The 272,967-nt window shown below is 39.7% G+C and overlaps 3 protein-coding genes across 6 annotated transcripts; all 3 read left to right on the forward strand.

Moving 5' to 3' along the window:
- The first annotated feature begins 6,016 nt into the window (after window positions 1-6,016).
- Window positions 6,017-36,269, forward strand: zpld1a (zona pellucida-like domain containing 1a). The gene is made up of 10 exons (XM_073044555.1): window positions 6,017-6,124; window positions 7,365-7,585; window positions 13,283-13,464; window positions 13,569-13,641; window positions 15,714-15,811; window positions 15,894-15,974; window positions 24,175-24,346; window positions 32,331-32,436; window positions 35,561-35,590; window positions 36,097-36,269. The coding sequence occupies exons 1-10, from the start codon at window positions 6,019-6,021 to the stop codon at window positions 36,267-36,269; spliced, it is 1,242 nt and encodes a 413-aa protein (XP_072900656.1). The 5' UTR covers window positions 6,017-6,018.
- Window positions 36,270-49,306: 13,037 nt separating this feature from the next.
- Window positions 49,307-81,176, forward strand: LOC140727651 (zona pellucida-like domain-containing protein 1). The gene is made up of 11 exons (XM_073045271.1): window positions 49,307-49,366; window positions 55,597-55,729; window positions 57,562-57,788; window positions 63,063-63,247; window positions 66,265-66,337; window positions 68,878-68,975; window positions 70,393-70,476; window positions 74,747-74,915; window positions 76,334-76,448; window positions 79,184-79,207; window positions 80,538-81,176. The coding sequence occupies exons 2-11, from the start codon at window positions 55,621-55,623 to the stop codon at window positions 80,681-80,683; spliced, it is 1,230 nt and encodes a 409-aa protein (XP_072901372.1). The 5' UTR covers window positions 49,307-49,366; window positions 55,597-55,620; the 3' UTR covers window positions 80,684-81,176.
- A 39,539-nt stretch (window positions 81,177-120,715) lies between these two features.
- On the forward strand, window positions 120,716-228,377 carry LOC140727650 (E3 ubiquitin-protein ligase DZIP3-like). 4 transcript variants are annotated; one of them, XM_073045270.1, is made up of 28 exons: window positions 120,749-120,823; window positions 134,044-134,116; window positions 135,672-135,720; window positions 143,036-143,070; window positions 144,145-144,194; window positions 149,039-149,353; window positions 151,774-152,079; window positions 158,430-159,080; window positions 162,436-162,483; window positions 164,759-164,868; window positions 164,944-165,072; window positions 167,181-167,231; window positions 170,497-170,564; window positions 179,873-179,949; window positions 185,751-185,911; window positions 189,950-190,003; window positions 190,486-190,635; window positions 195,073-195,212; window positions 197,390-197,458; window positions 198,591-198,687; window positions 201,192-201,295; window positions 202,037-202,127; window positions 210,479-210,586; window positions 211,918-212,048; window positions 214,275-214,365; window positions 215,732-215,827; window positions 227,110-227,206; window positions 227,681-228,377. In XM_073045270.1, the coding sequence occupies exons 3-27, from the start codon at window positions 135,688-135,690 to the stop codon at window positions 227,203-227,205; spliced, it is 3,261 nt and encodes a 1,086-aa protein (XP_072901371.1). In that variant the 5' UTR covers window positions 120,749-120,823; window positions 134,044-134,116; window positions 135,672-135,687; the 3' UTR covers window position 227,206; window positions 227,681-228,377. The 4 variants fall into 4 exon arrangements, with proteins under 4 accessions (XP_072901368.1, XP_072901371.1, XP_072901367.1 ...); XM_073045267.1 differs by having other exon boundaries at window positions 120,716-120,840; window positions 164,759-165,072; XM_073045266.1 differs by having other exon boundaries at window positions 164,759-165,072.
- Window positions 228,378-272,967: the final 44,590 nt, after the last annotated feature.

Here is a 272,967-nt window from a genome sequence, read left to right on the forward strand (position 1 = left end):
TATTAGGTACACCTGCTCATTAATATAAATACCTAATCAGCCAATCATGTAGTAGCAACTCAATGTATCTAAGCATGCAGACATGGGCAAGAGTTTCAGTTGTTGTTCAGACCAAACACCAGAAAGAGAAGGAAATATGATCTAAATTAGTTTGACCGTGGATTGATTGTTGGTGCCAAACAGGATGGTTTGAATATCCCAGTAACTGCTGATCACCTGGGATTTTCACACATAGCAGTCTCTAGAGTTTACAGAGAATGGTGGGAAAAAACAATAAACATCCAGTGAGCAGCAGTTCTGTGGGCAAAAATGCCTTGTTAATGAGAGCAGTCAGATTGGTTCAAGGTGACAGGAAGGCAACAGTAACTCAATGAACCATGTTTTACATCAAAGTTGTGCAGAAGAGCATCTCTGAACACATCAAACCTTGGAGTGGATGGGCTACAGCAGTAGAGGATCCCAAACATACATTCGGTGGACACAGGTACTTAATAATGTGGCTACAAAGTGTAGATTGAGCTTCATTGGGACAATATTACGGATCAAAGACAAAGCAGGTCAGAGTGAAAGTGGCATTGAATTGCTGAATAAAGATCAACTCAAGTTTAAGTTCCTTGCCATTCAACTGTACAATGAATACCTCCGCACAAAAGAACAAACCAAGAAGCACACATCGTACATATAACTCACATACAACACATAAAGTAATATCACTACAAATAAATTAACAAATAATAAGGTGCATTTACCTATTAATAGATCATTTTGTTCATTTCATGAATTTTTGGATTCTGTGCCAGGAAGTGTTAAAAATGTTAGGACCAAAAGATATAGGAGTAGAATTAGGCCAATCAGTCCCTTGAGTCTACTCAGCCTTTCAATCCTGACTGATTCTTGTTTCACAACCCCATTCTTCCAATTTCTTCCCATAACTTTAGTTTCTTCATCAATCGAATTTGGGGTTCTAACATTTAACTGTTGTTCGTTCTTGGTGCACTCCTCTGTTTTTGTGGATGGTTGTGAAGGAAAAGCATTTCAGGCTGTATATTGTATACATTTCTCTGACATTAAATGTACCTTTGAATCAAGAGCCTATCAATGCCTGCCTTAAACACCGTGCTCCATGGCATAAAATTCCACATATTCACCACCCTCTGGGTAGACAAATTCTTCCTCACCTCAGTTCCAAATGGACATCCCTTTATTCTGAGAGTGTGCCCACAGATCCTAGATTCTCCTGCTAATGGAATCATCCTCTGCACATCCAGTCTCTCCAGGCTTTTCAGTAAAGGTAGCAATTTGTTATTTTAAATGCCCACGGTGATGTTTAGAGTGCGGTCTTGACTATCACTTTTCAAAGTGTTACATAATATAAAACGACTTCAGCCAAACTTAAATCTTAAATGAGCATCTTAAAATCTTAAACAAGTTCAGTGATATTACAATGTTAGCTATATACAGGAAGCATATGATTAGATGCAAAAATTAATACAATGATTACAATAATGCTTGCAGTTTTTAAAGTTTTATATTGTGCATCATTTATGATTTAAAATGCTTCTGAAGAAGGGAGAAAATATATTATTCTAATATATTATACATTATTATGTATGTTTTCCATCAGGTGTTATTGACTAGAACTAGAAAAGTCTGTGTCTTTTGATTTATTTAGCATGCTGTACTATTGTTTCACAGAAATGGACAATGTATCAAAATGGACAAATTCATGAATGAACACACGTATAAGAGATTATATGTCAGGACTAAACAGTCATTCATTGTGTGTTGGGGTGTGCTTAATTACCATTACATGTGCTTTTTGTGGAGCAATAAAACTTCTATTTAATGCACAAACCATCCACCTTATCATGTTTATCAGCTCACCTCAGCAAATTCCATCTGTTCCAAGAGTGCTTTATTCCAAGAGTAGTAGAGCATAACAGATATGAAAATATATTTGATAGGCAATGCCCTGAGGTTCTGGATGGTAAAGAAACATCAACAGAAAAGCTGGAAATCTGACCTAAAGCACAATATGTCAGAACCACTGAACAACACAGTTAACAACTATTAAGAATTTATGACATGGATGTGTCATGTGAATAAAAACCTACTCCCATGTGTTCAGTGGATCACCCAGCCAAGTACACAGCCTCAACAGCCTGCTTTTTTTTTAAATTATTCTTACTGTCCTTTTCTATAGTTCTTGCATTTTTTTTCAGAATGTGTTGCACGTATAGGTATCGAAGATAAAGTTCATGGCAAGAAATGGCTATTAGTTTGTACATTGAGTTGCAAACCAGGATAGATGTCTCAAACAAGAGAAAATCTGCAGATGCTGGAAATCCGAGCAAGACACACAAAATGCTGGAGGAACTCAGCAGGCCAGGCAGCATCTATGGAAAAAAGTACAGTTGATGTTTTGGGCTGAAACCTTTCGGCAGGACTGGAGAAAATAAACTGAGGAATTTCTCAGTAAAAAGCTGGGAAGTTGATTGGTGAAAGAGACAGAAGATCACGGAAGAAAGAAAAGGGGGAAGGAACACCTGTGGGAGGTAATGAGCAGGCAAGGAGATAAGGTGAGAGAGAGGGAAAAAAGGATGAAAAATGGTGAAGGGATGGGGTTGGGGGCATTGCTGGAAGTTTGAGAAATCGATGTTCATGCCATCAGGTTGGAGGCTACCCAAATGGAATATAAGGTGTTGTTTCGCCAACCTAAGTGTGGCCTCATCACGACAGTAGAGGAGGTCATGGATGGACATATTGGAATGGGAATGGGAATGGGAAGTGAAATTAAAATGGGTGGCCACTGGGAGAACCTGTTTGTTCTGGCGCACAGATTGTAGATGCTCAGCAAAGCAATCTCCTAATCTACATTGGGTTTCACCAATATAGAAGAGGCCACAACGGGAGCACCAAACACGGTAAGTGACCCCACAGGTGAAGTGTCACCTCACCCGGAAGGACTGTTTAGGACCCTGAGTGGTAGTGTGGGAGGAGGTGTAGGGGCAGGTGAAGCACTTGTTCCGCTTGCTATATGACCCCAACAGACTCACAGGTGAAGTGCCGATATGTCCATCCATGGCCTCCTCCACTGCTGGGTAAGGCCACACTTAGGTAGGAAGAACAACACCTTATATTCTGTTTGGGTAGCCTCCAACCTGATGGCATGAACATCAATTTCTCAAACTTCCAGTAATGCTTCCCCCCTTCACCATTTTCCATCTCCTTGTTCCTCTCTCTTTTTATTTCCTTGCCTGCCCCATCACCTGCCTCTGGTTCTCCTCCCCCCCCCCCACCACTCTTTCTACCTTCTTCCATCACATTCTGTCCATCCCTCTCCAAGTTTCACCTATCATCTGGTGTTTCTTTCTCCCCTCCCTCCACCTTTCAAATCTACTTCTCAACATATTTTCTACAGTCCTGCCAAAGTGTATCGCCCGAAACGTCGACTGTATTTTTTTCTGCCTGGCCTGCTGAGTTCCTCCAGCATCTTGTGTGTGTTGCCAGGATAGACGTCTGATGTAAGATGTCAACCTTGAAAAAATTAATTCATTTTAATATTCATGGCATACCCTGTTCATTCCCTAAAATGTAACAGATTTAGGTAAAAGCAATAAAATTATCAAGATAATCAAGCACTGAAATTAATGCAAGGGAAGAAGAAACACGAAAGGAAAGAAAAGTAATTATGTTTAACTCATTTAGTAAATTCCATTTATTACAAACTATTAGACAATTATTTGAAATATTCAAGCTCTCCAAGCAAACTATGCCTAGCAATCATTATTTCCTATCCAATGTCCATTCAGTGATAATACTGCTATAAATGGGCTATCAATGATTACTTCTAGATATCAATAAGAGAGTTATACTCCTAATTGAGAACTGAGTCCTGATGAAGGATTTTTACCTGAAATAATCAACTCTTTATTCTTCTGAATAAAGAAGTTCCTTCTAATGAAGTTGCTCCATTAGTTTGCCTGTGTTGCTCTGAGAATTTTACAGCTGATTCTTCATCCTGTTGGTGTTATACCTACCACAGAACATTGAAGCCCTTTATTTTCTTCCAAATTTGGAAGAATAACATATCACCACCCTCCCAATCAACCTAGACCTTTGAAGTCTTAGAGTATTCAGTGTGAATGTTGGACAGAATAATTGAATTCTGCTGCCAAGAGTGGTTAACACCAAGATATCATCAGCCACTGTTACAATTAAAGCTTTCAAAACTGGCTTCCTTTCTCTTTCAACTATCTGGACATCTTTAGATGATCACATTAGGAGGTCTCTGACCTATTGAATCTTGATGGATTGAAACCCTGCATGATGTATTATAGTTCTGCTATAGTTCTCCATTCATCAACTCACTGTAGTCTTGCTAAGGCTTTGGTAGTAGAACATATGTTATCCAAACTGGATTTATGTTTGTATGGTGAAATACTATATCTATGATCTCACTAGTGATACCTAATTGCTAACTGGCTTATACAAGCACTTAACCTAATGACATCTGGATTCACATGATTATTACTGCCACTGAGTATTTTTTGTAAGTCCTTGTGCGGAGAGCAGAATGTAAACAACTAGTTAGTCTGAGTGTCCAGAAACACCAATCCAGTTTTACTCCTGGATTTTTTATCATAAGTCAGTACAATCAGCTATGGTGGTAAAACACAGAAATTGCCTTAATTTTCAAAGCTCTCTCACATTCTTTGCGATTCACTGCTGTTAAGTGTTGAACTAATGGCTCACTAAGAGCATTAGCCTCACTTCAGTAGTATCTCTCTTGCTGAATAAGAAGGTTGCAGGTTCAAGATGCATTCCAGAGAATAGAGTACGTAAATCATCGATAAACATCAGTCAAAGGGAAAGTAGTGCTGTTTTGGAAGAACCATCTTTCAGGTGTGATGTCTGTCTACACCCTGTTGGATATTCCCTGAAAGGAGAGTAGAAGAACACTCCCAGAAAACATAGAGCATAGAACATAGAACATTCCACATTGCTAAGATTCCTGCCATTAACCCTGCATTCTGCCTTCAAATTTAACCTTCCAAGGCATTCTGACCAACAATTATTTATCAATCATCACCAATAGATAATCTGTCTATTTACACCATCACTGTTGAGGGATGTTGCTGCACAATAACACTGAATACATTTTACAGAATGAGGATTTCCAGCAGGGGGTGTATTCTGAGATTTTCTGGGCATATTTCTGCCATTATGAAATACAAATCCTCACATTATCTACTTTTAGCTTGACTTCTACATATAAATAGAAGGGGTGCTGCTCTGTGGTCAGTGAAATAAGGTAATTTATTTCACTTACAATATAACAGCTTATTTATCAAATGGAACCATACCTATACTTGCAATTTCCATTATTACTGTGCTTGCTTGTTGGGAACTCAAATGGAAATAGCTAGTGCTATAGAAGGAACAGCCTCAGAGTAGAATGACATCCCTTTAGAACAGAGATGAGGAATGAGGAAGTATTTCTTTTTCCTAAATTGGTGAATCTGTGGAATTCATTGCCACAGACAGCTGTGGGGGGGCAATTCATTGGATATTTAAACCAGAGTTTGTTGGGTTCTTGTTTAGTGAGGGTATCAAAGGTTATGAGGGTAAGGCAGTAGAATGGGATTGAGAGAGATAATAAATCATCATGTTGGAATGGTGGTGCAGACTTGATATGCTGAATGGCCTAATTCTGCTCCTGTCTTATGGTCTTATAGTTAGGAAAGTTCAGTTGAGCACAAACTGACATTACTCTAAATTAGTATGCAATTAGTTTGTCCAATGATGGAGCAAAGAACCGATCTGTGAAATTTTTAGTTCTGTACGACAAGTTCAGTAAGATTTGGAAACACCTTGTAAATGAACACATTCCAACTTGCCTTGTTTTAATGATAACAAATTATATTGAGAGCAGCACCACAGAAGTAGAATTTCTTTTTCACTGTAAATTCTGCTGACACTTGCGTGTCTTTTCCACTTCTTTCCAACAGCCTTGCAATGGAACAACTCTGTGTCCTGCTGCTATTAGCTATTAGGATAAGTTCAGTGGATACACAGTTCAATGGCTACAACTGTGATGCCAATCTGCACAGCAGATTCCCTGGTAAGATTAAATAAAATGTATTTGAAATATTTAACTCTTTTAATGCCAAACAGTGATTCAAAAGTGTTACTTGAAAATACTGTTCTCAGAGTAATAGATTTTCTAATTTTATTCAACAATCTTCCCCAAGGAGCAAGCCGTGAATTTAGATCGCCCTGATTAGACCTTCAGTTGCTCACTTGTGACAGGTTGAACAGTGGGTCTGTTTATTAGCTCCTTACCCCCCCCCCATCTACCCCTACCACCATCCCCCCACATCGGACTCTAGCCTCTCAGCTTTTCTCCTGAGATTAGTGTGATAAATGGCCTCTTTGTACAACAGTGCAAAAGGACTGCTCATAATCATAATCATAATTATATGCCAACAGTAGGGTTATCATCTCTCTCACTTTACGAAAAATATGATATCTGAAATGCTACCTGCTCACTCAGAACTATTTCATATCAATTTGCAAAGCCGGTGTCTCATGCTCTGATAATTATTATCAGCAGGTCATTTGTGAGCAGAATACTCTGCAATCAGCTGCACAACCATCAAAAATGACTTGATTTTATTTAGTTAAACTTTATACCAACACCCAAGAAAAAATTGCTTTTGATTTGTATGCATTAGAGATATGGCTAAAATATTTCCCTGGTTATTTATTTTAATTAAATCATTAAAGCATTGAAACAGAACACAGAAATTACATTCTGACAATTATTTCTGCAATTATTTATTATGTTACCGATTCTTAACAACAAGAGACAAGCTTCCCACAATTAATAATGCTGACAACATCTTAATTCAGACTGGACATTGTAGATCGATTAGGGCAGAGCCTCAGCCTTTCCAGGAATCACATTGCATTTACATTTTTCATATTTTCTGCTTCAAATCAAATAACCTTCCCTTTATCTGTATCAAATCCAATTACCATTTTTTGACTTATCCACATAATGGATTTGAAACCCTTTGAAATTTATCATTGATCCTTATGCATCACTAAGGGATATAAATGGGTCTGTATTACAAAGTTCATTTGATCACTGGAGTTAAAAAAGATGCTTACCATCTAACCACTTCAATAGATTACCCTGGTTGATATAATTTCTATGTGTCACAAGTAAGTAACAGTCAATGTCAACAAAAGGAAATTAAGCTTCAGTGGGGTGAAAGAGTGATGTTCAAACTCAGCCGACATTCTGAACTTCTCTGATTATAATATATTTGAATTCATTGAATATTTTTTTCCAACAGGTGAAAAGGATATCCTTGTCTTTTGTGGAGTGCAGACCATAACAATCAAGATCAATTTTTGTCCAGTACTGTTCTCTGGCTATTCAGAAACAGACTTAGCATTAAATGGTAGACATGGCAACGCGCATTGCAGGGGTTTTATTAATAACAGTACCTTTCCCACAGTTGTTATTTTTACCATCAGCCTCAGCACATTAGAAGTTTGTGGAAATAACTTAGTGGTAAGATTTACTCTTGTTTTTGTTTGTGATTTGTTATAGACTGATCATTCCTAAATTGCTTATTAACATTGAAATGCTAAAAATATTCATTTATTTGTCATCTATTTAAGCATCGTATGTTTTCCGGAGATAATCCCGTGAAAAAGAGCCTCAATCTAGTTATACAGCATGTCAAAAATGTCACTCAAAATTAAAGGGATTTGTTCTCTGCCAGGACTTTGTAGTTTCATTTCAAAGATGCAGTTCATTTACTCTCAAAAACTGGAGAAAATGTCAAATAGCACCAGTGCTGAATCTGGAACTGCACAGAAATCCTCTCAAGGACAGAAGATATCAGAGAGTGAACAAGTCATAAAGAGATACTGCCCTGCCCAGGCACAGGCCTTTTAGCCAACTGAGTCAGTGCCAACCATCAAGCACCGATTTATACCATTCCCCCACTAATTAAGTCTCTCCATATTACACCATTCAATCAGATACTTGGGACAATGACCAACTAACCCACCAACCCACATATCTAATTGTTTAAGAAACGCTCTAAGAATAAGAACAACTAGTGAGTCTGATATCAGTAGTGGGAAAGTTATTAGAAGGTATTCCAGGAGACTGGCTATATAAGTATTTGGATAGACAGGAAATGATTGGCAATAATCAACATTGATTTCTGTATAGGGGGTCATGTCTAACCAATTTTCTGGAGCTTTTTGAGGAAGTTACCAGGAAAGCTGATGAAGGCAAGTCAGTAGATATTCTCTACATGGACTTTAGCAAGGCTTTTGATATGGTCCCACAGGAGAGGTTGGTCAAGAAGGCTCAGTCATTGGCATACAAGATGAGGTAGTGAATTTAGTCAAGGTACATCTCAGTCAGTTGCAAAGACTGAACTACTAAACCACTCTTGAGAGAACAATTTCCCAAAGGAATAGTTAAGAAGGTATTTGGCTCTTCATTAATAAATGGCCAATACATTGAAAAATTGACCTAATAAATGTTACTATGTAATATGTTACTAAAAGAAGAAAGGGAAATGCACAGCCAATGCAGATTACACCTGTGGATGTTCCCCTCAATAATAAGTACATTGTTTTGCATACTGTTGAGCGGGGTGGTCTACCAGGAGGAGCTGCAGTGACCACTTAGTATGGTACTGTGGCTCAGAGGAGCAAAGAGGAGAAAATGACTGCAATGTTGATTGGAGATTCCATAGACAGAGGAACAAAGATGAGATTCTGTGGGTGCAATAGACAACCGGATGGTATGTTGCCTCCAAGGTGCCAGATGTCTTGGATTGGGTCCATGGCATTTTCAAAGGGAAGGATGAGCATCCAGAAGTCTTAGTACATATTGGCACCAATGCCAGAAGTAGACAAAGCGAGGACGTCTGGAAGACAGATTTTACGGAGCAGTAAGAAAGCTGAAAAACAGGACCTCCAGAGTAGTAGTCTCTAGATTGCTGCTTATGCCACACACCAGTGTGATCAGAATAGTATGTTTTGGCAGGTGAATGTGTAGCTGAGGAAATGGTGCAGGGGGTAAGGAGTTCAAATTTATAGATCATTGGGAACCCTTCTGAGGAAAGGAAGACCCTTACAAAAGGGTAGGTTACACCTGAACCCAAGTGCTGAGGATGAGGTAGTTGGTTTACAAACAGAGGCAGTGTGTAGTGAGGCTCCAAAAGAAAGACTGATGATAGAGCAGAATTGGAGTCAATAGGATAAGTTGCAATGTAAAAGGTGGATAAAATCAAAAAGAATGAATACAGGACTGAAGTTGTTATATTTGAATGTGCACAGTATACGGAATAAGGCAGATGCATAGATACAGATTGGCACGTATGATGCTATAGACATCACTGAATCATGGCTGAAAGACGATTCTAACTGGGAGATTAACATCCAAGGATACACACTGTATCAACAGGACAGGCAGGAAGGCAGAGGGGGTGGTGTCGCTCTGTTTGTAGAAAGTGAAATCAAATCTTTAGAAAGAGGTGACATAAGATTGGAAGATGTTGAATCGTTGTGGGTAAAAGGACCTGCAAGGGTAAGAAGACCCTGAGAAGAGTTGTATACAGACATCCAAACAGTAGTAAGGATGTGGTCTACAAATTACAACGGGAAATAGAAAATGCATCTCAAAAAGGCAATATTACAATAGTCATGGGGGATTTCAGTATACGGGTAAATTAGGAAAATCAGGTCAGTGCTGGATCCCAAGAGGGGGATTTTCTTGAATGCCTATGACATAGCTTTTTAGAGCATCTGATGGTTGAACCTATTAGGGGAAAAGCTGTTCTGGATTAAATTTTGCATAATAAACCCAAATTGATTGGAGAGCTTAAGGTAAAACAATCTTCGGGGGTGAGTGATCATAATATGATTGAATTCATCCTGCAATTTGAGAAGGAAAGCTGAAGTCACATGTATCATTATTACAGTGAAGTATAAGGAATTACAGAGGAATGAGAGAGGAGTTCGTCAATATTGATTGGAAAAGAACACTGGCAGTGATGATGGCAGAGCAGCAATGGATGGAACTTCTGGAACCAATTTGGAATGCACAGGATTTTTACATTCCAAAGAGGAAGAAGTATTATAAAGGCAAGATGACACAACCATGGCTAAAAGGGAAGTCAAAGCCAAGATAAAAGCCAAAGAGGGCATATAATAAAGCAAAAATGAGTGGGAAGTTGGAGATTGGGAAGCTTTTAAAAACTAACAGAAGACAACTAAAAAAGTCATTAAGAAGTTTAAAAGTGTGAGAGTTAGAAGAGTGTGAAGTTGCCATGACTAGAGAGAAGGTTCTTGGCAAACTAACATCAGAAGTTAGATAAGTCGCTTGGACCAGATGGTGTACTCCCCAGGGTTCTGAAAGAGGTGGCTGAAGAGATCATGGAGGCATTGCTAATGATCTTTCAAGAATCACCAGATTCTGGAATGGTTCCAGAAGACTGGAAAATTGCAAATGTCACTCCACTCTTCAAAGAGAGAGAGAGAGGCAGAAGAAAATAAATTATAGGCTAGCTAGAAGGATCTCAGTGGTTGGGAAAATGTTGGAGTTGATTGTTAAGGATGTGGTTTTGGGGTACTTGGAGAAACATGACAAAATTATGCCATAGTCAGCATGGCTTCCTCAAGGGAAAATCTTGCCTGACAAATCTGTTGGAATTCTTTGAAGAAATAGCAAGCAGGATAGACAAAGAAGAATCAGTGGATGTTGTGTATTTGGATATTCAGAAGGCCTTTGACAAGATGCCACACATGAGGCTGCTTAACAAGTTGAGGCCATGGTATTACAGGAAAGATACTAGTATAGATAAAGCAGTGGTTGATCGGCAGGAGGCAACAAGTGGGAATAAAGGAAGCCTTTTCTAGTTTACTGCCACTGACTAGTGCTGTTCCACAGTGACCACTCATTTTTACGCTGGATGTCAATGACTTGGATAGCTTTGTTGCAAAGTTGATGAACAATATGAAGAAGGATGGAGGGGCAGGTAGTTTTGGGGAAGTAGAGGCTTCAGCTGGACTTAGACAGATGAGGCGGATGGGCACAGAAGTAACAGATGGAATATAGTGTTGGGAAGTGTATGTTCATGCACTTTGGTAGAAGAGATAAAATGGTGGACTATTTTCTAAATGGCGAGAATATTCAAAAATCTGAGGTGTAAAGGGCCTTGTGAATCCTTGTACAAGATTCCCTAAAGGTTAATTTGCAAGTTGAGTTGGTGGTGAGGAAGGGAAATGCAATGTTAGCATTCATATCAAGAAGACTAGAATACAAACGCAAGGATGTAATGTTGAGGCTTTATAAAGCACTGGTGAGGCTTTACGAGACGGTTCAAAGGAGGTTCACAAAAATGATTCCAGGATTGAGTGGTTTGTTATATGAAGAATATTTGATGGCTATGGGCCTGTATTCACTGGAATTCAGAGGAATGAGGGGTGACTTCATTAAAACCTATCAAATGGTAAAAGCCCTTGATAGTGGATGTGGAAAGGATTTTCTTATGACCAGAGAACACATTCTCAGAATAGAGGGTGTCCTTTTAGAACGGATATGAGGAAAGATTTCTTTAGCCAGAGAGTAGTGAATCTGAGGAATTCTTTGCCACAGGCATGTGTGGAGGCCAAGTCTTTATGTATATTTAAAGCAGAGGTTGATAGATTCGTGATTGGTCAAGGCATGAAGGAATATGGTGAGAAGGCAGAAGATTGGGGCTGAGAGGGAAAATGGATCAGCCATGAAGAAATGTTAGAGCTTACTCAATGGGCCAAATGGCCTAATTCTATTCCTATATCTTATGGTCTTAACAATGGCCACAATATATATGGGGTTTGAGAACAAGCTAATAAGACTGCAAGACCATGAGACATAGGAACAGAATTAGATCATTCCACCCATCGAGTCTGCTCTGGAGTCAATCATAATTCATTTATTATCCCACTCAAACCTACTCTTTTGCCTTCTCCTTGTAATCATGTACTCCCTATTAATCAAGAACCTATCAACCTCTGGTTTAAAGAAACCCAAGGACCTTATCCCCACCGTTGTCTGTGGCAATGAATTTCCATAGATTCATCACCCTCTGGCTAAAGAAATTCCTCCTCGTATCTGTTCTAAAGGGATATCCTTGTTTTGAGGATCCTTGACTCTCCTACTATTGGAAATATCCTCCCTATGTCCACTTTATCTAGGACTTTATGTATTTGATAGGTTTCAATGATTTACCCCCTCACCCCATTCTTCTAAACTCAGGTGCAGGCCCTGAGCCATCAAACACTCTTCATATGTTGACCCTTTCATTCCTGAGAACATGCTTGTGAACCCCTTCTGGATCATCTCCAATGTCAGCATATCCTTTCTTGGAACTGGGGCTTAAAACTTCTCACAATACTCCAAGTGCTGTCTGACCAATACCTTGTAGAACCTTAGCATTTATGTAGAATCTTGCTTGTACTTTCTAGTCCTCTCAAAATGAATGCTCACGATTAATTTGCCTTTCTTACTTCAGACTCAAACTGCAAGTTAACCTTAGTGAATCCTGCACTAGTGTTCCCAGGTCCCCCTACACTTCTGATTTCTGAATTTGCTCCCCAGTTGTAAGATAGTCTATGCCTTTATTTCTTCTACTGAAGTGCATGGCCATACCCTTCCCTACGCTGTATTCCACTTGTCACTTTTTTGCCCATTCTCCTAATCTGTGTAAGACCTTCTGCAGACACCTTGCTTCCTCAACACTACCTGCCCCTCCACCTTTATATCTTTGTATCATCCACAATCCTGGCTAAAAACCATTAATTTCATCATCCAGATCATTGACATTTAACAGAAGAAGAAGCAGCTGTAACACTGACGTCTGTAGAGTATTGTTAGTCTCTGTCGGCCAACCAGAAAACACACCCTTTATTGTCAATCTTTGTTTCCTGCTATGCCAGTATCTTTCTTCGATACCGCAGGCTCTTATTTTGTTAAGCAGCCTCATTGTGGCTAAAATCCATTGCTAATTTATCATTGTGCCATCTCCTTTTGAATCAAATCATGGCTTCAACACAAAATAAATGTTATTGCAGTGTGTGACAGGTAAGCCAACACAGCTCGCTCTTTCAGCTTCCCCCTTAATGAAGTGTATTCCCTAGATTAAATGTGCCTCTATTTTGAGTTTTAAAATAAATAAAAATTTGTCTTTTTCTTTTATAGGTATCTGCTGCTCAAGGAGTTAATGCATTAGGCAATATTTCAATGGTGCAATTTGGGAACATTTCAGGTTATATTGACACTCCTGACCCACCAACCATTATTAGTTACCTGCCAGGCCTGCTGTACAAGTACAGCTGTAGCTATCCTCTGGAGTATCTTATCAACAACACTCAACTGGCTTCGTAGGTTTAAATTTTAAAGGGAAAAATATTTCAGCATGTTTCTGTTTGCTACTTGACAAATATTCCTGCTCAGTTTTAAAGTACTTCTAAAATGTTACTTTTAGATCATCTGCAGCGATATCAGTGAAAGACAGCAATGGTACATTTATCAGTACTTTGAGCTTACTCCTGTACAATGTAAGTTTGTTAGCATCTTTTTTTAAGATAAGATTTATTCATTGATGTAGTATCAATAGCCAATTGAGCCATGATTCTTGTTTTGCGGCTACACATTGTGAAATGTGTAAAATTGCTGACAAACAATTCCAAAGCAATTCCAACTCCAAACCTGATGACAAAACATTATCAACTTAAAACACTTAAAGGCTCACATTCCCCAAATGATGAGTTATCGATTTATCTTGAGATAGAATTTTACATTACGTCAGTTCAGCCTTACCCCATAATTTGATCTATGATTCAGTACAATACTAAGGGAGTATTGCATTGTGAATTATATGTTCATTGTGACTTCCTATTGTACTTCTCTCTGATAAGAGGCACAATTGTATTCCCATCATTCACACTTTGAGTTTCTATAAATTCACTAAATCAGCACTGTTTAGTACATTATTGGAAAATCACCTGACATCTGTGTATTAGGATCTCACTTTGGGAAGGTATAGTATTTAATCTGTTGATCTCAGTAACTAATACTGGGTAAAATCTGTACACCTATGTCACCTTTGCGCTAGGTCCCACACAACAAATCTTTGGGCTTTTATTCTCAATTTACTCTTTTTCTCTCTCTTACTCCTTTACCCACACCAATATTCTTGTACATACTACAAATTCTCAATGGCTCTGTCCCTCTACTCACATATCTGTTTTCCATTTTTCCTTTATACCACCACTAAAATAGCCTGTATTAAGAACTATGTGGAAAGGCTGCTAGGGACTGCCAGAAATAGGTCCAGAATCAGGAACCAAGCAGGAGAAATAGAAAATTGGAAGGATTAGACTGTTAAGACTAACTTAGAGATCTGACCAGACATCTAATCCATTGAAAATCCAGTACTGGGACATCCAGAGCCCTGCAAAATGCAAGAGGTAGCGGAGAAGCTAAAGGGTTGGAGGGACCATGGTCCATACAATTAGAAGGGCTCAGAGTAGGTCAAAACAGGCCATTCACATCAGGCAGGATTGAAAATTAACAACGAATTAGGAGGGCAAAGGAATGGAGGCTGAGATATACAGAGGTGTTTGATAAGAGTAAATGGAATCATGGGATTGTTTTTGAAAGAGACCAAGGTAAGAAGAACAGAATTTCGTTGAGGTTGAGAATAAGTTGGGTAGAGTCAAAGAATAATTGTAGGAGGATTGGGTAAGTACCTAAATCTGGATTGCATAGAGAAATACAAAGAAAAAGATGCAGAGATTTCACTGTAACAAAGACATTCTTGCGTGCTTAGATTAATTTGAGGTAGAACATGATTACCAGCATGAATATAAGGTATCATACAAAATTTCAGATGGGTAGAGAAAAATGTTTAGATATTAAATGAAAACTAAATGAATCACATCAAAATTATATATGAATCACTGCTCATTTGTGATCATTTTGGTTAGTATCTACACTACTTGGATATCAGGAGAGCCAATAAGTGCATCATGGGACATATTGGAAACAGTGCTGTTGACTTATGGATAAGGGGGGAAAGGGAGTCTGCTCTGTGGAGGTATTAGCCCAGAAATCAATTCAGAATTGAATTCTGACATTTTATTTTTAGACCTGTACCCAAGAAATTGTACTGTGTAGCATGATATTCTTGTGTAATCTGCTCTCCACAGCAACCCCCTTCTTCCTGTGATGCTCCCCCACCAGTAACACTTCCACTCTTCTCTCTTCCCCAAATACATTTACTCCATGATTATCTCTCAGGTTTCCTCTAGCAATGACTATTCTATTGTCTTGTTTGCATCAAATTATCACCACCAAGGGAATGACATAAATTGCAACCTCCCACTTGACTTCTGTGCATAACATGTTCCAATCCCTATGCAGAATTTTGCTAACGGCAGTAAGCAGTCAATATCTGTGACCATAATGAAATACACGCTACAATGGAAAAAAAATTGTTAGAATTTGTTACTGGCTTCTTGCACATTCCTATATCCAGAGCAATGAATTACATAATAGAAAGAGAAGGAATCTATTTATTCAGCAAATAAAGTGCTGAGAATTTTCCACAATCTTGTCATGTCTCCAGGATTCAGCCTACAACCTCCCTCTAGTGATACCACCTGTGGGATTGCCCTTAAAAACCAAGGTGTATGCAGCTGTGAAAGCTACAAATCTTGATGGAAGGTAACAACTTAATATTTAATTTTAACTTTGGCTCCTGTGTGATAAGTACTTCCAGATAAAATATATCATGTCCCCTGTACAGATGGCACGTCTTCATGGATTATTGTTACACTACTCCTTCCGGTAATCCAAACGATGATCATAGATATGATCTTTTCTTCAGGTGAGTGGTTTTCTTATTTTAAGATCTGTGGGCGGAGAGACTGTTTTCCAAAGAGCAGGTGAACTTTATAGGATAGTTTATTATCATTAATGGTTCTTGTAGAGTAAAGCATGAGTGTTTTTGCATTAGCAGGGTAGTAAGTTGAGGATACAGATACAAGGTGATTCAAAAAAATAAAAAAGGAAAGATATGAAAATATATTTATCTATAGTAAGTTTTGATTATGCACATAGTGCTGAAAGAATATAAAAATAAATTCAGTAGAACTTGATTTGAAAGGTTATGGTAAAAGAGCAGGGTTTAATTGCAGTTCATTGTGGCATTGTTTTTACAATAGAAAATAAAAATATATGAAATAGAAGCAGGAGTGAACTTACTTCAATATTCAGTATTTTACTGATCTTCTACCACATCCACTTCAAGTGGTGAATAGTTTTCCACCTTAGCAAAAGATCTCAGTCCAAGGCTGCAACATGGCTAAACATCCATGGTTCTCCTTTTGACTCATTTTCCTGTCTAGATGGCCTAGCCTCCATCTGTCACATAGCTCTCATTGTGTGATTATGGCCCTTCCGTTTTAGAAACTTCAGCCAAGGAAAATTGAACTTGTTAAAGCATCTAAATAATATACTCTAGATTTCAATGAAATCACAAAACAAAGCTATGAACTCTAAAGAATATGGATTGATTTCTCTATTTCTCCTTTCACCCACTTTCAGGTAAAAATATTGATCCTTGGGGGGGGGTGAGGGGAAGACCAAAAGTACACACTGTATGTCAGAGTCTCACTGAAGGCACGCATACTTAACTACAGCAAGCTTAACACACTTACTCTCCAACTCCCATTTTAATAAGAGCTGTTAATTACTGACCTAAATATCCCACCTTTTATATTGGCATCAGCAAACTTGAATTCATTATGCTCACTTAAATCATTGATGTAGATCAATTACGCAGATTAACTTTAGTCTCCCAGACAAATTCAGTCTCCTTAACCCATTGCAATTGGTCTCCTGCTGAAGCAGATGCCATATAGCTGGCCCTACACTCAGCTCTGGAGCATTTGGACAGTAAAGACATCAATGTTAGACTATTATTTATTGACCTTCAATACTATAATTCCAAGCAAATTTATTTCTCAAACTAGGATGTGATACTTCCTTTTGCAACTGAATCCATGACTTCCAAACCAACAGACCACAATCAGCAAGAACGGGGTTCAACACCTCCTCCACAATTATTCTCAACACCGGCATCCTCAAAGTTGCAACCTCAGCCCCCTGCTCTACGTTCTGTACGCTCACGACTATGTGGCTAAATTCTGCTCTACCTCCGTATACGTTTGCAGATGATGCCACCGTGGTGGGTTTTATCTTAAATAATAAGTCAGAGTATAACCAGAAGAGGTTGTCATTTTACAATCTTTCCTTCAATGTCAGCAAAACAAGAGCTGGTCATTGACTTCAGGAAGGAGGGGCAATGCACATGCTGCTGAGGTGGAAAGGGTTGAGAGATTTAAGTTCCTAGGAGTTAACAGCCTCGTCAAACCATGTTGACTCCATGGCCAAGAAAGCTCATCAGTGCCTTTGCTTCCTCAAGGCTAAAGAAGTTTGATATGTCCCTTTTGACACCCCCCCCCCCCACGAATTGTTACTGATGCACCACAGAAAGCATCCTTTCCAGGTACACCATGGCTTGCTGTGGCAACTGCTCTGCCCGTGACCACATGAAGTTGCAGATATCTGTGGACACAGCTCAACACATCATGGAACCCAGCCTGTTAGGCAGCATCTACCGAAATGAATGAACAGTCAACGTTTCGTGCCAAGATCCTTGATCAGGACTGGAAAGCAAGGGGGAAGATGCCAGAATAAGAAGGTGGAGAGAAGTGGTAAAAGCTGGAAGGTGATGGGTGAAGTGGGCGGGGAAAAGGAGACGAAGTAAGGATCTGGGAGCTGATAGGTGGAAAAGGTAAAATACTGTAGAAGGAGGAATCTGGAGTGGAGAGTGGACCTTGGGAGAAAGGGAAGGTGGAGAGGCACCAAGGAGAGGTGATAGGCAGGTGAAGAGAAGAGCTAAAGAGGGGAGACCCAGAGCGGGGAAATGAAGAAGAGGAAAGAGAGAGGGAAAAAATTGCTGGAATTTGAAGAGATCAATGTTGATGGCATCAGGCTGGAGGCTACCTAGACAGAATAGAAGACGCTGTTCCTCCAGCCCGAGAGTGGTCTCATTGTGTCAGAAGAGGAGGGCATGAACCAACATGTCAGAATGGGGATTTGAATTGAAATGGTTGGCCACCTGGAAATGCTGCTTTTTGCGGATGGAGCCAAGGTGCTGAAAAAAGTGGTACTGTACCCCAATCTATGTCAGGTATGACCAGTGCAGGGCAGACCACATTGGGAACACCGGATACAGTAGACGACACTAATTGCCTCAGCTGCAAGGTGTGTTTGGGCCATGAGTGGAGGTGAGGCAGTACATAAATGGGGAAGTGTAGCACCGCCTCCACTTGCAGGGTAAGTACAAGAAGGGAGATTAGAGGGGAGGGATGAATGGACAAGGGAGTCACAGAAGGAGTGATCTCTGCAGAAAGCTGAGACTGGGAGGAAGATAAAGATGTGTTTGGTTGTTGAGGACCCGTTGAAGATGGCAGAAGCTGTGGAGAATTGTGTTAGGTGCAGAGGCTCATGGGGTGATAGGTGAAGACAAGAGGAACCCTATCCCTGTTACAGCGGTGCGAAAATGGGTTGAACATGGACATCCAGGGAATGAAGGAAAAGCAGATGAGGGCAGAATCAATGGTGGACGAAGCGAATAACCCGCTCTTTAAAGAGGAGGACATCTCTGATGTCCTGGAAAGGAAAGCCTCTTTCTGGGAAAAGATGCAGTAGATACGAAGGAACTAAGAAAAGGGAAATCAGGATTTCCTGGTGGCCAACCATTTCAAGTTCAATCCCCATTCCCAGTCTGATATGTCAGTCCATGATCTCCTCTACCAGCATGATGAGGCCACTCTCAAGTTGGAGGAGCAACATGTTGTATTCAGTCTAAGTATTCTGCAACCTGATGGCATGGCTATTGATTTCTCTAACTTCTGGTAATTTCTTTCTCTCCTCCTTCCTCCTTCATTTCCCCATTCTAGCTCCTTTCTTACTTCTTCTCCTCACCTGTCTATCACCTTCTGGCGGTGACGCTCCACCTCCCATTTCTCCCGTAGTCCACTCTCGTCCCAGATCAATTTCCTTCTTCTCCAGCCCTTTACCTTTTACACCTATCACCACCCAGCTTACTTCATCCCCTCTCCCTCAACCACCTGACGTCATTTAACACCTTCTTGTTTGTACTCCTTCCCCTCCCCCCACCTTCTCATTCTGGAATCTCCTGCCTTCCTTTCCAGTCCTGATGAAGGGTCTTCGCCCAAAACATTGACTGTTTATTCATTTCCATAGCTGCTGCTTGACCTGTTGAGCTCCTCTAGCATTTTTTGTGTTGCTCTGTATTTCCAGCATCCACAGACTCTCTAGTGTTTATGGGAACTAGCTTCCCATCTGTGGGCTCTGTCTACACTTCTTGCTGACTCATTAAGGCAGCTAACATAATCAAAGATGCCACCCACTCCAGGCATTCTCTCTTCTCCCACGCTCACGCTGGGCAGAAGTTACAAAAGGCTTAGAGTACAGACACTGGGCTCAAGGACAGCTTCTAATCCTAGTTCAATAAAATGGACTCCTGACCTTACACCTTGTGTCCATCTGCACTGCATTTTCTCTACACAGTAAAACTTTATTCTGCATTCTGTTATTATTTTATCTTGCATTACTTCAATTCATGATTGTAATGGATTGATCCACGTGGACACTATGCAAGACAAGATTTCTTCTGCACATCAGCATATGTGACAATAAATCATGTTAACTTTAAAAAACATAAATTGTTGAGGTCGAAGCACAGATTCTTGTAAACACAAAGTACACTGCAGCTTCTTGTAGCTCCCTAGTTTGTCAAATTGTCAATGCTGAAATGATTTATTTAATCCATCTAAAACAGACTTTTCAAATTCAGAGTCCATGAACTATCTGGTAAGCTGAGTGCCTTTTAATCTTATTCTACAAAAGAAACTAGGAATTAGGGTGGAAATCACAAACAGAAAATCTGCAGATGCTGGAATTTTTAGTGGGTGCAAGGGGACAAAGGTGAGGCCCTTACTGATTGGGGTGGAAATAATGCCTCCATCTTTACTCAGTTGTAGAAATTATCTGCAGTCTACTATGAGTCTTGAATTGAATTGAATTGACTTTATTTCTTACATCCTTCACCTACGTGAGTAAAGATTTTTACGTTACATCTGTCTAAATGAGCAATGTGCAATCATAGTAACTTATAATAATTTATAATGAATAGAACAATCAATGTAACATAAAATACACTCAGATCAATGAGTTCATCAGTCTGATGGCCTGGTGGAAGAACCTGTCCCAGAGCCTGTTGGTCCTGGCTTTTTTGCTGCAGTACCGTTTCCTGGATGGTAGCAGCTGAAATAGATTGTGGCCGAGGTTACTCGGGCCCCTAATGATCTTACGGGCCCTTTATACACACCTGTCCTTGTAAATGTCCTGAATCATGGGAAGTTCACAGCTACAGATGCACTGGGCTGTCCACACCACTCTCTGCAGAATCCTGAAATTAAGAGAGGTACAGTTCCCATACCAGGCAGTGATGCAGCCAGTCAGGATGCTCTCAATTGTACCCCTGAAGACAGTTCTAAGGATTTGGGGGCCCATACCAAATTTCTTCAGCCATAGAGCCATAGAACATTACAGCACAGAAACAGGCCCCTTGGCCCTTCTTGGCTGTGCCAAACCATTTTTCTGCCTAGTCCCACTGACCTGCACCTGGACCATATCCCTCTATACACCTCTCATCCATGTACCTGTCCAAGTTTTTCTTAAGTGTTAAAAGTGAGCCCGCAGTTACCACTTCATCTGGCAGCTCATTCCACACTACCACCACTCTCTGTGTGAAGAAGCCCCCCCCCCCCATGTTCCCTTTAAACTTTTCCTCCTTCACCCTTAACCCATGACCTCTGGTTTTTTTCTCCCCTAGCCTCAGTGGAAAAACCCTGCTTGCATTCACTCTTATCTATACCCGTCATAACTTTATATACCTCTATCAAATCTCCCCTCATTCTTCTACGCTCCAGGGAATAAAGTCCTAACCTATTCAACCTTTGTCTGTAACTCAGTTTCTCAAGTCCCAGCAACATCCTTATAAACCTTCTATGCACTCTTTCAATCTTATTAATATCCTTCCTGTAATTAGGTGACCAAAACTGCTCACAATACTCCAAATTCGGTCTCACCAATGTCTTATACAACCTCACCATTACATTCCAACTCTAATGCTCAATACTTTGATTTATAAAGGCCAATATACCAAACGCTCCCTCTCTACCTGTGATGCTACTTTTAGGGAATTATGTATCTGTGTTCCCAGATCCCTCTGTTCTACTGCACTCCTCAGTGTCCTACCATTTACCTTGTATGTTCTACCTTGGTTTGTCCTTCCAAACCATCTGAGGTGTTACCATTGTTTGAAAAATCTGGTAAATGTAGGTAAGAACCTGAATTGTATACATTGTAGCCCTACCATACTAACATATTCTCCCATTGTAGCTCCACTGGAATTGGAATCTGTATGCCCATCCATCCCTAACAATCTATTTCACTACCAGATCTCTATGGTTATATTTTTGTCTGACTCTCCTTACCTCCTCCTGCTGCTCTGTATGTTTCTGTTCATGCATTCATCTCTCTAAGTCAATCTTATCTATTCATTACTACGCTGGCACTACTACCTCTCGGAATACTATGACTGTTCATGGAGGCCAACAAACCATTCTGTTTGTAACTAACCTAAAATCAAATTCAGAAGTCCCAATCTGATCCAGAATCACATGTTTCATTAAAATAAATATGAATTCACCTGTTTGGGAAAATGTTGATCTCCTCTAGCCCATCCAGCCATGATCAAGTCTGGATCATGTCTGATCCACTTTACCTCTCAGCCCCATTCTTCTGCCCTCTCCCTGTAACCTTTCACGCCCCTGACTAATCAAGAACCTATCAATATCTATCTTACTTACACCCAATGAGCCACCTATGGCAATGAATTCCACAGATTTACCACTCTTGCTTAAGAAATACCTCCTCATCTCTGTTCTAAATGGATGTCCCTCTATTCTGAGGTTGCACCCTCTGGTCCTAGACTTCCCCACTATAGGAAACGTCTTCTCCACATCCATTCTATCAAAGCCTTTCAACATTTGTCAGATTTCAATGAGATTCCACCCTCATTCTAATTAATTCCAATGAGTACAGGACCAGAACTATCAAATGCTCCTCATAAAATATCCTAGAATCCCAGTATCATTTTCGTGATCCTTCTCTGAACCATCACCAATGTCAGCACATCCTTCCTCAGATAATAGGCCTATAATTGCTTCAATACTCCAGGTGAGGCCTCATAAAGCCTCAGCATTCCATCCTTGCTTTTATATTCTAGTTCTCATGAAATGAATGCTAACATTGCATTTTATCTTCCTCATCACTGATTCAACCTGCAAGTTAACCTTTAGGGAATCCTGCACGAGGACTCGTAAGTCCCTTTGCACCTTGGATTTTTGAATTTTCTGCCCCGTTAGTAAATAACTTACACTTTTGTTCCTTCTACCAAAGTGCACGACCATACAATTCCCGAAACTGTATTCCATCTGCCACTTCTTTGCCCATTCTCCTAATGTCTAAGCCTGCTACAGCCTCCCTGTTACCTCAACACTACCCGTCACTCCACCTATCTTTGTATCATCTGCAAACTTGGCCACAAAGACAACAATTCCATCATCCAAATCATTGAGACATAATGTAAAAGTAGGTTGTCCCAAAGATAACCCCAGCAGAACGCCACTAGACACCAGCAGCTGTGCAGAAAAGGCTCCCTTCATTCCCATTCTTTGCCTCCTGCCAATCAGTCAATCATCTATCCATGCTAATATCTTTCATATAATACCTTGGACTCTTACCTTGTTAAGCAGTCTTGTGTATGGCACCTTGTTGTACACTTTCCGAAAATCCAATGCACACAACGTCCACTGATTTTCATTTGCCTACCCTGCTTGTTAATTCCTCAAAGAATTGTCAGGAAGGTTTCCCCTTAAAGAAACCATACTGACATTGGGCTATTTTATCATGAGATTCCAAATACCCTTGACTTCTCATCCTTAACGATTGACTCCAACATCTTCTCAACCACTGAGGTCTGACAAATTGGTCTATAATCTCCTTTCTCCTACCTCCCTCCCTTCTTGAAGAGTGGAGTGACATTTGCAATTTTCTCAGTCCTCCAGAACCATGTCAGAATATACTGATTCTTGAAAGATCATTACTAATACCTCCACAATTTCTACCTCTTTCAGAACCCTGGGGTGACTTACCTTTCAGCTTTGCAAGCACCATACTCTTAGTAATAACAACTGCACTCACTTCTGTCCCTCAGACTGCAGGGTGAATTCCGCAATGCCAGACGCAGTGCCAGAGACCCCGTCACTGTGGCTCCCCTCAGTAGGCCGACCTGCCCAACATTTTCTGAAGTATTTATTATTGAGGAACAGCCACAACTAGATTCAGGGTGTGATTAGTAACTGACAAAATCCATCAGCAGATTCACAAATTCACACACTTAGCACAGATTTTTGCACACTTTCAGGTTACCTCCAATTTTCCATCTTGTATTAAAGGAAGATCATAGCAAACGTAATTAAACTCTTAACATATACTTGAAGTGGAATTTGCAAAGAGACAGCCAGCAGTGTCACTCAAACCAATGACGATCTTACTAGAAATGAATTTTATTTTAGGATAATTTCAGCTAATCTCTACAATGGAGTTTTCATTGTAGCTTCATTCGCAGGAATTTTAGACTAGCGAGACTTGACTGGTTCAATAAACGATATACTCAAATATGGGTACCTCTCTATTTACATTAGGAAAATTAAGGAAGTGTATTTTTTCTGGATCTTTAATATGTTCTCAGATAATCCATTCACTTATCACAAGAGTGATGAATAATATAGTAATGTAATTTATTTCAAATTTAAGCCAAGTTTATCACCAATGCTAACTTCAATTTTTTTCACTGAGAATAGCTGTACCAAGGATCCGCAGACTACAGTTATAGAAAACGGTAGGAGTCAGATGGGCAGATTCTCATTTGAAGTTTTTCGCTTTGTGAAACATAAGAACCAGAAGATGTCTCCAGTATTCTTGCACTGTGTAACAAAGCTTTGCAAGTCAGACGACTGTCCATTCTTGACACCAGTAAGTGATATCGCTTAAATTCATGTGAAGTAAGTCTTTGAGAGCACAATGTCTAATAAATAAAACTTTCTAATTATTTGTAATTATAAAAATGATTAAATAATAAATAATATGGGGTAGCCCTTTGACCCACCATGTCCATCTGCATCCATCTCATTTACCTCCATTAGGCCTGTAGGATTTTATGAATAAAACATGTGAGAGTTGTTTTGTGTTTGACAAAAGATGCAGCCTTTACTTCCATTATGAATAAACCAAAAGCAATCACCTTACACTGACAACATTACATCAGACGTCTTTTAAAGTGAACACAAGTTAATTACTGACTTTGTGAATTACGTAGAACTGTTTTATTATGAAGAATATGTGTCATCTGTCATCAATTACACTACCCTACAAGTCTGTATCTTTCCATGCCTTGCTTATTCAAGAACCTGTCTAAATATCTCTTAAACACAGAGACTGTATCCACTACCATCTCTGGCAACATGTTCTGGATATCAACCACTCTGTGTTAAAATCTTTCCCCTCAGATCTTCTTGAAAACAACTTCCTCTCAACAAACCTATTGCCTCACATTTTTGAAATCTCTGCAAGGGAAAAGAGAACCTAACTATCTTACTCATTGGTGCATGTTGTAATTTTCACCCCTCAGCCTCCATCATTCCAGGGAAAACAAGCTCAGCCTATCTAATATGCACCATAACTAAAGTACTCTAATCTATGCAACGTCCCAGTGAATCTCCTTTACCTCTCTCCAGTGCAACCACAGTCCTTCTTGTAGTGTGGTGACCAGAGCTACACACAATACCCAAATGCAGCCTAACCAGTGTTTTGTACAGTTTATACTCTATCCCAATTGACAGGATTGATAATGGAATCTATATTGTCATGTGCATTACCAATATGGATATGAATATAAGAGGTGCAATAAGGAAAATTGCAACTAACACAATGATTAGTGGTGTTGTTGAAATTGAGGATGGCAGTCTTCAGCCACTAAATGATATTGATGAGTTGTTAATATGGGAAGATAATTGACAGATATTGCTTAATCTTTAAGTTTGAGGTAATGCATTTTGGGGATAACTACTAAAGCTAGGATATACACAACGAGGACTCAGTGGACAAGTACCTTGTCCAAAGATCCCTGAAGGCATTGATATGGGCAAATAAAGTGGTTAAGAGACCTTGAAGGATGTTTATGTTCTAGAGTATAGAATATATTATCAAGGAAGCTGTGGTACAATTATATAAAACATTGTTAGGCCACAGCAGAAATATTATTGGTAATTCTGATTCCAGACTTTTAGGATGTGGTTGCCCTGGAGAAAGTAGAGAGGAGGTTCAGCAGGATGTTCCTACAGAACGGCTACAATGTCAAGGAAATCAATCGGACTCCTAACAAGACTGATGGAAAACCAGGAAACCTAAAAATGAGCAGGAACTTGTCACTACCGCCTGTCTTTGCTATATTTCCACAATTTCTGGAAGGATCACCTGGATCCTGAAGAAATACTAGATTAATACTATCCACAAACCCATAAGGAAGCTTGAAACACAGGTTATATGGGTTAAAGATGACCTGGAATTCAGGACGGCTGGTGTTTACAGGATTCCCTGTAAATGCAGAGCAGCATATTTCAGCCAGACGGGATGCACAGGATGTGGAAACCTGCATCAAAGAGCAGAGGAGGTGTATCTGTTTGGATTACCCAGAGAAACTGGCAGTAGAAGAACACTGCATTTGCAATTGCCATAGGACTGACTTCAGCACAAAACTATTGTGCCAAGCCAATGACCTTTGGCCCCCGGAGAAGAAATCCATTGCAATAAAACTAGAGAAAAAGAATTTACAAAGATGACTGGCTCACTCTAAGAACTAGAATTCAATTGTAAACAAGGTGGGACAGCAGAAACCTGATTGGATGAGGACTAACCAATCAGGAAGGACAGATGATAAGGTTATAAATACCACAGGACTAGGCATGACCAGGTATCATCCCTGATGAAGTTAGTCATTGAAACATTGGTTAAGATTGATACCTGTTCCTGGCTGAAAGCCCAAGAACGGATGGCGAAAGCTGATTTACAAACAGTGGCAATGTCTATTGAGGAGAGGCTGTTGATGGGGCAAAATTGCAGACAAGATGAGTAGCAACATAAAAGGTGGACACAATTGAAAAGGGTGAATAAAGATCGGAAGGCGTTATATTTGAATGTGTGCTGTATATGGAATAAGGTAGATGAACTTGCAGCACATTTACAGATTGGCATGTATGATGTTGTAGGCATCAATGAATGATGGCTGAAAGATTATAAACATAGAAACTTAGAAAACCTACAGCACAATACAGGCCCTTCGGCCCACAAAGTTGTGCTGAACATGTCCCTACCTTAGAAATTACTAGGGTTACACAAAGCCCTCTATTTTTCTAAGCTCCATGTACCTATCCAAAAGCCTCCACCACCATTGCCGGCAGCCCATGCCATGCACTCACCACTCTCTGAGTAAAAAACCTACCCCTGACATCTCCTCTGTACCTACTCCGCAGCACCTTAAACCTGTGCCCTTTTGTGGCAACCATTTCAGACCTGTGAAAAAGCCTCTGACTATCCACACGATCAATGCCTCTCATCATATTATACACCTCTATCTGGTCACCTCTCATTCTCCGTCATTCCAAGGAGAAAAGGCCAATTTCACTCAATCTGTTTTCATAAGGCATGCTTCCCAATCCAGGCAACATCCTTGTAAATCTCCTATGCACCCTTCCTATAGTGAGGTGACCAGAACTGAGCACAGTACTCCAAGTGGGGTCTGACCAGGGTCCTATATAGCTGCAACATTACCTCTTGGCTCCAAAAATTCAATTCCACGATTGATGAAGGCAAATACACCGTATGCCTCCCTAACCACAGAGTCAACCTGCACAGCTGCTTTGAGGGTCCTATGGACTGGAACCCCAAGATCTCCCTGATCCTCCACACTACCATGAGTCTTACCATTAATACTATATTTTGCCATCATATTTGACCTACCAAAATGAACCACTTCACACTTATCTGGGTTGAACTCCATCTGCCACCTCTCAGCCCAGTTTTGGATCCTATTAATGTCCCCCTGTAACCTCTGACAGCCCTCCACTATCCACAACACCCCCAACCTTTGTGTCATCAGCATAATTACTAACCCATTCCTCCACTTCCTCATCCAGGTCATTTATAAAAATCATGAAGAGTAAGGGTCCCAGAACAGATCCGTAAAGCACTCCACTGGTGACCGATCTCCACACAGAATATGACCCATTTACATCCAAACTTTGCCTTCATTGGGCAAGCCAGTTCTGGATCCACAAAGTAATGTCCCCTTGGATCCCATGCCTCCTTACTTTTTCAATAAGCCTTATCAAATGTCCTGCTGAAATCCATATACGCTACATCTACTGCTCTTTCTTCATCAATGTGTTTAGTCACATCCTCAAAAAATTCAATCAGGCTCGTAAGGCACAACCTGCCCTTGACAAAGCCATGCTGACTATTCCTAATCATATTATACCTCTCCAAATGTTCATAAATCCTGCCTCTCAGGATCTTCTCCATCAACTTACCAACCTCTGAAGTAAGACTCACTGGTCTATAATTTCTTGGACTATCTCTACTCCCTTTCTTGAATAAGGGAACAACATCCGTAACCCTCCAATCCTCTGAAACCTCTCCCGTCTCCATTGATGATGCAAAGATCATCACCAGAGGTTCAGCAATCTCCTCCCTCGCCTTCCACAGTAGCCTGAGGTACATCTCACCTGTTCCCAGCGACTTATCCAACTTGATGTTTTCCAAAAGCTCCAGCACATCCTCTTTCTTAATATCTACATGCTCCAGCTTTTTAGTACACTGCAAATCATCACTGCAATCACCAACATCCTTTTCCATAGTGAATACTGAAGTAAAGTATTCATTCAGTACTTCTGCTATTACCTCCAGTTCCATATTCACTTTCCCACTGTCACACTTGATAAGTCCTATTCTTTCGCGTCTTAGCCCCTTGCTCTTCACATACTTGTAGAATGCCTTAGGGTTTTCTTTAATCCTGCCCGCCAAGGCCTTTTCATGGGTCCTTCTGCCTCTCCTAATTTTCTTTTTAAGCTCCTTCCTGTTAGCCTTATAATCTTCTAGATCTCTAACATTATCTAGCTCTCTGAACCTATTGTAAGCTTTTCTTTTCTTCTTGACTAGATTTATTACAGACTCTGTACACCGCTGTTCCTGCACCCTACCATAACTTCCGTGTCTAATTGGAAAATACCTATACAGAACTCCACACAAATATCCCCTGAACATTTGCCATATTTCTTCCGTACCTTTCCCTGAGAACATCTGTTCCCAATTTAAGCTTCCAAGTTCCTGCCTGATAGCCTCATAATTTCCCTTACTCCAATTAAACACTTTTCTAACTTGTCTTTTCCTATCTCTCTCCGATGCTATTGTAAAGGATATAAAATTATGATCACTGTCTCCAAAATGCTCTCCCACTGACAGATCTGACACCTAACCAGGTTCATTTCCCAATACCAAATCAAGGACAGTCTCTCCTCTTGTAGGTTTATCTACATATTTTGTCAAGAAACCTTCCTGAACACACCTAACAAACTCCACCCTATCTAAACCCCTTACTCTAGGGAGATGCCATTCGATATTTGGGAAATTAAAATCTCCCATCACAACAACTTTGTTATTATTACACCTTTCCAGGATCTGTTTCCCTATCTGCTCCTCGATATTCCTGTTACTATTGAGCGGCCTATAACAAACACCCAGTAAAGTTATTGATCCCTTCCTGTTCCTAACCCCCACCCACAGAGACTTTGTAGACAATCCCTCCATGATGTCCACCTTTTCTGCAGCTGTGACACTATCTCTGATCAAGAGTGCCATGCCCCCACCTCTTTTGCCTCCCTCCCTGTCCTTCCTGAAACATCTAAAACGCAGCACTTGAAGTAACCATTCCTGTCCCCGAGCCATCCAAGTCTCTGTAATGGCCACCTCATCATAGCTCCAAGTACTGATCCACACTCTAAGCTCATCCGCTTTGTTCACAATACTCCTTGTGTTAAAATAGACACATCTCAAACCTTCGGTCTGAGTGCGTCCCTTCTCTATCACCTGCTTATCCTCCCTCTCGCACTGTCTACAAGCTTTCTCTATTTGTGAGCCAACCACCTCTTCCTCCGTCTCTTCAGTTCTGTTCCCACCCCCCAGCAATTCTAGTTTAAGCTCTCCCCAGTCGCATTAGCAAACCTCCCCGCCAGGATATTGGTTCCCCTGGAATTCAAGTGCAACCCGTCCTTTTTGTACAGGTCACACCTGCCCCAGAAGAGGTCCCAATGATTCAGAAATAGGAATCCCTGCCCCCTGCTCCAATCCTTCAGCAACACATTTATCCTCCGCCTCACTCTATTCCTATTCTCACTGTCGCGTGGCACAGGCAGTAATCCCGAGATTACTACCTTTGAGATCTTGCTTCTCAGCTTCCTTCCTAACTCCCTGTAGTCTGTTTTCAGGACCTCCTGCCTTCTCCTACCTATGTCATTGGTACCAATATGTACCACCACCTCTGGCTGTTTTCCCTCCCACTGCAGGATATCGTGGACACAATCAGAAACATCCCAGACCCTGGCACCTGGGAAGCAAACTGCCATCCGAGTTTCTTTCCTGCTTAACAAGCTACGATCCCATGGTATTACAGGAAAGATTCTAGAATAGATAAAGCAGTGGCTGATTGGCAGGAGGCAAAGACTAGGCACAAAGGGAGCCTTTTCTGTTTGGCTGTCGGTGGCTAGTGGTGTTCCATAGGGGTCTGTGTTGGGACCGAATCTTTTTACATTATATGTCAATGATTTGGATGATCGAATTGATGGTTTTGTTGCAAAGATTGCAGATGATATGAAGATGGGTGGAGGGGCTGGTAGTTTGAGGAAGTAGAGAGGCTACAGAAGGATTTGGATAGATTAGGGGAAAGGGCAAAGCAATGGCAGATGGAATACGGTGTTGGGAAGTGTATGGTCATGAACTTTGATAGAAGAAATGAAAGGGTTGACTATTTCCTAAATGGAGAGAAAATACAAAATACTAAGGCACAAAGGAACTTGGGAATCCTTGTGCAGGATTCTCTAAAGTTTAATTTGTATTTTGTGTCTGTGGAAAGGAAGACAAATGTAATGTTATTATTCATTTCAAGAAGAATAGAATATAAAAGCAAGGATGTAATGCTGAGACTTTATAAGTCACTGTTGAGGCCTTACTTGGAGTATTGTGAACAGTTTTGGGGCCCCTTATCTTAGAAAGGATGTGTTGAAACTGAAGAGGTTTTGAAGGAGGTTCACGAAAATGATTCCGTGATTGAATGGCTTGTCATTGAAAAGTGTTTGGCTCTAAACCTGTATTCACTAGAATTCAGAAGACTGAGGGGTGACCTCATTGAAACCTACCAAATGGTGAAAGGCCTTGATAGTGGATGTTTCCTGTGGTGGGGTAGTCTCAGGCCAGAGGCCACAGCCTCAGAATGGAGAGGCACCCTTTTAGAACAGAGATGAGGAGGAATTTCTTTCGCCATAGAGCGGTGAATCGGTGGAACTATTCGCCACAGGCAGCTGTGGGGGCCAAGATTGATAGATTCTTGATTGGTCAGGGCATGACCGGATATGGAGAGAAGCCATGAGATTGAGGCTGAGGGGAAAATTGGATCAGCCATGATATAATGCTGGAACAGACTAGATGAGCCAAATGGCCAAATTCTGCTCCTATATCTTGTGGTCTTGTGTTGTCTCAGATGGAGTATATAGATAAAAAGAAAATATTTGAGAGCCAAGTTTGTTTTTCTCATAACAGTATTATGTAAAATTATGACATATATAGAATTGATACTAAGAAACATCTATAACAGAGGAATTTAGAATTAGCCATGCATATAAAGTAAGGGGTAAATTTAAGGGATTTGAAAAAGAATTTCTCCATCTGTCAGGTGATTGAGATCTGCAACACTAGTGATAGTGGAGACCAGAAAACTTATATACTTCATATATAAGAAGACTATTTAGGTGTGCACTTGGAATGTAATGGCATACTAGACTAAATGCAGAAAATGTGATTACTATAGAAAGGTGTTTGATAGCTGCAATGGCTATAGTTGATGAGAGGGCCATTTTCCAGGTTACATGTCACTGAGGTTCTTTGATAGACTCATCATGCCTTTCCTTCAACACGAAATGGTGGAGTTCAAGTGGAATTCAATCAGGTTTTAGATCTTTAAGTTTATTAACTCCAATCCAACTCCAACACTCCTAATTTGGTGCTTTAGTAGGCTTTCTGCAGAAACGTACTTTTCCATGATCTGAAAGACATCCATTGCTCTGAGAACTTGGCTCTGGTGGAGTGTAAAGTTCAGTTAAGTTAATGAGCATCACCAGGTGACTTGCAAAGCTGAGGCATCTATTCAGCTTAACATGTATTTTGGTTATCAGAATCTAACTATGGTCCTCAAAAATATTGATCAGCTTCCACATCTGAAGCAAGATCAGATAACCTGAAATATAATAGGTGAAACATCAGAAAAAGTTATATTTTTCAATTATATCAAAGGTCATACCAACTATTACAAAATTGCTGACTTGAATCCCTCATTAATGTCACTTAATTGGTAGCAGAGCATCATGCAAGCATTTTCACCAATCTTAAAAGATCCACTGCAGTCATACTCCATTCGTGCATTAGGAAAAATGAATAACAGCTCAGCTGTTTATTGCCAAGAGGAATCGAACAGGCCTGTTTATCTTCAGACCTTGTTTTCTATTTCCTATTCAGACACTTACGTTTAATTATTTCAGACTGTAGGTCAAAGTATGGAACATGAATAACTAATTACAATATTGGAAAGTATGCAAAACCTCTAATTAATTAAATTACTTTTGATTTCAATTAACAGAATTGTTACAAAAGGAAGCGGAGAGATTTAATGGAAGTTACTACCACAATCCCTCGCAGTTCCACAGGGAATGCAGTAATCACTGCAGGGCCTATTATCACCAGGAGTGAGAGTGGTAAGGTTCACCAGCTATCGCTTGCCAGCAAACATGTGTCGGGGAGCTTTAGGGCAAGTTCAGGTTCCTAGGCAATCGTAACTTGTGAAGCAAAGCTAGAAATTCATGCAGATAATAATAATGATAATTGTAATAATAATAGTAGTAACAATAATTGAAGACATCTCCATGATCTGAGCAGACTAAATGTCGACAAGGAAGCATTGAACACCTGGCTCAGAGTTGGAGACCTCTTCCCAGAAACAGAAGGCATCCTTGTGACAATATGGGACCAGGTAGTTAACACAAAAATTTATCAGAACTACGTTACAAGTGACCAACAAATTCAGGATGATAAATGCAGAAAATGCCGAGAAGAAAACAGAAACAATCCAACACAGGACAGGATCCAGTGGCAGCTTAACATGATCTGATTACTTTCACAGGCACAATCAAGTGGTAAACATCATTCACCAAAACCTTGCTCTAAAATACAAACTCATGAATGAAATCACACCTCATTATAAATGCAAGCCTGATCAAGGTTTAGAATTAGAATACCACAAATGATATTACAACTGACCCATTATTACAGAGAGGACAATCCATAATAACAGTCCAGATATAATAATACAGGCTAAACCAGCAAGAACGTAATAGATATAGCCATTCCAAGCACACATAACTTAAAACAATAAGTGGAAAAGCACCAGAAAATGCTGAATTAAAAGAGGAGATTGAAAGACTTTGGAACATAAACAAGGTATATATTGTCTCGATAGTTATATCTATAAATGGTGTCATCCCAAAGACACTACACAATAGCATTAAACCATTAGGGCTACACAGTAATATCTATGTAAATCTTCAGAAAGCCACAATACTAAACACCACTAGAATAGTTTAAAAGTTCCTAGCAATTGACAAATGAGCATGCTGGGCTACGCACATACCTCAGGTTTTACCAGCTTCAGCTGAGGGAAAAAAAAATTTAAATAATAATAATTGAACATTTACATGAGTTTTTATGGGAAAGTCTGAAAGTTTCAGAATTGTACTCTTTGATGCTTAATATTATTTCGCATTGTGCCACATGTTTCTCAGTAATGCTTTTATATTGTGATGGCAAGATATTACAGTCAGCAGCAAACAAACGATGTAGCAATTACTCTGTTACAATTCATGCTGTGGGCTTTATGCAAGAAGTTGCTCCTTGACAGCCATTGAGAAAAGGGTTTATGCTCAGTAATGACAGCTAGGACCTGTGTTTACTAGGCAAATTACTGCATTTCTTAAATAACCAAATTGAAAATTTTCATATTCTAAATGCCTCCTTCTCACTTAAGCAAGCCAAAATTGAAATTTTACTCCATTATAATCATGATATTAAATCGTTCCCTGCTCAATAAATAAAGTTAACAAAATATGCTCCCTTTAAAAAAAACGATTTCTGTTGTACCCTACAGCCATCCACAGTGCTCTGCAATTCCCATACCAGGTACTTATTTATTTATTATCAGTCTGATTGATGGTGCCGTGGTAGCAGAGCAGTTAATGCAACACATTACAGTGCCAGCGATCAGTGATGGGGTTTACTTCCCATCGCTGGAGTTTGTATGTTCTTATGACAGCTTAGATTTTCACTAGGTGCTCCAGTTTCCTCCCACATTCCAAAGATTTATTTATTTATTGAGATACAATGTGGACTAGGTCCTTCTGACCCTTCAAGCCATTCCACCCAGCAATTCCCAATTTAATCCTAGGCAACTTTCAATGATCAATCAACTTATCAACTGGTATGTCTTTGGACTGTGGGAGGAAGCCCGAGCACCCGGAGGAAACCTACATGGTCATGGGGAGAACGTACAAACTCCTCACAGGCAGTGGTGGGGACCGAACCTGGGATCACCTGTACTGTAAGTTGTTGTGCTAAACACTAAGCTACTGTGCCACCCCTCTATACAGGTTAGGTTAGTAAGTGTGGGCATGCTATGTTGGTGCTGGAAGCTTCCAAGAATGTGTTGATTGTTGAGGCAAATTACACATTTCACTGTATGTTTTGATGATTCAATGTGACAAATAAAGCTAATATTAATCTTTGAGTAACAGCTCAGGCAACATTCCATTGTATGTTCATAATGACACAGATACTGTGTAAATCACCACTGATCTCAAGACCAAGTTCCAATTTACCTTCCTCATATCCCTCAGGAAAGGTTGTCTGGATGAAAGCTGCATAAACCTCAGCATTTGGCATTTGGATTCATATGTAGAAGGCAGGGCCTTTCTAGTTTAACTAGCTGTCAAACATGCCATTTCATTAAGCATTTCTGACACTCAAAATTATTCCAAACCCATTAAAATCTAACCAACACACCAAAAGGCAGTTGCAATACTGTAAATGTGAACAATTAAAATAATTAAAAACCTTTAATATATTGAAATAAATTAAATCAACAAAAAATCTAAGATTAATATGATTTACTGATACAGTCATTTTGCATTGAACTGAATGGAAGAGAGCTCCCACGTATTCAAATGGATTCTTCAGAGTAAATACTTGGTAATTGCAGTGAAATTGTGCTCCACTGTTGTGCTGACATTGCCTTGCAATTTTATATAAAATCTTCATAGTCAACAGAGAATAAACTTTAAACAAAACATTTTTGCTTGTATTAAACCCAGTACAAGGCTGGCTTATTTATCGATTAGTCCATCAGTTGTCAAAAGGATGCATTTTATTTTGCCTCTCTGGAAAATGTTCCACATTGTTTTGGGTTGCCAACTCTATAGCTACAGAGATGAGTCTGCAGGGAACATGAATAAACGATTGGTTACTGAGAAGCTGATTCATAATAATATCTTAATCTGGAGTTATAAAATCATCAGAAAACAATACACATCTTCTTATGTAAGATTACAAGCATTACAAAAATGAGCATGCATTTTAACAAATATACAGTATATTATCGGACCTGGACATAGAGCATATTGGGTACAAATGACTCATTCCCTGGAGTCTGCAACCTCATGAATTTTAGTTCCATTTAAGTTATTTGCCTCATGTATCCCTTTACCTACTGCACAAATCTTTAAATTATTTAAGTTTGTAATACATATTTTTTGTTACTAACAGATGATGCAACAGCAAACAAATCACAAGTTGGTAAGTCTTATTTCGTTGTTTTTTTTGGGGGGGTAAGAACATCGTCTCAATACCATATTTTAAGGTGAATTTCTGGCCAGTAATTAATGCACTTTTTTGCAGATATCTTGCAGGTAGGGCAAAGGTAGGTGTTCTTGTAAGAGGGGTAGGGAGCAATATTATGGAGGTGATTGAAGGCTAAAAAACATTAGCAGGACAGAGTTGAAAGACAGGAATTAGGATAGGTTAATCATAATTGCATAGTTCAAAGATGGAATTCCAAAAGGATCATTGCTGGTGCTAGTGTTGCAAGCTATTCCAGTGCCCAGTGAAAATGTCTTTTAGTCTTCATTCTCTTCAAGTCAAATATAAGCCACAGATCTTTACACAAACAGCAGCATGGCTTTAAAATAATGTTTGTAAAATGAAAGTAGAGGCCTAACTTAAACATCATAATTTACTTTACTATTAGAAAAGCAAATACTTTGAAAATTATGAACAAGTCTGACTTTGTGTTTTCTTTTTAGGATACGTGGGAAGATCTGCTTTTCATTTCAACTCTGTGTCAAGTGCTTTAGTTTCTGGAATTGTTATTCTTGGAGTGATGAGCATTTCCTTTGTTACCACCTCTGTCATCCTTAATAGGAAGCTGAAAAACAAAAGTGCTTTGATTGGAACTAGAAATCCTGTTTTTAACTAGCTGATTTGGAAAGTGCCCACTGTTTTTTTATCTACAATATGCAGACTATATCATAGGACAAGATGTTAGAGATTTCCTATTCACTGAATTTAGAATAGGCCTATGTTCTTCATCACAACAAAACTAGCTCTGTCCCTTTTATAAGTTTTTGTAATTTTATTTACATTTCCAACCATATAAGTGTCAAAAAAGAGCATGGTTCCTAACAAATCTTCAGCAATATTTTGAAGTAGTTGTTTTTCTTTCCAGAATGAGCTGGGTTGGGGAGGCTGCAAAGAGCCTATAATTCTGAATATAAGCTGAGTTGCTCTCTCACAGTTTTAGCAACCCTAGTTCAACCTAGACCTGACTTCTGGTGCTGTCTGTGTGGATTTTGCACACCGACCCTGTGACTGCCTAGGTTTTCCCCGGATGCTCTGGACTTCCCCACATCCCAAAGGTTGGTAGGTTAATTGGCTACTGTAAATTTTAGGTAGCTGGTAGAATAGAATTGATGGACATGGGAGAGGAGCAAGTTACAGGGGAAACAAGGAGGAGGATAAGACTGAATACAAAACTGGACACAGATTATTTCTCAGCACGTTAGGAATGGGGAATCTGAGTATAGGCTCAATGGCTCCTTGATCACTATGAAATGCTGGTAGTATTGGCATGATACAAGCCTTGTAGATGAACTTAACTATGTATTAAACTTAAAAATGGAAGGGAGAGTGGAAATGAGAATCTGTAATAAACTTGAGATACGTAGAGGCTTCTATGACTAAACTCATGAAACAGAGGAATGCCAACACAGGGTGAGTGAATTATTTTCCTACTTCAAGGCCCTAGAGTTGAAATCATGCATTTCCATGTCTTAAAAGACATTCTTCTCTGGATCAATGTGACTTTCTTAACCCGCAATCATGACTATTTTTAAGTGCATTTTGTTATTTTTGTATCAGATCAAGGGGAATTTTGTGCTTTTGGGTCATGTCCAGAGATTACCAGAACTGAATTTATGTGGGCCTTTTAACACCATCAGATTTGAAGAAAAAAAAAACCCTAATGTTCTTGTCTGGGTTAAACCCAAGTTCTGAAGATCGCATAGTATTATCCAGTTTGTAGGCAAAATTTTCTATACTATGATTTACACAGTATAGCTTGAAATATTAATTTACAAATTATATGTGCTTTGTTTCTCTCAGTTGTCTGTTTCTAAATAGTGTTGGTATTCATTATGGCATGGAACATGCAAATAACATGATTCTCAATTAATTCCTGTATATTTCACTTTGAACAGTGTCAAAGCTTATCAAAAGGAAGTACAAAAAACAACCAATTGTAAATCAGGCCACCAGCTCTGTACCACAACCCAGGGCAGATAGCCATGCTTAAAATAAAACTGAAACTGCTGGTGAAACATGCTAGTGCTACTCTACACACAATCAGAAAATGCACATCTAGGCACAGTTTTTTTCTGCCAGCATGTTGTGAATAGGGAAGCTACATGCAGTTTACAGGTTTTTGGAATATAAGTCCTCCGTGGATTGCAGGATCAGTTATTTTATTCCATATTCCACTCACATGTGCAGCTTAATAAAATGGTGGTGCTGGCAAACCACCTGGATGCAACATCTGCCCACTTACCTCTTCCCTTCCCGCTGTACATGGACCAAAACAGTCCTTACAGGTGAAGCAACAATTCACTTGCATTTCTTCCAAGCTAGTGTACTGTATTTGATAGTCTGTGGTCTCCGCTGCATTGGGTATTTGTTTTTGGAGCATTTACACTCAGTCCTCAGGTGATGTAGAGCTCCCTGTTACCTGTCACTTCAATTCTACATCCCACTCCTGTTCTAACCAAGCTGTTGGCGGCAACCTTCAAATTATAACAAGGCTCCATGTCTGCTTGAGGAACAACATCCATCTGAACACACTGCAGCCTCAATATGAAATTCTACAGTGCTCGACACCTTGTTTCTGTGTTTGTATCAGAACTGGCCAGTTCTTCTCTAGGTCATCCAAATTTAATATTGGCTCAGGTTTTTTTTTTCTGTGCCAGCACTGCCTGACCTGCTGGACATTTTTCTACAAAGTTCTGTATTTCCTTCTTTCTGTGTGTTGTGTGTCCCCTCAATTTGTAGCTTTCATATTCTTTTATCTGTGTTTTCACTCTATCTTTGGTAACCATCAACTCAGTTGATTTCTGGTTAATTTCCATGTTAGTCTGACCTCATCTAAACCACCAGGAATTTACTTCAGGAATTTAGATGCATAAGACCCACAATAAATTTTATACAAAATTATTAAAACCATTACACTATTCTCTATACATTGATCATTTTGTGAATCATTTACAATGTAATGAAGATATTGCATGTACACTTTCAGGTACCTTATATAACACATCTGCTTAGGTAGATTATCTTTTGATATTTATCTGTGTAGATTGTAACACATCAAAATCAAACGGGCCATTTGAATTGCATTTCCTTTGAAAATGGTGTGTTGGATTGACTGGAAGTATGTGTCTGCCCTTCACTGAACATATTAAAATGACTGCACCCAATTGAGCTCAGCCTTTCCAAAAAGTCTACTCATAATTGTTGCTGTGAAGTGAGAACACTGAAGACAAGGTCTGATTCCTCCCTGGAAGCTCTTTGGAAAATATAAACAGGTTTTCCCAAAGAAACAGTGTTCTTGTAGTCTACAAGTTGCTGGAGCTTTTACAATGCTGCATGAGATACACATAATGTAAGGTGTAGAATCTCCTGAGAGATGGGCTATTTGGTTCCAAATTTCCATGATGAAAGCTGCAATGTTAATTCACAACCACCTGTGTATTTCTTAACACCAGTCAATGAGTTTGAAATATGTCATTCTCTTGATTTTCAATACCTCAGTAACAATGTGCACTGCAGGGCTGTACTCTGATGATATTGTCATTCATAAGATCATTATATAATAAACTGTGCCTAACGTAAGTGTTCAGCATTCCTTTCTTTGCACTATTTGAAACATTTGGTTCACTTCCCCTCCTTACGTATCACTTGTGGTTATTGTTCAAAGGTAACCCATTTTGTGCTATCCTGACACCAAATTATCTACCAAATTTCTAAGTGACATTTTGATTCATAACTATCAAATTAAACACACTGATTAGATCAATTAATTTGAGATGTTTTAGGATCTGTTTAATATTTGGTTATTTGATTTCAAAACCATCTGAAAATAACACTGGGATGAAATGAATATTCCACAGTACATTTTTCTGGGATCTCTTACAATGGAAAGTGTGTATTTATAAGCCAACAAAAATTCATTCCTTTTCGGGTGACTTAAGAATGATTAAGTAGGAAATTAAAGGCATAAATACTGATAAAAGCCCTAATCCCTTTATGCCCTATGTTCATGAATTTCTCATTTGTTTTCTAGCATTGAACCCTAATGCATTTGCATGTGTCACTGAATTCATATCTGATGTCCTTTCAATCACTGTGAGTCAATATATATCATTTAACGTGCATGTTCTGTCAGTCTGATAATTCTTTTGATTTTTATATTAGATTGAGCTTTCAGCTTTCATGTCAATGCATTGGCTTTGGACCCAAGGTGTTCATATTAAAATGTTGTGATCACTAATCCCGAAATCATTCTTAACAACAAGCCTATTATTAATCCCTCCTAATGTCACCTAATCTAAAATAATCTGTTCCAGAGTAGGTTGTGTAACATATTACCCTAGGAAACGATCCATAAATACCTCTTCCATGGTGTCCATGCCCATTTGATTAGTCCAATCAATGTGTAGATTAAATCACACATAATAATTGCAGTTCCCTTATTACTCACCTTTGATCATTTCTGATGTATCATTAGGCAACAGCTTGGTAACTTCCAATGTACTCCCACACTTTTCTCCTTATCCCTGCTATTCCACAATTCCAACCAAACAGAGTCATATCACTATCTATAGTTCCACTGTACCAATATTATTAGTAAACACCACACTGTTGTTGTCCTTAACTAACATTGTCAGCCCATTGCATTGTTCCAGGTTACTCAATATTTGGAATAATGTATGATCTGAAATAATGGGACCAGATGCAGGAGTGAAATCCTCCACCTCCTGCTTTAGACACACACACACACTGAGGAGACAGAAAGATTTGATGGGAGATACAACTAGACAAATTGGACATGTTTCACTGGTTAAAGACAAAGTTGATGTGGTAACAATTGATGTGTGGAGAGGCTCATTTGATTTGATTATGTAATTATGGGATTATGTTGAAATGGTGAGATAGAGAAAGGCTTCAGGTGAGGTGGCCCAGGCATATCGGGATGCCTGAATTCAGGTCCTGGAACAGGGCATTACTCAGTGCTTGGACAATTTAAATGTTGGCCCAGACAGACTGGAAGCCCAGGTGTTGGGTACAGAGGCGATGGTCAGGCTGATTTCGCTCGCTCTCCCGCAATTGTTCATTCTCTTCTCCGTGGCAACAATACTGTGAACAGATCTGACTGCTGTTCATTTCTGCCCAGCTAGTGTAAAAACTGGGGACTGAGATTTGACTTTGGGCCTACTCCAGCCTCTCCAAGAGCAAATCTGGGACTCAGTCTGGTTCAGAATGCTGATGCCTTGCTTCTACTGCTTGCACAATGTGTTTTTTCCCTCTCTCTTTCTCTGTGCAGAGTTTTTAGGTTTTTTAGTTTTTAATTGGGTTATTCAAATTTCTTGTTTTGTGGCTGCCTATAAGCAGACAAATTTCAAGGTGTATGAGTTATACATCCATGGATAAAAATGTTGTGGATGTATAGTAATGCCATTTAATCTGACATTGGAAGAATTTTAGGTATACCACTTTCTAGCATTTTCTGCTCAATCAAATAGCACACAGAATTGCCTAGACCAACTTTGTGACTGGCATGATTGACTTGGGACTGATGACATTTAAAGTCAAAGTTCGATTACAGACCACCTGCATAAACATTTCCCTGCAAAACAATTTCTAGGCTATAGTTTTAAAAAGAATAGCAGCTAAATAAATCTGAATCATGTTAAGAACTTGAACTAAACTTCCACCAGATACCTCATAGAAATATTCATTTTGGCAGATTCTTACCAAATTCCAGAATTCCTAGCCAGACTTGTAAGGATTGTTGTGAAGTTAAATTGAATTTTAAAATATCAACAGTTAAATCACTCACTAGGGCAACAGTATGCAAACATATTCAAAAATTCATAAAATACTGCCTTTCACCTTTTTAAATATGAAATGTTTAATTATGGAATTAATCTTTGTTTCCAGGTTATTTTTTTCCTCCAGTACTAAATTCATACTCTGCCATAATTTTTTTTACCCTTTGTTGGCTGTGATACAAACATTCCACTCAAAAAAAACACCAGTAATAAGGGAATAGAAAAAAATTTGTTCAGGCATCATGGTTATCAAGGATAATTTGCAATATGATGATCCTATCTCCTTTTGAGAAGTGACACATATTGTCTGACCCTTTTTATTAAAGCAACAAAATGGGCCAAATTGAAAAGCAAGTGAATAAAGATGACGAACAAAATATTAAATTACTTACTTCTCAAACTAACATATGTAATGTAATCTAAATAGAACACAAACTACACAATTCTCTATATAAAAATTGTAATGAAGCTGATTAGGACAGCTCTCATATATAACTAATCTTCTAGATTGTGATTCATTCTGTATAATAATCTTAGTCTATTAACAAGGTCCTGTATTTAGTACTTGTGTTGACAATTCTGACAGTGTAATTACTTTGTGAAATGAGAGTCCTAAGATCCATCTGCTCTCTATGTTGATTTGGAAGATAAATAGCTTTGTTAACGTCACTATAGCAGATTATCTGGTCATCTTTGCATTGCTCTTTATGGGAGATCTGCACCAAACGGGTGTGGTGTTTTCAATATTACAACTGTGACTATATTTCAAAAGTTATTCATTGACTACAAAATAATTTGAGCTATTCTAAAAGGAATGAGAATGACGCTATATAAATATAGAGTCTTTCTGAGAAAAATAACACTTTAAAGTCATAACTATATTTATTACATCACAAATATAAAAAGTAAACCGGAAATATTTTGCAAGTAGGCTTTCTCAAAACAGTACTTTGCAAAATCAGTAGCAGCTTTAAGTGAAAGCACACATAAAGGTATTCCAAAACAAACAGCCAAATGATAGGCTGCATGGAAGAATGTGGATTATCACAGGATGCTGAGCCACCATTTCAGACAAGGACAATCTGGGAATTTTGGAGAATAGCATAATACTGGGATTATGTAATTCAGTAATCTTCAATCAGGGAATGAACAAGGGAATATGACTTGCAGCTAGTTACAACTGCATTCCAACTATCTCACCTGCAGACCCCCTCCACCCCGCCATTGACCTAATCTACATGCACTGTCAAAGGAAAGCAGCATCCATTGTCGGGGACCTTCACCATCCTGGCCATGCTCTTTTCTCACTGCTGTCAGTAAGGAGGTAGAGGAACCTCAGGACCTACACCACTACACCACTAGACTCAGGAACAGTTTTTACCCCTCAACCATCAGGCTCTTGAACAGAGGGAATTACTTTACTCACCCCAACACTGAATTATGGGCTCACTTTCAACAACTCTTCATTTCATGCTCTCGATATATATTGCTTATTTATTTATTATTTCTGTCTTTTTGTATTTGCACAGGTTGTTGTCTTGTGCCTCACTAGTTGAATGCCCAGTTGGTACTTTCATTGATTCTATTGTATTTATTATTCTATTGAGTATGCCTGCAAAAAAAAGAATCTTGGGGTTGTATATGGTGACATATTTGTATTTTGATACTAACTTTGAGCTTGCTTAACAATTCAATCCGATCAGATATCTCCTTTCTGTATTCATGAACTTAAATCCTATTACCTCAAGTGCTTTAGTAACACAGGGTTTAATTTTTTCAATCCGATGTCACAGATGTTAAAAATGTTAACTAATTAATGCAAGAGTACATTCTTCAGCTTGACATAAATCAAAACTGAGTCAAAACTATTCCAGGCTACTTGTGTTATTCTTTCACGTGGCCTGATTTGTGATTGTCTTACTCTAATAACAAGAAAACCCGAATTTTATAACTGGGCTTGAAACCTAATAAACTGATGGTCACTGACAAAATCAGCAGTCTTGCTGGAAATTTTCAGTGGAGTCTATAGTACTAACAGGTTAATATCCCCTGTGATATTCACTGGGCTTGCATAAATACAGTGTTTCACTGGCCTTTCAGAAGGCTTGCTGCCAGTACTAAGGTTGGAAAGCATGAATGGTGAACAAGTAGACATTCATAATCCTAATGTGACACTTGCATATTATATTGATATCACGGGATTTATGCTGTAGAACTAATGGCCATAGTGTAGAATTCTTACTCTTATAGCTGTTGGGTTTATCCAATTACACTTCCACAAAACATTGATATTTTCCTTTCAAAAATTCTTAGGAAATAAAATGCGAACTGGCACCAAGAAACCCAGGTGGAAAAAATAATGACACCAGCTTTTGAATCCTTGGACATTCAGCTCCCAGCTACAATCTTCCTTCAGCCACAGTTCAGTGATGCTCTCAACGTTATACCTGCCAATCTCTAACTGTGCTACAAGTTCACCTACCTTATTGTGTGCATTCAAATATAACACCTTCGGTCCTGCACTCACCTTTTTCTATTTGTCCTCTTTTACTTTGCTACTCATCCTGTTGACTGCAATTTTGCCCTATCATCACCTCTTCTTGCAACTAACAGTCTCACTACACATTGCCTCTGTCTGTAAACCAACTACCCCATCATCAGCAACATCACTCCAGTTCCTACCCCACTGCCAAATTAGTTTAAACTCTCCCAAACAGCTCTAGCAAACCTGTCCACAAGGATATTGGTCCCCCTTGGGTTCGGGTGTAACCCATCCCTTTCTTTCAGGTCATACCTTCCCCAGAAGAGACCCCAATGATCCAGAAATCTGAACGCCTGCCCTCTGCACCAGCTCATCAACCACACGTTCACCTACCAAACCATGCGACTCTTACTCTCACTGGCGAGTGGTACAGGCAACAATCCAGAGATTACTACCCTGGAGATCGTGCTTTTCAGCTTTCCACCTAGCTCCTTAAAATATTCTTTCAGGACCTCAGCACCTTTACTACTGATGTAATTGGTGCCAATATGTACCAAGACTTCTGTCTGCTCACCCTCCCTCTTTAAAATGTAATGAACCCAATCCAAGACATCCCTGGCCCTGGCACCTGGGAACCAACATACCATCTGGCCATCTGTAGCACATCTACAGAATCTTGCTTCTATTCCTCTAACAATGGAATCTCCTATCAATACCATAGTCCACTTCACCTCTCTTTTCTTCTAAGCCACAGCACCCGACTCAGTGCCAGAGACCCGGTCATTGCAGCGCCCCCCCCCAGTAGTATCCAAAGTTGGTATAAGCTTATTATATTATTGAGGGGAATGGTCACAGGGGTACTCTGCACCGGCTACCCACTTCCTTTCCTTTTCCTGACAGTCACACAGCCACCTGCCTCCTGTAATCTAGGAGTGACTACCTCCCTGTAGCTCCTATCTATCACTTCCTCGGTCTCCCGTATGAACTGCAGCTCCAGCTCCTTAACATGTTCTCTGAGGAGCTGCAGCTCGGTGCACCTGGTACAGCTGTGGTTATCCGAGAGGCTGGAGGAGTCCCAGAATTCCCACAACACACACGCAGAACAAAACACAGCCCCGGAGCCATTCTCGCTACACTAAGTGTGTCCTAACAGATGAGGAATGAAGAATAAAGAAGAAGAAGAATTAACTTGCCAGATACTCACCTCGCTCAAGCCTGATAAGCCAAAGTCACTCCAACACTGACCCACTCACAAAATGGCCATTCTGGTTGCCCATCTTACGTTTATTCGTCCTTTCTGATCAATCCCATTCAATGATTTGGCACAGTCCAACAACGAAAACTGCCACAAAGCACTGCCCTTTTAAATCTTCAGACACGCACATAAGTGAAATCACTGCTCCCACTCTCTGATTAGGCCTAGTCCAACTCAGAAAACTCCTGCAAAGCCCTGTCATTTTTAATCTTCAGCCACATACCCGAGTGAACTCACCACTTCTTCTCATGCTCCCGCTTGCTGATTGGGCCTAGTCCAACTCAGAAAACTCCTGCAAAGCCCTGTCATTTTTAATCTTCAGCCACATACCCGAGTGAACTCACCACTTCTTCTCATGCTCCCGCTCGCTGATTGGGCGCAGTCCAACTCCTTTACTCTTTTCAATATTCCAAGCTGATAATTGTTCGTAGCACTCACACATAGAGACTGCATTGGATTATTGAAACTCTTTGGAGGTCTGGTAAAGGAACCTATTTCTTCTGTCTGGCTTGTTTCCTTGCTCTCTGTGTTTGAGTGGCACATGTTCATAATTCCATCACATAACATAAAATTAGTGACAAAACATATAGTGAGGTTATTGGTGCAATTTTGGGTTAATTTAGATAGCAGAATGCAGAATCCAGGTTAAATATGTGATTAATCTGCTCTTGTTTAACCCCAAGTAATTTGAAAATGAAATTTAAATTGTGAATTCATCAATATGAATTCAATGATGAGCCAATGGTGACTGCACTGTTTACTGCCTTAACACATTTCCACAGGTCCATTCCAAATAGGCAGCAGAGTTCATGCCAACTACCATTGATTATGGACTTGGATGCTCTTTTACTTCTGTATTCCAGTTTTATACATCTGATCCGATCCCCAGCATACCACTAAAATGTGTGTGTGTGTGTGTGTGTGTGTGTGTGTGTGTGTGTGTGTGTGTGTGTGTGTGTGTGTGTGTGTGTGTGTGTGTGTGTGTGTGTGTGTGTGTGTGTGCACGCACGCGTCAGTTGCAGTGGCTGGGGCATGTCATAAAGATGCCCCCATGCCGGCTACCCCGTAGAGTATTATATGGCCAGCTACATTATGGTCGACGCTCAGCTGGAGGGCCGAAGAAGCCCTATGAGGATCAGATGAAGAATGCTTTAAGGAAATGCAAGATCAGACCCGAGGACCTCGAGGATGTTGCTGCTGACCGTAACACTTGGCGACAGCTGTGTAGGGACGGGGTTCGTATTCTGGAGATGGAAAGAACAGCCAGAAGACAGCAGAAGAGAGGAGAAATACCGCCATGGCTGCCATCACTAGAACCACTGCCACATATACATGTCCCACCTGCAATAGAACTTGTGGGTCGAGGATAGGACTGGATAGTCATCAAAGATCTCACTGTTAAAGGAGTGGACGTCGCCATTGGATTCTGATGGACAACCGAAGAAGATGAAGTGTGTGTGTGTGTGTGTGTGTGTGTGTGTGTGTGTGTGTGTGTGTGTGTGTGTGTGGTGTGTGTGTGTGTGTGTGTGTGTGTGTGTGTGTGTGTGTGTGTGTGTGTGTGTGTGTGTGTGTGTGTGTGTGTGTGTGGTGTGTGTGTGTGTGTGTGTGTGTGTGTGTGTTTAAGTCTGTACAGAGGATCTAGGATTCCTCTGAACAACCAGAAACCTCCAAATTCACCAACAGAAATACACATGTTGTTGAGTGGCTGTACAAGTGACCTAACCCAGGAAATCCAACATTCTTGTATTTAAAACTGTGTTCAAAATTTCTTTTTTAGGGAATAACTGCTGTTTCTATTTCTCCAAGGAAATTTCAAGCCATGAATTTTGTGCACCGCATAAAAAAATGCTCTTTAGCTGCTTTGTCATTGTGTTACGTTCTCCTCACTTTGAAATGACAATTAATTCTCAATGCTGTTTTCCCTTCAGCTTCAATATTCTCCTTTGGCCAATGGCCTATTCAGCAGACGCAATAATCTGTCATTCATAGTGCTTGACTGTGATATTGTGACAAATCCCATATTGCCTATCATGTGTATATGGCAGTGTGATTGTCCCTATACCATTGTTTTCAGATTGATTATGAAATTAATTTAGCTGCAGGAAGTGAATGCTTGATATCAGGCAATCTTCATCCCAACATTACATGACATAACAGTTTATTAAACTCTGGATCAATCTGTCAGGTATATGATCGAGAAAGTTCAAGGCCAAGGAAATAAAGTTGGGAGCTCCAGCATTTGATACAAGATATAACACCAAAATTATCATACAGAACAAACTTACTAACAGGGTGCAGTTATGTAAAGATGGCAATCTGCTACATACATAAACAGCTGGTACAAAGCTTTGATATTTGATTGAGTTCTTAAAATTAACAATAAACAAGGAAACAAGGAAAACACAGAACATTCCTCCCATCATTTTTGCGAATATTTACCAGTTGAGAAGTCCTTTACCCAGAGGAAATCCAGTAGTTCAGGCTGATAACCAGGGATGCCAGTTAAACTGCATGGGAAGATGGCTGTTCCCAAGGCCACACACAGATTCTTGTACCACAACAGATGTGGGCAGGACAGAGATCACCATGTCTTGCCTACATTGGCCACAGGCTGTGATATGCAGCATAATAATCAATTCTTTGATATGGCTTTGAGAGAGAATGCAAGATTTCTTGGCATGGAATTGCTATGTTCCTGGTCTTTACTGTCCTGCAAGTTCTTATTTTTGGAAAACATACAGAATAGGAAGAGAGCTGATATAGAAATCTTAGGGGAGGAGTCATTGAAATCGTTGGTCCTTCCACCATACTACCTTAGCTGTTATGGCATGAATTGCCTTGGATTTCAAGCTGCAAACTTTAGAGGGCCTGAATGCAGCTTTACACATCCTAATGAAGGCTAAGCATTTTCTTTTCTTTTAAGATATAGTTTCCATTGGCAAAATTGGCTTTGGCCATCATGATCTCTGAAGATTGGTGGGGAGTGTTTACTCTTCACAAACCTCTTCTCAAAAAGGTAAAAAATAAATACAACCATTAATATAGATGGCCAGACAAGATTCCATTTTATACTGTTATTAACTTTGTCTTTATTTTGTTGCTTTATGACCAAAGTTATAGGTACAAGCTCTAGCAATCATAATGTTATTGAACCTTTATAACTCTGCTAGGGCTCAGTCAATGTTCCTAATCACCTAAGATACAACTCTAGGCCTGCTGGGCATCAGGCAGTAGAGGTAATATGGTGAACTTAAATAAAACCAGCACATCATGTACAGCAAATCTGAGGTGATCTATTCCATATAGAATTCTAAGGATTTTATTCACACTATTAGATCAGACAACAGCACAAACTAAACACAAATCAGAAGCAGATATTAATGTTGGGGTTTTGCTAATACCAATTTATTTAAGCTCTTTAGTTACTCTACAGGTATAGCCCTTCATTGTTTCCAAGAGATTTTCCTTAACCTCCAAGAAACATATCAAATATTTAGTTTCTGCTCTCTCCTTACTCCTCAAAATCAGCTTACCTCAAGAGGAAAGAGGGTTGAGTTTAATTCCGCAAAACAGGCTCCTTAAATTGCTAGGGTGTTTTCTGTAAATTATACCAAGAACAACAATGTATTCACCTGATCCATGAATGATGTGTACTTGGCTGCTTGAAAAGCACAAACTGACCATTAAATGGCTATCTTAATCGACCAAACCTTTGCAATTTGATTTTTGATTTTCTATGCACAAAGTTCACTTTAGCAAAATTGTGAACATCTACCATTTTAGCCCTTAACAACTGAACATGGACAAAAGATAAAGAAAAGGAGGCAAATGTAATCCATATTGTTTGGATCAATTGATTGTAAATAGAACAAATACTTGGGCTTTCAAATGGTATCACAATAGCTGAGAACATTATACCTGTGTGAGGAGACAAGCCCCTTATTTAGTTCTGAAATCTTGCCTCAGGCATATTTGTGACCTTTAATAATAAAAAAAACAAGATTTTAGTTTAAAATTTAAATATGAAAAACAGTGTCATGTTGTGACATTGTGTAACTTAATCTGTTCTGGGAAGAAACGTATATAAGTAGAAGAGCTGTATCATGACAAACACATCTCTATGTTAGACGGCACTATATAGAGATGCATCACTGAGATTTCTGGATTGTCTGCAACTGGTATGTTATTTGTTATGCATTAATTCAATCTGTAATTTACTAATGAAGTATATTAGAAACTGTAACTGTTCGTTCGCTTGTTCAATAGTGTAACATGTTTTAAATTGGAATTCTCAGGCACATTACATACAAGTGTGATTTAGGCAGATCCTCTACATGCTGTAAACATTGGTTTTGAGCTTATTGTGATATTTTTATTCTGAATTTTTAAGAAAAAAGAAACGATTATCATGTTCAGAAGCAAGAATGCAGGAGTGGAGTACAAACTAAAATGTCACAGTATATTTTATGGTCTGGTCTATCTAGAAATTATCTGGATTTCTTAAATGGGATGATGATCGCACAATACTTTGGATTGACACTGAAGTTTCCTTCAGTTTGCCTTCATTCACTTTGTTCATTTTACAGTTCAGTAGAAATCCGTCTTGTAGAAAACACTGGAGAAGTAATTTCCATTGGAGGTCCAACATTATGGACTTTCATAAAAAACCATTATGGGGTCATATTTAGGCCAACACATAGTAGCTAAGAGGTGGCGTTGAGATTGAAAAGGGAGCTGGAAAAGGTATGTAATGAGGGTAATGACACGATTGTACTGAGGGACTTCAATACGCAAGGGGATTGGGAAAATCAGGTTGCTGTCGGATCGCAATAGAGGGAATTTGTTCAGTGCCTATAAGATGGCTTTTCAGAGCAGCTTGTGCTTCTGCCTACTTGAGGAAAAGCTATCTTAGATTGGGTGTTGGGTAATATTCCATATTTTATTAGTCAGTTTAATGTAAAGGAACCCTTAGGAGGCAGTGATAATAATATGATTGAAATCAACTGCAGTTTGAGAGAGAGAGTTTGTCTCACTATTGGAATGGAATAAAGGGAATTACAGAGGCATGAGAGAGGAGCTTGCCCAGGTGAATTGGAGGAGGATACTGGCGGGGATGACGGCAGAGCAAAGATGGCTGAAGTTTCTGGAAATAGTTCATAAGGTGCAGGATAGATATGTCCCACAGAAGAAGTTTTTCTCAACTGGCAGGGATAGGCAACCATGGCTGACAAAAGAAGTTAAGGACTGCATAAAGGCTGAGGAAAAGGCATATAAGGTAAGAAAAGTGAGTGGGAAGTTGGATGATTGGGAAGCTTTGTAAATCCAACAAAAGGCAACTAAAAAAGCTATAAGAAGGAAAAAGATGAAAAATGAGGGCAAACTAGCCAATAACATAAAGCAGAATACTGGAAGTTTTTTCAGTTATATAAAGAGTAAAAGGGTGGTGAGAGTTGATATTGGACCACTAGAAAATAATGCTGGTGAGGTACTAATAAGGGACAACGAAATGGCAGATGGACTTAATGGGTACTTTGTATCAGTCTTCAATGTGGAAGACACGAGCAGTGTGCAAGAGGTCCGTGAGTGTCAGGGAGCAATAGTGAGTGCCATTACTATTACAAAGGAAAAAGCACCAGGCAAACTCAAAGGTGTTAAGGTGGAATATATCCCAGAGTCCTGAGAGAGGTTGCTGAAGAGATAATGAAGAATCCCTTGATTCTGGCATGGTCCCAGAGGACTGGAAGATTGCAAATGTCACTCCACTCTTTAAGAAGGAAGGAAGACAAAAGAGAGGAAATTATAGGCCTGTTAGCCTAACCTCAGTGGTTGGGAAAGTGTTGGAGTCCATTATTAAGGATGAGGTTTCAGGGTACTTGGAGACTGATGATAAAGTAAGTCAAAGTCAGCATGGTTTCAGTAGTGGGAAATCTTGTCTGACAAATCTGTTGGAGTTCTTCAAAGAAGTAACAAGCAGGATGGACAAAGGAGAGGCAGTGGATGTCATTTACTTGAATTTTCAGAAGGTATTTGATAAGGTGCCACACATGAGGTTGCTTGACAAGATAAAATACTATGGCATTACAGGAACGCTACTGGCATAGATAGAGGAATGGCCAATAGGCAGGAGGCAGCAAGTGGGAATAAAAGGGGCTTTTCTGGTTGGCTGCCAGTGACTATTAGTGTTCCTCAGGAGTCAGTATTGGGACCACTACTTGTTTGTCAATGATTTGGATAATGGAATTGATGGCTCTGTGGCAAAGATTGCGGATGATACAATGATAGATGGAGGGGTAGGTAGGGCCGAGGAAGCAATGTGATTGCAGCAGGACTTAAGGTTGATTTATACTTGTGTGTATGGGCTATGCCATATGCTATGCGTAGACCTGATTTTCACTTCTGCATAGGCTATATGGCGTTGCGAGGATGCATTAGTGTGTGCCAAAATACTAGATGGCGGTGGGGATTCTATGCCACTGTGTTGAGTTTCTTCATGAGAGACATGGACAAGGAAATGCATTTCAAATATCTCCGCATGTCAGTAGGTAGATTTGACAATTTGGTTCATCTATTTCGCTTTGTTTAAACCTGGAGTATTAGATAGGCAGCCAAGTTCACGCACTGGCTAACCAAGCCATTTAGAGGTTTCCTGATGTGCATACAGCTGATTCCAGTTGGATGTACCTCTGAGAAGCTGCAGAAAGTTGTGAACTCATTCATCTTCATCTTGGGCTTGAGCCTCCAAGGTATTCAGGACATCTTAAAGGAGCGATGCCTCAGAAAGGCAGCATCCATCATCAAGGACCCCCATTAGCCAGGACTTGCTATCATCTCATTGCTACCATCAGGGAGAAGGTACAGGAGCCTAAAGGCACACAATCAACAGTTCAGGAATAGCTTTTTCCCAGCTGCTATCCAGTTTCTAAATGGACATTGAACCCATTAACACTACCTCACTACATTTTTTTAATTTTTGCACTACCCTATTTAATTTAACTATTCCATCCACTGACTGTAACTCACACGTTTTTTTTCTTTATTTTTATGTATTGCATTGTGTTACTGCTGCAAAGACGACAAATTCCATGACATTTGCCAGTGATATTAAACTTGATTCTGTTTGTGATTGTGATTCTGATGTTAAGAGCAGTTTCCTCACTGGAACTGGCACTGTAGCTGTGATTGAAAAATATATACGTGAATACTGGGTACAGATAGATTTAGATTCAGAATGTTTCCCTTGCTGTCAAATAGTGGCTGCCGTTCATCCTCTGGATTCACATATGATTAATAATCTCTTTAGCCTGTGCATTATATGGCTGCATTAACAGCAACATATTGTTCCTTCAGAAGTGAAAAGGTGAAAAAATATTATGCCTTTCACACTGCCTTCAGAACATTATAAAATAGTTTATAGAAAATGAAAAAATACCATGAGAGCTGTCTCTGTAGTCATGCAGGAATGATTGTAGCTAATTTAGATGCAATGACCTCACCAAAACTGCTAGGAAATAATGACCAGACTATATATTTTGCAAGTATTGATTGAGCGTAATTGACTAGGACATGGAGCATAATACAATTCGTTCCACCCTTGGGTGCCTGGGGAATTTTAAAGTCTATCTAAAAGAATCTTATTTTTAATATTTCACCCAAAAGTAAAGGAATTTCAATGGAATAGCACAACTTTATTACTGTAATGTCCAGTCAGTCTGGATAGTCATGCTCAGGTCTCTAGAGTGATAAAATGCTGCAGCTGATCCAGAGCTGACACACCAAGGTTCAGCTCTGATGACCCATAGTGATGACAGAGTTCAGCTCCACCACTCACTTATGGCGAGCCCTATGCAGGCAAAAACCACTGTCTCTGGAAAAAGAGAGAAAAGTGGCCAAAGCCTACAGGTATGTAATATTACCATTAATATTCAGAGTATGGCTGTGTATACTGTCAAATACCCAGATAAAAATGTAGCTATTGTAATTTGCCCACATCTATTTAACTTACCTTCCTGATTTTATTGTTAAATTGGGTTTTAGTTATCAAATTGCAATTTGTACAACAGATGATTACGTACTACTATGAATCTATTCAAAAATGTCACCAAAATTTTGTTATATATCATTATTGTTTATTTGATTATTATCATGCGAATGATTAGTTTCTTTTTATTTTTTGCCCTCGATGGAGTAAATTACTCTGTAATCAGAAATACCTGAAGTTGTTGGCCAAACCTTTCTTCAATACTGGTGGAGAGGAAGAGTTCAGCTGGATCAAACTGCCCTAGCTTTCATTCCCTACCAACAATTTCCTTTTGTCTATAACTCATTTCTATGAGTCAGTGGTCACTGAATATCCACATTGATGACAATGATAGCTGGTTGGTCGCTTGCGAAGATCAGGAGGGAGTAAACTCCACCACTTTAGGACTTTTCTTTCCACCCGCATGGCGTAGGTTTATAGTGAGGATTGTTGCACATGGACTGATGCCACTCTTTAGGCTGGGGGACATTCCACAATGGCACAGTGAGCTGCGATGACTGCGGCAACCACAAGGTTGTAGGTTGAGTATCGGAGTTATCCTTCTCCTAGACAGACTGACTGGCAAGGGAAACAAGTCCAGTCTACTCAGGTTTGGAATCGGAGCTGTCCTTCTCCTAGGCTGGCTGCCAACCAAGGCCAATGAGCCCAGCCTGTCTGCCCTGTTATATCGCTGGAACTCAGTCACACCTGCGCCATGACATAGCAAACTCAGTAAGAACAAGGACACCATGTGAGGCACAGTAGTGTGAAAGAGGCCATATGCAAGCGACCTCCTGCATGGCAAGCCAACCAGCGGTCCTGTACGATCACTATACCTGGAAAGGAGAGGCTATGAGAGATGCTCCACCTTCCTTAAGCAAGCAGAATGTCCTACCCATGACTCACCTGTCCCCTAATATACACATTAGATACAAGAAAAAATATCTAAAGGGAGCACACTACACTCTGATAACAGATGGTACAAGAGTACCATAAGAAGCAACTCTGCATTTAAAGGTTCTGAGAAAGCCCAAAGATTAAGAGAGTTAGTTACTGAGACTAATACCTGTGTAACTAAAAGAAACCTATCTGATGGCAGATCACTCCCTATATTCTCTGATCTTGGGATTCTAACACTACCAGCCAGTACTTGCTATTGCATCATAGAGTTATAGAATTAGAGAGCGCCACAGCACAGAAACAGGCCCAGCTCCTTCAAGCCAAACTATTATAGCCTCATCTCATTGAGCTGCATCCAGAGCATAGCCCTCTGTACCCCTCCCATCCAATACTTAACCAAGCTTCTCTGAAGGGTTGAAATCAAACCTGCATCCACCACTTCTGCTGGCAGCTCGTTTCACGTTATCACCACCTTCTGAGTGAAGAAGCTTCCCCTCATCCTCCCCTCATTTCTTTCACCTTTCATTCTGCGGTTGCGTAGCAGTTAACACAATATCATTACAGCTTGGGGCTTTGGAGTTCGAGTTCAATGCCGTGTTCTCAGTAACAAGTTTGTACATTCCCGTGCGTGTGTGGGTTTCCTCCGGGTGTCTCGGATCCTCCTCACAGTCCAAAGACATACCAATTAGTAGGTTAATTGGCCATTATAAACTGTCCCATGATTAGGCTACCGTTAAAGTGGCGAGTTGCTGGGCAGTGCGACTCAAAGGGCCAGATAGATAGACAGACAGACCGACCTATGAATTCTGGTTCTAGTCTCACCAAACCTCAGTGGAAAAGGCCTGCTTGTGTTTATCCAATCTATATCCCTCATAATTTTGTATACCTACGGAGTGTAAATGGGAGAGAAGAGAGTGAATGAGGAGATGTAGACAGATTCTTCATAAGCAGGAGGATGACGATTATCATGTTTGAGGGTGGGCAGGAATGTGAAGTTGAGGTTGAAGTTGAATCATCCTATTTCTAATCCTGATTTGTAATTCTATATGTTGTTATATGATCACTAAGTCTTTTTAGCCTTCTCTATTCAAACTTGGTGGTAACAAGAGCCAATTACTTGAGCCATTCAAGTGGTTTACATAATTTAAAAGACAACAGATATCTGGACAATAACTCAGCAGGAGCTAAGAGTAAGCATGGGTAAACAGCGAGTCCTTATTCTCAGTTGAATGCAACTAACGCATTGGAGGAGGTTTTACGTAAATGAAGATGAAGCAGAATATTGAGATTGGAGAAGAGGAAAGAGAACTGAAAGTGACAGGGTGTCCTTGAGGACTTAAAGGTAGATACAGAGGTATTGCCAAAAAATTGGGACCAATTGTATTTTCCTCACTATGAATGGAATGATCAAAAGAAGCAGAAATGGTGCTTAATGAGATGTATGTCTGGTGGAGCCTTGGCAATTTTTTTTAGTTTGTGTTTTATTTACAGGTGTTTGACTATTAAACAGAGAAGATGCTGTTTCCCATCTGTTCATTAATAGGTATTATACTTCTCAAGGAAACATATTCTCAAACTTTTCGCGTTCATGATCAAGACTGTGGAGCAACCTATCGACTTCCAGGTAATCCCATAAAAAAATAAGAGATCAATAATATTAAATTACAGGATCAATCATCTTTACATTCTTCAGTTATGCCAATGCAAGTGTTTTCTCACTTGCCAGAGATTTCTGCCCAGTCATAGCATTTCCAAAGATATTCTTGCTATTTAGAACAACACACACAAATACTGGAGGAACTCAGAGGACCTGGCAGCATCTGTGGAAAAGAGTAAACAGTGGGGAGGAGGGCCTCTCCCCCACCCTCTTACTCTTCTTCTGACTTCTCACCTTTCTTTTCAGTCCTCATGAAGGGTCTCAGTCCAAAACACCAACTGTACTTTTTTCCATAGATGTTGCCTGGCACAAAATCACAACTCACAGTCTTTGCTAGAGAGCTTTCACATGGGCCAAAATTGGGCTCTGTATGATGCTGTTGCAGATACTGATGAAATCCAGGACAAGGCTGAAACAAAATATCATAGTACTTGGCACTAAAGGAGTTCATTTGGAACATTATGTTCTTGCCATGTAAATAAGGGAGCTATTTAAACTAATTCTATCCCATCTCTTAGTCATTGTCTGTAGTCTACAGCACATCAAGTTACAATCATAATAATTTTTAAATGTAATAAGGATTTACTGCCTTCTTTCAAGCAGCAAGCCCTGGACTCCATCATTCTTCAAGTGAACATGTTTTTCCTGAAATGTCTCTCAACCTTGTTATTATATTTGTGTCCTTTAATTATTTATGAAGAAGGTGTATGGGGGTGGAATAACAGGCACTTGCAAAGTCTGTAATGTTCCACACAACTTCAGGGGTGGAAATATTAAAAAATAAGAAAATCGTGAGGGGAAACATTTACTTGCACACACTGTTTATTTCTGCAGCCAATATTATCTGTGTTAATAATTCAATATAGTGATTGCTTTGGGATGATACTATGCAAAATATGGCCAAATCAGTAGACATGGACACATATAAAATAAGATGAATTGTTTGCCTGTGAAAGCAATTTGAGCAATGCCAGTCATTCAGAAATGCTAGGGTTAAATAGGTGGATTGCTGGGCAGAGCAAATCGTTGGGCCGAAATGACCTGTTCCTCACTGTATCTCTAAATTTTACTTACATTCCAATGCACCTTAATGAATACTAATAATATTTAGAAATAAAGTTTCAATAATTAAGTCTTTCGTGAAGCTTAAAAATACAACTTCTGCAGGAAAATGACATTTTAGGGTTCATCATCCAAGCAGATCAAGTATAGATCTGGACTAATAAGGAAGACAAGTCCAGAAATCAGTGTGGGCAAAATTAGAAGTCAAAGACTTTAACTTTTCATATGACATGCCGTTATCAACCATTCCCTCTAACATTATAATGCAGTTCTTTTCCATTCTTTTCTCTGGATAACTTAATGGGGTTATTTCTCTAAGTAACCTAGTAGCCCAGCTATTGCAAGCAGGAAAGCTCCCCCAAGGTGCCTCTGAAGATGATGCATCTTCTATTTGATTGTGTCCCACAGATTCAGACCTGGAGAGCTCTCCTTGATGCTAGTGGGTGGTTTCCAAGCCCCATGATTTTATTCTACCTAGAGCAGGCACACAGGTCTGCTGTAGTTTCTACTTGGTGGTTAGCTATTGAAAGAAATGCAAATGATATTAGGGAATGATTTAAGTCTGGACTCAAAGTCACGATCTCATGGGAGTGATGACATGTCAACAACCTGCTCCATGTTTAAAAACCTTCTGTCAAGTATCAGCCATAAAAAACAATAATGGTGCAACTTCTAAACTGTCAGAAACTGCATCATTTTCAAATGTGATATGAAACTATATTTTGTATTTTTAACAGATAACGATGATATCAAAGTGGTCTGTGGAACCCAAGATGTTCAGCTGTCAATCTTTTTGTGCCCAATTTACTTTGCTGGTTATAATGAGAGTCATGTGGCTTTAAACAACCACAAAGAAAATTTAAATTGCCATGGAACGGTGGATGCATCAACTTCTCCTCCTGTTCTCAAGTTCTCATTTCCCATCAGTGATGTTAACTCTACATCTTGTGGAAACAAACTGACGGTACGCCAGTCATAGCCACCTGAAGGAATTTCGTACTTTAAGAAGTATGATGGAGTAGTTTGCTATTCAACAAAAATATGTGGAAATTACCTTGGAAATTATAACTTATAACAACACTAAATGTTAAAACTGAAAATGGAATTGGAAGAATATGTACTGTTCATAACTGGTCAATCCCAATGTGGTTACTAACTCCAAAAAGATAAAATTACTGGCAGAAGTAAATGCAAAAGTAAATTATTACTCATAATTTATTTTTGTATGCATTCTATTACTTGGCAATCATAGATATACACTCAGTGGCCACTTTATTAGGTATAAGAGGTACATAATAATATGGCCACTGAGTGTATGATCATGGTCTTCCGCTGCTCGAGTCCATCCACTTCAAGGTTCGACGTGTTGTATGATCAGAGATGCTCCTCTCCATAGCCATGTAAAACATGATTATTTGAGCTACTGTTGCCTTCCTTTCAGCTTGAGCCAGTCTGGCCATTCTCATCTAACCTCTCTCATTAACAAGGTGTTTTTGTCCACAGAATTGCTGTTCACTGAATATTTTTTGGTTTTCGCGCAATTCTCTGTGAACTCCAGAGACTGCTGTGAGGGGAAAACCCAGGGGATCAGCAGTTCTGAGGTACTCAAACCTCCCTGCCAGGAACCAACAATAGTTCAGAATCAGAATTAGAGTCAGGTTTAATATCAATGGCAGATGTCATGAAATTTTTGATATGTGACAGCAGTACATTGCAATCATCATATTAAAAACTATAAATTACAATGAGAAGAAGATATAAAAAAATAAATTAAGTAATTTGTACAAAAAGAGATGGAAAAGTACTGAAGTAGTCTTCGTGGGTTCATTATCCATTCAGAATTCTGATGGAAAAGAGGAAGAGGCTGATCCTGAAACAATGAGTGTGTCTCTTCAGGCTCCTGTACCTCCTCCTTAATGGTAGCAATGAAAAAAGGGCACATCTTGGGTGATGGGGGTCCTTAGTGACAGATGTCATCTTTTTGAAGCATCGCCTTTAGAAAGTGTTCTGGATGCTGAGGAGGCTAGTGCCCACGATGGAGCAGGCTGAGTGTACAGATTTCTGCAGCTTTTTTCCGATCCTGCGCAGTGGACTCTTCATACCAGACTGTGATGCAACCAGTCAGAATGCCCATGGTCAAAGTCACTTCAATCACACTCCTTCCCCATGCTGATGTTTGATATGGAGAAGAACTGAACCTCTTGACTATGTCTGCATGCTTTTATTCATTGATTTGCTGCCAAATTATTGGCTGATTAGATATTTGCATTAATGAGCAGCTGTTCAGGTGTACCTAAAAAGTGGCCACTGAGTGTACATTTATGAATTTCCACAGAAAATTAAGAAATAGTTTTAAAAATATAAAAAGTGTGACCATATCTTAAATGATTTACATTGTTTGATTCTCAATCTTAATTCTTAAAAGATCATAATTCACAATTTTACTGTGTATTGTTACAATCCCAGTCAATGGTTTGCTCATGGATCATTTGCAGAAGCAATGTGATATTTTCAACCATAGAGTGATAGGACACAAATTACCACCTGTGGTTTTCCAGACTGAGCAGTTAAACAACTGTCAGTGTAGGTCAAGCAGTTCTGGATAGGAGAATAAACACCTTTGACCAAAACACACAAATAGAGTTGTTACATTTTCTCCATGGAAGCTACTGCAGTCCTCTGCTTTGATGTGATTCTGCATTACCTTTTCTATTTTGTTTAGTATATAGTTAGCGACTATATCCTATTCAAAAAGGCCTAAATATGCATTCTCCATATTGTTCCTCATTGTCTTATGTTGTCTGCTGGGTACTGAATAGCTGGAGAAGTGATGTCATCAGGTATCACATATACCTAATGCAGAGTAGCAAAAAATTAGTGGACTACATATCAGAAAATCAATTGCCAGATTCTTTAGTGATCCAATCTCTTTACTCTTGAGCAGTGAGTCTTCTTCAGATTGTAGAGAAATGAGGCAGATCTTCTAGCACTGGGCCTAGCACAGAGACAAACTCAATTAGGAATATGCTGATTGAAGAAGAATTTTCAGCCAAATTTCAGAGTGCAGATCATTCAGATATTTTTCAGGGTGCTAACTTTAAATTTGACTTGTTCTTCACATACAGCACGGTCATCATTTGAAGGGGCTTCTTCAAAGACCAGGGTAATCACTTAAGATAGTTTTCTTTGCCAAATTTCCAATTTAGCCTTGCTCAAAATATCCTGCACTTTCTTTTTCTCACTGAGTTGGTATTGAAAAATCTTCCAATATGCATTTAAGTGCTTCTATACATTTCAGGACAGAATACATCATTTGGTGTACACAAGATCCTATCGCACCATGTTAATGTGCAAACTGCATCTGCCAACTCCTACTCTCATTCAAGATGTTCTGTTCCGTAGACGGTTGCCTGGTTGTGGGAAGTTAGAGTCAGATTCAAAAAGATGATAAAAAGATATATTTTCTTTGTACAAATACTTCATGGCCTTTTGAGCATCGAAGCCCAGAATGAGCACAGCACAGTGGAAGAGTTAAAAGCTGCTGCCTCATAGTTCCAGTCTTGATCTCTGGTATTCCCTATGTGGAGTTTGTATGTTCTCCCTATAGTTGTGCACTGTATTACCTTGGGGTAAATGAGCTCCAGTCTCCTCCCACATCCAGAATTTGAGCAGGCTGGCAAGTTAATTGTTCATTGTAAAATGCCCCTTCTATGTAGATGAATAGTAGATCCTTGGAGGTGGTGTGGGGAGGTTTAATGAGAATGTGGGAGGTGAGATCACTGTAGAGTTAATGTAAGAGAGGTTTACGATCATAAGACCATAAAATATAGGATATAGAAACGGAATTAGGCCATCTGACCCATCAAGTCTGCTCCACCATTTCATCATTGATGATCTATTTCTCTCTCAGCCACAATCTCCTGCCTTTTCCCTGTATCCCTTAATGCCTTGACTAATCAAGAATCTATCAACCTTGGTCCCAATGACTTGCCCTCCAAGGCTGCCTGTGGCAACGAATTCCACAGCTTCACCACTCTCTTGCTAAAGAATTTTCTCCTCATCTTCATTCTAAATGGACAACCCTCTATTCTGAGGTTGTTTCTTCTGGTCTTAGACTCCCACACCATAGGAAACATCTGCTGCACATCCTCTTTATTGAACCTTTTTAACATTCAAAAGATTTCAATTAGATCCCCCTTCATTCTTCTGAATTCCAGTGAGTGCAGGCCCAGAGCCATCAAACGCTCCTCATATGATAAGCCTTTCAATCCCAGAATTATTTTTGTAAACTTCCTTTGAACCCTTTCCAATGTCAGCACATCATTTCTTCGATAAGTGGCCCAAAACTGCTCACAAGACTCCGGGCAATGCCTTAATAATGCCTTAGAAAGCCTCAGCATTACATCCTTGCTTTTATATTCAATTCCTCACTAAATGAGAAATAACATTTTTGTTTGCCTTCCTCACCACAAACTCAACCTCCAAATTAACCTTTAGGGAATCTTGTACGAGGACTCCCACATCTCTTTGCACCTCAGATTTTTGAACTCGCTCTCTATTTAGATAATAGTCTACACTTTTAATTCTTCTACCAAAATGCACGATCATATACTTCCCAACAATGTATTCCATCTGCCACTTATTTTCCTATCATCCTAATCTGTATAAGTCCTTCTGTATCCTTTCTACTTCCCCAAAACTACCTGCCCCTTCACCTATCTTCATATCGTCCACAAACTTGGCCACAAGGCCATCAATTCTGTCATTCAACTCATTGACGTATAACCTAAAAAGAACTTGTCCCAATACAGACCCCTGTGGAACACCACTGGTCACTGACAGCCAACCAGAAAAGGCTCCCTTTATTTCCATTCTTTCCCTCCTGCCAATCAGGCAATGCTCTATCCATGCTAGTATCTTTCCTATAATGCCATGGGCTCTTAAACTTGTTAAGCAGCCTTATGAATGGCACCTTGTCAAAAGCCTGCTGAAAATCCAAGTACACAACATCAACCAATTCTCCTTTGTCTATCCCTGTTTGTTATTTCTTCAAAGAGTTCCAACAGACTGGTCAGGCAAGATTTTCCCTTGAGGAAACCATGCTAACTACGGCCTATTTTATCACATGCCACCATGTACCCTGAAACCACATCCTTAACAATTGATTCCAACATCTTCCCAGACACTGAGCTCAGACTACCTGGCCTATAATTTCCTTTCTTCTGCCTCTCTCCCTTCTTGAAGAGTGGAGTGACACTTCCAGTCCTTGGGAACCACACCAGAATCCAGTGATTCTTGAAAGATCATTTACTAATGCCTCCACAATCTCTTCAGCCACCTCTGGCAGAACTCTGGCGAGTAAACCATCTGGTCCAGGTGACTTATCTACTTTAAGACCTTTCAGTTTTCCAAGCACTTTCTTCCCTAGTAATGGCAAGTTCACACACTTCTTCCCCTGACAATCTCGAACTTACGGAATACTTCTAGTGTCTTCCACAGTGAAGACTGATGCTAAAGTTTTATTCACCTTATCCTCCATTACTGCCTCTTCAGCATCTTTTTTCAGCAGCCTTTCGCCTCTCTTTTACACTTTATGTATCTGAAGAAAGTTCTTGTATCCTTTTTAATATTATTGGCTGGTACTTGGTGAGCTGAACAATTAGTTTCTATGTTCAGCGATACAAAGACAAAGTAAATTTTCTTATCAAAGTACATATATGTCACCATATACAACCCTGAGGTACATTTTCTTGAGGGCATACTCAATAAACCTATAGAATAATACCATAACAGGATCAATGAAATACTGCCCAACTAGGGTGTCTAATCAGAGTGCAAAAGATGACATACTGTGCAAATACAAAAAGAACAAATAATTTTTAATAAATAAATAAATAAATAAATAAGCAATAAATATGGAGAACATAAGATGAAGAGTCCTTAAAAATGCTTTGAAAGTGCATTGAAAGTTCCCACATCCATTGGATGTGGGAACATTTCAATGATGGGGGTCTATGACTATAACTTAATGGCCAGTTTCCATCCTAATCAGGGTTACCATCTGTGAGACACCGAAGTATAAAAGAGCAGGAGGTTTGCAGAAATAAAATGCAAATTGATCTTCAAGAGGGAGTGGTGTAATATTATAAGCCACTACCTAAGAATGTATTTCAGTCTTAGTTAATATTCAAATGATAATGTTACATCAGCATTTGAATATGTTTTGTTCTACATACAGATCTCCAGTATTCAAGGAACAGGTGTTTTTAAAGACTTTTCAAACATCCAATTTGTCAATATCAGCGGTATGATAGAAACCAATGACCCAGTAGCTAACGTCATAACGTACAACCAGGAACTGGTGTATTTATATTCCTGCTCCTACCCTTTGGAATACTTTCTGAATGATACCAGGCTGCAGGTGTAAGTAAAGAATCTGCTTATCATTTGGTTAGCTGAATTCTCTCCCAAGTATAATTTTGGAATTATTTTGAAATGCACGAGTTTTAAGTTCATTTCTGCTGGTTTTTGCCATTTAACTTAAATAAAACTGTGGTCATTTCCTTCTTTTACATCATATGTTGAGACAAAGGAGCAGATTTTAACATCAATCTTTTGAACCAACTTCCCCAAACCACAAGACCATCAGACATAGGAGCAGAAATTAAGCCATTTGGCCCATCGAGTTTTCTCCGCCATTCAATCATGGCTGATCCTTTTTTCCCCTTCTTCAGCCCCACTCCCCAGCCTTCTCCCCGGAACCTTTCATGCCGTGTCCAATCACGTTCCACCTTAAATACACCCAACAACCTGGCCTCTATAGCTGCCTGTGGTAATCAGTTCCACAAATTCGCCACCCTCTGGCAAACTCCAAATAAAATGATAGCTTCTATATTGCATTGCTGGTCACTGGCATCATAATTTAGAATAAGAAGTTTACATATTAAAAAAAATTGAGCTCATATGTCTATACTAGTTGTAAGACCATTACCCAGTCTATCTCCCACCATGCCTAACAGAAACAGCATAGAGATTCTCACATCGGACAGTATCAGTCTTCAACACACACAAAATGCTAGAGAAACTTAGCATGCCAGGCAGCATCTAGGAAAAGAGTACAGTCAATGTTTTGGACCAAAATCCTTCAGCAGGTCTGGAGAAAAAAAGCTGACAAATAGAATTGAAAGATGAGGGGAGGGGGAGAAAGAAACTCCAGGCGACAGGTGAAACTTGGAGGGAGAGGAATGAAGTAAAGAGCTGGGAAGTTGGTTGGTAAAAGAGACAGAAGGCCACAGAAGAAAGAAAAGGTGGGGGGGGAGGAGCACCAGAGGGAGGCGATGGACAGGCAAGGAGATAAGGTGAGAGAGAGAAAAGGGGATGGAAAATGGTGAAGGGGGGATAGGGGACATTACCAGAAGTTTGAGAAATCAATATTCATGTCATCAGTTTGGAGGCTACCCAAACAGAATATAAGGTATTGTTCCTCCAACCTAAGTGTGGCCTCATCACGACAGTGGAGGGGGCCATGGATGGACATATCGGAAAGGGAATGGGAAGTGGAATTAAAATGGGTGACCATTGGGAGATTCCGCTTTTTCAGGCAGACAGAGCATAGGTGCTCGGCGAAGTGGTCTCCCAATCTATGTCAGGTCTTACTGATATACAGGAGGCCACACTGGGAGCACCGGACATAGTAGATGACCCCAACAGACTCACAGGTGAAGTGTCGCCTCATCTGGAAGGGCTGCTTAGGGCCCTGATTGGTAGTGAGGGAGGAGGTGTAGGGGTATATGTAGCATTTGTTCCACTTGCAGGGTGATCAGTACGGAGCGACGAATGGACAAGGAAGTCACATAGGGAGCAATCTCTGTGGAAAGGAGAAAGAGAAGCCAAAAGAGAAATTACTTAGAGAGAGGACAAGTTCCGCTAGGTGGAGGAGCGAGCTGGTGGAGGGGAACAGGTTAGGTCTGGTATCCAGAAAGAAGCGGAGAGCTTTGAGGCCTTCCTGGTGAAGGATGGAGGTGTATTGGGACTGGACATCCATAGTGAAAATCAGATGATGGGGGCCAGGGAACCTGAAATCACTGAAAAAATCCAGAGGGTGTGAAGTGTCATAGATGTAGGTAGAAAGGGGCTGAACTAGGGGGGGATAAAACTGAGTCAAGGTCTGCAGATACGAGTTCACTGGGGCAGGAACAAGCTGAAACAATAGGTCTACCTGGACAGGCAGGTTTGTGGATTTTGGGTAGGAAGTAGAAACAGGCGGTGCAGGCTGAGGGAACTATGAGGTTGGTGGCAGTGGATGGGAGATCACCAGAGTCAATAAGGTTGGTAATGGTGTGGGAGACAATGGCCTGGAGTTCCTTAGCGGGATTCTGTTCAAGGGGCAAGTAAGAGGAGGTGTCTGAGAGTTGGCGTCGGGCCCCAGCAAGGTAGAGGTCAGTACACCAGACTACTACAGCACCTCTCTTACCTGCAGGGTTGACGGTGAAGTTAGGATTGGCGTGGAGGGAGTGGAGTGCCAAGCATTCGGAAAGAGTGGGGTTGGAATAGGAGAGAGGAGTTTTGAAGTCTAGATGACTGATGCCCCGTCAGCAGTTTGATGAGGCCACACTTAGGTTGGAGGAACAACACCTTATATTCCTTCGGGGTAGCCTCAAGCCTGATGGCCAATCTCCTTGCCCACTCATTGCCTCCCTCTGATGCTTCTCCCCACTTTCCTTTCTTCCATGGTCCTCTATCTCTTTCACCGATCAACTTCCCAGCTCTTTACTTCATCCCTCTCCCTTCAGGTTTCAACTATCACCTTATGTTCTTTTATTCCTTCCCTCCACCTTTTAAAACTACTGCCCAGCTTTTCTTTTCCAGTCCTGCCTTAGGGTTTCGGCCCGAAACGTTGACTGTACTCCTTTCCTAGACGCTGCCTGGCCTGTTGAGTTCCTCCAGCATTTTGTGTGTGTTGCTCGGATTTCTAGCAACTGCAGATTTCCCCTTGTTTGTGAGTATCAGTCTCCACACTGACATGTTAATAACAATTATGGACTTCACAGCTTAACCTCTCTTCCGGATTTCATCTCCCCCCTATCAACAGAGAACACACTGTCAGTTTCAAAACTGATTCCAAAAAGCTACATTCCCAGAAAGAAGACATCTGTACAGTGATGTAAACTCTGTTTGATTTAATCAAAATATTACAGGATCCACCGTGTTAAATATGGAATTGCAGCCATTTTATCCATTCAGGCAGACAAAAAGAAATCTATGTAAACTTGTTTTATCCCTTAGCTTTCGATCTGTGGCACTTTCAGCCATAGACTTCAAGTGCCTATCCAGCTATTTTTCACATTTAATTAGTTTTTCCAATAAGAAACTTTAATGCATCCTGTGGTTATAATTTCATACTGTTAATTTACAATGTGTTAATTTGATTACATTTATAGTGCAGGAGTGAGTATAGCCATCAAGGACAATAATGGTACCTTCAGGAGCACCCTCACACTTCAACTTTACAGTGTAAGTTACTTGATAACCTATTATTATATCAAGGTAGCAAAGTTAAACCAAAATTTAATTCACAATGGACCCATGAAGAGTCTCGGCTCGAAACATCAACTGTTTATTCCCCTCCATAGATAGTGCTTAATCTGCTGACTTCCTCCAGAATTTTGTATGTGTTCCTCAAGATTTCCTGCAGCTGCAGAATCTCTAGTCTTTAATTTGGTTTAATTTATACATCAAATGTATTCCAATAAAGGTGCTCGGGAAAGAAGCTGAAGATTCGGAAACAGAGTTTTGTGTTATTGGGTTATTAGCATCTCCAATTTTCTGGCCATTACTTCAAAATTCAGTGAAATATATTGATTCCATACATTGATATTGATTGTATACATTACCTTCCATTGAGAAGGTAATGTATAGGATTGTAAAGAAATGAAAAGTTTACTGAATGGATAGATCAGTCCAGCGAAATTGAACTTAACATATAAATAAATAACATAATCTATTCGGCAGAAAGAAAACAAGTAAAGAAGAGATTTGTGTGATGTAAAAACAATGAGGCAGTATAAAGCCTAACCAATGGATTGCAATGTCCTTTCCTGCTTTTTAACCAGAGGACAAAGCAGGAAAGGATTCTACAGGAAAAGGGACTGAGACTGAACTGGTGTTACTGAGAACCTTCAAAATGCAGATCATTTATCATAAGGTGATTCTCAGACAAAAAAGTAGCAAGTTATCATCCTTACTGATACTACAATAATAATTCAGAATCAGTAAGAAAGGGAACTTTACGGAGGTTTAATAGAAAAAAAAACAGGATTATTAGCAAGAGGAAGGAACAGATGTAATTCATACAGATATTAGAGTTGTGGACATTTTCAATGTAACAGTTTTAACCCACGAAAGCAAAATGAAGTTAGGAAATAGCAATGAAACAGAAAGCACTGGCTATAGTTCTAGAGGCATCCATGATCAGAAGAATAAAACTTTTCCATCAATGACCCATCAGAAATAAAACAGATTACAAATTGCCAAAGGAAGAGTGGGATGGTGAGAACAAGAGGGAAATTTTGTGATTCTAAACTCAGATCTTAATGGAAGCAGGATTATAGAATGATTAAAAGAAAAGCAACATCCTTCCAGTTGGGTTTACAGCACACCCCATGTTCAGTGTAAGTCTGTCTGTCAATAGCCTGCTCTACTGCCACAATGAGGCTAAACTCAGTTTGTAGAAGCGACACCTCATATTCTGCCTGGGTGGCCTCCGCCTGATGGCAGATTGTCACAGCGGAACATTTTGGTTATTGTTCTACTCCTTCTCTTCTCCTCTCCCACCTTCATGACCTGCACACCACCTCCCTCTGGTTCCCTTCCTCTTTCACTTTCTTCCATGATCCACTGCTCTCCCCTATTAGATTCCTTCAACTTCATCTCCCTCTTTTGCCTATCACCTCACTCCAGCCTCTTACATCCTCCTCCTCAACCAGACACTTCTCATCTCACCTGGTGTCACCCCTCTCCTGCCAGCTTATACCCCTCTCCCTCCACCACCTTCTAATACTTATCAGCCTGAAATGTCAACTGTTTATTTCCTTCTGTGCATGCTGCCTGACCTACTGAGTTCTTCCAGCACTTTGAGTGTATTGGTCGAGTTTACAACATCTGCAGAATCTCTAATGTCAGTGCCAGTTTAACTAGCTAGTTAGAGGTAATATATGAGATTCCTCTCAGACCATGACAGCTTCTCTCTCTGAGTGAGGGAAAGCCTTAAAATAGGGACTTCAAGAGAACAGAAAATCAGATGTGATGGAACAAGAGAGATAAGGAAGCTGCAAAGGAAAATCATTCAGAAATGAAACCTTGCTGCATAAAGAAATAAAGAAATGAAACTTTATTCCCTGGAGCATAGGAGAATGAGGGGTGATTTGATAGAGGTGTATAAAATTATGATGGGTATAGATAGAGTGAATGCAAGCAGGCTTTTTCCACTGAGGCCAAGGGAGAAAAAAAAACAAGAGGTCATTGGTTAAGGGTGAAAAGTTTAAAGGGAACATGGAGGGGGGGGCTTCTTCACGCAGAGAGTGGTGGGAGTGTGGAATGAACTGCCAGATGAAGTGGTGAATGCGGGCTCACTTTTGACATTTAAGAAAAACTTGGACAGGTATATGAATGAGGGGGGTTTGGAGGGATATGGGCCAGGTGCAGGTCAGTGGGACTAGGCAGAAAAATGGTTCGGCACAGCCAAGAAGGGCCAAAAGGCCTGTTTCTGTGCTGTAACGTTCTATGGCTCTATGGTTCTATGTAGGCAAAGAAAGGATCTGCATACTGTTAATTGGTAAAGGAAGATACAATGATAAAGCTAAAACAGATCATGTGATAGCAAATGAGAAATTAAATGGGGAAAAAAAGCACAAGAAACAGTTTTCAAGGCAGGAGTGATATTAGAAGAGAAATGTCTAAAAAAGAAAAAACAAATATCTAAACAGCCAAATTAATGTACAAAAATAGTAAAACTACCATAACCAAAAGTATGCTAAAACTGTGTTCTTTTTCAGGATGCTGATTATAAAAATTCTTTGATCATCCCAGACAAAGGACTCAACTTGAAAACCAAGATTTACGTAGAAGTAAAAGCTGTCAATTTAACAAATAAGTAAGAGTAAAAATAATTTTACTTTTACAAGTAGAATTGCTTTGTCTTCTATTTCGCAACAGATCATATGCCTGAGAAATATCAAATGTGAGTTAATCCTGTCTTTTTACAGATTATAGGATTGCACAAAGATTTAATATATCGTAACACGTGGTTCTAGAGGTTTTTTTTGTCTGACAGCATTGACTAACTCACTGCAGGGCATAATTGCGCAATTGTGAATCAAAACTGGAAACAGTCATTAATTCTGGAGGTTTTTCTTGATGAATAATTTCCCAGATAAACTGTTAATTGAAATCATACAGTAGACGATTTTAGCATCTAATGGTATTTAGTTATTAAATACCTTTTATTATTTAGAGCAAGGCAAACCATTTTCATGAACACTGTTCTTGCACCACCCAAAACTTGCCTTTCTGGATTATATGTCATGAATTAATGTTCACATAATAAATATAAATGATAGATTCCGTGACCAGGAAGGCAATATTACATTATTAAAAATATAAATAAAGAATCACTATTTCTATTAAATGGGTCTTAAAATGCAGAATGAAAGTTGATTTCTAAAACTAGAACTAATACTTCATACCATAATATACTGAATAAATGTCTATACCAGAATGTGGTGCAATATACTGACCGTAAAGAGAAAAACTAACTTAATTTTGATTTAGCACAATATGTAAAAAGGGCAACATTGATTTTCAGCAGCACCTGACTTTCACTTCTATTGAAATGTAACTTGAAAGTGATTTGGATGAAGTAGATAAATTACTGTTATCTACTTTCATTTAAAAGCCAGAATTAAAGGCATTCCTATTATCTGGCCTGGCCACACCCACTTTACTTTTGAGCACCCTGTTGAATGTTCATTCCAATAGCAAAAAGTGTCCCACCACACCACCCACCCTAGAATTCTCAGAACACAACTCATCAAACTTCAGCAGGCTGAAGTTAGCATATCAGAATAGCATTCTGATATCTGAAAGAGGTAACTTTGTGGTCACAGTAGCATATGGCATTTCCTGTCAGAACTTAACATACGGCAATGGTTCCCAGAAGAGTCCATTAAAATAATCCAATGGATAATTTTGGAACTGGGTAACTGTGAAGCTGATCACAATTTGTACTGCAAATATTCCAACCGACTCTTGTCTCAGTTGGAGATTTCATTACTTTCTACCTCGTGGGCGTTCTATTTCTTGACCTGTCATGCTGACGCCAATGTGCTTGGCAAAGTCAGCTAGAACTGATACCCAAGATTAATGAGAAATTAATTGTGACACTTCCTGTCAGGAGGATACAAGTTTAAGGATTTGAAAGGATGACAATGGAAAGTAGTAGAAAAGTAAAAGAAATATGTAACTGATAAAGCTTACTGTATGTTTATTATGATTTATCTTTATCCACATAGGTTCAATGTGCTTCTTGATCGTTGCTATGCATCAACTTCACGATTTCATTTAAATTCTTCCCAAACCTATGACCTCTTCATTGGGTGAGTGTTCCAAAGCTAACAGCTTGCTGTGATGATTATCTATCAATCTAATTTAATTTCTCCTCACAGGTGTGGTCACTTTATTAGGCACCTGTTCATTAATGCAAACTGCTAATCAGCCAATCTAATAAAGTGGCCATTGAGTGTACGTTCATGATCTTTTGCTGCTGTAGCCAATCCACTGCAAGGTTTGATGTGTTGTCCACACAGAGGTGCTCTTCTGTACACCACTGTAGTAACACGTGGCTATTTGAATTGCTGTCACCTTCCTGTCAGCTTGAGTCAGTCTGGCTAGTCTCCTCCGACCTCTCTAATTAACAAGGTGCTTTTGGCCACAGACCTGCCACTCACTGGAATTTTTTGTTGTTGTTTTTCACATGATTCTCTGCAAACTCTAAATACCAGGAGACCAGCAGTTTCTGAGATATGTAAAACACTGTCTGGCACCAACAGTCATTCCACAGTCAAAGTTAGTTGGATCACATTTCTTCCCCATACTGATGTTTGGCCTGAACAACAACTGAACCTTTTGATCGCATCTGCATGTTTTAATACATTGTGTTGTTGCCTTGTGATTTACTGATTAGAGATTTGCATTAACAAGCAAGTGCACAGGTGTATTTAACAAAATGGCCACTGAATGTATTTTCACCCCTTTATTCCCATGATCTACGTATTTCTTGACAGTCATTAGGAATAGAAAATTCAGAGTTGAGACTGAATTATAGTCGCTTCCTCTCAGAATCTTGGATTTGAAGAAGTACAAGGGTCAACAATAGATTGTTTTAATTGGGCAATTTTTGTAAAAATTGTGTATAATTTATGTTTAATTCATGTTTTTTCCTTCTGAATGCTGCTTGTATGATCTCCTGTGCCTGTAATGCTGCTGCAAGTAAGTTTTTCATTGCATCTGTACATACACACAATAGACTTGACTTCACTTGACTTAAGATGACCCTGCATTGAAAACGATTAGACATGAGATCCAGAAAGAGTCTCTCAATTTATTCAGATCTGCAGTAAATAACTTCTCTTGTAAGCACAATTGTTCATTTCCCCAGTTACCTCAGGACAACATAAATATGATGAATATCTTGTGTATATTTCTGCCTTTTTCTGTTGTTCCCATATAAAAGTAAACCGAGAATTCTCAGAGAGAAGCAGGAAATAAAATGTAGTGTTCCTAGTGAAGGCTTTTCATCTTCCAAAGTTCATCTGCATACAATGTGAGCAATTCTCATTATAATTTACTTATCACCCCTCAATGGTTTATTGTATTCTTCATCAAATTGAACTTAAATATCCTTTTATTTAAACCCCATCCACTGTCACATTCTAGTCTATTATTGTCACCTCTTCTAGCAATTACTGCACCTTTCTTATCCTAAAAAATGGAGGATGCTCTAAAGAAGGGCTATTATCCTGAATTGCTATAATTGTTTTTCTTCCCACAGATTCTCTCTGACCTTCTGAGTATTGTCATTATTTTATTTTTTTATTTATGGTAGTATATTCATTCTGCCTCTTATCAGCTTCAATCATTAATATACCCTCATTAAACCTCCACTTTTTTGCCAACATTTAAAATCTACCACAAAAGATTATCTCCTGGGCAACAGTGCTAATTTTTCTACATACATTTCACATTTTTGCTATTTCCTATCCCTCATCTGTAGAGTTCATTTGTAATCATATGTTTTGTTGTGTTTTCGTAAAAATACAAGTAATGGCATTCATATATTGCCTGCTCCTCAGGCTTTTTCCCACCAACAAGAAAACACAATCAACTTCTACCTCTACCTCCCCCAAATCTCTCCATTCCAAATTGTTATTTTGGCAAGAGTTAAAGAAGCAGCAAAATCCCTTGTAGAAGCATTCATCAGTTTGAGAATGAAGCTCACTAATAGATATTGTAAATATGAATACCAGTTCAGATACCAATTTTTTGCTTTATCTTTGAGAAAATGTATTAATGTGAAATTAAATCAGTTGACGAATATACAGTTGTACTTGCGTAGACAATCACAAGCACTGGGAAATTCTCAACAATAGCTTTTTTTAGGAGTGTGATTTGGATGTTTGCAGATTCTTATAAAATCTTTCATTAGTTATTCCTTAATTATTCCAATGACATTTAAATTGTACCACATAAAGCAATGTGGGTGCCAATTGTTTTGAAATTTCTGTTATCTTGGGAATGCATAATTTATGAGGAAATGTTTTAAGCAGCATTTCCATGATGGAATCTGCATTTTCAAGTCTGATCAGAAAGTATCTCCCTTTGCCGTGTCTACAAGAGATGCTCCTACAGTGCTGTAATATCAGCTGAATTTGACCTGTATTGGATATCTGGAAGAAAGTTTGCTCTCCCAATAGAAGGGAAGTTGTAACTGTATTATGTCCTCAAATTACTGCATTCAATATACCATTTGGCAATATTTATCACATTACTGTTTGCAAGTGCCAAGTACTGTGGTTTCAAGGTGAAGTCTTATCATTGTTTGTGTCTTGCCATTAACTTGATAAGATGCAAATATTTCAACAGGTATCAGGAATATTGTCAAGAGCAGCACATTATCGATGACTATTATTTCTCTGATAAAGACTTTATGTATACATGAGTATACATTAATTTCAAGATAATTTATATTTTATCAACAATCAAGATGACTTATACTGTACAGCACATCCTGGTGATCATACTGTATGGAACTTTTGACTGACAGCTTTTAGCTGTAACCATACCATCAAGCTGTGCTGGGAAATATCCGAGAAATTCTTTGAGCTTGAAATGCATGGACTTTTATTTGTTTCTTATACGTCAAGGGCAAAAGCTCCAAATATAGTAAAAGTGAAAGAGTGTTCAATAGAACAATAGTTAAATGGGATTAATAAAATGGTATCTCCAACTCAAATTGCCACCTTGGGCTGGTAAATTCAGAAGTACCTGAAAGGTGCTTTATTTTATTTTGAGGTCCAGATTGCAAGATAGCTAAGAAAACTGAAATGCTATACAATGACAGAGAGACTAATTGTTCACTTGCTTGAAATAAAAGCCTATAGCACATCTTGTCTTCCAAATTACTTGACACAGAGCTATACAGTATAGAATCAGCCCCTTTGGCCTGCCAGATCCATGCCAATCATTATGCTCCATTTGCCTGCTTTAATTATATAACCCTCTTTATCTTGCTCATTTAAGTACCTGTTAAGATTTCTCTTTTCTGCACGTGCCTCCACCATTCCATTTGACAGCTTATTCCAAGTATCCAACTCGTTGTGGAAAACTTGCTACTTGGTGCCCTTTAAATCTGTCCCTCTTCCCGAATGTTAAAAGGCCTGAACAGATTAGATATGGCAAAGTTATTTCCCCTGGTAGGGGAATCTAGGACAAGAGGGCACGACTTCAGTATTGAAGGACGTCCATTTAGAACAGAGATGTGGGGAAATTACTTTAGTCAGAGGGTGGCAAATCTGTGGAATTTGTTGCCAAGAGTGGCTGTGGAGGCCAAGTCACTGGATGCATTTAAGGCAGAGATAGATAGGTTCTTTATTAGCCAGGGCATCAAAGGGTGTGGGGTGAAGGCAAGGGAGTGGGGATGACCGGAAGAATTGGATCAGCCTATGGTTGAATGTCGGAGAAGACTAGATGGGCCAAATGGCCTGCTTCTGCTCCTATATCTTATGGTCTTAGTTAAATATATATGCCCTCAAGTTTTAGACTTCCCTACCATGGGAAAAAGCCCATAACCATTCATCATGTCGATACCCTCATGATTTTATTAACCTCTATAAGGTCACTCCACAACAAACTTTCCATGGGTTTCGGTCCTAATGTTTCACTGAACTGCTTGAAAGGAGGGAACTGCCTGACAATATTGAGTCCATCAACATCCTACCTCCATAGGGTTTGGTCTAGTGACTTCACTGGGAATGGTCCTTTGGTGCCCAAAAGCACTACCCTTCCAGCTTTGGGGCTCAATATGTTTAATGTTGAAGGGAAGCATTCCTCAATTATACCCCTGGGATTAAATAAGCCATATTAATGCTTAACCAGCTTTTTATTCTCCCTTTAATAATGTGCTGTATTTCTTTATGTTGCTCATTCTTATTTTGTACACATCACCCAAGCTCTCTGCTATCCTCTTGATTAATTCAAACAATTTCCACCATAAAATATGAGATATCCTTCAACTCCATTTCTGTTACTTCCACAAAATCCCTTCTCATTGTGGAGATATGAACTAAAACAATTTATTCAACTTTATAGATGCACTAAAGAACCACAGACCAACATCGTGTCAAATGGAAAGGATCAGTTTGCGAGATTCTATTTTGAAGCGTTCCGCTTCACTGAGCACCGAGACCTGGCTGTCTCTACCTTCTATCTACATTGCATTACACGTCTCTGTGCCAAGGCTGCCTGCAGTGAATTTAATGTGAGTCGAGACATACTTTATTGATTTCCTTTCTAAATTGAAGTGTAGGACATAAAGTTCCAAGGTTCCCACTCTAATTAGTGGACTAATGGGGCTGGACTTCTGGCTTTCTGCAGGCAAAAATAAAACTATATCCCAAAATGTACTGGAGTCATCATAATTCAGGCAGACCCTAATTGTCATCCAGCCAGGCAAAATACAGACGTACAAAAAGGAATTAATATTTCAGGTCAATTATCTTTTCCCAGAAATGGGAAAGGATCAAAATAAATAAACAGAACTTGATTTTTTTTTCAGTTTTAAATGATAATACTTAATGTATGATCATAAATAATAGCCTACAATGTCAGCATAGATGTTGAGTGCCAAAGGGCCTGTTTCTATGCTGTACAATTCTGTAATTCATGGAACAAGCTTCCTCAGAACACCACTTGGAAAAATGGTTCTATTTTTACTGTTAGAACTCTGTGCTAGCAATAAATATCATTGATATAAAATTCAAACTTGCATTTACTTTGCATTAAGAATGCAACATGTAGTTTTCAAAATGACCATTACAGATTATTGATCAATTCCATTGTTCGTGGGATACATCATCAGGGAAGTGATTGTGATGATGATCATTAGACACTGGCAAATCTAATGTCAATATAACAGTGAGTGAAGCCAGCCGGTGGTGTAGTCACATCTGCACTAGACTTCGAGGCGAGTGGACCAGGGTTCGAATCAGGCCAGCTCCTTGCATGCTTTCCATCCGTGCTGGGTTGAGCGTCGAACTAGCAATTTGGCCTCATAAAAAACAGACAAATGCTAGTGAAACGGCAAGGTTTCCACCCGATGCGGCACCAGGCACGGAGAGGAACCACATCATAACGGTGAGTGAGCTGTGATTTTTAAAAGATCTATTGAGCTCTACTTTGTCTGATTTCTTTGAACAGTGCCATTTTTCCATCAAAAAATAATTAAAACTGAAAAATAAGCCCAAATTGAACTAAGAAATAACAGTAAATAATTCAAGATTGAAAGGTAAATATGTTTTAAAAGGGGTGGGGAGGGATTAAAAGTTAAAAGGAGGGAAGAGGAAGGAGCATCACATCTGTAATGTGGTAGAATGAAAGTCAGATTAAATGAGACAATGAGTGAAAGTGTAATATGTGTTAAAGCAACAACTGAAAAAATCTGGTAGAGGTAAGAGTGGGAAAGATAGATTCATTCTGTGCTTAGTAGAAGGATGGACTGCTGTTTCTCAACTTTATCTTGAGGTTTGGTATCTTGTGACTTTTGGTACAGTTTTAATTTAAGATTGAAGGACTTTAGATGTGAAGATATATGATACAGTCCATATTGATAAAGGTCAGCTTTTTTACCAATTTTTAGTTGCAGAAAACCTTTTCTAATTATGTTTTTATTTCTTTTAGAAATGTGGAAGGAGAAAAAGAGAAGCGCCAGTCATCCTCACTACTCCAGCACCCGAGGAATTGTCCAAACCTTCAGTAATTAGTTCCAAGCCTGTCTTCACCAAGAATGATAATGGTATGTCTTTGTTTATTCAATTTAAATTAAAATGCACATAAGATATGAAGTGCTTCATTAACTGAGCTAAATAACAAATCATTCCAGCAGAAGATAGTTCCTGGATCTATGTTAAAGGTAGAGGAAGACCAGTCAAATTATGAAACCAATATTGTACTATAATTTTCTATAGCACCAGTAGGCCCATGCACAAGTTTGGGCAACCATCCTAATAACATATGTGTAAATTGAGGTTGTGGATGCGATATCTTACTTAATGGCCCTTCTTGTTTGCAATAAATCCTTTAACTGGTAGGAACAGTCGAATGCACTTATCAAATTCTGCCATCCACAGAAACCCGTACGTTTGCTCCACAATGGCGTGGAAGTTATAATATTACATAATGGGTCTAAACTGTAACCACTCTCAGTGAGAACTGGTGTCAAACAAAGCTCCATCATAACGGCAGCATTTTCTCAATCAGTCTCACCACCAACAAACTTCCCACAGGAGCGGAGCTAACCCACAGAGCTAACGAGAAGCTGTTCAATCTGCAGGGACTACACTGATCACTCAAACCTCAGAAGTAAAGCTGCTGTGTACAGACGACACCTGATTTTGTGCACTTTTGGAGGTTCAGCTCCAAGCCATTGTCAAAACTACTAGACAAGCATTCATGAGGATGGGCCTTATACTCAACATCTGCAGGATAGAGGCAACATATTACCTTCTAACAATAAAGTTAGAGTGAATCCCTGGATCAAGTGAACCAGTTTTTTATATCTCAGCAATGACCTCTTGGTGAATGCAGGTATTGAAGATGAAATTCACCGTTGCCAACTCAGTCTTTAGTTGACGGGCGAAAAGGGTACTTACAGGTATATGGACCTCTAATATGCCTCCAAGTTTCATGGTCTACCAAAAGCTCCGTCCTCCCGTATGTTTTTGAGACTTGGATTATATACATCAGACTTTGGAAAAATGCCATCTGAACAATCTCCACAAAATCCTTAGAATAAGTAAACCAATGTTAATGCCTGGCCCCAGGACAACTTCCAAGAAACTGAGGCTCTGTCTCTGCTGGGCAGAATAATGGCTTAGAATCTGAGCATAGCACAGTGTCATTGTGTGTTGATTGTGACTTTTTATTCAGCAATTGTACACATGGGAAATAGGCAGCATAATTTTAAGTTAACATGTACAGACAAGCTAGATGAACTCAGCAGGTCAAGCAGCATCCGTTGAAATGAGCAGTCAACGTTTCCTGCCAAGACCCTTCGTCCTGATGAAGGATCTCGGCCCAAAACATTAACTGCTCAATTCAACAGATGCTGCTCGACCTGCTGAGTTCATCCAGCTTGTTTGTACGTGTTGATTTGACCACAGCATCTGCAGTGTACTTTGTGTTTATAATTTTAAGTTGTTAGGCTCAATAAACACTATGGGACACCAAACTTCCACCAAACACTCTTGCAAATTTCTACAGATGTACTGTGGAGAGCATTCTAACTATTTGCATCACCATCTGGTACGGAATACCCACTGCACTGGATCAGAAAAAGCTGCTGCAAACTCAGGCAGCTCCATGATGGCCATTAGCCTCCCCAGCACTGAGTACATCTCCATAAAGTGATGCCTCAAAAAGGCAGCATCCATCATTTAGGATCCCCATCACCCAGGGCATGCTCTCTTCTCATTGCTACCATCAAAGATGAGGTACAGGAGCTTGAAGACGTATTTTAGGAACAGATCCTTCCCCACCATCATCAGGTTTCTGAATGGAAAATGAACCATAAGACCATAAGATAAAGGAGCAGAATTAGGCCATTTGGTCCATCAAGTCTGCTCTGTCATCTCATTATGGCTGATTCAGTTTTCCTCTCAGCCCCAATCTCCTGCCTTCTTCCTGTATTCCTTCATTTCCTGACCAAAGAAGAATCTATCAACGTCTGCCATAAATATACATAAAGACTTGGCCTCCACAGCTGCCCGTGGCAAAGAATTCCTCAGATTCGTCACTGTCTGGCTAAAGAAATTCCTTCTCATCTCCGTTCTAAAAGGACGCCCCTCTATTCTGCGGCTGTGTCCTCTGGTCTTAGACTCTCTCACCATAGAAAACATCCTCTCCACATCCACTGTATCAAGGACTTTCACCATTCAATAGGTTTCAATGAGGTCACCCCTCATTCTTCTGAATTCCAGTGAATACAGGCACAGAGCCATCAAACGCTCTTCATATGACAAACCATTCAATCCTGGAATCATTTTTGTCAACCTCCTTGGGACCCTCTCCAGTTTCAGCATTTAATTTTTGTACATATACTTCTTATTGTAATTTATAGTTTTTAATTATGTGTTGCAAGGTACTGCTGCTGCAAAACAACATATTTCACAACATATCCCAGTGGTTTTAAACCTGATTATGTTGTGATTCTGATTCTGATTCTAATCCTTTAAGGAAAATATATCCTGTCACCTCACCCATTTTGGCTTGCACGGGTGGTTGGTTATTCAAGTGGAAATTGATGGGGATATCTCTGCTTGTGAATATGCAAAGGAATGGAACAAATGAGATTACTCTGAAACCTTGCATTGTCTTGATGAATCATATGGCCTCCTTCTAGGTAGTGGGAAATATGGACTTCAATACTGATAATTCAGGGGAAAAACAATGATTAAAAAGTTTAGCTAACCTATGTGAGAACCTTTTTAACATTTACTCATAATCTCTTTGTTTCTGTACTTTTACCCACAGTGGTGAACACAAACGATGTTTCAGGTAAGGGAGTTTACTGTTAAAAGGAACTTTCAACTGCTTCAGAAAGTACTTCATAAACATAAAGGGGAAAATAAATGAGCGTAGATGCCAAATTGTAAAAGGCATTTAATCTTGCACCCTTGCTAAGAATGGGATTTTCCTTTGATATTTTTAACATTTTAATGTTCATTAATATGTGCTTGGCAATGGTCAACTTATTCCTATACAATATTCTCCCATCATCAACATACAGACCTTGTGATCAGTGAACAATTATTCACATAATTTAGAAAAAATAACAATATTATACACATTTCATGGCATATGCCAGTGATATTAAACCTGATTCTGATTCTGATTCAATTCAACAACATTCAACCTTTATATTACAGGTGATTATGTTTTTAATTGTTACATACTTACACTGGCCATAGATATCTTCCTGAATTCAGTACAGCCAGTTGCTGCCATGCATAGTTACTCTACTACCCGCATATGACAAGCAGCATCATGTTACCTATTCCTCATATTTCTCATATTCTGAAGCAAAAAAGAAGGAATTACATGTGATATAACAGTAGTACCCCTCTATGATCAGGAACCAGACACTGAGACCTTTTAGATGTTTCTTCAATTTCTTCAATGATAGACCATACAAACATAGGATGACACAAGACCTATTGGAAAGAATGTCCTTGTTAAGTAAATATTAAGTCTGAGTTTTGACTGCAAATGTCTACATTCATTGGCATGGAATGTTTTCATTGCAAATTACGGAATAGAAACGACATTATGTAAAGTTATGTTTAGAATGTTTTTATTCTCTGAGGCAGCTATCAACTTGAAAATCCTACTTCTCTTTTCATGACTTCTCTTCTAAATCTGACTGCTCACTGGATAGACAGTATGTTATGTTTAATGTTTTATTCTATATCTTTTGCTTTTTCCCACATTTCATTGGATGGTCCAATCCCTTATTGCCTCATTTGCATGTCATTTCACATGTCTAAATCTAGGAATGAGCACTGCCACATAATTTTAAGCTTTGAATCTGAGTCCAAATGTGCCAGTAACTGATACCTATACATGTGCATCTTGTGGCAGGTCATTAGATGTAGCCCAGAATATATGGTTTGCCATCCTCCACACCATTGTCCTTATTCTCTTCCTTTCCCTGCCCCAGTTCATTGTTCAAATGTGCTGTGATTGATACTTTTATTTCAAACAAGTGTTTGATTCACATTTTCACTAATTTTTTATCATACAAGAATCTAGTATTGCTGGTGTATGTAAACAATGTTGATTGACTTATTTCTTGTGTATTATTATCTGGTTTTTTTTTTACCTCCAGCATCAGCTTTAGCTGCTCAACAGGCCTTAAGTGTGTACACTGGTTTTGGAGTAGGATTGGGAATCTTAGCTGTAACCTGCATTGTCATGATTGCAACAGGTATACTACTGTATCGAAGATTCCAGAAAAAAAGCACCTTAAAATAAGCTGGAAATCATGTAAAAAAAACTTTAAAAATAAACAAGTTACCCTTCATTGAAGATTTTGTGCACCATTCAGACTTCCATTAGAGCTTTCTAGATGCGATAAGTCCTATTGTAACCAACAGCAGTACAAGCCATACTTCGTAGTGTATGTTGTAGTTTCAATGCTACTAGGAAAGGTAAGCCTAACTCCAGGTCATTTTAACTGCACCTACCTGGGATCATGCATTGTGATCAATGAAGAAGATTATATGCATACATTGTTTTTAGGCAATCATTTCATTTTATTCAGAAAAAATGGTATAGAATATAATGCCAGATGATATGACTTAAAAATTACAATTTGTAATATAAATATTCTATTAAAATAAGACTGGAAAATCAATTTGGTTAAATTCCAAAATATAATGTTGCTTAATCATACTGATTGCCTTCTCCATTTACTGTTACTGAACATTGCATTTTGGATAAAATCTGCACATTGGAAGCAGATATAGATATTATGATGTAAATGAGTAAAATAGAAAGTTTTATAGACACTGCTTCAGTTTGCATTGTATGACAATAGAATGCAAAATAAAGTGAGAGCTACTCTGATAATTTAGTGTGTACGCAGCTTGGTTAAGTATTGAGTCTAACGAACCAGGGATATTCCAAATCTGAACCCTTGTTTGCCATGTTTCAGGTAAGCTCAGCCCAGGTATTGGCATGGGTCATCATAGACATGGCATTGCTAACTCATGGTGGAAAAGATATGCAAGACACTCACCAGCTAAATGATTCTATAAAGTGGCCTCAAGTAGAAATCAAGTGAGGTCAGGATTAGTAGGGCTATCTGCATTAATTGCACCTCCCCATGCATGAGAAATGGCCATGTTGTTGATGTACTTGCAGAACATATTCCAACATAATCAATAATCTTCAAGAGAGAGGAGGATAGATGGGGAGAGGTGGGAAAAAGGTAAAAAGCAGAACCATTAATTGTTTTAAAGATGTATTTTATTTACTGTAACTAAACAAAATACACTTAAACTTGGTTATTTGTTCAATAGTTGATAATTTTTCATTGGTTTTGCATAACAACTTTATGTCATAACTTAGATCAGTAATTGATAATTCATATGGAATTATTTAGCAATCAAATAAGCTCCAGAAAATAGAGAGCATTGTGTCATGTAGTTTACCTTCTAGATCGAAAGAGAATTGCCCAGATTTGTGTTTGGTACAGTTTGGATACAATAACATATGAATTTTAGAAAAATCAGAACATATGACTTTAACTAAATCTGCCCATTTTCTGATATTCACTATGGTTGAATGGCAACCAAGGAAATCCCAGTGAATGTGTTAACCAAAATATGGAATAAAATCGAAGGTAAATCTGGCCAGATTCAGTCAATTTGATTGAAATGATCCATCCTTTTCAGAGATTGACATTCCCTCCTGCTCTCACACTGCATTCCTTAATTCATTCTTTCCAAAGCATTACGTGTAAGTGAGGGAAAGAATAGGATGATTTGGCAGATAAATGTGTAGCTGAGGTTTGGTGCAGGGTGAGGCAAGGTTTCAGACTTCTGGACCGTTGGGATCTCTTCTGAAGATTGTATGACCTGTATAAAAAGGATGGGCTACACCAGAACCCAAGGGGGATCAATATCCTTTTGGACAGAGCTGTTGGGAGAACTTATACTAATTTAGCAGGGGAATGGGAGCCAGAATGATAGGGCTGAGAATGGGGCAGTTGCTATATAAGTTGTTACAGTGTGTCATGAGACCGTAAGAAAGGACAGATAGATAACTGGGCAAAATTGCAGTCAGTGGGACTAGTTGAAGTGCAACATGAGGGCAAAATCATAAAGGGTAACGAGAATAGGACTGAAGATGTAATATGTAATATTTGAATGCATGCAGTATAGGGAATAAGGAATCTTGTAGTGCAATTTGATTGGCAAGTATGACATTGTGGGCATCATTGAGTTATGGATGGAAAGAGATCATAGGAGGGAATTTAACATCCAAGAATACACATCATATTGAAAGGACAGGCAGGTAGGCAGAAGGGGTGCAGTGGTTCTGTTAGTAAAAAATGAAATCAAATCCTTAGAAAGAGGTGACATTGTACCAGTAAAAAGACCCTGATGGGAGTTAGGTACAGGCCGGGAATTGTGGCTAGGATGTGAGCTACAACTTACAACAGAAGATAGAAAAGACACGTAAAAAGGGCAATGTTACAATAGTCATGGGGGATTTCAATATGCAGGCAGATTGGGAAAATCAGCTTAGTACTGGATCCCAAGAGAGGGAATTTGTAGAAAGCCTATGAGATGGTTGTTTAGAGCAGCTTGTGGTTGAACCCACTAGAGGAAAGGCAATTCTGAATTAAGTGTTGTGTAATGACCCAAATTTGATTAGAGAGCTTAAGATAACGTAACCTTCATGCATCAATGATAATAATATGATAGAATTCACCCTGTAGTTTGAGAGGGAGGAGCCAAAGTCATATGTATCAGTATTACAGTGGAGTAAAGGGAATTACAGAGGTATGGGAGAGGAACTGGCCAAGGTTTATCAGCAGAGGACCTTAGCAAGGATGACGGTAGAGCAGCAATGGTTGGAATTTCTGGGAGCAATTCAGAAGACACAGGATAGATACATCCCAAATAAGTATTCTAGTAGGAGGATGAGGGAACCAAGCCTGACAAGGGAAGTCAATGATAGCAGAAAAGCAAAAGAGGGGGCATATAACAGAGCAAAAATTAATGGTAAGTTAGTGGACTGGGAAGCTTTTAAAAACTAACAGAAGACAACTATAAAGCAATAAAGAAAGATGAAATATGAAGGAATAGGATACCCAAAGAATGTTCAAGTATATAAAAATTGCAAGACAGGTGAGATTGAACATTGGGCTGCTGGAAAATGACAAAGGAGAAATACTCATGGGGAACAAAGAATTAGCGGACAAACTTAGTAAGTATTTTGTGTCGGCCTTTATTGTGGAAGGCGCTACTAGTATGCCAGAAATTCGAGAGTGTTGGGATGAAAGTGAGTGCAGTTGCTATTACTAAGGAGAAGGTGCTTGGGAAGCTGAAAGGTCAGAAGGTAGATAAGTTACTTGGACCATGGTTCTGAAGAGTGGAGATATTCGTAGTGATCTTTCAAGAATCACTGGTTCTTGGAATGGTTCTGGAGGACTGGAAAATTGCAAATATCTTTTCACTCTTTAAGGAGGGAGGAGACAAAAGAAAGGAAATTATAGGCCCATTAGCATGACTTCAGTGGTTGGGAAGATGTTGGAGTCCATTATTAAGGATAAAGTTTCTGGGTACTACTTGGACCGAAGCCACCATGGCTTCCTTCAGAGGAAGTCTTGCCTGACAGATCTGTTGGAATTCTTTGAGGGAATATCAGGCAGGATAGACAAAGGAGACTCAGTGGATTTGTTCATTTAGATTTAACAAGGTGCTGCAAATGAGGCTGCTAAACAAGATAAGAGCTCATGGTGTTCCAGGAAAGATACTAGGATGGAGAGAAAATTGACTGACTGGTAGAAGGCAAAAAGTGAGAATAAGGGGAAGCCCTTTCTAGTTGGCTGCTAGTGACTACTAGTGCCCATCAGGGGTCTGTGTTAGACCACTTCTTTTCGCATTATCAATAATTTGGATGATAGACTTGATAGCTTTGTGGCCAAGTTTGTAGACGATATAAAGATAGGTGGAGGAACAAGCAGTGTTGCGTAAGTAGGGAGTCTGCAAAAGGATTTAGATTAGGAAAATGGACAAAGAAGTGGCAGATAGAATATACTGTTGGGAAGTGTACAGTCATGCACTTTGGTAAAAGGAATAAGGGTGTAGACTATTTTCTAAACAGGGAGAAAGTTCAGAAATCGGAAGTGCAGAGCAACTTTGGAGTCCTCAAGCAGCATTCCTTAAAGTTTAACTTGCAAGCTGGGTTGTTGGTAAAGAAGGCAAATGTAATATTAGCATTCATTTTGAGAGTACTAGAATATAGAAACAAGGATGTAATGTTGAGGTTTTATAAGGAATTGGTCAGACCGCATTTGAAGTACAGTGAGCAATTTTTGGCCCCATTTCTAAGGATGTGTTGTCATTAGAGAGGGTCCAAAGGAGGTTTACGATAATGATTTAGGGAAATTTTGCGAAACTTGTGAGGAGCATTTGATGGCTCTGGGCCTGTAGTCACTGGAGTTCAGAAGAATGAGGGGGAATCTCATTGAAACCAATTGAATATTGAATGATCTAGATAGAGTAGATGTGTCCTGCAGTGGGGGAGTCTAGGACCAGAGAGCACAGCCTCAGAATAGAGAAATGTGCCTTTAGAACATGAAGAGAAACTACTTTAGCCAGATGGTAGAAAATATGAAGAATTCATTGCCACAGATGACTGTGGAGGCCAAATACAGTGGATTCAGGTTTATCCTGGACCAGGGGACCAGTACGTTTCGGCCCAGTTAAGAGGCTGCCCCAGTTTGCTGAAGTTTCATGGAAATGGTTAAAAGGTATAAAAAAAGACTAACTACTATTTAACTGAGTAATAAATACTGTATTTAAATGAAATACAAAATAAGTTAGAACACTACCAAAACTACTAAAGTACTATAAAACTGCATATTAGTTTCTAATAGTTTTTGATAGAGAAATCCATTCAGTGTTCTTCTGATATGTTTTTCTGATTGACTGTAAAGGACCAATTTCAGCAAAGACACCTACTGCAGAGAGTGGACCGCCTTCAAACAGTACTTTCAATGATTGCATCCTCCAAATCTTCCTTTTAATTGTAACATTCAAGATGATTGCCAATATCTTCAAATTCTTCATAGTTCCTAACTTGTTGAAGTAGTGAAATTGTTTCATTTTCACTGCCAGCTGTTTCTGGCATCTCCAAGCCTGACTGTTTGAAGTCGCAGTGAACAACACAGTTCTGAATTGTCTTACTATTTATTATTCACCAACTATCAGTGACAAAGATCACGGCTTTTTGAACACAAACACACAAGTGATACTACTTAAAAGCTTTGCTCTAAGCGCGGTGTGATGTCTAATGGCCACACAATGTGCATGCAACTGACACTAGTTAGAAAATGTTTGGCAACAGACCCCTGCCCCAATTAAGTGGCATAGTGTCCCAAATAAGTGAAGGGAAACCTGACTATTTTCTCGATTTGTTTTTGTTCTGTAAGATTTGTCACAGCAAAGTGGCTGCCCTGATTAACCAATGGCCCAATTAACCGGAATCCACTGTATTTAAAGCAGAGGTTGATAGGTTCTTGGTTAGTAAGGGCATCAAAGATTCAAATGAGAAGGCAGGAGAATTGGTTTGAGAGGGATAATAAATCAGCCATAATAGAACAGCGTAGTAGACTCGATGGGCCAAATGGCCATATTCGACTTCTATGATGCAGTGAGTTCTTTCTCCTTGCATGGGGAATTTTCTTAAAAACAGTAGCCAGTGCACAGGCACAGGAAGTGTCAGAGGAATCAGCAGCAGCTGAAGGCAGGCAGAGCAGCACCAAACATGGTGAGTTCTTCCTCCCTGCATGGGGGTTTTTCTTATTTTTAAAACCAGAAAATGGAGATATGGTCTAGTGCAGTAACCATCATCTGAGTGGGGGTTAGAGTCAGAGTGGGAACTTAGAGGCTTTGATGTGAAGCCTCATCATCTATAGGGATAGAAGAAATACCAGAGAATTGGGGAGTTGCAAATGTTGTTACCTTGGTCGAGAAAGGGAGTAGAGATAACCCAGGAAATTATAGACCAGAAAGTCTTACTTCAGTGGTGGGCAAGTTGTTGGAGAAGGATTAATGACCATTTAGAGAGAAATAATCTGATTAGGGATAGTCATCATGGCTTTGTCAAGGGCAGGTCATGCTTATGAGCCTGGTTGAATTCTTTGAGGATGTAACAAAACACACAGATGAAGGTGGAGCAATGGATGTAGTGTATATGGATTTCAGTAAGGCATTTGATAAGGTTCCCCATGCAAGGCTCATTTAGAAAGTAAGGAGGCATGGGATCCAAGGAGACCCTGCTTTGTGCATCCAGAATTGGCTTGCCCACAAAAGGCAAAGGTGGTTGTAGATGGTTGTATTCTGCATGGAAGTCAGTGACCAGTGGTGTTCCACAAGAATCTGTTCTGAGACCCCTCCTCTTTGTGGTTTTTATAAATGATCTGGATGAGGAAGTTGAAGGGTGGTTAGTAAGTTTGCTGATGACAAAAATGTTGGGGGTGTTATGAACAGTCTGGATGGTTGTCAGAGGTTACAGCAGGACATCGATAGGATGCAGAACTGGGATAAGGAGTGGCAGATGGAGCTCAATCCAGGTAAGTGTGAAGTGGTTCATTTTGGAAGATCACATTTGAAGACAATATAATATTAATGGTAAGACCCTTAGCAGTGTGGTGGATCAGAGTGTTCTTGGGGTCTGTGTCCATAGGACACTCAAAGCTGCTGCGCAGGTTGACAGTGTTGTTAAGAAGGCGTATGGTGTGTTGGCCTTCATCACCCAGGGATTGAGTTGAAGAGTCGTGTGGTAATGTTACAGCTATATAAGACCTTAGTTAGACCCCACTTGGAGTACTGTGTTCAGTTCTGGTCACCTCAATACTGGAAGAATGTGGATACTATAGAAAGAGTGTAGAGGAGATTTACAAGGAGGTCGCCCAGTTTGGAGACTGTGCCTTATGAGAATAGATTGAGCGAACTTGGCCTTTTCTCCTTGGAGCGATGGAGGATGAGAGGTGACCTGATAGATGTGTATAGGATAAAAACAGCCATTGATTGTGTGGCATGCACTGCCAGCAATGCTCATAGAGACGGATACAATAGGGTCTTTTAGGAGGCTGTCAGATGGGTACATGGAACCTATAAAAATAGCAGGCTATGCAGTAGAGAAATCCTAGGGAGTTTCTAGAGTAGATTACGTTGTGGGCCGAAGGGCCTGTAATGTGCTGTAGATTTCTATTTTCTATTTCTATGTTCTATGTCTTATGTCTCTGAACCTAGAATCCTACAGAATCCTACCTAGAATTCCAACAGTATCCTCCTTTACATTACCAAGTTTGAATTATATCTGTGATTTCTAGAAAGATTTTAAACTGTACTACTTTTTATACATTTACACACACCAACATTTTTCATTAAGTTAACAAACAAAAGCAGAACTAGTATTCTGCTGTTCTTCTATCAAAGAAGACAATCTTTTCAGACATGAATACCAACAACTTACCTCTCAAGCCATGAATGTCAAAATTTCCAGTAATGACTTTGTAAGTGTTTCAAGGTCTTTCAGATGCGACGTTATTCTGAGATTCAGTGTGCCTTTGCAGTTCCACGTAACCAATTAAGCTGATATTATTTTGAAGAAAGACAATGCAGATATCTCTTCAACCCTAACAAACAATTAACCTTCACAAACATCATTAAAATAAATTGTTGGTCATTAGCACACTGCTGTTGCAGAATCTTGTTGTGCACATATTGGTTGCTGCATTCCCTTTCTTAAACTATCATGCAGAAAGTTCACCAGCATTACAGCAAATTACTTCAAAAAGAACTTCATTGGTTGTAAAAGCTTCATGATGTCTCGAGGTCAGAAAAAGTATGTCTCTTTTTCTTCTTTTTTTGCTTCTAAGTAGAGAGCCAGGTCCTGTTCAATTGAGATGATAAATCCAAATATGCTTTAGTTATCCATTACAGAGAGGAACAAGACTGTGAAATGAAATAACATGACATTTAGATTTTTGGCTTTTTATTTCATACAAATAGCTTAGTTTGCTTATATCTATTGAAATGAGATATTTGGAACATTAATCTTCCGTCATTTACAAAAACCTCAATTATTTCCCCATTCAACCTGCATTTGTCCAATGAATATAATTCCATCCATCTAATCACTCCAGATAATTAATAGTCCCATGATTAATCATTGTAATTACTACCTATGGTGTTTTTTCTTTAAGGCTTTAATATTCTTTTCCATGTATGGGAATCTAAATGTGTACACTGAGATTAAGATATCTTTCTATTATCTTAGTAACCTTATTCAAAACTATTTAACATTTCAGTGGTTTTGCGAGAACACTTATAAATTTTCCACATGACCCTGAAACTTGATTAATGAATTTCTCACCTCCTACCATCAGTTTAAGTTGTAGATGCATACATTAACTACTAATTCCAATTTTAAGTCTGTTATCCACAAATCCTTACCATATGTACTGTATTAAGTGCCGGCGTAGACCTTATTAATAGTATTCTGAAAATTACAGAATATATCAAAATTGATGTTTCTCATCATGCTTTATAAATTCTGGTAGATTGGTGACAGATTATTTATTTCTGGATCTGTATTTGAAGACTTTTAACATACAATTGATTTGGTTAATTGGGACACATCGGGACCAGTACATTTTGGCCCAGTTCAGCCACTATTCTAATTGCCAAAATTTCATGGAAATAGTTAAAAAGATATAAAAAAGACAAACCTCCACTTAAGTGAGTAACAAATTATGTATTTAATTAAATACAGAACATATTAATATTGCAGAACAAAGTACCAATAGAGTACTATAAAACTGTGCATTAGCTCCTGATAGTTATTGATGGAAGAATTCATCCAGAGTACACTGCTGTGTTCTTTTTATTAACTGAAAATAAACAAAATCAGAGCAGACACTTAATACAGGTAATGAATTACCTTCATTGAAGGCTTTTGATTTTTGCATCCTCCAAATCTTTATTTTCATTATAACATTCAAGATGATTGTCGATACCTTCAAAGTTCCTCATTTGTTGAAGTAGTGAAATAATTTTATTTTCTCTCCCAGCTGTTTCCGGCATCTCCAAGCCTGAATATTTGAAACTGCAATGAGCAAAACAGTTCTGAACTGTCTTACAGCTTATTTCTCACCAGCTATCAGTGATAAAAATTGTTGATTTTTTAACACAAACACACGTAACTGACATGACTGACCCATGAACACTACCTCAGTATTATTTTTACCTCTCCTTTTGCACTACTTATTCAAATTAATTCTTTCTTTATATAAATATATATAAATATAAATACATGTACACACTTTTGTAATGTATAATTTTTTATTGCAATGTACTGCTGCTGCAAAACAACAATTTTCACAACATATCCCAGTGATACTAAAGCTGATTCTGATTATGATTCTATTAAAAAACTGATTATCCTAAGCACAGTGTAATGTCGAACAGCCACGTAGGTGCATGTGACTCACACTAGTTAGAAACTTTTCATCAACAGTCTCTTGTCCCAATTAAGCAAAGAGCATCCTGGCTATTTTCTCAATTGTTTTTGTTCTTCAAGAGTTGCCTCAAATAAACGGCTGCCCTGATTAATCAGTGGCCCAATTAACCACTGTATTTCTTTTTCTGGAATCATTACGAATCATTAAGAAATTGTTAAATATAGCTGTTCTTTAGAACACATATATTTTGAAGCTTTTTCAAAGAACAGAAGCATATTAGCCCCTTTCTAACTTCAGGAATCCAGATCTGTCAGAGCTGAATGTGCTTACAAAGGAATGTGAGACTGTAGCACTTGTTAACTTGGAGCTCTTTTGTATTTATTGTTAATTTTCTTAATATCTTTTGGTTGCACTTTGGCTTTTAACAATATCAGTGACTGATTTCAACCCTTTTTGCAACATTCGTCTCAGCCCTAAGTGTTATGTTTTGTGTCCTTAAAGAATTATAGTACAATACAGCTTTGCAGTGCTAAATCACTCTGCCAAAATATTGTAAGTCATCCTTAATTTAGGTATTTACATTGTTGTACTTTCTATATTCTAATAAATACTTACTTAGTTGCATTGGAATATTTCATTGCATTATCTTCTGATACAGTTGTGAAAAATTCTCTGTACATTGATTATATTGTATTTAGCACACTTTTCCTGTACTCATAGAATGGTCTTATCACCCTAATATCAAAAAGCTTAGGCACTAATTCCCAGTATCACGCCTTGAAGTTAGGTATAAGTTCTTGAGGTTTCATTTTAATTATACTTTACATAGAGTATAGAACATAGAAATCTACAGCATATTACAGACCCTTCAGCCCACAATGTTATGCCGACCGTGTAATCTACTCTAGAAACTGCCTATATTTCCCTATTGCATAGCCTTCTATTTGTCTAAGCTCCACATACCTATCTAAGAGTCTTGTAAAAGACTCTACAGTCATTAGCAGTGCATTCCATGCTCCCACCACATTCTCTTTGAAAAAACATACCTCTGACATCTCCCCTGAACCTACTTCCAAGTACTTTTAAACTATGCTGCTTCACATTAGCCATTTCAGCCCTGGGAAAAAGCCTCTGGCTATCCACATGATCGATGCCTCTCATCATCTTATATACCTCTATCAGGTCATCTCTTATTCTTCGTCTCCAAGGAGAAAAGGCTAAGTTCACGCCACCAATTCTCATAAAGCACGCTCTCCAATCCAGGCAAAATCCTTGTAAATCTCCTCTGCATTCCTCTATGGTATCCACATCCTTCCTGTAGTGAGGTAACCAAAAATGAACACAGTACTCCAAGTGGGGTCTAACTAAGATCTTACATGGCTGTAACATTACCCCACAGCCCATGAATTCAATCCCATGGTTGATGAAGGCCAAGCAACACACACAAAATGCTGGAGGAACTCAGCAGGCCAGGCAGCATCTATGGAAAAAATTACAGTCAATGTTTTGGGCTGAAACCCTTCAGGAGGACTCCTAATGAAGGCCAACACACCATACGCCTTCTTAACAACACTGTCAACCTGTGCAGCAGCTTTGAGTGTCCTATAGACATGGACCCCAAGATCTCTCTGATCCTCCACACTGTCAAGAGTCTTACCATTTGTATTATACTCTGTCTTCAAATTTGGCCTACCAAAATAAACCACTTCACACTTATCTGGGTTGAACTACATTTCGCACTTCTCAGCCCAGTGCTGCATCCTATTGATGTCCCACTGTAACTTCTGACAAACTCCAGACTATCCACAAAACCCCAACTTTTGTAACATCAGAAAAAATGTACTAACCCACCTCTCTACTTCCTCATTCATATCATTTATAAAAATCAAAAGAGGGAGGGTCACAGAACAGATCCCAGTGGAACACCACTGGTCACCAACCTTCATGTAGAATACAAACCAATTACATCCATCCTTTGCCTTCTACGGGCAAGCCAGTTCTGGATCCACAAAGCAAAGCCTCCTTGGATCCCATGCCGCCATACTTTCTGAGTGAGTCTTGCATGAGGAACCTTATCAAATGCCTTGCTGAAATCCATATACACTACATCCACTACTCTACCTTCATCAATGTGTTTTATTACATCCTCAAAGAATTCAATCAGGCTCGTAAGGCACGAGCTGCCCTTGACAAAGCCATACTGACTATCCATAATCAGATTATGCCTCTCCAAATGCGCATAAATCCTGCCTCTCAGGATCTTCTCCAACAACTTGCCTACTACTGAAGTAAGACTCACTGGTCTATAATTTGCTGGGTTATCTCTACCCCCTTTCTTGAACAACGCAACCCTCCAATCCTCTGATACTTCTCCCATCCCTATTAATGATGCAAAGATCATCACCAGAGGCTCAGCAATCTCCTTCCTCACTTCCCACAGTAGGCTGGGGTATATCCTGTCCAAACCTGGCAACTTATCTAACTCAATGCTTTTCAAAAACTCCAGCACATCCTCTTTCTTAAGGATGTGAAATGCTTGAAACGCTCAAGCGTTTCAGCCCGCTATAAGTTATCCCCACCATTACCAAGTTCCTCTTCCTGGTGAATACTGAAGCAAAGTATAGATTAAGTAACTCTACCACCTCCTCTGACTCGATGCACACGCTTTTCTACCACATCTGATTGGTCTTATTCTCCCACAGCTCATCCTCTTGCTTTTCACATACTTGTCAAATGCTTTGGAGTTTTCTTTAATCCTGCCTTCCCAAGGCCCCTTCTAGCTCCTCTAATTTCATTCTTAAGCTCCTTCCTGACAACCTTGTAATTTTCTAGAGATTTAACAGTGCTTCATTTCTTGAACTTTCGTAAGCTTTTCTTTTCTTAACCTGATTTTTTACATCCTTTCTACACCATGGTTCTTTTACCCTACCATCCTTTCCCTGCCTCATTGGAACATACCGATGCAGAATGCCATGTAAATGTTCCCTGTACATTTGTGACATTTCTGCCATGCATTCCCCTGAGAACATCTACTCTCAATTTATGCTCCCAAGATTCTGCCTAATAGCAACATCGTATTTCCCCCAACCAAATGAAATGTTTTCCCAAATTGTCCGCTCCAATCCCTCTCTAGTGCTATGGTAAAGAAGATAGAGTTGTGATCACTACCTCCAAAATGTTGTCCCACCAAGAGATCTGATGCCTGACCAGGTTCATTTCCCAACACCAGATCAAATACAGCCTCTCCTCTAGTTGGCTTATCTACATATTATGTCAGGAAACCTTCCTGAACACAGCTAACAAACTCCACCCTATCCAAACCCCTTGGTGATGCCAATCAATATTAGGAACGTTAAAAATCACCCATCACAACAACCTTATTATTATTATTGCACCGTTCCAGAATCTGCCTCCCTATCTGCTCCTTAATGTTGCTGTTACTATTGGGGAGGTCAATAAAAAACACCCAGTAGAGTTATTCCTCCCTTCTTGTTTCTGACTTCCACCCACACTGTCTCAGTAGACAATTCCTTCATAATCTCCTCCTTTTCCTGATTAGCAATGCCACACCACCACCTCTTTTGCCTCCCTCTCTGTCCTTCTTGAAACATTTAAAGCCCGGCACAATCAGCAGTCATTCCTGGCCCTGACTCATCCAAAGTCTTTGTAATGGCCAGAAGGTTATACTCCCCACATATTGGTTCAAGCTCTAAGCTCATCTGCCTTGTTTATGATACTCCTTGCATTAAAATAGACACATCTCAAATCATCTGGCTGAGTGCACCTTTGCTCTATCATCTGCCTATCCTTCCTCATAAACTCCCTACAAGCTGTCTCTACCTGTGTGCTATCCTCCCCATCCTCTACCTCTTCACTTCAGTTCCCGACCCCCTGCAAATTACAAAGCAATTATATTCAGTTCTCTAAAGATTTGCATCTATATGCTAGACAGGAGTAGGACAGATACAGTACCCACTTCAGAAACAGACACTCTAATCTGAACTTGTCATAGGAAGAGATTATCAGGGCAACAGGTAAAAAGTGACAAGGATGTTTTCAAAACCACCTCGAAAAGTGTAAAATCCAGAATCCAGCCAAGTATGAGGTGCTGCACTTTGGCTGATCAAACATAGGGACAGTACACAGTTAAGCATGGGACCCTTAACAGAAGTGATGCACAGAGGGATCTTGGGATCCAAAAATATAGCTCTCATAAAGTCTTAATGAAGGGTCTTGGCCTGAAATGTTGACTGTTTACTCTTTTCCATAGATGCTGCCTGGCCTGCTGACTTCCTTCAGCATTTTGTGTGTGTTGCACTCTGAAATTGGCTGCACGAGTTGACGGAGTATTAAAAAAAAACATATAGCATGTTTGCCTTTATTTGTTGAGACATCGAGTTCAAGAGTCAGGAAATTATGTTGCAGCTTTATAAAGCTCTGATTAGGCCACATCTGCATTCAATTCCAGTCACCCCATTATATGAAAAATATGGAGGCTTTGGAGAGTGTGTGGAAAATGAGCATGAGGATGCTGCCTCAATTAGACAGCATGTGCTATGAAGAGAGGTTGGACAAACTTAGGCCATTTTATCTGATGTAGCAGATGCTGAGGGAAGATCTGTTCGAAGTTGTGAGAGGCAGATATAGTGTTGACAGCTGGTATCTTTTTTTTCCCAGGGTTAAAATGTCTAACACTAGAAGGCATGTACTTAAGCTAAAAAGAGGTAAGCTCAGAGTAAGAGAACGGGACAATTATTTTCACACACAGAAGGTGATGGGTGTCTAGAATGCATTTGCAGGGGTGGTCATGGAGGCAAATAGAGGTGTTTAAGACAGTCTTAGATAGGCACATGAATATCAATAGAATGGAGAGATATGGAGATTATGCAGGCAGAGGGGCTAGTTTAGTTAGGTGTCTGATTATTAATGTAATTAGTTTGACACAACATTGTCGGTCAAGACACCTGACCCTGTGCTGTACTGTTTTATCTTATATATTTTATGATTGACCCCTGAGAATCTCTGGGCCAAGATTGCTTTGGGACAGCAATGAGAACCCTTAGAAGCTCAAAAAAAAGCCCATCATTAGCAAGAGGAGCGCATGATCTCATAAATTACACTTCCAACTTTTTGTTAGATGTCGCTTGACACATCTGCGGAAGAATTTGCAGTTGCCAAATTAGCCTCATTAGTCACCTCAGAATCCACAAAACCGGAATGGAAGCAAATAACCTTCATTCCAAGGGACAGCCTAAGAAGATGAGGTCTCACTAATACTGAAGTATAACTTCCCCACTTTTGTGTTCAGTATCCCTCATAATAAACACTAACATTCTTACTATCATTTTTTTTTTATAAACGTGCTACTTTAAAGATTTTTTAGAACTTAGAGGTGGTAAGATTGGGTTGCTAATGGGAAACAAGAGGCATAATTGGATCTTTTTCTGCATTGCCGAATGCTGGCAGTCTTATAAAACTGCCACCAATAGTGCACCATAATTATCAGTGCTATCAATTTCTTAAATGAAAATACAATGGTATAGATGCTAAATGTTTTACTAACTTGATTGAGATTTTTGACAAGGTGAGAATGGTGATTGATGAAGGTGGAGCTCTGGATGTTATTTACATGCCTTCTAGTAAGACATTTGACAGGATTCCTTACGGAAGGCTCATTCACAAAATTAAGCTGCATAGGATCCATGGTGAATTGGCAATTCACATTCAGAAATGGCTTGTGCATGGTAGAGAGAAGGTAAAGGACTTATTCTAGCTGGAGGTCTGTAATCAGTGGTGTTCCACAGAAATCTGTAGTGGGACCTCTGCTGTTTCTGATGTATATTAATGACCTGGATGAAAATGTAGATTGATAGGTTAGTAAGTTTGCAGATGAAATCAAAATTAGTGGAGTAGAAAACTGGCAAAGAATACAACGGGATATGAACCCGTTGCAGATATGTGTGGAGCAATGTCAGATGAGTTTAACCAGCCAAATCTGAATTGTTGCACCTTGGTTGGTCAAATATAAAGAGACGGTACACTGTTAAGGGCAAAACTCTTAACTGTGTTGATGAACAGAGAGACCTTGGGGTCTAAGTTCATCGCTCCCTGAAACTGGCTACACAGGTTAATTGGGTGGATAAGAAGGCATATGACATGTTGGCCTTTATTACACATGGAAAAGTCAGAAAGTTATGTTCCAGCTTCATAAAGCTCTATTTAGGCCACATTTGGAGTATTGCACACAATTCTGATCACCCATTATAGGAAGGATGTTGAGGCTTTGGAGAGGGTGCAGAATCAGGATGCTGCCTGCATTAGTAGGTATGTGAGTTAACGAGAGGTTGGAGAAACTTGGGTTGTTTTCTCTAGAGTGGTGAAGGCTGAGGGGAGATCTGACAGAGGTTTAGAAGATTGTGGGAAGCATAGATATGGAATATAAATGGTATCCTTTCCCCAGGGTTGAAATATAGATAGATAGATAGATAGATAGATAGATAGATAGATAGATAGATAGATAGATAGATAGATAGATAGATAGATAGATAGATAGATACTTTATTCATCCCCATGGGGAAATTCCACTTTTTTTTTCCAATGTCCCATACACTTGTTGTAGCAAAACTAATTACATACAATACTTAACTCAGTAAAAAATATGATATGCATCTAAATCACTATCTCAAAAAGCATTAATAATAGTTTTCAAAAAGTTCTAAGTCCTGGCGGTTGAATTGTAAAGCCTAATGGCATTGGGGAGTATTGACCTCTTCATCCTGTCTGAGGAGCATTGCATCGATAGTAACCTGTCGCTGAAACTGCTTCTCTGTCTCTGGATGGTGCTATGTAGAGGATGTTCAGAGTTTTCCATAATTGACCGTAGCCTACTCAGCGCCCTTCGCTCAGCTACCGATGTTAAACTCTCCAGCACTTTGCCCACGACAGAGCCCGCCTTCCTTACCAGCTTATTAAGACGTGAGGTGTCCCTCTTCTTAATGCTTCCTCCCCAACACGCCACCACAAAGAAGAGGGTGCTCTCCACAGCTGACCTATAGAACATCTTCAGCATCTCACTACAGACATTGAATGACGCCAACCTTCTAAGGAAGTACAGTCGACTCTGTGCCTTCCTGCACAAGGCATCTGTGTTGGCAGACCAGTCTAGCTTCTCATCTAACTGTACTCCCAGATACTTGTAGGTCTTAACCTGCTCCACACATTCTCCATTAATGATCACTGGCTCCATATGAGGCCTAGATCTCCTAAAGTCCACCACCATCTCCTTAATCAGAGGGCATGTATCTGAGGTTAGCAGGAGTAATTTCAAAGGAGATACAAAGGACAAGTTTTTTTCACATAGAGAGTGGTGGGTACCTGGAATACACTGCCTGGGGTGGTGGTAGAAGCAGATACATGAGGAATTTTTAAAAGATGCTTAGATAGGCATATGAACATGAGAAAAGTGGAAGGAAATGGACAATGTCTAGGCAGAAGATATTAGTTTAGTTGGCCACTTGATTACTAATTTACTTAGTTTGGCACCACATTGTGGGCTGAAGGGCTTGTTCCTGTGTTGTTTTGTTCTATATTCTATATTTTCTGTTCTAAATTAATTAATGGAACCAGGGTGGACAAATCCCCAGGACTTGACAAGGTGTTCCCTTGTACACTGTGTAGAAATTGCAGGGGCCCAAGCAGAGATATTTAAGTAATCCTTAGTGACAGGTGAGGTACTGGAGGATCACCAATGTTGTTCTGCTGTTTAAGAAAGTCTCTAAGAATGAACCAGGAAATTATGGGCCACTGAGCCTGACATCAGCAGTGGGAAAATTAATGGAAGGTATTCCACAGACTAGGTATATGAATATTTAGATAGGCAGGGGTTGATCAGGGATAGTCAGTATGGCCTTGTGCAGGTTAGGTCATATCTAATCAATTTTATAGAGTTTTTCAATGATGTCACCTGGAAATTTGATGAAGGCAAGGCAGTGAATGTTGTCTACACGGACTTCAGCAATGCATTTGACAAGGTCCCACATGGGAGGTTGGTAAGAAGGTTCAGTTGCTTGACATTCAAGATGAGGTAGTAAATTGGATTAGACACTGGTATAACAGGAAAAGCCAGAGAGTGGTAGTGGATGGTTACCATTCTGACTGGAGGCCTGTGACTAGTGGAGTGCTGCATGGATCAGAGCTGGGTCCATTGTTGTTTGTCTTCTAGATCAATGATATGGATAATAATGTGGATAACCGGATCAGCAAATTTGGGGATGACACCAAAATTGAGGATGTAGTGGACAGTGAGGAAGTCTATTGAAGCTTGCAGCGAGATCTGGACCAGCTGGAAAAATGAGCTGAAAATTTGCAGATAGAATTTAATACAGACAAGTGTTAGGAGTTGCACTTTGGGAGAACCAGCCATGCTAAGCCTTACACAATGAGTGGTAGGATGTTGAGGAGTGCTGTAGAAAAAGGGATCTGGTAATACATGTCCATAATTCATTGGAAGTGATGTTACAGGTAGATAGGTTCATTAAGAAAGCTTTTGGTACTGTAGGAACCATTAATCTATCTTCTGTCCATTGGAGCACGCATCTATTTTCTGTCTCATGGTTTAGAGCATGGTAGAAGCAAATGGGTATAGTTAAGTATTCACACTTAATTTAGTCTAATTGGTTAGAGGCAGCAGGAAATTATTTTTTTACACTAACTTCATTTAGTTACATTATATCAGCCTTTCTCAACCGGCGGATACAATAGAGTCTTTTAAGAGGCTTTTAGGTAGGTACATGGAGCCTAGTAAAATAGAGGGCTATAGGTAAGCCTAGTAATTTCTAAGGTAGGGACATGTTTGGCACAGCTTTGTGGGATAAAGGGCCTGTTTTGTGCTGTAGGTTTTTCTATGTTTCTATGTTTTGCCCTGAAGGAACACTTGAAATAATTTTAGGTCTAAGAGAACCCATGTGTAAAAATTATTATATCTACAGCTCACGGTATATTGGCGTGATCAGTAAATTGTAGATATAATAATCCAAAAATAATTGTCAATGCTCTTTTGAGTATAGAATGAATTTTTAGCCAATCTTTCTTGAAAAAGCAGGTAGTTAAGCTTAGCTTACCTTTCTTGAAATTAATTTCTTTCTTTCCCTCTCATAAATTTTAAAAATTCATAAGGCAAACAGATTCTTGTCATCTGAAGTCAAAACATTTTTTCCAGGGCCTTGTAGTGACTTGTTCAATTGGTTCATATGATGAAAAATGTCTGCTAAATAAGCTAGTGTTTGTAGCCATTCTTCATCTTCAAAGCATTGAGAAAAATTTGGCCTAATATTTTCTTGTAAGTACTCCTGCAATTAACCATCCTTCCCTCCGTTCAATACAGCCCTCACCAATTATTAACAGTCTCCCCTATCTTGCATCAAAAACTGAGAATGGAATCAAATAAACACAGTTCTATTGCACACTGCCATACTGGGCTGAGAGACGTCTAATGAGATTGCTAACCGGGTTCCTCCGTCACTGCCCACGACTACGAGTGCTAGCATAGCACGTTACACAAAATTCAAAAAACGATGTTTATTTCTTTAATCACGATCTCTCGCCGAACTCCTAGCAACATCTTGTGGAACACCAGGGTTCCATGGAACCCCGGTTGAGAAACCCTGCATTATGCAATCACTATTAATACGCTTAAATACGTATAGAATGCTAATTTAGTTCAATCACTTAGTTACATTAATTGTGACATTATTGGAATGCTAACTAGATCACTAACTTTGGCTAAGTACATTCATTCAACTGCTAACTTCGTTATTTTACTAATTTGAATGTTATATCACTAATATAGTTTTATTAGTTTTTCATCACTGCAAGATTGTTTGTCTTTGGTAGTTTCATAACAAAGGGTTGAAAGTAAATTTTTTGACTTTGGAACTTTGTTATTTGAAATGTGTGCAAAGTGTCAATCTCCAGGCTTAGTCTCTCAGCGGTTTTGGTTTGCTTTGAAGTAAGCGCTATAGGTACATTGGCCTTTCTAGATCGAAGTACTGAGTACAGGAGATGGGATGTTATGTTGAAGTTGTATAAGACGTTAGTGAGGCCTAATCTGGAGTATTGTGTGCAGTTTTGGTCACCTACCTACACGAAAGATGTAAGTAAGATTGAAAGAGTACAGAGAAGACTTAGAAGGTTGTTGCCAGGAATGGCCTGAGTTATGAAGAAAGATTTAAAAGATTAGCACTTTATTCCCTGGAACATAGAAGACTGAGGGGAGATTTGATAGAGATATACAGAATTAAGCAGGGTATAGCTAGGGTAAATGCAAGCACGCTTTTTCCACTGAAGTTGGGTCTATCTTGGATTGTGTTCTTACAACTAGAAGTCATGGATTAAGGGTGAAAAATGAAATGTTTAAGAGGAACATGCAAGGAAACATCCTCACTCAGAGGATGGTGACAGTGGCGAATGAGCTGCCAGTGCAAGTGGTGGATATGATTTCAACTTCAACATTTAAGAGAAGTTTAGATTGGTACATGGATGGAAGGGGTATGGAGGGCTATAGTTCAATGCAGGTCAGTGATACTAGTCAGCTTAAATGGTTCGGCATGGACTGGATAGACCAAAGAACCTGTTTCTGTGCTGTAGTTTTCTATGACTCCATGACTTAGCTGTAGGTAAGAAAAGAAGTTCTGAATACATCTAAGCAGGCCAGAAAGGATGAAGATTAGACAACAATCTGGCAATGAACTATAATGTGGAAAACATGGTATTGTCAATTTTGGCAGGAGTGAACTAAATGGTGAGAAATTGTAGAACACTGAGATGCAGAGGGATCTATGTGTCCTTGTCCATGATTTGAACAAAAAGTAAAGCACATAGTTAGGAAAGCTCACAGACTGTTATTAATTACTGTGGTATGAGAAGCATTGAACACAAAAATAAGGAGGATTTTCTTTAGTTATATAGAATATTGGTGAGCCTACACTTGGAGGACTATGGGCAACATTAGTCTAGCTATCTAAGAAAGGATGTAAATACATTGGAGACAATTCAGAGATTTATTAAATTGCTGAGGGTTAGATTTTCTAAACCAGAAGTTCAAAGAGAATACAGTAGATTCTGGTTAATTGACCCTTCAGTTAATTAAGGCAACATTTATTTGGGACAACTCTTAAAACAAAAAATAAAATGAGAAAACAGTCAGGATTTCCTCTGTTTATTTGGGACACTATGCCTCTTAATTGGGACAGGAGACTTGCCAAACAGACTCTAACTAGCATCAGTCATACAGCATATTTTAAAATATATTTTTACATAACGTAATCCTGTGATTTCCATTTTGATGGTGTGTTTTTGGGCTGATTAAGTGATCTGGAGCTTTGCTATCTCCGAGGGAGTTCAGTCACGTTGGGATTGGTGTGTGCAGACTGGAGGCCTGGAGATGGGGCACAAGCCCATGATCGTCTCATTGCTTATCTCCAATTGATGTGATGAGCAAGGTTGAAGTATATGAAGACAAGAACGGAGGACAGATGGGTGTTCAGCATTGCATTTGATCATTCTTCTTCTCCCTCTCACTGGCTGCTGTCAGTTGGAAGTGTTGGAGTCTAAGATTCCATGTTGCAAAGATTTATCTGTGAGGCTTGTGGCTGTGGACTCATTTTGGGAGACCTTGAGATTCATGCTGCATGTGTTTCTGGATTCTGGTTCCTCTTTTTATTGCTGCTTTTGAGCAGTTTGATCAGGGCAATCAATAATGGACTGGGTCACTTTGGCAAAGAATGGTTCTACAGCCTGCACTTAGCTATCAGCATGGCGCTGAACTCCTGGATTCCTGGTTTGATGTTTGATATTCTATGTGTTGTTCACTCACTTTTTGCCACTTGAGTAATTTGTACTTTCTTCGTGCTTTGGGGGTTGATGTTTTCTTTGAATGAGTTCAATGGTGGAGAATGAATCTCAGAGTTGTGCTCTGTATTTTCAATCTTTGAATAGCATGCTCTTGCGTGGCTGTTAGACACTACACTGTGCTTAGAGCAATCAATTTTTAAATAGCGTCAGTTATGTCTCTTTGTGTTCAAAAAGCAGTGATTTTTGTCATAAGTAGTTGCAAGAAATAAGCAGTAAGAACATTTGAACTATTTTGCTACCATGGTTTCAAGCATTCAGGCTTGAAGATGGCAGAATCGGCTGGAAATGAAAATGATTTCACTGCTTGAGCAAGTTAATCATCTTGAATGTTTCAATGAAAATGAAAATTTGGAGGATGCAATCATCTAAATATTGTATGAAGGCAGTCCATTATCTACACTAGGTGTCTGCACTGACTCTGTTCACCTACAAACAATCAAAAGAACACGTCAGATTAATTCCTCTGTCAATAACTATTAGGAACGGTTTTATAGTACTGTAGAGGTTTTGGTAGTGTTCTAATTTGATTTAATTTAAATATATAAACTGTTACTTGGTTAAATGGTAGTTTGTCTTTTTTATACCTTTTAACTCTTTCCATGAAACTTAGGGTAATTGGGGACTGGCACTTAATTGGGCCATGTTGTACTGGTCACGAAGTGCCCCAATTAACCAAAATCCACTGTATAATGTATCAAATATTTCTGGCATTCCTATCAAATTGACTTTCTGATTGTGCTTTGGCATTTACAAAGCACAGCCATGAATATGCGAGGGATGGAGGGATATGCATTATGGATGCAAAAGGTTTAGAGGAAATGTTCAGAAAGGTTTAGGAAAGGTTTTGTAAGATTTAGCAGGACACAGATCAAATGGAAGCAAATGGGTCTAGTTTGGTCTTCATGGATGAGTTGGGTGCAAGGGTCTATGTCCATGCTGTATGACTCTATGTCTATGATATACAAAAAATGAATGTACCCACTTGGGTTCAGAAGAATGAGGTGTATTCATCAGAGTTCAGAAGACTGAGGTGACTGAGAAGATCCTGAGGAGTCATGACAGTGTAGATGTGAAAAGGTTATTTTATGTAGAGGTGCAATTTAGAACTGAGTCAATTGTTCAGACCACTCATTTAAAACAGATGACATAGACACATTTCTCTATTTGGTGGCTTTAGAACTCTGTTCTTCAATAGGTAGTGGTAGCAGTATCTGAATATTTTTAAGGCAAAGGAAATAGATCTTTATTATCAAATGGAGGAATAGGAGGTGAATGCAGAATTGAAGTTACAATTAGGTGGGGCATAGTCTAGCAAATTCAAGGCTGAGTGGTCTACTCCTGCTTCTCACCCTAATACTTGTATTTTTGTATATCACAGTAACATTTTGCCTAGGGCCAAATCAGTTTAGGCATTCTGATCTCCTTTGTGTTCATGTTGTCAGTTTTCAGCTTTATCAAATCCTTTTAAAAATCATTAAATGATACATTTTTGAAGTATTTGAAGACTCTTTAAGCCAGTTCCCTCTAAAAACAAGCATTCAGCATTTATTTGCAGAATGTATGTTCCTCAGGAGATTCACCCACACAACCATGGCTTACATTATGGTTTTGTGGCCAGCCAACATACTCTTCAAAACAGATTTGTGGGGTTGTGAGGTTCAAAACAGCCCTAGAAGTATAATGAGGCTTGCAGATTGCTGCAGAAGTGGGGAAAAAAAGCTCAAACTTCAAGGCGGTGAGGTGCAACGTGAAGTGGAGGATTGGAATTCAAATAAAGCACAGAGGGCACAGACTAGTGTAGCTGGCCAAAGGAAAGGTTCTGCAGAGCTCAAAATCTAGCCAGGGATACAGTGATGAAGAAACAAGGGAGAATCAATAAACTCTGACTGAGGAAGCTGTCTGTCCAGTGGTTGGCTGGATGCAATGGACAATGGAAATTGGAGGACTGGAGGCCTAAGTGTGGAAAGCAGGTAGTTATGGCCAGAGCAGACTTAGTGTGAATATGGTAAAACATATAGTAGATGATTAGATTATAAGATATAGGAGCAGAATTAGGCAACTCGACCCATCAAGTCTGCTCCGCCATTCCATCATGGCTGATTTATTATCTCTCTCAACATCATTCTCCTGCCTTTTCCCCCATAACCTTTGATACCCTGACTAACCAAGAACCCACCTAGCCCCACTTTCAATATACTCAATGACTTGGCCTCCACAGCAGACCATGGCATTGAATTCCACAGATTCACCACCCTCTGGCTAAAGAGATTCCTTCTCATCTCTGTTCTAAATGGATGTCCCTTTATTCTGAGGCTGTGCCCTTTGGTCCTAGACTCAACCACCATAGGCAGCATCCTCACTATATCCACTCTAACTAGGCCTTCAATATTTGGTATGATTTGATAAGATCACCCATCATCCTTCTAAACTCCAACAAGTACAGGCACAGAACCATCAAACACTCCTCATACATTAACCCTTTCAGTCCTGGAATAATTCTCATCAACCTCCTCTGGACCCTCTCCAATGCCAGCACATATTTTCTTCAATAAGGGGGCCAAAGGTTCTCTGAATATTCCGTGTAGTTTGGCCAAGCTTATTAAACCTCAATATTACATTTTTGCTTTTACATTCTAGTCCTCTCGAAATGAATGCAAATATTGTATTTAACTTCCTTACAACCAGCACAATCTACAAGTTAACCTTTATGGAATCCTGCACAAAGACTCTCAAATCCATTTGCACCTGTGATTTTTGAATTTTCTCCCTACTTTCAAAATAGTCTACGCCTTTACTCCTTCTACCAAAGTGCATGGTCACAAGACGTAGGAGCAGAATTAGGCCATTTGGCTCATCAAGTCTGCTCTGCCATTCAATCATGGCTGATTCTTTATTTTCCCTTTCCTCAGCCCCACTCCCTGACCTTCTCCCTGTAACCTTTAATGGCGTGTCCAATCAAGAACCTATCAAGCTGTTCCTTAAATACACCCAATAACCTGGCCTCCACAGGTGTCTGTGATAACAAATCCTACAAATTCACCAGCCCCAGGCTAAAGAAATTTCTCCACATTTCTGTTTTAAATGGATGCCTCTCTATCCTGACACTGTGCCCCCTTGTTCTAGACTCCCCCACCATGGGAAATGTCCTTTCAACATCAACTCCGTCAACGTCTTTAAACATTCAAAAGGTTTCAATGAGATCCACCCTCATCCTTCTGAATTCCAGTGAGTACAGGCCCAGAGTCATCAAACATTCCTCATATGATAACCCTTTCATTCCTAGAATCATCCCTGTGACCCTCCTCTGAACCTTCTCCAATGCTAGCAAATTTTTTCTTAGATAATGAGCCTTAAGCTGTTCACAATACTCAAGGTGAGGCCTCACCAGTGCGTATAAAGCCTTATCATCACATCCCTGCTCTTTAATTCAAGCCCTCTTTAAATTAATGGTAACATTGCACTTTCCTTCCTCACCACCAATTCAACCAGCAAGTTAACCTTTAGGGACTCCCAGGTTCCTTTGCATGAAAGATTTTTGATTTTCTCCCCATTTAGAAAGTAGTCTGCACATTTATTTCTTCTACTGAAGTGCATGACCATGCATTTTCCAACATTGTATTTCATTTGCCACTTTCTTGCCATTCTCTAACCATGCTAGTAAGTTCACTGTAATACCATGGGCTCTTAACTTGATAAGCAGCCTCATGTGTGGCACCTTGTCAAAGGCCTTCTGAAAATTCAAATATACAATATCCACTGCATCTATCCTACTTGCAATCTCCTCAAAGAATTCCAAAAGCCTTGTCAGGCAAGAACTTTCCTTAAGAAAACCATGCTGACTTTGTACTATCTTGTCCTGTGTTACCAAGTACTCCATAACCTCATCCTTAACATTTGACTCCAACATCTTTCCAACCACTGTTAGGCTAACTGGTCTATAATTTCCTCCTTTCTTAAAGAGAGAAGTAACATTTGTAATTTTCCAGTCCCTCAGAACCCTGCCAGAATCCTATGATTCTTGAAAGATTATTACTAATGTCTCCACAATCTCTACAGCTATCTCTTTCAAAACCTTAGGGTGCAGTTCATCTAGTCTGAGTGACTTATGTACCTTTAGGTCTTTCAGCTTTTTGAGCACCTTCTCCATTATAATAGTAACTGCACTCACTTCTCTTCCTTCACACCCTTCAACACCTGGCACCTAGACTCTTCCACAGTGAAGACTGATGCAAAATACTCATTTAGTTCAGCAGCCATCTCCTTGTCCCATGCCCCCCCCCCCCCCGTTATATTTTTTCTCCAGCCTCATTTTCTAGTGGTCCTATATCCACTCTCATCACTCTTTTATTTTTTATATATTTGAAAAAGATTTGTTCTATCCACTTTGATATTATTTGCTAGCTTGCTTTCATATTTCATTTTTCCCTTCTAATGATTCTTTTAGTTGTCTTCTGTAGGTTTTTAAAAGCTTCCCAATCATCTATCTTCCCATTAATTTTTGCTTCGACGTATGCCCTCTTTTGCTTTTATATTAGCTTTGACTTCCCTTGACAGACACGGTTGTAATATTTTGCCATTTATACTTCTATTCTGCACTTTCCCCATTTTTCCCAGAAACTCACATCATTGCTAATCTGTTATCATCCCTGCCAGCATCTCCTTCCAATTTACTTTGGCCAACTCATCTCTCATATCACTGTAATTTCCTTTACTCCACTGAAATACTGCTACTTCCCACTTCACTTTCTCACTATCAAATATTAAGTTGAACTCAATCATATTGTGATCACTGTCTCCTAATGGTTCCCTTACCTTAAATACCTTAATCACCTCCAGTTTAATACATAACACCCAATCTAGTATAGCTGATCCCCTAGTAGGCTCAATGACAAGCTGCTCTAAAATAAACTATCTTGTAGGCATTCAATAAATTCACTCTCCTGGGATCCATTACCAATCTTATTTTCCCAATCGACCTGCATGTTAAAATCTCCTGACTATCATAACACTGCTCTTTTGACATTCCTTTTCTTTATCCCATTGCAATCTCTAGTCCACATCCCAGCTACTGTTTGGAGACCTATATATAACTGCCATCAGGTTTCTTTTACCCTTGCAGTTTCTTAACTCAACACACAAGGATTCAACATCTTCCAATTCTTTGTCATATCTTTCTAATGATTTGAAGCCATTCTTTACCAGCAAAGCCATGCCACCCCCTCTGCCTACCTTCCTGTCCCTCTGATCAGCAGCCAACTACAACTATCCTACAGCCACAGTTCAGTGGTGGCCACAACAACATACCGGGCAATAAAATCATCCACCTTATTTCTTATACTCTATGCATTGAGATATAACCCTTTGAGTCACAAACAAGAGAAAATCTGCAGATGCTGGAAATCCAAGCAACATCAGCAAAATGCTGGAGTAACTCAGCAGGCCAACCAGCACCTAAGGAAAGAAGTACAGTTGATGTTTTGGGTCGAGACCCTTCGGCAGTCCTGACCGACTGTAATTTTTTCCATAAGTGCTGCCTGGCCTGCTGATGCTGAGTTCCTCCAGCATTTTGTGTGGATAACAATTTGAGTACTGTAACTACTACCCTTCTGATTCTGCGTCTAATGCACTGATAGTCACCTTGCTGGCTGCAATTTTGTCTGATCACCTGCCTACCTTTCCTGACAGTCCAATGACACGGTATCTTTTGTCCATCATTTGTCTATTCCTCTAATCTGTCCAAGTCCTTCTGCAGACTCTCTGCTTCATCAACACCAACTTCTCCTCCACTTTTCTTTGTATCATCTGTAAACTTTGCCACAAAACCATAAATTCCATCATTTAAATATTTGACATATAGCATAAAATAAGCAGTCTCTATACTGATCCCTGTGAAACATCACTAGTCACCAGCAGCCAACCAGAATAGGTCTCCTTTATTCCATGCCTGCCAGTCAGCCAATCTTCTATCTATGCCTGTATCTTTTCTGTAGTACCATAGACTTCTAGGTAAGCAGCCTCATGTGCAGTACATTGTCAAAGGCCTTCTGAAAATCCTGCCTGTTATTTCCTCAAAGAACTCCAATAGATTTGCGAGGCAAGGTTTCCCATTAAGGGAACTATGCTGACTTTGGTCTACTTTATCAAGCGCCTCCAAGTACCTCAAAACTTCATCCTTAATAATGGACTCCAACATCTTCTCAAACACTGAAGGCAGACTAACTGGCCTATAATTCCCTTTCCCCTGTCTTCCTCCCTAAAGAGTGGAGTAACATTTCCAATATTCTAGATGTGTGGAATCATCCTAGAATCCATTGATTCTTGTAAGATCATTACCACAATCTCTTCAATTACCTCTTACAGACCCCCAGAGTGTAATCCATCTGGATCAGGTGGACTATCCTGTCCAAAACAACATCGCCTATCACAGCAGCTCCTCTGATCGCTGTACCACTTTTGGGCTTGAACTCAGAACGTTCTGCCTTAGGCATGTAGCATTAAAGCTGAGCCGTGATAAATTCTCATTATCATTCCCGTGAGCAGATTTTACTTCTCCTTTACCAGTTCTGCTCCAATCCAACTGCAACAGGTTTATGAGGAGTGTTTGATATCTCTGGACCTGTACTCAGTATTTCAGAAGGATAAGAGGGGATCTAATTAAGACCCATAGGATATTGAAAGCCCTGGATAGACTGGGCATGGAGGGGATGTTCTCATTAGTAGGAGAGCTGAGGATTCCTTGGAATAAAGGGATGTCCCTTTATAAACTGAGATGAAAGGAATTTCTACCCTTTCAGCTTCCCAAGCACCTTCTCCTTAGTAATAGCAACTATACTCACTAGACCTCAAACCACGGTGTTGCCTGTTTACAGGTGCCAGGGCCGATGCCAACAGGGGAGGTGTGGCAGGGCATCCAGGCTGAAGTCCTTGTTCCCCCACGTCCTCCCACCCCCCACCCAGTGTTCACTCAGTAGAAGACGAGCTCAGTTGATTTTGGCAGCGATGGGTGGCGTGAGTGTGGTCTCTTTTATTGGGTGGCTGTATTTTCTTATCTTATACGTGCTATGTGTGTGTTCTGTGCTTTGTGTGACTGTTGGTACTGTGTTTTGCACCTTGATCTCGGCTGCATTCATGAGTATTCATGAATGGTTGAATGACAGGAAAATATAAATTCAATTCAATTCAATTCTGCCCCCTAAAACTCGTTAATTTCCAGCATACTGCTAGTATCTTCCACAGTGAAGAATGAAGCTAAATACTTAGTAGGTTTGTACACCATTTCTTTGTCCCCCATTACTACCTCTCCAGTGTCATTTTCCAGTGGTCCAATATCCATGCTTGCCTGTTTTAACCATAAGACACAGGAGAAGAATTAGGCCATTTGGCCTATCAAATCTGCTCTACCATTCAATCATGGCTGAGCCTTTTTACCCCTGCTCAACCCCATTCAGCGGCCTTCTCCCCATAACCTTTGAACAAATTCACCACCCTCTGGCTAAAGAAACTCCTCCGCATCTGTTTTAAACAGACACCTCTCTATTATGAGGCTGTGCCCTCTTGTCCTAGGCTCCCTCACCATGGGAAAAATCCTTTCCACATCAACATTCATAAGGCCTTTCAACATTCGTAATATTTCAATGAGATCCCCCATCATCCTTCTAAGTTCCAGCGAGTACAGACTCAGAGCCATCAAACGTTCCTCATATGATAACACTTTCATTCCTGGAATTATCCTTGTGAACCGCCTCTGGACCCTCTCCAATGCCAGCACATCTTTTCTTAGATAAGGAGACCAAAACGGTTTACAATACTCAAGGTGAGGCTTCACCAGTGCCTTATAAAGCCTCAGCATCAGATTCCAGCTCTTGTATTCAAGACCTCTTGAAATGAATGCTATCATTGCATTTGCCTTCCTCATCTTCTCAACCTGCAACTTAATATTTAGGGTGTTCTGCACTAGGATTCCCAAGTCACTTTGCATCTCAGATTTTTGGATTTTCTACCTGTTTAGAAAATAGTCTGCTCATTTATTTCTACTACCAAAGTGCATGACCATGTATTTTCCAACATTGAATTTCATTTGTTACTCTCTTGTCCATTCCCCTAATCTGTTTAGATTCTTCTGCAGCTTACCTATCTCCTCAATGCTACCTGCCCCTCCACCAAACTTCGTATCTTCTGCAATCTTGGCAACAAAGCCATCTATTCAATCAACTAAACCATTGATATACAGCATAAAAAGAAGTGGTCCCAACACAGACCACTGCGGAACATCACTAGTCATCGGCAGCCAACCTTTTATTCCCACTCACTGCCTTCTACCAATCAGCCAATGCTCTAACCATACCAGTAACTTTCTTGTAATGCCATGGGCTGTCATGGTCCGGTCCGTGAAGCCGCATTCCGGTTCACAGTCCGGTCCGTGGACTCCGGACTCCGGGTCTTCTGGCTGTCTGTTGTTTCTGTTGGGCTTAATCACAGGCACCTGATTCTCATATTGGGAGTTGGAATATAAGTGGCCCTGGGTTTGTGTGTGGTTGATAGTTTATCTTGTACTTTCCTCTGTTGGGTAAGTCAGGCTGGCTTTGCTGTATTCCTGAGGTTGGACTGTTCCCTTCCTACCTTCTGAAGCCCTGCCGGCTACCTTGCCTGTAATTGCTGTCAAGTTCAGCTGCTGGAGTGAGACTGGAGCTTTGCCAAGCCAACAGAAGGAACTATCTATTGTTGAGCTTGGAACTGTCTCTTTGTGTCCCTGTGCTTAGTGTCAGTGTATGAGTCCTGGCCCTATGTCCTGTCCCCAAGGAGGGGTCCTGACTCTGTGTAAAGCCCTGGCCCTATGTCCTGTCCCCAAGGAGGGGCCCTGGCTCTGTGTAAAGCCCTGGCCCTATGTCCTGTTACCCAAGGAGGGGTCCTGGCTCTGTGTTCTGTGTTCCTATGCACAAGTCCAAGGCTCTGAGGAGGTTCCAGTCTGTGTCCAAGGTTCCAGTCCATGTCCAAGGCTCCGAGGAGGTTCCAGTCTGTGTCCGTGTCCAAGTTGTAGACTAGGCCCTGAGTCCTGGTCTCGTTCAGGGCTGGTGTCTGTGTCCAGCTACACCTCTCCCTACTTCTGCTTTGCTCTCCCTCTACCTAGGCTCTGCGTTCCTGCTCTCCCTCGATCAAGACCAAGTCTGAGCTTCATGTTCTCGTCCATCCCTGGAGTCCCGCGTCCTGCCCCCACATCCAGTCCTGTTGCCTTGCCACGTCCAGTCCTCGTCTGGATCTGGAGTCTGAGCCAGAGTCAAGACCCAGGTTCTGGGTCCCTATCCAGTCTCTGGCTCGGAGTCCTTGTCCAGGTTCCTAGTTCCTCATCCAGGTCCCACTTTCCTAGTCTAGTCCTAGCCCATGCCTTGTCTCCTAGTCTTGTCCAGGACCTGTGTATTGTCCAGCATCGTTTCTCCCCCACTTCCCTTGCTTTTTTGATACATCTAGTCCTCTCCCTAGTACTTCAGTGTCTGTGTCTTGCATTTGGGTCCATTCCCAACACCCACCTTATGATAAGGGCTCTTAACTTGGTAAGCAGCCTCTTGTGTGAAACCTTGTCAAAGGCCTCTGAAAGTCCAAAAATGCAACATCCACTACATCCCCCTTATCTATCCTACTTGTAAACTCTCAAAGAATTCCAACAAGTTTGTCAGGCAAGATTTTACCTTGACTAAATGATGCTGACTTTGTCCTATCTTGTCCTGTGTCACCAAGTACTCCATAATCTCATCGTTAACAATTGATTCCAACATTTTCCCCAACCACTGAAGTCAGGTTAACTGGTCTATAATTTCCTTTCTGTTGCCTTCCTCCAATCTTAAGGAGTGGAGTGACATTTGCAATTTTCCAATCCTCTGGCACCATGCCATTGTCTAATGATTATTGAAAGATCATTACTAATGCATCCACAATCTCTAGCGCTACTTCTTTCAGAACCCTAGGGGGCAGTTCATCTGGTCTAGATTACTTATGTACCCTTGGGTCTTTCAGCTTTTTGAGCTCCTTCTCCCTTGTAATAGTAACTGTACTCACTTCTCTTCTTTCACACGCTACAACCACACTGCTAGTGCCTTCCACAGTGAAGACTAATGCAAAATACTCATTTAGTTCATCTGCCATCTCCTTGTCCTGTTATTATTTCTCCAGCCTCATTTTCTAGCTGTCCTATATCCACCCTCATCTCTCTATTTTATTTTACATACTTGTAAAGGCCTTTACTATCCACTTTGATATTGTTTAGTAGCTTGCTTTCATATTTCATCTTTTCCCTTCTGATTTTTTTTAGTTGCTCTCTAAGTTTTTAAAGCTTCCCAATCCTCTTATCTTATGGCTAATTTTTGCTTTGTTGTATGCACGCTCTTTTGTTTTCACGTTAGCTTTGACTTCTCTTTTTAGCCACAGTTGGACTATTTTGCCATTTGAGTATTTGTTTTTGTAATACTTTTATCCTGCACCTTCCTCATTTTCCCCTAAAACTCAAGCCATTGCTGCTCTGCTGTCATCCCTGCCAGCATCTCCTTCCAATTTACTTAGGCCAACTCCTCTCTCATACTACTGTAATTCCCTTTACTCCACCGAAATATTGCTACATCAGACTTTACTTTCTCCCTATCAAATTTCAGGTTGAACTCAAACAAATTGTGATCACTGGCTTCTATGGGTTCCTTTACCTTAAGCTCTCTAATAGCCTCCAGTTCATTACATAACACCCAATCCAGTATTGGTATTTAACAAATTCACTCGCTTGGGATCCATTATCAACCTGATTTTCCAAATCTACCTGCATGTTAAAATCTTCCATGACTATCATAACATTGCCCTTTTTACACACCTTTTCTATTTCCTGTTGTAATCTGCAGTCCACATTCTAGCTACTGTTTGGAGGCCTGTATATAACTGTTATCAGGTCCTTTTACCCTAGCAGTTTCTTAACTCAACCCATACGGATTCAAATTTTCCGATCCTATGTCACATCTTTCTAAATGACTTGAAACCATTCTTTACCAGCAGAGCCACGCCACCCTCTTGGCCTATCTTCCTACCCTCCAATACAATATGGAACCTTGGACATTCAGCTCCCAACTACAGCCATCCTTAGCCACGATTCAGTGATGGCCATAACATCGTACCCAACAATCTGTAAAAGTGCAACAAGATCATCCACCTTATTGCTTATACTCCTTTGAGTACTGCATTTGCTACCCTTTTTGATTCTACATCCCTACTGCGGGCTGCAATTTTGTCCTATAATCTGGCTGCCCTTCCAGACAGTCTGACTGTATGCTATCTTTGTTATTTCACCATCCGTCCAATCCTGAGTCCCTTCACTCCAGCTCCCATTCCCTTGCCAAAGTAATTTAAACCCTCCCCAACAGCTGTAAGAAACCTGCCTGCAAGAATATTGGTCCCCTAGCCACATATTTATCTGCTGAATCATCCTGTTTCTACCCTCACTGGTGCATGGTTACAGGCAGCAATCCAGAAATTACTACCCTTGAAGTTCTGTTTCTCAGCTTTTTACTTAGCTCTCTAAATTATCTCTTCAGGACCTCTTTTCTTTTCCTTCCTATGTCATTGGTACCAATATGTACCAAGACATCTGGCTGCTCTCCCTCCCTCTCCAAAATGCAGTGAACACGATCCAGGATGCCCCTGATCCTGGTACCTGGGAGGCAACATACCATTTGGATAACAACATACACAAAATGCTGGTGGAACACAGCAGGACAGGCAGCATCTATAAGGAGAAGCACTGTCGACCTTTCGGGCCGAGACCCTTCATCAGGATGAACTGAAAGGAGAGATACTAAGAGATTTGAAAGTAGTGGGGGGAGGAGGAAATGTGAAATGATAGGAGAAGACTAGAGGGGGTGGGATGAAGCTAAGAGCTGGAAAGGTGATTGGCGAAAGTGATACAGAGCTGGAGAAGGGAAAGGATCATGGGACGGGAGGCCTCGGGAGAAAGAAAGGGGGGAGAAGCACCAGAGGGAGATGGAGAACAGGCAGAGTGATGGGCAGAGAGAGAGAGAAAAAAAAACTAAATATGTCAGGGACGGGGTAAGAAGGGGAGGAGGGGCATTAACGGAAATTAGAGAAGTCAATGTTCATGCCATCAGGTTGGAGGCTACCCAGCCGGTATATAAGGTGTTGTTCCTCCAACCTGAGTTTGGATTCATTTTGACAGTAGAGGAGGCCATGGATAGACATATCAGAATGGGAATGAGATGTGGAATTAAAATGTGTGGCCACTGGGAGATCCTGCTTTCTCTGGTGAATCATTTGGATGTCCTGTTCATGTCCACAGAATCTCCTGTCTGCTCCACTGGCTACTGAGTCCCCTATCTGTACTGCTCCCCTTTTCTCCCTCTTTCCCTTCTGCAGCACAGACCCATGCTCAGTCCCAGTAGCCTGGTCTCCATGTCATTCCCCTGGGAGGTCATCCCCCATGACACTATCCAAAACAGCATACTGATTATTGAGGGGAATGGCCACAGGGATGCTCTGCGCTAGCTGCCTATTCACCTTCCCGTTTCTTCTTCTGATAGTCACCCAGCTGCCAGCTACCTGAAACTTAAGGGTGACTACTTCCCTGCTATTCCAGTCGAGGATCTCTTCACTCTCCCGTACAAGCTGAAGGTCATCCAGATGCTGCTCCAGATTCCTAACATGGCCTTCTAGGAGCTGCAGCTGGATGTACCACATACGTTCCCTTGGAGTCTGTGATTCTCCAAGGACTACAACATCCAGCATGAACTATACACAATGGCCATTTAAACTACATTAAGTACCCTGGCATAGTAAGATAAAAGGGAAACTTAAGAGAAGCTTACCCAGACAACTTACCCTGAGCCAACGCATCTTCTGAGTTGAAGCCTGACACTCCCACTCTCACTCTGGCCCACTCCCAACAATGGCCGCTCCACTTGTCCCCTCTGTACTTTCATTTAATCCTCTCTTCACTGCTCTTGTTGACCTCTGAGAAATCTTCTCACTGTGTGCTGCCCCCGCTGCTGATTCAGCTGCTGGAATGACACCGAACACTCACAAAGCTCTCCTTTTAAATGAGCACCACTGATCTGTGAGAAGCCTCCTCACTGTACACTGCTCCTGCCACTGATGAGGCCACCGGAATTTCCGTAGCATTTGACTGTTTTTAACAATGCCGATCACCAACCTGATTTTCCCAATCTACTTGCATATTGAAATCTCCTATGACTATCATTACATTGCCCTTTCGACATGCATTTCCTATCTTCCTTTGCAATTTTTTGTTCACATTATTGCTACTGTTCAGAGGGCTGTATATAACTCCCATCAGGGTCTCTTTACCATTACAGTTCCATAACTCTACCCACAAGGATTCTACATTTTGCAATCCTATGTCACCTCTTTCTAAGGATTTGATTTTTTTTTGACCAACATAATTACCCTGCCCCTTCTGCCTACCTGCCTCTCCTTTTGATACAAAGATGTTAAGCTCCCAACAATAATCTTTTCAGCCACGACCCAGTGACCCACAAAAGATACCTGCCAATATTTACCTGCGCTACAAGATCATCTACCTTATTTCATATGCTGTGTACTTTCAAATATAGTACATTCAGTCATGTGTTCATCACCCTTTTTCAATTTTGTCCCACTGACTGCAATTTTGACATATCATCTGTCTGTCCTTATTGGATCTGGCATCAATGGATCAGGGGTTGAGAGGGTGAACAGCTTTAAGTTCCTCGGCATAAACATCACCGAGGGTCTCATGTGGTCTGTACATACCGGCTGTGCGGTCAAAAAAGCACAACAGCGCCTCTTTCACCTCAGACAGTTGAAGAAGTTTGTCATGAGTCCCCAAATCCTAAGAACTTTCAATAGGGGAACAACTGAGAGCATCCTGACTGGCTGCATCACTGCCTGATAAGAGAACTGTATTTCCCTCAATCGCAGGACTCGGTAGAGCAGGGGTTCCCAACCTGGGATGCCCGCACCTCCAGGGGGTGCGAGATGGAATTTCAGGGGATGCGACAAAGAGTGGCTTGTGTCCTTGAGTGACGAGTCACGAATCATCACTCAGCCAGCTGCCAGTGTGCCTTGAGAAGTGGTAGTAACATTTGTCCCAAACACACTCCAGTCTCCCGCTACCCGAGTCAGCGTTGAGGATTCTCATGTTGTACCTGGGAAGTTACACCTCACAGAGTTGAGGAGTCTCATCAATATTAGCTAGAAGGTTACATCTCAGAGTTAAAAATCATCTCATAATGCAAAATCTTTATATATCCCAAATCAACCATCCAGTAACGACTTCGTGTTAAAACCAAACCCACAGACAGTAGGTAAATTATTCAATTATAAAATTTTAAAAAGCCGCATTTTGATTTTAAAAGTCATTTGTCTCAATGCATTAAAGAAGTTTTTGAATTTCAAAGGTTTTTTTTCCTCTTAAAAGGTTTTTTTCTTGAATTGTTGATAATTTTGAATTGTGTTAGTTGAGGAGGTATCATGGTTAGCACTGAGGACTTTGAATCGTGTGATGGGAGTTCATATCTCCAATAATCATCGGAAATAGGTGTGTAAATTCAATAGAGAGTAGCCTAATAATTCACGTCGCGTCCCCATAGCATTTCCACCTGACAATTTATCTTGGCTTAACTGCAGATAATATCGTAATATAATATTCGAAAGCATATTTGAGTAAAGCGGTCATTCCTGACTTAGTCAGATAGTTTTTCTCATATTAGCTCATATTTTTCCCTTCATTAACCATTCATCATGTCAAAAAGAAGGAAATGGAATGATGACTATGTGTACTTTGGTTTCACGTGCACAACAGGAAATGATGGCTTGCAAAAACCCCAGTGCATTCTTTGTAGCATTGTGTTTTCCAACTCAAATCTGAAGCCATCCAAGCTTCAAGAGCACTTCAAGAACAAGCATGGCGGAGCTGACGTTGAAGGACATGATGCTGGGTCATTGAAAATCAAAAGAGCTCATTTTGATTCACAAGGAACTCTTCCAAAATTAGGTTTCGTTTCTGTTGAAAAACCATTACTTCTTGCTTCATACCAAGTGGCATATAAAGTGGCCAAATCCAAGAAGCCCCATACAATTGCGGAAGATCTCATCAAGCCATGTGCACTGGAAATGGCAACAATTATCCTGGGCAAAGAAGCAAGAAAAAAATTTGAACAGGTGCCCCTATCAAATAATGTCATTCACAACCGAATCAGTGATTTGAGTGAAGATATTTTGGACCAAGTCATCTCAGATGTCAGAGCTAGTCCTCTTAAAATCTCTATTCAGTTGGATGAGTCAACTGATATCTCCAGTTGTAGTCAACTCATCACATTAGTGAGGTATGTCAATGATGGTGCTGGGAAGGAAGATTTCCTGTTTTGTAAAGATCTGAAAACAAACACAACCGCAAAGGATGTGATGCAGCTGGTGTAAGACGTCTCTGCTAAACATGATTTAGATATCAAAGTCATTGGTTCTGTGTGCACTGACGGGGCACCTGCAATGCTTGGAAATAAATCTGGCTTTTCTGCATTGATGAAAAAGGAGATTCCAGACTTGCAAGTTACCCATTGTTTTTTTCATCAGTATGCTTTGGCATCAAAAACATTGCCTCCAAATTTGAAGAAAGTCGTTGATACTTGTGTGAAGATCATCAACTGGATCAGGAGGCGTGCTTTGAACCATCGCATCTTCAAATCATTTTGTGAGGATCTGAGAAGTGAGCATTCAGTTTTGCTTTTCCACACAGAAGTCCGTTGGTTGTCACGAGGACAAGCTTTAACCCGTTTCTTTGAACTGCGGGAAGAAATCAAAGTTTTTCTGGAGGAGTGTGAATGTGATCTGGATGGGGCAATGGAATCACAGGAAATTGCCCAAATGCTGGCTTACTTAGCTGATATTTTCACTCGTATGAATGACCTGAGTGTTTCTTTTCAAGGAAAAGTTACGTCTTTGGCGTCGAAGGATGGAAAGAGGCAGTCTCTCAAATTTTCCTTCACTAGAAGAGATGGTTGACGATGCTGGATCCATACCTCCTACTGTGCGTGAAGAAATTGTGGCTCGTTTGGAAATGCTGACAGAATCGTTTGATGGATATTTTGCTGCTGGAGACCTGAAGATAATAGAAGAATGGATCATGAATCCATATTCCTACAATTTGGAGAAAATGTCAGATGATGAAGAGCTGAAGGAAGATCTTATTGATTTGTGGACAAATCAAGCTCTTGAAATGCAATTTGAAAGCAAGACTTTGGAGGAGTTTTGGTGTGCAGCCCTGGACATGTTCCCCGAGACTTGGTGGAAAAGCACTCTGTGTCCTCATTCCATTTGCAACAACATACCTGTGTGAATCTGGATTCAGTCCTCTTTTGTCAATCAAGACAAAATCTAGGAATCGCCTGAATCCACAGGCAGACCTGCAGATCGCAGTCAGCAAGTAAGTTCCATGTTTTGACAAAATCATGAATGAGAAGCAGGAGCAAAGAAGTCATTGAATTTTATGTTCACAATTGGGATTGATTTTACTGTTTACAATTTTTTCTGAATAAATTCGAATCTAATTGCTCAGTTTATATTTGCATTTTATGTACTGAGTTAAAAGCTTATTTTTTTAAGTTCAATTTGTTCACCCGCAGTATTGTATGTGGTTCAAAAATTAAAAATTAGACTTCTTCATCTTCAAATGTGATATTACTTTTGTAGGGGGTGCGAACATTAATCAAACATTTCCTAGGGGTGTGGGGCATAGAAAAGGTTGGGAACCACTGCTGTAGAGAGTGGTGTGGATAGCCCAGCACATCTGTAGATGTGAATTGCCCACTATTCAGGGCATTTACAGAGACAGGTGCATAAAAAGGGCCCAAAGGACCATTGGGGACCTGAGTCACCCCAACCACAAACTGTTCTAGCTGCTACCATCTGGGAAACTGTACCACAGCATAAAATCCAGGGCCAACAGGCTCCGGGACAGCTTCTTCCACCAAGCCAAAAGAATGATTAATTCATGCAGATACAATTGTATTTTTATGCTGTATTGTCTCTTGTTGTTACATTCTACTTATTACAAATTACTATAAATTGCACATTTAGATGGAGACATAACTGGTCATGTATGTAAAGGATGTAAGTAATAAAGTCATTTAAACTTTAAACCTGCATTGGTCTGATGTATGTGAGTCTCTACCACAATGTGTTCATTGCAGTTTTGTTCAAACTCACTTTTATTTATGAATGCAACTCAATCGCAGTCTACTGTTTCCATTGAAACAGCAATTTCAACTGCTTGTCTAAATGGTTTCTTGTAAGATTCCACAAACTATCTCTTAGTCATCATTAAGCCCATTACTGAACAGGCAGTGCTCAAACAACTTCTTCAATTCAGCCACGTACACTGAATAGACTCCCCTTCCTTTTGATTCCACTTATGGAACCTAAGTGTCTGCAGTCAACAATGATCTCAGTTCCAAATGTTCCTGCGTTACTTTAACGATATCAGCAAAGCACATTTCCGCTGATTTGGTTGGAGCAGTTAAAACTTCCAAGCAAACTGTATGCTTTTCCACGCAATACACTCAGTAAAACTGGCTGTCAGGTGTCAGAAGCAGGGACCCAATCACAGACCCAGTACTGTGCACACTGAGATATTTACTGAGAAGCAAATCCAGAGGGGCAACAAAGTCAGCATCAAAGTTCAGGCAGAGATCAAAAATTCCAGAGAAATACAAAAACCGGAAACAGGAAGAGTCGATATTCAGACAGACAGTGTTCATATACAAATGCTGGAAAGGCTCAGGAAAATTCACTAGCATAATCTGGCCACAAACAGGTGAAAACACAGGACTAAAATATGCTGAGCAATAAACAGAGGCAGACGATAGGTGGAGCACAATGAGACAGAAGTGGCAGCAAAACAGGTAATAATGAGAAACAGGTGAGAGGCGGAGTACTCAGTAATACAGGGGCCAGAGTATGAAAACAAATAGAAGCACATGGCAATACAAAACCACACACTGACAGCTAGGGGGAAAACACACAAAAAGACAAAGTTCAACTGGAGGTACTGGCACTGGCACTGGCACTTGCCATTGGCTATTTCATTTACTCAAAATATTGCTCTATTTGCTCTATATATAATTATCTTTCATACAATCAAATGTGTCTATCTTTCCAATGTAGCCAGCCACCTCTGCTCTTTTTTATTTATGATTATTATCTCCTGGTACTCTGTTTATGAACTAATTAATTCATCCACTTTTTGTCTTTATTTTAACTCCAATGTCTTGCTGTGCTTTTTTAAAACTCCAACATCTCGTTGTACTTCAACAGGTAGGTAGTTATCTTGAGTTTGTTTACAACTTTCTTGTTGCCAGTTATATTTTGTAACTCTAAAACATAAAACTAATTGAAATAAAAACACAGAACTGGAAGATAAAGCATTTGAGCTAAGATTACGTTTCTTCTGTAGTGAGACGTGCTTTTATTACATAGTGGTGTGATGACTTATGGTATTCACATACTTTTACAAATAACCCATAATGAATTATTTAAACAGAGTGGTTAATCAAACAATATATTTACAATATTACAGACATATTAAATACACACACTTATAGTTTGAGGAAAAAGCTGCCGCGTATGATCTTATATTCAATGTATAGAAATTAACATCGTCCTCACAAAGTGAGTGGGAAACCATATTCACGATGATCAACACCTCTGAATTTCAGTATTCAGTGAGTCGCCTACCGACATCTTTAGGCCCTTCTTAACAACAGCGCCATTGCCGCTCAAATGGACTGAGAAACACTCTCCACTTGGGGCTTCCCGACGGCAAACCCCGGCCCGCCTGTAGTTGGCGATGGGCGCCGTGTGGTGGCGCTGTGACGGGCGTTGTTGGCTCCGGCCTGGTTCGCTGGATCAGCCTGTCCTCTGGCGTCAGCTCGGGAATTGTCGTCCCTCCTGGAAAACGCGCAGTGAGTGGTGAATAAAAGTGGGTTTTGTAGATAAAGGGCGTCTCGGGTAAACATGCTGCATTTTGCTTTCCTCTTCTCGTTGTAAAGTTTGTTATCGGCGAAGGAAGGAGCTGAGAAGCAGTTTGAGAGTCGGGGCCGAGCTGGAACACCACCGCAGCTTCAGCCCTACACTGAATTCACCTTTCACTTTCTGCAAGAATCCTCTTCCTAAATTTTCATTGATAAAATTGTGTCTAATCCACTAATTGGAACTAATTTTTAAAGAGTTTTAAATCTCACCTTTATGGCGTACACGGTAAATCGAGTAGTAAACTTCCTGTGACCCGAATTTTAAAAGTTCCGTAACCCCAGATTTAGTTACTTCGCTGTTATACTAGTCCTGGTTATGAAATTACCAAGAACAGTTTTGCTTTCTGCGTCTCTATCTTTGCCAGTGGTGACCTTCTGTGATGCACCCTCAGTCGCTTTTTAAATTTCTCATTCATGTGTTGTCTATCGGGCAGCAAAATCAATCAAAATACAGCATCCACATTAACGTATAATATTACCGAGCATTAACTCTCCAGACTTGAGATGAAGGGTCACTGGCATGAAATATCAACTGATTTTCTCTCTCCAAAAATGAACTGGATGGGGACCAATTTCCTAGCGGGAATGTTATTGATCCTACACAGTAAGGTTTAAGCTAGAGTTGCAGGGGGATGGGAACCAGAGTGCCACAACAGTTTGTGGAGAGCACAACACAAAATGCTGGTGGAACGCAGCAGGCCGGGCAGCATCTATCGGAAGAAGTACAGTCGACGTTTCGGGTCGGGACCCTTCGTCAGCATCTGCAGATTTCCTGGTGTTTGAGTTTGTGGAGAGGTTGTGGAGGCAGATGTTGGTAAGACCTTAGGCAAAGTCAGAGAGAGATTGAGCATGGTGCGACTAGCATCCTGCGCTGCTTATATCTCAATGCGTGAAGTATCGTAGGAAGGGCGGATGAGCTTAGGGCATGGATCAACACCTGGAATTATGATATTGTAGCCATTAGTGAGATTTGATTGTGGGGGGGGGGGACTGGCAGCTCAATATTCTGGGGTTCTGTTGTTTTAGATGTGACAGAGTGGGAGGAGTAGCGTTATTAGGGTAAAATGTCACAGCAGTACTCTGTCAGGACAGACTGAAGAACTCAGCTAGTGAGATGTTATGGGTGGAACTGCAAAATTAAAAAAAACTCTGATCACTTTAATGGGGCTGTATTACAGACCGCTCAATAGTCTTAGGGATTTAGGGGAACAAATTTGTAAAGAGATCGCAGACTGTTGCTAGAAACCTAAGGTTGTTATAGTAGGTGATTTCAACTTTCCACATATTGACTGGGAATCCCATACTGTTAAAGGACTATATAGGACAGAGTTTGTCAAATGTGTTAAGGAAAATTTCTTTCATCAGTCCCAATGAGAGAGCATGCCATACTAGATCTTCTATTAGGGAATGAGACAGGACAGGTGACAGAAGTTTGTGTAGGGGTACATTTTGCATCCAGTGACCACAATGTCATTAGTTTCAAAGTAACTATGCAAAAAGATAGGTCTGGCCATGGGTTGAGATTCTAAATTGGAGAAAGGCCCATTTTGATGGTATTATAAATGATCCAGCAAATGTGATTGGGACAAGCTGTTTTCTGGTAAAGGCGTACTTGGAAAGTGGGAGGCCTTCAAAAATGAAATTTTGAGAGTACAAAGCTGTCAGAATAATAGGTAAAGATAACAAATGTAGGGAATCTTGGTTTGCAAAATATATTGAGGCCCTAGTTAAGAGAAAAAAGGAGGTGCATAGTAGGTTTAAGCAAGTAGGAACAAATGAGGTGTTTCCATAGTGCAGGAAATGCAAGGGAACACTCAAGAAAGAAATCAGGGAGGCTAAATGAAGGCATGAAGTTGCTCTAGCAGACCAGGTGAAGAAGAATCCTTATAGATTGTACAGATATGTTAAGTGCAAAAGGATTTTAAGGGCTAAAATTAGTCCTTCGGAAGACCAGAATGGTAATCCATGTGTGGAGCCAAAACAGAGGGGAAGATCTTATTTTCATCTGTATTTACTCAGGACACAGATACAGAGTCTATGGAAGTGAGGCAAAGTGGCATCAACTTCATGGTCCCTGTACAGATTTACAGATCTCAGAGGAGGAGATGTTTGCTCCCCTGAGGCAAATCAGGGTGGATAAATCCCCACAGTCTGACAAGTTCTGCCCTCGGACCCCACGGGAGGCAAGTGCAGAAATTGCCGGAGCCCTAACAGATATATTTAATACATCCTTAATGTTGAGAGGCACCAGAAGATTGGAGGACAGCTAATGTTCCACTATTTAAAAAAGGCTCTGAAATAGAAACCAGGAAATTATAGGCAGATGAATCTGACGTTACCTGTGGGTAAGCTATTGGAAGGTATTTTAAGGAACCGGATAGATAAGTATTTGGGTAGACATGGACTGATTAAGGATAGTCAGCATGGTGTCGCGCGTAGTAGGTCATGTGCTGCACTTTGGTAGGACCAGACAGGGTAGGAACTTGCAGAGTGAATGGTAGCACGCTGAGGGGTGCGATAGAACAAAGGAATCTGGGAAAACAAGTCCATAATTCATTGAAAGTGGCATCACAGGTAGATTGGGTTGTAAAAAAAGCTTTTGGCACATTGGCCTTCATAAATCTAAGTATTGAATCTAGGAGATGGAATGTTATGTTGAAGTTGTATAAGACATTAGTGAGGCCTAATTTGGAGTACCTACAGGAAAGATGTAAATAAGATTGAAAGAGAACAGAGAATATTTACCAAAATGTTGCAAGGTCTGAAAGATCTGAGTTATAAGGAAAGATTGAATAGATTTAGGGCCTTATTCCTTGGAAAGTAGATTGAGAGGAGATTTGATAGAGTTGTACAAAATTATGAGGGTATAGATAGAGTAAATGCAAGCAGGCTTTTCCACTGACGTTGGGTCTATCTTAGATTGTGATCTTAGAACTAGAGGTCATGGGTTAAGGGTGAAAGGTAAAATGTTTAATGGGAATATGAGGGGAAACTTCTTCACTCAGAAGGTTGTGAGGGTGTGGAGTGAGCTGCCAGCACAAGTGCACGTGAGCTCAATTTCAACATTTAAGTGAAGTTTGGATAGGTACATGGATAGTAGGGATATCGAAGGCTGTGGTCCCAGTGTAGGTCGATGGGAGGAGGTAGTCTAAATGGTTTTGGCATGGACTTGATGGGACAATGATCCTGTTTCTGTGCTCTACTTCTCTATGACTCTAAGTTAAGAAATTCTCCCAACTGGTAATTGAGATGACAAGAGTGATTGCTTTTTGTGCTGGTTCCTAATTTTATTTTCTGAGGCTGCTGTTTGTCATCATGGTTTGACACACCTTGTCCATGCTGATCATTAAATACCCATTTGCACCAATCATATAACCATATAACAGTTACAGCACGGAAACAGGCCATCTCGGCCCTTCTAGTCTGTGCCAAACGTTTACTCTCACCTACCTGCACTCAGCCTATAACCCTCCATTCCTTTCCTGTCCATATATCTATCCAATTTTTTTAAAAAATGATAATATTGAACCTGCCTCTACCACTTCTACCGGAAGCTTGTTCCACACAGCTACCACTCTCTGAGTAAAGAAGTTCCCCCTCATGTTACCCCTAAACTTTTGCTCCTAACTCTCAACTCATCCTCCTGTTCGAATCTCCCCGACTCTCAATGGAAAAAGCCTATCCATGTCAACTCTATCTATTCCCCTCATAATTTTAAATACCTCAATCAAGTCCCCCCTCAACCTTCTATGCTCCAAAGAATAAAGACCTAACTTGTTCAACCTTCCTTTGTAAGTTAGGTGCTGAAACCCAGGTAACATTCTAGTAAATCTCTGTACTCTCTCTATTTTGTTGACACCTTTCCTATAATTCGGTGACCAGAATTGTACACAATACTCCAAATTTGGCCTCATCAATGCCTTGTACAATTTTAACATTACATCCCAACTCCTATACTCAATGAAAACACAAAATGCTGGCAGAACTCAGCAGGCCAGACAGCATCTATGGGAGGAGGTAGTGACGATGAAGGGTTTCGGCCCGAAACGTCGTCACTACCTCCTCCCATAGATGCTATCTGGCCTGGTGAGTTCTGCCAGCATTTTGTGTTTTTATTTATTTCCAGCATCTGCAGATTCACTCGTGTTGCTCCTATACTCAATGCTCTGATTTATAAAGGTCAGCATACCAATAGCTTTCTTCACCACCCTATCCATATGAGATATGAGGGAACTATGCATCATTATTCCTAGATCACTCTGTTCTACTGCATTCCTCAATGCCCTACCATTTACCATGTATGTCCTATTTTGATTAGTCCTACCAAAATGTAGCACCTCACATCTACCAACATTAAACTCCATCTGCCATCTTTCAGCCCATTCTTCTAATTGGCCTAAATCTCTGCAAGCTTTGAAAACCTACTTCATTATCCACAATGCCATCTATCTTCATATCATCTGCATACTTACTAATCCAATTTACCACCCCATCATCCAGATCATTAATGTATATGACAAACAACATTGGACCCAGAACAGATCCCTAAGACCCTGCACCCTCCTGCCCATCAGAGCTGTTCATCCTTCGTAACAGCCCCATCCTTCTAGGAATTTTCACTAAAAGGGGAAAATTAACTAGTACAGCGTTTTACAGGATTACAGAGTTTAGCAAAAATACAGAAGTGTTCTTAACTATAAAGCAATACAGATATACCTTCACTTAGCATCTAGATGAACAGTCAGCGATTACATTGTCACTTCCTTTAATATGTTGTATCTAAATATCAAACTCTTGTAGCATCAGACGCCAATTTAATAATCTCCTGTTTTTATTTTTCATGTTAGCCAGGAATACCAAAGGGTTGTAATCTGTATAAACAATTAAGGGTCTTTGTGCTGAACAAATGTACACTTCAAAATGTTGTATTGCCAAAACAAGTGCCAACAATTCTTTTTCTATGGTAGAGTAATTCCTCTGGTGCACATTGAACTTCCGAGAGAAATACGCTACCGGGTGTTCCACCCCATCCCCTGCTTTCTGCAATAGGACTGCCCCCACAGCCTCATCACTTGCATCAGTCGCCAGGGAGAAAGGTTCTAACAAGTCAGGTGCCTTTAAGGGTGATGGCACAGTATGGTTTTTAACTTGTCAAAAGCATCCTGACAAGAATTGTTCCACTCAAATTCTTCTTCCTTCTGTAGGAGTTTTGTAAGTGGGAGGGTGATATCAGCAAAGTTCTTACAAAATTTTCGATAGTACCCCACCATGCCCAAAAATCTTCTCAAGGCTCTCTTGTTTGTTGGTACAGGAACCTCAGAAATAGCCTGTACTTTTGCCTGCACAGGAGCCAACTGCCCCTGCCCTACCACATACCCCAAGTAGGTGATTGTGGCATGACCAAACTCACTCTTTGCAAGGTTCACTGTAAGTTGGGCTGCAGACATTCTTTTAAACAGGTTTTCTACAGCCTCAATGTGCTCATCCCAGGTGTCATTCCAAACTACCACATCGTCAATATAAGCCTTGGTATTTGTTATCCCTTTTATCACCATGTCAATCATCCTCTGGAATGTCCCTGGTGCATTTTTCATTCCGAACAGCAAGACGTTGTACTCGTAAAACCCGGATAGGGTGACAAAGGCTGAAATTTCTCGAGCCCTGTCCGTTAAAGGAACGCACCATTATCCCTTTAACAAGTCAATCTTAGTGATGTACCTCGTTTTCCCCATTTTATCAATGCAATCGTCTACCCTGGGGATAGGGTAAGCATCTGTCTGTGTGACAGCATTCACCTTTCTGTAATCGGTACAGAATCTTATGGTACCATCCGGTTTCGGTACTACCACGCAGGGAGAGGCCCACGCAGAAAAGGATTCACGAATTATACCAGCAGCTAGCATATGCTCAATTTCTTTTTCTACTAGCTTGCTCTTTTCCAAATTCATCCGATACGGGGATTGTTTAATAGGCTGGGTCGAGGCAACAATGACATCATGCTCTGTTCCTTTACACCTCCTTGGAACATCTGGATATAAATCTGTATGCTGTTTAATGAGCTGTGTTAACTGCTCTCTTTGTTCAGGCTCTAAGTGATTGACTTTATCAGCAAGATTGGCTAGAATAACAGTTCTCTAGTCTGGTGGGTATTATACTTATCTTTTCAAAACGCTCTGGGTCCTCCTCAACACTCCGCTCTACCTCATCAGTTTTCGTGACTGCACCGACCTCCGCGGGGGTCGTTTCATGATAACCTTTCAGCATGTTTACATGAACCAACTGGTTCGGCTTGCATCTATCAGGGGTTTCAATCACATAATTCAGCGAGTCTATTTTCTTAACTACTTTGTATGGTCCTTGAAACCTCGCCTGTAGTGGGTTGGTAACTACAGGGAATAGGACCAAGACCTTACCGCCCACGTGAAATTCTTACTCTCGGGTACGTTTGTCATACCATTGTTTCATTCTTGTCTGGGAGCCACTGACTAGTCACCGACCTTCATAACTGACCTTCCGTGTGGAACCTTGTAAAAGGCCTTTCTGAAGTCCATATAGACAACATCCACTGCTTTACCCTCGTCAACTTTCCTAGTAATCTCTTCAAAAAATTCAATAAGATTTGTCAATCATGACCTTCCACACATAAATCCATGTTGACTGTTCCATTTATCCTGCATTTATTTTTTATTTTTTCACATTCATATCTTCCCCCTTGGAATGTACCCCTGAACTACACACTAGAGATGAAGTGGAACAGCTCGAGGCCTGGTGCCAGGCAAATAACGTCTTCCTCAAAGTCAACCAAACAAAGGAGATAGTTACTTTCTCCTGGAGAACTCACGCCACTCACAGTGGGAGAGTAGAGGAAAATGCAGGCAGCTTCAAACTCCTGGGCGTGCACATCATGCACAATCTCTCTTGATCCCAGAAGACATCCTACACAATCAACAAAAGCTCACCAAAATCTCGACTTTATGAGGTAGCTGAAGAGAGCTGGACTATGTACATCTATCAGAATCAGGTTTATTATCACCAGCATGTGATGTGAAATTTGTTAACAGCAGTTCAATGCAATACATAATCTAGCAGAGAGAGAAAAATAATAATAATAAAATAATACATAATAAATAAACAAGTAAATTATGTACATTGAATAGATTATTAAAAAATGTGCAAAAACAGAAATAATGTATATTAAAAAAAGCTTCAAAGTCCATTTAGGAATCAGATGGCAGAAGGGAAGAAGCTGTTCCTGAATCGATGAGTGTGTGCCTTCAGGCTTCTGTACCTCCTACCTGATAGTAACAGTGAGAAAAGGGCATGCCCTGGGTGCTGGAGGTCCTTAATAATGGACGCTGCCTTTCTGAGACACACTCTCTAAAGATATCCTGGGTACTTCGTAGGCTAGTGCCCAAAATGGAGCTGACTAGATTTACAACGCTCTTCAGCTTCTTTCGGTCCTGTGCAGTAACCCCTTCATACCAGACAGTGATGCAGCATGTCAGAATGCTCTCCACAGTACAACCATAAGTTTTTGAGTGTATTTGTTGACATGCCAAATCACTTCAAACTCCTAATAAAGTATAGCTGCTGGCTTACCTCCTTTACTACTACATCAATATGTTGGGACCAGGTTAGATTCTCAGAGATCTTGACACACAAGAACTTGAAGCTGCTCACTCTCTCCACTTCTGATCCCTCTATGTGGATTGGTATGTGATCCTTCATCTTACCCTTCCTGAAGTCCACAATCAGCTCTTTCATCTTACTGACATTGAGTGCCAGGTTGTTGCTGCGGCACCATTCCATAAGTTGACATATCTCACTCCTGTACACCCTCTCGTCACCATCTGAGATTCTACCAACAATGGTTGTATCGTTAGCAAATTTGTAGATGGTATTTGAGCTATGCCTAGCCACACAGTCATGTGTATACAGAGAGTAGAGCAGTGGGCTAACACCTAACTTAGGTGCGCCAGTGTTGATCATCAGTGAAGAGGATATGTTATCACCAGTCCGCACAGACTGGTTTTCCAGTTAGGAAGTCGAGGATCCAATTACAAAGGGAAGTACAGAGGCCTAGGTTCTGCAGCTTCTCAATCTGGATTGTGGGAATGATGGTATTAAATGCTGGGCTATAGTTGATGAACAGCATCCAGACATAAGTGTTTGTGTTGTCTAGGTGGTCTAAAGCCGTGTGAAGAACCATGGAGATTGCATCTGCCGTTGACCTATTGTGACAATAGCAGACTCCATGGGCCTAATGGCCTAATTCTGCTCCTATATCTTGTGGCCCTTTTCCAGATGCTAGTAGAGAGCATCCTGACATGTTACATTACTGCATAGTATGAAAACTACACTGTGGCAGATAAGAAGGCTCTATAATGGGTTGTCAAAACGGCTCTATGCTTCGTCGACATCAGTCCATCCACTATCAAGGGCATATATACAGAAAGGTGCCAGAAACGGACCGGTAACATCATGAAGGACCCAGCCACACTGCTCATGATTTGTTTGTCCCACTCCCAGCAGGGAGGAGGCAATGTAGCGTCTACGCCAGGACCACCAGACTCCAAGAAAGTTACTTTCCCCAACTAGTAAGGCTGATCAACTCCCCCACCCACTAACCCTCCCCCAACCACCACTACTCTATCATTTCCTGTCAGTCACCTTATGTACCTAGCATCACTTTATGGACGTATAACCCATCTATGAATTTATACTTACTGTGTTTCAATACCTTGTGGTTATTTTTGTGCTGCATTGGTTGCACGGTAACAATTATTTTGTCTCCTTTACACTTTTGTACTGGAAATGACATTAAGCAATCTTGAATCTTGATCTAGTGCAATCTACAGTGTGTAATTAACCTCTCAACTTGCAGAACTTTGGGATGTGGGAGGAAATCTATCCAGTCACAATGCGAACATGCATACAGACTGCAGATCAGGATTCAGTCTAGGATCTGAACAATGAGGCAGCAGTTCTAACCTCAGTAATGCATGAATTAAAGATGAGCTTTATTTAGCTTTTTTGTCACGTCATTGAAACATACAGTGAAATGTGTTTGCATCAATGACCAACACAGTCCAAGGACGTGTAGGGGGCAGCCTGCAAGTGTCACCGTGCTTCTGGCATCAACATAGCATGGCCACTTCTTATTAACCCATCGTAGGAACGTGGGAGGAAGCCCAGGCAGTCATGGGAAGAACATGCAAACTCCTTGCAAATGGTGCAAATTGAACTCAGGTCGCTGGTGCAGCATCTGTGGAGGTAAAGAGGTAGTCAGCATTTCAGGTAGAAACCTTGCATCCGGATCAAGAGTGTAGAGGGAAGAATGGGGAGGAGGCTAACAGGTGATATGTGAGGAGATGGTTGATGGTGGCAGACAGAACCATGCAGAAGAGGAGAGAGTGTTGAGAAGGAGGATGGAATGTAACAGGTGTAAACAGATAAGAATAATTAGGTAGCTGTAATCAGGTTGGGGCTAGATGGGAATGGTGATCCAGGGGAGAAGAAACCCAGGGAGAAGGACTTAATAAAATCAGACGTAGACATAAGTGTGCCCCACGAAATCATTCAGAGTCTTCCTTAACTAGAAGCCCTGGATGAACCATGAGATTGGCAATCTGCTGAGGGCTAAGTAGGAGGCATTCAGGGCTGGTAACCAAGTTAAATACAAGAGATCCAGGTACGATCTCCAGAAAGGCATCTCACATGTGAGGTGGCAATTCTGGACCAAACTTGAATCACTGAAGGAATGCTCAATACAATGCTTTCGGTAAGATGGCGGCACATGTGAATGCAGCGGCCTCACAGGGGCCAACCAAAAGTGCTTTTCTCTTTGTAAAATTTGTTTTTTTACGATCTAAAGACAATTCTACTCCAAGAACATTAGGTACTGCAGGGCTACTCCATTAGTGAGCTGTTCGTGGATCAGAGTAGTTGGACTGGTGTTGGAGGCGTAGCTGGCTGAGATGTTGGAGAAAGAGCCAGCCAAAGTGTTGGAAGGGGCCGGCCGTGATGTTGAAGAAGGGTACAGTCGGGATATCAGGAAAAAAGACAGTTGGGATGTCGGAGGAGCAGGTTTGGGTTCGGAGGAGCTGACCTGGCTGCAGATTGTGTTGAGGCCTGCTACTTGGAAGCATTGGAGTTGGTGCAGTATAACTGCGGGAGGTTGTCTTGGGCATTTCACTTGCAATCGCAAGACTCTGTTCGTGATAATGTAAGTTGCCGCGGTCCTGTTACCCTTATTTGGTGTTGAGACAGTCATCATGGGAGCTGTGTAGCCTCGGTCAAGCCTTGGGCTTACCACCTGTTGCAGACCAGGTGAGAGTCGTGGAAGTGTGTAGGATTGTGTGCGTCTGTATACTGCTAGAGGATTGTACCATCGATTGTCGAACGCTGTTGCTCAGGTTCTTAGATATATTTTTTTCGCGTGAATATGCTTCTTTGCTCATTATTTTGAATTATGTTACTCACTGTTTTTGAATGTTATTCATTATTTTGAAGTTTGCTTGCTATTTTGAACGTTTTGCACCATGGCCACAGAAGAACACTGTTTCATTCAGCTGTATCTATGTATGGTTTGAGTGATAATTAAAATTGATTTGATTCTGATTTTGACCTGTGGCAGGGGTTGTATGCTGTCACCTACTATAAAGTGAAACCAGGTGACATAGGTAACAGCAAGGCTTCACTCCCAGATTGGCTCAGTACCTTTTATGCTTGCTTTGATCATCAAAACATGGAGGCATCTTGACAAAATTGCTGTGATTTCAGTCTCTGAGGCTCAGCCTTGAAAGCATCCTAATGGAGGGTGAACCAACAGAAAGCATCCTAATGGAGGGTGAATTAACAGAAAGCATCTGGCCCATTGGGAAAACTTGGCCGAGTACTGAAGACCTGCGTGAATCTAATGGCAATAGTGTTTAACAATATCTTTAACCTCTTGCTTTGGCAGTCTGAGGAACCCCTCAGCTTCAAGCAGGCTTCAGTTATACCAGTGTCTGAGAAGAATGAGGTAAGTTGCCTCAGTGACTATCTTCCATTAGCACTTACATCCACTATAATGAAATGCTTTGAAAGTTTGATGATGAAACATATCAACTCCTGCCTGAGAAGTGATGTGGATCCACTCTGATTTTCCTACCGTTACAACAGGTTTGACAGTGGATGCCATTTCATTGGTTGACAGTGGATGCTGTTTTATTGGTTGACAGTAGGTGCTATTTCATTGGTTCTTCACTTAATCCTGGAACATCGGGACAGTGAAGATGCTCTTCATTGACTACAGCTTGGCATTCAATACTATCATTACCTCAAAGCTAATCAATAAGGATCAAGTCTTAGACCTCAATATCTTCTTGTGTAACTGGATCCTTGATTTCCTCAATTGCAGACTCCGGTCAGTTCAGATTGGCAACATCTCCTCCACTTTCACCATCAGCACAGGTACACCACAAGGCTGTGTGCTTCACCCTCCCCCCCATTCTGTTTGCTTTATACTTATGACTGTGAGGCTAAGCATAGCTCCAATACCATATTTAAGTTTGCTGAATGACACCACTGATGTTGGCCGAATCAAAGGTGATGATAACTTATAAACAGGAGGATGAAAATCTCACTGAGTGGTGCCACAACAACAACAACCTCTCATTCAATGTCAACAAGACCAAGGGGATGATTATTACTTCAGGAGAAGAAAACCAGAGGTCTATGAGCCAGTCTTCATCGGGGGATCAGAGGCAAAGAGGGTCAGCAACTTTAAATTCGCCGGTGTTTTAATTTCAGAGGCTCTGTCGTGGGTCTAGTACATAAGTGTCATTATGAAGAAAGCACAGCTGGACCTCTATTTTCTTAGAAATTTGCGAAGATCTGGCAAATCATCTCAAACTTAGACGAACATCTATATATGTGTGGTGGACTGGTTGCATCATGACCTGGTTTAGAAATACCAATGCTCTTGGTGAAAAGCCTGTAAAAAGTAGTGGATTTGGCTCAGTCTGTCACAGGTAAAGCCGTCCTCACCAGTGAGCTCATCTACACTATCACAGAGAAGCAGCATCCATCCTCAGGACTACCACCCTCCGGGCCATACTCTTTTCCCAATGCTGCTGTCAGCAAATAGGTACAGGAGCCTCAGGACCTGCTCCACCATGATTCTGATCGGTTATTAACCCTTGACCATAAGGTCTTGAACCAGAGTGGATGACTTCACTTGCCCCATCACTGAACTGGACCCACTTTCAAGGATTCCTCATTGTATGCTCTTGATATTTATTGCTTATTTACTAATAATTGTTTTTTCTCTCTCTCTTTCTGTTTTGCACATTTTTCCCTACATTGGTTGTTGTCTGCCTTGTTAGGTGTGGTCTTTCATTCTGTCACATTTCTTGTATTTATCATGATTGCTTGCAAGAAAAGGAATCTAAGGGGTTGACTTTTTTTATATAAAAAATTTATTTTATGATGTATGACCTATCTTTAAATTTTTGATTACGGAGTGGTATACCTTTATGTGATGTGCTATAACATTTTGATCAATTTTATTACAATATATGAATGTACACACTTTATGTTGAGATGTATCTATGTGTTGCACTCTGTAAATCTTGTTTTTTCTTCTGAATAAAAATACTGTAAAAGAAGAAAAAGAATCTAATGGTGACATATATGTACTTAGATAATAAGTTTACTTTGAATTTTGAACAGGATAGGAGTCTGAGTGATGGGCAGATGTGGCCAGCTGTGGTGGGGGGTGTTATACTTCTTGTTAATGGGATGAGGCTGCGTCGGGGAAGGATGGAAAAATTGAGTTAAGTAACAGGGACCCTGGGTGGAGTGAGGGAAGTGAGAATGGAACGCAGGCTAACTGATCTAAAATAAATATAGCTGGTACCACATTTTAATCATTTTGTTTTATTTGGAGTAGAAACCGTCATTCAAATAATTTTTGATGAGTTGCATTTTTATTTTATGTACAAAAGGTGTGAGTTGATTATTTATACAATATAAACTACTTTGCAGGGATGTGGTTTCTCATGATCATGTTCATAGAAAGTGTATATTGTTGCCTGCATTTAAACCTATAGCTGTCTTCAGTCAGTAATGTTTTGCTATGATATAATATGCATATTTTACATTTATAGGTGAACCCCACATTACAGTCATTCAAGTCAGTGGGAAGTTGCACCTACAAAATTCACTTTTATGTGAAAACAAGTAAGTAGATGTCAACTCACTTCCTGATGCATGTACAGATGATGCAAATTTGTGTTACAAAAAATCACGACGTGCCCTGTTTTCTGGTAACCCCCTTCACCCCACCTCATCCCCCCCACCCCCAGTGAGATGTAGAAATGTCTATATAAATAAACAGTAAATCTTAAACTGCTAGTAAAGGCCCTTGGTAATAGATCTGTCTATTCAAATTGACTAATAGGCACTATAAATAAACACTTCTCTCTCTGCCCCTCCGCTGAACATTTCCCCAAAAGAGTCTTATTAGTGTAAGGAAAGAACACTCTGGATAATAAGACCAACTTTTGATTGGCTGTGGTTTTGTTTAGCAATTAACTTTTTCAATTTTAATTAGTGATTATGGCACTTGGATACAAGTCAAAACTGCTTTTGGCAAAGATAAATCCTTTGATATCTATATCACCATTTTATTTGTCATTCCTGACTCATCTGAATATTTCCCATTCCATAATGATTCAAATCACAATTTAAAAGGCTATAATTTTTGTCAAACGACATTTTACTCGATCTGATGAGGGTCATTTACTCAAAGATATTTGTATACTCACAAGTGCTGCTTGCCCTTTGGACTGTTTCTGTCCAATCATCACATTTTACTACAACTATCCACAGTGACCTAGAAATTATAAGCTAAGTTTGTTTATTGATATCTTTGCATGAACAGCTTAAATTCATACTTCAGATTTAGTGTTTATAACAATGGAAATGTTATGGAATTTGAATATATCTAAAATTAGCTGTTGATATTATTTACTTATGTGCCACTGCTTCCGATACAACGTCCTCTATATTGCTGACACCCGATATAAATTGGCGGACCGCTTTGTTGAGCACCTCCATTCCATCTGCCAAACTTTTAATTCCTATCCCCATTCCAATTCCAACATGTCAGTCCAAAGACCCCCTCTTCAGGCATGATGAGGCTACTCTCAAGGTGGAGGAATAACACCTCATATTCTCTCTAGGTTGACTCCAACCTAAAGGCATGGACATGGATTTCTCCTTCCAGTACTTTTCTTCTTTTCCCCCTCACCCTTCCTCCTCCTAATCTCCATTCTGGCCTCTTACCTCGTCTCCTCACCTGCCTACCACTTTCCCCTGGCCTCCTTCTTCTCCTTCTTCCCCTTCTCCCATAATCCTTTCTCCTCTCAGATTCTTTTCCTTCTCCAGCGCTTTACCTTTTCTACCCACCTGGCTTCACCTTCACCTTCACCTTCTAGCTTGTCCCCTTTCCCCTCAGCCGCCTTTTTATTCTGTTGTCTTCCCCTTTCTTTCCAGTCCTAGTGAAGGGTCTCGGGGCAAAATGGCAACAGTTTATTTATTTTCATAAATGCTGCTTGACCTGCTGGAGTTCGTATAACATTTTGTGTGCTTTGTTCTGGATTTACAACATGTGCTGAATCTCTTGTGTTTAAAAAGAAATAAAATGCCTTTATGTTTGTGATAGTTTGATTTTCTCAACTATTTGCTGTTTTTCATCATTGCTGTGCTGAATTCTAATAATCACATTTCTTAGGATCTCCATCCTTAGAATGGATGAAAAGAAAAAGATGGAAAATTCCTCTGTAAGTACATTTTTAAGTATATGGTACGTAAGCCTTATAGATGAATGTGAAGATCGTGAAATAATCTTATTTGGTACTTTCAGCATTCAGTTAATCACTTTATTGATAAGGGAACACAAATATAAATTCACCATGAACCAAGCCAGAACTCAAAATTTAGAAATGATTTCTAGACACACAGATGACAATGTTAATGACTGATACATAGCAACTGAAATAGAGTGGAAGTGTGATTCAACTTTGAGAATGAAGGGTGTGGAGAGATTATGAGGATTGATGAAATTAATTATTTGGAGGGTGAGCAAACATCTGTAGATTATTAACACAGACACAGAAAAGTTGATCTGGGTGGTTTATTTCTGTGTCGTAGATTCTTAATACAGTATATAAATAAACAAAAGGAATTTTATCCTTAGTTATAAAATAGATATTTCCAGAAGTTTTATTACTTGTTCTTGTGTTTCCAATATTTAAATTAATTTTTACAGAAGGTATTTATTTTTGGTGTGAACTATAGCTCATCCAGATTCAGAGCTCGAATCCATTGGCATAACTCTACCAGTAAACTGATATTCTGTTCTTTTTGGAATTAACCCTAACCCGTTTTCATAATATGCTTACATTATACCTTTAGCTCTTCACATTGATGGCAATTTCTTTTAGAATTAACTTCACTCCTAGTATAGAATAATGGTTTAGTTTGGTATTAACTCCAATCTTTCCTGAGATTGCATTTCATCAAATTACCTCTCCTTTTCTAACCTGCTTTAACTATTTTAATCACTCAATAATTGTAAATCAGGATTTCAGCTGCCTGAGGCTACGTCCACACTACACCGGATAAATCCGTAACCAAAGCTTTTTCTCTTCGTTTTTGCCCTCCATCCACACTAAAACGGCGTTTTCGTACCCCGAAACCGGAGCTTTACAGAAACGCTTTCCAGGGTGGGTATTTTTGAAAACGCTGCTCAGGCAGATCAGTATGGTCGGGGTAACTGGAGACTTCTGAAAACGCTATCAGACGGCAGCGCGCTATTTCATTGTTTTCTTGAACGCAAACTAACAATTTACAGCAGATGGCAACAAGACTGAAGCCAGAAGAGTTAGAAATGTACTCACCAAATACTTTGACCCATAACTTACTGAATAAATAAGTATACTCACTTTGCCCTGTTTTCTGTCCTTGCTCGTATGAAGGTGGTTTACCTATTTATGCAAGTACTTCTCTGACGGTAGATGTGTAACAGCCTAATGTAACATTATATGGAAATACAAGATAACACTGATGCAGACGTTAAAATATTTATACATTTAACAAGGTGCTTTATTAGTGCAACAGAGTTAGTCAGTTTTTCAATGTTCGTCGTCAGCCAGGTCAATCTGTGCATGAACTCCCTGTCGGTTGCCTCCGTACGCTCCAGTATTTGTTTTTTTTTACTTTTAAGTTCTCCTGCGCGAGAGCCAACAGCTGTCCGTCATTTTAAGTTTTTCTAGCCTGTAACTACACAAACGCGCACTTTTACGGCGAGATTCGACACCAAACATGTCGCTTGTTTTCGGTAGATGTATGCCCAGTAGGAGGAGATTCACCAAAATCTCCGTTTCAATGTGGATAGAGATATTTTCAAAAACACATAGTGTGGACGCCTATTGATTTACGCGAAACTGGCGTTTTCAAAATTATCCGGTCTAGTGTGGATGTAGCCTCAGCTTTAAGCTCTCAGGTACATGCTCTCACCCTACCCCCCATCCTAACCTATTATGCTGCCCTGCCTCTATTTGAGGCACACCTGAAAACCGAACTGGTATGTCATTATATATTTATGGTCATTTAACTTGATCATATTAACCAACCATTGACTGAAGTGAACATGATTATACGTTGACTGAAGACCATTAACAAAAGGTCTGATTCATTTATCAAGAAGAAATGAAACAGCTTCCCTCTTTACCTATTTGTACCTAATTAAGATGGGATTGCGCTTAATGACGTTAACATATTTGGGCATTTATTTCAGTCAGAATTAGAAAATTTAAGTTAAGCTTTTGTCATCAGATCATTATTTTAATTTAAAAACTCCTAATACTTGAATTTAATTGCAGGAGGTTTGGATTATATTGAATAAGCTTGATGATCAAAAGTCAATCGGTGTAATTCTTGTAATTTTGTCACAGCAGCTGCAGACTTTGCAAATAAGAATGCTTTTTCTATTACCCTTTATGTGGAAAAATCATGGTTATAAACTTTATTCCTAAATCATCTCTAGCTCTCAATGACCCTTTAATTCTTGATTTTGCAACATAAAAGAGTTTTCTTAGTGTCACGTACCCCGTGACCAGGTTACCGAACCAGCAGAAATGGAATACACGTTGGAGTCTGGTATTACAGTAACTAAAAGTGTTTATTAGTAAACTAAGTAATACAGTACTATAAAATGCAAATATATGAAACAGGTTGGCAGTGATATATACAGAAGTGTGGAAATAGGAATCAAAACCAAGCTCTTGCAAAGTCTAGGGGTAAATGGGTAGTCTTACGATGGTGAAGAGTTCAGTTCAGTTCAGTTTAGGTCAAGGTAGTTGCTGGTGTACCGTTGGAGAGAGAGAGAGAGCGAGAAGTGATGCCGTTGCCGTCGATCTTCCCATTGTCTTCCTGTTGCGGTCACCGACTGTGACCATACCAAGCACGACTGTTCTTCAGTGGTAGACCTGTCACCCAGGCAAGGGTGGACACACAAACAAGCCCCCACCGGTCGCACCTTCACACACTGTGAGCCACTGATCGATTCCCCCGAATCGATCCTCCAAACCCCCACCTTCATGTGGGTGCACAATGCTCTTTCAGTGTCCTGTGGTGTGTCTCCGTGGTGTGCCTTTCAGGGCACCGGCTGTCCATCAAACCGGCTCCGCCTTGCTGTTTCTGCAAGAATATAACAAGCAGGCAAAGAAAGTGTCCTTATAGCAAAGGTAAACAATCAGCCAAGAAGCCATAATATTAAATCATGACTCTCTCTCTCTCATCTGTGCGGGATGTCTCCCCCTCCTCTTCTTCTCTCTCTCTCTCATTAGCAGCATAGTTCACAGGGGGGGTCAACTCTAGACCCTGTCTTAGCTTGGTTTGCTCATCACACCCCCACCCTTTTAGGAATTTTTACGGGGGGGGGGTAAAAATTCAAACATGAATGTACATTACAGAGTCCAACATAATACATAGGTAGTCATCAATCAACAGAGTGAAACACAGATATAATTTCAAATCTAGCATCTAGATAAACAATTAGCAATCACATTGTTAGTACATTACAGAATAGAAAGCAATACATATGTGGTTATCATGTAGCACATACAGAAGCGTATACAAATATTAATCTCTATTTCACTTTTAAACTTAACATTCAGCCAGTCAATCTACCATGATCTGGTTACTGCGCAGGCGGGGTAAACTTCAGAATCTATGGGCAGGTCCTCAGCCTTTACAGGCTTACTCTTAAGCTGAACTGTTGGGAACACATCCCTCCCCGCCAGGTCATTCCCGAGTAAGACATCCACATCGCATATCGGGAGTGCAGACCGCACTCTGATCGTGACTGGTCCGGATACTAAGTCACATTTCAAAAATATTTTATGCAACGGTATGGCCTCGGTCCCTTTTCCAATCCCTTCTATCACATTACCAGTCTCTGTCTCAGCACTGAATTCCAACACACTGCTTAGGATTAAGGACTGAAAAGCCCCAGTGCCCCTCCAGATTCTCACTGGAACTGGGGTTGACCCCTCCTTCACAGATACCAACCTAGTCGAAAGAAATTTCTCAATTCCTTCCTGAACTCGGCTTGACACCTCCTCCCTTAGCGGCATTTCATCCGGCTTAATACAGGCAGTCAGGGTTGGCGCCTTTCCCTTTCCTTTATCTCTTTTGGGAGCAAGACACTTAGACACTATGTGACCAGCTTTCCCACAATTATAACATGTAAAACTGGGGAACTTCGCTCCAGACTGCTTCTCATCTTCCTTACCCTTTCTGCTAGTCCCCTGCTTACTCTCTGATTTAGCCGGTGGGCTCTCTCTACCATCCCTACTACCCCTCTGGTAGCTCTTACTTGGAGAAAGCTTTACCTTGTGGGTTAAGGCATACTCGTCTGCTAACTTGGCAGTCGCGGACAGAGTTTCTGCCTCCTTCTTGTCCAAGTACGTCCTCATACCTTCAAGGACACAGCTTTTCAACTGCTCAATCAGCATCAACTGTTTTAGTTTCTCAAGATCCTCACTGGCCCCTTTCGAGGCGCACCAACACTCAAAGTACATTTGCATCTCGTGGACAAACTCTAAATACGTGCGGTCCCACTGCTTCCTCAAATTCTGGAACCTTTGCCAGTATGCCTCTGGAACCAACTCATAAATCCTCAGTATAGCTGCTTTTACTTCATCATAATTCTTCGCCTCATCCGCAGACAACGCCAAATAGGCTTGCTGAGCCTTCCCCTTAAGAACACTCTGTAACAAAACAGCCCACTTCTCCTTCGGCCAGTTCTGATGCACAGCGACTTTCTCAAAATGCAGAAAATACCTATTGACATCTGTTTCCTCAAATGGGTGTACCAAATTAATTTCCTGACTAACCTTGAACCCCCCCCCCCCAGCTAGGTCTGGCACTGGTCCCCCTGCCTGCAATGCTTGTATCCTAGCCAGCTCAAACTGCCTCTCTTTTTCCTTTTCTTCACTCTCTTTCCTGTTTCTTTGCCTCCAGCTCTTTTACTCGTAACTCATACTGCTGCATTCTTTTCCTCTCCTCAGCCTCAACCCTTAATTTTTCCATCGGCAGTCGGATCTCAACCTTGCTAGGTTTACTTTCAGGAAACAGCTCCAACTCCTCATCTTGAAACACCCCCGTAGATACGTAATGGTCGGCTATGTCTCTCTGCATTTCTGACTTCCTTGTTGACGTCTTTACCTTCGAAAGATTGAACTTTCTTGCAATACTCAACAGCTCCACCTTCCTAGTGTCCTCTAATGCCTCAGAGGTTTATTGACGTCCATTTCTGCTGTTTTTGTTTCACACAACCCAAATCGGATAAGGAAATTTACCCCAAGCAATTCAACAGCCCCCCAATTTGACATTCAAATCCCGAACAAAGGCCCCAATTTGTCATGTACCCCGTGACCGGGTTACCGAACCAGCAGAAATGGAATACACATTGGAGTCTGGTATTACAGTAACTAAAAGTGTTTATTAGTCAACTGAGTAATACAGTACTATAAAATACAAATATATGAAACAGGTTAGCAATGACATATACAGAAGTGTGAAAATAGGAATCAAAACCATGCTCTTTCAAAGTCTAGGGGTAAATGGGTAGTCTTACGATGGTGAGTTCAGTTTAGGTCAAGGTAGTTGTTGGTGTACCGTTGGAGAGAGAGAGAGCGAGAAGTGATGCCATTGCTGTCGATCTTCCCATTGTCTTCCTGTTGCGGTCACTGACTGTGACCATACCAGGCACGACTGTTCTTCAGTGGTAGACCTGTCACCCAGGCAAGGGTGGACACACAAACAAGCCCCCACCGGTCGCACCTTCTCACACTGTGAGCCACTGATCGATTCCCCTGAATCGATCCTTCAAACCCCCACCTTCACGTGGGTGCACAACGCTCTTTCAGTGTCCCGTGGTGTGTCTCCGTGGTGTATCTGCTTGTGTCTTAGCAGACCTGCTTTTTATCTCCCCTTTCGGGGCACCATCAAACCGGCTCCGCCTTTCAGTCTCTGCAAGAATCTAACAAGCAGGCAAAGAAAGTGTCCTTATAGCAAAGGTAAACAATCAGCCAAAGAGCCATAATGATAAATCATATCTCTCCCTCTCTCATCTGCGTGAGATGCCTCCCCCCTCTTCTTCTCTCTCTCTCATTAGCAGCATAGTTCACAGGGGGGACAACTCTGGACCCCATTTTAGCTTGGTTTGCTCATCACATTAGAAAAAGTATATCAAGCCTTTCTTTCAATCTCTTTTAAAAATATTCATTAATCAAGTTTGTATATTAACTTTTGTACTGTAACCATTGGTACAGTAACTGTCTTATGAGAATAACATTTTTTTTTCATGTTTTGACTCTTAAATTTATACAAAATAGACACATGTGACTTTTCTTCTTTTACTCTGTGGGAAGATAGGTTGGTTCGTCATCTTGGAGAAATTAAGGAAGCTAAAATTGGACAATCCAAAAGAGATGGCTGCAGAGACATGGTTACATCAAGTTTGATTTTGCAGAATCACCTAGTTTCTGGAACAGTTCCATGGATTTAAATATGACAACATTTGTACCGTTTTAACTAAAAGAGTAAGAAGGGAAAATAGCAAAAGGACTTGCATCAATCATGTAGGTTACAGAGAAATAATATTTAAGAAATAATATAATTAGGTAAAAAATTGTGCTTGGCAAGCCCAGTAAAGCTGAGACTGTAACCAGCTGGGACTATAAAACTTTTTTTTTCAAATATTCATTAAGTTTGTATATCTGTTGTTCAAATCTTATTTGACCAGGTACCTCACAAATTAAGGATTCATAAAATTAATATGAAAGCAGTGCAGGAATAAATGGGTAATTATCTGGTTGACGGACATACAGGTATACCACACAGTGGCTTGTCTATTCACAATTAATATTAGTGAGAATGATGAGAAGAATAAAATGTTCCTAATTTTACGTGGCAAAGTGAATGTATTTCTTTATATGTCTGTATAATGAAATAAATGGGCAAGCAAGTGGCAGAGTATAATCTTGGTAAATATGAGGTTATGTACTTTGGTTGAATGTGTACTTAGTAGAATAGAGCAAGTATACCTCTCAAACAATAAAAAAAACAAGTTGTGCTGTACAATAGTCAGCTATATCAGTTTTTATGCAGTCTGTTGTAAATCTTTGAAATTATCTATCAGAGGGCCATGAATGCTCGCTCAAGGTTCATATCTGTAGAATCCTGTTACAAAGGAAATCCAGTCATATGGAGATCAAGCTGGAAAGAGATTAAGACATGGGATCAGTCATGATATTAAATGACTAAGCACGCGCAAGTGCCCTGTGGCATATTCACTTTCTTTTTCTTATGTTATTCCTTTAAAAATCATTGTTGCATTGTGTATCCATGGAAAGGCACAGTCATCCAATCTGTTTGCTAGTTCTGGAAGCCTACATGATGCATTATGTTTTGCAGAATAGTTTTGAAAAGATTTTTGATGTGACCACTCTCAATGTGAAATACTGTTTATTATGAAATTGAACTATGTTACATTGCTGTTTAATCACAATGTTAAATTTGTTTCAGATTAATTCCTGTGCACAAAATTCAAGTGATGTGAGGTAAGAAATGCATCTGCAAGAAATAAATAGCAGCCATGCAAGAGGCGGGTGTTCAAAGGACTGTGGTTGTAGTGGGGGATTGAATTTCAGGATGTATATGGTGATTTATCTATTCTTTGATAACAAGTTACTTTGAACTTTGAATGTTCAGTACTGCTTAAACAAACATGCAAAAGCAGTGAATATTTTCATCAAATGACCTCTTACTGTGGGTTTTAATTATAGTGACCGTATTACTTTTTATTTTATTTGTGCCTATACTCTGCACAATTCAGAGATATGTGTTCCAGTTCCAGGGAAGCGGCCAAACAGTTTCAATTCTGTCAGTAAATTAAATCTGAATGGGATTCAAGTAATAGTAATAGTAGTAGTACTGTGAAACTACTAGATTGTCTTTTGAATAAAAATCAGTTTGCTGATTTCCTTTAGGATATGAAATCTACTATCTTTGTTGCTTTGGCTTAGATGTGAATCCAAACCCACAGTAATGATAGATAGATAGATAGATAGATACTTTATTCATCCCCATGGGGAAATTCAACATTTTTTCCAATGTCCCATACACTTGTTGTAGCAAAAACTCCTTACATACAATACTTAACTCAGTAATAATATGATATGCATCTAAATCACTAACTCAAAAAGCATTAATAATAGCTTTAAAAAAAAAAAAAAAGTTCTTAAGTCCTGGCAGTTGAATTGTAAAGCCTAATGGCATTGGGGAGTATTGACCTCTTCATAATGAGGCTGACACTTCTATCCTCCTATTAAGCCACTCAGTTTTATAAAAAAGCTACTGCAGCTGTTCAAGTAGGCTCATTGCCTTCTCCAGACAATTGTTAGTGAGCAACAGGTACTGGCTTTGTGGATATTGTCTGTATTTTTTTTACAAAAACTGATGGCATTCTTTGATTTATAAAGCATCTAGGCTCTTGGAAGGAAGCAGTGCATATTTCTTATGGTACTACAACAATTATATTCATTGAGTAACTGACAATAGAGATGTGAAGTTCAGAGGTTTAATCTCTGCAGAGATAATTGGAAAATAAAAATCTTCCTAAATATCTTTTCTAGAACAAAGCAAGCATCAGGTGCAAGCAGTGAAGTTTATCATCCCAGGAGAGGTAATAAATCTTTACCAGATTTCTAGATATTTTGTTAAGATTTCAATTTTCTTTTAACCAAACAGGAATCTCTTATAGTATTTCTATGTTTAGCAATCACAGGATAGCCAGTGCCAGGCATGTATCACTGTTTGCTAATGTTATTAGAAAATGATGGTTCAAACTTTTCTCACTATTTATTCAATGTACTATCCAAAGTAACATATCTAAAGTGAGAGTATAAATAATGATTGCATTTTTGACTATTAAATTTTGTTTGTCAGTGCAAATCTGGGCTGACAAGCTAATTAAAAAATGAATTTGTACAAAAGGATTAATTGCATCCATTTCAAGTGGCAGTGGAGTCAGTTCTTATGTTCTTTCCCAATATTTTCTTCACAAAGGTGTAAGGTGGTCATTTGTGAATTCCCCTTGAAGATGTATCAGCCGTGTGTGTCCCAGTAGTAGTTTGCAGAATTGAATTTAGTTTCAGTGTTGTAGTTAATGAGGTCAGGCTGTTATGGTTGGAAGTACAAGTCCCAGATAAAGAGTCAATTTTGCCATGGTCAATTGTAAGCATTGTACCATTCAAGTGATATAAACAAGGGATTTATAAAACAAAAGTTGAGAAGCAGAACTGGCTAAAAATTACATGCAGAAGCATAGTTGGTTGTAGCAATGTAGTGAGATATGAGCAGGGCAAATGTCCCAACCAGAATCGCTGGCTGTTCTAAGCTTGTCTATTGAAAAGAGAACCTCCCTAATTTGTGTGAACCCTTGTGTTCATCCCTTTGGAAAACTATTCATTCTTGTTCATCTTTATATTTAGATTTTTTTTAGATCAGAAACAACTACTCAACAATTATTCTTTTGGAAATTTCAGATCCTTTAGCAAAATTACACAACAATTATGCCACTACAGTTATGATCCCCACCCAAGAAACAAGTTAATCTTGCAACATCATTCAATTGTTTATTGTCATTTAGAAACCACAAATGCAATGCAGTTAAAAACAGACTTCTACGGCACCGCCAGACTCGGCCTTGCAGACACAGCACACAATGAAAGCTCCATCAGACTGGAGTTTGATATTTAAATTGAGAACAGAACCAGTAAAGACTCTTGATATAGTTGTACCTGCATAATCATATCTCAAAGAGAACCTCTCTGAGTCCTTCACATCACTTAGGTGTACTATGTCCCGGTAGCAGGTTTACAGTTAGGAAAGGCGCAATCTCACTTTCGGTCTCGTGACATGTTCAAATGTGGGTGAGGTGCCATGTCAGTTGAATATCAAAGGATAACTGAAGATTATAAAATCTGAAGTAAAAATAGAAAATGCTGGAAACGCTGGGACAGCGTTTGTGGAAAGTGGAAGAGTTAACAAAGGGTCCTGCTCCTTAAATGTTAAATCCGTTTCCCTTTCCACAAATCCTGCCTGACCTGCTGAGTGTTTCAGGAATTTTCTATTTAGATCTGAGACCTGCTAATTACCAACTGAAGATACACAAATTAGCAGGGATAGAGTATATATTTTGGGTGAGTAACTTGGCCAAGCCCTAAAGGACGTCATAGTTTTAGATAGTCTATGACAAAACCAGCATGAGGGATAAATGTAGTTGTCTTTGGCTTTTTACCTTATGTAGGCATAGTTGGTCATGACTGTCATGATAGATTATTGCAGATTACATAGCTAAAATCCTGTCCATTCTAAGAGCATCCTCCGTCTTATTATGTGGCAGTATTATAGATCTAATTAGGATATAGTCAAAGCAGATCTAGCAACTCATATTTGGTCATCTCAGGCACTGAAGACCTTTAACAGATTATTCAGTTTTTTTTTCCCACCACAATAACTCAAAGGTGCCTCATGTTTCCCCACTCTTGATTACTACCCAGCTATGTAATCAATTACAGTGCAGTGAAGATTGCCAAAGGATGTGCCAGGAACAGTATTAGGTAGACTGAAAATAATTATAAACCTAGCGAAGTTGTAAAATAGCTATTCAGCAAACAAGAGAACTGTTCTAATAAATAAAGATATCTTATAACCACTGGATTCATAAATGTTGCAACTCTTCCACAGATGATAATACATGGTAGTGGACATTTAACTAGTTGCAGAAGGAAGAAGCAGCTCCATGAACATTCATGGCACAGTTTAGTCTTGAGAGAAAATAAGACTGAAGCAATTGCAGCCACGTTAATCAGAAATGACAAATGTTTGATCTTCTTCAGCTTCTTCTTTAGGCTCCTGTCATTATAGAAAATGGACTTCAGTCAATTTGATTCTCTCCACATGATGGCAATAAATGTTTAAACATAATGGTTACAGGAGCAGAAACATTCTTACTATGGTATCCACTCACTGGCCACTTTATTAGGTGCATTTGCTGGTTATGCAACTATCTAAACTATCTAATCAGCCAATCATGTTGCAGCAAATCAATGCATGAAACCATGCAGACATGTTCAAGAGGTTTAGTTGTTCAGACCAAGCATCAGAATGGGGAAGAAATGTAATCTGAGTGACTTTGACTGTGGAATGATTGTTGGTATCAAACAGGGAGGTGTGGGATTTTCAAGTCTTTAAAGTTCATTGCGAAAATTTTTTTTAAGAACCCAATAAGCAGTTCTGTAGGTAAAAACAGCTTGTTAATCAGAGGAGAATGGTCGGAATGATTCAAGCTGACAAGGCAGCCCTAACTAAAGTAGCCACATGTTACAATGGTGTGCAGAAGAGTATCTTAGATTGTGCAACATGTCGAACCTTGACTTGCACTACTGTACTTTCCCTTTTCTATTTTCTAATTATGATTTATAATTTAAATTTTTATTATATTTGCTTGGACTTGTACTTCAGGGAGCACGAAGCACAGAAACAAATATCACTGTGATGATTGTACGCTGTAGTATCAATTGGTGACAATAAAGTATTTGTATTGTATAGTAGCAGAAGACCACGTACATACACTCAGTCACCTCTTTGATAAGTACAGGAAGTACCTAATAATGTGGCCACTGAGTGTAGAATATTTTCAGAATTATCTATGCCTGTGTAATTACAATCTTGGCATTTAGTTGATAAATGTGGAGAATTGTCCAGGTATATCCTGTTTACAAAGAGCAGGCCAAAACCATTCCACTCTCAGTCAACAGCAAAGTGATAGAAGATGTAGTCAACAGTGACATCTAAAAATCTTGGCAAATGTACAGTGCAGCAGTGCTCTTGTTTGTACTTTGCAAGCACCACTCACCTCCAGCCATCATTATAAACGAGCTCCAAACATGGACATAAGAAGCTGGAGAATATAGGTGAAGTGAGAGTGATTATCCTTGATGTATAGGATTTGCTCATCCCAGCAAGCGAAGACTGCTTCGGTGGATCAGACAGAGGAAACCCCGGGGGTTCAGTGGCTGAGAAGCTGTTGCAGCAGCGCATTGTGGAGTGCGTAGGGCACGGCAGAGCACTTAAGAAGACATGACCATCCAATGCAGCCAAGGAAGTTGCCAGACGTAACGATTTTTCGTGCCACTGGATCCTGACTTCTGAGGCCGAGAGTGTGGGATCATCTCTGTACAAGGCTTTTCCACTTCAGTATCTTTCACGCACTGGTTACATTGTGCAACATTCATCTCCCAACTTTCAATAGGCGGAATATGACCAAGTGTATTATCTGGAGATCTGGTGAAGTGGGATCAAGGGAAAAGTTGTGACGTTTCACACAGTAATAAATGGCTATCATTATTGAAGATTGATAAACTCAGCATTAAAACATTGAGTCAGATGTTGCTCAAGACACTGTCCTCGGTTCAGCCATTTATTGATGATATTGTTCCTTCCATTATAAGGTCAGTGGTAGAAAAGTTTATAAAATGAAAGAGCCTTTGCCTGCACATATTCAGGATCTGGATAATATCCAGGCATAGGAAAATTAACTAAATAGCATTTGGTTTACAAATGCTTAGCAAAGACCATCATTGATAGTCTCCAACTACCATTTGATGAAGTACAGAAGCTGAACCAGTAATGTAAATTGGTAAAATGTAAAATAATAAAGGTTTGGAATAAATTGCCAAGGAGCAGGACAGAGCTGAAACATAAAAGGTAATCTTAAGTTCATTTTAAAAGTAATTATGGGAGAGGTATAATCTTTGTAAGATAGTTTTCTTTGTATGTGTAAAATACAAATGACGACGTGGCTTTGCCAAATACCTACAGAGGAAAATCTAGCTGTCCAATTGCTGAATTTAGAAATTATTTTGCCAAAGTAAGATGGTAACCCAAACAGTATTGTGCATGCAGTCTGAGTTGCTCAGCTCCAAATAGTAGGTGGTGCTGTACCTCACCAGTATAACTCAGGAAAGCAACAGTTGGCAATGACATGAATACAGTAGAAAAACATAGACATTTTTGGTGTGACTCAAAAATGGGAAACGATTTTCTTAGTTTCTTCAGTGGTTAGTTGTGTTCAAGTAAGGTTTGTAATTTTATTTTGTTTTTTTGGGGGGGGACAGAAAACTACCAATAGAGTATTGCCGTCAGTTAAAAGTCATTGTATATTTTATCAGAAGAAAACGTTCACATTTAATTTATGCTTGCATTTCAGCGAAATGTTTTATATCATATAATAAAGCTGGGTATTCAATGATTTGGGTGCATTACTAATTCATAAATTCTGTAATTCAGTAGTCTAGTTTTAAATTTCTTCCTAGAAAAGAGATCAGTAGCTTAATGACATTTTTATACCACATTTTTTCAGTGAATCAAATCAAAATATTATTAGTCCCTATAAACATTCTCAAGGTTTGCTGTGAATATTGGATTCTGCTTTGTTAACTTTCTATTTTTGTTCCTGTGCAGATGTTTTGTTAATGGAAGAACCTAAGAAATGTTATTTATTGCGTGAGCTCACAACAGAAAGAGCAACTATTGAAAAAGGGATGTTGGATGTTGATCGACTCATTCTTAAACTCTTTACATCTGGTGTTCTGGACTTCATCTCCTTGAATAATATCACTAGAAATCCAGTCAGGAATGATCGGACTCGAGCTCTGCTGGATCACTTTTTACAGCTTAATAACAATGGGATTTTAAGACAGTTTGTTTCTCACATGCGCGACTCAGTGATTCTAAATGCGGAAGCACTAAACTGGGCTGAGTATATGCAAGGATGCAGTGAGTATTTCTTAATTTGCTTGACCTATTCTGATTAATAGATTTATTTTTTTACTTGGATTACCTTCAGTATTGAACATTCATTCTGGGATTAGAATTAAAATTTTATCTTCTGTAGAGAAAAACAAATTCTGATTTGCATCATTTCGAGGTGGTTCAGCCAAAGTAAAATGGTAATTTGCATTAGGCCTGATATATTTCCTCAGATAATTAACTCCAAATAGTAAACGCTGCTGGACCTCACCAGCAGAAATCAGGAAAACTGCAGTTGTAATGGTTTGAACTGATACATCCTGGCTTATTGGTGCACATTTGGTTGCTAAAGAACAGAGGCCATACCTCGATAATAAATAAGTGGATCTCGAATACTTTACAAGATCATGATGATATGAAAGTGATAATCATATACACAGTAAATTATTTTATAATTGCTTTTGAGAGAAGCATGTGCTCAGCATTCACATAAAAATATCTTAATGGTGCAGATGTGATCATTATTACTGTGTTGTATAAAGTCTTAAAATGTGCAATATAACATCAGCTTGTTTTTTCCTATATTCAATTCTCCATGACTCTCACATTTCTATGAAGGAAAGACTTGTTCCTCACCAGGTGTAAAATATAAACTTTTCGCATGCCCAATCCGCATTTTCACTCTTTTAGGCTTCCTTGAGAAGTGAAGATATGATGCAGACGTCTGGATCATATGGCAAATACTGCATTATCTCAGTTATAATAATTAAGTTGTAAATTAATTGTTAAAAACTGCCACCTGCCAAAGAGAATGTAGGTTCTCTTCTCTGCTTACAGAGCATATTGCAAACATAGGAAACAAAGCCAAACTATGTAAACCAACGACCACTAATTAACTTAATCCTTTTTGTACCACATATTGACCATATCCCTCTCTTCACTACATATTTATCTGCCATTGTAAGAATTCCTTAAACACTCCTATGCTATCAGTCTCTGTCATCATCCTGGCAGTGCATTCCAGGCCCCTACTACTGTCTGTGTTTTTAAAAAAACATCTCCTTTGTAGTTATCCCTTTCACTTTAAACACATGCCTTTTAGTACTAGATATTTCATTTTTGGGAAAATAATGCTGGCTGTTTATTCTATCTATGCCTCACAATTTTATAAACCTCTATTAATGTCTCCTCAGCCTCTACTACTCCTGAGAGAGAAGTTCCTGCTTGTCCTGCCTCTTATACATGTGTTAAGCATCCTCTGCACCCTCTTCAAAGCCTCCACATCCTTCCTATAATAAGGCAACAAGAACTGAACACAATACTCTAAATACAGTCTAATCAGAGTTTTAAAAAATTGTAACATAACTTCCTGGCTTTTGAACTCAGTGCCTCGACTCATGAAGGCAAGCATGCCGTACGCCTCTACCACCCTATCAGCCTATGTGGCATCTCAGGGCATCATGCATCTGGACTCCAAGATACTTCTGTTCATCAGTGCTATTAAGGATCCTGCCATTAAATGTGCACTGTCCCTTTATGTTGGATCTCCCAACATCTCACATTTGCTCAGATAAAACTCCATCTGCCATGTCTCTGTCCATATCCACAATTGATCTATATCCTGCTCTACCCTTTTGCAATCTACTACATTGTCAACGATACCACAAATCTTTGTGTCGTCTGCAAATTAAGTCACTTTAAGATCCCAGTGCAGTACCCTGTGGGACGCCAATGATCAAAAAATTGAGAAAGCCCTGCTTCTCATTATAAAGGTTATCTAGTAAATTTATTAAATGTTCTTAAATACTTATTGGCTTTCAGGAATGTTATTGGTAAGATAAAACTCATTATAACTACGTGGTACCAGAAATACACCAAGGTGCCGAGAAGTCATATGGACAGAAGGTAGTGAGAAGGATCAAACACAAGGAAATCTGCAGATGCTGGAAATTCAAACAACAACACACACAAAATCTTGGTGGACGTCCTGATGAAGGGTCTCGGCCCGAAATGTTGACAGCGCTTCTCCCTATAGATGCTGCCTGGCCTGCTGTGTTCCACCAGCATTTTGTGTGTGTTGTAGTGAGAAGGATGCTTTGATTAATGCTGGTAAATTTCTAGCATTCATGGTGATTCAGACTTGGTACTACCATTTGATTTAAGAGAAAAACTAGGATTATACTATCAACTGTCTTTTTTGCTTTTCTGAACTTCTTGCAGTAGTGCTCAACTGTGGAAAATGTATGTAAACAATATTTTATATCTGTGTTAAATCATTTTGGTGGATGCAGCTAATACTGATCCAAGTCTGTTTTTGAGGTAAATGACAGATATTAAATGAATGCTTCGTTGTGCTAAACCTACTGGGTTCTGTAAATTGCTTGCTCAATGACTATATTAAAAACTTATTTTAATATTTATGTAACCAGTGGTTTTATGTTGTGTAGGTGACAGCTGCTGTATGTTCTTCATTAAGAAATATGGCGATGTTTTTAAATACGTATTGGAAGAATACGGCGTGAAGAGATTTAATGAATATTTCCTGAAATCGGGAATGCTGACTGAATCTGAGAGCAAGGATTTATGCAAGTACAGCTATAAGGAGGGAGCAGAGCGTTTTATGCACATCCTATTCACCAAAAAAACCATTCTATGTGTAGCGGATATGTGGTTTACATTAGTGGAACATAAGCATGATATTCCTTACCTGGGACCATATATCAACAGCTTCCTGAAAGCATTTGATGAACAAAGTAATTGAATTTTTTTTTTAATCTGATCTTATTTTTGAATTCCCTTTGGTGCAAAAGTAAATTAACAATTTTTGTACCAATATATGATTAATATTTTGGACTATGGTACAAATTTTTATAATGATAACAGTATACTTAGAAGGATCCAGTACCCCAGCTGTAAGTTTAATTATGTTTAGGATGAGTCACTACATTGCCAATAATGCATTACTGAAGTCTGTGGTGGTGTTTCAGCATCTGAGGGTAGGGTTTGCTGTTAGACGGAGAAGATGTCTTTCTGCATTTTGATAGATGGTACATAGGTGCACAGTTAAATGATTAAGCAATGAACCAACTAAAGTCCAAGCAAGGTTAAAATGTTTTATTTGAACAGAACTGATTTAATTCATCTTGAAGATCTGCCATTTTTCAACTAGTTTGATAACAAGTAAGATGATATAAACCACATACCTTGAATAGAACTTCTGGGACATGATGGCAGTTTCTTGAAACCAACAGAAATTAAATCAGATGATGATCTACCATAACTTCTTACAAGGTTGAGAGGAATATTTAACACTACACATTCATTTGATTCATACTTCAATACAATAAATTGATGACAAAACAATGCTCAACAAGTACCATTTGTCCATTGCATTTTCACTTCCCACTGAAATCCTGGAGCTGAGCATAACTCTCATATCCACCTTCCTCCTTCTGTCTTACTACTCTCACTCTTTCCAGCCAATTCATAATTATGCCCAACTCTAATGATTTATAATAGGAATACTCCATTTGATCTCGACTCTCCAGATATAGAAAGACCCTCCATAATGCAGAAATCCTGATTATTAATTATGATGGAATGTCACCTTGCACTGTCTCTAATCACATTCTTTCTATAGTGTGGTTATGAGAACAGCACAAAATAATCGATGTGTGGCCTAACACAAGTTTTGTAAAATTGCAAGTTAACATTACAGTTTTATAATTATGCTTCTGACTATGATGGCCATATGCATTTTCACAATCCCTTCAGCCTGTGTTGCCTATTTCAGGAAACTGTGGACTTGGACACCTTTGGCTCTCTGTTCATCAATGTTCCTTAGTGCCCTACCACTTACTATATATGTCCTACATTTATTTGACTTCCCAAAATACATTATCCCACACTTGTCAGAATTAAGTTCCATCTGCCAGTACTCTGCTCAACATCGCATATTTTGCCGTAGCCTTGGACAATCTTCCCTGCTATCCACTTAGCTCCTTATCAAATACTTCTGATTCTTCTTAATATTACCTGCAAAAGACATTTCAGGCCTCCCTAATTTATTTCCAAAGTGTTCTGCATCCCTTAAGGGACTTGATTAGGTGTGGTTGCCTACATCAGTTAGGTGTTTCCTTATTTTCTTGATCAATAATTGTAGTCATCCAATATTCTCTAATCTAGTCATCTTTGCCCCTAACTTTGACTAGAACATGCTTGCTTTGAGCTCTAGCTAATATTCTTCTAGAAGACTGCCATTTATCTGATGTTGTTTTATCTACAAACGTTTGTACAAGCATTTGCTCCCTATCTATTGTTTGCCAGGTCTGCTCTTGCATTATCGAAATCAGTCATCCCCCCAGTTTAGAACCATAACCTGAGGACTAATCTTATCCCTTTCCATAACTAGATTGAAAATTACATAGTTATTGTCACTGTTTCCAAAGTGTTCCTTAGCTGTAAAATCCCACCACCCACCCATCTACACTTAGAAAGATACAGTCAAGTACAGCCATTTCTCTGGTAGGACTATCTATATACCATTTCAGAAAACTATCTTGGGCACACTTAATAAATTCTGCCGTTTTGAAGTACCTTGCACTGGGATAAGGCAAGAGGATGAGGTTAAGAGAGATAATAAATCAGCCATGATGGAATGGCAGAGTAGACTCAATGGGCCAAATGGCTGAATCCTGCTCCTATGTCTTATGGTTTTATGGTCTAATCTTGATCAATATTGGGGAAGTTACATTTTCCAGTACTATAATCCTATTCTGTAATTAAACAAAAGCATCTGACAGGTGGAAGGAAAGAAGTATTTAAAATACCAGAAATCAGAAATGAGGGTGAAACCAGAAATTTGTATGTGCTTAATGGAAAGAGAAAAAAAAGTATTTTCTTTTTGATCCAGTTTACAAAGTGTAGACATCAGCTTATAAAGTGTTACACTTCATTAGAGTATCTCAAGATATTCTACAGAAGAATCATCAAACAAAATGTGACATATACAGGATAGATAACTAGAATTTTGGTCAGAGTGTTCATATTATACAAATTTTATGAAAGTTTGATTTCACATGCCTGCTCTGCCTTTCAATATCATGACTGATCTCTATTTCAAAAACACTGTTTTTCTGCAATACTCACTTATCCTTTGATTCCTTTAACATCTTGAAATCTATCATCTCTGTTTTACATACATTTAATGATTGTGCCTCCACAGAACCTTCAGGGTGGAGAATAATAGATTCACCACACAATGAAGAAATTTTTCTTTAATGCAGCCTTAAGTTGGCAACCACTTGCTAGGGGAAACATCCCCTCACGTTTATAGAAACATAGAAAACCTACAGCAGAATACAGGCCTTTCGGCCCAAAAAGCTGTGCCAAACGTGGCCTTTCAAACCTGAGAAATTACCTAGGGTTACCTATAGCCCTCTATTTTTCTGAGTTCCACATACCTGTCCAGGAGTTTCTTAAAGGAACCTATTGTATCCACCTCCACCACCATTGCCAGCAGTCCATTCCACGCACTCACCACTTTGTGCATAAAAAACTTACCCCTGATATCTCCTCCGTGCATACTTCCAAGCACCTTAAAACTGTGCACTCTCATGCTAGCCATTTCAGCCCTGGAAAAAAGACTCTGACTATCCACATAATCAATGCCTCTCATCATCTTATATACCTCTCTCAGATCACCTCTCATCCTCCATCGCTCCAAGGAAAAAAGGCCGAGTTCACTTAACCTATTCTCATAAGGCATGCTCTCCAATCCAGGCAACATCCTTGTAAATCTCATCTGCACCCTTTCTATGTTTTCCACATCCTTCCTATAGTGAGGCGACCAGAACTGAACTCAGTACTCTCAAGTGGGGTCTGACCAGGGTCCTATATAGCTGCATCATTGCCTCTCGGCTCCAAAATTCAATTCCACAATTAACGAAGGCAAATACACCGTACGCCTTCTTAACCACAGAGTCAACCTGCACAGCTGCTTTGAGGGTCCTATGGACTAGAACCCCAAGATCTCTCTGATCCTCCACACTACCATGAGTCTTACCATTAATACTGTATTTTGCCAACATATTTGACCTACCAAAATGAACCACTTCACACTTATCTGGGTTGAACTCCATCTGCCACTTCTCAGCCCAGTTTTTCATCCTGTCAATGCCCCGCTGTAACCTCTGACAACCTCCACACTATCCACAGCTCCTCCAATCTTTGTGTCTTTAGCAAATTTACTCACCCATCCCTCCACTTCATCATCATTAGCAAATTTACTCACCCATCTCTCCACTCCGTCATCCAGTTCATTTATAAAAATCACAAACTAGAACAGATCCCTGAGGCACACTACTGGTGACTGACCTCCATACAGAATTTGACCATCTACGACCACTCTTTGCCTTCAGTGGGCAAGCCAGTTCTGGATCCACAAAGCAATTTCCCTTAGATCCCATGCCTCCTTACTTTCTAAATAAGCCTTGCATGGGGTACCTTGTCAAATGCCTTGCTGAAATCCATATACACTACACCTACTACTCTACCATTATCAATATGTTTAGTCACATCCTCAAAAAATTCAATCAGGCTCATAAGGCACGATCTACCTTTCACAAAGCCATGCTGACTATTCTTAATCATACTATGCTTCTCCAAATGTTCAATAATCTTACCACTCAGGATCTTCTGCATCAACTTACCAACCACAAGAGTAAGACTCACTGGTCTATAATTTCCAATTTCCTGGGCTATCTCTACTCCCCTTCTTGAATAATGCAACAACATCCACAACCTTCAGTCCTCCAGAATCTCTCCTGCCCACATTGATGATGCAAAGATCATCGCCAGAGGCTCAGCAAACTCCTTCCTCACCTCCCAAAGTACCCTGGGGTACATCCTGTCCAGTCCTGGTGACATCCAACTTGATGCTTTCCAAAAGCTCCAGCACATCCTCTTCCTTAATATCTATATGCTCAAGCTTTTCAGTCCACTGTAAGTCATCCCTACAATCTCCAGGATCCTTTTCTGTAGTGAATACTGAAGCAAAGTACTCATTAAGTACCTCTGCTGTCTCCTCTGGAAATTCTGCTCCTATCCTGTAAGCTCTTACTCAAAGCTGGTATGTTTCATTAAGACCATCTCTGATTCCTCTTAAACTCTAAAATATAATGGCCTATCCCCATTCTATCCTCATACCATAGACCCACCATCCCAAAAAGCAGTCTGTTGTATCTTTGTGGCTTTCCCTTAGTAGAAAGTACATCCATTTTTTGGTAGAAACAAAAGTTGTGCACAGTGCTCCGAATGTGTTAAACCACAGCACTATAAAATTGTAGTAAACCATCATTACCTTCATACTTAAAATTCTTGCTATAAGAGGATTTTAGGGATTATGGAGTTAATCAGAAACTAGGGCTAAAAGCACAGCTCTGATGGTGAAAATCAGCTAGAATTGGATGAGTGCAGAGATTTTGGTAGGATAGAGCCATGGATAAGGCACCAGAGATAAGCTGACACCAAGTCATTAAAAGATTTGAAAAGTGAGCCATTGCCAGACCAGGTGACAGTGTAACTCAGCAGTGCGTGAGTGCCAGGTAAGCAATACTTGCTATGATGAAGAATTGTAGCTGTAGAAATTTGTATAAGTAGTTTTTGGAAGGATTGATTGTAAAGTCAAAGCCCACCCAGAAGAGCAGTCCAGAGGAGGTTCATTAGAATTATTCTGGGAATGAAAGAGTTAATGTATGAGGAGCATTTGATTGCTCTGGTCCTGTTCTCTCTGGAGTTCAGAAGAATGTGGAGGATCTCAGTGAATCCTATCAAATACTGAAAAGCCTGGTTAGAGTCGATGTGGAGAGAATGTTTCCTATAGTGGGTAAGTATAGGACCAGAGGGCACAGCCTCAGAATAGAGTGATGTCCATTTAGAACAGAGATGAGGAGGAATTTCTTCGGTCAAAGGGTAGTTATTGCTACAGACGGTTGTGGAGGCCAAGTCGTCAAGTGTATTTAAAGTGGAAATTGATAGGTTCTTGATCAGTAAGGGTCAAAAGTTATGGGGAGAAGAAAGAAAAATGGGGTTGAGAGGGATAATCAGCAATGATGGAATGGTGAAGCAGACTTGATGGGCTGAATGGCCAAATTCTACTCCTACACCTTGCCACTTTATGGTATTTAGGTTAGAAGGGAAAGTGTCAAGTGAGACAAAACTAGAACTAGGTGGGGAAAGGCACATTGGTTGAGGTGTTCACTTTGAAGTCACAGAATACTGTGATTGCAGACTGTCTGTTTCATACTTAGAAGATAGAAAGAGAAATGGAGCCAGTACTTACAGAATTAAATTTGTGTCACGATCCAATGAGTATAGCTTTGATGTTTCTGGTATTTCAGTGGGAAAAAATCATGCATAAGGAATAAATTCATTTTAAACTGCTGCTTTAATATATCCATTGGAATTTATTTCTCATTATTTTTCATCTGCCTGTGGTGTTTAATATTGCACATGATAGCAACCTTCTCTGAGTTGTCCCAAATTTGGTTCTGAAGTATTCCTATCCATTCAGTTGTTGCTAAAAACCCAGCAAAGATTGCATCACTTCCTATTCCTGAATTTTCCGAAGGTCAATTTCCAGTTTTTTTTGGCTCTCTTTCTCACTTTTTGCTACCCTTTGACAACCTCACTGAAAATGCGTGGTTCCATTTACTGTATATGGGCAGTTCAGTTTTCTGGGTTTTGTTGTACCATTATGCAATCATCTTCGTACCTTTTGATATACATCCCAGGTACATCTGCTCTGATGTTTTAAATTTTGAACAGTTATTGCCTCTAGTGGAGATGACTGACACAGTTGGGGCACAAAGTGTTTTGTCAACCTTGTGATGGAGTCTTGGGCAGATTAAGGTCACCGTTTCACTCTTTAGCTTATGAACTGCGAAAATTTAAAACATTGTATGGCAAACACATTGTCATCTGTTCTTTTTCAAATTTACTGCAACTCATTTCCTTTTCTCAAACTCCTTAAATAAGGTATAGTTAAGTTTGAACTGTTATATATAATCTGTTATAATTGTTTGTTTTTCATTTTTACATTCAGCTGGACCTTTCTGTCCACAATTTGATCCACAATTGCCAGTCAAGCCTCTATTAAAAAAGAGGTGCTATGTTAATCTATACCGCCTGCTTCATTTAATACATGTTGAAGGCACAGAAGTTGTTAGGAGAATTTTTGATACCCGTGTCTCAGCAGAAGAATTGGAAGAAGAAATCACGAAAAACAAAGTTTTAATCAAGAATCGTTTGGAGGGACCAGATTTTAGCAACTTCAAAAAAAAATGGATCAATATTATTTATTCAACAGACAAATCAAAAACTCTTCATTTCACATTGCCTATTTTTCAATTTCTTGCTGTGTTTATGAAGAAGTTTCCCCGTCCCAAAAAGGGCTGGACTGGTAGGCTTGCAAAATCAGACACATCCCCAGGAGCTTATCTGCGGCGAATTTGTGAAATGCGAGACCACCTCTTGAAAGATATTTTACACAGATGTCTATCCTATGAAAAATTTGACAGAATGTGGAATGAAGCTTCGGAGATACTTGGTCAGCTTGGCGCGGATGAAAAGAGATTGCAAGAACTTCGCATGCAGCCAATGAGTATTGTATTTGTTGAAAGGAGATACATGGAGAAATACTTTAATAAGCCTCTGTCTGAACTTTTGGAGGAACTTATTGTTAAACAACACAAAGGTAATATTTGTTCATTTATATATTAAACATCATTTAACTAATATCACAACATGCTGAGAACACTCAGCAGGGTACACAGCACAGTACGGAGAGTTGTTTTGAGTTAGTAACTCTTCATAAGATCAGGAGAAATGAGAAGAGAAGTGTGTGCTAATGTCCAGCAAGATGAGGGGTGGAGAAGGATTCTAGTGCTGCACAGGGGGTGGGGGGTTTAAACTAGAGTTGCAGGTGGACTGGAACCAGAGCTCCAGAACAGATAGTGGAGAGGTTGTGGAGAAAGGCATTCTTAAGTGTAGATATAAAGTCATTAATTGAATGGTTGAGCATGGGGGGACTAATGTTCTGAGCTGTGTATATGTGAATGCAAGGAGTATCGTAGGAAAGGCCAGTGAGCTTAGGGCCAGCTCATGGAATTATGACATTGTAGCCATTAGTGAGACTTAGTTGCAAGAGGGGCAGGACTGGCAGTTCAATGTTCCGGGGTTCTGATAGAGTGGGGGGGATTAAAGGGGGAGCAGTAGCATTACGAGTCTGGGAAATTGTTACAGCAGTTTTCAGTCAGAACTGACTGGAGAGCTCATCTAGTGAGACTTTATGAGGAATAAGAAAGTTATCACCACATTAATGGGATTATATTATAGACAACCCAACAGTCTGCAGGTTTTAAAGGAGCATATTTGTAGAGCGATTGCAGACTGTTGCAAGGAACATAAGGCTGTGGTAGTAAGTGATTTTAACTTTCCATATATTGACTGGGACACCCATACTGTAAAGGGGCTGAATGGGAAAGTTTGTCAAATGTCATCCAGAACATTTCACTAATCAATACATAGAAATCCCAACTAGAGAGAGTGCGATACTAGATTTCCTATTAGGGAATGAGATAGGGCAGGTGACAAAAGTTTGTGTTGGTGAACACTTTGTATCTAGTGATCATAATGTCATTTGTGTCAAAGTAATTATGGAAAAGGATAGGTCTGATCCTTGAATTGCGATTCTGAATTGGAGCAAAGCCAATTTTGATGGTATCAGAAAGGTTCTGGCAAGTATAGATCTCGACAGGTTGGTTTTTGGCAAATGTGTATTTGGTAAGTGGGAGGCCTTCAGAAGTGAAATTTTGAAAGTGCAGAGTTTGTATGTTCCTGTCAGAATAAAAGGCAAGAATACCAGAATTTGGGAATCTTGGTTTTCAAGAGATAGTAAGGCCCTGGTGAAGAAGGAGAAAGATGTGCATAACAGGCAGGAGCAAATAAGTACTTGAGTATAAGAAATGCAAGTAAAGACATAAGTAAATTAGGAGAGTTGAAAGAAAACCTAAGGTTGCTCTACCAGACAAGGTGAAGGAGAATTCTAAAGGTATATACAGATATATTAAGAGCAAAAAGATTGCAAGGGATCAAAATGGTCCACTGGAAGATTAGAGTGGTAATCTTTGTGTGGAGCCGAAAGAGATAGGAGATTTTTGCCATCTGTATTTACTTGGGTGATGGACTCAGAGTCTATACGTGTGAGGTAATGGAGCAGTGAGGCCATGGACCCTATGTAGATTGAGGGAAATTAGGCTGGATAAATCCTCAGTGTGTGACAGTGTGTTTCCTCAGACCCTGTGGGAGGCTAGTGCAGAAATTGCAGGGTCCCCAGCAGAGATATTTAAAACATCCTTAGCCATGGGTGAGGTGCCAGAGTTTGGAGAATGGCTAATGTTGGTCTTTTGTTGAAGAAAGGCTCGAAGAATAAGCCAGGATGTTATAGGCCGGTGAGCCTGACATTAGTAGTGGGAAAGATATTAGAAGGTATTCTAAAGGGCCAAGTATACAGTATAAGTATTTGGATAGACAGAGACTGATTAGGGATAGTCAACATACCTTTGTGTGCAGTAAGTCGTGCCTAACTAATCTTACCGAGTTTTTTGAGGAAGTTACCAGGGAAGTTGATGAAGACAAGGCAGTGGATGTTGTCTACATGGACTTTGACAAGGTCCTGCATACAAGGTTGTTCAAGAAGGTTCTATCAAGATGAGGTAGTAAATTGGATTAGACATCGGCTTTGTGAAAGAAAGCAGAGTGTGGTTGTAGATGGTTACTTCTCTGACTGGAGACTTGAGATTAGTGATGTGCCACAAGTGTCAATGCTGGCTCCATTGTTGGTTGTCATCTATATCAACAATCTGGATAATTATGTAAGAAACTGGATCAGCAAATTTGCAGATGGCAATATGATTGGGGTTTTTGGGAACAGTGGGGAATATTATCAAAGCTTGCAACGGTATCTAGATCAGTTAGTGAAGTGGGCTGAAAAATGGCAGGTGGAATTTAACGCAGGCAAGTGTGAGGTGTTGCACTTTGGGAAGACCAAGAAGGGTAGGTTGTTACACAGTAAGTGGTATCACCGAGGAGTGCAGTAGAACCGAGGGATCTGGGAATACAGATCCATAATTCCTTGAAAGTGGCATCACAGGTAGATAAGAAGGTCATAAAGAAAGCTTTTGGCACATTGGCCTCCATAAATCAATGTATTGAGTACAGGAGTTGGGATATTATGCTGAAATTGTATAAGAAGTTTGTGTAAGAAATTTGGAGTATCGTGCAGTTTTGGTCACCGACCTGCAGGAAAGATGTAAGTAAGATTGAACAAGTGCAGAGAAAATTTACAAGCATTTTGTGAGGACTTGAGGACCTGAGCAATAGGGAAAGGTTGAATAAGTTGGGACTTTATTTCCTAGAACATAGAAGATTGAGGGGAGATTTGATCGAGGGGAAATTATGAGGTGTAGATAGGGTAAATACAAACAGGATTTTTCCACTGAGGTTGGGTGAGACTAGAACTAGAGGTCATAGTTTAAGGGTGAAAAGTGAAATGTTTATGGAGAACATGAGGGGGAACCTCTTCACTCAAAGAGTGGTGAGAGTGTGGAACGAGCTGCCAGCCAAGAGGTGGATGCAGGGTCAATTTCAACATTTAAGAGAAATTTGGTTAGGTAAATGGATGGGAGGTGCATGGGAGACTATGGTCCTTGTGTGCTATGTTCTATGGCTCTATGAGAAAGCAAAATAATTGTCTATGCTGGGATACAAATGAAGTTTATCAAGGTGACTATTACTCTAAAACTGTTAGTTGCTGATAGAAAAAGTCAGATGAGTGGAGAGAGGGAAAAAAGAAGATACTTAACATAGGGTGAATTTAAAAGGGCTGAAATGAATTGCAAAACTCATCTAATTACTTGCTTCAGTCTTAGTTTCTAGCAAAATTACAGTGGATTTAAAGCTGAAGAATTAATGCTTGCTCAGGTCAACCTTTATATATGGTTTTATGAACAATTTACTTGCTGTGTGACAATATCTTTTCCTTTATTTAGGAATTGATTCTGTTTGTGCTTGTTCATTGGCAAAGGATACGAGTGCAGGTAAGCTTTGTTATAGTCATGTGTTTTTTTGAAGAGCACAAACTCTACTAGTCATGATTAATATTTCTCAGTTACGGTTCACCTGTGTATAATGAATATTGGATAAATCTGATTAAATTTTTCCAGTCAGTAATTTTGGCAATAATACAAAATTAGAAATGAGAGATGGCAGTAATTTCGCCACAGTGATTCTTTAATGACTTTTAGCAGAATCAAGAGAACAGAGAATTCCCTCTTGTATAAGGGCATATCATTGAAGATTTATTTCATTGAACTGCACACTCAGAATCAATTATCACTGCCATTCAACCAACTTCTTAAAAAAGCAAAATTATTGACCTTTCATCTGTTCCTTAAATCATTCAGAATTTTACAAACCAAGGTTAGTCAGATCTTAAAGAAATATGTGGCTAGATACATCATAAAAACCATTATCCAATTACAATAAAGCAATGTAGAATATGTCTGGCAACTGGTGGCTTTATGTTTCCTTACTCTCAATCCATAAGCTCCTTTATATAAAAGATAAGTAATTAAAATCCAAACATCTACCATTTCTTAATAACAACTTGCACTGGAGCAGCCAAATGCAATATAGTAGGCCTTGTGAATATTTCCACTCTTGTGTTTAATTTTTCTTTATATATCACATTCTTTGAAGTCATTTGTGAAAGTACATGTGCACAGAGGTTTTGTTACAGCCTCTTGTCGAGCAGTTTTTGCTCTGTGAAAAGAAAATAATGTCCATATTTTTTAATGAAATAAATGCAATGTGTCAATTCATGGATTAGCATTCGTATGTAATTCTATATAATTGTAATACTGGATAATGAAATATGCTACTTCTATAATTCATATAAGAATATTTCATTAATGCAATATCTGAATGTAGAAGATTTTATCCTTTGTGTTTTCTCAGGCCAAAAATGTTTTTAATGTTCAGTTATTCAGGTGGCTTCATGGAATCATAGAGCCATACAGCACAGAAACATGCCCTTTCGGTCCTCTTGTCCATGCCAACTGTGTCTGTGTATCATAATTCCATTAGCCTGCATTAGACATGTATGCCTCTAGGCATTTCCAATATAACTACCTGTGCTAATACCTTTCAAACATTGTCATTGTTTCCGTCTCCGCCAGTTCCACTGTCAGCTTGTTTCAAATAATCCACCCTCTTTGAAAAATTTACCTGTCTGATCTCCGTCAAAATTCACCACTCTCGCCTTGAACCTGTGCCCTTTAGTCCTGGACTCCCAGTCTCTAGGGAGGAGAAAACTCTTAACTAAATCTATTCCTTCTATGCTTCTCATATTTTTATAAACCTCTATAAGGTCACCCCTCTGTTCCCTCTATTCCAGTGAAAATAAACCCCGCCTCCTCAGTCTTTTATAACTATGTTTCATTCCAGATAACATCGCAGTGGATTTCTTTTGCATTCTGGATGGGAAAGGTTAAGTCACTACCGCTTTGACCATAATGATACTACTTTGACTACCACTATGATTAATGGCTACCACTTTGACTATTGTTTCCCCTCTCTTCATTTGTTTCTCAGTAGAAATTTATTTGGTTCATCCTAATGGAATTCTCCTTTCACTTTCAATTTTGTCTTCACAAACCTGAAGATGCAGTGGCAGGATTGGGTATCCATACTGAGTGGAAGGCTTGAGCTTGGAATGAACTTGGAAAATGGGGCAGCAAACTGACAGTCAGGCTTAGTCAACCTATTTTCTTGCTACCAAATTACTACATTGGAAAAATTGTGTACTGTTCCACATTACATGAAGGATGTAGTAGCAGTGGAGAAAGTCACAGTCATACAGCAAGGAAACAGATCCCTCGACCCAACTAGTCATGCCAACCAAATTCACATCTAAGCTTTTTGTTACCTGTGCAAAATTATGCAAATAGTGTTTTAATTTTTATTTGTGATGTTTTAGATAAACATTCTAGAAGTTATTATTAGTAAACTAATACAAAAGAAAATTGTTTCAGATTTATTATTATAAGGTATTAAAATGTTGTTGTCAATAATTCATACTGACTGTGATCAATGAATTCATCAACCACATTAAACATCAGATTTGAGGATCAATAAAATAAAATCAAATAGTTGTTTATATTTACTGAATTCATAGTTAAGAAGTCATATGTGTTCTTGACCTTATGGTTGACCTAAAGTTGATGCAAATTAATATTCAAAATTTATCAAGCAGAAAGTCTTTTATTGAAGATTTTATGTATTTATTAAAACACATAAACATCTTTCCATTAGAACAAAAGCTTGAAGATAAAGTGGCCGAAGCAAAGGTGGCGGAGCCAAAGGTAGCCGAGATAAAGGTGGCCGAGACAAAGGTGGCTGAAGCAAAAGTGGCCGAAACAAAAGTGGCAGAAACAAAGGTGGCCGAAACAAAGGTGGCCGAAACAAAGGTGGCTGAAACAAAGGTGGCCATAACAAAGGTGGCCGAAACAAAAGTGGCCGAAACAAAAGTGGCTGAGGCAAAAGTGGCTGATACAAAAATGACCGATTCTAAAGAAGAGCAGAAAGGAAAAGACACTTCAGAGGATGAATCTCTGTTACCTGCTGCTGTATGTTTGGTGACTTTCTTAATCCAATATAGAACTTACACACACTTTGGTGTCTCTTTATCTCTGCTTGTAGCAAACATTGCATCATTTTGTGGACAAATTTAGTACTACTGACAAAGAAGCAATCACATGAGAGATTTAGGAATTAGAAGCAAGCTATTCTGACATGATTCCTATCTTACTTTTCATTGATCCTCAAAGGAAATAACATTGTTTTCCTCCTATCTAAACTGACAATTCCATTGTTCATTGCTGGTTGCCCTCAATAAGGTGATGTTAGGTCACCTTCTGTGGTGAAGTGAGTTATTTAGCCTTAGAAGCCTTTCTTGTCATTCATAGAGCTCTTGACACAACTCAGGTCTCAGTCCACATACCTGCCTTTTCCTTAAGTCTGCTTTGGCTATCAGTAGATTTAAATCAACAATTGACTACATAGTTGTAGCCATTTGCAGAAGAATTCCAAATATACATAACCTTCTGCTGTAGAAGTATTTCCTAGTTTCACTCAAAGGATCTAGGCCTACATTTTTGACTGCAGTTCTTGGTCCTGACTTCCATCCAAAGGAAATATTTTTCTTTGTCTGCCTAATCAGTTTCCTATTGCATCCTGAAAGCTTAGATCGCTGGTGCATTTCCTAAATTCCGCGGAATTAAACCTTGGTTTCTGTAGCCTTTCCTTAATCAATGCAGTATAACTTTCTAGAGTATTTCGCAAAGTAGGAAGGAGAAGCTGAAGCATGATAATTCCAGAAGGTGTGAAGAGGTGGGCTTGAATTTGACATTGGTTCAGTATGAGGTGAATCAAGTGCACAGAAACAATATTCTTCAAACCAATTTAATTGTATAATCAATATGAACTGCAAGTGTTGTCACCCGTATACAGTTTGCGCAAATGTCTTGGGCACATATAGCTAGGATGTTTAAGACCTTTGTCCAGAACTGTATTTGCGAACATGGAGCTGAGAGCAAGTTTGTAAATCTGGCATGAGCAAAGGATGTTAGGAATGGCGAGGGTGGAGGGATGTGGGACAGATGTCAGAGAAGGAGTGTCAGGGGTGGGGGTTGGAGCAGATACAGATACACCAAGCCAAAAGACACCAGGCAAGGTCATTTGATTCCGAACAATTGGTTTATTGATCATTACAGAATGTCTCTCTGGTACTTCCTGGTCCCTCCCCTCTCCCCTTTTTCCCCAACCATGATTCTTCTTTTCCTGTTACTTTCCCACTCTCAAACAACAATAGAGACCCAAATCTGAATAAGGTTTATCTTCATTCACATACGTCATGAAACTTTTTTTTGTGGCAGCAATGCAGTGCAATACATAAAATTACGCCAGTACTGTGTGAAGATTTTAGGTATATATACGTACCTAAGATTTTGCACAGTCCGTATTTTTTGGTGACTGTTGTTCAGCAGTTTGCAATTTCAGGTAGTGAGAAGTAGCAGGCTTAAAAGAACATTCAAATTAACATTTTATGTGTAATGTACTGAGTCTTTGAGTCTTAGTTGTTCATCCATGTTTTATTATCATCTTTAATAGTGAAAAATAGTGCTAATGAGGATATTGGTAACATTTCTTTCTGTAGAGTTTATTTATTAAATGTGTAGGAAGTGTTTACCTTGGTACATCTGAGAAATAAACTGTGAAGCTTCGATAGTGAATTCTGCCATTTTCATTTAAAGTTCCAAAACTGAATAGTGTGTGCCTAACTTCCGTGATTTTCAAAATCTTACCATGATCGTAATTGAGATAGTGCTGTTAAAATTTATAGATGAAGGTTTGATTTTCATTCTTGCTATTTTATTTTTAACAAAAAGAATTATGTCACTGCATACTTGTCATATTACATTGGCAAATTGAGATGCCCTAGACATAATCACCAATACAGTAAGGTGCCAGTTACTATTTTGTTTGTGTTCTTTGTGTTCAAAAGCCATGCAAATATCAGGTTGTTCTAACTAACCTTGGAAGTTGGATTAAACTATTCAAGTTTTCATGATTATCTTAGTTTGAAACTTATCACTTTGTAATAATGCAGAAAACTTTTTTTTGAAAAAAGCAATCCTCAGTAGTTAAAATCATTTTGTTTATTTTGTGCTTGTAGGTGACTGGAGAATCAAAATCAAAAAAAAGGCGAAAAAAGTCAAGAAAAAGGGTATGTTATAATGTTCTGATGTCTAATTTAAATTTTTTGCTCTTACTGAACAATCATAAATTATTGAAACAGTCATTTCCATTTAAAACAGCTTGATTTGATTGAAATGAAAATCATGATAAATGTAGTGAAACAGATCGGTTCCCTGCCCATCAGATTATTGTAGGAATGCAGAGTCATTTCCATTAATGTATAACACTGACATCAACTTTAGTGATGACTTTGGCAAAAGTGCCAAAATACAGTATGAAGGAGTCAGCATAACCACTTTTGAAGAAGATGCATTGATAGAACATAGAATTGTATGACACATTATGGGCCCTTTGACCCACAGTGTTGTGCTGCTCCATATAAACTTATCACAGTGTATTCCAGGAGCATACCACTTTCTGTATATACAAAAAAAAATCTATCTCTGACATCTCTCTCCTAAACTTTCCCCCACTCAGCTTAAACTGATGTCCACTGGTATTGGTTATTGCTGACCTAGAAAAAAGGCTCTGGCTGTTAACTCTATGCTTCTCATAAACTTGTGCACCTCTATCAAGTCGCCTCTCATCCTCCTTAGCTCCAAACAGAAATGCCCTGGCTAACTCAACTTTCCTCATAAGACATTTTCCCTAATCCAACAGCATTCTGGTAAAACTCCTTTACACCATTTCTAAAGCTTACACATTCTTCCTATAAAGAGGTAATCAAAACTGAACACAATACTCAAGAGTTTTATAAAGCTGCAACATTACCTCATGGCTTTTGAACTCAATCTTCTGAATGAAGACCAGCATCCCATAGCCCTTCTTAACTATCCTATTAACTTGTGCAGCAGCTTTGAAGGATCTATGATCTTGGACACCAAGATCCTTCACACTGCTGAGAGAATCCTGCCATTAACCTTTTACACCACATTCAAGTTCTATCTTCCAAATTGTATTTTTTCATACTTTTCCAGGTTGAACAACATCTTGACATTTCTTTTTCCAACTCTACATCCTGTCTATATCCCTTTATAGCCTATGACAGCGTTTCACACTCTGTACAACATCATCAGCCTTTATGTCATCTGCAACCCACCCTTCCACTTCCTCATCCAGGTCATTTATAAAAATCACAAAAGTAGGAGTCCCAGAGAAGATGTCTATGGAGCACCACTAGTCATCAACCTGCAGGCAGAATTCACTCTATCTACTACCACCCTCTGTCTTATGAGAACATGTCAATTCTGAATCCACACAGCCAAGTTTGCATGGATCTGATGCCCCATGACTTTCTAGATGAGACTACCATGGGAAATGTGTCAACTGCCTTAGTAAAACCCATGTAAGCCACATCCACCACTTTACCTTCATCAATGTGCTTTATCATATCCTTGGAAAAAGTCAGTCAGGCTCATGAGGTGCTATCTGTCATTCAAAAAGTCAGGCTGACTATCCCTGTAAAGACCATAAGACATAGGGGCAGGATTAGGCCATTTAGCCCATCGAGTCCACTCTGCCATTCCATCATGGCTGATCCTGGATCCTACTCAACCCCATATACCTGTCTTCTCGCCATATCCTTTGATGTCCTGATCAATCAGGAAGCAATCAACTTCCGCCTTAAATATACGCACAGACTTGGCTCCCACCGCAGTCTGTGGCAGAGCATTCCACAGATTTACTACTCTCTGGCTATATATAAAAAAAACCTTTACCTCTGTTCTAAAGGGTCATCCCTCAATTTCGAGACTGTGCCCTCTAGTTCTTGATACCCCACCATAAGAGACATCTTCTCCACATCCGCCCATAAGACATTTGTCCTTTCAACTTTGGTAAGTTTCAGTGAGAACCCCCAGCATTCTTCTAAGTTCCTGTGAGTACAGTTCCAAAGCTGCCAAACACTCCTCATTTATTAACCCCTTCATTCCTGGAATCATCCTTGTGAACTTCCTCTGGACTCTCCAATGACAACACATCCTTTCTGAGATATGGGGTCCAAAACTGTTGACAATACTCTAAGAAATTGTGAAGAAAAAGCATTTCAGGGTGTATATTGTATGTATTACTCTGACATTAAACTGTACCTTTGAAACCTTTGAAGTGCAGCCTGACTAGTGCCTTATAAAGACTCAGCATCACCTCCTTGCTTTTATAAGTCTATGCTTCTCCAAATGATTGTAAATCCTTTCCTAAGAATCTTCTCCATTAGTTTGCACACCACTGATGTAAGACTCACAAGTTTATAATTCCCAGGATTATTCCTATTAACTTTCTTGAGCAACAGAATGACATTTGCCATCCTCATAGTTATCAATAATCATTGATATGGTTATCTTAGACTCTATTGAAGATTGATATAAACAGTAAGCCAACAGCCAGAATGGGAAAGTAATGCTATTTTATAGTCTTTAGACCTTCACAATCATCCAAGGAGGTCCATGCCTATACACATCATTCGTGTAATAAATGTGTTTAAATGTTTCTCAGTGAAATTTATTCATAGTCAAGATGCCAAATCCTCATGTAGAAACTCAGAATGTTAGATCTTTACTGTGAAATATCCATAAGAATAAATTTGAGGAGTTTGTCATTAACAAAGTAGCCCTTCACCAAAAAAGGAAAATCATCTTGCTTGTTTTGGGCTAATTTGCATCCCAATTTTAAATTTAAAAAAACAAAAAATATTTGTTGATTTAGCTGATCTAATTACAAGAAATAAATCTTGAGATTTTGTGGTAAATTATTGTAATGATGTGTGATTGTTTCATATGCTTTACAGCCAAACACAGAATAAATTGGTTAGTTGATGTACACATTTACCTAAGTGTAACTGATTCACCTTTTTTAAACTTAGCACTAATTTGCAGTTCCAAATTGAGTCAAGTAACTTAATATATTAACTGGTAAAGTAAACATTGTAACCCACCTATTTGCTGATTCCCAGACTTTGTCAATTGTGAACATCAGATGTTAACATTTAATTCTGTTACATTGTCTGGACATTGAATAATTCAAGCTTGTTGTACAGTACCGTTTATCCACAGTACAATATGTGGTGTTCTCTTTAAAAATTTACAATGTCTAAAACTAGACCTTCCAATCCTGAAATCTCAGACTGGTTTAATTAGAGTATCTTTGAGTGCAATGACATACACTTAAAAATCTAGTGTGAAATATGATTCAAAGCTTAGAACCTCCATTAATATTTAAAATAACCTCTTTGCATCAACAATGGTCTATCTATCTAAATTTAAAGTACTGCCATTAAAATATGTGCTGTGTGAATACAGGGTAAAAAGTCAGAAGTTGGTCCCCAGGCATTTCTACAGGATGTTGATGTGCTCCAAGAATTAAAAAGGTAAGACAATTCCATTGTTTCTGAGCGCAAAATGTTTCCGTAAGTTTTTTCACAAGAAGCAAGTAAAGAAATTGTCATAGGTTTCAAATGGAAGATGATGTTTTAAAATATATTGCAAATTTTAGATCTGTACTGTGATAATTCTTATTGTTTTTTTCTGTTTAGATTACTTGCTGCTATTTTGTGGATTCTTTTCGCCTAGAAATTCAATTGCATGCACATTGGTTGAACTGTAGTATAAAATCACCAAGACCACTTGTTTCCATCTCTTTAACCTCTTACATCTCCATTGAGATTCATATCCTGTACTCTGAAATTGCTGCACTGTTCCATGTCTCAGAAAGGATGTGTTGTCATTGGAGAGAGTCCAGAGGAGGTTCACAAGGATGATCCCAGGAATGGAGGGGTTAACATATGAGGAACATTTGGCAGCTTTGGGAAAATGCAGGGTTATCTTATTGAAACCTACCAAATGTTGAAAAGACTTGATGGGTGAATGTGGAGAGGATGTTTCGTGTGGTGGGGTATCCAGAATTAGAGTGCACAGCCTCAGAACTGAGGGGCAGCCTTTTAGAACAGAGGTAAGGAGGAAATTTTTTAGCCAGAGAGTAGTGAATCTATGGAAGGGTCTGCCACAGACTGTGGTGGAAGCCAAGTCCGTGGGTATATTTAAGACAGAAGTTGATCGTTTCTTGATTGGCTTGGGCATCAAAGGATATGACGAGAAGGCAGGTGTATGGGGTTGAGTGGAATCTGGGATCAGCCATGATGGATTGGGAGAGGAGACTCGGTGGGCTGAAAGGTCTAATTCTGCTCCTATGTCTGATGGTCTTATAGTCTAATGATTTCAAATTCCCTATTACTTGTAACAATAGCATCCCCTTTTCTCAATTCCTACAAATTCCTGCATCTGCTCTCAGGATGAGGCTTTTCATTTCAGAACGAAGGAGATGTCCTCCTTCAAAAAAAGCGGCTTCCCTTCCTTCACCATCAACGCTGCCCTCAACCGCATCTCTTCCATTTTGCACACGTCTGGCCTCAACCCATCCTGCTGCCACCCCACTAGGGATAGGGTTCTTCTTGTCCTCACCTATCACCCCACCAGCCTCTGCAACCAGCACATAATTCTCTCTAGCTTCTGCCATCTCCAACAGGATCCCACCACCAAACACATCTTTCCCTCCCCCTCCATTTCTGCTTTCCACAGGGATCGCTCCCTACGCATGACTTCCTTGTCCATTCATTCCTCCCCATTGATCACCCTCAGGCACTTATCTTTGCAAGCGGAACAAGTACTACATCTGCCCCTACACCTCCTCCCTCACTGCCATTCAGGGTCCCAAACAGTCCTTCCAGATGAGGTGACACTTCATCTGTAAGTCCGTTGGGGTCATCTACTGTATCTAGTGCTCCCGGTATGGCCTTTTGTAGATTAGTAAGACCTGACGTAGATTGGAGACTGCTTTCCCAAGCGCCAATGCTCTGTCCATCAGAAAAAGTGGTATCTCCCCGTGGCCACCCATTTTAATTTCACTTCCCATTACCATTCCAACATGTCAATCTATGGCCTCCTCCACTTTCACAATGAGGCCACCCTCCAACCTGATGGCATGAACATCAACTTCTCAAACTTCTGGTAATGCCCCCCCCCCCCCCCCCCGCCCTTCACCATTCCCCATTCCTTTTTCCGTCTCTCACCTTATCTCCTTACCTGCCCATCACCTCCCTCTGGTGCTTCTCCCCATTTTCTTTCTTCCATGGCCTTTTGTCCTCTCTCATCAGATTCCCCTTTCTCCAGCCCTGTATCTCTTTCACCAAACAACTTCTCAGCTCTTTGCTTCACTCCTCTCCCCCTGCCGGTTTCACCCATTGCCTTGTGTTTCTTCCTCCCCTCCCCCTTCCTTCTAGCTCTGACTCCTCATCTTTTTTTTCTCCAGTTCTGGTGAAGGGTCTTGGTCTGAAGCATCGACTGTACTCGTTTCTATAGAGGCTGCTTGGCCTGCTGAGTTCCTCCAGAATTTTGTGTTTGTTGCAAGGACTCCCAAGTCCCTTTGCAGCTCTGAATTTTAAATTTTCTCTCTGTTTAGAAAATTGTCCATGCCTTTATTCTTTCTACCAAAGTGTTTGATGATTCACTTCCCTACACTACGTTCTCTCTGCCACTTCTTTGCTTATTTTCCCAATCTGTCTAAGTTGTCCTACAGATTCCCTGTTTTCTCACCATTACCTGCCCCTCCACCTATCTTTGTATCGTCTGCAGTCATCCAAATTATTGATGTATAATGTGAAAAGAATCAGTCCTAATACTGACCACCACTAGTCACTGGCAGCCAGCTAGAAAAGGCCACCTTTATTTCCACACTTTGCCTCCTGCCAATCAACCAATTTCCTATCCATGCTAATATCTTTACTGTAATGGCATGGGCTTTTATCTTGTTAAGCAGCCTCATGTGTGACACCTTCTGAAAATCCAAGTGAAAACATCCACTGACTCTTCTTTGTATATTCTGCCTGTTATTTCCTCAAAGAATTCCATCAAATTTCTCAGGCAAAATTTCCCCTTTAGGAAACCATGCTGACTCTGGTCTAATTTCTCTTGTGCGTCCAAGTACCCCAAAACCTCATCCTTAATAATGTGTGTCTTTTCAGTCATTGAAGCCAGGCTAACTAGCCCATAATTTCCATTCTTCTGCCTCCTTCCCTTCTTAAAGAGCAGAGGGTGAGTTGCAATTTTCCAGACCTCCCAAACCATTCCAGAATCAGGTGATTCTTGAAAAATCATTACCAGTGCCTGCACAATCTCTTCAGCTACCTCTTTCAGAACCCTGTGATGTAGTCCTTCTGGTCCAGGTGAATTATCTAGCTTCAGACCTTTCAGCTTCCCAAACACCTTCTCCTTAGTAATAGCAACTACACTCACTTCTGCCTTGACACTCTTGTGTTTCTTGCATTCTGCTGGTGTCCTCCACAGTGAAGACTGATGCAGAATACTTATAAATGCCTCCACCATTTCTTTGCCCTCCCAATTCTACCTCTCCCCCGTCATTTTCCAGCAGTCTGATCTCACTCTCGTCCCTCCTTTCCTCCTTATATATCTTCAAAAACCTCTTATATTATTGGATAGCTTACCTTCATATTTCACCTTAACTCTCTTTATGGCTTTTTTTGTTGCCTCCTTTTGGATTTTAAAAGCTTCCCAATTCTCAAACTTCATAATAATTCTTGCTATATTATATGCTGTCTCTTTTGATTTTATGCTGCCTTTGACTTACCTTGTCAGCCTCATCCTCCCTTTAGAATTCTTTGTCATCTTTGGGTTGCATCTATCCTGCACCTTCCAAATCTTCCTCAGAAACACCAGCCGTTGCTGTTCTGCCATCACCCCTGCTAGTGAGACCTTCCAGTCAACTTTAGCCAGCTCCTCTCTCGTGTATCAGTAATTCCCTTTACTCAACTGTAATTCTAATTGCATTCAAATATAACACCTTCAATCCTGTATTCATCACCCTTTTTGATTTTCCCCCATTTTACAATTCAGTTCATCCCACTGACTGCAAGTTTGCCCTATCATCTGCTTGTCTTTCCTCACAGTCTCACTACCCACTGCATCTACTTGTATACCAACTGCCCATCCTCAACCCTATTACTCTGCTTCCCATTCCCTTGCCAAATTAGTTCAGACCTTCCCCAACAGCTCTACCAAACCTGCCCATAAAGATATTTGTTCTTTCGGGTTCAGGTATAACCCGTCCTTTTTGTACAGGACACACCTTCCCCAGAAGAGATCCCAATGATCCAGAGATTTGAAACTCTGCCCTCTGCACGTATTCCTCAGCCACATATTCATCTTGTGGCATAGGCAATAATCCAGAGATTACTACTCTGAAGGTCCTGCTTTTCAGCTTTATACCTAACTCCCTGTATTTGCTCCTCAGGACCTCCTCCCTTTTCCTACCAATGTCATTTATACCAATCACGACTTCTCATTGCTCACACTCCCCCATTAGAATGCTGTGGACACAATCTGAGACAGCTCTGACTTTCACATTTGGGAGGCAAAATACCATCCGGATCTCTCTTTCATGTCCACCGAATCTCATGTCTGCTCCGATAACTGTGGAATCCTCTATTATGACTGTACTCCTCCCCCACTTCCCTTTAGAGCCATTGTGCCAGACTCAGTACAGGTTCAGTTCCTTAACACAGAATCCAAAGAACTGCAGCTCGATGCACTTGGTGCAGGTGTAGTTATCAAGGAGACTAGAGGTCTTCCAGAATTCCCACATCTCACACAAAGAAAGTGCCACTAACTCTGTGCCATTCTCAGCGTACTAATTATGTACTAATATATAAAGAAAGAGATGAAAAACTTACTAGAAACTTACTTTGAACCTCCATCTGTGGTTGCTCAAGACTGTTCTCGCTGAAACTTAAAAACCTCTCATTCTAACACAGGTCCATGCCAACCATGGCACCTCTGCTTATGCTTCCCTTCTTTTTATAGGCTCAAGTAAAAGTCACTCCTGTCCAGACTTGTTCTTTTCAAATGACATCTGCCCTGCAATGATATCCCTCTCACCCTCCCTCTCCCCCTCTAGCCCCCTTCAAATTATGACTTATTCCCAATGAAACTTGTTCTTTTCAAATGTCTCCCACCCTGCAACAATGTCTCTCTCTCTCACTTGCTACTTCAAATTAGGACTCAGTCCCAATGAGATTTGTTCTTTTCAAATGGTTCCTGCCCTGCAAGGATATCTCTCGCTCACAAATTCAAGTTATGACTCGCTCCGAAGACTTGGTCTTTTCAAAATGTGCTCCATGCAGAACACCAAAGGTCAGGATTGAACCTGAGGTCACTGGAACTGTGAGACATTGTGAGTTAGGTCCTAGATGGAACTATATTTGAGACTGCAGCATGGCCATTTGAATAGTATTCCTCTGGCCTATGCGCCTCACCAGGACTTTTGTGACAATAAACGTAAAAAGAACAGCTCTGTCCCATTTCATCTTTGTGCTTTCGTATGAAAGCAGGGTGGTTAAATTATTCTAGCCATCTAAAGAGACGTTTACCTTATTACTTAGCATGAATTTCATCTTATGAATGGAGTAAAAAACTAAGTTAATCAACCACTAAGATTCCCATAACCAAGTCTAGGATTATAAAATAGCTTCAAGATTGCTGTAAGGTCTCAGTATAATACCCAGCCAATCTTCATTAGCCATACCTTTCATTCTATTATTTTATCTGCTGCCACAGTAATTAAATTAACTGTGGTCTGATGCAATGCCTGACACAAACCTAACTTGGAATTTGATGTGCTCAGAACTTGTTTTAGGTGGAGCACAGGTTTAGTATCTTGAACACAAAAGATTCTGCAGATGCTGAAAATCTTGAGCAACACACTCAAATTGCTGAAGGAACTCAGTAAGTCATGAGTCCTGATGAAGGGTCTTTGCTTATTTATTCTCTTCAACCAATGCTGCCTGACTTACTCAGTTCCTCCAGCGTTTTGTGTGTGTTGTTTAGGATCCTAAAATCAATTGCTAAAATGTTGTTAATATTTTGTTAAAGAAAAACAGTGGAATCTGGTTAATTGGTTAATTGGGGCAGCTAGTTATTTGGAGCAACTCTTTAAGAACATAAACTAATCAAGAAAATTGATGGGATTCCCTTCACTTATTTGGGACACTGTGCACTTGTGTGACCATTAGACACTACACCATGCTTAGAGCAAACGATTTTTAAATGAAACAAGTGAAAATCTACAGATGATGGAAATCCAAGCAACACACACACACACAATGCTGGAGGAACTCAGCGGGTCAGGCATTGTCAATGGAAAAGAGTACAGTTGATGTTTAGGGCCGAGACCTGTCATCAGGACTCTTTTCCATAGATGCTGCCTGACCTGCTGAGTTCCTCCAGCATTGTGTGAGTTTTTAAATAACATCAGTTGTATGTGCTTTTGTTGAAAAAGCAGCAATTTTTCTCACTGATAGCTGGCGAGAAATAAACAGACAATTCAGAACTGTTTTGCTCACTGTGGTTTCAAGCATTCAGGCTTGGAGATGTCAGAAACGGGCAGGCTTGAAAATGAAATGATTTCATTATTTCAACAAGATACGAAGAATTTGAAGGTATTGACAATCATCTTGAATGTTACATTGCATATGAAGAATTTGGAGGATTCTGTTTTCAAAACAGTAGCATAACAGTTAGCACAATGTTATTACAGTATTATAACTTCGACAGTATGTTGGGACCAGGTTAGATCCTCAGAGATCTTGACAGCCAGGAATTTGAAGCTGCTCACTCTCTCCATTTCTGATCCCTCTATGAGGGATGTGTTCCTTCATCTTACCCTTCCTGAAGTCCAGAATCAGCTCTTTCATCTTACTGACATTGAGTGCCAGGTTGTTGCTGTGGCACCACTCCACTAGTTGGCATATCTCACTGCTGTACGCCGTCTCATCACCACCTGAGATTCTACCAACAATGGGCGTATTGTCAGCAAATTTATAGATGGTATTTGAGCTAGCCTAGCCACACAGTCATGGGAATATAGAAAGTAGAGCAGTGGGCCAAGCATACACCCCTGAGGTGCAGCAGTGTTGATCATCAGTGAGGAGGAGATGTTATCACCAATCTGCACAGACTGTGGTCTTCCGGTTAGGAAGTTGATGATCCAATTGCAGAGTGAGGTACAGAGGCCCAGGTTCTGCAACTTCTCCAACAGGATTGTGGGAATGATGGTATTAAATACTGAGCTATAGTCGATGAGCAGCATCCTGATATAGGTGTTTGTGTTGTGCAGGTGGTCTAAAGGTGTGTGGAGAGCCATTGAGATTGCGTCTGCCGTTGACCTATTGTGGCGATAGGCAAATTGCAGTGGGTCCAAGTCCTTCCTGAGGCAGGAGTTCAGTTTAGTCATGACCAACCTCATCACCAGCATTTCATCACTGTAGATGTGAGTGCTACCTAGTGATAGTCGTTAAGGCAGCTCACGTTATTCTTCTTAGGCACTGGTATAATCGTTGCCTTTTTGAAGCAAGTGGGAACTTCCGCCCGTAGCAGTGGGAGGTTGAAAATGTCCTTGAATAATAATAGGGTTTCTCAGGGGGTGCTGGGGTGCTGTAGCTTGAAGGGCTGGAAGAACCTACTCCACACTGTATCGCTAAAGAAAATAAAATTGTATGAAAGTACTCCACTATTTCTACTAGGTGTTTAGCTGATTTTGTTAATTTACAGTCAATCAAAAGAACATGGCAGCATAATTCCTCCATTGATAACTGTTAGGAACTAATGCACTGTTTTATAGTACTGTAATAGCACTGATAGTGTTCTAATTTGTCTGTATTTCATTTTAATACATATTTGTTACTCAGTTAAACTGTAGTTTGTCTTTTTTTATACCTTTTTAATTACTTCCATGAAACTTGACTGATTGGGACAGTCATTAAATTGGGCCAAAACGTACTGGTATTGATGTGTCCCAATTAACCAGAATCCACTGTATATATAAAAAAATTAAATACATTGTGCAAAATAGTGTACATGGGTTCATTGTCCATTTACAAATCTGATGGCGCATGGAGAGAAGCTGTTCCTAAAATGCTGAGTATGCGTCTTCACGCTGCTTTACCTCCTCAGTAGCAATGGCATACCTCATCTCCTCAAACTCCAAATGAAATGTAGCTGCTATCATACCTTCTTTGTAACTGCAACAATATGTTAGGCCCAGTTGACACCCAGAAACTTGAAACTGCTCACCCTTTCCACTGTTAATTCCTCGATGAGTTCTGCTGCGTGTTCCTTCGATTTCCCATTCCTGAAGACACAATTAATTACTTCATCTTGCTGATGTTGAGTACAAGATTGTTGTGACACCACTCAACCAGCTGATCTATCGGATTCCTCATCAAGGGGTAAGAAATGGAATGGGTGAGCAATTTTAAGCTCTTGTGCGTCAGCACCTATGAGGATCTATCCTGGACCCAACGTATCGATGCAGTCACGAAAAAGGCATGGCAGTGGCTATATTTCATTAGGAGTGTGAGGAAATTTGGTAAGTCACCAAAGGCACTCGCAAATTTAAACAGATGAACCATGGAGAGCATTTTAACTGGCTGCATCACTGTCTGCTATGGGGGGAGGTACTGCATAGAATCAAAATAAGCTGTAGGAAGTTGTAAACTCAGTCAGCTCCATTGTGCCTCAAAGAGGTGGCATCCATTTTTAAGGACCCTCATCACTCAGGACATGCCCTCTTCTCATTGCTACCATCAGGAAGGAGGCACAGGAACCTGAAGGCACATAATGGTTTAGGGATAGCTTCCTGTTCAGATTTCTGATTGGGCATTGAACCCATGAATACTACCTCTCTACTTCTTTTTCTCTTTTTGTACTACTTATTTAACTTATATATATATATATGTATATTTACTGTAATTTACAGGTTTTTTTTATTATGCATTGGAAAGTACTGCTGCTGCATATGAACAAATTTCTTGACATGTGCAGGTGATATTGAACCTGATTCAGATTCTGTTCCTGTACACCTCCTTGACAGCATTTGAAACTCTGTCGGTAGTTGTGCCATCAGCAAATTTCTAGATGATGTTTGAGTTGTGTCTAATCACACAGTAACCCACACAAAATGCTGGAGGCAGCATCTACGGAAAAGAGTATAGCCAATGTTTTGAGCCGAAATCCTTCAGTTTCCAGAATCTGCAGATTTTCTCTTGTTTGTAGATACACAGTCATGGGTGTAGGGAGAGTAGAGCAGTGGGCTGAGCATCCATCTTTGCGGTGTGCCACTGTTGATTGTTGACAAGGAGGAGATGTTATTTCTGATCCGCATTGACCTTGGTCTCCCAAAGAGGAAGCCAAGGATCCAGTTGCAGAGGGATGAGCAGAGGCCCAGGTTTTGAAGCTTGTTGATTAGTACTGAGGGGATAATGGTGTTGATCACTTTAATCTTCTCCTAAAAGTTGATTTAATAATAAAGTAGTTGCATTGTTATTTAAATTTGTAAGAGAAGTTATGGTTGCTGTTACTGCCTTACTACCTTATTTTACACCCATGGATCGGACTAAATGTGTTCAGTGAAAGAGTGTGAAAGCTGAATCGGCCTAATGTTAAAATGTTGTCAGAAAAGTTACTCTTTATTATTTTAACATAGCTGCAAAAACGCCTGTATCAGTAATTTTTTAAAGCTTATTTAATAATTATATAATCATGTTAGAAGCAATCAAGGCTGTTTGTCATTGGTGATGCTTCCTTTTCTGAGTAATTTATGTTTTTGCAGTGCACCAACTCAAAACACGGAAATTCCTAAGGATCAAACTCAAGAAATCACAGAGAAAACCGAAGCCACAGAAACAGGTAAAATTAAGTTAAGCTCATTTTAATCCATGTAAGTAGGAAAGAAATGAAAGTGTTTGCTATCAGACACTTCCATTTTCAATGTAATGTCCCAAACATGATGGAGCAGCCAGAATTCTGAAGCACTCCAGATTTTCTGCTGTGTATCTTGGACAATTTTGTCATGATGCTCAGGTATCTCCTGTGCCACCAATGGAACCAGCCCACCAAAGATGTCTATTAGAAAGTGTGGTCCTTGAAGTCCTTAGCATGAACACTATACTCCACCATTTATCATCATTACTGTGCAATCTATCATTACTTGGGGGATAACTTGGAAGAAGCACAGACTGTAACTCTTACATTATATTTTTGGCTTAAAGGGTTGAATCCCAAAGTATGTAGCTGGCAGACTGAGTTTCTGCTCCTCTCTTATCATCTAAATCAAAATTTGGAAACTCCCTTGTCTAAGATTTCTTTCATAACAAGGAACAGTTTAAGAAGGTTACTAAATTCTTTTCAAGGGAAATTAGGAATAGACATAAAATGCCTTGCTAGTGATACTCACACTCCATGCATAAATAAAGATAGGTGACTGCAAAATCAGTTACTGCATATATAGTCTAATCACTTTCATTTCTTGCTGATTTCTCATTGTTATAATTTGTCATAGTTAACCTATTTTTATAGTAATGAGTATTTAGGAAGAAAAAATTGAGCCACTTTGATTATCTTTATTTCCATGTGAAGGTTTCATTTAATTCTACAGCAGAGATTTATAATTTTATAACAGAAATAATTATCTTTTTTTGGCAGTGAAGCAAAATATTGCTTTTTCCTTTAACTGTAATCAGCTGTATTTATCATGAATTTTATTCAGATGTCTAATGTAAATGAAACAAATACTGTATAAATAAAGGTAAACTTTCATCTGTTTTAATTATTCAACCTCTCATTGCAGATATCATTGTAATTTGATGTTATCTATTACAACCTGGTCACTTCCATGTAACAGACACATTTAATGTAAACAATACCTCAAAACAATTGTGATCAGGTATATTCTGCTGCTTCATGTCTTCAGAAACCCAGGATTACCCCTGACCTTGGCTGCTGTGTGTGGAGTTTGGCAACCACGAAGGTTTACCTGGTTAGCCTGGTGATCTAGGATGCTACTGTCTGTCCTTAGCTCCTGGTGTATGTGATGAAAGCTGCTGCCTTCCCCATTTATTTGGCTGCATAGTTCTCCACAGCATCATTGCTGCGAGAGAATCAATAAAAAGTGGAGCTTTGCACCAAATTCCCAGCATAGCTATGCTGTGAATAACACACCTCCATGCTAGAATGATCTTTTTAACGCAAATTCCATAACACACTCATTCCTCAAAACATTTCCCAAGTGCTGAGCGATTTGCCAGGATATAGTTGTGTTTTTATATTGCATGTTTGGCAGTTCTGTAATCCACTTTTGTACATGCTAACATGTCGTAACTATTAAGCATGTTGTCACAGGAAGACGAAGTCTGAAACTGCATTATTGAAAATTCTGATGTGAGAACAAGCTTGCTTTAGGAAATACTTGAATGCATTCTTACGTTCTTTACTATCTATTAATTCAACCTGGTGTTTATGTAAACTTTCCATAGAAATGTTGAAAATTGTACTTTCTGAACATTTAAATTTTAGCAACGGAGAGATAAATGCTACATTTACAGTGAACTCTCCATTAAAGAAAAATTGCATTTCAAACAAGGGAATATAAATAATATTTCAAATCAGTAGCTGCAGTATCAATGCTCCATTAGTTAGGGAACTCTTTTGAGATTCCATTTATGTTTAAAAAATTACTTCCAAGAATATGGTTTCTGCCAAAAGAACAAGATACAAATTCGCAATTTTTGTTTCAGTGCAGAGTGTAATTATCTTGGAGATTGTTATTAAATTTAACGGAACTAATGTAATTTCACTGAAGATAGCACCAACTCTTCAATTTTTTACCTCTGAGTGGGAAATGCTAAGTTTTTAATATTCAGTTTCTCAGTCATCATATAAATTACCGTTATATGTTTGTGGAATTTGTTTCCATGTAACACACACAAAATGCTGGATTCTGATGAAGAATTTCAGCCTGAAGTGTCGATTCTCTTTAGATGCTGCCTGACTTGCCTAGTTCCTCTAGACCAGGGGTTCTCAACATGGGGTCCACAGATCCTTAGTTAATGATGGTTGAGGGTCCATGGCATAAATAAGCTTGGAAACCCCTGCTCTAGAATCTGTTACTCTGGATTTCCAGTATCTGCAGAATCTCTTAGGCTTTTTGTTTCCATGTACTTGCCTAGGAGTATATTCCTTCAATGAGGAGAATTAAGCAAGTTATAGAATTGCTATTTCATTATTAGTGTGATTGCATTAAATTACATTAAAATTGACTGTAATTTTTCTTGCATCTTACCAAACTGTATGTAAATTTCTTTTCAATGATCCGGAAAAAGCTAACCACCTGACACCTGAAAACTCATCAGATAGGGATAGCGACAACAAGTTATTTTCTCTGTAATAGTTAAATTTACTGCTTAGATCTCTTTATAGAAAAGATAGCCATGAATGAAGAACTTCAACTACATCTACCTAAAACTGCTTGCAAAATACAATTCATACTTATTAAAAGTTTCTAGTTTGTTGAATGCCTAAGAAATGGCTTTTTAGAGCAGTTTGCCATTGAGCCTACTAGGGGATCAGCTGTACTGGATTGAGTGTTATGTAATGAACTGGAGGCGATTAGGGACCTTAACTTAAAGAGAACCCTTAGGAACCAGTGATCACAATATGATTGCGTTCAACTTGAAATTTGATAGAGAGAAACTAATGTCTGACATAGCAGTATTTCAGTGGAGTAAGGAAAATTACAGTGGTATGAGAGAGGATTTGGCCACAGTAAATTGGAAGGAGCTGCTGGCAGGAAAGACAGCAGAACAGCAATGGTGTGTGTTTCTGGGAAAAATGAGAAGGTGCAGGACATGTGTATTACAAAAGTGAAAAGATACTCAAATGGCAAAATAGTACAACCATGGATGACAAGGGAAGTCAAAGCTAATGTAAAAATAAAAGAGAGGGCACACAACAAAGCAAAAATTAGTGGGAAGATAGAGGATTGGGGAGTTTGTAAAAACCTACAGAGAGCAACTAGAAGAATCATTAGAAGGGAAAAGACGAAATATGAAAGCAAGCTAGCAAATAATATCAAAGTGGACAGCAAAAGCTTTTTCAAGTATAATAAAAGAGAGATGAGCGTGGATATAGGACTGCTAGAAAATGCGGCAGGAGAAATAATGGGGGACATGGAGATGGCAGATGAACTAAATGAGTATTTTGCACCAGTCTTCATTGAGGAAGACACCAGCAGTGTGCCAGATGTAGTGTGTGAAGGAAGAGAAGTGGGTGCAGTTATTATTACAAGAGAGAAGGTACTCAAAAAGCTGAAAGACCTAAATGTACACAAGTCACCCGGACCAGATGAACTGCACCCTAGGGTTCTGAAAGAGGTAGCATTAGAGATTGTGGTGGCATTAGCAATGATCTTTCAAAAATCATTGGACTCTGGCATTGTGCCAGAGGACTGGAAAATTGCAAATGTTACTCCACTCTTTAAGGAAGGAGGAAGGCAGAAGAAAGGAAATTATAGACCAGTTAGCCTGACCTCAGGGTTGGGAAGATGTTAGAGTCAATTGTTAAGTACGAAGTGATGGAGTACTTAGTGACACAGGACAAGATAGGACAAAGTCAGCATGGTTTCCTAATGTAAAAATCCTGCCTGACAAACCTGTTGGAATTATTTGATGGCATTATAAGTAGAATAAAGAAGACGCAGTGGATGTTGTATATTTGAACTTTCAGAAGGCCTTTGACAAGGTGTCACACATAAGGCCAAGTTAAGAGCCTATGGCATTACAAGAAAGTTACTAGCATGGTTAGAGCATTGGCTGATTGGAAGAAGGTAGCGAGTGGGAATAAAAGGATCCTTTTCTGGTTGGCTGCCAATGACTAGTGGTGTTCTGCAGGGGTTGGCATTGGGACCACTTCTTTTTATGCCATGTATAAATAATTTAGATGATGAAATAAATGGCTTTGTTGCCAAGTTTGCAGATGATATGAAGATTGTTGGACGGGCAGGTAGGGTTGAGGAAACAGGTAGGATGCAGAAGGACTTAGATTAGGAGAATGGGGAAGAAAGTGGCAAATGAAATACAGTGTTGGAAAATATATGGTCATGCACTTTGGTAGTAGAAATAAATGTGTGGACTATTTTCTAAACGGGGAGAAAATCCCAAAATCTGAGATGCAAAGGGACTTGGGAGACATTGTGTGGAACACCCTAAAGGTTAATTTGCAGGTTTAGCCAGTGGTGAGGAAGGCAAATGCAATCCTAGCATTCATTTCAAGAGGTCTAGAATACAAGAACAGGGATGTGATGCTGAGGTTTTATAAGGCACTGATGAGGCCTCACCTTGAGTATTGTGTACAGTTTTGGGCTCCTCATCTTAGAAGAGATGTGCTGGCATTGGAGAGGGTCCAGAGGAGGTTCACAAGGATGATTTCAAGAATGAAAGGGTTATCATATGAGGAACATTTGATGGCTCTCGGTTTGTACTTGCTGGAATTTAGAAGGATGAGGGGGGAATCTCATTGAAACTTTTCAAATGTTGAAAGGCCTAGACAAAGTAGATGGAAAGAATGTTTCCTATGGTGGGAGAGTCTAGGACAAGAGGGCACAGCCTCAGGATAGAGTGGTGTCCATTCAAAACAGAGATACAGATTTCTTTTACCAAAGGGTGGTGAATTTGTGGTATTTCTTGCCAGATGCAGCTGTGGAGGCCACGTCGTTGAGTGTATTTAAGACAGAGATCGATAGGTTCTTGATTGGACATGGTATCAAAGGTTACGTGGAGATGCTTGGGAAATGGGGTTGAGAAGGAGAAAAAAAGGATCAACCATGATTCAATGGGCCAAATGTCCTAATTCTGCTCCTATGTCTTGTGGTCTTATGGTCTATGGTCTAAAAGACTACAAATGGGTCTCGAAAGCCTCAGCAGAGGAGAAGATACCACAGTCTTATCCTTTTTTGCCTTTGGACATAGTGATTGGAAATAACTGAAGGATGTAGGAATCTTTTAAATCTTGCATGATGCTTTAGGATGTAACTATTCAATTACTGGAATATAGTATTAGTTTTATAATTTATTTTTTCAATTTATTTTTATTTCATATGTACAGCCCCATTTGCTCAGATAACACACGTGCAAGCCAATCCTAGTGCATGAATTTTAGTTAAAATAGTAAAAGTTTTATTTGCACAAAATTGGTGGGTCCTTTTGAATTTAGAGTGTGTGGGCATACATGTACTACAAATACAAAATTAAGTCTTGTGAGTATATAACAGTTTCAGTTCTTATGACCCATAAACTTCAATGGATTTAGATTAAAAAGTGGGTTAGAAATGGGAAAATGTATGCAGCCTCATTCTTGAATTTAACTTTCAGAAAAAGTATCTGTTCAACCAACTAATCATTGTTAATTGTTAGGAAAAGACAGTAATTTTAAACAAGTAAATTGAATTTTGAAAGTGAAAGTTCCTTGAGGAAAATAGTTGGCTGGGACAAGTCTTATCCTTTTTTGGCCTTTGGACATAGTGATTGGAAATTGCTGAAGGGTGTAGGAATCTTTTAAATCTTGCATGAAGCTTTGGAATGTAACTACTCAATTCCTGGAATATAGTTTTAATATTTTAATTTAATTTTTCAATTTATTTTTCTTTTATTGTTCAGCTTTGAAATCTGAACAGAGCAATGTAGAAACTGTGCCTGATCCTGAGGATAGTCTGAAGATGCCTGCACCTTGTCTTGTTTCTGCTGCTTCTCCAACTGAATCCTGTGACTCTAAGGGTAGGAGTGAAGATGAATCTGAAACGGAGACTATCCAGGAGAAGGTAAATAGTATATAAATGTTATCTACTATCAACATAACCTGCATTCTCATTTTAAAACAACTATAGTTGAAAGTAGGTGAGTGGCTTGTTTTTCACCAAAGCTTGCCACTTCCAATATATTTGCAGTTAACTGATCAGCTGAAGAGTTGGGAAACGTAATGGCAAATTGAATTTAATCCAGTTAATTGCTAAATAATGCACTTTGGGAAGTCATGTAAGGGTAGGGTATACACAGTAAATAGAAAAGTCTAGGAACAGTGATGAACAAAAGGTTCATAGGGTAAAACTCCATTGATTACTTAAGTGGCTGCACAAGCAGATAGAGTAGTGAAGAAGATTATATGACTACTTGCATTTATGAGCCATGAGGTAAAATATAAAAGTAGGGTCATCTGATTATAACTTTTAAACATTGGTTTGGTTACATCTGGAGTATTATGTTTAGTCGCCAGAGTATAGGAAGGGTAAGATGTATTGGGGAGGGTTCAGAGGAAATTCAGCTCTGAATTTCAGAATTACCAGAATTGAAGCAATTCATTCATAAAGGGAAATTATAAGGGGCAATATAAAATTATTAGGAGGATAGATAAAGTAGGTCAGAACAATCTTTTTCCATCGGTTGGGTTATCTAACATTAGAGGGCATAGATGTAAGTTGAAAGGTAGGAAGTTCAGATGAATCTGAGACAGAACGTTTTGATGTAGGGTGGTTGGACCTGAAATTAACTGCCTGAGGGGATGGAGGCAAGCATTCTTACCACATTTAAGAAGTACTTGTATCACTAAGGCATAGAAGGCTAAGGACTAAATGTGAGTAAATGAGATCAGTATAGATATGCACAATGATGGGAGTGGATATGGTGGGCCAAGGAGCAATTCCTCATCTGTTCGACTATGATTAAATGTGGTAAAGTCAATGTGGCTGACACATTATGATGTATAAGATATTTTAATTATGATATACAAGACACTTTAATTTTGGTGAGAGAAATTATTATACGTTTTTAGTTTGTTCTAGTGTTGAAGGTTGTATATGGCTGTATAATTGTATATGGTTTCAGGTAGTACATGAAAATATCAAGCATTTTTTAATGTGTTGAACTGACTTGCTGAAGAGGTGTTATTATGAAATCAATGTTGTTGCAAAGGTGTAGCAGCCCTTCAGCTTCAACTACAATACTTCATTATTTTAGTAGTGATAATTATCCCATGGTAAAATATCTCCAAGTTAGCATGTTTTGTGACTTGAAGAGAAATTGTATAGGCTGCTGTTCCCTTCACATTTATACTCTTGGCTTTCTTTGTAGTAGATGTCACCAGACTGGAGAATGCAGTGGAAGTAAGGTTCCACTGTTATGTCCTGTTGCTAATCCCAATGAGCCACCATGCTTATGGTTGCATTGAAGGAAATAGAATATCTGTATTAGGAGTTTCAGCCAAGCAGACTGCCTTTTGTTCTGAAGGTGTTGAGCTTTTAAATTCTGTTCAATTAGCTGAATGAATATTGTTGGATTTGTTATTTGATTATTGTCTTCAAAAATGTTGTCTCCTAAACATCAAATAGCTGATAAATCTTTTCCTATCCATGGTGGTGATATACAACTGGTGGTATGCTTTAATGCATTAAGCTTACTCATTGTATTTTTCTCCATTGCCATTGAAGCCCAATGCTATTAGATATAGTCAAATAATTCTCTTGCTGCTCTTAGCTAACCTAACTCAACTTAATGATTGATGTTAACCACGTCTGATGGACAGTCCGCATCAGGCAATCTAAAATAAAAAGAAGGAAGCTTTTAGTTGTTACACTGTTGCATTCTACAGCTTTGATAGTGTAAGTGGGTTACTGTGGCACAGGAGACCCTCAGACCAATATGCTTGGCACTGAGGTGCTAATTATACTTAGCCTGCTTTGTTGGGGAGACTATATTAGTTATCAGCCTGACACCAGACCTCTGAAACAGATATTTTATTTCAAGTTCTGTAACAGGAGGAGTTTATCAGTTGGCTGGAGGAAAGATTCAATAAAGCCTTTTTGAAAAATTAATATCCCCACAGATTGTTGGGAATGTCTAGTCTATGACCATCAAAAGTAACAGGCAGGATAACACTGAAAACCTGATTCAAAGCACATTTATTATCAAAGAATTATACACCTTGAAATGAACTTAGTCCGTTCATTGAGAGATGGTGAAAGGGTTGTACCATATCACAAAATACGTACTCACACAACCCGTCAAGCACCTTGTGCCTCCTTATAACATATTCAGCAGCTTTCCATGTTGAATTTGAGGGGAAGCAAGTCATCCTCAATCTCAAGAGGGCTGCAAAAGAAAAGCAAGTGCCTGCCTCTTAGTAGGTTGACAAGTTGCTATTTAAATTCAACTTGATGAATAATTTTAGAATAAGAAAGTTACTGTTTGTGACCAAGTGTCAATGAAAACTGATTGTTATTGAAGGCAATTTTTTAGTTTACTGATAGATTTCATGAAAAATAATCTGAGAGACTTATCCAGTAGGATCCACGTGTGGCCTCAAACACTTCAATGTAGTTGATTCTTAAATGGCTTCTGAAATGGCTTAGTACCGTAGATTCCGGACTACAGAGCGCACCTGATTAAAAGCCGCAGGCTCTAATTTTAGAAATAAAATCAATTTTTTAATTGTAAAGGCCGCACCGGATTTTAGGCCGCACCGCTACTTTTAAATATACATACGTATCGGTAACACAAATTACGTTGCATATACTTTTTTACTGAACAGCACGAACAACATTCCAATATCTCCTAGCGACTGGTAAAAATATATATACTGCAGCCTACCAGGAAAAGTTATTGATCGACTTTAACTTAAAAGCAGCGTTTTCGCTCGGGTCTGACGCGCTTGCGTAACGCGATCGGGTCTAATCGGGTCTGACGCGCTTGCGTAACGCGATCGGGTCTAATCGGGTCTGATGCGCTCGGGTCTGACGCGCTTGCGTAACGCGATCGGGTCTAATCGGGTCTGACGCGCTTGCGTAACGCGATCGGGTCTAATCGGGTCTGACGCGCTCGGGTCTTGCTTTTCTTCGAGTATTTTCCATGTTGATGAGGGTGAGTACAAATGACTGATTTACAATAATTTAATTGTGAAAGTGCGCTTGATTTATCGTACAATTTCATTGGACCTCTGTGAACTACTCATCAATTTTATTGGTCTACTGTTACGAGGCAAAATGTTTACGAGGCGGCATGAAAAAAAACCATGTATTAGCCGCTCTGGATTATAGGCCGCAGAGTTCAAAGCTGTTCAAAATGTGGGAAAAAAGTAGCGGCTTATAATCCGGAATCTACGGTAAGTCATTCAGTTCAGGGGAAATTTGACATGACAATAAATGCTGAAGATTCAGTGGCATGCACATCCTGAAAATCAATAAAAATAGGCACTTGTATCACCATTTCTCTAAAAGACCATGAAATGCAGTTTCCCAATTTTTCTATCATCATTGCTATTCCTTTTTGAACCAGGAAAATATATAAAATGTATTTACTGGAATTGAATATTTACACAAATTAATTTGGAATCTAAACAATGCTCAAATTATATTGGTAATTAGCAGTTGTCTTGACACTTGCTTTTGAAATGCAGGATTCTGAACACATGTTTTGTATAAGGACTTCAGCACACCTCTGACTGGACCTCGATTTCTTGCTGTCATGTTAATTGAGTAAAGTTAAACTGATCTGAAATTTTTCTTTTTGAATTTTCATGTGGATTATATTGAAAACATGACACTGTTCTTAGATTAGGCAATTCCATAATATTGTTGTAATTAAAGTACCTGTACAATATAAATAATTTATACAAGTGTTGTGACTTTTCTAAAGTATGATTAGTTACTATTAAGTTAAGTTTTGGCCCACTGTTCTTATTAAGTTATTAGTTAAATGAACTACTAAGTGGGAATTAGTAAGCTATTAAATACTAAGTAAATTGTGTCTTTTGGGTTTAGTGACATAAATCTCTACTGCTGTCACATGTTTCTTCATTTTGTTTGCAGATTTCGAATGGAATGGTTAATGTTTATGTCAATACTGATGATGTGGATTTCAAGGTATCCTAATTATTTATTATAATCACTTCATTGAATTCTTAACTTTTTTTATCTTCTCTCCATAATAATAAACTTCCTAGTTATCATGCATGTCCTTCAACTCTATGATATAGGTTTTAGTTTCATTGTAGATTGATATGATAAAATTTGTTCACTGTGGACCCTTCGTGAAATTAGTAAAGTGATTTCAACTTGATGCAACTGGAATGAGTGCACCATCAAAGTGCCCATATTTTGTTACCCGTGGTCAGAGAGCTTGGTGATGTGAGGAGCAGTCATGCCACCAGTACGCAGTTTTCCATTTATTTTGAAGGTGGACTTATTTTACCATATAAAGTGCTGTGTAATCAAAAATAGATACTTAAGGTCAATCTCTTGATATGTGATGCAGAATATTAGCTATCAGTTTTATGTACTTAAAATTTCAAGAATGCTGAAGTCTGAGACATATTTCTGTTAAAGTTCTATTTTCCTTTCTGTAGGAGACTTTCAAAAGAATAGAAGCGGAGAGGACTGAATTGACTCGTTATATTGAAGATCTGCGTGACAGCTGCAAGCAGATAGAAAATGAAAGCTATCTTGAAATCAAAGGATGGAAACAAAGAATTCAAGAGCAAGAGAAAGAAAATGCAGTATGTCCCTAACACCCACCATTAATACAGAAATTATGATGAAAATACAATGGGTCTGACCACTGCCTTTGCTTTAACAGGGAAAACTAAGGGATACTTGTGCAGTCTTTCAATTTTTGATATCATTATAGATATTTTAATCCAGATTACATTGGGTACAACTTTGCTAAATAGTATTTCTGAAATAAAAGAGGGATAAAAAAAATCCTGCCTTAACAGGTACTGTAGTTGTCATCAGTAAAATAGTTCCAAATTAGGAAATATTTTTTGAGTAAATATGCAATATTGACCACACTTAATGGTTTAATTCTTTAGAATGAGATTCTTAATATCTTTAATATTAAAACACAGCAGTAGTTCAATAGTTCCATTTAATATCAGAGAATGTGTACAATATACAACCTGAAATTTTTGTTCTACACAGACATCCATGAAAATAGAAAAGTGCCCCAAAGAGTGACAGTAAAAACATTACAACCCCAAAAACCCCTCCCACGCACAAACAGCAGCGCAGCAACTCTCCTCCCAGTTATTTCAGCAAAAAAGCATCAGCGTCCTCACCCACCAAGCAAACAATAACAAAGTCCCAAGAAAAACCATGATCTGCAGTACAACAAAAAGTAATAATTCACAGGATAATTTGACATACCGCTCTGTGTGTGTGTGTGTGTGTGTGTGTCTCTCTCTCTCTCTCTCTCTCCCCCTCTCCCTCCTTCCCCCCTCTCTCTCTCCCCCCTTCACCCCCTCCCTCTCTCTCCCTCTCCATCTCCCTCACCCCCTCCCCCAAGGCAATGCTAAGATTTTGTGTCCTAATTCACCTAGGAGATACATTTCCTCAGTGAGTATAGAAATATCCTCTGTGAAATGTTCCAGCTTCAAAGTATGCATACAGAGAAGGGATATGATATTGAAACTGAAACTCTTGCCAAGCTTTAATCCATGGTACTTCCTGGGCTCTGAGCCCGTTGGTAAATGCCAGCATTTCTGAATGTAGTGATCATCAAATGCAGAAATTTCAAATATACGGATATACTCACAGTGCCTAATCTCTGTTTCCTCCATGGCTAAACGCACTGTGCAATTCACTAACATATATACTAGGAAATTGTCACTAAGATCATCAGCCCAATTGATCTTAATTGACGCTGTAGGGCTGTGATTTAGGAAGCAAAAGGAGGGTAATTTCTTTTATGAATCATTTCAATGCAGTTAGTTTATTTTTAATTATTCATAAGTGTTTTTAGATGTTTTAACTAGTTTTATGTGTTACTAAAAATGCAAAACAGAATTTTAAATGCTTTAATTAAACAGCTCAATTTTTATGCTTTTCATATCAAACAGATTTAACAATTAAATGATCTTCACTTTAATTACTGGCAAATCTTGAGGAATAACTTTATGTTCAAAGCTGAAATCAACACATTTTTGGATGTTGAAAGAATAAGCCAGTCTGAAGTCAGAACAGAAAATGGACAAGGCACAGGTCAATCATGATCTTACAGAATGGAAAAGCAGACTCAAGACATTATAGTCTAATTTATTTCTTTGTGTTTATTTGGCCTAATGATTTTTCAAAGCACAGCACTGTTAATTATTTTTGTAGTGCAGTTCATTTGTAATGCAATAGCAAATGTGTACATAAGCCCAGCAAATAGCTGTGAGAGAAATGACAGAGATGACATGGTTTGTTACTACTAGTTGAAGGGGTAATTTGGCCAGGATACCAAATTACCTTGGCTTTTCTCATAGAAGATAGACAGGACACCAATTTAGTGAGCTGGTATTCATTTACAGTTAGCTAGCAAGTTTGTGTGAAACCACCAGATGGAGTAGACATGTTAGTCTGTTCAAGTCTAACATGTCTACTCAGGCATACAACAAAGCAAAAATTAGTGGGAAGATAGAGGATTGGGAAATTTTTAAAAACCTACAGAAAGCAACTAAAAAAAATCAGAAGGGAAAAGAAATATGAAAGCAAGCTAGTAAATAATATTGAAGTGGATAGTAAAAGTTTTTTCAATATGCTAAAAATAAAAGAGAAATGAGAGTGGATGTAGGACTGCTAGAAAATGAGGCAGGAGAAATAATAACGGGAACAGGGAGATGGCTGATGAACTAAATGAGTACTTTGCGTCAATCTTCACTGTGGAAGACACTAGCAGTCTGCCTGATGATGTAGTGTGTGAAGGAAGAGAAGTGGGTGCAGTTACTGTTGTAAGAAAGAAGGTGCTGAAAAAGCTGAAGGACCTAAAGGTACATAAGTCACCCGGACTAGAGGAACTGCACCCTAGGGTTCTGAAAGAGGTAGCATTAGAGATTGTGGTGGCATTAGAAATGATCTTGCAAAAATCATTGGACTCTGACATGGTGCTGGACAACTGGAAAATTGCAAATGTCATTCCACTCTTTAAGAAAGGAGGAAGGCAACAGAAAGGAAATTATAGACCAGTTAGCCTGACCTCAGTGGATGGGAAGATGTTAGAGTCATTTGTTAAGGACGAGGTGATGGTGTATTTGGTGACACAGTACAAGATAGAACAAGGTCAGCATGATTTCCTTAAGGGAAAATCCTGCCTGACGAACTTGTTGGAATTCTTTGAGGACATTACAAGTAGGATAGATAAAGAGGACGCAGTGGATGTTGTATATTTGGACTTTCAGAAGGCCTTTGACAAGGTGCCACACATGAGGCTGCTTACCAAGCTAAGAGCCCATGATATTACAGGAAAGTTATTAACATGGTTAGAGCATTGACTGATTGGTAGGAGACAGTGAATGGGAATAACAGGATCCTTTTCTGGTTGGCTGCCAGTCCGTAGGGGTTGTTGTTGGGACCACTTCTTTTTATGCTGTATAAAATGATTTGGATGATGGAATGGATGACTTTGTTGCCAAGTTTGCAAATGATATAAAGATTGGTGGAGTGGCAGGTAGTGTTGAGGAAACAGGTAGGATACAGAAGAACTTAGACAGATTAGGAGAATGGTGAAGAAAGTGGCAAATGAAATACAATGTTGGAAAATGCGTGGTCATACACTTTGGTCGTAGAAATAAATGCACGGACTATTTTCTAAACGGAGAAAATACATGAATCTGAGATGCAAAGGGACTTGGGAGTCCTTGTGCAGAACTCCCTGAAGGTTAACTTGCAGGTTAAGTTGCTGGTCAGGAAGGTAAATGCCATGTTAGCACTCATTTCAAGAGGTCTAGAATACAAGAGCAAGGATGTGATGCTGAAGGCTTTATAAAGCACTGGTGAGGTCTCACCTTGAGTATTGTGAACAGTTGTGGGCCCCTCATCTTAGAAAAGATGTGCTGGCATTGGAGAGGGTCCAGAGGAGGCTCACAAGGATGATTCCAGGAATGAAAGGGTTATCCTACGAGGAACGTTTGATGGGTCTGTACTCGCTGGAATCCAGAAGGATGGCGGGGGGGGGATCTCATTGAAACCTTTTGAATGTTGAAAAGCCTAGACAGAGTAGATGTGGAAAGGATGTTTCCCAAGGTGGGAGAGTCTAGGACAAGAGCCTCAGGATAGAGGGGTGCTCTTTCAAAACAGAGATGCAGAGAAATTTCTTTAGCCAAAGGTGGTGAACTTGTGGAATTTGTTGCCACATGGAGCTGTGGAGGCCAAGTCGCTGGATGTATTTAAAGCAGGGTTCTTAATTGCACATGGCATCGACGGTTACAGGGAGAAGGCCAGGGACTGGAGTTGAGGAGGAGATTTAAAAAAAAATGATCAGCCATGATTGAATGGCGGAGCACACTCAATGGGCTAGATGGCCTCATTCTGCTGCTATGTCTTATGGTCTTAAGTCTTAGTACGTAACTAGGTGTGGGTGCATCTGACCTCTCTCACAATCATAAATGGACTTTCATCCTTTGATAGAAAGACTGTGTCCACAACCTGCACCTCTGTTGAAGCTGAGCTTCATTTTACAATTCAGAAGCATAACTAATCTATTAGTACTATATATATTTTTTTTAAATCATTTAAATTATAGGACTAAACACATTATCTTAAAATATAAAAACAATTTATCTATGAATTCTTGATCTACAAGTCCGGCATCCTTTCATATGAATGGGCATTTGGAAACTACACAAGATCTGGCTGGCATTGGATCATGGGTTCAGAACATAACCAGGTCTTACCTGATATGATAGGAATTTGGGTGCAGCCTGCGTGGTTTGGCCCACTGAGTAACTTAAGGTTGAATATTTTGCTTCTCCCCCTCCATGTGTGGGAAGCAAGCCTGCTGTGTTGTTGGGTCATCTTGGGACCCTACAGCTCCTTGTGTTGCTTGTTGGTAGTTTAGTTAATTTTTTTCTCCTCCATTTGATATTACTGTTAATGTAAATAACTTGCTCATTGTTACTGCAGCCCTACATGTATTTATTTAAGAGATAAATGGATTTTCTTTTCTCCATGTGCAGGGCATCCAGCAAGAAATTAATATTGTCCACCATCAATTCCAGGAAGAATCTAACAGGATGGATCAGGAACAAATAAATCATCAAACACAATTACAGAAAGTCATGGAATTAATTAGAGTTAAAAAAGCTCAATGTGAAAGGTACCATAATTGTTTATATCCAGAATAGCCATGCATGCATTATGAGTGTTCTTCTAACTTTGACTCCCTCTTTCCCTCCCTGTCTCTGCACCCTCTGCTACCCCTAACACGCCCAATTTATACTGGGTTATGGATTCATTTGTAGGCCTGCAGCAGAAGCCCATACTTTTCTAAAGTAGAAAATATGCTGTCAGATCACATGGTTTGAGCTACATTTATTTGAAATTCATAATTACACAGGAGCAGAAAGACTGCAGCTGTGACTTGATAAAAGATAATGGAAAAATCTCACTTCCAAAACACAGAAGTTCCCACAACTGAAAGGGTAGAATAGAGAAAACAAATAGCAATTATACTCTTTTCAAGAATTTCATTGAAACACTGAATCAAAGAAGTTGTGTTTTATTAATCAGCACTTCACAGACCAACATTGGATTAGTTATGACTGCTTTTTAATCGATGCTTTACACATCAAATAGTTTTATACAGATGTATTATATGTGAATTGAGATTTGTTTTGCTGTGGATAGTCCTCATGTGCCTTTTTACCTCTCCTGGAATTATACAATGACTGTGTTTGAAGCTAAATTGCATCTTTGCTTGATTTTGTTCAAAGTTCCAGAAAATAGGAGAAACCGGTATCATTTCTGGGGTTTTTTCTTGCCTATTTTAAATCATTCACAGTAGACTAAACAGAACTTTTTTTGTTACATTAGTTAAACATTAATCTAAGCAGATTGCTAGTCTATCTGTATTCTTTATCTTGGTAATTAATTAAAAGTTTTATATCCTCCTTTATGCACCACACATATTGCATATCCCAACTATTTCAGCACACAAGGTTTCCTGAGAAAACTAACTATAAGCACAGTATGGACAAATCAGTTTGAGAAGCCATTGATGAGCAGGATAGATTCCAAATGGAAGGTCTCAATTAAAATTATTGGTCCAAATTTTGTAGCAGGTGATAAAGAGCTAGTTCTTTCCAACAACCTCCAAAGAAATATTATACTTAACTCACACAAGTAACACAGTGGGAATTTGTGGAGAGAAGGTAACTCCAGACCTTATGGCAAGATTGCATGTGTTTGCAAGCATTCTATCTTACAAATGATTTTAAATATGAGGGTGGTGTAAAGCTGGCTGAGATAGAACAGGGTCAAGCCATAACTCCTTAGTTAGCTGCAAAAGCTTACAAAAACTATAAATGAATGCCTCTCATGTTCCAAAGCATTCAGAAGGTACTTCAAGTCTGTTTGAAACAGTTTTCAAAACCTTTTGAAAGAGCAGGGCATTTCAGCTCAACACTTCCATGCTTTCACATGTTGCTGTATAATTTCCACAGAAATTACAGTGATCTTTCTTAGTTTCACTCAAATGTTTTTAACATCAGGTTATCCATTATTTTGTTTAAATTATATAAACTGTTTCTGATTTGAAAGTTGACATATAAATTGATGATGAAGATATAGATATCTAAAGTGTACAATTATTCAAGCTATTAATACCAGAAAAAGTATATCACCAATTATTTTTCAAAAGAAAAAATATATCACAAATAATTATTCTCAAGAGTTGATACTTGCCACTAATACAATTATGAATCCTCAAGGAATGTGACTTCAAAAGAAGACCAACTTTTAACATTTTTGTTCATTCACTCATGGAATAAATGTCTTACTGGCAAAACCACCATTTATTGACACCTCCAAAATCAATTTCTTGATACGTTAGAGAGCAGCTAAGAGTTATTAATGGTCATACCGGGTAAAGATAGCTCATTTTATTCACTACAAGTTAATAATGAATCACATGGGTTTAATATATTTCATTCTAACATTGTAATTTCATGCTGATTGAACTTTTTTCCAGTAACTAGAGGCAAAAATGTTACAAAGTTTTCCAAAATTTCTGAGAGAGTTGTCTATTTGCTGTCCTGCTCCAGAAATGGAGAAGGTTGAATGTTCAAAGATGCTCCTCAGAAAGCATTGGACATGTTATTGAAACTTTGTCACAAACTTTGTCAAATGGATTTTCTGTCACGAACTTTGTCAAATGGATTTCTGTCCATTTGGTATCCTAGATACAAATGTTCAATATTTCACTTTTGTTCAGATATTTCAGAATTCCCATGTTGTTTTCTTTGGGACTTCTTATATGATTTCTTTTTTGTCAAGGTATGTAAAATCATTGAATGACAAGAATGAGGAACTGCTGAAACTAAAAAAAGAACTGGAAAATGAACAGTAAGTATTCTATAAAGCATTTTAGTTTTGAATATTTGACTACATTGAATTTAAAGGGGCAGGAATGAAAGTTTAGGCTCAGTCACGAACACAATCTATTTCCACCCCCACCCCCACATACACAAACTATAAATAATAAAAAGACTGACAGCTTCATTTCTCAGAAGTGGAATCAAATGTAAAATAAGAACTTTGAACATTTTGCATTAAGAGCTGAGAAAGGGCAAAAGATCTTGTTGCACTTAAGATAATAAGTTTCTTGAAACAGAGGGTCCCTTCTTATACTTCATATTTTGGTGAGGACTGGAGGGAGAAAAGTTACAACATGACTGGTGAGAAGCATGTCACTTTAAAAGTGCAATTATCCATGCCTAATAATAATTGTTGCTATAATTATAATTTTGTTTACACTTTCAGAGGAATATTTTAAACAAGAAAATAACTCTCTGTTGGAATAGCATTTCTTTTAAAATAGTGGATCAGAATTTCTTATTTTGGTAGTCATTTCTGTATTCAGAGTTGTTTCCCACCAGTGTCTCAGTTCAGAGTTTTGCTTTCAGATGCACAAAATACAATGCCAGATGAGCTGGCAATTGTGCTGTCAATTCCCGTGATTTCTGTTGAATTTACTCTTGTATTTCTGACCAGTGACAGATTATGATGGTCTGAAATTAATCAATTTTAATGTCTATCAGAAGGTCTAAACTTCTGACACCTAATGTCATACAGATGTTAGTGGATAAATGTGGTAGCGTGTGTTGATATAAATTAAGAAATAGCATAGGAAAAAGAATCAACATGTATCTAAAACACGTCATTGTCTTGTCTAATACCTCCTAGTAGGGTGGATGCAGCTTCATATTTGTTTAATAATACATGTGTTAGGTTACAATTATAGTTGAATCTTCATTTTGACTTCATACTAGACTGATCTTTGAACTGTACAAAGAGCTTTTAAATAACAAGACCGGGAACCTTTTACACTGCAGTCCAGCAGATCTATTTAATCTGTCATGTCCCTTGTGGCATTCACTTTCCATGAGTAATATTTGAGTTACCTACTTTTTATTTTGCAACAATCCACTTGCAGATTTGTCAAGCAATGTCTTAAGTGCATTTGACATTTTCACAGGGAAAAATGGTGCTATGAACAGCGAAAGCTGGATGTAGAGATTTCAAATGCACAACAGACTGAAACAGAGAATATTAAAAAAGCAATCAGTCAAGAGGTAAGATGTCTCTGGATAGGTTTCCACAGATTTATTGATGACTACTTATTGATAGTTAATATTTAATATTAATATTATTCTTTGGTTTAAACCAATATGTCTGCAGAGAATTAGATGCATATTTTGACTTGTATTGCAACTTTTGTTTTTGTTTCTTGAAATTTAATTTAATTTTATAATTATGTGATTTTTGACTCGTTAATGACCATTTGTTTCAAATTTGTTGAGCATAATGAAACAAATCATTTGCTTCATGAATAAATGTTTTTGCAACACTTCTCTTTTAAGTGTATTGCATGTAACAAATTGTAACTGTTACTTTGCAAAAAAAGAAAGTGTCAAGATTTTTTGTAGAAATGCTGCTTTATATGTGGAAGTGCAGCCAGAGAGTTATTGGCTGTTGCGCTCTCATCAATCAAGTAGCTGAAACTTAGCAATTATTTTATTGTGTGAGATAACACCATCTGCTTTTAAAATGAAATTATCTTCATCTTGTATATATACTGCATTTGGGTAGGAATCCATGATTGGCATTATGTCTTAAAATGCCGCAAAACAGAATGTCAGTTAACAAGACCTAAATCATTTGTTCTGAGAAGGTGCCATATGCTAAAACCATTTTTAGTAGTTGAACAGCTTTCCATGATTAATCAAGCCAAAGTAAGGATTCCCTTGTTGTATTCTCCACAGCAATTTGATATTCTTCACATACATGAGCATTTGGATTATAATTTATAATGTGTGGTATCTGTTTATGTGTGGGCAGGTTGTTGGAGAAAATACCGAGAGGCAGGATTTATGACCATTTGGAGAGACATAACCTGATTAGGGATAGTCAGCATGGCTTTGTCAAGGGGAGGTCGCACCCTATGAGCCTGATTGAATTCTTTGAGGATGTAACAAAACACATTGATGAAGTTAGAGCAGTGGATGTAGTGTATGTGGATTTCAATAAGGTGTTTGATAAGGTTTCCTCTGCAAGGCTCATTCAGAAAGTAAGGAGGCACAGGACGCGAGAAGACCTTGCTTTGTGGATCCAGAATTGGCTTGCCCACAGAAGGCAAAGGGTGGTTGTAGATGGTTCGTATTCTACATGGAGGACGGTGACCAGTGGTGTTCCGCAGGATACTGTTCTGGGGCACCTCCTCTTTGTGATGAGGAAGTAGAAGGCCATGCTAGTAAGTTTGCTGATGACACAAAAGTTAGGGGTTTTGTGGATAGTCTGGAGGGTTGTCAGAGGTTACAGTGAGACATCGATAAGATGCAGAATTGTGCTGAGAAGTGGCAGATGGAGTTCAAAACAGGTATGTGTGAAGTGGTTCATTTGGTAGGTCAAATTTAAAGACAGAATGTAATATTAATGGTGAGATTCTTGGCAGTGTGGAGGATCAGAGAGATCTTGGGGTCCATATCCATAGGACATTCAAAGCTGCTGCGCAGATTGACAGTGTTGTTAAAAAGGTGTATGGTGTGTTGGCCTTCATCAACCATGGGATTGAGTTCAAGAGTCAAGAGGTAATGTTACAACTACATAAAACCTTAATTAGACCCCTGTTGGAGTACTGTGTTCAGTTCTGGTCACCTCACTACAGAAAGGATGTGGATACTATAGAGAGAGTGCAGAGGAGCTTTACAAGGATGTTACCTGGATTGGGGAGCATGCCGTCTGAGAATAGGTTGAGTGAACTTGGCCTTTTCTCCTTGTAGCGATGGATGATGAGAGGTGACCTGATAGAGCTGTATAAGATGATAAGAGGCATTGATCATGTGGATAGCCAGGTGCTTTTTCTCAGGGTTAAAATGGCTAACACGAGGGCGCATAGTTTTAAGGTGCTTGGAAGTAGGTACAGGGGGGTTAGTGGAGAATGGAATAACAAGAGGGAGACTACCCGGGTGGAATATGAGGTGTTGTTTTCCAATTCTGTTTAGCCTCAACATGGCAACAGAGGAGGCTTTGTGTCAGGCATGTCTGTGGGAATGGGAAGTGAAATTAAAATGGCTGGCCTCTGGAGATCCTGGCTGGCAAGGCAGATGGAGCAAAAGTGTTCGGTGTCTTCAGATTAATAACCATTTGATATGAAGGTCATCAAAACACTAGCCCTGCCTCCCTCCATACATCCACAGCACACGTTCCCTTTCCTGCTCTTTACAATTCAAAATATATCTATTTTCTGTTTTTTTTTCCTAGTTCTGGTGAAAAGTCATCAACATGAAACTTAAATCTGTATTACTTCCTGCAGGTGCCATCTGACAAGCTAAATACGTAGTTACTTATGGTACACTTTGCTGTTGGTACCAGTATTACAAGATTTTACATTCTTAATGTTGATCAACAAAGAGTTCTAAAATTGCAATTACAGTAGACTCTATTTTCATAGAAGTACTTAATAGATTAACCAAGCCATATCCTGCTTATTTGCTGTCTTATTGATTTGTATTTAGATTTTGTGAAAGTTAGATTAATATTAAAGAACTACAGAATTTAAAGATTATTTCTGTGGCAGTGTCTTTTGCTGGAGATGCGCAGAGATTTCTTACTCAGTAACCTGGAGGAAGCTGTGTTGGAGACGGAACATCAGCTCAGCATGCTCATGGATAAGACAAAGGGGTACCTTAGTTTTAATTGCTTCTATTGAAGTTATTTATTACTTTATATAACTGTATGGAAATATACTCTTTGACTTATTAATCCTTTCTTATCAAATTAACAAATGATAGTGTGGCATATAACTCTCCAGTTAATTAGGAATAGCATTTCTGTTCAACCAACACACACAAAGTGCAGGGGGAACTCAGCAGGCCAGGGAGCATCTATCAAAAAGAGTACAGTCGATGTTTCAGGCCGAGACCCTTCAGCAAGACACTTTGTTCCTTTAAAGGCAGTTAGCTAAGCTATAGACAAACCACCTGTTACCAACGTCCAGGTCAGACAAATTTTTCAAAAGGGGCCCACAAACTATTGTTTCAGTTGCACGCCATAAACACCTCTTTCTCAGCCATTCACAGGGAAATCTGCAGATGCTGGAAATTCAAGCAACACACACAAAATGCTGGTGGAACACAGCAGGCCAGGCAGCATCTATAAGGAGAAGCACTGTCGACGTTTCAGGCTGAGACCCTTTGAAGGGTCTCAGCCCGAAACGTTGACAGTGCTTCTCCTTATAGATACTGCTTGGCCTGCTGTATTCCACCAGCATTTTGTGTGTGTTTCTCAGCCTTTGCTTAAATAGTAAAGGGCACATTTGAACACTTAATGTTTGATTAAAGAAGCTTGAAAAATGGTGTGAGGCTATTGAGGTTGTAAGCTGGTCTTGTGTTTTACATAAACATGTCCTTTATTAAATTCCAGGCCAATTGCTGATCCATCACATATTCAAGCTACTGTGAACAAATGGGATGCCACTGCTGCTGATCTCAGAAGCAAGATTGAATATATAAAGGTAAACACAAATTGAAGTTTCTTTTCTTGTTTCTTGGAGTACTATTACTATTTTGTAAATGTAACTGACATAAGGTATTTCAAATCTATTCAATTTGTCTTTCTAAAACTATCAACTTTATATTAATGACTTATCATTTATGTGAGTAATCTTGTTACAATCATTGTTAGAAAAATAAATCCAGGCTACATAAACAGAATCACACTTGCTACTAAATCTTTAACCTATATACATATCTTATCAGGGAGTAATATACCACAGAACCAACAGTTGCACGATATATTTTTGATTTTATTGGCTGTCCTTCACATTTTTCTATTATCCAGAAAAAACATTTTTTTATCTTTAATGTCACGATGTACATTTGTAGTGGAAAAATAAGAGGTAATGGAAAAGCTTGTGGTGCTCTGGAAAAGGAATAAGGAAACAAGATTAATTTGGTTGCATTTCCAAAAAGGCAACAACCATTATTGAATGGATAGTTTCTTCTGTGCACTACTATTTAATGAAAACTGTTGTTGAAGATGTTAGTATTTTCAGGACACCAAAAACCAAATCAGTGTTCATAGAAAAAAGAAATATCAAGCTGTTTCCCAATTCTGACAGACTGAGAGCATCAGCTGTTTTCTTTTTTTTTTACACACCACATCAAATATCTTCTATGTCTAACAGATTTTTTGAAGGATTTATAGTTTTAAAAGAGGACATTCCTGATGCAGTTAATTTGTGAATATACTGTAAGCAATAATATTGACATGGCATGGCAAGGAGTTAGGAGGATAAATTATACATTAACTATCATAGAAAAGGTTTGAAGCCTAATAGGCAAACTGTCAGTTTCATAACAAGAATGTGACTAGGAATTCTTTGTACCAGAGGGCCGCATTCTTGCAGGCTGGTGGTATCTTCAAAGTATCTAAGCCCTTAACAGTTTATTGGAGAATCGGTGGACCAATCGATTCATGATTCATTAGCAGGAGCAAATAAAAGTAAAGCAGGTTCAAGGCAGAGCGGCCATTGTGTGAAGGGACCAGTTTAGGAGTGGGAACTTGAGGTTTTGGCAAGGAGGCACACGTAAGTAGCAAGTAAGACTTTTGTGGTGGTTGAATAATAAGTCACTAAATTACAGCTATTTAAATAAAGGGATGATGCAGGATCAGGTGATGTGCTGTAGCTGCATGATGTGGGAGGTGGTGGACCCCATTGTGGTTCCTGGTGACAACATCTGCAGGAAGTGTTGGCTGCTCGAGGAACTCAGGCTCAAAGCTGTTGACCTGGAATCTGAGCTTCAAACACTGCAGCTCATCAGGGAGGGGGAGAGTTACTAGGATTCTCTGTTTCAGAAGGTAAGCACACCTATTAGATTCGGTCTGTCGGGAATAATAGTGTGTGACTGTGAGTGAGGCAGGTAGTGGGAACCAAGAGACAGTGCTGGAGGAGTAGCTCTTGAGCTTGTCCAACAGGTTTGAGATTTTTGCTCCCTGTGTGGATGACAGTTGGGGCTGTAGGAAGGGTGAGCAACCTAACTGTGGCACCGTAGTTCAGGGGGAAGAAGAGAAATGTAGTGGTAATTGGGGATAGTATAGTCAGGGGAATAGACAGAGTTCTCTGTCGCAAGGATAGAGCGTCCCAAAGGCTGTGTTGCCTGCCTGGTGCCCAGGTTCAGGATATCATATCTGACCTGCAGAAGAGTTTGCATTGGGAGGGGAAAGATCCAGTTGTCGTGGTCCATGTGGTTACCAATGACATGGGTATGTTACGAACCCCGTAACTGGGTGACTTACCAGCAAAGATGGAGACGTCTGTTGAAGTCTGATGATACTATTTTTAACAGTATTTATTAGTAAAAATACACAAAAATAATATCAATGCAGATATACAGATAATATACGTCATCAATACTAACTCTAAAAGTGCGGGTATAATAATAATTAATAAGAAATAAGCTCTATCGTTGTCTAGGGGATAATGTATTGTCCAATGGAAATATAAAGTTCACTGCAGTTCCACAAGCTGCCGTCTTTTGGTTGTCGCTGTGTTGCACTTTGTTGGCGAGAGAGAGAGAGATAGGAATAGAATGGGAACAGTTACCGCTACGGGTTTTTCCAACCTTCCTTTATGATTTCGATCCGTCAGGTGTCTCGTTGTCGTGGCCGTTCAATTGTGACCTCTCCTTTAGCTAAACCGTTCTTCCGTGGTGAGCCCACCACCCCAGGCAAAGGGAGGACGCACACGAGCCCCCACCGGCTTTCGCTATAAAACGCTGTCACGGGATTTCTAGCGTTTCTCCTGGTGCGTCTAAAGGGGTGTTCCCCAGACCCCTCTTTTATCCTTATGGGGTCTCAGATGTCAATCAGGTTGGGATGATGCAATCCCTCAACCAGACCACTCTGGTTGTCCCCTGAGGGGTTTCAATGAATAGTACAGTACTCAATATACAATTCCGTCTCCAAGAGACAATGGCAGTTATCAGTAGTTCCGTTCCGCTGATGTCAGGACACATTCCAAACCTTGTGTATTCTGGGTGTCTCTGTCTTGTTTCCTGGGTCTCAGACCCGAAATAATAGCGATCTTGCGATTCTCAAAAAGGAGGGGGCGACTTTGTACCCTTCAGCCCCTCAGAGTTGCTTCACCTTCGTAACAGGTAAAATGAGGAAGGAGGTTCTGCTGAGGGAATTTGAGCAGCTAAGGACTAAATTAAAAAGCAGAACCAAAAAGGAAGTACTCTCTGGATAACTACCTGAGCCACGTGCAAATTGGCATAGGGTCAAGAAGGTTAGAGTGTTAAATGTGTGGCTTAAGGATTGGTGTGGGAGAAGTGGGTTTGAATTCATGGGAAATTGGCACCAGTATTGGGGAAGGAGGGAGCTGTACCAATGGGACGGCCTCCGCCTGAACCGCGATGGGACCTGGATTCTAGTGAATTGCATAACTAGGGCTGTGGATAGGGCTTTAAACTAAATAGTGGGGCGGTGGGGTTCCAACAGATTGGAGAAGCATGGATAAAGTAAAAAAGAAAAGTGTGGATAAAGAAAAAACCAAAAGATAAAAAAGAGAAAAGTAAGAGTGGAGTGAAAGTAAGTCAAGTGCAAAAGAGTAAAAGATTACAAGATTTTAAAAGCACAATGAGTGTAAGGGCACTTTATTTGAATGCCCATAGTATTTGAAATATGGTCAGTGAACTCATGGCTCAAATCAGGACAAAAAAGTATTATTTAGTGGCCATTAGAGAGACGTGGTTGCAGGGTAAAGAGGATTGGGAATTAAATATCCAAGGATATCAGGTAATAGAGGATAGGCAGGAAGGTAAGGGAAGTGGGGTAGCACTCTTAATTAAAGATGAGATCAGGGCAATAGTGAGAGACAATTTAAGATCTAAGGAACAGAATGTTAAATCCATCTGGGTAGAGTTTAGGAATAGTAAAGAGAAAAAATCATTGGTGGGAGTTGTCTATAGGCCACCAAATAATAATATTACAGTGGCACATGCAATAAACAAAGAAATTTCTGAGGCATGTAAGAATGAAACAGCAGTTATCCTGAGGGACTTTAACTTGCACATAGATTGAGTAAATCAAGTTGGTCAAAGCAGTCTTGAGGTGGACTTCATAGAATACATCCATGTTACAGCATGTTACTGAACCTACAAGGGAATGTGCTATCTTAGATCTGGTCCTGTTGCAATGAGACGGGTAAAATTAGTGATCTTGTAGTTAGGGTTCCTCTTGGAAGGAGTGATCACAGTATGATTGAATTTCTCATACAAATGGAGAGTGCAATAGTTCAATCGAAAACCAGTGTATTATGCCTAAATAATGAAGACTACAATGGAATGTGGGAGGATCTGTTTTGTGTAGACTCGTAGCACAGGCTATATGGTGGGACAGCTGAGGGACAGTGGAAGACTTTCAAAGAGATTTTTCATGGTGCGCAACAAAAGTATATTCCAGTTAAAAGCAATGTCAGTAAGGGTGGGGTGAGCCTGGATAGCAAAGGAAATAAAAGAAGACATCAAACTAACAACTTGTGCATACAAAATCACCCAGAGTAGTGGGAAACTGGAAGATTGGGAAAACTTTAAAAAGCAACAAAGTGCCACTGTGAGCAATAAAGAAAGGGAAGCTAGATTATGAAAATAAACTAGAACAAAATATATAGAAGGATAGTAAAAGTTTTTATAATTATATAAAGTGGAGAAGAGTGGCTAAACTAAATGTAGGTACCTTGGAGGATGAGAAGGGGGAATTGATAATTGCGTAATAAGGAAATGGCTGAGGCTTTGAATTACTATTTTGTGCTGGTCTACATGGTTGGAGACACATCTGACATGCCAAAGAGAAATATTATGGATGCGATGGGAGGTGAGGACCTCAGTACAATAGCTATCACGAAAAAGGTACTTGTGGGCCTGTAAATAGACAAGTCCCCTGTCCTGATGATATCCTGATGAAATGCATCCCAGGGTCCTGAAAGAAACGGCAGAAATTATAGTAGAGGCCTTGGTGATGATATACCAAAATTCTGTTGACGCTGAGCAGGTCCCGGCGGATTGAAAAACAGCGATAGTCACGCCGCTGTTCAAAGAAAGGATGTAGGCAAAAGGCAAGAAACTATAAGCCAGTTAGTTTAATATTTGTAGTTGGGAAAATGCTTGAAGCAATCATTAAAGAAGAAATAGCGAGGCATCTGGAAAGAAATGGATCCATCAAGTAGACACAGCATGGATTCAGCAAAGGCAAGTCCTGTTTGACAATCTTACTGGAGTACTTCGAGTTTCTTGCCCCAAGCTATCAGACTCCTCAATACCCAGAACCTGGACTGACACCTTGCGCTATTTTCCTGTTTATTATTTATTGTAATTCCTGCACTATTTTTGTGCACTTTACGCAGTCCTGTGTAGGTCTGTAGTCTAGTGTAGCTTTCTCTGTGTTGTTTTTTTATGTAGTTCAGTCTAGATTTTGTACTGTGTCATGTAACACCATGGTCCTGAAAAACGTCTCATTTTTACTATGTACTGTACCAGCAGTCATGTTTGAAATGACAATAAAAGTGACGACTTGATTTGACTTGATATAATAAGCGCAGTGAATAGAGGGCAACAGATGGACGTTATTTACTTCGATTTCCAGAAAGTGTTCAATAAGGTGCCGCATAAAAGACTTATCCATAAGATAAGGATGCATAGAGTTGGGGGTAATGTATTAATATGGATAGAGGATTGGTTAACTAATAGAAAGCAGAGAGTTGGGATATATTGGTGTTACTTTGGTTGGCAATCAGTAATGAGTGGTGTGCCGCAGGGGTCTGTGCTGGGCCCACAACTGTTCACGATATGCATAACGATCTGGAAGAGGGGACCGGGTATAGTGTATCTAAGTTTGTGATGATACTAAATTGAGTGGAAAAGCAAATTGTGCAGAAGATACAGAGAGTTTGCAGAAAGATATAGGTAGGTTAAGTGAGTGGGCAAGGGTCTGGCAGATGGAGTAAAATGCTGGTAAATGCAAGGTCATCCACTTCGGAAAGAAAAATGAAAGAGTGGATTATTATTTAAATGTTAAAAACTGCAGCACGCTGCTGTGCATAGAGACTTGGGAGTGCTTGTGCATGAATCACAAAAAGTTGGTTTGCAGGTGCAGCAGCCTACCAAGAAGGCAAATGGAATGCTGGCTTCATTGCTAGAGAGATTGAATTTAAGAGCAAGGAGGTTATGCTGCAACTGTACAGGGTACTGGTGAGGCTGCACCTGGAGTAGTACTGTGTATAGTTCTGGTCTCCTTATTGAAGAAGGATATACTGGCTTTGGAGGCAGTGCAGAGGGGGTTCACCAGGTTGATTCCAGAGATGAGGGGATTAAACTATGAGCAGAGATCGAGTCGCCTGGGAATGTACTCACTGGAATTTAGAAGAATAAGAGGAGATTTTATTGAAGCATATAAAATTATGAAAGGGCTAGATAAGGCAGAGGCAAAAAAGTTGTTTCCACTGGTAGGTGAGACTAGAACTGGCTGAGTAGATTTAGAACAAAGATGAGGAGAAACTGCTTTTCCCAGAGAGTGGTGAAATTGTGGAATTCTCTGCTCACTGAGTAAACTACCTCAGTAAATATATTTACGACCAGGTTGGGAAGATTTTTGTACAGTATGGGAATTAACAGTTATGGGGAAAAGGCAAGAAGGTGGAGGTGAGTCCATGGCCAGATCAGCCATGATCTTATTGAATGGCGGAGCAGGCTCGACCGGCCAGATGGCCGACTCCTGCTCCTATTTCTTATATTCTTATGAGTAATATATTTGAACTTCACATTGACCTCCAGAGGGTTTAATGTTTTGCAGACTATGTTTATAATCTTATCTCAAGTTGAACAAGAACATCTTCCACTTTTAAATTCACGTTACTCACATTTATACTGCTTGTAGTTTAGTAGTCTTTCTAATGGGATAAGTGCAATTGAATTAATATTATATCAAAGCAGATTGTATGTTTTGGAATTCCTGTCTTAGATGTGATGTTTTTAAAAGGTCACATTGTTAATAGTACATATATATTGCAATATCCAACAATTTTTTTGCTTTCATCAATAGCTTTTTGATATGAATACATATTTTCCCAATTCATATTAGATATGTGTTAAGCACTTACTATTAGCCATATTTCTGAAGAAATGCACTTTTGCACGTTTTATACCAACACAGAAGTCACATCAAAACAGTCTTTATATTTTAAAAATTCAGGGAATTTCTGGGCAAGAGTTTAATAATTTTTCATTTACCCTTGGCACTTTCTCTGTTAGTACATGAAGCACTCTGAAAAAATACTTTGGGTAGAGTCAAAATATTCTATTTCATAACTTTATTTTAAAAATGTATCCGCATTAGAAGTCTGCGATGCTAGAATTATCAGAATCTTTTTCTGAATTGGTAAAGTCCAGATTGTTGTATGTTTGGAATGGGATTCACATTTTTTTCTGACCTTTTTATTTGCTTAAAGCCTCATTCTGTTACACCAACTCAGATAAGATAACTAAGTTAATGCAGACCAAAATCAGTTTTGAAATGTTCTTGGTTAGTAAAGCAAGTAATACACTATAATAACACACACAAAATGCCGGTAGAACACAGCAGGCTAGGCAGCATCTATAGGGAGAAGCGATGTCGACGTTTCGGGCCAAGACCCTTCGTCAGGACTAACCGAAAGGAAAGATAGTAAGAGATTTGAAAATAGTGGGGGGAGGGGGAAATGCGAAATGATAGGAGAAGACCAGAGGGGGTGGGATGAAGCTAAGAGCTGGAAAGGTGATTGGCGAAAGTGATACAGAGCTGGAGAAGGGAAAGGATCATGGGATGGGAGGCCTCAGGAGAAAGAAAGGAGGGGGGGGAGCACCAGAGGGAGATGGAAAACAGGCAAACAACTAAATATGTCAGGGATGGGGTAAGAAGGGGAGGAGGGGCATTAACAGAAGTTAGAGAAGTCAATGTTCATGCCATCAGGTTGGAGGCCACCCAGCCGGTATATAAGGTGTTGTTCCTCCAACCTGAGTTTGGATTCATTTTGACAATAGAGGAGGCCATGGATAGACATATCAGAATGGGAATGGGACGTGGAATTAAAATGTGTGGCCACTGGGAGATCCTGCTTTTTCTGGCGGACTGAGCGTAGGTGTTCCACGAAACGGTCTCCCAGTCTGCGTCGGGTCTCGCCAATATATAAAAGGCCACACCGGGAGCACCGGACGCAGTATACCACACCAGCCGACTCACAGGTGAAGTGTCGCCTCACCTGGAAGGACTGTCTGGGGCCCTGAATGGTGGTGAGGGAGGAAGTGTAAGGGCAGGTGTAGCACTTGTTCCGTTTACAAGGATAAGCGCCAGGAGGGAGATCGGTAGGAAGGGATGGGGGGGATGAGTGGACAAGGGAGTCGTGTAGGGAGCGATCCCTGCGAAAAGCAGAAAAGGGGGGGAGGGAAAAATGTGTTTGGTAGTGGGATCCCGTTGGAGGTGGTGGAAGTTACGGAGAATTATATGTTGGACCTGGAGGCTGGTGGGGTGGTAGGTAAGGACAAGGGGAACCCTATCCTGAGTGGGGTAGCGGGTGGATGGGGTGAGGGCAGATGTGCGGGAAAAGGGAGAGATGCGTTTGAGAGCAGAGTTGATGGTGGACGAAGGGAAGCCCCTTTGCTTAAAAAAGGAAGACATCTCCTTCGTCCTGGAAAGAAAAGCCTCATCCTGAGAGCAGATGCGGCGGAGACGGAGGAATTGTGAGAAGGGGATAGCCTTTTTGAATTCATTCAGCATTCATTGGAAAAATGTGTTTCCATGTAGATTTGTAAAAAAAATTTCTCCTTAATTTAGAAAAATTTCAATAATCATATTCAGCTGATCAAAAATGGAGCTAAACTGAGTGATCTTCCAGAACTCATCAATCCTGAACCACAATACCCGCTAGCTTTGCATGTTCCAGTAAGTAGACTGTTTTCTCTGACTTCTTTAGTTTGGCTAAGTATATAATTGATTTTATTGTAGTTGTAAAAAAGAATTCGGAGGAGATCTATTGCTAGCTCAAACTACTGCTGCCAACAACAGAACAGAATATTACAAACAGACAAAAAATCTGAATTATTACTTTATTCCCAATAAATGTAAAAAAGACAATTTTGATTAGCATTTACGGTAACATTAATGGGTACTAATCCATGCTTGATTGAATGTACTAAGCAACTAAAAAACAATGGCTCTGTACTTTCATTCCACTCTGAAATTGAGTTGAGTTGAAATGAATAGAATCATACTTCAGAGCTGAAAGCATTGCCATTGCTGTATTGCACACAAAATGCAAACAAATTTCTTCCTGTACTTATAAAGCAATTAAAAGTTTGCTTTGATTCAATATAACCAGTTAGCTACACAATGCAGATTCTATATCAACACCTCAATTAGTAAATTTTAATGATTTAATAGCTGTAAATTTGTATTTTGCATTGGGTTAATTATAATTAAATAAGAATCTCTCAATCCTGTCGACAGTGTTTTCAGAAATACTGTTGTTACAATACAGGAGTGAGGTGCACTTGAATTAGGAAAGGACTAAAAACAATCATCTTTCACTTTGCTTCAGCCTACCCTATTTTCTGAAGGTGCACTTAATCTTCACGCTTGAGTCTTGTCATGTTGCAACTGTAGATGCAGTGCAGCTATACAAAATGCTGCATGCATTTACATTCTCTCTTCTACTTTCCCACTCAACCATGTCTCCCTCTCCCACACTCTCTCTCCATCTTTCTCCCACAATGTCCCTCTCTCTCTCTCCCACACTCTCCCTTTCTCTCTCCATGCCCTACACTATCTCCATCTCTCTCTCCCACACTCTCCCTTTCTCTCTCCATGCCCTACACTATCTCCATCTCTCTCTCCCTTCCACATACTCTCTCTCCTCCTCCGTCCTAAGCTCTCTCTCCATCTCCCTCATTCTCTCTCCCTCTCCCTCATCCTCTTCCTCACCCTCTCTCATATGCATCAACACCTGTGAGAGCACATTTTGATATTATTTTCAACATGAATCTGTAGTAATGCCACATGGCTATCCTTTCTGAGCATTAATGTTTGTTAAAGTTGGGTTCCTATGCACAGACTAAGTATTTAACTTATCCAACAAGGTACTGGCAGACTATTTAATGCCTCTTTCCATTCTTTTACTTGTTAACAGAAATTTAAGTACCTCTTTCATTTTTAAATAGTTCATATTTGCATACAGGTTTATCCAAGTCTTTTTTCATCTAATTTCTGTTTTGTAGAAATCTGGGAAGAAAACAAGCTCTCCTAGTTTACCATTGCCCCAGCATTCTCTTCATTTACATTCAGCTACTAATGCTGCAGCCGCCATTGTGACTCCAGCATCAAGCCAGTTGCATGGATATAGACACAGGTAAGTCTTAATTTAACATGGCATGATGGTTTCATGAAGCTGATTCTGATAATTTTATATTTAAAGTGGTATTTTAATTTCTTTTTAGTTTTTGTATTTACAGAATTGAGTTTTCACTGGTAAGTGACACATTTGTCATTGAGAAAGTGTTGGTGAACTGCTACTTGAAGCACTGCAATTGGAATAGTGAGGATGCACCCATAGTACCGTTACCCAGGAATTTTGGGGATGTTGGGCCAGATCTGTTGAAAGAACAACAATGTATTTTCAAATCAGTGTAACCTATTACTTGAAGAGAGTGGAATCCCTTGTGAATGCTGCCCTTGACCTAGGTCGTGCAGATTTGGAAAAGGTTAGCAAAGAAATCTAATGAGATGCTGTAGTGTAGCTTTTAGCTAGTACGTGGAATGCTATGATAGCAGTGAAAGGACTAAATTAGTGCATAAGCTACCAGTTAAACAGTTGCTGTTATCTGGTTGATGCCATGCTCCTTGTTTATTTTAGTTATCCCTATTATGAGCAAATGGGAGCTATTGTGTTATGATAAAAGAAAGGTGAGTCACTTGTTGCAAGACACCTGTCCTCTCAAGGTGTCTCTGTAGTCATGTGACTGAAGTTTCTCAGAGATTTGACCCATCATGTGATGGTTGGAAGCTCATAAGGGTACAGCATTTTAGACTCACTTCTTGGTCATTATATAATGAAACAGGAGCAAGAGTAGGCCAGTCAATCTTCAAGCCACTCTATCAATCATTCAGATCATGGCCAGTTCAATCTTCTTCACAACATCATATCCCTCCATTTGTTGTATAAAACATAGAATAATATAACACAGGAACAGGTCCTTCATCCCATGATGCCTGTTCCATCATACTAATTTAATCTAATCTCCTCTTCCTGCATGTGATCTCTATCATATCTGCTTCTACCACCTTCCCTCCCCTAGCACCTACAACCTATATAGTCCAGGCATTTACAACAATCTATGTTTTAAAACAAGCACCTTTTAACTTTTCCGTATCATTTTAAATCTTTGCCTTCTAGTCATTGAGTTTAGAGATGATATTAAGCTGGCATCCTGCATCCATTCACAATCATTTCCATCCTAGGGAATAAAAGTCTTTGAATGTCTACCTTTTCTGGGTCTCTTATAATTTTATATAGTACCTCTTAGTTACTACATCTAGCGGAACCATTTCTATTGACAGGATTAAGGAGAAAGGCAGCTTACTAGCACCTTAAAACCAGTCGTTTCGGGCACATAAGGACCCATCAGATGTGTTTGGCCACTCATATTGGAGAAGGAAAACTCTGATTTCAAACCTCTGCTCCCTTGCAGCTACGTCCAATCATGGGTTTTGGAAGTAAACCTCGAGGAAATATCCAGAGCTATAGTCCCTAAAGCAGTGCTATGTTGAGGTTAGCACTGACTGATAATTCCTGTGACGAACAATATGAGTTTCTGCAGTTCCTTTGGATCCATCAGTTGCATGAACGGGGGAGCCTGCTGCATGACAACAGCTTGCTCACCATATCCCACAGCTTGCATAATGACAGAGACAGCTAGGACGCAACATCCATGGTCGTCCCTGACCAGTGGAGGGCCTCCATCTTTCCTAAGCCTGCACACAAAAGCTGGATTGTGCCTAGGTTGGGTTAAACTAGAAAAAACAAAAAAAATTGTGTAAAAGCTTGGAGTTGCTGATAGGGCTTTTCATTTGCAAATAAAAAAAGTAGCATCACTGCAACATTGGTTTACCTGAAGTATTTGGTGTCTGCGGTACTGGGAGTAAACCAGATCCAATGTAGCCTTGTGCATGGTCCATAATCTTGAATTATTTCCCCATATTTTTCAATGTATGGGAAGAAAATATGCTTATTTTGCATTGGGAGCTGATTTGGGCAGGAATACCTCCTGATCCTATATTATATGGACTCAGATAGCTGCCTGTTCTCTGCTTCCATTCAACCACACCCACCCATAACTCATTCCACTACTTCTGTAAGAGAGCCTAACATGTCTCAATTGTCTGTTGACTTAAGAATTGGTACTGGCGTTTAGACCTATCCACTCTTTTAACCTGACTCATTAGTCAACTGTATCATTTGAATAATCATGATGCCCTTTATATCTCTTACACAAGAATAGTTCTCTGAGCAAAGTTGATGCTTCTGAATTTTAAGCCATTGTTTATATCGCACTTTGTTATATAATCTCTCTTCTAGGTCAGGATTAAGCAATTTTGATGAGCCAGGAAAAATTGAGAAGAAATCATGGATGGGTGTTGAATATCAACAGCTTCTGCAGCATCAGGAGGTATAAAGTAAAATTGTATATTGATTGTACTTCTATAATATAGTTACTGAAATGGCTGATGTGCAATATATTGTGTTCTGATTAATTGAATGAATAAGATTTCATTCTTTTAAGCGAATTATGAGATAGAGCACCTTGTGAGGTTGAACTTTATCCTTAATCACTTAAATTAAATGCATGATGTTGTAACATAGCCACATTGCAGTTTGCTTCAAAAATTCAGTTCCTTTGAAGTCAATCCTAGCAAATTTCAGAAATGGAGTACAATGTGTATTATTATTAAATTATACATTTAGTACTTAATACGGAGAACAAATCTTTACCCTACAATGAATGTATTGCAGGCAGGCATTACCAATACCCTTCTTTTTAAATAAAACTCTAGCGTCTACCCATGTATGTCAATAACAACAGTTTAGAAAATTATGGGAAGATTGTATATATTTTGATCTTTGATTTATTTTGAAGCTTCAGTTTCAAAACTATTTTCAGAAGATATAGTGTGTAAGAGGAAATTGGAGAAGAAAGGAACCAAAGAAAAACTTTACCTTGTCAATATTCACCCATAGGATGTGCCTGAGCTTTAATAATAACAAGTAGATTCTTTTTCTAATTATGAGTTCCTCACTACTTAAATCTCCTAAACAAGTTATTCAGACACTGGGTGTTATAGTCTGTAATATTATGATGCTTTCATGTTTGTTAATTTAATAAGTTGGCAGCACTGGCATACTGGAGTAGGTTTTAGTTTCTATTTGCATAACATGTCCACATCTGTTATAGCCACTCTACATGCAATATAGAGAGACCCATGACCTGTGTGGGAGATAAAAACTAGGAACCCTCTGTGACAAATTTTTACTGTTGTGAATTTCATTTGGCTTTTCAAGCTATAGATTAGAAATTCATTTGCAAGACATTGAGTGCAATGTGGAGTGTCAATCAATAGGGAAGAAGTGTTTTTTTTCTTTGGGTCAACAGATTGTACAGAGGAGGGTAGGAACCCAGCAGATGGTTGAGTGGGCAGCAAACACCAGCACCAGCAGCAAACACCAGTTTATTGAATTGGATGAGGATCGATTGTGATATGTAGTTGTATGCAAGATTGGATGTGTGTACGCCTGTCTCTTACTGGTGCATTGTATTCAGCAGCTGAGTATAGAAGACCCACCTGATATTACCAGTGCAGATGCTCCCAAACCTATGCTCATCCACTTCTGTCAACTCACAACTATCTGTGACCAACAGGAGTTCAAGTTTAGATCCAGAATTTAAGCTTGGAAGTGCATCTAGCCTGAACTTCAAATTCTATTAAACCAGTTGCTTTGTATGTTGATCTAAATTCATTTTATATTTTTGCCCCAAGAGTACTGAGGAAGACCCATGTGTCATTTGCCATGAGGAATTAGTTCCCCACGAAGATTGTTATGAGCTGGAATGCAAGCATACTTTTCACAAAAAGGTGGGTTTGCTTTTCATTTTTACACAACTGCTGTCGACTTTTTGAACATAAATATTTATATTATTAATAACTTGAACTGCAGTAATGATTAAGGTAACAGGCATACTTAAAATAGCAATCAAAAATAATTAATAATGTATTCTGGACTGTGTAGCAGTGAAACTTGTCAATGATATGAGTACATAATGTTCTATTGTTCTCCCTCAGATCTTATCACAAGGAACATAATTGGAAATTACTGTTGCTACTCAGATTGCAATTCAGCCTCCTAGGCGATTATTCAGTATATCATTAACAATGTGGAAATCTGATTTTTTTCTGTATGTTTGAAGATAGATATGTTTTTTATAAATTAATTCAGTTTTCTTCCTCAGGTGTGATCCTTATTAAACCTGAATTATTCAGTCAGCATGAGGGGGATTTATTTTTCCTGTGCACTTGAAGTAAATTGATATTTATTGCATAATTATATCTTTTACATGTGACTTGTTGAAAATATTAGCTCAAGGTTTGAAAATCCTCCTCAGCGTCATACCTGATTTATATAAATATTTTGATTGCATTTTCTTAGATTAAAATGCTGCACTTCAATATAAAATGAATGATAGAAGCGTTCTTTTTCATACTGTTTTCTTGATATGGTTAGAAGTACTTTCAGGCTATGAATTTCCCCTGAGGAGCAACATTTAAATGTTTTATATATATGTATATTTACAAATACATGGACACTGGAATGCCTGTCTCTGTACAAGGTCAATAAGACACTAAGGACCTTCATCAAGAACTCAGTGGGCTGTTGGAGGTCAATGCTAGAAGTTACCTCAAAGTGCAAGTGACCATCAGATGTGGAATATACCAGGGTGATACACTATATCCACTTCTGTTCTGCATAGTTTTGAACCCCCCTCAGCCAGATCATCTCAAAGAGTGGATACGGGTATAGGTTCAAGAGTGGTGTGAACATCACCACCACCATAGCTGACATCAAACTGAATGCCAGAAATGAAAGACATTGGCTCACTAATCCACCTGACAAGTGAGTACAGCAGAGACATCGGGATGTCATTTGGACTGGAAAAGTGCAGCCGGATGGTAGTGAAAAGAGGCAAACTCATCAAGACTGAAGGAGTCGAGTTACCTGAAGGCCACAGACCAGATGCACAGGACAGCTACAAATTCCTGGGGATCCCGCAGCTGCAGGGAAGCCACGATGACAACACAAGGAAGGCTGCAACATGCAAGTACCTCCAAAGAGTGAGACAATTCCTAAAAGGCCAGCTGAAGGGGAAGAACAAGATCAGAGCCATCAACACATTTGTCCCACCATTCATCAGATACACAGCTGCAGTAGTGTGCTGGCTAAGGAAGGAAATGGAAGCTGCTGACATCAAGTCCCAGAAACTACTAACAATACACGGAGGATTCCATCCAAAGTGTAATGCCGAGTGAATGTACACCCGCCAGAATAAAGGAAGACGGGGACTTGGAAGTGTCAAGGCCACAGTCCTGGAAGAAGTATGAAACATTCATGAGTCATGTCAGGAAGATGGTCCCTAAGGACGACCTGCTAGGACAATGCCTCAGACGGCAGGCAGGGGATATGGAAATAGAAGTTGGTGAATCAGAGCTAGAGAATAGGAGGCCATGGCAGGACAAGCCATTGCATGGGATGTACCATTGCCAGATATCAGAGGTGGCTGACATAAGAAAGAGTCCTACTAATGGCTGGAAATGGCAGGGCTGAGGGATGACACAGAGGCACTACTGGCTGCACAAGAACAGGTGCTGAGCACAAAAGCAATAGAAGCAGGGGTCTATCACACCAGACAAGACCCAAGATGCATTCTGTGTGAGGAATCTGCTGAAACCATGCAGCATACAATAGCAGGGTGCAAGATGCAGGAATGGACACTCAACGGCACAACCAAGTTGCAGGAATTGTGTACAGGAACATCTGCTCTGAGTATCGGACAGTCCCAAGTCCAAATGGGAAACATCCGAGAATGACAGAGCTAAGATCCTGTGGGACTTCCAAATACAGACTGAGAAGCAGGTACTGCCCAACCAACCAGACGTAGTCTTACTGGACAAGGAACAGAAGAAAACAATAGTAATAGATGTGGCAATTCTGAATGATAGTAACATCGGAAAGAAAGAACAAGAGAAGCAGAGGAAATGCCAGGGCTTGAAAGAGCAGATAGAAAGGATGTGGAAGGTTAAAGCCAGAGTAATCCCGGTGGTGACAGGAGCACTTGGACTGGGAGAGTGGCTCCAACAAATCCCGGGAACAACATCTGAGATCCTGATCCAGAAGAGTGCACTATTAGGAACAGCAAGGATACTGTGCTGAACTTTCAAGCTCCTAGGCCTCTGGTAGAAGACCCGAGATTGAGGGGAAAATACACACACGCCACCCTTAAGGGGTGAGGGAAAAGTACATAATTTGACCTTTCTCATTCATTCATTACCATTTTTGTGATGCAGCTTGAGAAGGTTATAATGAGTCACACATTGAATCACTGCAGTCCTTCTGGTAAAGGTGTTCCTACACTGCTGTTGGGGAGGGAGTTCAAAGATTTAGATACATATTAATAAAGGAAGAGTGATATATTCCAAGTTATGCTGGTGTATGAATAAGAAGTGAATCTTCGTGCATTGCTGATTCCATGCACTTGTTGCCCTGACTTTCTTGATACAAGTGAGCCATGTTATGCAAGGTAGCAGGTAGGTTTGCATCCTAGATAAAAGGTCCATATCACATTTTTCCATAATGCAAAGCCATATGATCTGTGCCTGTATTGGGAAATGTGAGCTGAAAATTAATTTTGAGTTTTTTTTTATTTTTTGTCCCTCATGTGAATTCCACGAGAGTGAATTCTATTCTGTATCTCAAATTTTTGGGTAGAAATTTGTGAATTTGTAAGGGCAATGTTCTATTAGCTGAACAGCCATGATGTGGGGTTACCTGTAGCACCTGCCAAACGACTGATTTATCAGCATGGCCTAGGTGTAGCTGAAATACATTTTATGGATCAATCATAACCACCATGGGACATGGATTGTTATGGAAAAAATGAATGATTGGATAATAGAGTGCCAATCAAGTCAGTTGCTCTGTCCCAGGATAGTGTCAAACTTCATGAGCACTACTGGATTTGCATTCATCCAGTTAAGTAGAAGGTATTCTATCATACACTTTACTCATACCTCATAGGTGGTGGAAGGATTTTGGATTAGCCATTTACTAAAGGATAACGTCCCTGACCCTGCTGTTAGTTGTACTACTAATCCATTTGAGTTTCTGGTCAATGATATTAGATGTTTTAGAAGAATGTTAGAAGAACTTAATATTCTGGCTTGAATATTAAAAGTAGAGAACTCAGCAATGGTAACATCATTGAACTTCAGAAATGGGTGGTTCAACCCATGATTACCATAGTAACGCAGTGGTTAGCTATTACAGCTCAGGCGTCGGGAGTTCGGAGTTCAATTCCAGGGTCCTCTATAAGCAAGTTTGTACGTTCTTTTCTGTGTGCACATTGGTTTCTTCCACATGCTTCAGTTTCCTCCCACAGTCCAAAAATGTACCCATTAGTTGGTTATTAGGTCATTGTAAATTGTCCTGTGATTAGGCTAGAGTTAAATCCATTTGGCCCATAAAATTTGTTTCCCTATTTTATCGTGGCTGATCCAGTTTCACTCTCAGCCCCAATCTCCTACCTTCTCCCCATATCCCTTCATGCCCGACTAATCAAGAATCCATCAACCTCTGCCTTAAATATATCCAATGACTTGGCCTCCACAGCAGCCTATGACAATGAATTCCACAGATTCACTGCTCTCTGGCTAAAGAAATTCCTCCTTGTCTTCATTCTAAAAGGATATCCCTCTATTCTTTGGTCTTCGTCCTCTGTCCTCTCTCCTCTGGTCTTAGACTCTCACACCTTTGGAAACATCCTCTCTACATCTGCTCTATTGAGGCCTTTCAACATTCAATAGGTTTCAATGAGGTCACTCCTCATTCTTCTGAATTTCAGTGAGTAGAGGCCCAGAGCCATCATATGACAAGCCTTTCATTCATTGAATCATTTTTGTGAACCGCCTTTGAGCCCTCTCAATGTCGGCACATTCTTTCCTAGATAACAGACTCAAAACTGCTCTCAATACCTCAAGTGAGGCTTCACCAGTGCCTTCTAAAGCCTCAAAATTTCATCCTTGCTTTTATATTCTAGACCTCCTGAATTGAATGCTAACATCACATTTGCCTTCCTTACCACCAACTAAACCTGCAAATTAACCTTTAGGAAATCCTGCACAAGGACTCCCAAATCCCTTTGCCCCTTAGGTTTTTGAATTTTCTCTCCATTTAGAAAATAGTCTGTGCTTTTATTTCTTAAACCAAAATGCATGACCATACAATTCCCAACATTGTTTTCCGCTTGCCACTTCTTTGCCCATTCTCATAATCTGTCTTAAGTCTTTCTGTAGCTTCACTGTTTCCTCAAAGTTACCTGCCCCTTCACCTATCTTTGTATTGTCTGCAAACTTGGCCACTAAGCCATCAATTCCATCATCCAAACCATTGACGTATAATGTGAAAAGATGCAGTTGCAACACAGCCACTGCAGAACGTACTAGTCACTGGCAGTCAACCAGAAAAGGCTCCCTTTATTCCCACTCTTGGCCTCCTGCCGATCAGCCGATGATCCATCCATCAGTGTCTTTCTGGTAATACAATGGGCTTTTAACTTGTTAAACAGCCTAATCTGTGACACTTGTCAAAGGCCTTCTGAAAATCCAAGTACACAACATCCGCTGATTCTCCTTTTGTCTATCTTGTTATTTCTGCAAAAAAATTCCAACAGATTTAGAGTCGTAGAAAAGTACAGCACAAAAATATAAATCCCACCTCCTGTACTCAATACTTTGATTTATGAAGGACAAAGTACCAAAAGCTTTCTTTATGACCCCATCAACCTGTGACGCCACTTTCAATGAATTATGGACCTGTATATCCAGATCTTATTGTTCTACTGCACTCCTCAGTGACCTGCCATTCACTGTGTAAGACCTATCCTGGCTGGTCCTACCAAAGTTCAACACTTCACACTCGTCTGCATTAAATTCCACCTGCCATTTTTCAGCCCATTTTTCCAGCAAATCCATCCAAATCCCACTGCAAGCCACAATATCTTCCTCGCTGTTCACTACACCCCCAATGTTGGTGTCATCTGCATATCTAAGATATGTTAAAGTGCCGGGGTTAGGACTCAATGTATTTAAGTAAACTACTTAAGAACTTTTTAAAAGCTATTATTAATGCTTTTTGAGAGGGTGATTTTAGATGCATATCATATTTTTACTGAGTTAAGTATTGTATGTAATTAGTTTTGCTACAATAAGTGTATGGGACATTGGAAAAAAAATGTTGAATTTCCCCATGGGGATGAATAATGTATCTATCTATCTATTTAACCAGATTATCATCCAGATCATTGATGTAGATGATAAATAACAAAGGAACCAGCTTTGATTCCTGCGACACACTACTAGTCACAGGCCTCCAGTCAGAGAAGCATCCATTTACTACCACACTCTGGCTTCTCCCACAAAGCCAATGTCTAATTTACTACCTCATCTTGAATGTCGAGTGACTGAACCTTCTTGACCAACCTATGTGGGATCTCGTCAAATCTCTTGCTAAAAGTCCATTTAGTAACATCCACTGCCTTGCCTTCATCAACTTGCCTGGTATCTTCCTCAAAAAACTATAAGATTGGTTAGACACGACCTATCACACAGAAAGTCATGCTGACTATCCTAATATCCATGCATACCCCAATATTCATATATATATATATATATATCCTGCCCCTTAGAGTATCTTTTAATACTTTCCCACTACTGATGTCAGGCTCACTGGCCTATAAGTTCCTGGTTTATTTTTTGAGCCTTTCTTAAGCAGCAGAACAACATTGGCTATCCTCCAATCCTCAGTACATCACCTGTCTCTAAGGCTGATTTAAATATCTCTCCTAGCCCTGGCAATTTTTGCACACCTCCTGAAAGGTCCAAGGGTACACCTTGTCAGGGCCTGCAGATTTACCTGCCCAATGCAGTAGGGTAATTCTAGAGTAGGTTACATGGTCGGCACAACATTGTGGGCTAAAGGGCCTGCAGTGTGCTGTCGATTTCTGTGTCCTCTGTTTGTTAAATTACCTCAAGACAACAAACACCTCTTCCTCTAATCTATACAGAGTCCATAAAGTTGGTGACATTTTGTCTTACTTCAATAGACTCTGTGTCCATCTCCTGCGTAAATGCAGATTCAAAATATGTATTTAAACTCTCCCCCATCTATTTTGCCTCCACACATGGATTACCATTCTGATCTTCCAGAGGACAAATTTTGTCCCTTGCAAACCTTTTGCTCTTAACATATCTGTAGAATCCCTTAGGGTTCTCCTTCACCTTATCTGCTGTGGCAACCTCCTACCTTCTTTTATCCCTCCTGATTTCTTTCATAAGTGTTCTCTTACATTTCTTATACTCCATAAGCACCTCATTTGTTCCTAACTGCCTGTACCTGCTATTTTTCCTTAAATGGGGCCTCGATATCTCTCAAACTTCAAGGTTCCCTTCACCTGTTATCTTTACCTTTTATTCTGACAGGCACACAAGTCTTATATTCTCAAAATATCACTTTTGAAGGTCTCCCACTTACCAAGTACACCTTTGCCAGAAAACAGCCTGTCCCAATCCACACTTGCCAGATCCTTTCTGATATCATTAAAATGGACCTTTCTCCAATTTAGAATCTTTTTGGATACTTACTTTGAAACTAATAGCATTGTGATCGCTAGATATAAAGTGCTCACCTACACAAATTTCTGTCACCTGCTATCTCATTCCTCAATAGCAGATCAAGCATCACGCATTCTCTCACTGGGACTTCCGCCTACTGATTAAGAAAATTTTCCTGAACACATTTGACAAATTCTATCCCACCTAGTTCTTTTACAGAATGGGAATCCCAGTCAATATGTGGAAAGTTAAAATCACCTACTACTACAAGATTATGTTTCTTGCAATGGCCTGCAATCTCTCTACAGATTTGTTCCTCTAAGTCCCTTGGATTGTTGGGTGTTCCGTAATATAGCCCAATAAAGTGATCGTACCTTTGTTATTACTCACTTTGCCCCATACCACTTCACTAGATGAGTTCTCCAGTCTGTCCTGACTGAGCACTGCCATGACATTTTCCTTGACTGATAATGCCACCCTTCCTCCTTTAATCCCTTGCACTATGTCTAGTTTGTCAGGCAAGATTTTCCCTTAAGGAAACTATGCTGACTATGGCTTATTTTATCATGAGGCTATAAGTACCCTGAAACCACATCCTTAACAATCGACTCTAACTTCACTGAGGTTGGACTAACTGGCCTATAATTTCCTTTCTTCCGCCTCTATCCCTTCTTGAAGAGTGGAGAGACATTCACAATTTTGCATTCCTGAGGAACCATGCCAGAATCATTTGATTCTTGAAAGATCATTACTAATGCCTCTACAGTCTCTTTAGCAACCTCTTTTTGAACCCTAGAATGTATACCATCTGGTCCGAGTGACTTATCTAACTTCAGACCTTTCAGATTCCCAAGAACCTTCTCCCAGTTAATGGCAACTTCATACACCTCTTTCTCCTGACAGTGTCGAACTTTCGGCATACCTACTGCTAGTATCTTCCACAGTGAAGACTGATGCAAAATACTTATTCTTTTCATCTGCCATTACTGTCTCTCCAGCAACATTTTCCAGTGGTCTGATATCTGCTCTTGCCTTTCTTTTACGCTTTATTTATCTAAAGAACTTTTTGATATCCTCTTGTATATTCCTAATATTATTGGCTAGCTTACTTTCGTATTCCATCTTTTCCTTCTTTATGTCTTTTTTTTTGTTGCCTTCTGTTGTTTTAAAAATCTTCCCAATTCTCTAACCCCACTAATTTTTGTTCTATTAAATGCCCACTCTGGCCTTAATGTTGGCTTTGACTTCTCTTGTCAACCACAGTTGTGTCATCCTTCCTTTATCATACTTCTTCTCCTTTGGGATGTATATATATCATACACCTTTCAAATTGTTCCCATAGAGTCCAGCCATTGCTGTTCTGTCATCATCCCTGCTCGTGTTCCTTTCCAATCAATTTTGGCTCTGTAATTCCTGGGAAATGTCACTTATGGGCATAGCAAATCAATGGGTTGCCGGGCAGCGTGGCTTGAAGAGCTGCTAAGGCCTGTTCCATGCTGCATCTTTAAATAAATAAATAACTCTCTTAGTGTGGCACTTTGTGGTGCGAGTGCTACCTGTCACTTGTAAGTCCTTGCCTGGCGGCATGGTAGCTTAATGGTTGGCATAATACTTTACAGCATCAATTCTTGCTGCAGTCTGAAAGGTGTTTATGCATTCTCTCCGTGACCATGTGGGTTTCCTCTGGGTCCTCCAGTTTTTTCTCACTTTCCAAAGACATATGAGTTAGGGTTAGTAAGTTGTGGGCATGCTATGTTGACAGCAGAAGCAAGGAGACACTTGCTGGCTGTCGCTAACACATCCTCGGAACGTGTTGGTCATTGACACAAACAGTACATTTCACTGTATATCTCAATGTACATGAGACAAATTAATCTTCATCTTTAAAAATAAGACTGTCATCTGGGATTTGTCACGTGGGCAGAGCAAATAGTTTGCTGAGGAGGTTTGAATGGAGTTGAAAATCACCAATAAAACATCTCCACTTCTCCATGTTAAAGCAGCTGAGGTTGATTGGGCCAGGGACACAGCCTTGAGGAACTCCTGTTGTAATGGGGCTATGGTTTTTCATCACTAAAAAAAATCTTCATTTATGCACGGTATGACTCCAACCTTTGAAGTTAAGAGGAAGACACTCTAATTTTACCAAGGCTGCATAGTGCCGCACTTGATCAAATGCTGCCTTCACATAAAGGGTACTCACTCTTGCCTCATCTCTGGAATTAATTTGAACTAAGATGTTTAAGGCAGTGGTGTTGATGTATCCCAAACTGGGCACTGGTGACAAGGGACTCTTGATAATTCTGTTGATGATATCTTCCATCATTTTGATAATTAAAAGCTGACTGATTTATTTGTAATTAGCTGGATTATGTACAGGACATAACCTGACATTGTTAATGTTGTAACTGTGTTGAAGCAGCTTGGTTAAATAGATGGCTAGCTGAGGAGTGCAAGGCTTCAACACCATAGCCGGGCAATTGGTTTATCCTATAGCCTATTCCTGCATCCAGTACTTAATGTCATGGGCAGGCTGAGGGTCTTGGGAGTCAACAAAGATCATCCACTTTGCACTTCTGCTATAACATGATATGGAGCCAATCTTATGCTTGCCAGTGCCTGGTACACATGATCAAGTCCACCTCTTTGAGGAAGGTGATGTTTGAGTTTACTATTCATGACTAGACCTGGAAAGAATGCAAACCTTTGATCGGAATCATTAAAACAACCTGTGGATGTTTTTGTTGTTTTATCAGGTTGTCACTTCAGTCTTAATATCAGACACTGTTCCTGGCGTGTCCATCTACACTCCTTAATGAATTAATAAGCTGGCTTGATTGTAGACATAAAATGAAGGATATGTTGGGTCTTAGATTTGTCAGTCTGATGAAGTACATATCTGCCACTACAGACAGAGTGTTCTTTGAATGATTCTTTTCCTTAAGTGTAAAAGATCTGAACATGGGTACAAAGAATGCAATTTTGACATAATAGAATGACATAAAACTTGGCAAAAATGTGGAAGGGAGCATAAACAAAATCTTACTTTTTTTTGGAAGATGTAAGAATATGGTGAAATCTTTGAAGCTAGCAGAGCCTGGTGATTGACAGAACATAATTGGATATAGTATTGTAAATAAAAGCAAAAATAAATAAATGAATATACCTTTTAGTTTCTATTATTTGAATGTTACCTTGGTCTTAATGTATAACATATAATGTCAAAAATATTACAACCCTCTGATTTCCATCCTGGAGAGAGAAAACAAAAATTTCTGCTTTAGAAAATACTGTTTAGCTGAAGTTAATGTGTAAGAAATAGTTTCAAGGCCAGAGGAAAACAGAAGCACTCACCACATTAATTACAAACGTGAAATGATTTAAGCTTCTGCACAAGGTCAAGTTTGGTGTAAGCATTGCAGCAGAGTGCTTCAATATGTAACACTACAACATCTACTTTCTTTCCCAGTGCCTCACTGTGACTCACAGAACCTTGCTACTGGGTTTGCCTTGAGTAATTTAATGCTTGACCCCCTAACAAAAAGAAAATAACTTAAAGTTGCTGGCTTCTGGTTTTGTTTTATATATTTTTTTGAATTGGAACACAAGATAAACTTCTTAATGGTTTTTATGCTGTATTTTGCAATGCTAATTGACGCAAGCAGCCTTTTCAACTGACTAGCTTGAGTGTCAAATTAGAATCAATACATCAATTGCTTTTATATACACAGTTAAAATGCAGTGTATGTGCTAAAAATTGTACATTATTATCCTAACAATGTGTTGAAATATGCAGTACAGAAATTAAAACAGAGACTTAACAGGAGTTCTTGCATTATCACATGCATTAAAATGTGGAGAATAGTGCATGTCTTCACAAATTTGTTATTAATATTATATAAGATGTTCTGATGTTCATTATCATTTCTATGTGCCGAGCCATATGACGTAGGCAATCATGGTATCATGACCATGATTGATCTTGGCAAATTTTTATATGGAAGTGGTTTGTCATTGCCACCTTCTGGGCAGTGTCTTTACAAAGATGGGGGGAGGGTGTGGCTAAGCAGGTGCTGCACCTTGCCCAAGGGTGACCCGCAGACTAATAGAGGGAAGGAGCACCTTAGGTAGAGACATATCTCCACCCTGCCACCCAATTCTGATGTTATAAGTCATAAAACTTAAGACTGATATGTCATGTTAATACTGAAGAACTTTAGTTATCAAAAGTACTGACAACTGGGTTTCCTTGGACAGTATAACTCATCTACAAAGTAAAGAGCCAAAGAATTTGTTCTATTATAACTCACTATGATCTAGTGCCTAAATAAGCACATCGACAGACACCAGATTTTATTTTTCTTTAGTTTGTTAAAATTATTTTATCTATCATCCAATAATGTAACTAATATAGATTTTTCTCTGCCTTGCCTTTAAGTGTTATTTTCCAATAATTGAAAAACTGCTTTTCTTTCCAGTGTATTGATTACTGGCTGAAGGAACAGAGCACATGTCCTATTTGCAGGATTCTTGTACTAAAGCCAGAGGACTATCCACAGCTGCCAAAAAAATAAGGTATCTAATTTAGTCATGTTAACAAAACAGTATAAACACAAAAATATCTTTTGGGTTATTATAAATACTTGTGTTTAAAAAGTGCTTATTAAACTTGTTTATTCAAATTTGTTTTCATAATACTTAATTGTTAAATTTTGAAGACCTGTTCCAAGCTAACTGTTCCAATCCTTGAAATTTTTCAAGTGTGCACTTACCTTGTAATCACTATGGAAACCATTTTTATTTAGTTTCTCTTAGCTGGTGGTTTGTTATTTGAATAAGAATTATCATGTTCCCCAGAGAAACTTAAAAATCGTAGAAAATAGAGAAATTGTTACTTTTCAGAAAATGTAGTCTCCTTTATTCTTCAATCTTAAAGCACAAGATCAAGTATACTGTCCTATTTTGATGTCTAGATGCAAGCATTTTGAGTACTAATAGATTTACATTCAGGAACGGTTACTTTATTTGAATTTTCTTTCTTGTATTTAGGGGTTTGAACATAACATCCTCTGATCTGCCCAGCTCACTTAACTCTACTAAAGTATGCTCCACCTGCTATGAAGGAAATTGAACTAAAGCCAGAACTGTGTTTGGTTCTTTGGAGAGAAATAGAAGAAAAATGAACATACGCGTAAAAGAGAATGGCCAAGGAAAATTCAGTTCAAACACTTGAGAGAAACCTGCAGGCTGATGTGGTTGAACGTACAATATAGAGGTTATGGAAATGTCAGAAATTCCTTGCAATGTTGGTACTAATAAGTAATTTGTAATTGTTTTCCCTTTTATGCCTCTTGGAGTGCAAAAGTTCATTTGAGGAATCACAGTACCAATGATTTCCCCTGTTTTTAAGAAAGCCAAGTACAGGATGCAATTATGTGGGTAAACATAGAAGCTACAGTGGCAGCCCTCAGGCCAGATACTGCAATTGGTCTTTCGTTTGGTATGTGTGACATTAGATCAGTTGAAATAGTTACAGATTTGATGGGTATTTATTAATATTCTATTCCGTTTACTATTTATTCAACAAGGATATAATGATTTAGTTATTTTATAAAATAATTGACTTTATTTGGTACAGTATCAAGCTGAAATGTGCTGAAGTCTTTCATACACAGTAAATTACTTTGGACATGTTTGTAAATGTGGTAACTAATCTGTAACATTAAAGTCTCATAAACAGCAAGAAGATGAATGGCCTGTTAAATTATTTCTGAAACTGGTTGAACAAAAATTGTTAGGCAGCATATTCTTCAATATCAGCATACTTAGGTTTATAATACCAATATAACCAATGAGGAAAGTAAAACAAAAACTTGTGAATTTCACCAATTTTGACTTTAATTATATTGACTCAAAATAAATATCTTGGATTATTTGACAAATTGGTCCTTTCCTATCACCATCCTACAGCAGCTCCATGGAGGCCAAAGAAATCAGGTGAAACACAATGGAGACCTGTCTGACCCATTCCCCATCAGTACTGGCATGAAACAAGGCTGTGTATTGGCACCAATGCACTTTGCCATCTTTTTAAGCATGATGCTACAGGAAGTGAAAGAGAACCTCGGAGAGCATTGATGTTCAGTTCAGCACTGAAGGAAATATCTTCAACCTCCGCTGCCTTCTCCCCCGAACAAAAACTATGCAAGAGCCCATTCTTGAGCTACAATATGCAAATGTCTGTGCTCTTCTCATGCACACAGAGGATGCACTATAGGCTGCAGTCACTCAGTTCACCGAGGCTGCAAGGGCTTTTGCGTTAACAATCTGTCTGAAGAAAACACTGATGCTCCATCAGAAGCCCCCTCATGGCATTTACAACCCACCTCGGATCACCATTGTCAACCATCCTGTTCACCTACCTGGGTAGCGTTATCGCCAACGACGCAACAGTAGTAAGGGACGTAGGCAGTCGACTCACCAGAGCCAGCAGTGCCTTCAAGCATCTCCAGAAACGTGTGTGGAAGAACCACCAGCTGCGTCTGTCCACAAAAATCCAGATGTACAGGGCTACCATCATTATAACACTGCTCTACAGTTCTGAATCCTGGGTCTTGTACCACAAACAAATTCAGTTGCTCGAGTGCTTCCATCAGCGCTGGCTCTGCTCTATCATAGGTATCAACTGGCAGGATCATGTCTTCAACATCGAGGACCTGGAGCAGGCTAAACTTCCAAGCTTTGAATCCTCTTTGCTGCTCAGGCAGCTCTGCTGGTCAGACACGAGTCTCACACGGACAACTCCAGATTTCTGAAAGCAGTACTCTACAGAGAACTCTCAGGGCAAGAGAGATCGTGGTGCCCCACGCAAGAGGTACAAAGACCAACATAAGCAGCTCTCTCAGGCAAATATCAAGGTCAACGAGGGGCAGCAATTGGTTTGTGACAGAGACCACCACAGAATGCTAAAACACAGAATGGCCAAGAATTTTAAGGAATCCAGAAGTGCGACTACTGAAGAGAAGAGGAGATGCAGGAAGGATCCTACTTCCCAAAGTGCCTGCATCCCAGCTGTTCCCATGCCCCTACTGCTCTGGAGTCTGCAGATCGAGAATTGGCCTTTACAGTCACCAACGATTGTGCAGTCACTCCTGAGGACACTTGTTCCCTCCTGATCTTTGCAAGTGAAGAACCAGCCATCATCGCTAATGGGCAGACTACCAAGAAGATCCTGACACAGATTACAGGAAAAGCATGCTACATTTTTTTGTTTTAAGTTATGTACAATTTACAATTAAGATCAGTGAAATGTTTTCCTTCGTAACATGTTATGTTGCACCTTTATAAAACTAGTTAGCCCATATCTAGAGCACTACATACTGCTCTTGTCACCCCATTATAGGAAGGGTTAAGGCTTTGGAGAAGGTGCAGAAGAGGTTTACCAGAATGCTGCATGGATTAGGTGGTGTATGCTATGAAGAGAGTTTTGACAAAGTTGGGTGGTTTTCTCTGAGTGGTAAAGGCTGACAGAAGATCTGACAGACGTTTGTAAGATTATGGGAGATATAGACAGACAATATCTTTTTCCAAAGGTTGAAATGTTTAGTACCACAGGGCATATATTTAAGGTCAGAGGGGGTAATCTCAAAGGAGGTGTGGGGCAAGTTTTTTTTACACAGGGTGTGGTAAGTGCCTGAAATGAGTTGCCTGGGCTGGTGATAGAGGCAGAAACATTAGAGGTATTTTGAATGACACATGAATGTGAAGAAAGTAGAAGGATATGGACATTGTGTAGGCTGAAGAGTTTAGTTCAGTTGGCCATTTGATTACTCATTTAATTGGTTCGGCATAACATTGTGTCCCGAAGGGCCTGTTGCTGTGCTGTACTGTTCTGTGTTCGAGATGAATGATAACGCTTTCTATCTTTATGGGGAATAATAACCCCATCAATTCCCCTCTCAACTTCATATTGCAGATTGGTAAGTGTAGAACATTGGATCAAGAGGAAGTAAAAGTATTTTTTTAAGAAGTCAATAGTTTTTCAAATATGGAAGACTAAGTCCCCACTTTTTGATAATAACTTTCAGTGCAGAACAAGTGATTCATCATTAAAAGAGTTCTTAAGTTGAATTGGCTTACTTTAATTATCTCTTACAAATTTACTTTGTATTTGGTAAATATTTCCAAGAACCTCATACTTATTTTATTTCCATGTAAGAGAATGCTGAGCTTTTCACAAAGCTAATAGTGGAGCAGCTCATCTCTGACAACTTTGCAATTTCCCCATTTATTTGCATATCAATTCTTACCTGAAGTTAATAGAAAGTAGTCATACAAATAACATGAGTATTAATTAACTGCAACTTGACAATAATTTTGGACTAACATTACTTTATCTATCAAACTGAGTTTAATGGGTTTCTATAAGACCATGACCTTAACTCAAGAAGATTATACTGGAAATTACTGTTACTGTACTACCTTAGGATTAGCTAGTCAAGGCAAAATATATTTCAGTATTATAACCTCTTTTAAAATTAATCTGTAAAATGTACACCTCAAGTACTAATCCATCGGTGCCTCTGAAAGTACAACACACACAAAATGCTGGTGGAACACAGCAGGCCAGGCAGCATCTATAGGGAGAAGCGCTGTTGATGTTTCGGGCCGAGACCCTTCGTCAGGGCTAACCAAAAGGAAAGATAGTAAGAGATTTGAAAGTAGTGGGGGGAGGGGGAAATGCGAAATGATAGGAGAAGACTGGAGGGGGTGGGATGAAGCTAAGAGCTGGAAAGGTGATTGGCAAAAGTGATACAGAGCTGGAGAAGGGAAAGGATCATGGGACAGGAGGCCTCAGGAGAAAGAAAGGAGGTGGGGGGGAGCACCAGAGGGAGATGGAGAACAGGCAAACAACTAAATATGTCAGGGATGGGGTAAGAAGGGGACGAGGAGCATTAACGGAAGTTAGAGAAGTCAATGTTCATGCCATCAGGTTGGAGGCTACCCAGCCGGTATATAAGGTGCTGTTCCTCCAACCTGAGTTTGGATTAATTTTGACAATAGAGGAGGCCATGGATAGACATATCAGAATGGGAATGGTACTCTGAAAGTACTATAGTGTTTTGCTGAATTAGAACAGTATTGCAGATCAATTTGTGCAGTTTACTTCATTTTATCTCCTGATTCACCATAGATTATTGAATGTACTGCAATTTAAGCAATGCACAACTGCCTGAAAGTGTACACATAACACAAATAAGATTTGATTACAGTCAGTTAATATAAATAATGGAATGGAAAATTTAATATTTTGATGCACAACAACTAACCGTGCATTCTGCTGCCAAATCAAATACTATATTTTCTTGTGCAAAATGAGTTCACTAAAACTATTTTCAATAATTATCTTTTAGAAAAATCTAATCTTAGATCATCCTAATAGAGTTAACATTATGTAAGCCTTATAAAGTTGCCTGTGGTAGAATTGCAGTGTTATTAGGATAGCAGGTCATTACGGTGATAACTGCCTGATCATTGTCAGAAGATCAAGGCACAGCAGGCTCCTAACCAACTTTGTGCAGTCCCGTGCTGTGCTGCTTCAGTGCAATTAGGTTAAATTTCATTATTTCTCGTTACTTCTGCTTGAATATTCTATTCATACTAAATGTGTGTGTTGCAGTAAAGTTACCAGACTACTAACTCTCTGCTCTGTTCAAACACTTCTCTGAAACTTAAAGCATGCCTTGTTCTCTCACTCTCACCATAGATGTGCCTGCCATGGCAAATGTCTGTATCATATTCTGTTTTATTTTAGATTTCTAGCATCTGTAGTTTTTGCTTTTAGAAACGCAGAAGCCTGAACTAACAATCCAGAGATATGGGTTCAAATATCAGCCGTGAAATTTGAATTTTATATTATTGAGAATTTAAAATATCCTTTAGTCGTGTTTGAGATTGTGTTAAAAACACAAAATGAAAACATACATAGAATGATCCTGATACATTCTGCCTCATTCACAAGACAGGCCCTCCAGGGGACTGGTACACTGTTGTACAGGCTGAAAGGAATGAACTGTTGTAGGGAATCTCAGTATGGATCATGGGATTTCCTGGTCTCAGGTCAAATGTGACCAAGGGAACCTTTCCTGATTGCCACCTATTCTTAGCTGACGAATTAGTGCTCTCCATGTTGAAAACTTTTTGTAATAATGGTGTGGCACCATAGTCAAGCTTGACCTATAGTGGACAGCAATGGGAGGCAAGTCCAAAACATTCTCACTTTTAAACCATGGAAAAGCTCAGCATTTGAGTGCTAAAGGCAATGCTGTGACTGACAGGAAATAAACCATCTTGTGTGAGCTATGATTGACCTTGATGTCCATTGGCTTCTGTCCTACTCAGACTCCTTGAAGTCAAATGCAGTGGAAGACTACTTTTGACACAAAGGATGTCATTTGGTCAATTGAGTACATGTTAGCTTGAGTGCAATTGCATCTATATATTTACATTTAGCCCAGACTCTCTCAAACACATCAACTCTACCCTAATGCACCTTTTGCCCCAAAAATGGAATGTGGGATACAAATTACAATGGGAGATAGAAAAGGCATGTAAAAAGGGCAATATTATGACAGGGGAATTTCAATACTCAGGTAAATTCAGAAAAACAGGTTGGTGCTGGAATGCAAGAGATGGAATTTGTGTAATGCTCACGAGATGGCTTTTTAGAGCGGCTTGTGGTGGAACAATTCTGGATTGAGTGTTCTGTAATGAACCAGATTTGAATAGAGAACTTAAAGGTAAAGGAACTTAGGCAGTGAATGTAATATGATAGAACTTACTCCATAGTTTGAGAGGGAGAAAATAAGGCCAGATGTATCAATATTATATTGGAGAAAAGGAGATTACAGAGGCATGAGAGAGGAACTAGCCTGAGTTGACTGGAAGAGGATACTAACAGGGATGATGGCAGAACAGCAGTGGCTGGAGTTTCTGGGAGCAATTCAGCAGGATAGATGCATTCTAAAGATGAAGAAGAATTCTAAAGGGAGGATGACAGAATCATAGCTGACAAGGAGTCAGAAATAGCATAAAAGCAAAAGAGAGGGCATATAATATAGCAAAAAATAGTGAGAAGTTGGAGGATTGGGAAGCTTTAAAAAACCAACAAGGCAACTAAAAATAAACCATTAGGGAGAAAAAGATGAAATATGAAAGTAAGCTAGCCAATAATATTAAAGAGGACACCAAAAGGTTTTTTTTCATATATAAAGAGTAAAAGAGAGGCAAGAACAGATACAAGACTACTGGAAAATGACGCTGAGGAGGCAGTAATGGGGGACAAAGAAATGGCAGATGAACTTAATATATATTTTTGCATTGGTTTTCTCTGTGAAAGACATTAATAGTATGCCAGCAATTCGAGAGTGTAAGTAGTAGAAGTGAATTCAGTTGCTATTACTAAAGAGATGATGCCTGGGGAGCTGAAAGGTTTGTAGGTAGATATGTCACATACACCAGATGGGATGTATCCCAGGGTTCTGAAAGGGGCAGCTGAAGAGATTGTGGTGGTATTAGTAATGATCTTTCAAGAATCCTTGGATTCTGAAATGGTTCTGGAGGTCTGGAAAATTTCAAATGTCACTCCACTCTTTAAGAAGAGAAGGAGGCAGAAGAAATGACATTATAGGCCAGTTAATCTGACTTCAGTGGTTGAGAAGATAAGGGAAGTCGGCAAGCCAGATCCGTAACTTCGGGATAAGGATTGGCTCTAAGGGCTGGGTCGGTCGGGCTGGGGTGCGAAGCGGGGCTGGGCACGAGCCGCGGCTGGACGAGGCGCCGCCTCCCCTCCCTCCGGGAAGGGGCGGTGCGGTGGCGACTGGACGCGCGCCGGGCCCTTCCTGTGGATCGCCCCAGCTGCGGTGCCCGTCGGCCTCGCGCTGGCGGGCACCGCAGCTGACCCAGTTACAGTACAGGGGGAGAGTGTTCACTCTGACCCAGTTACAGTACAGGGGGAGAGTGTTCACTCTGACCCAGTTACAGTACAGGGGGAGAGTGTTCACTCTGACCCAGTCCCAGTACAGGGGGAGTGTGTCCCCTCTGCCCCAGTCCCAGTACAGGATGAGTTTTTGGGGTATTTGGAGGCATGTGAGAAAACAAGCCAAAATCAGGATGGTATCCTTAAAATGAAATCGTGCCTGATAAATCTGTTAGAATTATTTGAGGAAATAACAAGCAGGGTAGACAAAGGAGACTCAGTTAATGTTGTATACTTGGAGTTTCAGGCCTTAAACGAGGTACCACACATGAGGCTATTTAACAAGTTAAGTGTCCATGGCTTTACAGGAAAACTACTAGCATGGATGGAAGATTGGCTGAAAGGCAGGAGGTAAAGAGTGGGAATAAAGGGGGCCTTTTCTGGTTGGTTGCCAGTGACTAGTGGTGATCTGAATAGCTCAGTGCTGGGATTGATTCTTTTCATGTTATATGTCAATGATTTAGATGACAGAATTTATGGCTTTGTGGCTGAGTTTGCAGATGATATGAAGATAGGTGGAGGAAGGTAGTGTTGAGGAAACAGGAAGTTTGCAGAAGAATATAGATTGGGAGAATGGGCAAAGATGTGGCAAATGTAATATAGTATAAGGAAGAGCATGGTCTTACACTTCAGTGGAAGAAATAAAGGCATAGACTATTTTATAAATGGAGGGAAAATTCAAAAATAAGAGGTGCAATGGGACTTGGGAGTCCTTGTGCAGGATTCCCTAGAGGTTAATTTGCAGGTAGAGTTGGCAGTAAGGAAGGCAAATGCATTGATAGCATTCACTTTGAGAGGACTCAAATATAAAAGTATGGATGTAATGCTGAAGCTTTATAAGGCATTGGTCAAACCACACTTCGAGTATTGTGATCAGTTTTGGGTTCCTTATCTACAAAATAATGCACGGGCATTGTTTCTGGGAATGAAGGGGTTAACATATGAGGAGTGTTTGATGGCTCTGGGCCTGTACTTGCTGGAGTGTAGAAGAATGAAGGGGGATCTTATTAAAACCAATTGAATAATTCCTGGAATGAAAGTATTAAGATAATACAAATGTTTAATGGCTCTGGGCCTGTATTTGCTGGAGTTTAGAAGAATGAAGGGGGTACCTCATTGAAACATATTGAATATTGAAAGAACTAGATGGAGCGGATGTGGAGAGGGTATTTCCTATAGTGGGTGACTAGGACCAGAGGACACATCCTCAGAACAGAGGGATGTCCATTTAGAACACAGATAAGGAAGAATTTCTTTAGCCAGAGATGATGAATCTGTGGAAGCCAAGTTAATGGGTATCATTAAAGCGGAGGCTGGTAGGTTCTTGATTAGTCAGGGTGTCAAAAGTTATGGGGAGAAGGTAGGTGAATGGGATTGAGAACGATATTAAATCAGCCATGATGGAATAACGGAGTCAAACTGATGGGCTGAATGGCCTAATTCTACTTATATATCTTAAGGTAATTTACAGTAGCCTACTAACTAGGATATCTTTGGATGCAACAGGAAAAGGGAGCACACGAGGGAATCGCATGCAAACATAGGATTGGAGGTCAAAATTAAACTTCTGGGTTGCTGTTTCTGTAACATTCCAGCACTACTTTTAATACTAGTGAACATGCTGTACTCATTTCTTAAATTAAGTCTTTGGTTCATACTTGGGTCAAGATTCTAATGACATTTTGGAGCCAGTTTAGTAAACACTTAAACTGGGTGTCAGTGAGGAAGTTCAAACAAAAGAGTCGTGGGTGGCCCATCATTAAGAGCTCTCACCATCCAGGCCATACCCTCTTCTCATTACTACCATCATTGAGGAGGTACTGGTGCCCGACAACCCATACTCAAAGTGTTTGGAACATTTTCTTCCTCTCTGCCATTAGACCTTTGAAAGGTCCATGAGCACTACCTTGCTGTTCCTCATTTGCACTATTTGTATTTAGTGTAACTTACAGTCATTTGTTATGGTTGCACTGTACTGTTGTCACAAAACAATAAATCACAATTTATGTCAGTGACAATAAGCCTGGTACTGATTCTAATTTGCTTCCTGCTGAGATCCTCAACACAAATTCAATCTTCATTAAAGTTGTTTCACTCAATTAGATTTCAAGAAATGGCTGAGAGTACTAGATACAACAAAAGCTTTGTGATCATTAGCACCGAAGACACATTTAAGAACAGGCCGTGCCTCTAATTTCTGTTCCAGCACAGTTTTAATGCTGGCATCGACCTGACACTGTGAAAAATTACAATGTGCAACCCTGGTGCATCCTGCTTATGAAATGTAGAACAAATCCAATCCAGCCAATTATCATCAATCAATCTATTCTCAATATCACTAAAATGACAGAGGATGTTGATGGCACTGTCAACAATCACCGTCTATTATTAATGAGCTAATTACAATGCTCTATTTAGGTTTCAGCCTCAACTCAACTGTAGATTTAGAACAAAAGAACACTATCACAGCATTGACTCAAGTGGGATTCCAAGGGTGAGACAAGAGTAACTGGCTTTCACATCAAGGCAGCCCGGTAAAACGAGGGTCCATAAAACATGGGAGCAGAATTAGGCCATTCAGCCCATTGATTCTGCCATTCCAACATGGCTGATCTATTATACATCTCAACCACATTCTTCTGTCTTTTCCATATAATCTTCAGGGCACTTACTATTAAGAACCTATCCAAATCCGCTTTAAATGTTCCCAATGACTCCACATCCACTCTAAATAGGCCTTTCATTATTCAGTACGCTTCAATGAGATACCCCTTCGTTCGTCCAAACCCCAGTGTGTACAGGCCTAGAGCTATCAACACTTTTCATATGTTAATCCTTTCATTCCCTGGATCATTCTCGTGAACCTCCTCTGGACCCTCTCCAAAGCCAGCAAATCTTTTCCCAAACAAGGTGCCCAAAACTGCTTCCAATACTCGCAAGTGCGGTCTGACCAATGTCTTATAAAGCCTCAGCATTAGAGTCTTTCTTTATATTCTATTCCTCTTGAGACTGGAGATTGGGGCTGAGAGGAAAATTGGATCAGGCATGATGAAATGGCATAGCAGACTTAATTGCCTGAATGGCCTAATTCTGCTCCAATATCTTATGGTCTTATTGCACATAGCTCCTCCAATGCTTCAGCTCTCAGCTTGGATGGTAGAACAACTCTGAACCCTCTCATAAGGCAACCCCCATCAAGGGCAAGTTCATCCCGGCATTGGTGAAAATGGAGGAACTGGAATTTCTGCTGCGCTTCCCACTACTTTGGGTTGCTACATAGATGTGAGACAGTGTTGGGTCTTTTCTGGTTTCCTTTGGATCATCTTTGCTGTAACAGGGAGACTTTTGATTTACTTTAGGAAGAATACATCAAGAGGAGTATCCTTTTCTGTAATTTTTTTCCAGGCCTCTCCTTTTCCTAGGGTAACTGGGAGAAGCCATTTCCATGACTAGTCGTCCTTTTCAATTTGATCTTGTAATTGTGTACTGCAAGAAACAGAGCCCATCTCTGCGTTGGTGCTGCTGTTGTTAGTGGAACTCCATTCTGTGGATTGAAAATTGGCACTGGAAGTTGATAATCAGCAATAAGGATTAAACTCTTTCCCATTTACCCCAAACAGACTGAAGGCCTCTCTGTGCAAAATATTTCCTGGCAGTGGTAAGGGAGCGTGATGCAAAGGGCGCTGAGTAGGCTACGGTCAATTATGGATAACTCTGAACATCCTCTACATAGCACCATCCAGAGACAGAGAAGCAGTTTCAGCGACAGGTTACTATCGATTTAATGCTCCTCAGACAGGATGAAGAGGTCAATACTCCCCAATGCCATTAGGCTTTACAATTCTACCGCCAGGACTTAAGAACTTTTTAAAAGCTATTATTAATGCTTTTTGAGATAGTGATTTAGATGCATATCATATTTTTTACTGAGTTAAGTATTGTATGTAATTAGTTTTGCTACAACAAGTGTATGGGACATTGGAAAAAAAGTTGAATTTCCCCATGGGGATGAATAAAGTATCTATCTATCTATCTATCTATCAAAGGCTATGGGGCATTACCTTTCATCACTCATAACATGACATTACTGCACCTATATCATAAGGTGAAGCATCACAGGCAATATTCACTGGATGATGTGGATCATAATGTCTGAGTACCCTGTCTGACATCACCATTTCCCTTTCCCTTTTGAAAGCCACCTCATACAGCTTTGTCCATTGCCATTTATTTCTTCCTAGATTGTAGTAATGAGTTCAAGGGGTGGAGCACAGTAGCCAGATTTGGCAGGAACCTGTTACTGTGATTTACAAATACTAAAACGGACCCCAACTGTGAGACATCCTTTGACCTTGGAGCATCCCCCACTGCTTGAACGCAGTAAGTCATGCTTGGTTTAAATAATTCACACTTCTTGTGTCATGCTCTGAGTCCATAATCTTCTAATCTTTTTAACACTGTCTTAGAGTTTAGAGATGTTCTTTCTCATTCTGACCGGTAACAATGATGTCATGCAGGTAACAGCCTTGCAGCACCGATTCCATAGCTTTCTGCCAGAGTGCAGGTGCAGATCCTATTCCAAAAGTAAGCCTATTATAGCAATAAAGCCCTTTGTGAGTGTTTATGGTGAGAAACACTTCAGGCTTTTCTTCAATCTCCATTTGTAGGTAGGCCTCTGCTAAGTCTCTTTTGTTGAAGTGTTTACCTCCAGAAAGGTTTGCATTACTTTTAACAGTATGTGTTTAAATCCAATGCCTTCAGCAAAATTGGCACACACTTTTCATTGGCTATTTCACTTGCTTCAAAATACTGCTCAATCCGTTCAGTATAGGTGAGCCAGGTATCTGTTGTGCTATTGAACGCATAGTCTTTCTTACATAGCCAGCCACTTCTACTTTTTAAAAATTTATTATTATTACCCAATCACTGTTAATGAATCTGTGAATTTGTCCATTTTCTGCCTTTTTTTTAACTCAGCCTTATCTGTCTCTTCAAAGAAGAACATGCTTTGCTGTTGTTTTTTACTCGACCGTTTCTCGCGGCAATTTTTTAACAAACATTTCACTGCACTTCAACAGGTAGGTGGTCATTTCAGGTTCATTTAAATCCTTGTTGCCAGTGTTATGTTTTGTAACTCCAAGACATTAAACCATTTGCAAGAAAAAGATGGGAGCCCAAGAGAACGAGTCTTAATTTTATTTTTATTTTAAGAGAGCTGCATACATATGACGTGGTGTCTTCCATGCACGTGCTTTTACATGTAATCCATAATGAATTATTTATAAAACAAAGCATGCTTAAACAAGGAGTATATTTATGACTCAAACATTACTGCAATATTAAATACACAACATCCTTCGTCCCACATACACATCACTGGCCTTTGAATGCAAAACAGAGGCCTGGACTCTGGCTGAACTCTAACTTCCCAATATCTCTGTCCTTAAACCCTGACCTGACTCCTAACTCTCCTCTCTGTCCCTAAACCATACCTACAAACCTAAGAAAGCAAAAAAATCTGAGCCACAACTTTGACTGAGACTGCAGCTCAGTGCCTTCTTAACATGAAGTTTGTTAGATGGTTGTGCTTGTCGCAGTCCATCATCCCAGTGACAGCTTTTACTGTGGTCAATGCCTTAGCTTGTCTGTGGCCCTACTCTTGTTAGCAAATGGGATTGCTTTTGCCAATTAGCATGCTCAACAATTAACTTGTCCTCTTATACCTCAAGGTACAAGTCAGGAGCATTATAGAATAAATCCAACAATCTGGATGAATGCCATTCCACGAACACACAGAAAACTTGGCAAACAAGACAAGGAACCCCATTTGTTAGCAACCATCTAACAACTTCAACATTCATTCTCTGTGTCACTGATGCACACTATTAATATCAAGCTTGCATCATATACCAGGCTGTGAGGGAGTCAATTTTCTTGTAAACAGGTCCTGCCAATCTAGGTCATCATCAAACTATTTTCAAGATACATTGTCTAATGAATTAGGACATCTGATCTTCTCTTTCCTCGATGAGTGGATTAGGGTGTCAGAGGGGACGCTCAAGTGCGGAGAGATCTTCAGCTCTGTGGGGTGCTTTCTGGCTGGAGTTTTCCGTTGTCTCACCAGATGTTGTATCCGTGCATTGCATTTGAGTCGCTTATGTTTATTCACCAAGACTATTCTGACAGAATCCTAAGAATCTACAAACTCTGCAATCAAGAAAGACTTAGGCAACAGTGGCAAGGAAATACCGCTGCTTGCAAGTTTCTTCTCAAATCATGTGCCTCCATCACCCAGGACGTGCCCTCTTCTCATTGTTACCATTAGGAAAGAGGTTCAGAAGCCTGAGGACAATCACTCAATGATTCAGGAACAGCTTTTTCCTCTCTGCCAAAAATTACTAAATGGGCATTCAACTCATGAACACTACCTCACTTTTATTATTTCTGTTTTTGCATTATTTTTGACTTTAATATGCATATATATACTTACAGTAATTGATTTACCTTTTTACCTACATTACCTCACATTTTAATACATATTATTTCTGCTTTTGCACTATTTTAATCATTTAATATACATATATATACTTACTGCAATTGATTTACATTTTTTCCTTTCTATATTATCATGTATTACATTTAACTACTGCTGCTAAGTTAACAAATTTTATGACACATGTAGGTGATAATAAACCTGATTCTGATTCTAACACGGAAATATGAAACATGCTTTCAGTTGTAAGATCTAAACCCTTTTCATTACAAACAAAGAAAGGATATTCAGGTTCATATTCAAATAAATAAAAAATCTTCAAAGAGTTCAAAAATTCAAAAGAAATTTGTCATCAAAGTACATGTCACCATATAAAACCATGAGATTTTTTTGAAGGCATACTCAATAAATCCATCAAATAATAACTATAAGAATCAATGAAAGACCACACCAACTTAGATGTTCAACCAGTGTGCAAGGAACTACAAACAAACAAACAAACAAATAAATAAATAAGCAAGCAAGCAATAAATATTGAGAACATGAGACTCTGTGTCCTTGAAAATGAGTCCATAGGTTGTAAGTTGAGTGAAGTTATCCCCTTTGGTTCAAGAATCTGATGGCTGATGGATGATATCTGTTCTTATACCTATTGGTGTGAGTCCTGAGGCTCTTCCTGATTGCAGCAGTGAGAAAAGAGCATGGAATGGGTGGTGGGGGAGTCTGATTCTGGATGCTGATTTCCTGTGACAGCATTTCATGTAGATGTGCTTGAGAAGGCAACTTCACAGATAATGTACGATATATAAATACATTAAAAAGGAACATGTAAAAAAAAATCAGCCTTACAAATAATGCCATTAAAATATTTCTTAAGTGAAATTTTAAACGAATGTAGATTAATAATAGAACCTGTTTTCTTGCATGGTTCACTGCGGTTTTTAAGGACACACCTGAAGGGGGCAGCATAAGCACTTGGTGGAAGAAGCTCACTATTGCAGCCTACAAAAGATCGTCAGACAATAGATAAAACTTCTCTGATTGTCACCCAGGCATAGAAGCAAGATTATGCTATCTGATAAGGTAATTTCAGTACATTGCTTCAATATTTTTCGATATAAGCTTGATGTACAGTTTTTGGTAAAATTAGATCATGTCAGTTTCCAATGTTCTTTATTGAAGAAATATATTCAGTTACAAAATTATAAAATATGACCTGTTAGGCACTGCATTTTAAGAGTGAATTGAGAGTAGTACAGTCTGACTAGAATTCCCTTGGGGTTGTTACCTGTCTGGTACTGGAGCAGAAAGTCTGATTATTTTGAGGAGATTGTCTGGAAATTTCTCTCATGGAAATTAGACACCATAAATTCAGAATGTAAAATGTTACTGTACTGTTCTGGCACTTTGTCAAAACTGTTGCTGAGAAAATTAAGGCTGGCAATTCTCAAGTTCTGGCAACCATTCTATAACTCTCCTTAGATAAAAAAAAACTTGGTTCCAGAGGTCTACATTTTAAAGAATCACTTATCTAATAAAAAAAAATAGATCTGCTGCAAACCAGCCATGGTGGGGAAACATTTAAAGACAATAGTTGAGGCCAAAATTAATTGGACAACATAGTTTAATAATAACATCCAACATGAATTAGTTTATCCATTTTGATAACTTTGGTGAACTAATATTCTGCACCCTGACAATTGAAGGCTGATATCCTGTATGGCTTCTACACCAACTTTTCTACTAGTTCAGCCATCTTCAGTGATCCTCAGACTTGTACACCAAAATACTTGTACACCTCTGTTCATTAGTTCTCCCTAGGTCCATCCAATTCATTGTGTACATCCTATCCTTCTATCCTTGTTTGACCTCCCAGAGTGCCCCAACTTGCACTGATCAGGATTAAATTCTATCAGTTGCTGCTCTGCCTATATTACCAACTCATCAACATCATCCTGTAGTCTATAATTATCACTACTGATCTTTGTTTGATCCACAAACCCTCCAATCAAATCGGACCCAACACTGATCCCTGTCACATGCTTCCATTTACAAAAACAATCCTCCATCACCCACTACTTCCTCTTACTAGGCCAATCTTCAATGAGTTTTCGAACTTGCCTGGGATTGCCAGAGCTCTAAATGCTTGGGAAAGCTTTCCATATTGAACTTTGCCCATGGCCGTACTGAAGCCCATATTAATTACATTAACTACATTGCCCTTGTCAATAAGTTTTGTTACTAAAAAAAATACAGAATAGTGGAAGAGTCAGGCAGCTTCGAGAAGTGCAAAAGGTGCTGGTCAATGGTTTGGGTTCAGGCCCTGCATAGTTGTGTTGGAGGGGAGATGAGAAAAAGACTGACAGGGTATAGAAGTATGATGGAGGGATAGTTGCAGGTTGGTAATAGATGAAAACAGATAATGGGGTGGAAGGTGGGCAGATGGGACCAAGGAGGGGCAGTGAATGGGAAAGATGAACGGGGGAGAAGAAACATAGGCGGGCAGTAGAGTGTTTGTGGGAGAAGAACACTGGGTGTGTTGACTACCTGAATCTACAAAGTCCACTGTCCATACCACTGGGTTGGGAAATGAGATGTTGTTCTAATAATTATTTGGCCTCACCGTAACCATGGAAAAGGCAGAGGACAAACAGGTAGATATGGGAGCAGGAAGGAGACTGAACTGACATGAAACAGGAAGCTCGATCTGGCTGCTGTGGACAGTGGACAGGTGATCTGTGTAATAATTGCCTCATCTGTGCCTGTTTTCTCAAATGTAGAGGCGTCTACATTGTGAGCACTAAATGTGGCACAGTAGTTTGAAAAAGGTACAGGTGAATCTACAGTATATCTCACCTGAAAGGGTTATTTATGTATCTGGTTGGTAGTGAGGGAGGAGGGGCAGGCGATACATCCACCACAGTTGTAGGGGAAAATACCAGGGCAGTAAGACGGCTGGCTGGGAAGAGATAAATGGACTAGTGAGTCATGAAGAAAGTGATTTCTGCTGAAATGAAAGCAGAAAACAAAATACATTTTGTTATCTCTTCCAAATTAGTTAGAAAGTATCTTCGCTACCAAATCATTTTTTAATACTTGCTTTCTAAGTGCTGATGAACTTTGACCTTCAAATTTTCTTCCAGTAACTTCCCTGACAAGGGCTAGGGTTTGATTGCAACCTCAGATGCACTCTGTAGAGTCCGTACATTCTCTGCATGACCATTTAGGCTTCCTGTCACATTCAATGTGCAAGTATGTTAAACACCTACTGTAACTTGCTCCCTAGAATTGGTTAATGGTGAAGAGAATCAATGGGCATATGTGAGGAGTTGCAATGGAAATGGAAGCAATATGAATCAGATGGCTAAGTAGTTTCCCTTTGTGTCACTATTTTCTTTTTGTAGCGTAATATAGCAAAAATGACATATTTTCCCAATTATTGGATGTTATTCCAGTTAATACTCAACAGATTTTAATCACTTTTTGAACGTTACACAGGAGTACAAGAATTTTTCCATTAAACCTCGTAAGTTTAAATGTGTAGAAAGCAGCCCCTTGCCCCTAGGAAGTTTGGTTACTAGGTCCCTTGTGCATTAATGTGGTCAGGACCCAGTAAGTCTGGTAGAGAACCAGAGGTTACCAATTTTAAAACTGCAGAAGAAAAGCAGCAGGGTGAGAAGTACAGCAATTTACTTAACGAGCTGTTAGAAATGCTGGACTCAGATTCAGCAATGTTCAAAGGGGAAGTGAATAAAACCTTGGTGGAGAAACAGCTGCAGAGTGAGCAACTGAGATAGGGATGCATCTGAGAACATTTCTAAGGCAGCAACACAAACATAAGGCTGTAAATGGCTGTCTTCTGTGCTGCATCAGTCCATGAAATGTAGAGATAATGCTCGAGCTAGGATCTTCAGATTAATTTTGCTTGTTTTCCTGTATTCCCTCATGAAATGAAATCACCTTAGCGAAGTAAAGTTCAATGGATGACAGCTTCTTCAGTCGAGTGATTATTGTTCCTATGTAATTGTTGAAAGATAAAAATGGTCAGCCGTTTGAATACAGGCACATCCCAGTTAAAAACAATCTTCTCTCCTGCTGGATATAGAAACAAACTCATTACTAGATAGTGATAAAAAGTGGGAATCTATATATGCTGAGCCCTATGTAACAGACACGCTAACTAATATCATACTTAGTCTTAAATCCCAGCTGAAGTAACCTAAAAAAACTATTCAGTTCTGTCATTTCTGCTACCAAGAATTGCATCACCACATTCACACGACAACTAAATGAATGCTAACCTGTGAATAAATAAAGAAAAGAATGAAGTAACTCACTACAGGCACAATGATGTGATGTACTAGTTAGAGAGGAGGGCAGTTGCTAACAAAGCTACTGTGATTGATCAGCTTTCATTAATAGCAAAGACGATATCTCTGCCTCGGATCCTATCCTAATTAAGCATGCTCTTCTTCATCTTTGGATTAAAAACGTAATCTCAAAATCCCTTAAGAAATATAAATTTGTCTAAGGTTGTCACTTGAGCAGCCTTCCCTATCTATGAGTGAAGTAATGAAATATTCTCCTGTTTGAGCCCAGAAGCTCTGGAAACGCAGCTAGCTGCATAAATAGCAACTGAAAGTGTAAATGAATGATTGATTAAAAGAAAGCTAAACCCTGCAAGAAACAGAAGAGCGGACTGGTTGAAAAATGGTCCGAATCGTGCCAAAAGGTCATTATAAATTTATCACATACCCTTTTAATTCTGCCCAATCTATATCACCCAGTGTTCAATTTCACATATCAAAGGGGAAAAGTCAAAAATTTCAATTTCCCACAGCACATAAAAACAGGAATTTACCAGAAGTAAACCTCAATAATTCAAATTTGTTCCAAAACTTGTTCTGTCCATCCTCAGGCTTGACCACTTCTTTGCCGTATTTGCCTGTTATCCAAGATAATACAATTGGTATCAAAAATAATTTCCATATATTAGTTTTGAATCCAGTTAGAGCACATAGAAGAGTACAGCACAGGAACAGGCCATTCAGCCCACCACGTTGTGCCGAACCAAATAAAAAGCAATTCAAGAACACCCAAACACTAATCTCTCCTGCCAACACCATGTCCATGTCTCCACCTTCCTTACATCCATCTGCCTTTCGAAACATCTCTTAAAAGTATCTAATACATTTGCCTCCACCACCATACCAGGCATCCACAACACTCTGAGTAAAAATATTACTCTTTACATCCCTCCTGAACCTACCCCCTCACCTTCAATGCATGCCCTCTGGTCTTAGAGATTTCAACCCTGGGAACAGATACTCTATGTCCACTCTATCTATGCCCTGCCAAATCTTTAAAGCTCTATCAGATCTCCTCTCAACCTGCAGCACTCCAAAGAAAACAACCCAAGTTATCCAGGCTTTTGTGATGGCACCAGGCAGCATCCTGGTAGACATCTACGTCCTCACCAAAGTGTCAACATAGTGGGGCAACCAGAAATGTACACAATACTCCAGATGTGGCTTAACCAGAATTTTATAAAGTTGCAACGTAACCTCCTAACCTTTGAACTCAATGCTTCGACTAATAAAAGCAAGCATTCCATAAGCCTTCTTAACCACCTTATTAACCTGTGTGTGTAATCACTTTCAAGGAGCTATGAACTTGGATCCCAAGCTATCTCTCCCCAGCAACACTGTTAAGGATCTTTCCCTTAATTGTGTACTGTCTCTTACATTTGCCCTACCGAGGTGCAACACCTCAAATTTATCTGGGTTAAACTCCATCTGCCATTTCTCAGTCCATATCAGCAACTGATATATATATCGTGCTGAATCCTTTGTCAGTCTTCAACACTATTCACAACTCCACAAATCTTGGTATCATCCACAAGTTTACTAACACACCTATCTAGATTTTCATCCAGGTAATTTATACACATCACAAACAGCAGAGGTCCCAGCACAGATCCTTCTGGAACTCCACTAATAACAGACCTCCAGCTCGAATAAGTCCCTTCAACCACTACCCACTGTCTTCCCTGCCAGTTCTGAACCCAAACAACCAATTCACCACTGACCCCATACATCTTAATCTTCTGAATGACCCTCCCATGATGGACTTTGTCAAATGCCATACTAAGATCCATGTAGACAACATCCACTGCCCTTCACTCCCCATCAATCTCTCTCCTCACCTTGTCATAAAACTCACACAAGTTGGTAAGGCACCACCTGCCTCACACAAAGCCATGCTGGCTCTCACCATTGAGGCCATGGGTTTCCAAATGCTCATATATCCTGTCCTTGAGAATTTTCTCCAGCAATTTCCCTACAAACGATGTGAGACTCGTAGAGTTTCCCCTTGTTTCCTTCTTAAATAGAAGTACAACATTAGCCATTTTCCAGTCCTCTGGGACTTCGCCTGTCACGAGAGAGGACACAAAGATACTGGTCAAAGGCCCAGCAATGTCTTCTCTTGCCTCCTTCAATAAGCTGGGGTAAATCGCATCCGGCCCTGGAGACTTATCCACCTTAAAACTCAACATAATACACACAAAATGCTGCAAGAACTCAGCAGGCCAGGCAGCATCCACGGAAAAGGGTAAACAGTTAATATTTCTGGCCAAGACCCTTCGTCAGGACTGGAAAAAGGAGCTGAGAAGTCAGAGGAAGAAGGTGGAGGTAGGAGAGGAAGAATACAGTGTAGTAGGTAGTAGGTGAAACCAGGAGAAAGGAAGGGGGTGTGAGTGCTACTGCGTGATAGTCACTAAGGCAGCTCACATTATTCTTCTTAGGCACTGGTATAATTGTTGCTTTTTTGAAGTAAGTGGGAACTTCCACCATAACAGTGAGAGGCTGAAAATGTCCTTGAATACACCAGTTGGTTGGGACAAGTTTTCAGAGCCCGACCAGGTACTCTGTCGGGGCCTTCCGCCTTGCGAGGGTTCACCCTATTTAAAGACAGCCTAACATCGGCCTCTGAGACAGAGATCACAGGGTCACCGGGTGCAGCAGGGATCTTCACAGCTGTAGTTGTGTTCTTCCTTTCAAAGCGGACATAGAAGTAGTTGAGTTCATCTGGTAGAGAAGCATCGCTGCCATTCATGGTGGTAGAGGAGGCCATGGATTGACACGTCGGAATGGGAATGGGAAGTATAATTGAAATGGGTGGCCACTGGGAGATCCCTTTTTTTTTCTGGGGGACTGAGTGTAGGAGCTCAGGAAAGTGGTCTCCCAATTTATGTTGGGTGTCACCAGTATACAGGAAGCCAGACCGGGAGCACCAGATACAGTAGTTTGCAACAACCCTATTATTTTTTACAGATTACATATTTATTCCTCGGCATCCCTGTGGCTATTAGGGTGTCTGTAGTTGAATCCCATCAGTCTGATCGCACCCTTCCTATTCCCGAGTTCCACGCAAATGGATTCAGCATCTGGCCCCTCTGTTATGTCTCCCCTGAATGAGCTGTGATATTGTCTCTGATTAGTAGAGCAACTCCACCACCTCTTTTATCTCCTCCTCTATCTTTTCTAAAACTTCAAAAACCTGGTACATTAAACACCCATTCCTGCCTCACTCAGCCAAGTTTCAGTAATGGCTACATCATAGTTCCATGTACTGATCCATATTCTAAGTTTATCACCCTTACTTATAATACTCCTAGTATTAAATATACCCACTTCAAACTATTCAACCCATCATATCTGTTATTTCGATTTTGCCTTTCAATACTTTCCCTGACACCTACCTTCTGGTCCAACCCTTCCCTTACTGATCTGAGTCTCTCATTCCCAGCCCCCTACAAAATTAGTTTAAACTCTCCCGAGTAGTATCGGCAGACTTCCCAGCCACGATATTGGTTCCCCTCCAGTTCAGGTGCAACCTGTCCCTCTTGTACAGGTCATCCCTTCCCCAGAAAAAGGTTCCAATGATCCAAGAACTTGAAACCCTGTCCCCTGCATCATCTCCGCAGCCACTCATTCATCGTATCATCACCCCATTCCGAACTGCACTTGCCCCGGGAACAGGGAGTAACCAGGAGATTACTAGTATGGAGGTCCTTCTCTTCAGCTTCTTTCCTAACTCTATACTCGCAGTGTAGGACCTCTTCCCATTTCCTACCCCATGCCATTGGTGCCAATATCTACCATGACCTCAGGCTCTTCCACCTTCCTCTTGAGAATACCCTGCAGCTGCTCTGATACACCCTGGACCCTAGCACCCAGGAGGCAACACACCATCCTGGTGTCCCTTTTGCAGCCATGGCATCTCCTTTCTGTCCTCTTAACTATTGAGTCCTCTATAACTACTGGACTGCCTGACTTTACCCTTCCCGGTTGATATTCAGAGCCAGTCACTGTGCCACCGGCCTGGCAGCTGCTGCTGTGATCTGATGTGCCAGCCCCCAAGTGGTATCCAAAGGGGTGTGCTTGTTGCTGAAGGGAATGGCCATAGGGGAACCCGGCACTGACTTCTTAATCCCCTGACCTCTCCTGGTGCTCATCCATCCACTGTCCGAAGCCTTGTGACCACCTCTTCAAAAGTCTGCTCTATAGTACCTTCAGCCTCCCGAATGATCCTGAGTACGTCCAACTCCAGTTCATCTGCTTGATCTGGTCAATCGGGCGCTGAAGCTGGGTGCACTTCCCACAGATGTAGTCATCAGGGAAACCACCAGGTATCCTGAGTTCCCACGTCCGACAGGAGGACCATTCCACCCTGACTACTCTGTACTAAGTGTGCCTTCGCCTGTTTCCACCTAAGCTAGTGAAGCCAAAGTCGTCACACTCTATCACTGGCACACTCAGGCAATGTCCGCTCCACTTCAGCCTAACCTCTTTTCACTTTTTAGCTGTGTTTATGCTTCTGATGTTGACACTTTCTGCACCAGTACAGTCCTAAAGACCAGCCCTGCCCAAATCTGCTCCTTTTTATCCTCTGTCTCCCAGCCTCCACAGGGCTCTGACACCAACACTCACACTCCTCATACCTGATCTTGGCCAGATGATTTCTGCAGGTTCAGTATCCTGAAGGATGCTCTCACACTGGCTGCTGAAACTCAAATCACAATATTGTTGGGTGCTGTGGGGATTCATGAAGTTGCCTCTATGTTCTTTTAGTCAAAATGAGTGTAATACCCTAGTTAAGATTTCTACTGCCAATGCTGTGGGGTATTTCATTTAGTAGCCTTCTGTAAAAACAGTATATCTTGCTGGTAGAATGCTGGAAGATAAGGGGCTATAATGTTCAGTTTAGGAATGTTGTGTCAGTCAATCAGGAAGGTGGAATTGGGAGAAGGTTCTAGAGAGAGCTGGGTGGAGAGAGGTTTGTGACAGACACTGGTGGGTTCCATGATCTTTTGACAGGAGATGCGGAGAAGAAAAAATCGGGAGAGACGACCGTAGGATTCAATCCAACAGGAAGACACAATTGCAAGGAGTGCTTCATGAGTTAAAGGAGTCAAGCTGGCAAACTCTACTGGTGAATTAGTGATGAGAATTCAGCACAGTGAGTAACAGTTATACCCAGCTTTCAGAAGATACGAACTACAAGGATGTGCACATTTAGACTGGTTTAATTGTAATGGGCCATTTTATTATTTTTTTCTTTATTTTCTTTCTCTTAGTAACTATTTGATAAAGCTGAAATTAGAAAATATACTTTCTTTATAATTTTATGTGGTGTACAATCTGTTATTTCTTGCTGACTGATATTGTGTATGGGCAGCATTTGTTCAATCGAGGTTCTAATAATCAGAATATCCCAACTTTCCTGTTTGGTTGAGCCCCAAATCATACTGACCCTAGACATATATTGTTTGTGAAGAGTGCCCTCCTCACCGCTGAGACACATGGCTTTTAGCAGAGGTAGCATACGAGCCAGGTGAGGGGGTTGCATGAGCGTAAAATCATTGAGCTCATCTGGGAGTGAAATCTTGTCACATACGTTGCTTGGTTTTTCTTTGTAGGTGATAGAATTCAAGCCCTGCCACAGCTGGCGATCACTCTCTGTGATTCAGGTTCGGTGCAGGATTGACAATTCATATGGGAGGTGGCTTTCCAGAGGTCATACCTGGACCTTTTGTACTCTCCAGGGTTGTCGGTCCTGAACACTACCGATCTAGAACTCAGCGGATCTCATAGTTCATCCAGGGCTTTTGGTTGAGGAATTAATGATTTTCTGGGGACGCATTCGTCCACGAGTGTCTCTGTAAAATCGGTGGCAACCGTGGCATATTCATTTAGGTCCTCTGAAGAGTCCTTGAACATATCCCTGTCCACCAACTTGAAGCAATCCCGTAGCCTCTCCTCTCCCTCCCATGACCACATCAATTTCTCAGACTTCTGATAATGCCCCTCCCCCTCTCCTTCAGCATTCCCACCCCCTTTCCCCTCTCCCATCTTATCTCCTTGCCAGCCCATTGCCTCCCTCTAGTGCTCCTCGCCCTCCCCCCCTTTTTCTTTCTTCCATGGCCCTCTGTCCTCTCCTGTTAGATACCCCCTTCTCCAGCCCTGTATCCCTTTCACCAATCAACTTCCCAGCTCTTTACTTCATCACTTCCCCTCCCAGTTTCACCTAGCACTTTGTGCTTCTCACCCCCTCCTCCCAGCTTGTAACTCTACTCCTCAGCTTTTTTCCTCCAATCCTGCTGAAGGGTCTCGGCCCAGAATGCCGACTGTACTCTTTTCCATAGATGCTGCCTGGCCTGCTGAGTTCCTCCAGCATTTTGTGTCTGTTGCTCTATTTTATACCTTTACTCACTAGAAACAGGTAAGTGCCCCGTAGTAAACAATGGGAAAAGTGCGGCACTTCATAAACGCCCACCTCTGAAACAGTCTGTGGATGCAACATTGCCCTCATTAGCTATGTCAGAACCAACAGGACTGGAATGGAAGTAAGGCATCCTCAAACCCAAGGGACTGTCTTAGAAGAAGCCAAAGGTTATTCAAATACCAAAGACTCAGAGCATTTTGCAACATTAGAGGTTAGCAATTTGCAAGTATTTAAAATGCATGAGATATCATATGAGAAATTTTCTCTAATGAATCCAGTGTTACACTGCAGATCAAAGCACGTGAAGAATTAATTATTTTGTATATAATCTAAATGCTAAAGAGAGGCCAAGTGGGCAAGCATATAAAATACAAATTTGAACAAGCGTTACTGAAAACATTAAGAAACAGTCAGATGTTATTCAGCTACAAATGACTGTAGTCACGTTCACTACAATGGATGTATTTAGCCACTTGTCGGTCTGGCGGGCTGTTACATATATAATTTCACAAATACATATCAGATAGCTGTAGCTCATTCCAAACTGAAATCAGCCTTGAAGAAGCAAATATTCTATCCAATGTTGCAAAGCAAAAACTGTCAATGCCTTCGTAAGGAAAATTAATCTGAGTATAAAACCAAAAAAAGACATTTCAAGTGAAGCTTATTCTTGCCTACTGAATCACAGCAACATATTACGCAGAACGTTATTTCAAATGGTTTTGACTTGCCTCAAGTCAGGATAGGACACTTACAAAGCAGTAATTAACTGAGTTTTCTTTGTGCCAAAACTGTTTTAGAAATGTTCAAGCTCAAATAGAGAGCCATTTATTTAGTACCTTGATTTTCAAACACTGATTGTTGTATATACATGTATTTCAAACTGAAACATTTCAAATAGTCTACACTTACAGAATATTTTCAGCTCACCTCTTCTATAATAAAGTAATTGGTAAAATAATATTGTGAAGCAAGTTCAGCCTTGACTATTCTCTATTAAAAAAGAATTCCCTTGAAACTTGAGCAAATAATCTCAGTAGATCGCCAATATTGCAAAAGGTTATTTTGCAGGGTTTGATTTTTCAGAGGAGTTGTTAAACCATGCCTTTGTCTGTTCTTCTGGGTGAATCAGTCTGCAGGAGGGAGATTGAAAACCTGGCTGAGTGGTGCCACAACAAGTCAATGTCAGCAACACCAAGGAACTGAAAACTGAATTCAGGAGGTGGAAATAGGGGAACAGAGGTGGAGAGAGTCAGCAACTTCTAACTTCCTCAGCGTTAATCTTTCAGAGGATCTGTCTTGGGTCTAGCACACAAGCACCATTACGAAGAAAGCACTCCAGTCCCTCTACTTCCTTAGATGTTTGTGAAGATTTTGCATGTCATCTAATATTTTGACAAACTTCTGTAGGTGTGTGGTGGTTGTACAGGCTTGCATCATGGTCTGGTATGGAATTCTTTGAATAGAAAAGCCTGCAGAAAGTAGTAGATATGGGCCAGTCCATCATGGGAAACACCCTTCCAACCACTGAGCACATCAACACAGAGCGCTGCTGCAGGATAGCATCATCCATCATCAAGGATCCCACCACCTAAGCTATGCTCTCTTCTCACTGTTGCCATTAGGAAGAAGATACAGGAGCCTCAGGAAACACTCAAACAGGTTCAGGAGTAGGTATTGCCCCTCAGCCATCAGGCTCTTGAAGCAAAGGGGATAACTTCACTTACCCATCTCTGAACTGTTCCCACAATAAATGGACTCACTTTCAAGGACTCTTTGCCTCAAGTTCTTAATATTTATTTATTATTATTATTTCTTTTGTAATATCATCTAGGAATTTCAAGTCTAATTGTCAACTAGTCCATGCTAGACTTTTTCCAGGATTGATATATCCATTCCAAACGTTGGTGCTAAGATCTGTTCAGTGTACTCTAGGTGTGATCCAACCTGGACCTTTAGTAATCATCGTGTTCCCTTTAATTCACTAGTCCTCTAGACATGAAAGCTAGCAATTTGTTAGCTTTTAATTATCTGTTTTCTACCTGTCTACAAAAGTTTAATGATCTGTTTGTATGAATTTCTTTGTAAATCCCTGCTTCTAGCTTTCCAGCAATTCAAAATTACTGGAATTTATCTTTTTTTAGGTACAAAGTAAATTGCTTTGTACTTGTCTAAATTGAAACCTATTTATTAATGTTTGTTCCACTTAATTAATCTATTTCATATGTTATGCTTCTACTTGCTCTGGTTACAACATTGCATGTCTGCATCCTCAACAAACTTAGATATGTGGCACTGCATCCCAGCCTTAGGATGTTAATAAACAGAGTGCCTGAGGCTTCAACAGAACTACTTTTGCGATATTACTAGTTGTTTCCAGTGCCCTGCTGTTACCCTGACTGGTTCCAATGCTGAAGCACTCTCCCCAACAGATGAATACTATATCCTCAATATAACAAGTAACACTTCTAGCTAATAATCTCTCACAAGTCCATGTAGTTAATTTCCTGTTCCTGTTCTGTACTGTTCTATGTTCTATGAGTTTATTGTCATATGCACAAGTACAGGTATGCAAAGTTACAATGATAACATCATATTAGCAGCAAGGAAAACATGAACATAAATTATACATGATATTTATAAGAAAATACAATCAGAACAACAAAATTAAATTCTATTCCTGTGCTGTACTGTTTTATGTTCTAACATCATGCTGAACAGTCAGTTTCTGTACTGTATGGCACAATATTTCTAAGTCATGTTGGAAAATAATTTAGAAGGGTATTTTTAATTCTATTTATTTAGAGATATGGTGTTGAGCACACCTTTCCAGACTGCTCACAACCACCTATTTAACCTAGACTAATAATTTACGACAACCAATTAACCCACTAACCTGTACATCTTTGGACTATGGAAGGAGACTGGGGCACACGAATGCATGCACAACTCATGCATTCACGAGGAGGAGGTATAAATTCTTTACAGAGGAGACCAGAGATTAACACATGAACTCTGACACCGCAAGCTGTAACAGAGTCACACTGGCCCCCATGCTGCCGTGGTCCCCCAAAATGCTGATTTGATTTTTGACATGGACTTCTCTAAATCCCTTTCTTGGTTGTAGAGAGATCTTTGGGTCTGAGCAATATTGCAGAAATGTGGTAAAGTTTCATGGGAACTGTAACATAAGCAGATTGTGTAGCCTGGCCGAGTAACTGGATTGGAATTGGTAGGTTGCAATTGCTTTGGGTTGGATATAGGGTGATGGTGAAGCAAACTGCTTTGGCACCAGACTTCATGATGCTCCAGATTTTTGCCACGTAGTTGGTGGAAAACATTTAGTGTGTCACATGGTGAGTCAATCAATGCAGGATATTCGGTCTCCGACCATTTTCAGTAAGCATTGCTTTTGTGTGGCTGGTAAAGTTGATCTTCTGTTCAGTAGTGACTTTCAAGATGTTAATGAGGAGGGATTTGGCGCTGTTGACGCCAATGAATATTAACGGTAGGTGGTTGGACTCTTCTTTATTAGAGATGGCCAAAGTCTGGCACCTTGGCATGTCTTTTCGTGCCACTTATCAGCCCATGCCAGAACATTGCCTGGGACTTCTACATTCATCAATAAACTGCCTCATATTCAGAGGAATTGAACAAAGTAAAACTCAAGTTTATCATCAATACACAGCTACATGCTTACTGACTTGCAACATCAAAAGACCATAAGATATAGGAGCAGAATTAGGCCATTCAGCCCATTGAGTCTGCTCTGCCATTTCATCATGGCTGATCCAATGTCTCTCTCAGCTCCAATCTTCCTGCCTTCTCCCCGTAACCCTTCATGCCCTGACTAATCAAGGATCTATCAGCCTCTGTCTTAAATCTACATAAAGGCTTGACCTCCACAGCTGCCCGTGGCAAACAGTTCCACAGATTCACCACTCCCTGGTTAAAGAACCTCCTCCTCCCAGGTGCCAAGGTCAGATCATGTTCACAGCATTTTGGAGGGGGAGGGAGAGCAGCCAGATGTCTTGGTATCAATGATATAGGCAAAAAAAGCAAAAACATCCTGAAGAGAGAATTTGGACAGCGAGCAGTAGAATTTGCAAGGTAGTAATTTCTGGATTGCTGCCTGTGCCACATGCCACTGAGGGTAGAAACAGGATGATTTGGCAGATAAATGTGTGGCTGATAAGCTGGAGCGGGGGGCAGGGGCTTCAGATTCTTGGATCATTGGGAAGTCTTCTCGGGGAGGTATGACCTGTACAAAAGGGACGTATTGCACCTGAACCTGAGGGGGACCAATATCCCCGCAGGCAGGTTTTCCAGAGCTGTAGGGAAGGGTTGAAGCTAATTTGGCAGGGGGGTGGGAACTGGAGTGTAGGGACTCAGGATAGGGCAGAAGGTGAAAAAGCAAAGATAGCATGCAGTCAGACTGTCAGGAAGGGCAGGCAGGTGATGGGACAAACTTGTAGCCAGTAGGGTGAGAATCAGTACATTAGGGATGCAGAATCAAAAAGGGTAGAAAATACAGTACTCAAAGTGTTACATCTCAATGCACGGAATATAAGAAATAAGGTGCACTATTACAGATTGAAAGGTATGATGTTGTGGCTGAAGGATAGTTGTAGTTGGGAGCTGAATGTCCAAGGTTCTATGTTGTATTTTAGGGATAGGAAGGTAGGCAGAGGAATTGTTGTGACTTTGCTGGTAAAGAATGGCATCAAATCTGTAGAAAGATGTGACATGGGATCGGAAGATGTTGAATCCTTGTGGGTTGAGTTAAGAAACTGCAAGGGTAAAAGAATTCCAACAATAGCTGGGATGTGGACCATTGATTAAAATGGGAAATAGAAAAGGCGTGTCAAATGGATAATGTTATGATAGTCATTGGAGATTTTTTTTTTAAATTTTTTGATTAGTTTTTCAAAACATTTTACAAATTAAAAACCCCAAGTCCCAATGAGGAGCATTAATACAGTGCAAAATTAAGCATACAATAACAATATGCTACAAAGGAAGAGAATTTAACAAAAAAGCACCTAAATTAAAGACAAGTAAGCTTAATGTCCTTCCCAAGCCCCACAACACAAGAAAAAAAACAACAACTCCAGACCGACCACAACACAATATAGAGAGTATAAGTCAGGACAGTCAAACTCCCAAACTGTGAATACACTTAGCAACAGAGGATAATAATGCCTACTACCAGAAAAAAAAGGAGCTGAAAGCAAGGGACTGAAAAGAAGAAAAAAAAAGAACAAAAAACCCTAGTCAAGAGGAAGGTTATGAAAGTACTTGATAAAAGGTCCCCAGACCTTACGGAACTTTAGATCCGAATTAAGAACTGAATAATAAATTTTTTCGAGGTCCAAGCAGGCCATAATGTCGTTAAGCCATTGTGCATGAGTGGGCGGGGCAACATCTCTCCATCTAAGGAGGATCAAGCATCTCGCCAGGAGAGAGGCAAAGGATAGTATTCGGCATTTGGTCGGACCCAGACATAAATCTGTCTCGCCCCAAAAACCGAACAGAGCAATTAAGGGGTTTGGTTCTAGGTGCTGATTCAGAATACCTGATAATGTAGTGAAGACATCTTTCCAGAATTTCTCCAAGCTAGGACAGAACCAGTACATATGGATGAGAGAGGCCACGCCCCTCTTGCATTTATCATAGAGCGGACTAATGCTAGGGTAGAATCGAGATAGTTTAGATTTAGACATATGGGCTCTATGAACAATCTTAAACTGTAAAAGGCAATGGCGAGCACAAAGAGAGGTTGAGTTAACCGATTTGAGAACTGAGTCCCAGCTCTCCTCGGATAAGGAGATATTTAAATCCTGCTCCCAGGCCATTTTAATTTTATCCACAGGGGCCAGTCGTAAGGCTGCTAGTTTATCTCGGATAATTGATATTAAACCTTTACCTAGTGGATTAATGGAAAGAAATAGGTCCATTGCATTTTTCGCAGGCATTTCAGGAAAGTTAGGAATTAAAGGAGCAATAAAGTGTCGGATTTGGAGATATCTGAAAAAATGAGCGTTAGGCAGGTTGAACTTAACAGAGAGCTGCTGAAAAGAAGCGAAGCGATTATCAATGAAAAGATCTTCAAAATGTCTAATGCCCCTCCTATACCAAACATGGAATGCTGAATCGTACATAGTAGGTAAAAAAAAGGTGATTATGAGCGACAGGGCTAGAAACGGAAAACCCCTGGAAACCATAGCATTTCCTGAACTGAGCCCATATACGCAAAGTGTGTCTAACAAGAGGATTAGCTATTGATCTGGGCAGAGTACTAGGGAGTGCAGAGCCAAGAAGTGCAGAGATAGATAATTCTTTAGTGGAGCTCAACTCCATTGCCACCCAGTTAGGGCACTCGGGTTGGCCGTGGAAGAAAGACCAGAAGGTAGCACAACGTATATTAGCTGCCCAGTAATATAAGCGAAAGTTAGGTAAAGCCATGCCACCCTCTTTTTTAGATTTTTGGAGGTGGATTTTATTAATTCTAGAGCGCTTATTCTGCCACAGATATGACAAAATAATAGAGTCTAAGGAATCAAAAAAAGATTTAGGAATAAAAATTGGGATAGATTGAAATAAGTATAAAAATTTGGGGAGAACATACATTTTAATACGACCTACCAAAGACATAGATAGAGGTGACCATTGTACCAGACTCTGTTTTATAGCATATGAAAGATTGACAAAGTTTTCACGAAAGAGATCTTTAAACTTCCTTGTGACTGTAATTCCAAGATAAGTAAATTGATTATGGACTACTTTAAAAGGGAGATCACGAAATATTAGTTCTTGTGCTTCTTTATTAATTGGGAAAAGTTCACTCTTATGTAAATTAAGTTTATAGCCTGAGATCTGGCTAAACTGGTCAAGAAGTGAAAACATTAGAGGTAAGGATGTAGACAGATTTGAGAGAAAGAGTAATAAGTCATCAGCATGGAGAGAAACTTTATGCTCAACACCCCCTCTCCAAATCCCGGTCAATTCAGGACAGTTTTGAAATGCTATCGCCAGAGGTTCTATAGCCAAATCAAAGAGAAAGGGACTTAAGGGGCATCCCTGACGGGTGCCACGTTTGAGATTAAATACTTGGGATTTCTGAAAATTAGTTAAAACAGAAGCAGTAGGACACAGGTACAGCAATTGGATCCAAGAGATGAAACTTTGGCCGAGGTCAAATTTTTCTAAGACTGCAAAAAGGTAGTTCCACTCTATACGATCAAATGCTTTCTCCGCATTGAGGGAAATAACACATTCAGGAGTCCCAGTTGGAGCTGAGTATAAGATATTAAATAGACGCCGAATGTTAAAAAAAGGGAGACGGTTTTTAATAAAGCCTGTTTGGTCATCAGAGATAATGGAGGGAATAACTGTTTCTAATCTATGAGCCAACACTTTAGCTAAGATCTTTACATCAACATTGAGCAGAGAGATTGGCCTGTATGAGGAACACTCTGTTGGGTCTTTGCCCTTTTTTAAAAGAAGAATAATAGATGCCTCATTGAAAGAGGGTGGCAATTTGCCGTAATTAAACGAGTCAGATAATACTGAAAGTAACTGAGGAGAAAGAAGTGAAGAGAATGATTTATAAAATTCTACAGGGAACCCATCAGGTCCAGGAGATTTCCCTGAGGACAGTGCAGAAATTGCAGAAGGTATTTCTTCTGATGATATAGGCGCATTGAGTTTGGCTTTGAAATCAGATGAAAGTGAGGGGATATTCAGATTCTGTAAAAATTGATCAACAGAGATATTGTCATTCAGAGATTCAGAGGAATAAAGCCGAGAATAAATTTTTTTAAATGCGTCATTAATTTCTAAATGATCCGATGTAAAGTCTCCGTTCTCCTTCCGGATCTTTGTAATATGTTGTTTGGCTTTGGAACGCCTCAGCTGATTGGCTAGGAATTTACCAGACTTATCCCCATGAATGTAAAAGCCACTCTTGCTTTCGAGAAGTTGGCGTTCAGCAGGTTGAGTGGACAGAAGGTTAAATTTAGTTTGGAGTTCAAAGCGCTTCTTGTATAATTCAGGGTTCTTAGTTTGGGCATATATTTGATCCAAATCTTTAATCTGGTTAATGAGGTCTGATCAATCTGCAGGGGATCTTCTGTTGAGATTTGCTGTGTAAGAGATTATTTGACCCCTCAGATATGCTTTCATGGCATCCCAGACAATCTGGGATGGCACTTCAGGTGATGTATTAGTGTTAAAATAAAAGGTTATCTGATCCTTAATAAATTTTACAAAATCATCATCCGATAGTAAAGTTGAATCAAACCGCCAGTGTTTATTCCTCTGAGGGAGACCAGGAAAGTTCAGAGAGAGGGTAATTGGGGCATGGTCAGAAATCAGTATACTCTGATAGTCACAACAGTGGACAAATGGGATAAGTTGGTTATCGAGTAAGAAATAGTCAATTCTAGTGAAGGTATGGTGAACATGTGAGAAAAAAGAATAATCTCTCTCCGTAGGATGGAGGAAACGCCATATATCAGAGATACCAAAATTAGAGAGAAACGATTGGATAGCTAAGGCAGATTTAGTAGGTGCTCTGGTAACAGAGGACGATCGATCCAGTTTAGGATCCAACCAACAGTTGAAGTCACCACCCAGTATAAGAGAGTATGAGTTTAAGTCTGGTAGTGAGGAAAAAAACCGTTCAAAAAAGTTAACATCATCAAAGTTGGGGGCATACAGGTTTGCTAGTGCAACTTTAGTGTTATATAGTTTACCAGAAACAATAATAAAACGGCCATTTGTATCAGATATTTTATTATGGTGTTCAAAAGGAATATTTGAGTTAATAAGAATGGAGACTCCCCTAGCTTTAGCGGCAAAGGATGAATGAAAATGCTGACCCGCCCACTATGACAGAAGCCGGGAGTTATCAAAACAATGTATATGAGTTTCTTGAAGGAAAGCAATGTCAGCTTTGAGTTGTTTGATATGTGAGAATACCTTCCTCCTTTTAACAGGGTGATTCAATCCCTTTACATTCCAGCTCACGAATTTAAGTGCACTAGCCATTATCAATTACTAATGCATAAAAGGCAGCAGGCATATAAAAAGTCAAGCAGTACAATAGCAGTCTGGGAGCAGAGATGTAAACATAGATTCGTAAAATCAAAACATATACATGTCCTGAGCAATAAAGAGAAACAATAAATACAGTGAGTGATGTTGGAACTGGAAAATCCACCCCATCCACACAACCCAAAACTAGACGGCTACCAAAACAAGTAGCTAGCTCTACCAAAAAAATTAACCCAAATACAACTTCCAGATCTGTGTCATTGACAACAGTTCCGTATAAATACTATAGCAAATAGTAACTGGTTTATGCACTGGAAAACATAACTACAGATTAGAACACCTTCTGCAGAAATATAAAACTTAATACAGAGAAAATTGGAAGAAAACCAAAACTAACCTACCCGCGAAAAATTATAGAAGAATAAAGAAAGAGAAAGGGAAAAAAAGGGGGAAAAAAAGGAGAGGAAGGGGAACATCATAAATTCAAAACGAGTATTTATCAACCATTTACAGAGAGGAGAGAAAAAAATTCAGAAATTAGAAAAAAGGGGTGAAGAAAAGAAGAAAAAAATATATAAATAAATATTTTAAAAAAGGAAAAATAAATCAGCAATTAAACTGTGAACCAACAAACAGGGAGGCCTTCACTAAAGACTTCGAACCTCCAAAACAAGTTAGAGTCAATTGTAGAACTCTGTAGATAAAGTTATACAAGAATAAAAATAGATTACACACACACCAAATCCCGGGAGAGATTGTCAACAGCCCTTAGAGTTTCAATGAATAATGTCTGAGTGATTCAAGTAAAGTCTGAGTCCAGAGAAAGTAATTTTACTACGAGGAGTACTTATCCACCATTTTAGGAGGTCCGATCGGGTTCCGAAGATGACTGGATAGCCGGAAGACTTGCCACAAATGCTTCAGCTTCCTTCACTGATTTGAACCACTTGTATTTTCCGGTATTAAGCTTGATTCGTAGATCGGCAGGAGTATGAAGAGAGGGTTTGAAACCACGTTCAAAAAGCACTTTCATTGCACCTTTAAACTCAGCACGCATCTTTAAGGTCTGGGGTGCAAAATCTTCCACAAAGCGAATGGTTGTATCCTGGGAAGTAAAAGACCCCCTGCGACGTGCCTCTACAATCAGACTGTGTTTTACCTGGTATTGATGGAAGCACAAGATTACTGGTCGCGGACGGGAGCCCAGAATTCTGGGGGGAACGTAAACTCTGTGTGCCCATTCGAGCTCGGGCGGGTACGGAAGCAAATCTTTCCCGAATATCTCACAGAGAAACTTGGCGAAAAACTTCACGGTTGGTCCATGTTCGGTCACCTCTGGCAATCCAAGAATTCTAAGATTGCAGCGTCTGCTGCGATTTTCGAGATCCACCATTTTGGAAAGGAGTTTGTTACATTTTTCCTCTAAGCTGGAACAGAGAGTCTCCAAGTATCGAACACGACTTTCTAAATCTTCAGAAGTCGAATCGATGCGAGATAGGTGTTCGGCATGCTTGTCCACTTTATCATTGATCCGATCCAGTTTGTCTTCCAACTGTTTGAAAGCGGTTTTAAATTCCTTTAAAATTTCGTCTCGGAGCTTTCCGAGCGCAACCAGAGTCTCGTCTGAGGGAGCCGTAGCTTCCTTTCTCCCGGATTTAGAACTCTTGCTAGACATTGTAAGTTAGATATGTTCACAGGCAAGTAAGAGATACCAAAAAAATTCCTAACTGAGGTTTAAAAAATGGAGACATTTAGTGCAAAGATAGCAACAGTAATGGAACAAAAATTCGGAGCAGCTAAACAATCGCCATCTTACCGGAAGTCCGGAGATTTTAACATGCAGGTCGATTTGGAAAATCAGGTTGGTAATGGATCTCAAGAGAATGAGTTTGTTGAATGCCACCAAGATGGCTTTTCAGAACAATTTGTTGTTGAACTGACAAGGTGATCAGCTATACTGGAATGGGTGTTATGTAATGAACCGGAGGTGATTAGAAAGCTTAGGGTAAAAATAACCCTTGGTAGGCAGTGAGCACAATATGATTGAATTCAACTTCAAATTTGATAAGGAGAAAATAAAGTCTGATGTAACAGTATTTCAGTGGAGTAAAGGAAATTACAGTGAAAGGAGTTGGCCAAAGTAAATTGGAAGGAGATGCTGGCAGGGGTGACAGCAGTGCGGCTATGGCTGAGTTTCTGTGGAAAATGAGGAAGGTGAAGGATAGATGTATTCCAAAAACAAAGAAATACTCAAATGGAGAACTAGTACAACTGTGGCTGACAAGGGAAGTCAAAGCTAATGTAAAAACAAGAATGAGGGCATACAACAAAGCAAAAATTAATGGGAAGATAGAGGATTGGGAAGCTTTTAAAAACCTACAGAGAGCAACTAAAAGAATCATTAGGAGGAAAAAGATGAAATATGAAAGCAAGCTAGCAAACAAGATCAAAGTGGATAGTAAAAGATTTTTGAAGTATATAAAAAATAAGAGAGATGAGTTTGGATACAGGACTGCTAGAAAATGAGGCTGGAGAAATAATGGAGGACAAGGAGATGGAAGAAGAAATAAGTGAGCATGTAGCATCACCCTTCACTGTGGAAGACACTAGCAGTGTGCCGGGTGTTGAAGGGTGTGAGGGAAGAGGAGTGAGTGCAGTTGCTATTACAAGGGAGAAGGTCCTCAAAAAGCTGAAAGTCTTTAAGAACATAAGTCACTTGGACCAGATGATCTGCACTCTCGGTTTCTGAAAGAGGTAACGGTAGAGATTGTGGAGACATTAGAAATGATCTTTCAAAAATCATTGGACTCTAGCATGGTGCCAGAGGACTGGAAATTGCAATAGTCACTCCAATCATTAAGAAAGGAGGAAGGCAGCAGAAAGTTAAATATAGACCAGTTAGCTTGACCTCAGTGGTTGGGAAGATGTTGGAGTCAATTGTTAAAGATGATATTATAGAGTACTTGATAAAACAGAACAAAGCCAGCATGGTTTCCTTAAGGAAAACCTTGCCTGACGAACCTGTTGGACCTCTTTGAGAGATTACAAGTAGAATGAATAAAGAGGATGCAATGAATGTTGTATATTTGGAGTTTCAGAAAGCGTCTGACAAGGTGCCACACAAGGCTGCTTACCAAGTTAAGTGCCCATGGTATTACAGGAAAGTTACTAAAATGGTTAGAGCATTGGCTGATTGGTAGGAGGCAGCGAGTGGGAATAAAAGGATCCTTTTCTAATTGGCTGCTGGTGACTAGTGGTGTTCTGCAGGGTTTAGTGTTGGAACTGCTTTTTATGCTGTATCTCAGTGATTTAGATGATGGAGTAGATAGCTTTGTTGCCAAGTTTGCAGATGATACGAAGAATGATGGAAGGGCAGGTAGTGCTGAGGAAACAGGTAGGCTGCAGAAGGACTTGGACAGATTTGGAAAATGGGCAAGAGAGTGGCAAATGAAAAACAATGCTGCAGAATGCATAGTCATGTACTTTGGTAGTAGAAATAAAAGTATAGACTATTTTCTAAATGGGGAGAAAATCCAAAAATCTGAAATGCAAAGGGACTTGGGAGTCTTTGTACAGAACACCCTAAAGGTTAACTTTCAGGTTGAATTGATGGTGAGGAAGGCAATGCAACATTAGTATTCATTTCAAGAGGTCTAGAATACAAGAGCAGGGATGTGATGCTGAGGTTTTATAAAGTCCTGGTGAGGCCTCTCCTTGAGTATTGTGAACAGTTTTGGACTCATCATCTAAGAAAGAATATGCTGGTATTGGTTTGGGTTCAGAAGAGCTTCACAAGGCTGATTCCAGGAATGAAAGGGATATTATATGAGGAATGTTTGATGGCTCTGGGTCTGTACTCAATAGAAAGATGAAGGGGGATCTTATTAAAGCCTTCAAATGTTGAAAGGCCTAGACAGAGTAGATGTGGAAAGGATGTTTCCCATGGTGGAGGAGTCTAGGACAAGAGGGAACAGTGTCAGGATAGAGAGGCATCCATTTAAAACAGATGCAGAGAAATTTCTTAACCAGAGGGTGGTGAATTTGTGGAATTTGTTACCACAGGCAGCTGTGGAGGCCGGGTAGCTGGGCGTATTTAAGGCAGAGATTGATAGGTTCTTGAGTGGACATTGCATCAAAGGTTACAGGGAGAGGACCAGGGCGTGGGGCTGAGGAGGGTCAAAAAAAGGATCAGCCATGATTAAATGTCAGTGCAGACTCGATGGGCCAAATGCCTAATTCTGCCTTTATATCTTATGGTCTTACCTGCAATTTCTTTGCCCATTCTTCTAATCTGTCCAAGACCTTCTGTAGCTTTTCTACTTCCTCAAACCTCCTGCCCCTCCAGCTATCTTCATATCGTCTGCAAATTTTGTAATAGAGCCATCAATTCCATCATCTAAATTACTCATATATAACGTGAAAAGAATTGGTCCCAACATTGGCCACTGTGGTACTCACTAGTCATTGACAGCCAACCAGAAAAGGCTCCCATTCTTTGCCTCCTGCCAATAAGCCACTGTTTTGTCCATGCTGGAAACTCTCCTGTAATACCAAGGACTCGTACTTTGTTAAGCAGCCTCATGTGTGGAACCTTGTCAAAGACCATCTGAAAATCCACGTACGCAACATCAACTGATTCTCCTTTGTCTTGTTTCTTCAAAGAACTCCAACAGATTTGTCAGGAAAGATTTTCCTTTGAGGAAACCATGCTGACTATGGCCTATTTTATCATGTGCCTCCAAGTACCCTGAGACTTCATCCTTAATAATCGACTCCAACATCTTCCCCCTCATTGAGGTCAGACTAATGAGACTTTTGTTTCCTTTCTTGGTGGACCAGCATGTGAGTGCTAAAGATGATGCCGGGACTGTGGTTGCAATCTCGATTCCAATTCAATTATGTTTGCATAATTGTACCTGAACTCTTTCAGCCTCAGATGATTGTCATAGACTCATACAGCATTAAAACAGATCCTTCAGCCTCACTGGGACATACCCATCTAAGCTACTATCCTGGAACTGGCAAGGGAACTGAGTACTGAGCGCAAGCTGAAGCAATGACTATGAACTTCTGAATATTTGGTTGGACAAAATTCGATCTAACACCTGCTAATTTAAAGACAATGAAGTCAAAGATGGGTGAAGATAAGTTCAAGTCGCATACTTGGGTATTTTTTTGATGTTATTATTTAGAGAGCAAATGTAGATTACATATAAAAGGAAGCAACTATAGATCCATCGTTGTTTCAAGAGGATATGGTGCAAGGATGTAAAATCAAGCCATTGCTTAAGTGTTGACACTCCTTGTGGATCCTGAGAAATATTTACAACACACAACTGACTTTAAACTAATTACTTCTGTAGGTGAACTGAATCAGTGGTTGATATCATTTACAAACTCTTTAACAACCTGCTGTTATTAAAAAAAAATGCAGCTGAGATCCAAATCAGAGTGTCTTTGAGGTGGTCTTAATGCTAGTGAGAACAAAGAAAAAATATAGTTAGCATTTGAGGTGACTGAGATGATAGGAAATTTTAAGAATAAACTTGGAAACTGTAAGAACACTTAAAAAGAACAAACACTGTGGCAAATACGAGTAATTCATTAGATCCTGGCTTTATTGATTCTTACCCTGAATTTATCTGGGCTTTTGAGTTCTTCCCTGGCTTTTAATGATAAAAGTTAATACTTGGAAAAACAATAGTTTTAAAAATTGAAGAAATTCCAAAGATCTGTGCACATGAATAATGGAACCAGATACAATGATAACTTTCAAAAAGAAATGTCATAAAAACTTTACAAGGGGATATCTACTGTACTTGCAGAGAAAAAGCAAAGGAGGAAAGTTAATTGGATAGCCCTTGGATAGAGATAGAAGAGGCATTATGGGCAGAATAGCCTTCTGGACAGTATTATTTCTTCACGTTCTGAATGCCTTCTGAAGAGATGAGGACTCTGGAGAGAAAGAAACTGAAATCAATGCAGAAAAGAAGATAATATATATACTTTATAGATGTAATTCTAAATCTTTACAAAGGGAAAACATGCTTTTGTTAAGGTGAAAACGTACTTTTCTATTTAATAATGTATGATGGCAGTGCTTTTATTACTTTTTTGATGCCATTTATCCGATGTGCAATCACTAAGCAACAATATACTGTAGCACAATACAATATCTTTACTGATCATTTTGAATTCAGATAAAAAAAAATTTCTTCTCAACAAATAACAGCATGATCTTCAAACTTATTTTCTGTGTGATGGTAGGATAAAAAATGTCTACACATTTGCACTGTTCAGCAGATTTAACTAACTCCAGCTTCCAAAAAATGAAAATATCCCAGCGTTCATCAAAGAAGCAGGGATAATTAGGAGTCAATTAGGAATGCAGGCTAAGGGCATGGCCGAAGGTGGAGGGCCTTAACAGGAGGTAAGGGCTGCAGACAGGCAGAATTCCTTGGAGAGTTCAACTGTATTGTATCAAGTTGCCAGCAGCACAGCCAGTAAGCGCACCAAAAAGCAAGGATGATGGATGTAGAATATCAGCAGAAATTTATAGCAGAGTACCAGAATACTGCAAAATTAAAAAGATGTTGCGGTACCTTTATTTGTAAAAGCTTTAAATAAAATAAAGAATTCTTCCTAATGAAGAGGGTTCTTCCTGTGGTGCAACCTAATCCAAACTAAGGTGGAGAAGTAACCTTGGGGGCATGTTTGTTGGTACCTATGAATTATGAACGGTTGCACTTGGATCTTTACTCTTAAGAAATTTGCCAACCCTAGATGTTAAGTTTTACCTTTGTTATTTGGAATAGGTAAGAGAGACGGCTGATATAATAACTTTTCCCTGGTTTCACCATCCTTATGCAATATTTAGCTTTCTCTGAAATTGGTACTTAAACCTTGGTTCTGAATTCCAGCAAATATTCACTGTGCAAATGTTTATCATTGATTATAACATTCCAGAGTTGCCTTGTTTCATGAACTGTTCCTTTTGATTGGAATACTAAAGTAGCAGATAGGAGAAAGTCTAGGTTGTTTACATACAGTGGATGCAGTCATATGGAAAATGCACCAGCGTTCTTACTCCCTTAGGAGGTTAAGGATGGTGGGCTTGTCATCGAACACTCTAATAAACTTATGCAAGTGTACTATTGAACGTATCCTGACTGGTTGCATCATGGTGTGCTACCACAATTCAATTGCACAGGAACATAAGAAGTTGCAGAGTAGTGGACTCTGCCCAAGGCATCACAGCCACGTATCTCCCCACCATTGGTATTATCTACAGGAGCTGTTGCTTCTAGAAGGCAACATTGATCACGGTAAATCACCACTACCTGGTCATGCCATCTTTTTCAAAGTTCAAAGTACATTTATTATCAAAGTATGTATGCATTATACAACCTTGAGATTTGTCTCCGAACAGGCAGCCACAAATCAAAGGAACCCAAAATAACCCACCAAAAAATAAACTGTCAAACCCCAGATGTGCAGAGGAGAAAAATAAATTGTGCAAACAATAAAAGCAAGCAAATATCATCTCAAATAGCAGATGCAAATGCACATAGCTTTTTTTCAGCTATCATCGGGCAGGAGGTACAGAAGCCCGAAGTCCCACACCACTAGGTTCAAGATCAGCTATGTCCTTTCAACCATTTGGTTCTTGACTAACCAATAAAACTCTAATCACTACAATTTAACAACACTGGCCATTTTGCACTAAAATTTAATTTCTTTTCTAACTATATCAAATCAGTAATCAACTGGCCAACTAATCTCTTTTGCCTACATAACGTCTATACTCTTCCATTTTCCTCACATTCATGAGTCTATCTAAATGTCCCTTAAAAGTGTCTAATGTATCTGCCACTACCACCATCCCAGGAAGTGCATTTAAGGCAATCATCACTCTCCGTGTAGAGAAAAAAAACTTGCTCTTCACATCTCCTTTGGAATTACCCCCTCTCACCAAAACTGCATGTCCTCTATCCTTAGATATTTCAATCTTGGGAAAAAGATACTGTCTATGTACTTTGTGTATGTTTCTCATAATCTTATAAACCTCAGCCTCTGCCTCTCTGGAGGAAACAGCCCAAGTTAGTCCAATCCCTGTGATACAGGGGCCATCCTTGGAGCTTCTCCAAAGCTTCTGTCCTTCCTATAATGGGGTGACAAGAACTCAATCCAATACAACAGATATAGCCTAACTTGAGTTTTATAAAACTGCAACGTAACTTCCTGAATTTTGAACTCAATGCCTTCACTAATAAAGGCACCTTATCAATCTGGGATGCCACTTTCTGGGAGCTATGAACTTTGACCCTAACATCCCTTTGCTCATCAACAGTACCTTCTTGCCCTTAACAATGTACTGTCTCTTTACATTTGCCCTACCATAGAGAAACATTTCACATTTGGCCTGGTTAAACGCCTAATAGACATGTAAACAACATCCACAGCTCCACCTTCATCAAACACCCTTGTTGCCTCATCAATAAACTCAATCAAGTTAGTAACACACATCCTGCCCTGCACAAAGCCATGCTGGCTCTTCTTCATTAGGCCATGGTGTTCCAAATGCTCAGAAGTCCCATCATTAAGTATTCTCTCCAGTACCTTCTCTGCTACTGATGTGAAACTCACTGGTCTATAGATTCAGGATTATCCCCTGTTCCCTCCTTGAATAATGGAATAACACTGGCTACTCGACAGTACTCTGGAACCTTGCCAGTGGCTAGCGAGGACACAAAGATATTGGTCAAGGCCCCAGCAATCTCTTCACTTGCCTCTCTCAATAATCTGGACAATATCCCATCATGCCCTGGGGTCTTATCCACCTTAATGTTCTTTAAGAGACCTAATACTACCTCATCCTTTACTTCAAAATGCCCTAGCATATTAGTACTCTCAGCACGGATCTCCCTATCTTTCACATCATTTTCCTTGGTAAATAATAATGCAAAATAGTTATTAAGTACCTCAGCAATATCCTTTGCATCCAACCAAATATTTGCCCCTTTGTGTTTGAGTAGTTCCAGCCTTCCCTGGTTTTCCTTTGCTCCTGATGTATGTATAGAATGCCTTGTGATTCTCTTTAATCGTACTTGCCACTGACTTGTCATGACCCCTCCTGACTCTATTAATTCACTTCTTGAGTTCTTTTTTTGCTTCTTTATACATTTGTAATTCCCAAGGACATGTTTGAAGCTTTACATACTTTCTATTTTTCTTCTTGACTAAATTCATCATCTCCCTCAACATCAAATGTTCTTTTACCTTGCCATCCTTCTCCTTCCTTCTGTCTAGAACATGCTGTACCTGTTCTGTACTCTTATGAAGTTGGTCACTCCACATGTCAGATGTGGAATTTCACAAAAGCAGCTGTTCCCAATTAAATCTCCCTAGTTCCTGCCTAATGTTCACGTAATTTTCCCAGCTCCAGTTGAATGCTTTTCCACAAGGCCCACACTTACCATTATCTACAGGTATCTTAAAACTTGAGTTGCGCTCACTGTCCCTAACTGCTCACCACTGTAAGGTCAGTCACCTGGCTAGGCTTATTACCCAACAACACCAGGTCTAGTACAATACCTCCTCTTGTTGGACTATCTACAATTAAATTAAGAAACCCTCCTGGATGCACATAATAAATTCTGCTGGATATAAACTCCTTCTAGTCAGAAGGTCCCACTTCATATTGAGAAAGTTGAAGTCTCCCATGACAACAGCCCTACCGTTTTTACAGCTTTCCTTAATCTGCCTGCATTATTCCTCAATGCCTAGTGGTTGTTGGGGGTTCTGTAGATTGCTCCCATCAGGATAGCACCCTTTCTATTTTTGAGTTCCACCCATATAGACTCAGAGGACAGGCATTCCACTGTGTCTACTTTTAATGCAGTTGTGATATTGTCGCTAATTAGTAGTGCAACTCGCCCCTTCTTTTATCTCCTTCTCTGTCTTTTCTAAAACATCAAATCTCTGGGACATTAAGCAGCCATTCCTATCACTCCCTCAACCAAGTCTATATAATGGCCACAACATCATAGCTCCATATACTGATCCATGCTCTAAGTTCACCTTTCACCTGGATCACCTTTGCCCATAATACTCCGTCATTATACTACACACACCTCAAACTATCCATCCCATCATCTCTATTACTTTGTTTCTGCCTGTTTTCACTGTCCCTGACATCTACCTTCCTCTCCATCCCTCTACTTTCTGACCTGGTGCTCTGGTTCCCACCCCGGCCAAACTAGCTTAAATGCTCCCTAGTAACGCTGATCAATCTCCAGTTTAGGAGCAACCCATCTCTCCTTTACAGGTCACCTTGCTCCAGAAGAGACTCCAATGAATTAAACCTGCAACCATTCCACTGTATCACTTCTTCAGCCACTCATTCATCTGTATTATCATCCTATTCCTGCCCTGACTAGCACGTGGTACTGGGAGTAATCCAGAGATTACCATCTTCGAGGTCCGGCTCTGCAGCCTATTTCCTAACTCCCTATGCTGCTTTCAGAGAGCCTCTGTCCTAGTTCTCCCTATGTGCACTACCGACTCTGGCTGCTCACCACCCTCTTGGGAATATTCTGCAGCCGCTCCAAGACATCCTGGACTCCAGCACCTGGGAGGCAACACACCATCCTGGCATCACTTTCACAGCAACAGAACCTGCTCGCGGTATCCCCCTCCCCACCTGCACCCCCCAGCAATCAGGTCTCCTATCGCTATCGCTCTGACTGACTTTACCCTTCCCTGCCGAACCTCGGAGCTGGCCACAGTTCCACTTGCTTGGCTGCTGCTGCTGTGTCCTCAAAGCTCATCCTCCTAGCAGTGTCCTAATGGAGATACTTGTTCCTGAGGGGCTGGCCACAGGGAAACCCTGCACTGATTGCTTACTCCCCTTACTTCTCCTGGTGGTCACCCGCTTACTATCTGAAGCGTGCACTCTGGGTGTGACCACCTTGGTAAAATTTTCACCTATGGAGTTTTCACCCTCCCTGATGGTCCTGCATCCAGCTCCAGCTCCTTTCCCTCAACCTTGTCTGTCAGGAGCTGAGGATGGGCGCACTTCCTGCAGATGTAGTCTGTTAGCTACCCTGAAGCGCCACATCTCACGGGAGGAGCATTCCACTGTTTTAACCACCCTGAACTAGGAGTAAGGATTTATAGACAATAAAAAAGGCTTATTTGTTCTTACCTGTGCCTTCTCTCGAAAACCTTTGAGCTTCTGTAGGTCATTTACTCAGCCTCTTTTCACTGAGTTTTGGCGCCAACTTCTCAAGTCCAATGTTCACATTGACCACCAAGTATTTAAGTCACTATTCACCAGCAGTTGCTAATTAAAGTGCTTATCCAGTTCTTAAATGTTGTAAGACTACCTGACTCTATTAACTTCTTAGGCAGTGTATTCTTCTGAGTTGAATAAACTCTTCCTCAGACACCCTCCAAGCCTCATAATCCTCAACTTAATCCTTTGCACTCTGAACTTAGACATCTATGCCATGAAAATAAGTTTCTTACTATATATGCTTCTACTAACTTTGTGCACCTCCATCAGGAACCTCCTCATCCTGAGGTGCTCTAATATAAACAATCCCTACCTACACCGTCTCTGCCAAAAATTGAAACTTTCCACCCCAGGCAACATCTTAGTGAATTACCTCTGATTCTCTCCAGTCCAATCGCATCCTGATTTTTGCCGTATAAATGGTGGAAAACACTTGGTGTGATGCATGTTGAGTCAATCGATGCAGGATACTCAGTCTCTGACCAAATTTTGTAAAAAACTGCTTTCGTGTGGCTGGTCAAGTTGACCATCTGTTTAGTAATGACTTTCAAGATGTTAATGGAGAGGGATTCAGTGCTGGTAACTCCACTGAATATTGCTGTGACAGTCAGATACACAAATATGCACATGTTGCCAAACATAGAAACTTCAGGCCATTAGCTCAG

This window comes from Hemitrygon akajei, chromosome 5 (genome assembly GCF_048418815.1).
Source record: "Hemitrygon akajei chromosome 5, sHemAka1.3, whole genome shotgun sequence".
NCBI classification, from domain to species: Eukaryota; Metazoa; Chordata; class Chondrichthyes; order Myliobatiformes; family Dasyatidae; genus Hemitrygon; species Hemitrygon akajei.

Coding starts and splice junctions, on each gene's coding strand:
- zpld1a (XM_073044555.1), top strand. CDS start 6,019: ATGGAACAACTCTGTGTCCTGCTGCTATTAGCTATTAGGATAAGTTCA. Junction 24,347..32,330: donor ACTGTCCATTCTTGACACCA/GTAAGTGATATC, acceptor TTCAATTAACAG/AATTGTTACAAAAGGAAGCG. Junction 32,437..35,560: donor AGGGCCTATTATCACCAGGA/GTGAGAGTGGTA, acceptor TGTTACTAACAG/ATGATGCAACAGCAAACAAA.
- LOC140727651 (XM_073045271.1), top strand. CDS start 55,621: ATGCTGTTTCCCATCTGTTCATTAATAGGTATTATACTTCTCAAGGAA. Junction 63,248..66,264: donor AATGATACCAGGCTGCAGGT/GTAAGTAAAGAA, acceptor TTACATTTATAG/TGCAGGAGTGAGTATAGCCA. Junction 76,449..79,183: donor CTTCACCAAGAATGATAATG/GTATGTCTTTGT, acceptor TTTTACCCACAG/TGGTGAACACAAACGATGTT.
- LOC140727650 (XM_073045267.1), top strand. CDS start 135,688: ATGGATGAAAAGAAAAAGATGGAAAATTCCTCT. Junction 162,484..164,758: donor GGCAAAGGATACGAGTGCAG/GTAAGCTTTGTT, acceptor TCTTTCCATTAG/AACAAAAGCTTGAAGATAAA. Junction 198,688..201,191: donor AAAAAGCAATCAGTCAAGAG/GTAAGATGTCTC, acceptor TTTCTGTGGCAG/TGTCTTTTGCTGGAGATGCG.